Below are 288,358 nucleotides of genomic sequence, written 5' to 3'. Positions count from 1 at the left end.
AATAATAATCAGAGGAGACAAAATGCAGGGAATCACAATGACAAACATCATGGGATGGAGAACCAGCACTTCACTTCACCTTAAAATGTTAGGAATGGAAGCCATCCAGTGAGACTAAATGCAGAGATACAGTATTAACAGTAGGAAATACTTTTTCACACCACACATTGTTAAAAACTTGAAGAAGAGAAGGTTCAGTTGTTGGGTTCCATAAATGCTAAAATCAATCAAATTACATTTAGAAAGGAGGGTCACCCAAGTAGATTTACACGATATCTTCTCTTTGTGAGATTTAACCAGAAGCTTAAAGGAATGAAGTTGGCAATGTGTTACTCTCTAATATTGCTTAGCTGTAATTTCCAGCTTTCTTTATCATTGACCATGCCAGCTGGGTAAGAGTTTGTGATTCAGCAATATCTGGCAGAACATATTTTTAAAAAGCCATGTAGATAGAAACTAACTCATGATCAGAATAGCAAATCTTTCTACTTACAGTACTACCTGTCACCATATCTTCATGATTTAAATGCAATTATTCCTTTGCCTTATGGACTAATAGTTTAAAGTGTGATAGGAAACTGAAATATTATATTCAAGATTTCTCTTTAATTTCTGTCCTCCTACCTTATATTGCATTTTTAAAGCATTCTTTTTTATGGGTAAATAGTATAAAGGGATTTGTACTATGAGTATAATGTGTGGATATGCAGATATGTAGACTGTTCTATCACATTTCAGTGTTATTTATTTGATTAACAAAAATAATAAAGTAGTAAAAAACAGTTCAAAGTTCTTAATAAATATAATAAATAGATTAATTACTTTTTATTCTATTCAATAATAAAAGAAAAACATATACTATTTCAAAATAAGCTGTAGTAGATTTATACTCTTCTTCCTTATTCATACATGACCAGAAACCAGTTTTCATCTTGTACATTTTGCAAATTATTATGATTTGGGCCAGTTTATAAAACTAATATATAAATAAATTATAAGGAAAAAAAGAGAAAAAACCATGAAATTAGTAAACAGTTAAAATGCAAAGGCAATATAAGACCATTTAGTACCGCCTCAATCAATAATAATAATAATGAACGAACATATTATTTTTTTGCATTGTCTTTCTAAATGTCATACCAACACCCTTTTAGATCAAATGAGTGTGTGTGTGTGTGTGTGTGTGTGTGTGTGTGTGTGTGTGTGTATGTACATGGTTCATAATTTATTTTCAATTTTCTTAGAACATGGATGGCCACACAGTCAGTAAGATATTCAGCCTGGATTTGACATTTTTATCCACCTTTTAAGACCTTCTCAAGGATCTGGAATAGACAGATGTTGATGTTTAAAGGTGTTAAAGTAGAACATTATTATATTTTGATTATTTTATTTATGGTTTATGGGATTTGGATTTAATGAAAGGCTGAAGAGGCTTGAAGAGCTTCTAAAGGGGAGAAGGAGACAAAAAGATATAACTATATATTTAAAAGATTTATTTATTTATTTAGCAGATTTCTGCACCATCATCTCTTGTTACCTAAGTGACTAAAAATGGTGAGAAGTCATTCATATATTTCTTAACTTTAGAAATTTTGTTTCCACTCTCTTGTTTTCATTTCTTTCACTTTTTTTTTTACTTTTTTAGTTTAGAATTGTCTTTTATCACATGAAAAAGTTCTTAATAAATATAAATAAAAAAATTAAATGTGCAATTATGTACTGGAGTTGATTATTAATTGGCCGTAAATATTTTGAAATACAGTTTTTTAAAATTACAATATCACCATTAACATTATTAAACACATATTGTATATTATAAATTCAGTTTGTTTTGTAGCACCCTCATGTGGCTGGAATGTAAATATATATTCTAATTTATAAATAGACAACAATATTTAGTGTTCCTTTACAAATTAAAGTATCTCAAGAATTCAAGCAATCTGAAAATATCTATCAATTTTATATTCTGAATATATATTTAAAAACCGAATATACATTTATATAATGAATACACACACAGAGATTAATTATATTTTTAGAAAAGCTTAGATAGGCTAGGAGTATTCACATAAAAATCCTCTGAAAAATGTGGCTTTATAGAGATTTTTGGAAATATCACTAAGTCTTTTGTGATGTTCTTCAGATACATTATTACAGAAAAAGTTTCTTCTGTATTCTTCTTTCTCCTTCCTCCAACTTAAAGCGAGAAGACTTTCCCCCCCCAAATAGTTCTATTGGGCATTTTCTCACATGCTAATTCTGAGGTTAAAGAAAATCTAAAAATCCACATCACAGACTATCTATAATAATAAACATCTATTTCATTATATTCACCTATGTTTATTCTATATTGAAATAGACTAGTGACTATTCTCCCTTGTACTATATTTGCTTACAAATATGATTACAAATATAAACTAAAATTGCATTAACTTCATTGATTCAATTTTATATTAGCTGGTTGCAAATCCTTTAATGGGGAATAAGTCTAAAAAACATCTTTATAGCAGACAGGATAATTTTAGATGTTTATAGAAAATATCCTAATATTTTTACTAGTTCCTAGCAAAAGATGTTACATTGATTTGGGGTTTTCAGACTTATAGATGTTTTTTTCACCATATATCTGTGTGATGGTATAAATGGCCATGTATTAAAGATGTAGTAAGCATATCATAGAGAAGTAAGTCAAAGTAAAATAAGTAAAAGCAGGTTTGTTTAGTGGATTTCAGTTTATCCAGCTTATATAAATTATTTATAGAGCCATGATGGTACAGTGGTTAGAGTGCAGTACTGCCTGCTGGCTGCCTGCAATTTGGCAGTTGAAATCTCACAGGATCAAGGTTGACTCAGCCTTCCATCCTTCCAAGGTGGATAAAATGAGGATCCAGCAGATTGGGCGCAATATGCTGACTTTGTAAACTGCTTAGAGAGGGATATAAAGCTCTGTGAAGCAGTATATAAGTTTATGTGCAATTGCTATTGCTATTTACTGAAATGAAGAATGAAAGCTGCTAAGAAGAATCAATAAGGAATGATCTCAAAACAAAATATATCTCAAATATCGATTCACGGTACAAGAGATAGTCTCCCTTGTAAACTGGTAAACTGTGGTCATCAACTGGATCACCAGAAATTTTCCAACTCAAGAAAAGAAACTGGTGATTTCCATGACTGAAATGGAGGCAGAGCCTGGACTGAAATGACTATTGTCAGTTGTGTAGCCAAGGGAAAAGAAATAACTTGCTATACTGTAGTGCTAATTTTTGAATAGATCTATAATACTCAGCTGTAACTGTCTGTTCCTAACCATACTATCACTAAAATGATGAAACTGCACAGTATCACAGTGCAAAGGTCACCTTTTTGTACTTGTGTCCCAAAGTTGTTTGCACACATGTAGAAAAAAATAGTTTGTGTCACGTTATCCTGATGCACATTTCATTATTTGTCTCCTGCTTAGACATCTATCCTTGTAGCATCTTTGCCAAGCGTTTTTCAACCCTTAACCAAAGTAAGATCCCATTTGCTTTTCTACCCTAAGGGTCACCACATTAATTTATTGGGCGAGAAAATAAGTAAACAAATGAATAAATGAAATGGTCCAATGTTGGATCTAATGACATATTGGTAGCTAATAACTCTACTTATGTGGGAAACATATTGCATTTAATAAAAGATCCATGAACTCATGCCAGAAACCAGTTTACTTTTATGATTATGTCTGTGTATGTTTATATGTGTATGTGTGTATGTATAGTCACAATCTACGCAAATTAACTCTCAAATTAGATATGGTTTTATACCAATTGGCCACTTAGTTCTATCAGAAATTAATTATATTAATAATATTAATAATGCTACTCATCAGAAACAAGGTCAATTGTGATTCAATTAATCTTAGAATGAAATAAAAGTCAAACACCTCTTTTTTCTAGTAAGACTTCAATCCTTTTTTTTTTAAGTAGTTATATTCCAATAAAGTTTCATTTTTAAAAATCTCAAAATCAAACCAGGTAAGCTCTTGAGCAATCTGTGTTACCAGTAACATGGTTCAGAGAACTACAAAAGAGATGAAAGCAAACATCAACAAAAATCAAAAGCAAGCTTTCAATATGTCAGATTGTTCTGCTATCTAAAGAGAATGTCACCCCCCTGATTCATCTTTTGTAGAGCAAATCTTTGGGGATCTACACAAAAACTGCTTGTGAAGTTTCAGAGACCTTCTAGAATTCATGGAATAGGAGATAAAATAGAAAGCAGGAGCATGGAGCATTTGGCAGGTTCTCAAGTCCTGTGATAGATTTATCACACAAAAAGTGTTCTGCTTTGTACAGAGCATCCCAAATGTTTGAATGTAATATAATGGAATTTTTGGTTGTCATGTAGATATATAAATAAATTAAGCAGATTTATATGGCTGCCCAACTCACACATGGTGATTGAATGATGTACAACATTAAAAAATCATCATCATCAATAACAACAATAATTTAAAACCCAGAAACTCCTCTCCCTGTGGTGGCAAAAATCTGCAAACATGATCATATATATATACATATATAGAGGCTAAATTCTGTAAACATGACTATATATATATATATATATATATATATATATATATATATATATATATATATATATATATATATATATATATATATATATATATATATATATATATATATATATATATATATATATATATATATATATATAGTGGTAGTGGTATATATATAGTAGTATATATATATATATAACTATTATGACGTGAGAAAATACCGAACAAAGCTGAAGGCTATATATATATATATATATATATATATATATATATATATATATATATATATATATATATATATATATATATATATATATATATATATATATAGCCTTCAGCTTTGTTCGGTATTTTCCCACGCCATAGTAGTGGTGCTTTTTAAAGTTGTAGCAACGTTTCAGCAGAATCTCATCTGCCATCATCAGGCTTTTGTATTGTGTTCGTCTGTGAGTTAGACTTTTACAGTGGTTTCAGATTTAAATTTGGGGCAGCCTATTGCTGTGCCAGAATGGTTTTTTTTCTTCATCCTGATTGGTTGAGAGTCTTGGTCTGTGTTTATTGGTCTTGGAGTTTGCTGTGTTCTGCTTCTAATATCTTCTGTCTGTTTTTTTGGCTCTTTTTGTATCTTGATTGGCTGGCAACATTGTGTTACTTTATTGGAGGCCTTTAGTGCAGCTTGGCTTGGGTAAATGGACGGCTATCATTAGTTAGGAAGCTGGGTTTCATCTGGGTGCCTGGTTGGGGTGTGTTTGAGCTGGAGGTATCAGGGGGATCTGTTTGTGCCCAGGTGTTTGCCTGGCTTGTGGTGTGGAGATTTTTTTGTTTGTGAGTGCAGGCTTCCAAATGATTGACAGCCTGGTGGAATCATCTCTTCTGTTCATGCTTTCTGGTCTTTTTTCAATCTCTATGGCTTCTCTGATGATTCTGTGGCTGGGATTTTCTATAGTGGCTAGGGTTTTGGTGCCATCGAAGTTGATTCTATGACCTGTGGCTTCCATGTGTTGGACTAGTGAGGAAGTGTGTTCCAGCTTTTTGACTGCATTTTTGTGTTCATCCAGGCGGGTGCTTATTCTTCTATGGGTCTGTCCAATGTATGTGGCCGGGCATGATGCACAGGGGACTTCGTATATGCCTTGGTTTTCCAGGTCAATTTTGTCTTTGGGGTTTCTGAGGATGGCTGCTATTTTTCTGTCTGTTTTGAAGGCAGTCTTGATGTGGTGTCTGTATAGTATCTTACTAATTTTGTCTGTAGTGCCTCTTATGTAGAGCAGGACAGCTGTTCCATGGGTCGGTTCATCTTCTGGGTCTCTATTATGTCTCAGTGTGTTTTTGTGGATCAAGTTGGTGATTTTGCTTTTGTGGAAGCCGCTGGCTGTCAATATTTTAGTCAGGGTGCATAGTTCAGTCTTAATGTGTGTCTTGTCTGCCAGGCGTTTGGTTCTAGTAATTAGTGTTTTAGCCACGGAGTTTATCTGTGCTGGGTGGTGGTGGGATTGGGCGTTGAGGTAGCGGTTGGTGTGGGTTTTCTTCTGGTATATGGTGTGTCCTAGTGTGCCATCTGTTTTTTTGTAGATTAGTACATCTAGGAATGGTAGTTGTTTGTTTGTTTCTGTTTCCATGGTGAACTTGATTTTGGGGTGTGCGCTGTTTAGGTGTGTTAGGAAATTGTTTAGGTTTTCTTGTCCATGGGGCCAAATCACGAATGTGTCATCGATGTATCTTAACCATAGTTTGGGTTTGAGGATGGCATTGGCCAGGGCTCTGGATTCGAATTCTTCCATGAACAGGTTTGCAATGACAGGTGACAGTGGTGATCCCATGGGGGCTCCTTCTATTTGTTTGTATCTTTGTCCTTTGTATATGCTTAACCAACACATATTTCATATACAAAGGACAAAGATACAAATACAAAAGCCTGATGATGGCAGATGAGATTCTGCTGAAACGTTGCTACAACTTTAAAAGCACCACTACTATGACGTGGGAAAATACCCGAACAAAGCTGAAGGCCATACATGTAAGTACCGCGAAAACTTAAGAATATATATATATATATATATATATATATATATATATATATATATATATATATATATATATATATATATATATATATATATATATTTGTTTTCTGAGGTTCTCGCGGGTATTTGTATGTGGATCTTTGGTTATTCGGGTTCTCTCCCGCGTAAGATTCAAAGTATCTAGGCAACGTTTGGGCGAGGTCCCACTCGCCATCTTCAGGCTGGTGCTTTCGGCTTAGTGCCAGTGCAAGCAGTGTGTGACCGGAGCTGCCATCTCTCTCTATATACAAGTGGTGGGGGATGGTGTGCTGGGCTGGTTGGCTGTGCTGCAGCCTCTTGATTGGTTGATGGAGTTGATGTTGGTATAATGGGCTGTGTAATGGCCTTTGTTGTGGAGATATCCTGGATCTTGTGCTGTCATCTCCTGGGTCGTTAGCCTCTTGTGTTTTAACGGCTTGGGTAATGGGTTGTGTGATGGGCTTGTGAGTTCTTTTGTTGTGGTATCCTGGGTCTTGCGTTGTAATCTCCTGGGTCGTTTGTGTTTTGATCTCTTTTCCATTAGCCTCCTGTGTAGTAACAGCTTGGGTAATGGGTTGTGTGATGACCTTGTGAGATTTATTCTGTGGTATCCTTGGTCTTGTGCTGTGATATCCTGGGTCATTTGCTGTGTTGTGACTTCTTGAGTTCTTGAGGTGTAATTTCTTGAGTTTTCTGATGTGATGTCCTGAGCAGGTGGCTGTGATGTAGCATTTTGGGTTTTTAATATGGCTTTGAGTTTGGGGTCTGGGTCTGTGTTCGTTTGGGGTCTGGGTCTGCGTTGAAGAACATAAGAACTCAATCAAAAAAGAAGAACCAACCTCTTCCCTGGTCCAACACCTCAAAGCCACAGGACATGAGATTGACCTTAAAAATACCAGAACTATCGCCAAAACTGAACACCACAGCAGCAGAATAATCAGAGAAGCCATAGAGATAAAACGCCCACACAGCATGAATAAAAGAGATGACACCTCCGCTTACCAGCCATTTGGAAACCCGCCCTCATGAACAGACGAGTACCCAACATGATAAATGACACCAGACCCACACCCATGAGGCCACACAAGATGCCACCACCACACTTCCACGTAAAAATCAGACTCACACCCACACAGAAGATGAGACACGACCACAGACCAGAAGCCGCACTGCAGCTGCATCACTACCCACTTCAAACTCCTCTGAACCATACATGAGCGAACTTGACCCCCACCATGAAGATGTGGCACGACCACGAACTCGAAGCCAACGAACACAGACCCAGACCCCAAACTCAAAGCCATATTAAAAACCCAAAATGCTACATCACAGCCACCTGCTCAGGACATCACATCAGAAAACTCAAGAAATTACACCTCAAGAACTCAAGAAGTCACAACACAGCAAATGACCCAGGATATCACAGCACAAGACCAAGGATACCACAGCAATAAATCTCACAAGGTCATCACACAACCCATTACCCAAGCTGTTACTACACAGGAGGCTAATGGAAAAGAGATCAAAGCCACAAACGACCCAGGAGATTACAACGCAAGACCCAGGATACCACAACAAAAGAACTCACAAGCCCATCACACAACCCATTACCCAAGCCGTTAAAACACAAGGAGGCTAACGACCCAGGAGATGACAGCACAAGATCCAGGATATCTCCACAACAAAAGGCCATTACACAGCCCATTATACCAACATCAACTCCATCAACCAATCAGAGAGGCTGCAGCACAGCCAACCAGCCCAACACACCATCCCCCACCACTTGTATATAGAGAGAGATGGCAGCTCACGGTCACACACTGCTTGCACTGGCACTAAGCCGAAAGCACCAGCCTGAAGATGGCGAGTGGGACCTCGCCCGACGTTGCCTAGATACTTTGAATCTTACGCGGGAGAGAACCCGAATAACCAAAGATCCATATATATATATATATATATATATATATATGTTTTCTGAGGTTCTCATGGTATTTGTATGTGGATCTTTGGTTATTCGGGTTTTCTCCCGCGTAAGATTCAAAGTATCTAGGCAACATTTGCGAGGTCCCACTCGCCATCTTCAGGCTGGTGCTTTCGGCTTAGTGCCAGTGCAAGCAGTGTGTGACCGGAGCTGCCATCTCTCTATATACAAGTGGTGGGGGATGGTGTGCTGGGCTGGTTGGCTGTGCTGCAGCCTCTGATTGGTTGATGGAGTTGATGTTGGTATAATGGGCTGTGTAATGGCCTTTTGTTGTAGAGATATCCTGGATCTTGTGCTGTCATCTCCTGGGTCGTTAGCCTCTTGTGTTTTAACGGCTTGGGTAATGGGTTGTGTGATGGGCTTGTGAGTTCTTTTGTTGTGGTATCCTGGGTGTTGCGTTGTAATCTCCTGGGTCGCTTTGTTTTGATCTCTTTCGATTAGCCTCCTGTGTAGTAACAGCTTGGGTAATGGGTTGTGTGATGACCTTGTGAGATTTATTGCTGTGGTATCCTTGGTCTTGTGCTGTGATATCCTGGGTCATTTGCTGTGTTGTGACTTCTTGAGTTCTTGAGGTGTAATTTCTTGAGTTTTCTGATGTGATGTCCTGAGCGGGTGGCTGTGATGTAGCATTTTGGGTTTTTAATATGGCTTTGAGTTTGGGGTCTGGGTCTGTGTTCGCTTGGCTTCGAGTTCGTGGTCGTGCCACATCTTCATGGTGGGGGTCAGTTCGCTTCATGTATGGTTCAGAGGAGTTTGAAGTGGGTAGTGATGCAGTTGCAGTGCGGCTTCTGGTCTGTGGTCGTGTCTCATCTTCTGTGTGGGTGTGAGTCTGATTTTTACGTGGAAGTGTGGTGGTGGCATCACACCACAGCAGCAGAATAATCAGAGAGGCCATAGAGATAGAAAAACGCCCACACAGCATGAATAAAAGAGATGACACCTCCCGCTTACCAGCCATTTGGAAACCCGCCTCATGAACAGCGAGTACCCAACATGATAAATGACACCAGACCCACACCCATGAGGGCCACACAAGATGCCACCACCACACTTCCACGTAAAAATCAGACTCACACCCACACAGAAGATGAGACTCGCTGAACGTTGCCTAGATACTTTGAATCTTACGCGGAGAAAACCCGAATAACCAAAGATCCACATACAAATACCCGCGAGAACCTCAGAAAACAAATATATATATATATATATATATATATATATATATATATATATATATATATATATATATATATATATATATATATATATATATATATATATATATATATATATATATTCTTAAGTTTTCGCTGGTACTTACATGAATGGCCTTCAGCTTTGTTCGGGTATTTGTTTTCTGAGGTTCTCGCGGGTATTTGTATGTGGATCTTTGGTTATTCGGGTTTTCTCCCGCGTAAGATTGGAAGTATCTAGGCAATGTTTCGATGAAGTCTCATTCATCATCTTCAGGCTTCTGTCTTCAGCTCTGTGCTTCTCAGAGTGATGTGAGCTTGCAGCTGCTTCTTCCTTTTAACTGCTAGTGGGGTGTGACTTGATTGGGTGGGGGCTTGGCTGTGTTCTGATTGGGTGGGGGGTGTTCTCATTGGTTGGGGGTTTGGCTGTGTTCTGATTGGTTGGGGTTGGCCATGTTCTGATTGGCTGGAGGTATGTTCTGTTCAGGTAGGGGCTTGGTTGTGCTCAGGTTGGTCTTAGTTACTGGGGGATTTGAGCTGGTGAGCTGTGATCTTGCTGTTTGGCTTCAAGTTCGTGGTCGTGCTGCATCTTCATGGTGGGGTCAGTTCACTTCATGTATGGCTCAGAGGGGTTTGAAGTGAGTATTGATGCAGCTGCAGTGCGGCTTCTGGCCTGTGGTCGTGTCTCATCTTCTGTGTGGGTGTGAGTCTGCTTTTTACGTGGAAGTGTGGTGGTGGCATCTCGTGTGGCCCTCGTGGGTGTGGGTCTGGTGTCATTCATCCTGTTAGGTACTCGCCTGTTCATGAGGGCGGGTTTCCAAATGGCTGGTAAGCGGGAGGTGTCATCTCTTTTATTCATGCTGTGTGGGCGTTTTTATCTCTATGGCTTCTCTGATTATTCTGTTGTTGAAGTGTTCGGTTTTGGCGATAGTTCTGGTATTTTTAAAGTAAATCTCATGTCCTGTGGCTTTGAGGTGTTGGACCAGGGAAGAGGTCGGTTCTTCTTTTTGATTGAGTTCTTATGTTCTTCAACGCGTGCACTTATTCTTCTGTTAGTTTGTCCAATGTATGTGGTGGGGCAGACGGTGCAAGGGATTTCGTATACTCCTTGGCTTTCTAACTCGATTTTGTCTTTAGGGTTTCTTAGGATGGTGGATATTTTTCTGTTTGTGCAGAATGCTGTTTTAATGTTGTGTTTTTGGAGGATCTTGCTGATTTTGTCTGTAGTGCCTTTTATATATGGGAGGAGGGCTTTGCCGTTCTCTTGTTCTCTGTCTTGGATTTTGGTTGGGGTTTCTTTTTGGATTAGGTGGGTAATCTTCTTTCTTTGGAATCCATTGGCTGTTAGTACGTTGGTGAGAGTGTTTAGTTCGGTTTTTAGGTGTTGTTCATCAGCTAAGCATTTTGTTCTGGAGATGAGTGTCTCAGCTACGGAATTGATCTGTGCTGGGTGGTGGTGTGAGAGTGCATGTAGATAGCGGTTTGTATGTGTTTTCTTCTGGTAGATGGTGTGTCCTAGGGAGCCATTGGGTTTTTGTATACCAAGACATCTAGGAAGGGAAGTTGATTGTTAGCTTCTGTTTCCATGGTGAATTGTATTTTGGGGTGTAGGCTGTTGAGGTGTGTGAGGAAGTTGTTCAGTTTTTCTTTCCCGTGTGGCCAGATTATGAAGGTGTCATCTACGTATCTGAGCCAGAGTTTGGGTTTGTGATCATATTTTCTAGAGCTTGTGTTTCAAAGTGTTCCATGTAGAGGTTTGCATGACAGGGTGAGGGGTGATCCCATGGGTGCTCCTTCTATTTGTTTGTATTTTTGTCCGTTGTAGGTGAAGTATGTATTGGATAGACAGTGGTTGGTCAGATCTAGGATGTGCTGGGGGGTTGTATTTGTTTTGGATGGCTGTCAAGGCTTCTTTTATTGGCACTTGGGTGAAGAGGGATATGACATCGAAGCTCACTAGTAGGTCGCTGGGTTGTAAGTTTTGTTTCTTTATGATCTCGATGAACTGGAATGAGTTTCTTACATGTGAGTTGATGGATTCTGCATAGGGCTGTAGTTGTTTGGCGAGAAATTTGGCTAGGTTTTGTAGAGGTGAGCCTATGGAGCTGACTATTGGTCTAAGTGGAGTTCCTTCTTTGTGTATCTTGGGGAAACCATAAAGCTTAGGGCATCTGGATGATTTCTCTCTGGGTATGATTCTTTCCTGGATTTCTTCACTGATGGGGGAGGCTTTTATTTTGGATCTGGTGGTTTTTTCTAGGTAGGTGGTGGTGTCTGTCTTTAGGGGTTTGTATGTGGGGTCTAGGAGTAGGTTGGTTAACTTGGTTTGGTAGTCAGATGTGTTCATAACCACTGTCGCGTTGCCCTTGTCTGCTGGTAGGATTATTATGCTGGTGTCTTCTTTCAGGTTACGTAGTGCAGTTTGTTCTTCTTTGGATAAGTTGCTTTTGGGTGGTTTGCTAGTGCAGAGGATGTTGGTGATTTCGAGTCGGATTCTATTAGCATCATCAGGGTTGGTTTTGGTCAGGCTGGTTTAATAAAAGAAGCCTTGACAGCCATCCAAAACAAATACAACCTCCCCCCAGCACATCCTAGATCTGACCAACCACTGTCTATCCAATACATACTTCACCTACAACGGACAAAAATACAAACAGATAGAAGGAGCACCCATGGGATCACCCCTCTCACCTGTCATCGCAAACCTCTACATGGAACACTTTGAAACACAAGCTCTAGAAAAATATGATCACAACCCAAACTCTGGCTCAGATACGTAGATGACACCTTCATAATCTGGCCACACGGGAAAGAAAAACTGAACAACTTCCTCACACACCTCAACAGCCTACACCCCAAAATACAATTCACCATGGAAACAGAAGCTAACAATCAACTTCCTTCCTAGATGTCTTGGTATACAAAAAACCCAATGGCTCCCTAGGACACACCATCTACCAGAAGAAAACACATACAAACCGCTATCTACATGCACTCACACCACCACCCAGCACAGATCAATTCCGTAGCTGAGACACTCATCTCCAGAACAAAATGCTTAGCTGATGAACAACACCTAAAAACCGAACTAAACACTCTCACCAACGTACTAACAGCCAATGGATTCCAAAGAAAGAAGATTACCCACCTAATCCAAAAAAAACCCCAACCAAAATCCAAGACAGAGAACAAGAGAACGGCAAAGCCCTCCTCCCATATATAAAAGGCACTACAGACAAAATCAGCAAGATCCTCCAAAAACACAACATTAAAACAGCATTCTGCACAAACAGAAAAATATCCACCATCCTAAGAAACCCTAAAGACAAAATCGAGTTAGAAAGCCAAGAGTATACGAAATCCCTTGCACCGCCTGCCCCACCACATACATTGGACAAACTAACAGAAGAATAAGTGCACGCGTTGAAGAACATAAGAACTCAATCAAAAAAGAAGAACCGACCTCTTCCTGGTCCAACACCTCAAAGCCACAGGACATGAGATTGACTTTAAAAATACCAGAACTATCGCCAAAACCGAACACTTCAACAACAGAATAATCAGAGAAGCCATAGAGATAGAGAAAACGCCCACACAGCATGAATAAAAGAGATGACACCTCCCGCTTACCAGCCATTTGGAAACCCGCCCTCATGAACAGACGACTACCAAAGATCCATCCATCCATCCATATATATATATATATATATATATATATATATATATATATATATATATATATATATATATATATATATATATATATATATATATGTGTGTGTGTGTGTGTGTGTGTGTGTGTGTGTATGTATATGTATATGTATGTATGTATGTATGTATGTATGTATGTATGTATAGATGGATCTTTGGTTATTCGGGTTTTCTCCCGCGTAAGATTGGAAGTATCTAGGCAATGTTTCGATGAAGTCTCATTCATCATCTTCAGGCTTGTGTCTTCCGCTCTGTGCTTCTCAGAGTGATGTGAGCTTGCAGCTGCTTCTTCCTTTTAACTGCTAGTGGGGGTGTGACTTGATTGGGTGGGGGCTTGGCTGTGTTCTGATTGGGTGGGGGTGTGTTCTCATTGGTTGGGGGTTTGGCTGTGTTCTGATTGGTTGGGGGTTGGCTGTGTTCTGATTGGCTGGAGGTGTGTTCTGTTCAGGTGGGGGCTTGGTTGTGCTCAGGTTAGTCTTAGTTGCTGGGGGATTTGAGCTGGTGAGCTGTGATCTTGCTGTTTGGCTTCGAGTTCGTGGTCGTGCCGCATCTTCATGGTGGGGTCAGTTCGCTTCATGTATGGCTCGGAGGGGTTTGAAGTGGGTAGTGATGCAGCTGCAGTGCGGCTTCTGGTCCGTTGTCGTGTTTCATCTTCTGTGTGGGTGTGAGTCTGCTTTTTACGTGGAAGTGTGGTGGTGGCATCTTGTGTGGCCCTGGTGGGTGTGGGTCTGGTGTCATTCTTCATGTTAGGTACTCGTCTGTTCATGAGGGCAGGTTTCCAAATGGCTGGTAGGCGGGAGGTGTCATCTCTTTTATTCATGCTGTGTGGGCGTTTTTCTATCTCTATGGCTTCTCTGATTATTCTGTTGTTGAAGTGTTGGAGTTTTTCACACCACACATTGTTAAAAACTTGAAGAAGAGAAGGTTCAGTTGTTGGGTTCCATAAATGCTAAAATCAATCAAATTACATTTAGAAAGGAGGGTCACCCAAGTAGATTTACATGATATCTTCTCTTTGTGAGATTTAACCAGAAGCTTAAAGGAATGAAGTTGGCAATGTGTTACTCTCTAATATTGCTTAGCTGTAATTTCCAGCTTTCTTTATCATTGACCATAGACCATTGACCATAGACAACCTAGAACTACGCTGCCTACAAGTGGATTTAAGCGTAGTACACAAAATTATCTACTACAATGTCCTACCAGTCAATGACTATTTCAGCTTCAACCACAACAATACAGGAGCACACAACAGATACAAACTCAATGTAAACTGTTATAAACTTGATTGCAGAAAATATGACTTCAGCAACTATGATATTATAGACAGGCAACTATGATCGTATAGACAACGATCTCTCATCCCTTGATTGGCAATTTCTAATCACTGGATGCAATACTGTTGAAGACCATTACAACATATTTTTACTTGAAGTCAAAAGAGGCATCAAACTATATGTACCAACAACAACTCCCAAAACAAGAAAAAATAGATTACCCATAACAATAAGGAAACTTCAATCCAAAAAGAGATCACTCTGGTGGAAAAACAAATCTGGTCACGTTGCCAATTTCAAAAGCCGGTACAAAAATTTATGCCACCAGATAAAGACTGAATGCACCAATTATCACATTAAACAAGAGGAAAACCTTCTATGCACCAATTCCACCCATGCTTTTTACAATTTTGTAAACAACAAACTAAAAGACTCAAGGTTCATCCCACCCCTGATAGGACCTAATGGTAAAGACTGCAACGACGACACAATTAAAGCCAACCTCTTTAACACATTCTTCGGCTCAGTATTTGTAAACAGCAATGGATCATGCCCAGTATTTCCTAGCCGAACCACAGAAAACTACAATGATCTAATACATATCGATTTTACAGAAGAATATGTTGAAAAAGCACTACGCAATCTAAAACCATCTCTATTTATTGGACTGGATGGAATATGTGCTACTTCTTAAAAAAGCTATCCACTGCCAAAGCCGAACCTTTAAGCATAATCTTTGAAAAATCTTTCAGGACCAGCTCCTTGCCTAACCTATGGTCACAAGCCACGGTCATCCCCATCTTCATAAAGGGAGACCCCAGCCTAGTTGAAAATTACCGACCAATCTCCTTATGCTGCGTCACCTGTAAAGTCATGGAATCAATTATTAACCAATCAATTATCCTCCACTTAGAGACAAACAACCTACTCTCCAATAAACAACTTGGTTTCAGTAAAAAACTATCCTGTAATCTGCAACTCTTACACTGCAAAAACATATGGACTACACAACTCGATCAGGGCAAAGCAATAGACGCAATCTACATAGACTTCTGTAAAGCCTTTGATTCAGTGGTACACGACAAACTACTCCTAAAACTGAAATCTTATGGTATATCTGGACAACTGCATAACTGGATAGAAGCATTCCTGTCAAACAGACAACAAATGGTCAAAATTGGGAGTGTCCTATCAAATTCTATACCTGTCAATAGTGGTGTCCCCCAAGGCAGTGTTCTAGGACCAACTCTCTTCATACTCTACATAAATGACCTCTGTGATCATATTAAGAGCAACTGCGTTCTCTTTGCTGATGATGTAAAGCTGTTCAATACCACAGACAATACTGCTACCCTTCAAAAAGATCTTGACTATGTATCAGAATGGTCAAACAAATGGCAACTTCAAATCTCAACAAATAAATGCTCTGTCTTACATATTGGCAAAAAAAAAATCAGAAAATAAAATAGAAGCTGAATAGTCAAGATTTTGTTGATGATCCAAGCTCTGTTAAGGACCTTGGAATATTCATCTCTAATGATCTAAGTGCTAGAGTCCACTGTAACTACATAGCCAAAAAGGCATTAAGAGTTGTTAACTTAATCCTACGTAGCTTTTTCTCTGGTAATATCACACTACTAACTAGAGCATACAAAACATTTGCTAAACCAATACTCAAATAAAGTTCATCAGTCTGGAACCCACATTATGTATCTGATATTAGCACGGTTGAGCAAGTCCAGAAATATTTCACAAGAAGAGTTCTCCACTCCTCTACTCGTTGTAGAATACCTTATGCCACCAGACTTGAAATTCTAGACCTAGAAAACCTTGAATTACGCCGTCTTCGGTCTGATCTAAGTATGGTATATAAAATAATACATTGCAATGACTTACCTGTCAATGAATACTTCAGCTTCAACCATAACAACACAAGAGCACACAATAGATACAAACTCAAGGTTAACCGCACCAAACTTGATTGCGGGAAATACGACTTCAGCAACAGAGTGGTCAATGTCTGGAATACTCTTCCTGACTCTAGTTTCTTCCCCAAACCCCAAAAACTTTAACCTTAGACTGTCTACTATTGACCTCACCCTTTTCCTAAGAGGTCTGTAGGGGGCGTGCATAAGCGCACCAATGAGCCTACCATCCCTGTCCTATTGTTTCTTTTATTTTTCTTATATGTACCCATTTCATGTATTCATAACTATGTATATACTTATACCTATTATCTTGTAAGCGATTGACAAATAAAAATAAATAAAAATAAATAGAGTGGTCAATGCCTGGAATGCACTACATGCCTCTGTTGTTACATCCTCTAACCTCCACTCTTTTAACCTCAAACTATCAACTATTGACCTCAACCCCATTCCTAAAAGGACTGTAAGGTGTGTGCATAAGTGAACAATCGTGCCTGCCATCCCTGTCCTATTGTCCCCATTTATTTATACCTATTTACTGTATTCATACTCATGTTTATTCCTATTATCTTGCAAGCAATTGACAAATCAAATAAATCAAATCAAATAAGTTCAAATCAGTCTGAGGTCTGCAGACCTGCTGACACAACCATGTCTTCAGGACCTTCCAGAAAAGTAGCAACAAGGATGTCTACTTGAAAAAAAATATTTAGGATAGCAAGTAGGGTGACAATCAGGGAAATGATGTTCCAAAAGCCACTACAGAGAAGGCCCTTCTTCTAGATCCTATTAGGTATGTTTCCTTAATAGAAGGAACTCACAACATACTCTGCTTTCCCACTCTGCCCACTCTGGTGGGTGGGCAGATGTAATTGAGGAGAGGTGGATCTTCAGATGAGGGAACTGTGCCTTTGAAATACTATCATCAATACTGACACATGAGGAGCAGTGAAGTCAAACTGTGATTGGCTTACACGAAACATTTCTCCTTGGCAAAGTATGTTTGAATTCAAGCCCTTATGCCCAAAACTTGCACATGTCCTATGTATCTACTTATCACAGATCCTGCAAGTTGCACACAGAGTAAAAACCAGCAGCAATATTGGATTTAAAGTAATAATAGAAACATCTGTTTGAAGTGTTGTTCATATTATAAAATTCATACTTTGTAGACTGGAAAAAGTATTAAAATCATCTTAGTAATCCATTGTTCTGAATTTCTGGAATGGGTCCTCAGTGGTTTTAAGCATCTATAATTAATTTAGGATTGTTCATCAAGCACAGTTTTTCTTGGTTAGAGGTTGCCCCACCATGCTGATGCATGTCGGATAACCTCTGATTGAAGTAATTATGTTGAATAAATAAATCTCAGGTGGCAATTAGCCAAAATGAATCTCTTGTGACCTTCAAACTCTATTTATGTGTGCTGCTGGCATTACTCTGATATTTTGGCTGAAGGATTGACTTTGTTTTTTGCAAATATCGAAGCATACTATTCACGAAGACAGTATTTTCATAAAAAGTGGAACTTTTCCATTGTTATTCAACAATATATTTTATAGTGCTCTTCTTATTAGAAATGTTTTCTCCATATGTTACAACTGTTAGAATTAATACACTAGTCAAAATGTTCCAATGCTATAAGGCGGGTATACCAGGATGGGATTCTACAGGTTCGCACCTATTCACTAGAACAGGTTGTTAACATTCTAAGCAGTTTGGAGAATTGGTTGTTAGAAGAAATTACTGGCCTAATCCTGTAAGTAAAGCAGGAAGGAAGCAACATGTGTTGCTTACAGAAACTGCCTTTCCATTAACCCTTATTACATTCTTGGCAGGACTAGACTTTCTTTCTCAGGAACCTCTCTGGAATTTTCTTTCCCTCTTTTGCTGGTACTTTGCTTGTGTGGAGTGACCATTTAAAGTTACAATGACACTGAAAAAAGTGACTTATGACCATTTTTCACACTTATGACTGTTGCAGCATCCCCACAGTCATGAGAGGCCAGGTGAGGAGATGCGTGCCTCGATGTGAGTGATGTTGAGTTGGCCACACCCAGCCAGTCACATGACCACCAAGCCACACCCACAAACTAAGCCATGCCCACAGAACCGGTTGTTAAAAAATTTGAATCCCACCCCTGGGGTATGCTAAACCAAATTAATTTTTTTCTTCTGTAAAATCAGTTACCATATATGCACACATTTTTGTACTATCATAGTCTTCCGTTTCAAACAGGTATTCTCCATTTTGTTAAATCACAGTGTATAAATATGAGGTATTGGAAAAGATGGGCTCATTTTCATACACATCTATAAAAAGCTTACTTTTTTTTACATATGCAAACAAAACAATACAAATACCTTCATTTCTCCTTGGAAATCACTTCTGGACTTTGAGGTGGAAAAAAAATAAACTTTGATTCTTGATTTTACCAATTAAATATACTTGTTGTTATAGAAATGGCTAGTTTCTATTATTATGAAAAAGTAAAAGGTTAAGGGTAGATCTTAATGCCATATTTTACTGCACTAAAGAAGTCGGAAGTCAATGCCTTTTTTTTTCTTTTTTTTCTTTCCCCCACTACCCACTTCCCTTTTTCCTTTCCTTTCCTAATATTTATTTTTGTATTCTCTTTATATGTCATATTATAAAAAAATAATAAAACTATTTTTTTAAAAAAACCTACATGTGCAACAGAGAAAGGATAGCAATGCATTCCTGCTCTTTAACCTATGACTTTATGATTTATTCTTATGCTTTGTAATTTTATACATCTGTAATAATTTGGCATTAGTAGTATTACTATTAGGCAACATCTATATATTTATATGTCTCCTGATTTTAGGACTGGAGCAGGATTATTATTTATTAATTTAGCATATGGCATAGAATGTCAGGGAAATCCATACATGCCAGATACAATGAAGTCCTGGCAGCCTAGATTGCTAGTTCATTTTGTTTTGTTCTTGCACATCTATCATGCTAGCTTTACACCAAAGTAATTGGTGTATCCCAAGTTAATTGGTATAAAGCTAGCAGGATTATTAACATCACACTATTGTCTTCCTAATTGTGTTATCCAAGATTTTTCATGATTTTCATGTATAGTTTCAGTTTTGAAGGATCAAGCACTAGAAGTCACATAAAATATAAAAGTGACATAAAAACTAGAAGTGCCATACAAACTTGTAAAAAATGTAAAAGCTGTTGCAAATTTGCTGGTGATGAGAGAGGTAAATAGCAATCCAAAAATCCCCTGGTGCACCACAAACCCAAAAGTATAGCATTGACAATATTTTAAGCACTAGTATAAGACAAGTCAAGACTTAGCTCTAGCTCATAGTCCCTACTTGTGAAGCACATAGCAGCTGTAGCCATAAATCCTTTGTGCAGATTCCTTTGGTGCACCAATTGCACCCTATAGATAGATAAATAGATATTATAGATAGATAGATAGATAGATAGATAGATAGATAGATAGATAGATAGATAGACAGACAGATGATAGATAGATAGATGATAGATAGATAGAATACTTTATTGGCCAAGTGTGATTGGACACACAAGGAATTTGTCTTGGTGTAAATACTCTCAGTATACATAAAGAAAAGATACATTTGTTAAGAATCAAGAATCATAATGTACAACACTTAATGGTAGTCATGGGGTACAATCAACAATCAAATCATACTAAGAAACAGTCAATATAAATCGTAAGGATACAAGCGACAAAGTTACAGTCCTACAATCACAAGTGGGAGGGGATGGGTGATAAGGAGTGATGAGTAGATTAACAGTAATAGTAGTGTAAACTTTGTAAATAGTTGAACAGTGTTGAGGGAATTATTTGTTTAGCAGAGTGATGGCTTTCGGGAAAAAACTATTCTTATGTCTAGTTGTTCTGGTGTGCAGTGCTCTATAGCGTCGTTTTGAGGGAAGGAGTTGAAACAGTTTATGTCCGGGAAGTGAGGGGTCTGTAAATATTTTCACAGCCCTCTTTCTTGGACTCATTGTCATTCATGCTTTAGTTGTGTGTGAATACTACATTGTGGTCCACACAAGGCTTCAGACCATTCTGAAGCTACAATTGGTCCAGAATGCATTGAGGTGACATGCAGTGCAATTCAAGGTCCTGCTTGTCCTCTCTAAAGCCCTACATGGCATAGCACTTGTTTTGGATGTTTGCAGGGACACCTCTCTCCTGTTGTGTTTGTCCATTCAATAAGATCAGACAGAATTAATATTCTGAACGCCACCCACTAAGCTCTGTCATCTCCTTCGACTCATAAGGAGCATAGATGAAGAAAAGAAAATTCTTTGTGTTGTTCCACCACTGTTTCTTCTCCTCAACTCCAACCTTGTCTACTCTCAAGAAAGCATTGATATTTGAGGTATCACAGTGTGGTTGAATTTCATGGAATTGATGGTTTTCTTTTTCCCTGGATAACTATTAGAATCCTATTTTAATTCTTCTGTTGTTTTAATCTTCTTATTCAGCATAAGGCAGGGGATGATAATCAGTAGTGGGATTCAAATTATTTTACTACCTGTTCTGTGGGCGTGACTTGGTGGGCATGACAGGGGAAGGATACTGTAAAATCTCCAGTCAGAGGTGGTATTTGTCGGTTCTCTGAACTACTCAAAATTTCTGCTACCGGTTCTCCAGAACTGGTCAGAACCTGCTGAATACCACCTCTGATGATAATGCTTCAGTGTGGAGTCAGGTATAATCAGGACATTCCACATTTTAGATCTATGGGATGTTTCTGGAATTATAAGATCTTGTCCTGAACTGTTTTCTCCAGAAATAATCTATATTGAATTCAATGAATCTAAATAAGTGTATTTAGTACCATACCTTCTGCTTCCAAACTCTATTTCAGAAGGTTGTAGCTTAATGGGAGAAGCTGTTCAGGAAAAAACGTATAAGCTTTGCCAATCAATATACAAAGTACTGAACTAGCTGTACTGATGGGCTTCTGTTTCTTTATTTAGAAATCAGGTGACTTGTCTTCTGCCAACCTAAGTAGAAAACCATTTCACTGATTTAAGCAACTACTCCAGAGTAAATGGACTTTAAATTGAAGACTTATTGACACCATTAGTGCCTAATCCACACAGAATATAATGTATACTATGTAGGCATTTTAAGAACTACTTATTATCTATTTTAATTTCCATTAAAATAAATAGAAATGGATTTTCTTTTCTTCATCAGTGCCTGAAAGCACTAGTTATATGCTGATGGTTTGTAAACTAAGAAAACGTAACATTCATTTTATGATATTGTTTTTGTCAAACATAAAACAAATTTCTGGAAAATACTTCTGGTATATATCTTCACCTGCCTTGCTGGTGACATCTGGAAGCAATCAGACGTGGAAGGCATGGATAATTGCAGATTCTTGTCTCAGTTTGCTTCACTGAAGGTTTATTGACACAGGCTTACATGTGGTGAAGCTGAATACCTCACTGTATAAATGATTATAAAAAAACACAAAAAACCTAACCTGTTGTAAAGGTAAGACTTCATAACAAAGAGTAGGGGATACATGTATTTGATACAATTATCCCCTATTCTTTGTTATGAAGTCTTACACAGGTTAGGTTTTTCTAGTCTTCAATGTCCATTTTTATAATGGAAAAGTGTTGCCTCTTTGTATCATCTCACGTCCCTGTGGAATTTATTTGCTCACTCCTCAAACTTTTATGACTGATGACCTAAATATAGCTAGTCTTTATAGAAAGGCACTATCTCCTGTATGTAGTACTCAGAGGCTGTCTTTGTACAAATGAGCCAATGTATTGCAGCTCTGTTCTAGCTTAGCTTAAATTTGATTAAAATAAAATATTGATATTAAAGGAGAAATTGGTAAAATATTTCTATTTCAAAAATAAATATCAATCAAAGTCAATTAGAATTAATTGACATAAACATAATTTATAGTTAATTGCACTTACATGTGGAATTTTGGTAGTCAAAAGTCTACCCAATTTTACCAATTTTATTTTCTACAAAAACTCTCTAAGCTGTATTTAATGTTCCTTGAGAAAGTCCTCAACCTACTTACACAAAGCCATCATTATAGTACAGTTAACAAATACAAAGCATTGTGTTGTTTAAACACTATAAGAAAGATATATAATCTCCCTGTCTCTGTCTCTGTCTCTTTTCATCTGTCTGTCTGTCTGTCTGTCTGTCTGTCTCTCTCTCTCTCTCTCCCCCCCCCACATAACTCTATTATCTATCTACCTATTATCTATTTACTTGTAAGAATGTAATGTAACAACACTCTCTCCCTCTATTTATCTATCTATCCACCTACCTATCTATTAGGGACGCAGTGGCTCAGTGGTCAAGAAGCTGAGCTTGTTAATCCAAAAGGTCCTCAGTTCAGCGCTCCGAATCCCTAGCACTGCTTAATGGCATGAGCTCCCATTACTTGTCCCAGCTTTTGCCAACCTAGCACTTCAAAAGCATGTAAAAATGCAAGTAGAAAAATAGGGACTACTTTGGTGGGAAGGTAACAGCGTTCCGTGCCTTTGGAATTTGGTCATGCTGGCCACATGACCATGGAGACATCTTCGGACAGCACTGGCTCTTCGGTTTTGTAATGGAGATGAGCACCACCCCCTAGAGCTGGAAACGACTAGCATGTATGTGCGAGGGGAACCCTTACCTTTACTTACCTAGTATCTATTATCTATCTGTCTGCACCCTGCTTGGAGGAATCAGGATGTGATGCTTCCTGGTTTATGTTTAACATCTACACAAAGAAACTGAGTGAGGTTGTCTGAGGTCATGGGTTAGTATCATCAATATGCTGATGATACTAGCAGTATTCTAGGCTGACCTCTTGTTCTGAGTGCCTAGATACCCTCCTGTTTTTTTGAGGTTTAGATGGAGAAGAAACACTGTCTGAATAGAATAAAGTAAATAAATATTTGGTTTAAAAACAAAACTTAGCAATTGACTAGGGGAATTTATTCATTTTGGATAACAATGTTTCTCAGTATAATAAATACTAATGTAATTTGTATTAAATACAAAGTTTTGTAATTAGAAAATAAATGAAGCTCTGGCATCTCCACAAAGTAAGAAAAATTAGTCATTAGTAAGAAGATCAATGTTTTATCTAAAATGCTTACCCACACATATTAAATTTTATTGATCATCCAATATAACCGGCATGTTCCATGTATCAAAATGTTCAAGCCATAGGCTGATACTATTATCTATTTTCTTCTGACACTAGACAATTGTCTTCAGACAATTTTAATATGGCTAGTAAAACAAAGGACAAAGTCAGATTTTGTTATAAAGCTTGAATGTAAAGAATCTGAAATATAGTATAAAACCTATCTGTTTATCTGTGTTCTTAGGGATAAACCTCCAAGTGCTTCAAGGACCCTCCAAAAGAATGCAAATGACCAGCTGTCTGCAAAGAATATAAATCCTTCCTTTCCCCCCACCATCCTGTCAGAGCTGAAGAAACTTTTTGGATGAGAAGGAAAATGTCTTCAAAGAGAAAACAAGAAAGTCCAGTCAGCTCCTGAAAAAGTGCCTTTGGAACAAACATGACCTGGATGACTGAGAATCTCTATAGACTTTCAGCGTGCCAATTCCTTCACTGCCCTGTGGTCTAGTCTAGAGAAAAGAAGGATTAGGGAGGAATATGATAGCAGTATTCCAGTATTTGAGAGGCTGCCACAAAGAGGACAGGTCAATTTATTTTCCAACGCACCAGAGGCAGCAGAACAACAAACAATGGATGGAAACTAATCAAGGAGAGAGCAACCTGGAATTAAGGAGAAACAGCGAGAGGACAATTAACCAGTGGAACAGCTTGATTTCAGACATTGTGGGCACTTCATCACTGGAGGTTTTTAAGAAGAGACTGGACAATCGCTTGTCTGAAATGGTATAGGATCTCCTGCTTGAGCAGGGCGCTGGACGACAAGACCTCCAAGGTCCCTTCCAACTGTATTCTGATTGATTCTGTACTGAAGAATGTCTGATTCTAGTTTACTTATTGGTTTTAACAGAACATGAAGTCTGATAATTAATCCTTGACATTGGAATTGACTAATAAAAATCTGAAAATTATCCTATGGATTTCATAAAATCTTAATGGATATGGGAATTCATTCCAAGCCAAAAGAATGTCCTTTGAACTATTCATCAACCTGCACATAGATAAGAATTGCAGTAGAAAAATCTAACTCCTTTGGAAAAATCCTGCCTTTGGTAGGGAAATGTGACTGTCAAGAAAGCTAGTAGTCACTTTAGATGCATCTGGAGCAAGCCACAAGTTCATCGGAATAATGTAAATGTATTGCAGTGTCAAAATTCAGGTTCTGAACCTTACATCGTCATTCTTACACCTCTCCATTCCCAGGAAATTTCCAGCCATCCAACCCAGGAAACTGTCAACTAGGTGACTTAAGGAAGGTTTAGCCCTCAGCCACTCCTATACTTTTAGTAGAGAGTCTATTTTGCAGATGTTTTAGAAATAAACACATGACCTCGTTCTCTGAAATGGATTCCAGAGTTTATCCCCATTGTTTTACAAGGCATTTAACTGATTACACATACTGTCTAAAAACAAAGGCATATCAAAAGCCATCAGAGAGCATTCCTGTTACTGACAGGGCTGGTCTAAAATCCAGTGCATGAAAATATATAGTAGGGCTCCAGATAATTGTCTTACCAAAGAAAGTAGGAAAAAATGAAGGAAAAAAATGAAGAAGAAAAAAGACATTCATTGTTTGTTTAATCTTGGCTTCCAACTGTGGTGTCGGTTTGCATGTGATGAGAAAAGCATGTCTAATTTTGCTGTTGATACAAAGCATCCCTAGAACATAATTATTAGCACTTGACTGCAAGGTCAAGCTATCACTTACAAGGCCCAGTGGTTCTAAGTGTATAATCATGCTCACAATAGCACTGGAGATGCAATTGCTTCACATCTGAGAAGTGTGATAAACGTCCACAGTTGGAGACTTTGTCCTAATGAGGAGGGAATTGTTGCGTTGTGGGAAAAGAGACTCGAGACCCAGTTGACCTTTTTTCCTTTTTATTTTCTTTCTAGTAATCGCATGCGGAGAAACCGCAGCAGCCTTTTTATAGCCGGCTGCTCGTGGCTCGTGGCCAATGATGGCTCTTCAAATCTCCCGCCACCATGGACCAACCTATCATAGGTAAGTATGCAAATATATAACACCCCTCCCCATGTGGTCCAGTCTAACCAATCTGGGCCTCACCTATCTTACGTAGTCACGTAAGTAGGTTGGGTTCTTATGGTTCCGACTGGACCTGCGCAATTCAGTCGTGAGTTCACCTCTGGACTGTTCAGACGGGGTTGCTGTTTTTCCCGTTCTTTTCCGTGGAGCCTCCTGGAAGGTAGAGTCAGCCATGCCACTCCTGCCAGGCCTTTCCGGGCTGGTTGAGTCAGCTCGGCCGCTCCCACCAGTAGTGGCTTCCTGATGGTTCTTCGAAGTCTGCTCCAGCGTCCCCAAGTTGTTTTCTTCTTCTATAGTTTCAGGTACGTGTTCGCAATTTCTGATTGGGACTAATGTTAATATTGGTTGTTGTGTGGTTGTTAGGGTTTGTTTTGTCACTTCTTTTACTTGTGGAGGGTCTCCCCCTCCCCTTTCATTTGTGTTTGAGGGGTCTCCCCCCCTCTCTGGTTTGGCTATTTTTGTTTAATGTTTGCGGCAATTCCTTTATTTGTGTAGGTTCTCCCCCCTCCTCATCCTGATTGTTAGTGTTTCTCAGTGTGGTCCTCGATCTGATTTGGTCTATGTGTCTCCTCCAGCTCTTTCCGTCCTCTGTGTCTACCCTGTATGACCGGGGTCCTGTTATTTGGGTTATTGTTGCCAGTATCCACAATGGTTCCCCCGTGAGGTTTTTTGCATAGACTAGGTCCCCTGTTTTGAATGTGCGGCACTTACTGGAGGAGTCTGCTGGCTTTTCTGGGCTATATGTGGGGTGTAGTCTGTCTAGGCTTGATCTTAGTTTTCTTCCCATTAATAATTCTGCTGGGCTTTTATTTGTTGTGGTGTTTGGTGTAATGTGTTGTATACTTAGTAGTTTGTCTATCTTTTCCTGTATATCTCCAGGTCCCAATTTGTGTAGTGTTTCCTTAGTATAACGGACCATGCGTTCCGCCCGTCCATTCGTAGCCGGACGTGCCAGCGCTGTTAGTGCTTGTGTTATCCCTTGTTCTGCTAGGAACCTTTCAAATGTTATTGCTGTGAATTGTGGTCCATTGTCAGATACAACTAAATCCGGCAATCCATGTGTCATAAAAAGTTTTCTTAGTTGTCTAATAACAGCTTCTGTTGTGGTTGAGTGCATGATGCTTACCTCCAGCCAATTTGAGTAAGCATCTACCACTATTAAGAATGTGTGTCCTTTATTTGGTCCTGCAAAATCAATGTGTATTCTAGACCATGGTCCCCTAGGTGTTTCCCATTTGTGTATAGGTGCAGAAGGAGGTGTAGGTCTAGATTCTTGGCATCATTTGCACGTTGCTACCCATTCCCCAATGTCTTTATCCATCCTTGGCCACCATACATAACTCCTAGCCAGGGACTTCATTCTGACAATACCCGGGTGACCCTTATGCAATAATTCAAGTATTCATTTCCTTAATATGTCCGGTATGATCACCCTATCCCCCCATAGTATACATCCCTTTAAGATCGATAGTTCTGTTTGTCTATTCCAAAATGGTTTAACAGTCTCGTCACTTGCAGTCTCTGGCCACCCTTTCCTTATCCAATTTAAAATCCGCACCAGGTTTTTGTCCCTCGCGGTTTCCATAGCAATGTCTGTTGCTGTGATTGGTATGTTTGCCATCGTCTCGATTTGGAGGGTTGATGTGGTTGGTGCAGGATCATAGTCTAAGTCGGGTAGGGGGAATGGCTCAAGGCGTCAGCGTGTGTTATGTCCTTTCCTGGTCAGTAGATCAAGTTGTAGTTATAGGCAGCTAGGAATTCCGACCACCTCATCATCCATGGTGACAGTATGTTAGGTGTAGCTTTGTTTCCTGCGAGGATTCCTAGAAGAGGTTTATGGTCTGTAACAAGTGAAAAGGGTCTGCCATAGATATACTCGTGGAAACGTTTTATTCCTGTTATTGCGGCCAATGCCTCTCTGTCTAGTTGGCTGTAATTCCGCTCCGGTTTAGATAGAGTTTTTGAATAGAATGTGAAAGGTGCTTCTCTTCCATCGGGTAATACGTGGCTGAATATGGCACCAATGCTGAATGGTGATGCATCGCATGTTAATGTTATTGGAAGGGTTTTGCTGTATTGTATTAGCACACAGTCTGATGTAAGTAAGTTTTTTATTTCCTGGAATGCTGTTTCTTCTCGTCGCCCCCAGGTCCAGGTAGCTTTCTTATCAAGCAACCTGTGTAGTGGTTCCGCTATCGTTGCTTTCTGTGGCAAGAATACATTGTAAAAATTAATAAGTCCCAAGAAGGCTTGCAAGTCTGTTTTATTTTTGGGTCTGGGAGCTTCCTTTATTGCTCTGATTTTGTTTTCAGTGGGGTGGATCCCTTCTTTGTCTATGAGGTATCCCAGGAATTCGACTTTGTCGGTGGCTAATTGGCACTTCTCTTTTTTTACTTTAAGTCCCGCTTCTTTAAACTTTTTAAAGACCTCCCTTAGGCGGTCTTTCAGTTGTTCTTTGTCCTTGGCTGATACTAATACATCGTCAAAGTATGGTACCACCCCCTTTATTCCTTGCAATAGGCATTCCATTAAACTCTGGAATACCCCTGGGGCCACACTAACTCCGAATTGCAGTCTGTTGCATTTGAATGCCCCCCTGTGTGTCACAATTGTTTGTGCTTCCTCTGTTTCTGGGTCAACTAGTAATTGTTGTTAGGCTTGTGCAAGGTCCAATTTCGTGAAGATTTTACCTCCCCCCAAAGAATGTAATAGGTGCTGTACCACCGGAACTGGGTATGCGCTTTGCTGTAGTGCGTGGTTAAGGGTTGCTTTGTAGTCCCCGCAGATACGTACTGACCCATCTGGTTTAATAGGGGTAACAATTGGGGTTTCCCACCTTGCGCGGTCTATTGGTTCTAATACCCCCTGTGCGATAAGTTTATCTAATTGTTCATCAATTTTTGGTTTTAACGCGAAAGGAACACGCCTTGCCTTTAGTCTTATAGGGGCTATATTTGGATTTAAATTAAATGAGATAGGGGACCCTTGGTACTTGCCCAGTTCTCCGTTGAAGATGTCCTGGAATTCTTTCATCAGGTTCTCTTCCCAGTCTGTCTCAGTAATGCTGTTTATTGCGGTTACTCTGATTCCTAATGGTGCAAACCATTCGAGTCCCAGTAGGCTGGGTCGATCCCAGTCGACTATGGTTAATGGAAGGACTTTAGTGTGTTTTTTGAATTCAACTTTGAAATGTCTGGTACCTACTACAGGAATTCTGTTTCCCTGGTAGTCCTTTAGTGTGAGTTTTTGTATTTCAAGCTCTCCCTTGTTTATATCAGGTATTAGTCTTTTTAGGGTATTCCACGATACCATTGATAAATACGAGCCTGAGTCCACCTCCATCTCGAATGGCTGGCCTTCTATGGTGACTTGCACATGTACCTTTTTTGCATTGATTGAGTTTGAGTGCCCAATGGTTATTGTTTGATGTGTTTCCTCTTTTCTGTTTTCTTGACTCCAACGGCTCCCTATTTGCTTTTCCCTTTCTCTGTGGGGGGTGTATTCCATCTTTGTCTAGGGCCATAGTTATTTTTAGTTTGGCATGCTCTAGCCATGTGTCCCCACTGTTCACAGTACCTGCAAATAGCATTGAAGAAATGGCATTTGGAACGTGGATGGTTTCCTCCGCACCCGGCACAACGGAATTCTGACTTTCTTTCATTTTGCTCCCGTCTACCTTTTTCCGACCGGAGTTGATTTACCTCTTTCTCTTCGTCTTCTGATAGTGATTCAATATCCTCGTGGTGTGTTGTGGTGGTGGGCTTTTTTTTGTTCCTTCTGGTGTCTTATTGTGTGTTTGACTAGTGTCTTTTTGGGTTTCCTTTGGTAATTTATTCATTTGTCGCATGGTGGCTGTCGATTTCTGTGTGGCTTCCACTGCGGTGGCTTCTTCTATTGCCTCCTTCAATGTTATCTTAGGTCTTGTTAGTAGTCGACCTTGTAGTGTAAGGTCCTTTAATCCGAGGATCACGCGGTCCCTCATGTTTAGGAATTCGCATGCTCCACCAATGTCTCTTAGTGCTGCAACAAAATCTCCGATGCTCTCGTCTTCCTTTTGGTCGTGCTGATAAAATTCATGTCTTTTGATGAGGCATGAAATGGTTGGTGCATAGTGGGCTTGCAGTAATTTCTCTAGGTCTGTCCACACCATCGTCTTTACATCGTTGGGTGCTGCCAATGCCTTTGCCATTTTGAATACTGTGGGACCGCAGTGGGTGAGGAAGATGGCTCTCTTCCTATTTTTGGATATTCCTTGGAGATCGCTCCCTTCTAGAAACATGAGGAATCGGTCGATGTAGGATTCCCAGTCTTCAGTTGTTGGGTTGAATGGTGCGGGTGGTGAGTTGTTCCTGGCCATTTTGTCTCGCTCGGTCCTCGTTGCCACGTGCCTAACTGGGCTCCTTTGTCTCACTATCCCACCTTCATCACCAGTGTTGCGTTGTGGGAAAAGAGACTCGAGACCCAGTTGACCTTTTTTCCTTTTTATTTTCTTTCTAGTAATCGCATGCGGAGAAACCGTTGCAGGCTTTTTATAGCCAGCTGCTCACGGCTCGTGGCCAATGATGGCTCTTCAAATCTCCCGCCATCACGGACCAACCTATCATAGGTAAGTATGCAAATATATAACAGGAACACTCTTCCCATCTCAGATGGCAGGAGAGACTCACATGATGGAATACTTCTGTAACAATTTTCTCTGTAGGGAAAGACAAGTTTGAAAGAGGAGGAAATAGAGACAACAAATCTTTCCTGTCATTGTAACTAAGTTCCTTCTTGATCCTAAGTGGATGGATTTATTAAATGTTGACTTGTGTGTGATCATTAATGCTTCCTCCAAGCAGGGTATGTTGCAGGCCCTACTGAAGATCACTTCCTGTTTAACAAGGCTAGTTTTTAGATTTACTAACATTTATTGGCTTTTAGATCTACTAACATTTACTATTTAATTAATTTATTTATTTATTTATTAGCTGCCCATCTTATCTCAAAGAAATTTTGGACAGCTTGCAATCATAAAAGATAAAAATTGTACAAACTAAAATAACTTGATCCAAAAGCAAACATTTCAGGACAATTAAAGATGGGGCAGGCAGGAGCCGGATGAGGAGAAGCAGGATCTGTTGTTATTTGATCAATCACCTCCCCATTGGAGCCCCAAGCTAACTGGCAGAGGCAGGTCTTTAGGCCATTGGAAGGTTGAGAGGGTTACCTTTAAATTTATTACCCTTTGAGCAGATTGTGACTGAGTACCTTTAAAAGCTTTTGGATGAACCTGATTAAAGCACACACACACACACAATTTCGGTTTTGCTTTGTTCTGTGAAAACTCTGGTCTGTATTGTTATGGAAGTTATGGATTTTTTTTCTTTGCCTTATTGCTATTTATGGATTATAATATATGTTATGGCAGTTTCGTATATTTTATTGATTATTGTGGTTATATGGATGTTTAGTTTTCTATTAGTTGCTATGGGATGGTTCCAGCAAGCAGGATGGAATTACAGAAACAGAAATATACAAATCCCTTACAAGAGAAATAACCACCCATTGTCAAACTAAACAAAGGGAAGAGCTGTCTTCAGGGACTTTTGGAATAAAGGCAGTATCAGAGCCACTTGGATCTCCAGAAGGAGGGAGTTGTAAAGTAGGGGTCCTATCATTGAGAAGATCTAACACTTAGTCATTCTGAACAGGGCCAGACATTAAGAATCTGCCAAGATAAGACTGCTCTTATCACCCCTTAGTAGTTTGAGTATGAGATCAGATCAGTATTTAATAAAATTTACATTTGATTTTACAGTATTGTGACTTTAGATGTCTCTGTTCAGTCATTTTATCTTCTGCAGGTATTTGGTAAGTGAGAAGCTATTTGAGTGTGGTGATGGTAAAGAATCTGCATGGGGAAAATTCCAATTTATGGCTCTGGCTGATTTTGGTTCCAAGTGAAGGAAAAGGGGGGTTTCATTTATTTTTAAAAAGGACTTGTATTCTTCCAAACACTGCTTATGAAAAAATCTAGAAATATGTATAAGCAGCCATTCTAAATGTAAATGCTGCATTTAATTGTATTTTCACATACATTTTCAATATGCATTGATACTGGAGGGGACTGAAACAAAAATTTCTAGATCATAATATTCCACCCAACTTATATTCTCATGTTCATGGTATTTCATATGTGTAAGTTTCATGTATCGGCTATCCAACATTCTTTCAATCCTTTCCAATAGTATGACTATGTTATCTTTTCTTTTGTTTCTAGAATATTTCCTGGTATCTCATTTGTTGGTATCTAAAAATGATACTGTATTTATTTAATTAATATACCAAAATTATTTTAGAAGTGAAGTTCATAAGCCTTTTGACAATGAAATTAATAATAAGATATTTAATGTTTTAAAATAGTCTCTGAATGTTTCTTTGTTGAATGGTAAGATTGCTTTTAATATTGATTACATCACTATGTATGCTATGGGATATTGTCCAAATATGTAATGAAAGTCATATTTTTGCATATGTTTCTTATTAAAAAGAAATATCATTTGAAAAACAGTAAGAATTGTGGATATTTTATGTAACATATCCATCTCTTGAGCAGTATAGAACTTTGGATTCTGCTAAATATGAACTCACCAACTTTATGCCTATAACTTTTATTATTCTATACCAGCTAACAATATTGGGAAAAGGAGGAAATCCAATAAGCTATTGACTTTTAGACTAAGTAAAGCACATTACTTTTTTTCACGCTACAGATTTGAAAGGAAATACAAATTCTGTATCAGTTACCTAACACTTTAAATGTTTGATCCCAGGACCAGCCACATTTTAATCAAATTTTACCTCCTTCTCTCTCTCCCAGGAAATTGTGGCTGTATTTACAACAACAAAATCAGGAAAGCTCTTCAGCCTGATGGTTTGCCAGTTTATTAGTACTGTAGTGCAAAAATTACAGTATCTTAGATTGTCTCCTACTGTACTTGAAGTATTGTACTGAAGTGACATTTCTGCCATAGGTTGTCACTATAACAGCCTTTTAAGTTTTTTATACTGTAAATACCACACATTTGACAACATTAATGCCCAAATTTGATTTTAAAAGCTGACTGGAAAGGATATGTGTGCTGCCATTAAGGAATCATTGGATGAAATAAGTCAAATCATCTTAAATGTTGCTTGGAGAAGATTTTGACTTAAGACTAAATCAATGATTTTACTCCCCCCACCCCCGCCCCTGCAGTTGCTTTTAGATCAAACATATCATTACTTGAGCTTGAGAACTGCTATGGATCCTAGTAGTCTACTTTGCTGATAAATGTCAGTTTTAACTGGTTTTCTTGGCTTGTTGAATACATATTATTCTTCCAAGAAATTATCTTCATATGCACTCTTGCATGCTACGAAGCACTTATTTTGAAGTGTTTGCCCATTTATATTAAACAGCTTTATATTTTGAATATATTGATTCGCTAGAGTAGGAATGCCATATAGACCTGATTGTCCCTGTAATAGGTTTTAGTGGTGAGAAATATGCACAAATGCATCCCTTTCAAGATATTGGTGGCAGGAAAGATGTACAGTATGACTGATTTATTGATGCCAGATTTTCCAAGAGGCAATAATAAATGATACATTCCTTTTATGATTGGCTTCTGCGAGGTGAATAAAAGTTGAATGAGAAGATTAGATGGATTTTTCTCTCTCTTGAGAATGTTATTTTAATCTATCAGAATTGACGTGATATACTGTACAAAGCATTAAAGCAGATCAAAAGCAGAACACTTCAAAACCAAAGGCTATGAAACTGAAATCCAATGTTAAAAATCTTTAGCAGACTATATGTTTTACTGCCTTTCTGAAACTAATTAAAGGTGAAACCTAATTTCACTGACCTACAAAATCATGCCAAAGACTTGTGTATATCATGAAAATCTCCTGAGAAAAATATCTTAAGAAGGCCTTCCAATGAGGGAACAAAAAATTCAGCCTACAGATTAGGACCAGCTTGCTCATTCCTCTCAGATGGCCTCTGGAGCTACCCAAATGACCACAACAGAAACACTGCATACCTTAAAAAAAAACAAGTAAACTTTGTGTGTGTGTGTGTGTGTGTGTGTGTGTGTGTGTGTTAAAAGCCAAATAGAAGGGGCTATAACACTGAAAATAAATAATTAAATATCACTGATTCTTAAATGATAATAAAAATGACACCTTATGCCTGTATGGTGAGAGAGAAAGAAAAATAAAAGACAATTTTGCTGTTATGTAACCCTCACAAAATAAATAAATTATTGCATCAGGCAGTGGTTCCATTATGTTTTAAAACTGCATTCACTGTACCAGTGCCCAATCACATGCCTAATGATTAGCGCCCGTTGCATTCACTTCCATTATAATGAAGTGTTTTGAGATATTGGTAAAGGAATATATGGTTTTGTGCAGTGGTGGGATTCATTTCTTTTTACTACCAGTTCTGTGGGCGTGGCTTGGTGGGCCTGGTGTGCTTGGTGCGTGTGGCTTGGTAGGCGTGGCAGGGAAAGGATACTGTAAAATCCCCATTTATTCCCCATGCCAGGGGAAGGATACTGCAAATTCACCTCTCCTCCCCTCCTCATCCCACCAACCTGCTTTCTAGCTCCGTTCTCCTGGGCAGGGCAACAAAAGAAGACCCAGTCAATCAGGTGGGACTCAGGAGGCAGAGAATAGATGGGGGTAGGGCCAGGTGTATTTTCCAATTCTCCAAACTACTCAAAATTTCCGCTACCGGTTCTCTAGAACTGGTCAGAACCTGCTGAATATCACCTCTGGTATCATGCCTTCCCTCTACATTTGACTCAATACAGTTTGTCTCCTACTGTACTTGAAGAACAACTCCATAAATTTTCTGTGCTTCATCTTAGCTTGGCGCATCTGCAGGAGAATAATACTCATGTGCAAATGCTGTTTGTTGATTTTAGTTTGGTGTTCAACACAACCATTCCTCAGTATTTGGTGAACAAACTGGGCCTATTAGGTTTTAATACTTCTTTATGTAATGGGATGCTGGATTTCCTTATTGATAAGCCCAGTTTGTGTGAGTTGGAAGAAAAGTTTCCAACTCCATCTCCTTGAGTACAGGTTCCCCACAGGGCTGTGTCTTGAGTCCACTATTGTTTACCTTAATGACCCATGACTGCTGTGCCAAATTTGATACGAATCATATTGTGATTCATATCAGGATGACACGGCAGTGGTGGGTCTTATCCAGGACAACAATGAAGATGCTTATAGGGAAGAAGTGAAAGTTCTGCTGGACTGTTACAAAAAAAGTCACCAGGTTCTAAATGTTATTAAAACAAAAGAGATCACTGTAGATTTTAGAAAGAGATAGTGTGGTCATACTCCATTCAGTATCAAGGATGCAGCTGTAGAGGGGGTCAACAGTATTAAGTATCTGGGAATGCAGATAATTAACAATCTGAACTGGTCTGTCCACACATCATCCATAGTGAAGCATGCAAACCAGCACCTGCATTTCCTTCGTTGGATGAGAAGAGCAGATTCTTTCTCCTTCTGTCCTGGCCACTTTTTACACAGGCACAATTAAGAGCATTTTAACAAACTGCATCACTGTTTGGTTTAGTGGCTGCTGTGCTTCAGATAGAAGGTCCATTCAGAGAGTGGTAACAGGGGTGGGATTCTACCAGTTCACACCTATTCGCTAGAACTGGTTGTTAACATTCTAAGCAGTTCGGAGAACCGGTTGTTAGAAGAAATTACTGGCCTAATCCTGTAAGGAAGGCAGGAAGGAAACATTCTGGTGTTGCTTACACAAACTGCCCCTCCATTAACCCTTATTACATTCTTGGCAGGACTAGACTTCCTGTCTCTGGAACTTCTCTGAAGTTTTTTCCCCCTCTTTTGCTGGTACTTTGCTTGTGTGGAATGACCATTCAAAGTTACAATGGCACAGAAAAAAGTGACTTATGACCATTTTTCACACTTACGACTGTTGCACAGTCATGAGAGGCCAGGCAAGGCGATGCATGCCTTGATGTGAGTGATATTGAGTTGGCAACACCCACCAATAACATGACCACCAAGCCATGTCCACCCAGTCACATGACCACCAAGCCATGTCCACCACCCAAGCCACGCCCACAGAACCGGTTGTTAAAAAATTTGAATCCCACCCCTGAGTGGTAAGGACAGTCGAGAAGATTATGGGACGCTTGCTTCCTGTTTTTCAGGATACTGCTTTTAAGCGCTATGTGCTTAGAGCTCAAAGCATTGTTAGAGACCCCATACACCCACTTTATGGTCTGTTTCTGGTGCGCCCCTCTGAGAGGAGGATTCTAAGTATTTCTAGCAGGACTACCAGATTCTGTAACAGCTTTGTTCCCCATACCATTCATCTGGTAAACTTGCAAAATTAATTTTTCTTGCCATGTACATATATATATCCAGACTAGGCTGTGTTGTTTCTCTGTGTCATATAATATTTGTGGATATATGCATAATTTTTTATTTATTTATTCATTTATTCATTTATTTATTTATTTATTTTGTCATGTTTATGTATATTGGAGGTGATGACCCTTTGAGAACTGTATGGAATGAACTTCATTTTAATGTATGCTGATTAGTGTACATTCAAAATGACAATAACGTTATTCTAAATTCTAAGTTCTAAGTACTAAATCTTTATGTAAGTTTATTGAATTAAGAAAAATAAAAGAAGTGGCCTGCCCACTTTTTGAAGGCTGACCTTTGTATACTGTGTAAGCATAGTGTATCCTTTGAACTAAAAGGATTGTAATTTATAGGAAGCTAGTTAGAGTGGTATAGGAAGAGTGCCCATACATCCTTTTTTTTAAAATAAAGGACTGTCCTTTATTTCAGAAAGCTATCTTTTGGAGTTATTTATTTTTCAGAAATTCACTTTTGTTTTCTATTTGGTTCATTTAACTTTCACTGTACAAATATGATAACTGAATTGTTTTAAAATAAATCTATTTTAATTAACAATGATTAATTTTAGATCTTTTTAAAATTATAATACATATTTTGTGATGTTTTTCTTGGTTTTGCTCTTGAGTTTTCCTTTATAAAGCAAAGTTATAAATATAAAGAATGAAATAAATTGTTTATCCTCATGAATCTTAACCCTAACCTTAAAAAAAGATTTGTCCTTTATTATTTCACAGAAAATATGGTCACTATATGTATAAGTGAGCATCACCTTCTTGGGTTGTTTCCTACAAATAACCCAACAGCCAGTGTAATTGATAACAGATCGATATAAAACAGTCCATAAAGCAGCATTTTTACCAGTTGCAGTTTTCAAATAGTGTTCAGACATGCCCCATGCAGAGCAAGTTGAAATAATCTAAAAGAGAACAGATGTATTTTCAGAGTCCCATAGTTTATTCTAAAGATTTAGTACTTTTGTGTGTCTTATACAGGATATTATATTATCATGAACAAAAAGACTGAGATAATACTACAATCTTACCAGATGTTTTTGATCCGTGCTTATTGTGGTTAACTGGGCACTGAAATAACTAGACTAGCGACTAGCCACAATTCTGATCTACCAGTAGTTGTTCAAGTGGCCATTTTTTTCTTCATTTTGACAAAAAAAAAAAAAAAAAAGATTAGTTTTATTTTTATAACCAACAGTATGTTGGCAGTCCTGGATTATCAGAGAAACTCCCTTCTCTGTTCACACAAACACACAACTGGGTCAATATTGGTGTAAGTATGTTGTGCAAATACCATTACTCAGTCAGAGTGGGATAAGACCCAAAACAGCTGGAGATAGAGACTAACTCAAAAAACAAGAGTGTTCAGTACACAAAGCCAGAGATTGGACAACCACAGAACACATCTTTCCCCTGAACAGGGAAGTAGTTAATTTTGGCAGCTCTCTCCTGGTGAAAGAGCTCATGACACTTCCTGGAGAAAGTTAAGTGGAAACTTGATATTCCCAAATAGTAATTTGAAGGCCAGTTAGAGTGACTGGATTCTTTCAAAATGACTGGAAAAAAGTTCTGATTAGGTTTTTGTCTAATTTAGGGCTGTCAAACCCCCAGCCGGATGCCTCACACACTGGCCAGCCCACACCCAATTTAGTGAAGAGAAAAAAAGTTCCTATACATCATGTGTGCTGCCATAATGATGTGAGTTTGACACCCTTGGTCTAATTGGATTAATACGTTGTCTGAACACAACCCCACCTTTACCTGGATTTCTTCCTTGGTACTTGTGCATAAAATTGCCAGCATTGATCAGGCTAAAATTCCAGCATACATTCCCCATGGCTGGGAATGGCTGTAATACTCGAGTACAGTTATATGAGGTAACCATCTTACGGATATTGGCATCATTCATAGATTCAGTTTTGTCCTTTTTACATATCAGTGAGAGATTTAAATATTTAGAGTAGTAGTTTATTTGAAGTTCTTTGTAATAGAACTAGCCCAACTTTTTTTGCTTTATTTAAAAGACCAGAGGGCAAAATATAAAGGAAATATATATATAAACAAAAAAGGTATAAAATTGAGATTATAACAATATAAATTACATATAAAAAGTTCTCACACATCTATAGAGGCATAACTATGTATTTTTTTACAAAACACTTTAAAAAAGAATAATTATATTTCAGTAGAAAACATGATATAAACTTAATAAAATTATTATTATTATAATTATAAAATTATTTAAAAATTATTCTATTCTAAAATTATTATTCTAAAAAAGTGCTATCAAGTTCCTGATTTTGGGTTACCAGGAAATATTTCTCCTTGGCCATATTTCCCTGTAACTGTCTTATAGTCAAAGCTATTCAGCTGAGATCTCATTATATTGAACTGACTGGGTGTCACAAGGAATGGCAATGCATTTATATGAATACACTTTGATTATTTATACTCAGAATAACAGAGAGGGAAAGGGCTTTAATATAGCATCTCAAGTAGAGACCCTATACCATTTCAGACAAATGGATGTCCAATCTCTTCTTAAAAACCTCCAAGTCTGGAACATCCACAACTTCTGGAGGCAAATTGTCCCACTGATTACTTGTTCTAACTGTCAGGAAATTTCTCCTTAGTTTTAGGATGGTTCTCTCTTTGATTGGTTTCTATCCATTACTTTTGGTTCTGCCTTCAGGGTCTTTGGAAAATAGATTGACTAGCCCTCTTCTAACCATTTTATTATTTTGCTATTTGACTCAATAGTGTATCTTGATATAGTCAATTGACTAATAAATGAATTAAGCAATTATATTTGTCCATGCATAATCAATGTCTATAGGCCAGTGTTGAATGCAAGTAGAAACAGTTCTTAAATATGCCTTTCTTATGTTAAAGGCCTAATCTCTTGGCATTAATAAAGCCACAGAGGATCCATTCTGTTTTCCAGCTGTCAGTTTCCATATAGGAACATATGTAGTTCAAAAGACTGTCGTTCAAAAGACTTAAACTTTGTTTCAAAACCAATTTATTATATGGAATAGAATTTTTTGGCCAAGTGTGATTGGACACACATGGAATTTGTCTTTACTACTTCCTAAAACACAGTAACTTTAGACCAGTGGTGGCAAACCTATGGCTCACATGCCAGAGGTGGCACACAGAGCCGTCTCTGTGGGCACGTGTGTCATTGCCCCAGCTCCGCTCTGCTGTGTTTCTCCGTGGCGTTTTTCTCCATCATTTGCAGGGAAACAGAAGTTTCCCTGCAAAGAAGCTCACAAAAGAAAAAAGATCTCACCTCTTGCAGAGTTGCTGGTGTTGGGACTGGCCAGCTGGTCTTCGGGTCACGCATGCATGTGCACCTCCTGCCGGCCAGCTGGTCTTTGGGTTTCTGCCGCGCATGCACTCACGTGCCCACACACCTCGGGCATGCAGTTTGGGCACTTTGGGCACTCGGTGCCTAAAAGGTTAGCCATCACTGCTTTAGACCATTGCAAAAGCATGCTTGAATGAAGGCTTGTTCTAGTTGCATCATCAAAAACACAATGATTTACTTAATTTTTTTCTGTAAAATGCAGATACTAAGTGGGAGACAACTAACTATTATTATAACAAATGATATTTAACTACTAACATAGAAAAATGATAAAACTTCATTATTATAATCCACTAGTTGGTTTAATGCAAAGATCCAGTGTCTTCCATATCTTCCATATTCTATATCTTCCAAATTTGGCTAATCATAATAAAAAGAGAGGGAGCAGTGGGAAAAAAAGTTGTAAAAATCTGATAGTGGCAGCAGTTTTAGGAAGCCTTTGAGGTGATTTGGTTATAAGCCAGCTGTTCCTTAGATCCTATGGTAGTTGCAGCTGCCTGGTTGAAAAATTAGGAGGTCAAATTCCCAAGTATGGGTCTTCCAGACTCCAACTAGGAAATATTGTTTCCTTCCTTGGGATTAAGTTGATTGAAACCATCGCTTGCTTAGGTAGCTGAACAAAAGGGAGTAGCAAAGCTTTCCTGCAATTCTGCTCTTCTGGCTGACAAATTCCTAGTAGTTATATATTGTGACAATCCCTGTTTGCCATATGTTGGGCCAAATATATGTTACACAACTTGGTTCTGACCATGTCTCCCTTGACTGACATGAAGGGATCTGAAAGAAATTGAAGCTAGTACAGAATTATGGAATAATATGTGCTCCACCTCCCTTTCTATGCCCCCCTTTACCTCAGTCACTTCCCGCAGTGACAATAATAAATCTAAATTCAGGGCTTAGCTGTTGTTGCATTTGGCTCACTATGAACCTAAGCTATTCTAGGGCTTTTCCATTTTTATAACTGTATGTTTTTTTCTAGAATGAATCCAAAGAATAATAATATTCTAACTATTTATCATGGCAGTACAATTAGAACAATACATTATATTGACAGATGTTAAAACACAAAGTTATAAGGCCTTGGATTAGACATTTCTAAACAGCTGTCTGCAAAATGGTTTGGCTACTAAGTTGTGGTCATTGGCACATGTCCATTTGCCAGCAAGTCCTTCTAATTCCATGGACAAAGGTTAATGGGCAATTTTGCTAAAGCGGCTCAGTGTCTGAAAATAAGAAACTCAACCCTTTCTGCTTTCTTACTAAAGGGATCTTGTGAAAGCTAGCTACAGCAAACCAGAGCAATATCTACCATCTCCAGTGGCTAGTTTATAAGTGTAATTGCATCTTGTAAAATAGTTGTTTGTTGATTTATTTGCTGTGACTTAATACTACATTCCTATGTTAAAAACATCTCTCAGTGGTGCATTTAATTAAAATGAAAGATGCAGCAAATAAATGATTCAGTGTGGCGTAATGGTTAAGATGCTTAAGTGGTTCCAGAGATCTAGGCTGAGAAACACCCTTAAGTGGAAGCCACTTCCTGGGAGACTTTGCTCTCCCCTCTCCCCCTCTCCTTCTCCCACTCCCTCCCTCCCTCTCTCTTTCTTCCCCCCAGTTAACCCACAAAGTTGTTGTTCTGAAGAGGAGGGGAGCACTGTGTAGCCCACTTGAGTTGTTGGACAAAAGGTTAGCTATAAATGTACCCTACAAATTAATCAATTTAATTAATTAGAACAATCAAAATAAAATATTTATAATGAAATGATAACATAAAAGCCATTAACAGAAATTGGACTCCAATAGTACTATATATCCACCTACTTCATTCCAAGGTTTCTGAATTCAATGGGATTTATCTCTAAATAAACATTGTATTAATACCACGACATGAAGTCTGCCTCAGTTAAAAGCTTTAAAAAAAGCCAGAGCAGTCTTATCCTGATTATGTTAGCTTAATTTTTCCCCCTTTACTATAGTTCAGATGAAAACCACCCTAACAAGGCTATTCTGGAACTGAAATTTCCATTGGCAATAGGAGCTTGCATGAAAATCAAATTAGAACCAGCAACATGAACTTTCTTCCCTTGGCTTGACACCAGTCTTTTGGACAGGGGTTTTCAATGGGATCAAGCAACTTCCTATCCATCAATCCTGCATTATTGGAATTTATAAGAAAGGGAAAACATCTTCTTAGCATGTATGTATGTGTGTATGCATTCAAGTATTACAAGGTTAAAGTATAATTAATATAGAACCAATACATGTATTGAAGAAGATTTGAGGCTAGTGGCAGAAAGGGCATGAAATAACTTGTTGGATCTGCTACAGTCACCAGTTTACATGCTAACACAGTGAAGTTAGGCAGCCAGAAGTGTGGAGGTTAAGGCAAAGATCTTCAGCAGCTAACAGTTTGAAGGTTAACACAGAGGTCTTACATCATCAGCAATTTAGGGTCTAACAGAGATCTTGTGCTACACTGGTCAGAATACAAATTTATTATGGTGGGGGGGAAGGGAACTAGATAAAGCAAAGTTAAGAGAAGTAAGATGAACTATGCTCGTGTTTGTTTTATTTTGGAAAAGTTGACTTTGTGGGGAAAACTAAACATGAAGCACAGAGCAGAAGTTGGTTGATTTCTACAATAATTAGAAAAGCAAAAAGAAAAGCAATAGCAATAGCAATAGCACTTAGATGTATATACCATGTCATAATGCTCTCTAAGCTGTTTACAGAGTCAGCATATTGCCCCTAACAATCTGGGTCCTCATTTTACCCACCTCAGAAGGATGGAAGGCTGAGTCAACCTTGAGCCATTCAGGATTGAATTCCTGGAGTGAGCAGTGAGTTAGCCTTGCAGTACTGCATTCTAACCACTACACCACCACGGCTCTTAAGGAATTGGTAAAGGAGGATATTTGTACCTCGGAATTGAAATGAGAGATCCTTAGTGCTCTCTGAGCTTTCTTGTTTTCTTGCAGACATTTCATTACCCAAAGTAGATAACATCAGCAGTGCTGTTGAGGAATGGGATTTGTTCTATTTATATTCTAGTGGCTTACCCTGTCAGTGTTGGTGGGAGTGGTCTTGCATGTTCTTTGGTTGGGCTGTTTATTGTTAGCTTGTTTGAGAAGTCCCTTGACTGAGATACAAACACGTCTCCACCAGCAATCAACTCCCAGATGAGTATAGATAAACACCAAGATTAACACCAGGCCAACAATCGAGAAATAAACAATACCCTAATCAAGGAACCGAGTTGCTGATTGTCACGTTTTTCTCTGAATAAAAAGTCCCCCAAAACCCCCAACAATAAAATATTGCAGGAAGTTTCTTCATGGAGCTGGGAACCTGGACTTCTGACCATTGTTGAGTGGTTGATGAATATTTTTATACTTTCTTTGGGGAATTTAACAAATAAGAAAACAAAACTAAGTTCTTACTTTAGGATGTTGGGAAATCATTACAGGAAAAAAAGGATAGTCTGTTCTTTCCTTTTCTGACTTGGGCTGAAGAGAGGGGGAGAAATGCAGAGGTGGGCTGCACTTACATTAACAACTGGTTCGCTGGTTGTGGGCATGCTTTGGAGGTGTAACACAGCTTCAAACATAATATATTCAGGCAGCTCCGGTGAGTACAACTCAGCTGGGCAGCATGGGCGGGGGAAGGGGTGGGATTCAATTTTTTTAACAACTAGTTCTGTGGGCGTGGCTCAGTTGGTGGGTGTGGCTTGGTGGTCATGTGACTGGCTGGGCATGGCCAACTCAACATCACTCACACTGAGGCACACATCTCCTTGCCTGGCCTCTTATGACTGTGGGGATGCTGCAACAGTCGTAAGTGTGAAAAATGGTCATAAGTCACTTTTTTCAGTGCCATTGTAACTTTGAATGGTCATCGACACAAGCAAAGTACCAGCAAAAGAGGAAAAAAAACCTCTGGAAAAGTTCCAGAGACAGGAAGTTTAGTCCTGCCAAGAATGTAATAAGGGTTAACGGAGAGGCAGTTTCTGTAAGCAACACCAGAATGTTTCCTTCCTGCCTTCCTTACAGGATTAGGCCAGTAATATCTTCTAACAACCAGTTCCCCAAATTGCTTAGAATGTTAACAACCGGTTCTAGAGAATAGGTGTGAACCTGTACAATCCCACCTCTGGGCGGGGGGAACGAACCAGAAAGTTAGCTATATATGGAAAGGATACTGCAGGGTGGGTGGGTAGGCTCAGCCAGAGATTACAACTACCGGTTCACCCGAACCGGTCTGACCAGGCAGCAGCCCATTACTGGAAAAATGAGAAAAAATTGTAGCACACCAAGTAGTTTTAACACTTGAGAACTTCTGTGCCTTTCCATGTTAGAATAGAACCCTTTTCTTTCAAATATTTTCTGCAAAATGTATGGAAACTTCATTATTAGTATTTAGACCTCATACAATGACATCCTGCCCCTCCTCCACTGATCACTTGAATGGGCAATATTACCACAGTAGGATAAAGTACAACAGAGGAAGTCAGGCTGTTAGGCCATAACCCCGAAGTATTTTTCATCCCAAAGGATAGAGCAACTGTTTGTACTTTGGCTAAAATGAGATTGATTAACCAATTTGTTTAGCCTGACCAACCAAATATGGATAAAGCCCCTATTACTCTAGCTGAACTATATCTTACAAGAAGAGGGAAAGAATTTTAATAGCAGAGAAAGAGAATTAGTTTTATAAAATGAATGCTACAAAAACAATAACATGCACGGCTTGTTTTGATTAGTGTGTACTTCCCACTGCTGGAACTAAGATTGCCACAAGGTGTTGAAGGATGATAGGATTTTTTGTCTCTTTCCTTTTGTCTGCAAATAGGATTTCATAGAAGAGCCCCAAGACAGCTACTGTCATTTATTTGCCATAATTGGTCACATAGCAGATGATCTGCAAAGGTTTGTTTGTACAACCTCGAAGCCAGATCTTTGCCTGAAAAGACCGCTCTCTTTTAATAGAATGTTTTAATTTTATTGCTGCCAGAAATTTCTTGGCCAAAGGAGGCTACTACCAGGTGGGCATCCTCTTTTACCTGCCTGAATGCCTCCCTCCCAGAACATACAATACAACCAGCATTCACCAGAGAATTGAGCTGCTAGTTGTAAATGGTAATTTGAACTCATGGCATTGGAACTGTATAAACATTGAGTAAATTAGTGGAACCAAAGCTATTGCAACCATCAAGCAGATTAGACATAGCAAATGAGGTAATAGTTTCCTCTGTTAAGGTCCCACCTCTACCTCTTTTCAGTGTCATAGTTGGTGCCACCTGGATTCCTACCCTGTGTCCTAAGGGGAAAAGCCTATAACTCTGATTAATTGTTGAGCAGAAATAAGATATTTGGCCTTATTCACGGCTCCCTATCTTATGGATGCTATTTATTAAATGTATATACTGCACCGCCCATCTCATTGTTTCAAGTGACTCTGGGCATTTACAAAATGACAAAAAGATTTAAATTAAAATTAATTTTAATTAAATTAAATTAAAATTTAATTTCAATTAAACAAAGACTAAAAAGGCAACATGGGAGTTGAGGTCTTTTCCTTCCCCTACTAGACAGTACCAGCATAGAGTGCCCCAAGCCCTCCACCCCCAAGTCAGCAGAGCTAGATTTAAAGAAGCCCCTCCTTTTTACATTGCTGGGTAACCTCCAGACCAGGGGTGGGCTGATGGGGGTTTTCAGGGGTTTGGGAGAGCCCTTTGATAAGATTCTGTGAAGTTCGGAGAGCCCCCAAATCCCACTCCTGGCTGGCCCTGCCCACTCCTCCCCTCTCAGGAGACCGATATCGCCCAGTTCCATGGAGTGTTCATGGTGTAAGTCAGCCACCCATTCACCAGCCGCTCCATCTAACACACCCGTTACCGCCACCACATGGGATGGGTAATATCATCCGTAGAGATCCAGGTGATTAATCTAAAACACTGCTACTTTGTCTGCATTGCCATCAAATGAAGCATTTAGAGGAGGGGGTCCCCATCTCCCTTGTTGTGGTACACCCCATTGGGTCATAGGGCTTATGGAACCTTGATCCAGAAGCCATGACCTACCTGAGTTCTGACTCTTGTCTTCGGAAGAAGCTCCCAAAGACCAGTCATGTGTCCTGGTCAACTCAGGCTCCCATCTACGAACATCAGATTGGGCTGCACCCAACGTTGTATTTGTCTCAACCTTAACTCATAGCGCTCCAGCCCTCGTCTAACATCTGTATCCTGGAGCCCTATGGGACTGGAACTGATACAGTACTTTGTCTTCGGTCCAGCAAATCCTTGGGAGGTGGATCTCTCAATGTCACATCTCCAAACTGCATCCTTAACATATCCAACTATTGCTGCCAGAAGCTGTCCACCCTTCCTTTAGTCCTGGCCACCTCCTCATCTTCCAATCTGGGTTTGCTCTGGGTGATGCTGCTGAAACCCCCCAAGCATCCATCTTAGTTCCTGCTTGGCCAAATGGCTCACTCAGTCTCACTTCCTTCCTCATCCTGGCCGTCTTTGGCTTGAAAACCAGTTGAGGAGCACTGGACACTGGTTTCTCATTCTCCTCCTCATTCCCTTGTTCCCTGCCATCTTCAATCACCTCCTCTACCACCTCCGCCTCAGCATCTATTGTCCAGCCAGGCTCCTTTCCCTCTGCCATCCCTCCTTCAGATAAGACACCTTCCAATGTCCTTCTAAAGTGTGATGAAAGAGGAGCACTAACGTTCTTTCAGCCCCAGCTTGGTACTGAAGAAGCCTTGCACAAAAACACGTTACTCACAGACAAGGAGCCTAGCTCCCGAGACTGGGATGTTGGCAGGCGCAGCGGCAGAACAGCAACCATCTGTCCAATAAGGAGACTGGTGGCACAGAGCAGCATCAGCAAGAACTCTCAACTCCCAAGGCTAGTCCCGTTGATATGTCAGGCTCCGGGCAGGCAGCATACACAAGGTGAGCTCCCGGATCCTGACAATTAATTCCACAATCCCAGTTTAGGCAATGCATTATTTCCAAAAAATGGATGCACTTTGGATAGATACTTGTTCTTTGTTTATTGATTATATTTTTAGTTCCATGTTATGCATTTTAAATATGCAAAGTGACCCAGATGTATCTTTGTATTGATCCTATTTTACATATTGGAGGTGAGAATGGGATAAAGCTTCAGCTGAAAGAATAATGGTTTAGATTGCTTAGCAAATTTTATCCAGTCAATAATCCCAGAATTAATTCTCATTAATTCTGAAATGCTTTGGTCTTGCATTCTTCAATTAAATAAATAAAACAGTCCTTTCTAAAAAAAAGCTGGTGATTTTTGTGCCTTCAGTGGAAAAAACTCCCTTGAATTTACAGATAATTTTTAAAAGTTGATTTGGCATAGTTGAAAAATGATTAGAACTGCTGTCTCCATTGCAAATACCCAGGAGAACCATTTAACAATGAATGAAGCCTGCTGGTCTTGGCTGATGGAGAAATGTAGAAATATGTGCCACAGACTGAAAAATCCCAGGACTCCCACTGTGTATAAAAAGAAGAAGAAAATATCTAGACTATTGCTTTTATCAAATTCTAGCATCATTTATTTCCAGTATAGCAAACCGATTAAAATGTGGAAATAATTTTACTGTAGGTTAGATTTTTAATTACACATATTAATGCTGCATCATATTCTTAGTATAGACAATATTGAGTTGCAACAGGTTTTGGTTTCTCCAGCTTCCTGCTGTGAGTTTCCACAACTATTACATTGAGGTTATTTAAAAATATACACACATGTGGAGACGCATTCTGCACTCTTTAATAGGCTTCTGTTCTCTCCAGTAACTACATGGAAAGAAATTCTGTCTATCTCATTTCTAAAGCTGTATATTTTCAGATCAGACTGAAGATTTTAATTGGCGCAATTCAAAATGAACAATAATTTACAATGAACACTGAAGAATATTTGAAGTTATCAGCAAATAATAATTGGAAACAACTTTGAGTGCTTGTATCATTTATATTTATTTCCTATATTTGACCCCAACTGATAGAAACCTTTTTTGGTTCCTTTACTCACCCGACCCTTCATAAACCAGATTAAAACAGATTTTAATCAATTTAGTGATTTTATAGAAATATCACAAAATATGATATTTTATTGCAAGTTAAAGGACTTAAATAAGAATCCTTGTTTAATTCAATAGAAACTTATTTAGAAATGAATAAATAGAACTGCTTCATACAAAATCATCTTACAATTAAAATACTTACAGTAGTTAGTGGCTAAAGAATTTTTTCAATTGCCTCCGATAGGCTATCAAAGCTATACTTAGAAAGATTTTCAACAAATCCTCTCACACTTGGGCTATTCAAAGTACAAACACCATTTGACAACATTCTGTTCAATTTTTAGTTCAAACAAATCTAAAGGCCAAGAAAATTTTTACACAAAAAGTCCTTGATGTCATCGCATTTTCTAAATGTGGTAATTCGTTGCACAACTTGAATCAGTTTTTCAGATAAAAATATTTCAAATTCACATGCCTCAACATCTTAGAAAACTTCCTCTAGAAGATTCTAGAACAACTTATTTCAATGATAAGTCACAGGAGGTTTCCTGAACTTCCTTCAGAAAGACTGTATACTATATTTGGTATTCTTGCTGTCGAAAACATTGCACTATTTGATTGTAAGCTATACTCCGTACCAAGAGCTAATTGCCTCAATCCTTTCTTAAAATCTACATAATGTTGGGACACTCAGAATTGTTGTGCTTTTTGCAGGAATCAAACTTGCACCTTACTAAGAGCACAAAAACAATCCAGAAGAGATGGCTCACCTAGAATATATTAGGGTGGAATTAAAGGATACTGATATATTATGAATGTGTTCTATTTTTTTTAGTACTTAGTTCTTTTTATAGGATCAAATGATTAATCAATACATTTTTGTTGCTAGTTTGCTGATACAGGCTATAGAAATAACATCTTGCAATTCTTACTATATTTTTCCATTGCCTCTTAACAGTGCATTAAGTAGAATAGAAATTAGAATTTCTTTCTGATATTTGTTTTCCTTTTCCTGATCTTAAAACATTTTTTGTAATTGTCATTGCATAGTTTTCCTAAAATTGTCTCTGTGCCTCTTCATACTGTCTAGTTTATTTTGCTTTATTGCTTAACTGGCAAATAGAAAGCTTCCCTTTTTCAGCTAAACATATGCTTTATGGTGTCTTTCATTTGATTTATTATGGGTCCAAATTTTAGAAGAAGGGAAAAGTAAGAATACCCCTCTGATTTTTTGAAGAAGAGCAGCTTTCAGGGTGAACTGAAGAATAATTAAAGGTTCAGCTGCAGTTGAACTTATTCATGATCTTAAGAGAAAGCTGTGGAAGGAATAGCAGTGGCACTGCCTGCGTAAAGGACAAAATATGGAGCCATTATGTAATTTTGTCATAATCAAAGAAGAACAGTTAATACCATAAAACAATCAAAAACATGTTGAAAGGAATAAAATGTAGATGAGATGAAGAAAATAACCTTTCTTGGATATCTCATCAGTATAAGAAACAGGCAAACTATAAACCCAAGTATATACAAAAAAATTTTCTATACTAACCAAATGCTTCACTCCCAAAGCAGCAACCCAGAACAGGAGTTGGGTAAAAACATTGAAATGAGCATTACCTAAAACAAGGGTATTCAAACTTGACAAGTTTAAGACTTGTGGACTTCAACTCAGAATTCCTGAGCTAACATGACAAGGAGGAATTCTGGGAGCTGAAGTCCACAAGTCTTAAAGCTGTCAAGTTTGAAGACCCCTGACCTAAAACTACAGTAAGAGAAAACAAACAAACTACCCATGCAACATCTTCCAAAACAATGGATATTGAACCATGGTGGCACAGTGGTTAGAATGCAGTACTGCAGGCTACTTCTGCTGCCTGCCGGCTGCCTGCAATGTGGCTGTTCAAATCTCACCAGGCTCAAGGTCGAGTCAGTCTTCCAGTTGGAAATTGTTAACAAGCTACACTTCCGCAAATTGACTGATCAAACTTATATGTAAACCAACAAACTTATTTCTTCTGTCATAGATGATATTATATAGCCTGGTAAGAAAACATCTTCAGGAGAAAAATCAAGTTTAGAGAATAGAAACAACAAGAGAAAGAGATGGAGAAGAAAAGCTGGGTAGAGATAATTTCTTCCCTGCATTAAAAGCTATTTCCACTATTTATGATATTTTAAGAATGATTGCGATTAATCAGATCAAAAGCTTTTATTGTTCAAAGGAATGAAAAGTTTCTGAAGTCAATACATTTTATTGCATTAGACAAGTATTATTCACCTGGAAAAATTCCCATTAAAATGTGCTACAATGTTATAAACGTAAATAAAGTTTTGCAGCATGAAATTACAAATTTCAGGATCTAATTTTGCAGAATTAAGATATGATTCCTAAACATCCCTTTATAACTCTAAGCAAAATGGGTGAACATGGAAGTCTATAGAATGTGGAAGATTCTTTTTGCTTTGCTTTTTTTTTTTTTTTGCTTCTTTTGAACTATTTTTGTTTTAATTTATTTTGTAAGTGACTTTCATGCTTTTATTTTTCATTCCTTAAAAAGTTTCTCTGAGATAAATTGAATGTTTTCCTTTGACTTTCAGAAGTAGTGCTTAGGTGCAGCTTTTTTCAATTAAGCTGTCTTTCACTCTCTTGTGGAATGTAAAAGGCCTTGAATGTGTTTTCAAGAGCAGATAAATACTTCCTAAACTGAATAGTTTAAAACCTGAAGGTTTATCTCTTTTTTTTTTGCTTTTTTATAGAAGAAACACATATCTTTTCACTTAAATGAGAAAGATATTATTTTCTAATACTAGAAATTAAGTTGATTAAGAATATACAGATTGCTAAGTTGATTAAGTTTATAGTTGTGAAATTAAAAATTTACTAGAATATAGTAATTTTTATTAACAATTTTCAAAACTGATGATTAATTATTCTAATAACTATTTCAATCACCATGGCCCAGTTAAAGAACCTCCAATTTGTTTTACATAAGTTTTTTCAGTATCTTTATTTTTGCAACAATGTGGATCAAATAAATATAGTTGAAGAGTTTAATCAAATTTTAGATTTTAAATCTAAATACCTGGCTAAACTTTGATTAAAATCTCCAACCATTTGCCCATTAAACAGCAATATATATACCGTATATAAATTTAATTTAATGGGCAAATGGCAATATTTACAGCAAAAATGCATGTAGGATGCTTGAATCAAAACTCAATATTTTATATTATAATAAAAAATAATTAACTGATTATTAAAAGATTGATTTCTTTATAAAATAAAACATTTTTTAAACACATAAACTGTTGACTTAAAAAATCTAAAGAAGAAAATGTGGAGAGTAAAATCGAGTACTTATTCAAGATAACCCATAACAGAACAATGTAAAACTCTTATGTCTGGTAAATTTAAATTTAATTTCTTTAGGCATTTGATACAAAGTTTTTATTGATTCATATGCTGCAAATATATTGGGAGAAAAACCTACTAAATTATTGCCTGACTGACTGAAACAGAAAAAAACAAAGTAATATGATTTCTACTGTCAAGAATGCACACGATAAAATACATTTTATTTTTATACTTAACTTTATAATACTGAATCAAAAGTTATTAAGGGAAATATTAATCTTTTTTTTAAATTTTCCAAAAAAATACACATGACCAGAATATTTATTTTGCTACATGTTTATCTTTTCAGAAATAATAGCTATTTTGAAAATAGGAAAAACTCCAAATCCAACTGGTTATCCTATTAAATGATTTTTGTGCCTATAATGTTGGAAGTTTACAATGTTGCTTTTCTGAATATTTTTTTGTATTCTTCCTGTAACGAGGCTTCTGTTACTGGATTGGCTTCTGTTCTCTGAGCTTGATTTTTCATTTGTAGATATTTCTTTATTTAAGTAATATGTTTAATCTTACCATCATGGAAAATAAGCGTTGTTGATTAGCTTATAGAATAAACTGTTGTCTGTATTACCAGCCAAGTTTCTGATTGAATATTTTGTTTTCTAACCAATTGTTATCTTATACTTGTTATGCTAGTGTTCTTGCTATCTGAGTGTTGATTAATAGTTGTGTGTTAAAGGGGGTTGTTGTGATCTATACTATCACCTCCTCTGTTTGACCTTTGGCTATTTCCTTTAAATGATTCATGGATAAGCTCTATGGGTTTGTGTCTGTGGATTCCTAATTTGTTGCAGTGCAAGGCTTCTAGGAATGTGACTTGGCCTGATTTAGAATGTCAACAGCTTCCCAGATGAAGTTATGGATGCAATTTCCTGGGTATACTGAATAGAATAGTTTATTAATTGATTGGTCTTGCAAGTTTATCAATAAGATGAAAGAAAAAGAAAATACATAATCTTATTCCAGAGTAAAATAGATGGAAGGTAATACAGTGACAAAATAATATGGGGTCATACAAGGATAAATGAATCTCCCTTGCAGGATACCCCAATTTGTTCAATATATTGGGTTCTCAGCATATTTTAAAACTTGGAAGTTCTCCTTACAATATATACTGTACATTACAGTCTAGGAAGAAATAAAACAATCTGTAATTTGGATCCCAGTAAGCTGTTCTTTCCAATAGGGATGATAAGTATGTAAGACAAAGAAAGGCATGAAATTAATAGTTGAACAAAACATGAGAAATATTTTCCATGGATGGGATACTACATATGCATGTCCTTTCTTGATATGGCAAGTAATGAAATATAAGTGTGATTTGAAAGACTGCTAACTGAAAAAACTGTGGGGAAAATAGGAAGGGAAAGGAGTTTTGGTATGCTCATCAGTTCAGTTGTAGATAAAAAAGGGCAGGATAAAAATATAACTTTTTTTGACAGCAATCATATCACATAAACAGTATACAATATTGACAGTGTATCTTGCATGAATAGTTTTATAATAGAACAATAAGCAATTTTTTATCTTATTTTTTTGTAGTAATTTTATTATGGATTATAATTACGATAGAAAAAAACTAATACAAACTAAAAATATAGAAGAATGAAACAGAAAAAAAGGTCAGAAAGGAAATTTAAAAAGGAAAGAACAAAGTAAAGAATAAAGAAAAATGTAAAGAAATTCCTACCTTCATCATAACAATATAAAATTAGTAATTTATAATCTCTCCTTAAAATAAAACAAATGATCTCTTCTTCCCTTATCACATCTCTTATCAATAACAAATCCATAAAGCATTATCATTTTAGTCAAGGTCTCAATAAAAGTCCATTAAAGCAGGGGTCCCCAACCGCCGGTCCGCGGACCGATACCGGTCCGCGGAACAAGTCTTACGGGCGCTGGTTGCTGAGCGCCGCCATCTTTTTGGTAAAAAGTGCTTCCGGTGAGCTTTTCGGGTAGAAAGCTCACGGAAGCTTTTTCATCAAAAGATGGCGGCGCCGCTTCGTGAGCTTTTCCGGGTAGAAAGCCATTTCTACCCGAAAAGCTCACCGAGGCATGCGCCGCCATCTTTTCGTCAAAAAGATGGCGGCGCCCGTTGATGCGGTACCAGGCGCGGCGCCCAGCTGATGCCAGTACCGGGCCGCGGCGTCAAAAGGTTGGGGATCACTGCATTAAAGGGTTACCTGAAATAACAACATACCTATTTTAACTTGATCAGATAAATCAATTTTGCATCAAACAATCTTAATCTTTGCTCCATTCAAATACTGTTATAGAACTTGATTTCTTTTCATTTTTTCTTAGATTCTTCAAAACTTTTAGCAAATCTCTTTTGTAAATCCAATATAGTTATTCCCTTGGATAATTGTATGTTCCATTTGCGTAATTATTAGGACATCAGTTGGTTTTGTTTGTATGTCCTCTACAAACATCTCTTCCCATGTCATTCTGGTAGTCTGTCATTTGTAAATACACTTTCAATAGTCTCAATCTTGTCAGGCAAAACTTGTTCTCTTCCATAACATGTTTTAAAGACAGTCTGATCACAGAGGCAGATGTCTCTGTTGACGCTATTAAAATTAATTTTGGAGTCCATTGTTCAATTTGTCCAATGTCAGAATATTTTGTTTCATTCTGTAATTGTAAGTCAGGTTTATGTGTTCTTTAACTTTAACTTTAGTTCTCTCTAATTCTCTCTAGTGTCCAATTTTTAAAATATTATTATTATTATTATTATTATTTTAAAAACATAAAAATAAAAACCAAAAGCATTTTCACACAGGAAGGAAGATTCCAAAATCTTATTTCAAATTTATCTGCATTTGCAACTTTCCAAAATTAAAGTTTTAATCATCTCTGTGGTATTTAATAAAAAAATTGTTACATAGTAAATTTGTAGATAAAATGTTATTTCTCTAAAGATTGAAGGAAAGCCAATTGGTGCTGTCATATTTGTCAATCCAAATAGCTGAAAAGCAGCTGAAATATGAGAACTGAGTGTCCTTTGAAAAGTACTGAAGAGTAAGATGACTGTTCTGTGATCTCCCAGAGGTCTAAACCTACTAGTATCTTGTGATCTGAAGTACTTGTGGATCTCAAAACCTTTCCTTTTCCAGAGGGGAATTATCAAAGAGCCAGTTTACTCCATCACAGCTCTTTGCTGTACTTTTTGACAAATATGACACCATCAGGTGACTTCAGGAAAATGCTTTTGTTTTTAATATTTTTTTAAAAAAGGAACATGATAATAACATAATAACGTTTTAAAAATTGTACACTAGGGAGAATGAGTAGATGATTCACTCATCACTCGTTGCAGAGACTGGCTCATGCAAATTGTTGAAATTTCCAGGTTTGAAGCCAACCCCAGTAAGTGATGTTATGATCATTGGGAAATATAATATTTCAAAGTGTGTCTGTGTTGACCTCAAAGTAGTGAATACATATGCAACATAGCATTGCATTGGGATAGCCATGTGCAATGCATCAAGAATATTTTTATGTTTTTATGTAAGATCCTCTGCTGTTGACATACAATAGTTTTCCCTTGGAATAGCTTTAACAATCGGAATATCCTTGGCATTCCATAAAGTATACAATTTTAATCTTTTTAAAAATAAATGTTTAATATGAAAAATCTGCTGTGGTTGTGCTAGCAATTCGTAGCCAACTAGCATCTGAAATTTTGACAGAAGAGAAAAAACAATGTTCTGTGGAGCAAGAGAAACTAGGTAATCCACAGCATACAATTTCTATGGAATTTGGGATCACTTACTTTTAAGATAAACAATTGCCTTAAATATAAATTAGTCAAGATCATCATATCTTCCAATAATTCGTTCTAAGATATCCTTTGTCATGAGGCAGTACAGTAAATATATTTTAATATGTATTAATATGTTAATATGTATTAATATCATTAATCTCTCTCTCTCTATATATATATATAAAAGTGAAATACCACTCACGCATCATCACAAAATCTCTAGAACCGTAAAGCCTACAAACTTGAAATTTGGCACATATGTTCCTCTTGGCTTCTAGGTACTCACTAAGAAAGGATTTTTCAAAATGACCATCAGAGTATTAGTATTTCATATATTATTATTAACATGCTCTGATGCTAAGGAATTCTACTCGCCTTCCCCACCTGAAAAGAAATCTGTTCCAAATGCAAAACCCAAGCAGAGGAGAGGAGTTTCAGTTTCACAGCAGCAACCAGCTTAGTACAAGAACAATTGAGCTAAGCCACACCCGGGCTCCTTGCTGTCTCCTTCTTGCTCATATAGCAAATACTGTTTCAGTTTTCAAACAGCCCTCAACTCTCTCACACACTGACAGGACGCTAGCCAGATGAATACCAATGGTAGGCAGAGGCACATTTCCTTATTTTCTTCCCCCAAAACTAAGCCCAATCATATAGTTTCATAGCAAAGCACAGGTATACTATGGAGCTAGTTTTATTATATACTGTATGCACACAAAGTAAATGTGAAAGCTATTATTTCAGCTACTGGAAAGTGCTGATGATAAATGGAAATAAAATTTATCTTGGATAAATAGAACCCAGATATATTGTAACTGATTTAACATACAATATTGTGTCAATACTAAATAAATAAACAAATAAACAAATAAAAAACAAACAAACAAATAAATAAATAAATAAATAAATAACTCTCTCATACAGAGAGAGTTACTGAATTTCATACCATGCAGAATATAAATAGTGAATGGCTTAAGAGGAAAGGGAAAGATCAGAAGGCCATGACTGGATAAAGTTGCTGAGGTTCTCAAAAAGAGAGAGGTGAGAAGATTAAAGACCAAAGACCATGTATGAATGGTGTATAGATGTAGTGGAACTAATATAGAAGGATATGGGAACATAGAGCTAATGATCTTGCTATAAACAAGTTTCAAGTATGTTTCTTTTTTTATCTCATGCCTTCATTTGTTTTGCTATTTCATATTCCTTTTCTGTCTTCTACATATCATTGTTTATTCTTAAAGGGAATGCTGGGATTATAAACTAATATTTAAGATTTTAGGTTGTAAGGAAAAACATGAGTGGTTTTTTTTATTTTAAAGATGATACTTTAGTGCTGTTATTTTTCTTACAAACCCTCCTTCAAGCCATTCAGGAAATATTGATTATCAAATAAAAATTAAGATCTTATCACCATCTTCATTTGCCATTTCTTTTTATTTCCATTGATGAAGGACTGATTTAGTCAAGCTCTTTGGCTCGAACAGGCTATATTGAAGTCAGTGGGCTGTTTTAAGTGGTTTGAGAATGGCAGCCAGAACATTACAGTGATATCCCAAGAACTATAGGCAGAACATTTTCTGAAATCTATCTTTTCCATTCCCATTTTCTATTTTCCTTGCCAAAACATTGAGTTTATTTGCAGTAATGTATTTTCAGCATCAACTGCTGTCTCAGATTCGTGCTTATATAAATGAATCCCTGGCATCTTCAAATGTGCAAATAAATGTTATACATATATAATTTGTTGTGACTGTACTGGGAATTTGTTTATATGTGTTGCAGGGCATTTTTCCAAGATATGTTCACCACAGAAAATTTATTGTATTTCCCTTGTATTGACTCAAAGAAATATGTTATCTATTTTTGTGACTTTTCTTTGTTCAGAATCACTAGTGTATTTGCTATTTTTAATTAATTTTTTTCCCCACCAAATTCAAACAAAATGTTGCCCTTATTTTTTTCCCCTTGAGTCTAATTGGAATTTTATTTGTATGTACTCTACATCTGTGTTTTATCAGCCTCCATATTACATGGTTTTGAGATTTTTGAAATCTGAATAACACTTTTATCCATGGATACACAAATCATGTCATGCACAGAACAAGTACTTTTGGAAACTTCATGATTGAAGTAAAACATGCAGTTTTTAGTTGTTTGATCCATACATAAAATTCCTCCCCCAACCCATATAGAATAAAACACAGTTGAAACATAGCTGTCCCAGACAGAAGGCATTTAGGAATGTGATTGTTAACACCAGGACAAAGCCAAAGCTGAGTCATTTCCTTGGTGACACTGTGTGTAGAACATTGGTGGCAACAAGAACTGAAGACACCCATTGTCTAGGCTGTGGCTCCTCTCTTCCAGTTTTTCAAGGTTATTCTCAGAATACATTACCACAGGTCAGTGAGAGATTGGCAGCAGTAGCAGCTGGGAGGCTGGGGAAATGAATTAAAGGGAAACATTGAAAAGATGGGAGACAGGCAGCCCATGAGAGAGAAAGACATGCAACAGTAGACTTTCCATATCACTCAAGGACCCCTCTAGATTTTGTTTCAGCTAAAATCTGGAACAACCAAAGGGTTCTGGATTCATACTTATTTATGAAACAAATTTATATAGCTGCCCAATTCATATGCAATGACTCTGAAGCCTCCAAACTATTACAGCCATTATAGACAACTTCTCATCTAAGAAGTTTCTTCAGTTCTGACTGAATGGTGGGGAATGGAAGGATTTATACTCCTTACAGTCATCTAGTTGTAAGCATTCTCTCTCAGAGTTGTTGATACCACTTGACTGACTGAGAATCTCTATAGATATATTTTTCTGATTCTTTACATCTTTACCTAGAACTCAGAAATGTCAGCTACTTTCCTCCTCCTCCTCCTCCTCTTCTTCTTCTTCATCATCATCATCATATTTTTTTCAATTATTTAACATGATAGCTAGTGACATTTGAGAATCATTAGTCCCTCTGGGATGGATGAAAATTTAAGAACATTTAAAGGAAAAAGCAATTTACTCACAGTGTTTGCAAATTGTTATTTATCTCTTTGATTCTCATTTCAGTCTTAGTCTGAATGGATTATACACCCTTTTTAGCAAAACATTCCTTTTTATAACATTTGAACCTTGCTATTTGCAGTGCTAAGACTTGGGCGAAGATGATTATCAGAGCTTGCTAAAGGAGATTTTGAATAGTGTTATAGTGCTAGTTCCAGAATTTAGTTTCTTCTATTGCTCAAATGCTTTCAATCTGGAATCTATTTTCCATCTCAGTTAACATCTTTGCCTCTAATGAAAACAAAATTCACTCACTATAGGAAGCTGAAACCAGGAACTGTTGATTGGAGAACAAATAAATTGAAAGCTGACTGGAAAAAAAGTAACATACACATAGCAATCTTGGTTCAGAGTCTTAAACTCCAACCCATTATAGACAAAATTAAAATTTAATCCATTTTTGTTTACTGTCTTCTCTTTGCTGCATCTGGCATATTATGTGAAAATGCCAGTTTCTATATCCTCCACCATGAATCTTCTACTTTGTCACCATTAGGATTAAGAAACAAAATTCCTATAGGGAATTATCATCATAATCATTCTAGGCCTTTCTATTGCTATACCCCCTAAGTGTTGTATGGAAACAGTATACAATAGTAAGCAAAAACATTAAAAAAAACACCTTAATAGAAACTAAATTCATAATTGCTTCAATTAAAAAAAATTTAAATGTAAATGAAAATCTTGGTTATTTTCCTCCTGCTGTCTTTCTCCTTAGAAATGCATCCGTACAAATGTTCTTCCTTTGTGTGATGATCTCCCCCCTCATCTTCCCAGTGACTAGTGAATACCTGTATTATCAGAATTTCTGTTTTCATGGGGATAAAAATCATATTTATACAGAAGGCTACATATTTTTAGAATACAGAAATAGATACCAGTGTTATATAATTTTATGTTTTGCAAAGTGAACCCAACCAACTTTGTTTTTATGTTTTCAATATATTTATACTCTCAGAGTGAATTGATTTTCCTTTCCTTTCCTTATTGCACTAAAATGGTTAAGCAAGAAACTGTAAGTACAAGTCCTGCCTTTGGGTCAGTCACCCTTTTTGAGCCCAACTCACCTCACAGGATTATTGTGGGGAAAATAAGATGAAAGACATGTTGAATATGTTTGCACCTTGAGTTATTTATAGCAATAATGAAGGTGGCATACAAACCAACAAACAAAATATCAGTCAAGTTCCAGATGTCCCATTGATTGTTTTTGAATGAATCAACATGATTTTTTTCAGTGAAAAAAAATGGATCGAGAAACATAAATGGGTCCTTGTTGGCTAAGGTTCCAATGATATGCTAAGCAATATCTTATTTAATGCTATTCACTTAAAGCCATGGTCCAAAATTCTCTACTGCAGGCCATATCTGAGATGCAGTCATGTGCTCATGCCAGCTTAAAGAAACCCGGTCTTTACTGAGGCCCTGTGGTAGCAGTGCAATGTAATTACATCATTGACAATTGTCTGCTGCTATACCCCACTCTCAGCCTTCTTGTCATGCCCCTGACAGAGTCTGAATCTGAGGAAGAAGACAAACAACTGATAGGGAGTGGGAGTGTGGCTCAATTGGCTGTGGAGGAAACTGGGGAAGGGCAAAGTCCAGCTGGGCAGAGCAGGAGATAGAACAAAGGAGAGGGAGTTCAGAGGAATACCCAGGCCCACTCCCTCTTCATCCTAGGGCATGCAGGGAGGAACGGAGAAAAGAGCAACATGGGTTGTGTGGCTTATGAGGGAGGAAAGGGCCCTGATTCCCTTCATTAGCCACAGCTGCGATGAGTGTTTAAAAAAGATGCATGCTGAGTGCAGCAGCTGCTGGGAACAAACATGAGTTTATCTTATGTTGACTTTGGTTATCTGTGTTCCTGGTGTCTTCTCAACCATGTTGAGTTATTGCTGTGCCTTCACCTCTGGAATTCATGCTTCTGCCCTGCCAGACTAATTACCTCATTTTGCCTTGATTGGACTTATAGTTACAGTTTTTGTGTTGACCACATTTTGGACTTGATTCTCTGTAGCCAAAGGCTGTTCCTGGGAGAGTTTTCTAGCCAGAAGGTAACCAGGACATAGGGGGCAAAGTTGGAGTTAATAAAGGGACTCCTACTGATTATCTGACTGTGTTGCCTTTGTGCCACGCCCCAGATCATCATACTTCTGTTCCAGGAAGCAATGGCCAATTGTTTCCTTTCCTATGGACAGGGCTTCCTGGAGATAACTAGATTGATGGGTGTGGTGTGCACATGAACAGAAAGTTAAATATACTTGTACAAGGTTAAGGCTTCAAAATAGCACAGCAACCAATTGATAAAAAAAATCACCTTCCTTGCATTTTTTTTTTTTTTGGTTTCTCCTCAATAAAGTCTGATGCAGCTTCTGCCTCACAACATATTTTTTTAAATCAACACTCTGGTTATAAAATATAACTGATGTACAAAATATTCCTAGCTCCAGACTTGACAGAAACACCTTCTTCTAAAATTACTCTCTTTCCTCCCCCTCTCCCATGAGCAACCTATCTTTTCTCTTGGCTTTTTTTAAAAAAAATCATGGTATGGCATTACAGAGAGTCCTTGACTTATGACAATTGAGACCAGAATTTCTGTTGTTAAGGGAGGTAGTCATTAAGTGAATCATGCCCAATTTTGCTACCTTTTTTATTATGGTTGTTAAGTGAATCGTTGTGGTCTTTAAGCACATCTGGCTTTTCACTGACTTTGGATGCCAGAAACTGTCTGGGAAGGTCATCAATGGTGATCACGTGACCCCAGGACACTGCAACCATTGTAAATAAATGCTGGATGCCAAGCAACCAAATTGTGATCATGTGATTGTTGGGATACTATGTTGGTTATAAGCGTGAGGACTGGTTGTAAGTCACATTTTTCGGTTCTGTTGTAACCTTGAACTAAATGAATGGCTATAATTCAAGGATGTAAGCCTGTAAATTGTAGACCTGTGCATTCATTTTAAAAAGTAACTCTTGTGCTAGTGGGAAAGACACATTTTGGCATAAACTACAGCTTAGTTCAGAAAGACTTGGGAAAATGAGGCAAGGAGACATTCCTATCTCTATGAAGTGGCCAACAGATGTGCAGAAGGTGGACTAAAAGAAAATAAGTGCAATGGGCAAACCGGACCAGACCATGTAAACTGTCAGAAGCAGAAAAAACACAACTTTGCAAACAGATCTGTAAAGGGTACCCAGAAGTCGAGATGAGGCAGCTTCACAGCACGGATAAGCCCTTAAAATAATTGGCACCAAGAAACGGATTATCTGAAAGCTTTTCTTGGCTATTAATGAGATTGCATTATTTGCATTGTTGTTCGTTTCCTTACGTGAGAAAATTGTTGGCCTTTGTCCAGATTATGACTACCTGCTGAAGGGAACAGATCTCACATTGCAGGGGGAAAATAATAGAGAGAATAAAACACTCTTAAACTCACCATAAACAGGTTAATAGAGGTTCAAGTATTTTTTTTTTTTTTTTTTGATGTTGTGAACACTTGTGAAATGAACTATGAGTTTCTAAGTATAAAATTTGAGGGAGAATTATGAGACAAGAACCTCATCAAACTTCATTCAGAACTGCAACGTGCAATTTTATGTACATCCCAAGGCATGACCATATATTGTTGCATGCTATACATGTTTATAAAACAAAATAACTATATGGACAAAACCTGAAACTGTATTCAAAACAGTTTCAATATGGTTCATTCTTGTCAATTTTCTCTAATAGACCAACATCTTCCAGGGAAGGAGATCGTGCTGACAGAAAGTAGCTTAACTTCTTCTATTTTTACTGTGTTATAAACTGCTTTCCTCAATTATGAGTGTAAATGCCTTTTGGCAGCAGATGTTGAATTTCCATTTCTGGAAAGAAATGGCTGTGGAAAATAATTGGACACAAACTCTACATAGCATTCGTTCTCATCATAATCATCATCTGCAGAGCGATTGGGGGAAGTATACCAACTTTTAAAACATTTTGGATGGCTTTGGTTAAATATTAAAAATATTTTTTTAAACATATCGGCATTGGCATCTTTGGATGGAAGCTTAATTCCTTTCCCAATATTTCTTGAAATGACTATATTCTGCCAGCCAATTTCTGGGGTTCCATAACAATGCTCCAGAAAGCCCAACTCCAGCTGATAACACTAGAAAGGCTAACAGCCTGCAAGGAAAAAAAAAGTCTTTGTGAGTATCTGTATGTGTGTTAGAATAGAATAGAATAGAATAGAATAGAATAGAATAGAATAGAATAGAATAGAATAGAATAATAGAATAGAACAGAATAGAATACTTTATTGGCCAAGTGTGATTGGACACACAAGGAATTTGTCTTGGTATAAATACTCTCAGTATACATAAAGAAAAGGAACATTCATTAAGAATCAAGAATCATGACATACAACACTTAATGATAGTCATAGGGTACAATCAACAATCAAATCATACTAGGAAACAGTCAAGTGGGAGGGGATGGGTGATAAGGAGTGGTGAGAAGATTAATAGTAATAGTAGTGTACACTTTGTAAATAGTTGAACAGTGTTGAGGGAATTATTTGTTTAGCAGAGTGATGGCTTTCAGGAAAAAACTGTCCTTGTGTCTAGTTGTTCTGGTGTGTGCACAACATTCTTTGTTGTGCTTTTTTGATGATGTTTTTGATGTTAGGTGTCCATTTTAGGTCATGTGATATAGTAGAACCTAGAAATTTGAAGGTCTCTACTGTTGATACTGTGTTGTCTAGTATTGTAAGAGGTGGTAGTATAGGAGGGTTTCTTCTAAAGTCTATCACCATTTCTATGGTTTTGAGTGTATTCAGTTCCAGATTGTTCCAGTTACACCACTAGGCAAGTTGTATAACCTCCTGTCTGTATGCAGATTCATCGTTGTCTCGAATGAGACCAATCACTGTTGTGTCACCAGCAAACTTCAGTATTTTAACAGATGGATCATTTGAGATGCAGTCATTGGTATCTAGGGAGAAGAGAAGTGGCGATAGCACGCAGCTTTGGAGGGCCCCCTGTGCTGATTGTACAGGTATCAGATTCCTCCTAGCTTCACCTGCTGCTTCCTGTCTGTTAGGAAGCTTATGATCCACTTACAAGTGTGTTCAGATACCGCTAGTTGGTTTACTTTACTTAGAAGAGTGTCTGGAATGACGGTATTGGATGCGGAACTGAAGTCTACAAAGAGGACCCTTGAGTAGGTATTTGCAGATTCAAGGTGTTGTAGGATGTAATGCAGAGCCATGTTAACAGCATCATCTGTCGATCTATTTGCTCTGTATGCAAACTGCATGGCATCTAACAGTGGATCCATAATGGTTTTCAGGTGGGACAGCACAAGCCTTTCAAAGATTTTCATAACTACAGATGTTAGAGCAACTGGTCTGTAGTCATTCAGTTCCTTGACGGAGGGTTTCTTTGGCACTGGGATGGTGGTAGAACCTTTGAAGCAGGAAGGAAGATAGCACATCTCTAGTGATCTATCTAAGATTTGGGTGAAGATGGGGGCCAATTGGTCAGCAATTTTAAGCAAGAAGGAGTTATCTTGTCTGGCCCTGGTGCTTTTCCTGGCTTCTGTTTGTTTGTTTGTTTGTTTATGTAGTTTCCACACACTGAAACCAGTAACCCACGGCTGGAGACATCTAAATACAAATAACCCTTAATTTACAGCTGTAATTGCCTGTCATGGTTGTAGTTTGTAACAATCGTAAATCGTAAAGGTCACCTGCATGACTGCTCATATTTTACAACCCTTTTTGTGGTGATTGTTAAGCAAACCAATAGTTAGATATGGTTCAAATTAGCTAAAACTTGGAAGTAAATGGTTTTTGTCAAGATGATAGATAAAGCAGTCACATGACTATGAAATGCTGCAGGGCGGTAAATGCAGGCCAGTTACTGAGCACCTGAAATGCAATCATGTGACCATGGGAGGAGCAGCAGTTGGAACTTTGGGACTGGATGACAAGTACCCACAGAGAGGTCCAATGTAAATTCAAATGTTTGCTAAGAGACCAGTTGTAAGTTCTAGGTTTTTTGTGATACCATCATGGTCATTTTTAGAAGTTCTGGATTAGAGAAGAGGCTTTTCTATAAAAAGCCATGTACTGTTCTAAATAAGCCTGGATTTGAAAAGCCCCAAAATACCCTTTTAGGACATATTTGGCCATCTTATACATTTTATAATAAGTACAAATAATTTATTTGTTCTGGTCTTGCACATATTTTGGGGCTTTTCATTGTCTGAAAAATACATTGATAACCAAAAACTGATTTGCTAAACAGGGAATAGAACAAAGCTGAGCTATGAAAACTCCCCAAATCCCTCTACTCCATGGCTGTTTTTGATAAAATACATAAAGCCCCAGATACATAAAGCCTCAGATATCTCCACTGTGCCATTTAATTTGGCCTTAAATTCCACATTGTTTTATCATATTTCTCCATTGTTCTTTACACGAAACATATGCTGTAATAGCATATACAGTAAAAGGCCAGGATATATCCATTATAGATGTAGAATTGTGTGCAAATGTTTCTAGTTGTTGCCTTTTATTAAACAAACATATACTTCAATTATTGAATAAGAGCAAAGTCGTTTTATCAGTACATTTCTTTTTCTTCCTCCTTCTAAGCTTTCAATTTTCTTTTAAGATTTCCTTTCTTTTCCCTTTTCTTTTCCTTCCATTCCCTTATCTTCCCAGCTTACCTTATTGTTAAAAAAATTAGAAGATTAATTTTGTGATATATTTCTCCATTTTTCTGAATTGCTTCCTTGCTAACTATGATTACTTATAAATCAACCTCAACCAGCGATGTTTGGTGAGGTCCTTGTCTGTGAAGAATTGAAATTTACATTATGTCTTAGTCTTTAAAAGATTTTTTTTATAAAACAATATACTATTGGTATAAGTCATAAGAGAAGTTGTCTAGAACAGGGGTCCCCAACCTTGGCAACTTGAAGACTTGTGGACTTCAATTCCCAGAATTTCTGAGCTAACATGACCGGAGGAGGAATTCTGGGAGTTGAAGTCCACAAGTTGCCAAGGTTGGAGACCCCTGGTCGAGAATGTTTAAAGTTACTTTAAAATTATGATGTAAATGCGAACAACATGAAGGGACATTTTTTCATGTTTGATGGACATGTAAAAAAGTAAATCTATACCATCTTCAGTGACGCTCTTTCAAAGTCAGGATAGTTTTAATCAATCTAAATAAAAATAAGTGATCTCTCTTGATATAAAATCAAACAGCAAATTTTTGAAAGAGAGAATGAATAGAATATTCATTGTTAGATTTATGACCTAAATATTAATCTTTTAAGTTTGTCATGGACTTTAAAATTAATATATTACCTCTGAAATACAAACTGACTATTCCTTGAAAGATATGTTAATATAAAATAGTAAAATACTCAAGATACTGTAAAAAATTTAATTGTTAAATACTTTTTATCTATACCTGAATTCAGTAGTATTATTTACAAATGCCTAGTGCGTGTTGCTATTTTTCTTAATTTGATTTCACAGAGCTGTACATATAATACATACCAATAAATCATAATAAGCCAAGAAATTTCTGTCAATTCCTTCCTCAGGGTTGTTCTATATTCCTTTACACTACTATAAGACTTCATACTGAGCACTGCAATAAATATTGAGTGTTCAGAAACTCAACCCCACCTTCAATAGCAGCAAAAGTTTTACAGATTCAACCTTGATAGACTCAACATGCTTTTACTAAAACAGGAAAGAGCTCTTACATATACGGAAGAACATAGAAACCAAGCCCAAAATATATATGTCAATCCTACATCCTGGGACTTTGCCTGCTTTCCAACTGAGATGCCAAATGAAACAGCTCAAAACTTATGAGCATTAAAGCTTATAATGCTTATAAGCATTAAACTTATGCATTGGCTAGATATGAAGAATCTGATTTTAGATAGAAATCAGATGTTTGGCAAATTTGTTAATGGACATTTTCCATAAATTACAACAGCAGGAGTATTTAGATGGTAGATGATAGCTGCTAAGATAGCTAGATAGGTAGATAATAGACAGATGATAGATAGATGATAGATGATAGACAGACAGACAGACAGACAGATAGATAGACAGACAGATAGACAGATATAGATGGATAGATAGCTAGATGATAGTTGATAGATAGACAGACATTAAAAATTATACCATAATTGGTACAATGGTATTTATTTTCGTATTAGATACTGTGTTTTAACTGCATGTCTCTAGCCTAGTCCTACTGACCAATGCTAATAAGCATAGGTGGGTTGCTAGGGGTTCGCAGGGGTTTGGGAGACCCCTAGCTAAGATTCTGTACAGTTTGTAGAATGGATGCAGATAAGTGCAGGGCATGCACAGAGGCTCGGGGAGGGTGAAAAACGGGCTTCCTGGAAGTTTGGGAAGGCCGGAAATGGGCCCATTTCCAGCTTCCAAAGAGCCTCCGAGCCCAGGAAGACAGTTTTTGCCCTCCCAGAGGCTTGAGGAAAGCCTCTGGAGCCCGGGGAGGGCACCCCCCCCACCATGGTGGAGGAGGCCGACTAAGCCATGCCCACCATGGCCACGCCCACCCAGCAACCAGGCAGATAACCCTTTGCTAAATTTTTTGAAGCCCACCGCTGCTAGTATGTATATTTCCAGCAGTATGTGTTATTTTGCAAACAGGTTCAGAGGACAAATCCTGCTATGGTTATGCACACTCTTTCTTCACTGACGTTGATATTTATATATGTAAGCACCAGATTGTAACCCTGCTGACTTTTTAATGGAAAAGAAAATATTTCACTCCAGTGCTATTTACTCATTTTTAATGACACTTGACAGTGGAGAGTCCTGAGGGCATATTGCTCTACTTTTTCTTTTCCTGCTAGGTGGCAATTTCTCTCAGTTTTCTTCTGCGAGCTTTATTTCTTGATGTGCTTATGTGTGTCGACCCAGAGTGGGCCTCTCTTTCTGCCTCTGTTGGTAGAAGAGAAAAGATAAAATTGGCTCTCTCTGCCATGTTCTCTTTTACTTCTTTTAAAATAAAGTTATTGGGCTAGCCATTTTTCATGCCTTGTAGAAATCTCTAGTGAGACAGGAGTAGAACATTTTGGAAAAAAGTCAAGGATACTTTTACATTACAGGGTCAAAGGTTTATAGTAGGAAAATAGCAAACACTATAAATCTTCAACAGAATACTCCTGTGCTGGATGGAACAGCAAGTTGCAAAGAAGATTATTAAGAGGCAAATATTTTACATACTTCTTTATACGCTAGGATTATGTACTCCTACTTACATTTTATATGAATGAAAAAAATAGTCCCATTGAAACTTCCATTGAATTGCAATCTTCATATCTCTCATTCTTTCTGATGTTGCTGAAATTTTGGTACCACTGTACTTAACTAAAGCATGGTCAAATCATGTGATGCTCATGTTATTATGGTGGCTGTGCAACATGGGAGTTGAAATCTAATAAATACATATACCACAATGTTGAGAAAAAAAATCTTATTTATCAGAGATTTTATTATCTAATTTATGAAGGAACTGAGTTAAACTTGGAGACACATATTATAGAGATTTCCCCCCTATAATCTGGAGACTTCATAAAATATCTAACTAGGGAAGCAGGTTTTCCCTTCACCAAAACTGGAGGCAGTTAAGATAGTAGCATTTAGTTGTGGTGATGCTCTTGTGGGTGGCAGGTGAGTTCACCCATCAAACACTATATGGGTTCATCGTCAGCATGTTATATTAAGCCATTACATATGGCTGTGGTTTTGGCTTAGTGTCTTGTGTATACCCATCTTTATATCATGGTTATATGACTATATTTTATAATCATAGGTAATTTCAGGTGTGGGATTCAAATTTCGGTTCTGTGGGCATAGCCTAATTTGTGGGTGTGGCTTGGTCATGTGACTGGGTGGGTATGGCTTGCTGACTAGACATGGCTTGGTGGTCCTATGACTGGCTGGGCATGGCTTGTATGTAAATATTATAAATATTTATGTAAATATTGAATTTTCTATTTAAAAAAGAGCAATTTTTACCAAAAATCAGGGAAAGGCAGATTGAGTTGCTCACAGAATCACAGATTCACTTAGAGATCTATTTTTCTGCAATCTGCTACCTGAGTCTGCACTGAAAAATAGAAGCTTCGGTCCTAAGGAAGGTTCAGCTCTGCTTTTAGATGAGCGAGAAAGCAAGAAGTCCAACGATTTCCTGCTTTCTTGATAATCTAAATCTCCTGGCAGAACAGAACAACTGACGGTTGGGAGAAAAATAGGAAAAATAGCAACTTACCAAACTCAGGCAAGTTTTGATGGCAGGTATGCCAGGTCAGGAGTTTGCTGGGAGGGGAGGGGCGGGGCCAGCCATTAGCGCAATTTGCCGATTCTCCGAACTGTGCAGAATCATAACAACTGGTTCTATAGAACCAGTCTGACCAGGTAGAATCCCACCCTTGGATAATTTCAGTATATATCACAAACAGTGATTCACCAGTTAAATGTAAACATATAGTACTCAGTATAACATCTAAAATTCAATTTACCATTTATTGGAATTAGACATCCTTTAAGTTTTATAAAAGACATGTGCATCAAAACATATTTTTAAAAAGTAATTTCACTCAGCGATGACTTCAGTGAAAGCTAGACCCATGAACTTGGTGCAAGCTTTGTTGATATTCTCATGCTGCCTCCCATCAGCAAACATGGATGCAACATTGCTATTTAGATTTTAATCCTTTCTTATATACAAACAGAAGGAGAAAAAATGTGCTTACTGTGAACAGTTGGTTTCACAGAGGTCTGAATATTATTTCAGCTGAATAGAGGATGTTTGGGATATACATTAGACAGCCATAACTTTTTTTCAAGGAAGGACATTTTCGTTAAAGGCACTGTTTTGTAAAAAGGGTGAAGCGGTCAGCTTGATATGTAATTTATGCATTACTCCTCTATGACCTCCAAACTCCAGTAGCAAAAGTTAAAGAGCACTGTGGAAAATTGAGACTAATATTAAATATAAAGAAGATCAAACTCATGAAAACAGGTACAGCAACCCAGCTATTGAACTGACAAGGAAAACCCTGAAATGGTGGGTAGCTTCTGTCTTTATAATCAGAATCAGAATAGAGCTAGAAGGGCCCTTGTAGGTCTTCTTGTTTAAGCCACTGCTCAAGCAAGAGATCCTATACCATTTCAGAAAAGTGACTTGTCTCTTCTTAAAAACCTCCAGTGATGAAGCACCCATAATGTCTGAAGGCAACCTATTCCACTGTGTGAGTGTCCCCTCTATTAGGAAGTTTTTCTTTAATTCCAGATTGCTTCTCTGTTTGATTAGTGTCTATCCATTGTTTATTTTTTTATTTATTTATTTTGTCAAGCAATTATAAAATAACAGGTATAAGTATAAACATAGTTATGAATACATGAAATGGATACATATAAGAAAAATAAAAAGAAATAATAGGACAGGGACGGTAGGCACGTTGGCGCATGTTGGTGCACGTTGGTTGTGTCTTGTTCTGCCCTCTGGTGTGTTGGAAAATAAATTGACTATCTCCTTTTTGTGGCAGCCTCTCAAATCTTGGAATACTGCTATCATGTCCCCCCACAACCAGCCCTTATTTTCTCTAAATTAGCCAAACCCTAAACCCTAATCCTGCAACTATTCTTCATATGTTTTAGTATCCAGGCCTTTAATCATCTTAATTGCTCTTCTTTGCACCTTTTCCCAAAGTCTCAGCATCTTTCTTGTAATGTGGTGACCAAAACTGGATGCAGTATTCCAAGTGTGGTCTTACTAAAACTTTATGAAGGGATACTAATACTTCATATGATTTTTATTCCATGCCTCCGTTTATACAACCAAATATTGTATTAACTTTTTTGGCGGCTGCTACACACTACTGACTCACGTTTAAGTGATTGTCCACTAAGACTCCAAGGTCCCTCTCATAGATACTGTTTTTGAGCCAGGCTTCATCTAATCTGCACTTGTATCTTTGGTTTTTTCCTGCCCAGATGTAAAACGTCACTTTTCTCCACATTAAATTTCATTTTGCCAGTTTAGTGTGATCTGCAAATTTGATGAGTTTCCCCTTCTATTCTCTCGTCTAAGTCATTTATGAAAATAAATCCCATGAACCAGCAGTCTCACATTCATTCAGTTAAGCAAGGAAAAAAGGTAATCAGATGCTCCAAAGACTAGAAATATAGATAATAGTTTTCTCTATGGTATCCTATGGTTGTGAAAGTTGAACTCTGAAGAAGCAAGATAAAAAGAATACAGGTATGACCACAATTGAGTTCCAAATTTCTGTTGCTGAATGAGACATTTGTTAAGTGAGTTTTGCCCATTTTATGACCTTTCTTGCCACAATTGTTAAGTGAATCACAGCAATTGTTAAGTAATATGGCTGTTAAGGGAATCTGAGTTCCCCATTGGCTTTGCTTGTTAGGAAGTGACAAAGGGTGATCACATAACCCCAGGATGCTGCAACCATCATAAGTCAGTTGCCAAGCATCCAAATGTTGATCATGTGACCAGGGGGCTGCTGCAGTCATCATAAGTTTGAAAAACAGTCATCAATCCCCTTTTTCAGGTCACTAAATGAACTGTTGTAAATCGAGGACTGCCTGTATTGATACTTTTGAATTTGGTGTTGGATAGAATACATAAGAATCTCATAGATAGCTGAGAAAGCAAATGTACGAACTCTGGAACAATTTTCACCAAAGCCACCAAAAAATCGTGGAAGAGTTCTCACTTGAAGCTAAAATGTGCAGACTCAATCTATCCCACTTTGGACATATTCTGTAAAGACCAGGATTCCTTGAGAAGCCCGTTTTGCTGGGAAAAAGCAGAAGGAAACAGCAGAGGAGGATGGGCATCAGCTAGGGGATGGATTCAATTACAGCCAATTAGAGCAGCAACGGAAGCTGGTTGAGAAGAACTGAAGGATCTGAGTTGGCAACAGAGGATGCTGGAAAGTGTGTAGTAGATTTTGTAGCACTTGATCAATTATTCCTCTAGAAAGTGTTCGCATAGTGTACACAGTGATAAGTGATTTAGCAATTTGTTTTAAAAATTCTCCTGGCAGAGTAAACAATGTCTTTTCTCCAAGAAAAGAATAATTTTCAAAATATTAACAATACGCTTGAAGCACAAGCACACAACACACACACACACACACACACACACACACTCATGAGTGACTCTTTTTTGCATCCTCAAAGACTTATTTTCAAAGCAACTAAATTCATCTCTTTAGGAAAAAAAAATGAGATGTTATTTTTATACAGTTCAGCCACAACTCTACTGAGCAATGTATTTTTCATTCAGCTACTTCCAAAATCATTTTTTTGACATTTTTTCATAATTTCAGTAATAGATGCATAGGAGTATGCCACTTTTAATGAATCATATCCCTAAAGTCCTTATGGGCTGTCTTGTTGTTATCATGCCAAATGTGAGTTTAGTATCTTACATTACAAAAAAAAATAACAATATTCTTGTTATGTAATTCTTCCTCCTTCCTGTTTAACATCAGGACAAATTATAAATATGAATGCAACCCTATTAAATTAGATTATTTATGAATGCAAGTGCAATAACTGTACTTTAAAGAAGTTGCAGGAATTCATTTCAGTACCAAAGGGAGTCACGTTGTCTCGAGATTTTGTAGGTTTTGCTTCTGACATCACTAATATTATTATCTGGTTGCCACACAAATCTAAATATGAATCAATCGTTCTTGCATTGCCAGATGAAGTTGCTTTCCTAAAAAAAAAAAAAAATCTTGCTTTCACAAAGTGCAACTCAGAGATAGGAGGATCGCAGCTGCAGCAGAATGGAAGTGTGTGAGGAAATGACTCATCTCCCATGATTTCACTTGGATTTGCAACTTGCACAAAGAATGCCATAAAATTTATAGCAGTGTAAAATTTGGAGGACGTTCGGCCAAAGAACAACATGTTGTGTTTCTGCTGCAGAGTTTTGGTGCACTTTCTTTAGGTTGTACATTTAATTGAAAGATGCTCCTATGATCAGAAATCAAGTACAAGTTACTAATTATCCCCTGGTATCAGGGGATGAAAATAGATTGCAATGAAAACCAAGATGTATTTTCTATTTCATTTAGGAAAAGAATAGCTGCAAAGGCAGAAAAGAGCAGCGACAATTTCAAGTGCATACATGGCCAAAATTGCAACATGAAAAGTATTACAGAAGAAACTGTTATGAAATGAATAAAGAAATTACTCTTGTGGTTTAAATCAGTTGTATTTCAAAGAATTAAGCCTTGAAATGTGAGATACCAAAGACTTCTAATTTGCTAAAAATAATTATAAATAATGTGTGCTTTTCTTCCTCATCTCCAAAGCATGCTTTTAAAAATAAAATGTTAGTTGAAATGGGGAATGACTTTGGATTGGATTGACATTTCTGCTCAAGTAGACTTTTGATGGTTGGTTTGGAAGCCTCTTTCAGCTACTGCTATCATTGTCTATAATAGATCAATGTTCTAATTCAGGGGCAGCCAGCCTTCTATAAGTCTGGAGGTATGCTTAATATTTTTAGGAAACAACTTGCAATAGATGAGATATAATGTAGAATTAGTAGTATTGTATCAAATACCTTCAGAAGACTGAAATTTCATTGCTAATTAAAATGACAGTATGTCCATTTAAGACTTACCTTACAGATTCCAGATGCTTCATCCTTCAATGTGGCAGGAAAATATGCTGTTAAAAATCAGCAGCACCACAGGAGTTCTCCAATGCCACAATTTACCCATCTTGGTTAAACTCTGATATAAAACAGCATCATATTTTCATATTTAAAAAAAAACAAAACCATCCACATTTATTTATATGGAGAAGCATGTATTAATTCCTTTGGAACATCCATCTTATGAGATGTAATCTATGAGAGGGAAATTTTGTTCACTATATTATTCCATTTTCGTTCGCTGTTAATTTTTTTCTAGATCCTATTTATTTGAAATCTTGGATTGCATGGATCAAAGCAGAAAGCCTTCTCTACTTATGTGTAGAGCAATGATTAATTTTGGGGGGCCTTATAGGCCACACTAAGCATTGGGTTGTCAATTACTCTTGTATGCCCATGTTTACTTATGGACATACACAGACACACTGAGAAATGCACCCATGCATGTCTGTGCATACACACGTACACTTTTCAAGGCTTTGAGCAAGGCTGTGAGGTTTACATAAAAAAATTCTTAGATCATCTCTGTATTCTTACATCAACACAGTGCAAGAGATTTTTAGTAATTGCATTACAGCTAGGAAGTGTGCTCCCAGAAAGAGGCTGGCTTGATTCCATTCCCATTGGTTTCCACTAAAAGCATTTTTCTTCTACTCAGCATTAAGATGCAGCTTTTGGAGAAAAGCAGACACATAACTCATTTGAAGTTTCCTCTGGTTTTCTGGCTGAAATCATGACATACAAAGCTTTTGTTATCTAAGTTATAGTCCAGTAAGTTAGAACTGAAATTGGGGGAATTGAGATGAATCACTTGTGTATAACAATAAGTACATGACACCCAATGATTGTGAGGTGAAATTTCTTTAGGGTATTAACTAGAAGTGAGCTAGAGTGAATCAATTCATCTGTTCATTGCCCAAGGATGCTTTCTGGAACAGGTAGGATCTTCTTAGGAAAAAAAAATGGTTGTAATGCTCTTACTTACACAGGCAATGATTATGATGTATTGAGTGTCGATATAGCCAGGACACTTCTTGCCAAGGAAGACAGATTACTGGGATTCCATACTTTTGTTTACTGCACAGGAAAAAGCAGCAACAACAAAACAGTATTGGCCACATAGCCATTTTAGAGAATGTGTGGCTATAATGAATCTAATCCATCAGAGTTCAGTTGAAACCACATGTGTAAGGTATACGTTGTACAGTCTTGCATAAACCTATTTTGTGACTTATTCAAAATATCTAGTGCAGAAAATTGGTCTAACAAATATCTAATGAATGGATAGTCTCATCTCCAAAATACCAAACAGGTTCAGATACAAGAAGACCAGGAAAACCTGGAACTGTAGATTACACTGGGATGTTGGGGGGAAAAGAAGATGGCAAACTTTTAAGATGGTAGAAAGCAGAACCCCATTCGGTTCCAAGGGTGGTGTGGAAATGTCAGAATTTCCTTTTATATTCATAATATTGTAAAGAAGATAGTTATTAAGTGGCTTTGATACAATAAACAGCAATTGCAGCATTGATTTCTGAAAATTTCGACTTCAGCATCACATGCTTGTCATAAAATTGAACTTTGCTCAGTAGGAAATGGAAAAAACAAGTTGTGTACCACCAGAGGAATTTGGGCAAAATTCAGCAGTTAACATATAAAACAGTGCCAAAATAAGATAAAACAATGAGATAAGCATCCATTTGATTATTTAGATGAAGATTATGGTGCTGGAAATAAAAAAAGGTACTGGAAATAAAAAATAGAATATAATGGACATTATCAATTACTCATGTAAAAGGGATTCAAGTTATCTTTTAAAAGCTATTTCTTTGTTCCATCAAGTGAGTTCTCCATATTTTTAATTACATGAACACTTGTATGTATTTATTTTTGTTTGTTTTTTCAAAACAAAATTATAGCCATTTATAATCATAGTCATACCATTTATTATAAAAAAAAACCCTGCAGCATGTCATTTATATTGTTGCAATCATAATATACTCCAGGCTTATGTTAAAATGATACAAGGTTTGACCTTTTAAAAATGTATATATTTAAAACATTTAGCTGTCTCTGAGGATAAAAGCCATCCAAGTCAGTTTACATGATAAAATCTAACACAGTAAAATGTCATATAATAATTATGTTGTAATCAATCAATAAGCAAAGTAGCAAGATTTTTTGGTAGAACCTAAGCTTATGTTTTCTTATGGTAGGTCAAAAGAAAGGGAATACCAGGAAACTGTGTGTTTTCTCCAAGAAACTGTGGCTAAATAATTGTTTGATGCAAAGCTTGAAAGAAACATATGAACTAGATCAGCATTGTGAAACTTGTGGTCCGGGGTCTGGATCTGACTGGGGTGCTTAGATCTGAGCCACCCTAGAAACAGCAAAGTACTGGCCCCTGGTGCCTCTGCCATCAAAAATGGAACTCGGGAGAGGTGCATGCAGCCCTCCAAAGTTCCGTTTTGCTGGCAGAGGCTGCAGGAGGATCCCGGGGCACCATTGGTGCCCCCAACATGAATGATGTTGCCCACCCTGGCCATGCCCACCCGGCTCCCCAAGGTCAAACACAATCCTGATGCAGCCCTCAATTAAATCAAGTTTGACACCCCTAATCTAGATGAAGTTCTAAAAAATAGAGTACTTGCACACATGACAAACTGTACAAACTGGGGTCTAAGGTTTTTTTTTAACAGTGGTCCTTGAGTTAATAACTAGAACTTCCAGATTAGCAATGGACTAGTTACTGATGTTTCTTTCTTTCTCCTATTTTAAAACCACACTCATTTTTCTCCAATCCAACTTCTTCAGTATATATTTAGCATATAGGATAAATAACAGATAACAGATAATCAGAGTTGGAAGGGATCTTGTAGGTCATCTAGTCCAACCCCCCACCCAAGCGGGAGACCCTACACCATTTCTGACAAATGGCAGTCCAATCTCTTCTTGAAAGTCTCAAGTGTTGGCGCTCCCAAAACTTAATGAGAAGAGATTAAATAGCTTTATTTTCATTCCTTTAGTTGCTCTGGAACCAGTCTGATTGATTTTATTCTTTGTCTTCAGCTTGGCTTAGAAATTGCACATGTATTGTTCATGCTCTGTTCCACAGTTCAACAGTTCCACAACTGTTACAATTGAACTCTTCTATCTCTTTGTACCAATAATGTACTCAATTTGATTTTTTTGTATTCTGTCTGGTAATGTTCTTATATATAAGGATCATTTGGTTGTTTGAAGACTCTACTAGCATTGAAGAAATCACTGGATTGGCAGGAACTAATCAATTCTCCTGCTTCTTACTATTTCTAAATTTGGCACCCCATTGTCCAACCACAATTTCAGATTGAACTTGCTCATGAAACTAGTCAACTTCCTTCTCTTTTGCATTAGTGAATGGAACACAACCTTGGATAATTGTCATAAACCTTATTAAAGGTTTGTTTGCAAACTCTAATTTATATTATTTTATATTTGGACTGCATTGTACCAGAGTAGTATCTTTGCTATATCCGTCCTGCTTTTGAAGCAATATTAATACTTCTTTGTTTTTTGTGTCTCGAGTAGTAAAAAGCGTGCTTTCCTGACTGAAAATATCCAGAGATAGACACATCAATTCACTCATCGCTATGATTTCAATCTCTGGTTGATTCATTTTATTTTTTACCACGTGGAGCTTTTCTTCTCCATGCTCCTTACATTCTATGTCCCCACTGTAAAACAATTTTAGGTGTTATTTTCCTGCATGACATATGAGCACATATGAACTAGCGATGACAAGAAGACCACTAGCACATCCAAAGATTCACAAATCTTTCTCAATAGTATGTTGAGTGTCATCTGACCTGAGGGGCCAATCATCTATCATTATATCATTCTCCAATGACTTCACAGTGTCTCTCCAGGACTCCAGGAGTAACAGTATCTGTCCAGAAATGATTTATTGCTTTCTCCCACATAATATGGAATTATGTCTTTGTTATTATCACTAAAGTGATATATTCAGAGCAAGTTCCTGCATCAATGCTACCAAATATACTTACCTGCTTACTTTAACTGGGCTGATGTTCACACCTTGAATAATTCTGCTGGTAGTATATAATCTTGGTGTATAGGCCTAGCACCACCATGAGACAGCATAATAGGATTTAAGGACCAGATACTCCTCTCATTTCTACTATGGATATAAGCATATTTACAGTACATATTTATAATGATAGGTATTGCCTGTTTCAGAATCAGCAATTGGACACTCTTAAATATCCCTGAACAGTGCTTATATATGGTTTGTAATGCATAAAGGAGACCCAAAATAAGCACTTTGTGTCTGTTGCAGTGTTGGGATGAAATGCCTAGAAGGCTTCTTCCAAAAGAAGCAGAAACTTGTATGCATTGACACCTGGCCTTTTTTCTGATTTTATCTTCTTACATTCCTAATTCAACTTACAAAATCTGAAAGGACTAAAGGAGGCTGGGCAGATGCCTTACACCATCGTAGACAAATGATGCAAATTGCATATGCGTCTTGTGTCATAATGTGGCTAACACACATTATATTGTTTCATTTAACATTGACACCATGACATCTGTGCTATCCTAAGGATTCCCCAGTTGCCCTATGGACACAAGGAATAGTTTTGCCTTTGCCAGCTATTTTCTCAAAATATGCAATCACTAAACACCGAAGGCTTTAAATGTTGATATAATTTGTAAAATTGCTTCAAGAACTATGAATTGTTTGAAGTTTCATGTTAGGGAATATTTGCTCATGCAATTAGCATTTCCCTTCTTCTTGTAAAACCCACATCTCCCACTCCCCCGATGCAACATGAAGAATTCAGAGCAAATTTGATAGTATACAGGATGCTGTAAAGACAGAGTGGGATCTGCTCCCCCAATGCTATTTCTAACTATGGCAGAGAGATATTATAAATGGATATCACAGTGTTGATTCAAGAGGTATTAATAGAAGATAAATGTTTTAAGTGAAGTGAAGATTTTTTTTAAAAAAAAGATTGGAATTCTGAACCATTTAAATATGAAATATTAGGTAATACTATGATTAAGTCTAAGCCTCTTTGTTTCCCATTGGGTAAATCATGGGATACTAAATGGTGGTTGGCAGATCATCCTGCATTCCAACATACAATGCACATTTAGTTGGGAATAAATTCCTTTGGGACTGACTTTCAATTCCAAACAAAAAACAACCCACTGAATGATGAGGCAACAGCATGAGGTGTCAGGGAAACGTGGCTCCAAGGCTGACAATGGCCTTAATTTAATAAACCTTAGACTTACATTGCTGTTACAGATAGAATAAAAATATAAAAAGCCAGAGCAAGATATTTTCCACATACTTTCTTTGACTGTTGTTGTACCTGTAACAAGCCAAAGATAAGCAATGAATTATTTGGATGGGCATGTTGGCACTTGATAAGTTAGCAGTTCTGTAGGATGAGTCCATAAAGAACACACAATATTGACATAATAAGTGTGAATCCCTTGTCACAGTAATTTTCCTGTTTGTGATAAATTCATTATTCATTCATTGTTTTCATTTGCATACTAGAATAACCCAACAAAATGTCATGCAACTGTCTCTCCGGTTGATGGATAATTCAGTCTTTATTATGGTCATGTAATCCATATACATTTATATAAAGAACACAAATAACAGAATATCAATAAAAATGACAACAAAATACATTAGACTTAGTTGATAAAATATGTCAGTTAAGTTCTGAAATGCTCTGGAATTAAAATGTTAACTGTCTGCTCAATAAAGTATGAGACCTTATTTGGCAGATAATTCATAACCTTTCCTTTTATCCTAGTAAACTAATCTGAGGTAGATAAATTATAAATATGCAAAACCCAATATATACCTTTCAGGGATCTGCCTTGGAATGGGTAGAACATTAAAGCAAAATATTTGTTGTGTGTGGGTGTATGTGTATGTGAGTCCGTGTGTGCATGCATTTTTTCTTCCAAGCATTTTTTTCTACAAGCTCAAGATCTGTTGTTTTTTTTCCAGCTTAAATAAATGTTGATCCATTTACTACAATAGAAATTGACCAATTGGCTTGTTCCCTGAGCTTGCCTTTGTGGGCTAAGAGAGAATGATTGTCTCAGGATCACTCAAGCAGGTCTCATGCCTAAGGCAAGGTTAGAACTCACAGTCTCCTGGTTTCTAGCCCAGTGCGTAACCACAGACCAAACTGAGAAACTAAGGATGCTGATTTTTAGAACCTACTCTTTCTATAGAAGGATATTATTTAAGATTGCAGAACTTTATGAAGAGGTGTGGTGGCTCAAGGGCTTGATGACGCCTGTACTCCAGCGATTTGAATCCTAGCACTGCATGACCGAGTGAGCTCCCATCACTTGCCTCAGCTTCTGTCAACCTAGAAGTTCAAAACAATGTTACATGCATTAGATAAATAACTAGTGTGTGTGTGTGTGTGTGTGTGTGTGTGTGTGTGTGTGTGACTTTGTGCAGCAATACAAATGCAACCAATGCTGGACCTGCCTGAATGCGATTTCCTTTTCACCCCCCAAATTTTATTGGTTTTTAAAAACAAACATAAACAAAGCATAAAAACATCAAGCTATCTTCCATAGGTGTACATACAGTGTGCCAGTTGGTTTACAAATTGTTTTGTGCTTCCATTTTGTAGTCTTCAATTACAATTACATTACATATAATCTCATATTGTCAATCAAAAATTAAATATCTTAGTATCATTATTAATCAATCATTTGACTATACTTTTATTCATTCATGTTTTACAAGATAACCATAATTTACTTAGATCTTATAACAGTTCATATTACCATCCCAAATCTATCCTAAAATCATTTTGTAGATATAATAAGAAAGAAGTACATCTTTGTATATTTATTATTTTCTAAAAGTCTACATAATTCATTACTGTACTTTATTGTCTAACCATTGATAGAAAAGACCCCAAATTTTATAAAATTGTTTATCCTCTTGTTCTCTAATTTCAAATGCCAATCTACTCATTTCAGCACATTCCAATATTTTCTTAAAGATTTCCTCCTGTGATGGACCTGAATGCGATTTCCAAATGTGGGGTTACATGGTTGGGAGAAAAGCCCCAGATGCTGCTGCAGAACGCCATCAAATCTTAGGAGTCTGAAGCTAGTGATGCCCTCTGCGTAGTACATGAGTGTGAACAGAATGGACTGGCAATCTCTGAGAAAAGAGGACACATTGGAAAAGACCCTGATGTTGGGAAAGATTCAAGACAAACAGATAAGGCGACAGCAAAGGATGAGGTGTCCATCTGTATTTAAATGTTCATCTGCATTTAAAAAACACAGGCCACTCTTTTGAAGACAACAAAGTCCATTATTTGGACAGCAAGGATTACTGGTTTGAAAGAGGTGTCAAAGAGACCATTTATGTCAGAATTGAACAGCCCTTTCTCAACAGAGGGCGAGGGATACAACCTCATCTTTCAACAACATCATCTATCAACATCGTCTATCTCCAGTCTACAACACAGTCCTTTCAACAGTTCCAAGAAGGCCAGCAATTTCACCTCTACCGTAAACTGGTTACATTATGTTATGTTAACAATACAGCAAAAGCAGATACAGAGTTTAAGACATTAACTGTAACGGAAAAGTGATCTCTGCAGAAGCTACACTTTCAAAAGAAAGGAGAATAAAAAACTGGAAATGTGATAGTAATTGACTGAATTTCTAATTGGAAACAGTGTTCAGTTTCTTAAAGTTGCTTTATTTGAACATACATTATTCTAAACAGCAAATACAGACTTATTAATTAAATATGTATGTAGGTTTGTAAAAATGAATGTATGCCATAAAATAAGATTATGATTTCCATATAAGAAAAATGCTAGTTGAATGAATTAGGTTAAGAGTGGAGAATGATGTTGGGAGGCAAAAATAATAGTTGGCAACTCTATTTCCCCATCTGCTTTCTCATTTCAAAAGTGAGACAAGCACCCCAAAGAGAAAGATGTCAGACTTGCCACTTGCACATCAAATATGACTCTTGGCTTACTTAAGATATTTAAAGGCATTTGAGATGAGTTTTTAAATAGGCCTTTTCCTTCCAATAGATTTTAATAATTGCCATAAGTACGTCATTAGTTAATACTGAGCTGAAAGAAACCCAATTATTGAAATGGGTTGCTGTGACATGAATCTCTGTTTAGCGTATTAAAGCTACTCATTCATGTTTAATAATGGAATTAGCCTGTGGGCAACGTTGAAAAGAAAAATCATTATTATTACTTTCCTTCTCCAAACTTTAGATCAATGTTCTTTCTGGAAGACTTCCCCACTGGCTAGGAATTTGAGGACATGCATTCCCAACACGTAGAGAGGACTGACTGATTGATTATGCAGACTCCTGGTGACCACAAAGATAGATTTTATCCATGATGAACTACCCCTAACCTGTTCTTTAAAATGTCCCAACCTCTCACACTGCCACCATAAAAGAGGTACCAAGAGTACAGCTGGAAAAAGCTTTAGTATTATGGACCTTCTTTGCTTTCTTCATTTCCTTTGCCAATTTATATGGCCAGTCATCTCAATGAGTGATTCTGGATGGTGGACAGAATTAAAATACCCCCCCCCCCCCACAAATGTTAAACTACAAAGTAACTGATAAACAACAAACCCAAATCACTAACACAACCAAGAAATAGGTCACTGCACCCAATCAGGTCTCCAGACCTTGGAGCCTTAAAGGGTTCTTTTCTTATTAGTTTAAAAGTGGTGATATAGATAGATAGATAGATAGATAGATAGATAGATAGATAGATAGATAGATAGATAGATAGATAGATAGATAGATAGATAGATAGATAGATAGATAGATAGATAGACAGACAGACAGAAAGACAGACAGAGATGGAGAAGATGATAGATGATAGATAAGATAGACAGACAGATGATGGATGGATGAGGGGATAGATAGAGAGATAGATAATATTAGTGGCTTAATTAAGGAACAAGTTAAAATGATGTAACCTTTTAAACTACTGGGGAAAGTTGATATTTCCTCTACTGGTCTTAAGCTAACATTCCTGTGCTAGCAAGCTTCAGATTTATTGGGCTGCAGTTCTCATCCTAATTGTTGTGATCATATTATGTCATTGTAGAAGTTTATCCAGAGGGGACTGGTGGGAAGCAGGGTTGTAACTTGTGCAAATAAACTGAAACCATATTGTTGGATTTTTAATTTTGTTTAAAACTGATTTTAGAACAAGGCTTTTATTCTTGGTAGAAAATAGCAATTGCATTCAGTTCTCATTTATCATGAACATTTAGAACAACTGACACATAAACACAGCTACGGATAAAAAAACTAGCCCTTCTTTGATTACTTCAATATCTATGTCTCACTATCACTGCTACCAACTTATACCATAGATCTTAAGGAACTCTGTGATAAACTTTCTTTTTTCTTTTTAAATAAATTTTATTAAGTTTCCAAATTTTAAAAACATAAAATAAAACTTTATACATTGTTACCAACATCAAAACATTTTTTTGCATCTCCTCACATTTTTCAGTATATGTATTTACTTATTCCTTTACCATTACATCTTACTCTTAAACTTTCATATGTATGTATATGTATATATGTATGTGTGTGTGTTTTTTCCTGCAAAAACTGCAAGTAACTCAAAACTCAAATAAGTAAAAATTATTTTCTTATAGCAGCACCTCTCATGGTAGCATACAATTAAAAGCACAGTGAAACAGCAATATAAAGCCATAATAAAAATATCAATTAAAGCAAATCAGTTAAAAGCATCAGGAACACTAGACTACATGGGTAATGGTAGGAAAACACTATTTAGCAGCACTATATGATGGCTGAAATATATAAACCTGAAAAGTATAATTCAATTGTACAGATATAAATACATCTACTAATGCATTCCTGTAGCCTTACAACTTGATTGAAAAAACAAGAGGGCCCAGAATGAGATGTTTTGCTATAATACTCCCTCATACATTACTATGCAACACACCCTTGACTTTTTAGATCTGTTTTAGTACTATCAAATGCCTTCTTGATAAGTTTGTGATGGAAAATAAAAATGCTGTGGTTAAATCAAAGCTTAGCTGGATGGCCAGTTTTAGAAGGTGGGGTTCTGTAAAATTGTTACACTCTTTCATTTTGGAATATGGCAGTAATATTTTCTAGTACTATATTGGCCAATTCCACTAAGAAGCTTCTTCCCACTTCTAAATTATAACTTCACTATGCCTTATCTTGGGTAATGGATTCTTCAGAATGGAAGATATATCGACAACTCTTTCTGTATTTATCTTGGTATATCACCAAATGGCCTAGTAAACTGAAATGAAGCATGAGAAATGACTTAACCTTTTCTGCCACTTCCAATCATATTGGGAGATGAATTGGAAGATGAGAAGGTTTTTTAAAACTGGAGAAAGAAATATCAGTAATGCATGCTATACTGATCTAGCACAGTGAAAAAAAGTGTTAAAGATAAATATAAAGAAGACCTAGTTAATGGACTTTCGTACTTTAGTACTGCTATAGGGCACTGCACACCAGAACAACTAGACATAAGGACAGTTTTCCCCCAAATGCCATCACTCTGCTAAACTAATTCCCACAACACTGTCAAACTATTTACTAAAACTGTATTACTATTCTTCTTCTCATCCTTCCTATTGCCTATCTCCTTCCATTTATGACTATAACCTTGTTGTTTGTATCTTTATTATTTATATTGTTTTATTTGTTTCTTAGTATGATTTGATTGCTTATTAGTAACCTATGACTGTGTTGTATCTTATGATTATTGATGAATATATAAATATTCTTTTTATGTACACTGAGAGCATATGCACTAAAGACAAATTCCTTGTGTTCCAATCACACTTGGCCAATAAGGAATTCTATTCTATTCTGTTCTATTCTATTCTATTCTATTCTATTCTATTCTGTTCTGTTCTGTTCTGTTCTGTTCTGTTCTGTTCTATTCTATTCTACTCCTATTCTTTTCTTTTCTATTCTATTCTTAAATGTTGATAACAAATGGAACTGAGACCATTTCCATTGGTTTGTTTAAAGTTTTGGTTAGGAAAAATGAAAATAAACTTTTCATTGGACAAAGATAAATGATTAAAATGTGCTATTTCTAAGTATATTTTAGACAATTTTCAAACCCAATAGCTCTAGTTTTTGTTTTTAAATGCAAGTCATGGGATCATTTGCTGCAGTTAGAAAAAAAAATCCTCTTGTAGCATTTGGATGAAGTATAGCTAAGCACATAATTAAGCTAATGAGACTCATATGTTCCTACAATAAAAGGAAAGTAAATTTTCTAAATAAATTGCAAAGTTAAAGAACAAAATGATTGAGAAGACATCTTGAAATAATGCTAAAAATGCAAACGTTGATTATTTTTTTGCACTTTTCTTCTCATGTAAATCACTGGTAAATATGGCATCTGGTGGAGGAACAGATCTTACAGCTATTGAGTTCATTCTCACAGTAATGAAGCTAAACTGATTTGAGGAAAATAACCAAGCTGCCAGAATCCTTTCAAATTGCAAAAGATGGCAAGTCACAATAAGAGATTTTGCTTTTAAAGGAAATGAAAATGAATATGAAACTGAATAGCCCTATTATAAAATCTACATAAACCAAAGATTTCAGAGTATGTTTAACATATATTATTCTTGAAATTTGCATATTGAACCATGGAAGTTTCAGCTGACTTTCTATAACATTTCTCTCTCTCTGAGCTCTTTCATATCGGTGCTTTGTACAATTTGGGAATTAGTTCCTGTTTGATCTCACTATATAATCTATTTTTATTTCTGAAATTGTTCCACTTGGGTTGAAATCACAGCAAAGCTTGCACTATGCTATCTTTTGAATTACTGTAACCTCTATAGAATTTGCAAGTTTTCCATATTCTAGTTGGCAAGAATTCCTGCCTCACTTGGATCTAGATTTAAATCAGCCATTACTCATCCCCAGAGACTTAAAACATCTGGATTTTTCTTTCTTTTCTTCCCCCCATTTCCCCAGTATTCCAATCTGTCTGCAGTCTTCCACTGCAATGTGCAATCATAGGATGTAATTGATTTTTTTTTTAAAAAAAAAAAAAAAGGCCTGGCTGCAAAATTATGGACATGATTATATTTCTCTTTCACAATTCATCAGGACTTTTAAATGTAGCAGGGGAATGGTAAAAAGCAGCTGGGAAGCTGCTTGTGCAGAATTTCAATGTTTTGGCTTTTTTTTAAAAAAACAAACTTTTCTTTGCATTGTTTTCCATCATAGCAATTCTTTTTCTTTCCTTTTTTTTTTTTTGCAAACCACTTACTAAAAAGTAGACTATTTGTTAAGATGGAGTAGGAGAAAAGTGATTCTTTGTACACCATATTGGGATCAGAATCGGCCCAGCACTACTTACATGTAAAGATAAAATGAATTTTTTCTTAGGAATGCTCTGCCTGAGTCATTTCCAAATGTTGTCTTGTGCTATTTTTGTTTTAAAAAGCCTCTTTTTCTCACATAATAGCTCCTGCATATCTCCATCAGGATCATTTCTTCACTCTCTACAAAAACTAAATACTGAAAGAATTCCCTACAATCAGAGAATCCATTCTCTTGGCAATGGGAAAAAGAGAAAATGAAAACAGACCTGTCCCAATTTTTCAGAAAATAGTCATTCTAAATGGCTCTTTAAAATGGATTTAAAAATCAGATAGGAAAAGAACCAGTAAGAGAAAAGATATATTTGGTTAGGGAACCAGTGACACAAGAAAAAAACAAACTACTGTTTTAATCACCTTTCCATATTTTTCAAGTACAGGTAGTCCTCAACTTACGACAATTGAGCCCAAAAATTCTGTGGGTGAGACATTTGTTAAGTGAGTTTTGCCCCATTTTATGACCTTCCTTGCCACATTTGTTAAGTGAATCACTGCAGTTGTTAAGTTATTAACTCGGTTGTTGAGTGAATCTGGCTTCCCCATTGACTGCTTGTCAGAAGGTCTCAAAAGGTGATCACATGACCTTGGGACACAGCAAAGGTCATAAGTATGAAGCAGTTGCCAAGCACCTGAATTTTGATCACATGACCATGGGGATGTTACAAAGGTTATAACTGAAAAATGTTGTTTTGTTTCAGCAAATTTGTAACTTTGAACAGTCACTAAATGAACTGGTGTAAGTCAAGGATTACCTGTAATACTCTTTATGTTGATGGTCCATTTTCACAACTTTCCTTTTAGGGAGATATGAAAATAACAAAAATGCAACAACTAATTCAGATTTGTTTCCCTAAAGTATGGGTGTGGGTATGCCACCCCCTTTAAACCAGTTACTGTGTTGGCAATATGATCACACAACTAGCTTTTCCAGCAGACAAAACCATGCTGGATTAAATGAAAACAATACATTTTAAGCTTTGTCTGCACAAGTCAGGGTTTTTGCGTGTGTGTGTGTGTGTGTGAAATTATGATTTGATTTATTCTTCTAATAAGTTGTTGTCAGTCCCGAAGTCATGTATGAATCTTCTTGACTCCATGGACCACAGCATGCCAGACCACTTCACTGTCTGTCCAAATTCATATTTATTGCGTTGATGACACTATCTAGCCATCTCACCCACTGCCATCTCCTTCTCATTGGTCTTTTCCAATGAGTTCTCCCTTCTCATTAGGTGGCTGAAGTATTTGAGCTTCAGCTTCAGTATCTGTTTCCTAATACAGGGGTCCCTAATCTCCAGTCTGTGGACCGGCACCGGTCCCATAGCATGCCAGAAATGGGTCCGTGCAAACAAAAGCCCCATCCACCGGATGCAGGCAGCACGTGAACCCACGCCCCCACTGGTCCACAGAAAAACCTCTCACCACGGAACTGGTCCCTGGTGCGCAAAAGGTTGGTAGCCGTTGTCCTAATACACGAATAATTAAAGTCATTCACTTGCTGGTTTGCTTCCTCTATTGGTCTCAGTAAACAGAGAATTAGTACATGCAGTATAATCACGTATTCTTTAGGACTAAACTTTTTTTTCTTGTAATGCTTGTTTCTTAGAAAAAAAATGCTTTTCCTGCACCACCAAGCAACCACTTCCACCTGACACACCTCGAAGATTACGAGGAAATCTGATCTGGCCAGGCTCCCAGATGCCTCAAAGATACAAAGGAACAACTGTAAACAGAAGAGTTTAGCATGAAAAGGTAATCAGAAAAGAACCTAGTGGGAATCTGACTAGGAGAAAAGATAACCTAGATGTCTTAGACAGAACTGTGTTTAGTATTTTTTTTTTAAGAGAAAAACATTTCACTCTATATTTTGCACACACACACACAGAAATGTACACTGAGCCCAAATCAATCACACATTGTTTCTTTTGCAGAAATGTTTCATTTTTTGTAATGGACAGATGGGTTTAATTTTTAGTTTTCCCAACCTGGTAGCATTTGCAATGTATCAGCACAACTTAAGGAAACCTCCCATTTTTATTACTCTCATTTCCTTCCTTGCTTTGGAATACAAAGGGTTCAACAAAGCAATTTAAAATATTTGAAGAAGAACATCTTCCTGGTTGACTCAATGCTTGCATGGCTGTTATACTTTCCTCCTTATTGTGCCAAGCTCACAGGCAGGTGCAGCTGTTATTGTCTCCAACTGACCTCTGACAGCCGATTATCTAAACACTTAGGATGAATGAAAAAGAGTGTGCTTCCTCGGTCCCAATTCCAATACAATCAGTAGGCACAGAGGGTCTTCATTAGGACCACCTATGGAGGGTGAAGAGGGTCATTCCTGTCCATACTCTCCCAGTCAGATTGCCAGCATCCCAGGCCTTTAGAGAAAAGATTCTGAACATAGCCAAGTGTGATCAATCACCTCCCAATATTGTATTCAGGACAGGAGTGATCAGAGAGATTAACAACATGGATACCAGCAAATTTATCCAATATATTTACTGTCATTATTTAAAAAACGGAAGCACAACTGTTCAATTCATGATGGCTGTTGCAAGATGAGTTATAGCACAACACTGGAAAAATTCAGAGCCTTCCTCATTAGATCTGATATGAAAAATTGCAGAAATTGGTGGTTGTGGAAAATTGGTATATAAAAGATGGAAGATGTGATATATTAGACAAGTTATCTTTGATTCATTTGGAGAAACAGTTATCCTTTTTGTAAAACATAATAATTTGTTTACTCCGGTATTTATGCAAGTTTTTGATTTTTTCTTAGACTTTTTAAAATATGATAATTCTACTGTGATATTTTTTTTTTTTATTGCTGTCTTGCATTTTCCATTATTGTTTTTACTGTGTATTTTATCACCAGATCATATATCCCTCACTCTATATCTGTGGTAAGCAAAGTGAAAATTAAAACAAAAGTATGATCAATCACATCCCAAGTGCTAAATCACATGTCCTGAATGGTGAATTGAAACTGAAGGATATCCTTTTCATTCAACAAACTTCAGAATATTTGTTTTTCTCTATAAGCACTAAAAATGAGGATGGATGTATTGCCACAAATGTTTAAATTTCTTTCACTTTTAATGCTTATCCAAAGTATTTTTGTGTTTAATCCTAGGTTTTTGTAATCTTTTAGGATAGTTTGGCTATCTTATGTTTTGAATGTTTACACACATTGGAGAAAGTGTAAAGTTATACAGACAAAGCCAAACATCATTAAAAGTTGTACTTGGAATCTTCTCCAGCATTTCCACTTTTTTTTCAAATTAATTATCCAACTGCATAAAGAAGACTGTTAATTTTCCTTAATTGTGGCTTTCCTGAATTACACAAATTTCCTCAACATCAGGTATAGATTTACAGAATGGATTATTGTCTCCTGGTGACTGCCTAGACTGGTGTCTGTACTTTTCTTGGTGAGATTTTGGAAATGGTTTCTTTTCCTTCCTAGTGCTGCAAGCTGGCCTTCATATCAAAAGTTGGACTAGAACTTACACATTTTCAAAACAATTGAAGAAGGCTTCTGGCTTTCCTTTACCAAGCAAGATGAAGTGGCTGTTGATTCAGAAATATTCTGCATTTAGGATAACATTAGGTTTGTACTGGACAGAGCAGACTAACAACCTCAGCATTTCTGGATTCATGGTTTCTGTTGGAAGCTGTGGCCAGAAATATTTTGCCCAGTTCCAGCTGATAAGCCAGTTATTGCTTTTCCTGGAATAGGATGGACAGAGGGCAGTCACTCATCCTCCTATAATCTCTTGATAGGATTACTGTAATTTGCTCTACATGGCCCTGCCCTTGAAGGCCACCCAGAAACTTCAGACAAAGTTGGTCCTTTTCTCTTAAGCTGATTTCTGACAGATGAATATGATTTTTGAGCAAGAAGATCAAAGGGAAGTAAATGAAAATGTCATAAAATATTTAGTTTCCTCACCCCCCCCTTTTTTTTTTTACTTTAAAAGTATTCTAGGAAGCAAAGATGAAAATGAATGGAGGAGTTGTGGCAACAAGAATTGTCTAACACTAGTTTCACATGGATGCCTTATATGTGCACAGTCTAGTGAAAGTAATAGTATGAAAAGATAAATGCTAACCTTTTTCAAATTGCTGGAATGTTTAATAAATTTATACGTGCATCAGTGTATCAGATCTTCTGGCTATTTAGAACTTGACAGAATGACTGCTATTGTGAATGATTCACAGCTGTGGTTGTTTTCTAAGGTAGCTCTTCCTGAAGTGGATTTTGCTTTTGTTTTCATGTTTGGGATTAATGGTTGGCATAATTTTTGAATTTTTGTAGCAAAAGAAAAGAAATGACTGGCAGTTCTGAAGATATATCCAGAACCGAAGAAAACTTTTTGTTGTAGTGTTAGATTCCATTATCATATCATTTATCCCTGATATCAGGAAAAAAACAACCCCACAAGTGTTCTTAATGGCTCTGGATAACAAACAATGGATTTTTTCCACCGTCACTACCCACATGGTAGTTTTCTGGAAAAGGAAAAAAAAATACTACATTTCACATTGACATTTCTGAACCAGATATGTTTCTTTAAATTATATTTATTTCAATCATGTTTCTTATAAGACCCAATTTTAATTTAAGATCTAATAATTTTGACAGTAAAAAAATGCATGTTTGCCAAGTAATCCAAGGAGTTAAAGCAGGGGTGTCAAAGTCGCATTGTCAGGCATTTTTACGTGACGTATTGCAATTCCCCCACTTTGCTAAACTAGGTGAGGGTGTGGCCAGCGTGTGAAATATCCGTCCCATGGGCCACGAGTTTGACACCCCTGAGTTAAAGGATTGAGAGAGATAAACCCTCTTCAGATGTTCTTAATGCTTTGTGGCACAGCAACCAAAGTGAAAAGACAAGTGCAAGTATTCTAATTCCATTCTCACTTAGTTCTTGTTACATTCCTCACCTAGTATATCAGCGCCTACAGCAAAATGCCGCTTCTGTTGATTTGATGAAAAACTTTGGGAAAAAATGGGCTTGTAGAGAAAATTCCCATTTTCAAAATGTGCCTTGAGCATAAGGAGGATGCTGATAACGTGGATGGAGTAAGCATAGCTAGCTTGTCCAATGTTTTTGCTTTTTTACATATTGCTGTAGTAAATTCAGAACATATAAAAAGGGCTAAGCACACCTGGAATATGCATCTGTCTTCCCCTTTTTAAAGTTAAAATTAACTTGGTTATTTTAGCCACTTTCTTGGACCTAGAAACAACTAAATTCTTTGTGTTTTATATTGTCCTCTGCAAAATTGATAGTTATCCTCACATTTCCTTATCCGGGGTCATTTATTTATTTTATTTATTTATTTGATTTGCCAATTGTTTACAAGATAATAAGTATAAGTGTATACAGAAGAATACATGAAATGGGTACATATAAGAAAAATAAAAGAAGAATAAGAGAAACAATAGACAGGGAGTTTATGCACGCCCTACAGACTCCTCTTAGGAAAGGGGTGAGGTCAATTGTCTAAGGTTAAAGTTTTTGGGGTTTGGGGAAGAAACTACAGAGTTATTGACCACCGGTTAACTTTGACATTTATCTATTGTGTGCTCTTGTGTTTATCCGGGTCATTAATGAAAAAGAATGAAGAGTATTGTGTCTAGGATTGAATGCTATTTCACCTAACTGTACCAAACTGATGGACTGTCCGTGGGCACTCTGGGAGGGTGATTTACAACTCTGTGGCTTTAACAAGTAGTCATACAACCCATCCCCACATTTAATAGTTTGCTAATCAGCACATCTTGGAATACTTTAACTCAGGGGTTCCCAACCCCCGGTCTGTTGTATGTCAGAAACAGCCCACTGCAAACAAGCAAAGCCCCATCCACAGGGTGCAGGCAGCACACACAACCAGACCCCCTGCAGTCTGCAGAAAAACCTCGCTCCACAGAAATGGTTCCTGATGCCCAAAAGGTTGGGGGCCATTGCTTTAACTCTTCTCTAGAACTATCGATGCCATAGTTAAAATGTTTTGCATTATTAAAAACTAGCTGTATACTTGTGCTTCGCTACAAAACTATGTGATGGGGTTTAGTTTTGGGGGAGAAAAATAAGGGGAAAAAATTCTGCCTCTGCCTACCAGCATCCATTGGTATTCATCTGGCTAACTCCTGTCAGTGTGTGAGAGAGTTGAGGGCTGTTTGGAAACTGAAGCAGTATTTGCTGTGTGAGCAAGGAGGAGACAGCAAGGAGCCTGGGTGTGGCTTAGCTCAACTATTCTGTACTAAAGCTGCTTGCTGTTGTGAAACTGAAACTGAAACCCCTCTCCTCTGCTTGTGTTTTGCATTTGGAACAAATTTCTTTTCAGGTGGGGGGGAGAATTAGAACTCCTTAGCATCAGAGCGTGTTAATAATAATATTCAAAATACTAATGCTCTTATGGTCATTTCAAAAAATTCTTTCTTAGTGAGCACCTAGAAGCCCTATATATATTGCGGTTGATTTCTTCTGGAAATACAGTTCAATACGGTAGCATAATCAGTATCATTCTACCTATATCACTCATTACAGCTTTGAAGGATGTTCTAGTATGTTCCTTCCTATTGTTTGTGTCCTGCCCCCGCCGCCGCCGCTGCTGCTTCTGCCCCCGCCGCCGCCGCTGCTGCTTCTGCCCCGCCGCCGCCGGCTGCTTCTGCCCCCCTGCCGCCGCCGCTGCTGCTCTGCCCCCCATGCTCCGCCGCTGCTTCTGCCCCGCCGCCCCTGCTGCTTCTGCCCTGCCACCGCCACCACTGCTGCATTTGCAGGAGGAGAGGTAGGCGTGAGGCGGGTGAGCTTTCTTCCCCTACCCCACACCCCGCAAAATTTGGCCGGAAAATTAATAAAAATAAATAATTTGCAGGAGGAGAGGTAGGTGTGAGGCAGGCGAGCTTTCCCCCTCCCCCTCCCCGCAAAATTTGGCCGGAAAATTATAAAATAAAAAATAAATAATTTTTAATTAATAATAATAAATAATAAATAATAATTTTATTTTATTTTATTATTTTATTAATTTAATTTAATTTAATTTAATTTAATTTAATTAATTATTTAATTTAATTAAATTAATTATTTAATTTAATTAAATTAATTATTTAATTTAATTAAATTAATTATTTAATTTAATTATGTATGCCCAAACCAAATTTTCATCTTCTAATGTGGCCCAGGGAAGGTGAAAGGTTGGACACCCTGTTCTAGTATGTTCCTTCCTATTGTTTGTGCTATTTATTCTCATGCAAACAACCAGATAATGCAAAGAAAAAAGAAAAAAGGATGGATCAGCAGATTATATGCACTCACACAAACACACACATACACATTGGGTGTGTTCCTTTATAAGCAGAATCCAAACTGAATATGTCAAGCCAGAGGCGTTTAATTATTTTAAGTGTTTTTAATCCATCACACCCAGGAAATATCTATCCAAAAATAACAGCTTCCTTTTGGTTATGATTATACAACTGCTTTCTGCAATTATGGGGAAAGCATAATAACCAAAGTTTTGATCAGAGGAATGAGAGTGACATGCATAAGATAATAAAACATTTTCTAATATATCACTTAAATGTCTAGCATGCAAAAGTATTTTATTACTTAAATGTGGAATTTTTTAAAATTATCTCTAGCTTTTCGTAATTACATGCATATTTTGCTTATGAGCTGAGCAATGACTGAGCCCAGTATTATCAAATGATAGCATACCAAAAGACTGGGTTATCAGCAAAAGTGTGAAGAAAAGATAATGAGGGGGCTTGGGGGGGGTTGAAAGATTGGTTAAACCAATAATTCTCAACCAAGCTCCAAACACTGACATGAGAAGACCTATTCAAGATGCAATTCATGAAAACATTGCTTTGGGGTTGGTGATCTGGTGAACTGCTTGAACAATGTATCAATTATTCCACCTCCAAAGTTATTTAAATAATGTAATCCAAAGTATTAAGAACTCTGTTGCCTGGAAAGCAAAAAACGGCCTTGGAGGAATTCGTTTATTTTGTCTAAGTTTCTTCTGATTCTACTTTAAGCTTTTGTTTATGGTGTCATTCTGACTAATTTATAATAATCTGAGTTCAGAGATCACTTCTAATAATCAATCTGCCATGTATCTCTGCCATAAAAAACTTAAGAATAGTAAAAGAGAATAGCCACCATATTATTTTTGTTCAGTTGTGTTGATCAAAAGTAAGATAGGCTGAAAAGGGATGATCTCTCATTCTTCAAGCTCAGGTTTTCATAATCCAAGTCAGGATAAGATAAATGAAGATAAGTGAAATATCATAACCAAGCAAGGATATATTGGTGTTGTAAGTGGTTCTATGTACTCACATTAAAAATTCAAGAGACAAAACCCTATTTCCACTGTTTTTTAGACTGACTCCCAAATACCCGAATTCCTTAGAGCAGGAGTCCCGAAACTTGACAACTTTAAGACTTGGGGACTTCAACTCCCAGAATTCCTCAGCCAGCTATGCTGGCTGGAGAATTCTGGGAGTTGAAGTCCCCAAGTCTTAAAGTTGTCAAGTTTGGGGACCCCTGCCTTAGAGCAACAACACAACTTACTGCCAAGGCTGCTAAGTACTGATGTTGTGACTGGTCTATTCCATTTCCTGGATACTAAAATCGTCACGTTTCCTTGATATCCAAATCTTCACTATGAAGGACTCTGTACTTTCTGTATGAAACCAAAAGAGCTGAATATTCACCAGCAATAGCTATGAGCCATTTTTCAAAAATGAACCAATATGATGCCATCACTCGGCTATATTTCAGTTTATCTGCATTCACAGGTGGTAGTAATAATTTGCCTCCTTATGATTCAAATAATTTCTGCCTCCTTTATTCCTTTGAAACTCCTGTTTTGTTTAATAAATTTGGTGTTCTTCTTATATTAAGCAACAGAAAAACATTCTTTTGTGAAGCTAACAAAATACATGTTTATATGTTCTACTTTACTCAGGGAAATAAAAGTGAGTGATCCACCTCCAAGGCAATTATGGGTATCTTTTTAATTGGGATATGGTTTCTTTTCCTTTTGTACTTGGTTTGTATTGTAACATACTAGACTAAACCTATACTCCCTCTCTTTTATTTCTCCTTTGTTAAATTACAGGTTGAAAATGTTTGGTGTGAAGCCTCTCTTCATCTAAGATATATTAAAAAAATTATCTCAAATTTTAACTTTAAATTCCGTACCCGTTCTTTTTCTTTCTCGGTGAAATGAAAATTTAGTGTATCTTCCATTAACTCTTTCCTTAAAATCACCTTGCACAGTACGGATTGGCATCCCTCCCTTTCTCTTTTCTGATTCAATTATTTCTATTATTAAAAAAAAACAAAACACTTCCGTTATTTCAATATGTGCAACTTGCCTTTTGATTGTTGAAAGGGATATATGTGCTTGTGGTTTGCTCTCTGCAGGGAGATACTGTGCCCAGTGCCTTTAGAGGGATGGGGTTTGTCCTCACTAGAAATCTCCTCTTCAATTCCAGAGTGAAATATTTCCAGTCTTCCACCCCCTCCCCCCCCCCCCCCCCCGCTCCCGATTCTTTTTCTAACCTTTCCCCGCTTCTTTACAAGCCATTTTCCCTTCCTGGGGACTTCGTGCCTCCCCCCATCCCGTCTCTCGTAATCTCTCCAAACCCGCTGCCCACTTAATTTGTATTAGTCCCTGGTTCTCATCCAAAGTCCCCTGGACTTCCTTCTCCACCCCGCTCGCCCCTCTGACAAAACTTTCCTCTAAAGGCGGAGGAAAGCACTGCTTCTACTACGTGGAGAGAGGAAGAGGTGGGTGGAGAGACATCAAGGGGGCTCTTAACGATGACTGATAGACCCCAACCTCCGGGTTTCAGGTTAGAGAAACAAGTTCTGCAGTTGGTCGGTTTCCTTGGGCTCTTCTTTTAAAAAGTCCCTCCTTCCTTCTCCTTCCCCTCCCGATTTCTCTGGCTCCCTCCTCCCCCCCGTTTTTGGGGTGGTGGGGGTAGCTGCACTAGTGGCGGCGGCGGCAACGCAGCAGCCACAGAGTAGCACAACGGCGCCTGACAGTTGCCTGCATATGGGGTAAGTGTTGGTGGTGGGTTGGGTGGAAGCGGGTCAGAACTGACCGATCGAAGGGTTCAAATGAAGGGCCGCTGGAGACAGTCGGGAAACGGGTCGTTGAGGAGTAGGAGGCGTGAAAGCCAATCCTCGGGATAGACTCTGGGAGCTTTCAGGTCCCACTCCGAAGCGGAGACCCCGTTTGGGTCAACTTTGAGACACCCTCGTTCTCTCTCCGTTCCCAGACGGAGGCTTCCCAGCAGCCCTCCCTTCTGGATTGCGCTCCCGGTATCCAGGGACCAGGTAGCCTAAGGGAGTCGGCGAGCCAAAACAGGGTCCTCGCGACTTCTCCCTGGGAAACCGGGCTGCTTTTTCGGACTCCTTTGCAAAAAAAAGAACGAGCGCAGCACGAGCTGAACTTTGAAAGTGAAGGCTCTTAGGCTGAGGACTTGGAGGGAGCTCAGTAAATGTGACTGAGCGGCAGGAGGTCCCGCTAAGTGATGGGGACGCAAAGGGGGAAAAGCAAATCTGCTTCTGGACGATTGGATGGGAAACGGTAGAAGCCAGAAAAAGTCATAGCGGGGAAGAAAAAAAAAGGAATGTGAATATGAAATCAAGGTGCTAGTACCCGAAGGAAGCGTGGGGGAAACAAAAGACAACAAAATGTTGTTGTTTTTAACTCTCAGTTTTGCTGCAAACAATTCCCTGGGTAGAAGCATTTTGGTAATTAAGTGAAGCTTTTGAGAAGAGTTTCTGGTGACAGAAGAGGACTAAACACCAGTAAATAAAATAAATAAACCTCACTCCATTTTTTTCAAATATGCATCCCCAAATCCTGAAACTCTTTCTGGGAAAAGTTAAAAGAAAGGGGGGGGAGGGGTTCCCGCCACTGAGCAACTTGGAAATATGGGAACGGGGAACTATGTAAATACATTGCAACTTTTTTTTTAACTTAGTACCTTCTACATACTTTGGGATGATGTCTTTTGGGTTTCCCAACCAGAATGGCCAAAAGGCTTTGAATTATGGCAGTTATGATTCCAACATATCTCAGGGATGCCAGACTGGAAGGCTAATGACCTCTGGCCAGATATATCATATGTGAAATCCAACAGATAATTACTACCTAGAAGAGAACTAAATTGACCTTGGAGTAAGGTATTCTTCTGCTCTTGTTTGGTTATATCTGTATAAGGTAAAATATGTAGCTAAATCCAAGAAAGACAGCTTTAAACATTCTTTCTCTGCATCACTTCAAAATGAGTAAAGCAGACAGGAAAAATGAAAAGTACATGTAGCAATCCTTTACATTTTCCATAAGTTCTACTCTCATTGAACAAACAAACTGGCCTCTTGCCTGCAGCATTGATCCATTTTACATTTCTATGACAGTTAGAAAGTAGTGAATTGGATCTGGATTTTTATTATATAATATTTGGGGTAGGTCCTATAAAATCAAGGAATCTGAGTAAGTTCATAGTAAGTTTTGGTGATTCTGTTCAATGTTTGGATCTAATCTGTGGTATGTGAACTATTGGGATCATTTGAAGTAGCCCCTTCCATAGCAGTAGTATGTGAGTATAAATCATTTTCTGAAACAATGCAGTCTCTTATTTCCTCTGCTTATTCCTGTCCCTTCAACACTGAAGCTGCCACTTGGGATTTAGGAATGTTGAGGGGAGAAGAGATTCATCTCTAAATCATCTCTCATACCAATGGGATTAAAGAAAGGTCTTCAGTAAAGAACTGTGATGTAGTAAGACTAGTGACATGAGCACTTGCATATTTTTTTTAATGTAAAACTGGTAGCAACTCAAAAGACAAGATGGTTGAAGTACATGCAGTTAAAGAAGGCACTACCGGCAAGATTGAAAGTTTGGTAAAATTGGAGGAGGAAATTAATGGGGTATGCAAAAGCATGTATTCTGTAAAAAAGATGAATAAACTACACTGAAAACAGAATTGTGCTGTAGTCTAGGAATTATTGTTGACCTCTTCATTCTTAATGTTTTTGCTGTTTTCAGATTTAGATGATGCATTCTTTTGTTCACTTTAAGCAATGGTCTCCATGATTCAGGGCTTCCCTGATTATCCTCCTGCTTGTTATTGTATGTGAATGGAAGCTTTCCTTCCCTGGGTTGGAGCCAGAGGTGGTATTCAGCAGGTTCTGACCAGTTCTGGAGAACTGGTAGTGGAAATTTTGAGTAGTCTGGAGAGCCGGCAAATACCACCTCTGACTGGAGATTTTACAGTTTCCTTCCTCTGCCACGCCCACCAAGCCACGCCCACAGAACCGGTAGTTAAAAAAAAAAAGAATCCCATCACTAGTTGGAGCCTCACTGGGGTATGATTTGGGGATTTTCTGTGTCTGACAATAGTGGGAAAAAATATCCTTTGTCTCCTTGGCAAAAAAAAAAATCAGTTCAGTCTCAAATAATCTCTCCCTAATATTGTTGCAGGCTCCATTGTATCATCTGTATATTTTCAAATGCACTCAACCTGCTGCTGCCAAAATAGCAAAATTTTTGAGATTGCTGATTCATATCTCCTGGGCCTTACTCCAGTGGTCCCTCCTTTTGGTTCAGTATCCATTGTTACCTACAACTTTTTTTCTTTTCTCAGACTGTTTTCTCTCTTCCTTGCTGTCCTTGACTTCTTTTCCAAAGCATCTCTAGTGAGACAACACATCTCTTAGTTTTTATAAAACATTCTCTTAAAATATCTTTTATGATAAATCTTCAGTTGCAATTCTCTAGTTCTCAAATTCCACTTCAACCCATGCTATAAATTAAGTATAAACATATGCAACTGAAAGAGTGTCATATTTCTTCCATGTTAATGATACTTCCACTTTTCTGTCCTTCATCTGTTTTTTCCCAGTGAAAATTTTAGACTGCAAGCCCTTTGGAAGAGAGGCCTTAGTTTTCTGCTTTGTAAAATACCCTGCACTGGTGAAATTTATAACTTGCTGTCACAAGGAAGAAAAGAGAAAAGAACAGAAGAACTATGAATCAAGGAGACATGTTGATTCATAACATCCTAAAATAGAAAGTGCAGGTTCCCAAAAATTAATGTATTATAAACAATCAAATAAAGTGTGATAGAAAAGAAACTGGCAGATAAAAGCCTGGGCTATTTTTGATGTATCGATTTCTTCTGGTGGATTAATAGATTTGTGGCTCAGAAAATGTAGTTCTTTTTGAAGTGAAAAAACTAGCAGGATTCAATTACTTTAGAGAGATGAAAGCTGGCATAGCTTAATGCTTCTCCATAAAATAAAGTTTGAACAAGTAAAAGAAACACCCTCCGTCAAACTAGAAGAGGTTCCTTGTCCCTAATTTTTATTGTTATTATAGTTGATCTCATAAATCTGGGTGAAAGACAGCATAATGATAACTGAGGTTTGGTGGAAGACAGAGAGGAGAGAAAAATATTCATTTGGGATGATACTCAGGGAAGTGGCTGATGATTGAAAGATCACTGAAAAAATAGCAGAAATGAAAGCAAATATTTATTGTGAGTATTGGAAAATGATTGCTAATTGAATGGGTAGGCCATCTAAGTTGGAATAAGTCCTTATTTATTTAGCTTACAGCAGTGTTTCTGAAGTTTTGCAACTTTAAAATGTGTGAACTTCAACTCCCAGAATTCTTCAGCCAGCCAATTCCACACATCTTAACATTGCCAAAGTTGAGAAATGCTGGCTTACAATATTTATCACCATATTATTTATCATTTATCTTGGCTAATGTAGACTCTTATACACCGGGAAAAAGATCAATTCTGAAAGATTCCTGCAAGGTGTTCAGTAACAATGAGGCATCCTGTGTTAAAGAGATCCCTTTGAAATGCAGCATCACATTAAAGGTACCGTAACAGAAGTACTGTCTGCAGAGTTTGTTTTTCTTTTGCTGGACAGTTCCCTTGTTAAGGGTATCTGTTTAAACAACTGGATATGATTGTGGAAGAAGATTACCCTGAGTTGTTTACAAAGATAGATAAGCCTGCCTTTGATATACCATTTTGGAAGACTACATTAATTAGGAATATTGAAATAGTTCTCAATCAATGTCCATTTCCTTTTGATTTTGTCCAGCTCCTAGCAGAAGAAATGTATAAGCAATTGGTATCTTTATAACTCCTTATAATCTCCTTTACACCATCAGCTCAGTAAAAATTTGCAACAAGCGATGTATGTCCTGAGTCTTTATCTATATGCATCTACTCCATTTTTCTGTGAACAGAGTATATTTATTCTTGGAACATGAATATAGAAAGTGACAAGTGTTAGCAGAATGCTCAATTCTTTTTTGCCAATAAAATCTCTTTAAGCTTGTGCATGACTGTATGGGTCCATCGCTAAGAGAAACAAATTGTTAAGAAATGCTCTATTTTATGAACTTTTTGTCAGGATTCTTAAGGAAATCACTGCGGTCATTAAGTGAAGCACATAGTCATTGAGGGAATTTGTCCTCTTACATCTATATTACTTGCTAGAACCTGCTGGGAAGATCACAAATTATGACCATGTGACCCATGATTTATAATGCAATCATCATATGTCCATAATGATTGTTTGACTTGATCGTGTGACTTCAGAGGCACTGAGACAATCACAAGTATAAGGACTGGTTATAAGTCACATTTTTCAGCATCATCACAGCTTCGAATGATTGCTAAACACATGTTTGTTAAGCAGAAGATTACCTGTATATGCATGCCCAGTAAATCTGTATGAATATTTTAATTTTAAGTTTATCCTTCAGCTTCATCAGATTGCCTTTAAATGAATTATCTTTTTTTTTAAGTGCTATCAAACATTTAACACAACAGCAGAAAGAGAAGTATGCATTAATTGGGGGCCAAGGAGTGAGGAGAAGATAGAATAGAGAGGAAATGAAAAGATGAACTGTACAGTCTTATTCACATCTTCTCCAAAATCTACTTCCAGCAAAAAGGTTACAGATTGCACTCTTAATCCCCAGTCAAGACATTTAAGAGGTAAAAAAGGGCAGGGCTAGCTTGGGATAGACATTTCGTTGGTTAATAGTTTTTCACATTTGTTTATACAATTAAATGCTGAGGGAATGATCAGACAGAAGTAACTTCTTTACCATATTTATCTTTATAATATAACTTCTCTGAGTTTTAAGAAATAAATCCCAAAAATAAGATAGGAAGAAAGTGTGTGTGTGTGTGTGTGTGTGTGTGTGTGTGTCTATTCAGGAAGAATGAACTTCCGTCTTCCTGTGAAAAAAAAATCTCAAACTGCTATATTCAGAGCATGCCTTTCTGATTGGAAATGTGAAAATGAAAAAAGATGGATGGGTTAACAGCTGAAGAGACATCTTTTTAAAAAAAATAGAATGATATGCAGAGATCTAAATATGTAATTTTAAAACCATCATATTTGTGGGTAAATATAGGCCACCTTGCCTTAAGTTCTCAAAGCAATAAGACACACTATGTCATGGCCCCATTTACAGGCTTTTACTTCATTTTTACACATTGTGTGTCAACAATTTAAAGGTATCTCATGTCTGTTTTGGATGACCATGTGTCCATTCTGCAATCCGGTTATGGTTACATGACAGTATTCCTGAGTAGCTAAACATCTCATCTTACAAAAATTGCCCTTCCAGTTTTTCTTTCCTGAAATAAAGTGAATGGAACAAAATAAAACTGGGCCGAGACATTTGTTCAACTGTTTGGGAAGAAATGGTTTATAACATTCACATCACAGGCTGAAGAAGAGAATTATCTATCTTGAATATTTGTAGGATGACTATGAAGAAGCTTTGCTTTTATTTTTTAAATGGCAATGGGCCTAAGGGAGAGAAGAAAACTGTCTAAAAGTTCCTCCAGACAGCGAGATGGGCAATATAGAGCAAATAAACAATATGCAGGACACATTCAGGTACTGTATACCTCAGGCTAGAAAAGAAAAGGTAAAGGAGACATGATATAGGGCTCCCTAATTCCCCTGCCACCAAGCCACTCTTGACATATTCAAAAGGAAGCTGTTCTACAGTGGTTTTGGTGAACTTTGATGGTCCTAGAAGGGATCCTGTTTCTTGCCAACAGCACCATCAGTATTTTATTCTTATTTTTGCTTTAATCCGCCTTACCTGATCCTAAGGATCTTCTGTGTGCTAAAACGATAAAATATTGAGTACTTTAAATTAAGTAGGAGGTTGCAAATGTGTGCTACATTAAATGTTGTTTGGTTTACCATCCCTATAATCTTTTGTTATTGGCTGTATTGGTCAGATCTCACACAGCTGGAATTCAACAACATCTGGAGAACCATATGTTCTCCAGTTCAGGGCTGATAAACTGACAGAGAGTGGGGTGGGGGGAGAATCAGCCACTCACCTCATGATATTCTCACTTAGTTTCCTTGCTCCACTCACCACTAGTTAGACTAGTTACTGCTCACATTTGGAATCCTGGTGAGAACAAAGTAAAAAAAAAAAAAACGTCACAAGGAAAAGCTCCTAACTGACTGAGGATGGCTCTTATTGATGATTGGCAATGTCAAAAAGAGACATAGAGTTGGTGTAAAGCAAGTCAGAGTTGGTGTTTCTTTTTTCTTGTTTCTCCTTTTTCCATCAGGTGTTAGAGGCTCTTTGCCGTGTTCTTCATCACTCTGAAGCTGAGTAGTTGTTAACAGTCTTCTTAATTGATTTCTCTATCATTCAGTCTTTTTATATGAAAAACAGTTGTCTCAACATTTCTGCTGCCTCTAGACTTTTAAATATCCCTCTTGATTCAGGAGATACAGAGTTGACTCCCACCTGAGCCTTGTTGACATCAGGCATCCTTCTTGGGGAGTGTGAATATTTGCCATGGACAAATATGTGCTGCACTGCTTGTTCAACTATATTGTCATCACATTATCTTTAGCTCCACTGTTGGAGTGGACTGCACTGTTGCATCAGCAGAAAACTATGTTGCTATGTGGTCGTGCAATTTGTTGACCGCATTGCATATCCCTATCTTGCCTTTTGTTTGTGTGTGTGCATATATTCAAAGTCTCTGCTAGTTAGTATTGTCTGGATGATGCACTGCTTGATTAGTAAAATAACTTTTCTGGCTATGCTACAGTTCCTCTTCACTCTATTGACAGTCGGTGGAAATATTTCTGTCAATCAGGCAATGTGACAGGAACAAGGTGGGTCTCTCGGCTTCATTTTTGGCCTTTTTCTATTTGATCAAACTAAATTAAATAAAAAGAAGAAGAAACAGAAAACATATGAAGGAGCCAAATAATTAGGACACACTATTTTTGGAGAAAGCACTTCTAGCTAGGATTTCTTGCCTCCTCCTCTCTTTTATTTTAATATCATCAACAAGGACCAACTTCTACATTACTTTCTCTCACTGTCTGAATATCATTCAGAGAAATACAAGGCAGAAATAGTTCAGTTATGAGATGTTCTTCTTCTACTTCCAGCATTTCAGCCTTGCACAAAACTGATAAAGATAAAATAGCCCGCCATTCTAGCATTTGCATGAGAAACCAGCTACAGAGCTGCAGTTCTAATGGTACAGTTGGTGCAAATGGGGCTTAGACTTCTAAAAAGTGGCTTGTTGGGAAAACTGGGACAGAGGGGGATTTCTGCCATCCTACTGACCCTAGAAAAATCTAGTCAGGTGATCTATTGTTTCTGCCCTTGCCCATAGCTCTACATTGTTTCCCACTAATTTGCTTCATTGAGAAACACCTAGTCTGAGCTTTACAAAAGTCCATGGATATTCCATAAATGGCAGGAGTTATTTGTTGGGGAACTGGAATGAAAATGGCCAAATTGTCCCCATTCATGGAAAATTTTAACTGCCCTGATTAAAGATTTAAAAAATCAAGCTTAATGAGTCGAAAAGTAGGGGAAAACCTATTAGACCCAACAAGAACGGGGCTTAGGAGATGGTTAATGAAGCATGCCCTAGTTATGCAGCATGAAATGTGAGAGTTACAAGGAAAGTTGTGGGAAGAAAAAGAATATTTAGCCATGGAGAGACATGACACCTTCTACCCCTGCCAGGTTCTCTGGTAATTACAAAAGTTATAAATCAAATTTAAAATGTGCAATAAAAAGGAGAGATAGTTAGTAGCAAGCCACACATTACTAATCTGGGAAGAAAAATGCTAAGGTATTCTAACACAGGTATAATTCTGTCTGAAATTTGTAAAAAACTGTTTCTTTTTAAACATTCTTCTGCTCAAATTAATTTTCTTGATCCCTAAATTGGCCAGAGCAAATATAAAGATTTCAAATAATTTGGGGAACCCTATAATATGAGGTTTCCAAACTCTTTCAAATGCTGACAATTAAAAAGGAGAAAAGAAAGCCCCTGGGTTGTAGGGTAGAATGTTTTTTTTTTCTTTGCCTCGGGACAAAGACTTGTCATGTTCATTCTAAGCATTAATCTTCCAGGGACAACTTGAATCCTGGGGAACATAAGAAACATGTCTTTCTAGTGTACCTGAGAAAACATGATTCATGCTGAGTATTTTTATTGCCATGTCAGATGCTGCTGTATCCATGTCTTAGTGAGACAACATCAAAATAGCAACAGAAGAGCTGACTAGGAAGGGACAGGGTAAAGTATTTCCTGAGCTTGAAATAACAAAAAAAGATATTTTCTTGCACCAACTTGTGATGCCCTCTCTCAGATGGCAAGGTTGTGGGGATAGAACAGAAAAAGATATCGCCGGAACATATTTGTTTCACTATTATTGTAAATATGAAAAGGTCTAAAACCACCAATTAGGGGAAGAAAATGAAAGCTTTTTCTTGTTTATGGAGATTCTCAGTCAGCCAGGTCATGGTTGTCCTAAAGATGATTTCTTTCAAAGGCAACTTGTTTTGCTTGAAGACATTTTACTTCTCCTCCAAGAAGTGAGAATCCATAACTGAAGAAGTTGCTTGGATGAGAAGTGAGAACATCTTCAAGCAAAACAAGAAAGTCCAGTTGCCTTTTGAAAGAAAGCACTTTTGGGACAAGGCTTTTTCTTATTTGGGGGAGTAGGCGTGGGAGCTGACATAAACATAAGGTTGAAAATTAGAATAAGGAAAAAGTAAAGAAATGATAAATTAGAGAGGATCATAACAAGATTAAAAGTAACAAAAACATTGGAATTCTTTTTCCCTCTCCCTTTGTCATCCAGAAGAACTGCCTGAACATATTCTAGCAGAAGAGCAGCAACTCTATACCTTTCCCAAGCTCTCTTTGCTAATAGAATTTGCAGAGATGATAAAGCTTAATGATTAAGCATTCATGCCAATATCAGATAATCCATTATACCATTCAACCTTCTCCTCCTGCTCACATTTTAAATACATATGGAATAAAGCTGCAATATTAGGCAATATTCTGCCAAAGCCAGAAATGCCAAAAAGCCCACTGAAATACTAGATCAATCTGAAATGTTTTAAAGTGATTTGCAGGCATATTTTTTCTGGTCACAACTTTGCATCTATTTCCAGATTCAGTTATGAAATCAACTATGATTCGGAAATGTGATCAACTTCCCTTCACATTGAACCTTTGTGTAGAATTCACATAGCTTTTTTAGGTTGACTAGCTCTTCTAGGTAGACTAGCATTTTATTCTGGAATGAATCTTCCAGATCTCTATAGGAAGATCTGAGTGCAATATGAATTCTTCAACGAACAATATTAGGAATACTGCCATTGAGATATATGCTGTATCTGACCTTGGAGATAGTCTATAACCATCATGCCTAATAGGACTTGGTATGGCCTACTTTTCTCTTAAAGCCATCCAGATCTACATTTCATTATACTGAATTGTACTTGGAATAAAATGCGGATGTTTCCTGTGAATAAAGGCTAAATGGGTTAGAAAGAATTCCAAAAGGTCCATACTGAATCTCTCTCTTCATTTTTCTTAGATTTATTTTTCTTAGATTTTATTTATTTATTTATTTATGTTTGATTGATTTTTTTAAAAAAATTGGATTTTGAGACCTTCTGATTCCACAAAATAATTTATAAAAGAATTTAAGAAAGGAATATAATTTCAAGAACAAGAATGTATAATTTAAGAAAGGGTTACTATAACAATAGCATTAGTTTTAAAAATCACCAGTGGCTTCACAAACATTCTAACCCAGGGTTTGAGAAACAACCGTGTTTTAAAGGACTTCCAGAATATTTGAAGAGTTGGAGCCAGTGGTAGGATTCAAATTTTTTTACTACCAGTTTTGTGGGCATGTCTTGGTGGGTGTGGCAGGGAAAGGATACTGTAAAATCTCCAGTCAGAGGTTGTATTTGGCGGTTCTTTGAACTACTCACAATTTCTGCTACTGGTTCTCCAGAACTGGTCAGAACCTGCTGAATACCACTTCTGGTTGGAGCCATGGTTATTTCCAGTGGATACTGTTCTAGAGATCAGGCAGGATGCCTTGTTTAAGCTTCCATCTTGCATCTGTTTACTTATGGAGGGAACATAATAGAAAAAAAATCTCTGTTCTTCTCATGAATTTGCTATGTAGTTAAGAACACAAATGCACTGAAGCACTGAAAAATCCAACTTGCTTTTTGATTCAGGAATTAACTAATCTTTTTCCAAAATAGTTCGGCATGAAACAAAATAAATCATAATAGCTATCTGACAAGATCAATTAAGTTACCCACGTCAGCTGCAACAGTAGGGTAGAAATGCAAAAAATGCAAAAAAAAAAAAAAAATAGGTACCAGGAAGAGTTTTGAGAAAAAATATTTTTCAAAATAATCTGCTATTTTTATATAATGTAAGTTCTTCCCTCTCCTATATAACATTCACACACATCCACATCCACAAATACATATTTAATAGACTTCATGTAACAGATGACCAGGCTTAGTCTAAGGGAGGGATCAAACATGTCATTTGTTTGGGATCACTACCCTCCCACAAGAAACCTAAGACAATTCATCTGTGAATTCCACTGACTCTTTTCTAGCACCAATTTCCCTGGACTGTGTACAATTAGCATGAAATAAACTCATAGTACTTATGAACTCTAGCCTAGCTCCTGGTTTCTTGCACCTGACACACAGTATTATGGATTTAAGCTAAGATTTCGACTCAAGTCCCACCTATAGGACATTGTGCAAAGTCCCTTAAGCTCCTCCAGAAGGTGGAAGGAAATCCACATTCTCTTTCCAAAAGCAACAGTCTCAACAGGATCAAATGCCTTTGCACAAATTGAAAAAAAACAACACCTTCTTTCTTTAAAATGGAAATTCTTGGTCCATATCTTAATGTGCATATTTATTTGCATTAGACTCATACCTATATATTTGTTACTAACAATTCTAGTACTTCTGGATTATCTGATGTGAACCAGAACATTTCCTTAATCTAGCTCACTTGCTGTTGTTTTAATTTTCATAGATTTCAAAGACACTTCTCCTTAATAGACTCTGTCCGAGGAGAGCTGAATTAGTTTGTGGTAACAAAATATCCAAGGAGTCTGCTAACATCTTTTCCAGATAATGCTTTTTATAAAAAAGTAAAAAGATCTTTAGGAAGTGAACTGAGTTAATCAATGATAGCAGACAGGAATCTTTTGAAGTGAGCTACAGCTCACAAAAGCTTATACCTTTTAGTAAAAGGTGTTACCAGACTTCTTCTGATTTTTGTACTTACCGTATTTGCCGGCGTATAAGACGACTGGGCGTATAAGACGAGCCCCAACATTTCCACTCAAAATATAGAGTTTGTTATATACTCGCCATATAAGGCGACCCCCCACTTGGAGGCATGTTTTTCAGGGCAAAAAGTCATACGCGGCAAATACGGTTAAGTTGTAACACTTGGGGTATTCTGGATATAATTCTTGATTGACACCCCGCCCTTTCCCCCAAACTTACAAAGCCACCAAAATGCTTTAGAGAGGCAGCTTCGCCTTTCTCAGGCTGGCACTCAATTCCTCTCCCTTTCTTTGTGACACCGTTGAGCGATCTGCTTTTTCAGGGGAAAATAAATAAATAAAAATAAAACTGGACGAAAAACAGTCGAGTTGTTTCTTAATATCTTTCCACCTCCCCAACCAATTTGTCTCCAAGGGTGCACCACACTGATTGCGACATTAATTATTTCAGAGAGAGAGGGGGGGGGAAGAAATCTTTGCTTCCTACTGTGGCTTTTTCCTGTAATAGTTAACCCCAGTGTATGCATTTCCTGTATACTCTAGTTTTATGTCTGCTTTTTATTCTCTGAGCGTCCTTGTTCTCCCTTCACTTTAATCCTCTCTTGCAGCTGTTTGCAATGTAACATTTCCCTCCAGGTGTCTCTCACTTTCTTTCAAGTGAAAGCCTTCCTAAATTCCATTTAATGTAGTTTTTATTCCTGATTCCATTGCAAGAAGTAGTAAAATTGCCCCTTTAGAGCTTAAAATTGCAGTAGTAGAAGACACTTCACAGGACTGTACTATTCTGGTTTTTTTTTTTTTTTGGTTTTGTTTAACATAACAGATTTTTTTTTCAAAAAAGTATTTATATCCAGGGTTTGACAAAATATTCTGAGAAAAGCTTTGCATATTAGGGTAGTCAATTTTATTTTCTGAGACTACTTTGATAGCAGCTTATGGGGCAATAATGCTTGAAGTACAGTGAATAATGTTGGTGTAATATCCTGTACATGAGGTAGGGAAGAATGTATAAAATATTCTTTTCTGATTCCTTGTATAGCACTCCAGTCAATGGAGAAGCGGTCCTTATTTAAAGCTTCATTAAGATATTTAACCATGACTTGTTGAACAAGGAGCGTGACGACTTCTGCCTTTGTTATTTTTATTTTTTGGTTTAGATTTTCAAAGCAGTTGTCAAGATTGTCTATAATAACACGATTCTTAATCATAAAATCCATACAAAAATAGAAAAACCTATGCAGGTGTAGCTTTCAAAATACAACCATGACTGAGCTCAAAATTTCAATTTGCTAAGTAAGGCGGTTGTTAAATGAGTTTTGCACCATTTTACAACCTTTTTTACTCCAGTTGTTAAGCAAATTACTAGGTTGAATTATATGGTCATTAAGCAAATCTGACTTCCTCCATTGATTTGCTTGTTGGAAGTTAGCTGGGAAGATTACAAATGGTGATCACATGATCTCTGGACAGTGCAACTGTCATAAATACATACCAGTTGCCAAGTGCCCAAATTTTGATCATGTTACCATGGGGATTCTGCAACAGTCATAAATGTGAAAGCAGTCATAAGTAATTTTTTCCAATGCTATTGTAACTTTGAACGGTCACTAAACAAATGATTGTAAGTCAAGGACTACCTGTACAGATTAATTCAGAGACCTGGCAAGACAAAAGAGTGTGAGATTTATGCTAAGTGAGACTGTCTGAGGAAAGCATCTGAAAGAAGGGATGGACACACCTCCACACCCACATATACCTATACCCTGTTCCTTTCCTTATTAACCAATACTCCTGGGTTGAAAACTTTGAAGAAGCCTCTTTGAAGAGCAACACATAATATACAGGTAATCCTCAACTCTCAACTGTACCTGTGCCAGGAATTATGATTGTAAATCATGCTGGTCTTTAGATGGATTTTCATATGACCCTGCCCAATTAATAATTTCTAGCAGAGAAGTGACTTGGTCAAAGTAAGCATTACAAAGGAATAGGACTTTGTAATCGATGGCCACGTGTAGAACCTTTGTCTCTCTCCATCACTTCAAATGTTCCTGGTTTACTCATTCTATATGGAAGAGATTGGAGATCTATAAATGGAAGGTCAACGTATCTGAATTCTACAAACTAAGCAAGATGATAACAGGAATTTAAATTTTGTTTCACCATTCTTAGCATATTTTTAACTGCTGATTTTTATTGTTAACTAGCTGGCTACCCATGCTTCGCGACAACATTATGTGATTGGGCTATGCAGGAGAAATCCGGTTCACAATCTGTTGGCTCAGTGGTGGTCGGTGATTGAAACACATAAGAGAATATCGCTCCTGCCACCTTGAATCCGGAAGCAGTTCCATAGGTGGAAGGTGTAGACATTTTGGTGAGGTACCGATGTTTAGTACTGTAAGTAGCCCTAGACCACTCCTGAGCTGTCCAGTACCCTCTGATGTTCTGCTGTGGAGAAGATGACTATTACATCAATATATCTCAGTGTGACGCAACGACCAAGGGTCCTTTCAAGAAGACCGTGTCTGCTGCTGACTTTTACAGCTACAGGATAATGGAGCGTGATGGCAAAGAATGCTACCTCCTGTTGTTCCGCAACCTTGTGAGGCAACTGGCAGTTTGGGGAGTAGAACTCCTTAGCATCAGACCATGTTAATTACTGCATTAAGAAATAGTAATGATCTGATGGTCATTTCAAAAAATCCTTTCTTAACGAGCTCCTAGGAGCCAAGAGGAACATACGTGCCAAATTTCAAGTTTGTAGACTTTACAGTTCTGGATATTTTGTGATGAGTGAGTGGTACTTGGCTTTTATATATAGATTAGGGGTCAGTGAAGGCAAACAATTATTTAAATAATCCTATTGATCTATGACGCAAGCAAAAATCTTCTGAAATTAAAAAAACCTCAAGGATATATTTAGTTTATTCCTTAAAATGGAAGTCTTGGTGAGTTTATACACCTACCAAATTACTATAGTACTTCAGATATGACTGACCTTCAACCCACTTTAAGACCTTCAAGAGAATGGTTAGCATGCATGCAGAAATAGGAAAAGGGTTTTATGAACATCTAGATGATGACATTTATTTCAATGTATTGTTTTTTTTTTCTTTTAAGATTTCACAACTGAAGGAGCTGCTTTTAATTTTTAGATTCCACCAAACTAAAATAATAATAATCTGTTATCGTGTTGGTGCTTTCTTTTGTTGCAAATTAGAGGGAGGTAAAAGAGAATTAACCATATCAGAGGCACATGGTATTACCCTACTCATATTACAACACAAAATCTGGGCAGTTCCTTTGGACAGGGCTGGGAAAAAGAATTTGTGAGCAGAAAGGAGGCAGAACAGCAGTAAGATAATTGGAGACAAAGATTATAAGAAGCTAACTTTTACAGGTCTGTAAATCTACCTATTAGTTGCAGCTAAATATTTCTGGTGACTAAGCATGCTTATACATGGTTTACCATTAGTTTTCTAACATGTGCTTTGCTGGTTTTGATTCTATTTTGTTTTGCTACTCTTTGATTCTGTTCTCAAAGTTTAACTCTCAGCCTTTCAAATTAGTACTAGTTTTATCTTTGGCTTGACAAAATTTTAAAGCTGGATGTAACAGGATTTAAGCAGGACACTTAAATACTGAGCTCAAACTGCAGCTATGTTGCACAAAGTTTCCTTGCGGAATATTTAAGGATTTTTTTTCTTGAAAAATATATTATTACATGTCTCTCAAAGTTTAGCTCTTTGCAATTGGAAAACTTTTTTTTGCAGATGCTGCTTCTGGCTTTTTAACTCATGAATTAAAGAACATTTTTACCTCTCAACTTTAGCTAAAAAGTTTGTTATTCTTAGGACAGATCAAGAGGGAATTGTGATTCAGTGTGGCATGTTGAATGCAAGCCATATGAAGCTGTGTCAAGTTAAACCTCTATTCAAATTGATGGTATGTGTTACAGAATATCAGAGAATAATGCAAAGTCTCTATACCAAAGTTTTCCTCCCTGCACAAACTTCTTTTCAGTTTCTTTATCTTATGTGATGGAAAAATGCCTGTAAGTGTTATATGTAATATGTGCAGACTTTTCAGATCTCTTAAGGATTTTTGCAAACTATAAAATGTTTAATGAGCAAATTTTTATTGTTTGCTATATAGTTAATTATAGAAACAATTGCCCCTAACTTCTTAATTGGTTCAAATAAACAGTGTTTTAAAATGATACATTCAGATGCTCCCCACCCAACAGATAATGGGTCTATTTTAAAAATAAATAAGAAAGTGAGCTGTGTTTTGCTCCAAGCATCTGTCGTTTTTAAATAAAGGATTACATTTTCTCTAGGCATGTGATAGAATGTAATTTGCATAACTCCTAATAACAGTACTGTACTCATAAAAAAATGCATGGTCGTGAACAGTTGGTGCTGAGCAGATTGTAGTCTTACTCTTGCTTTCAGGCCAAAAAAATGGTGTTTCTTTTTAAAGGAATATTTTGATGAATAAATTCTTTCCAACCTTATACTTCTGTTTTGGAACAGAGGTTCTGTCTCCCTACCCCTTGGCTATATAGAAGACAAATGAAAGCCTTAAGAAAATTTAGTGAATCCTATTGTCAGTAAATCATGATGTCCCTGAGATAAATTTAAAATGCATCTGAACACATTTTTGTTTCCATACTTACCTAATTGATACAATCTGCTTAGGAGTGATGACTGGCAAAGTTTTTATGTACATAGTGAAGAAAAAATGCAAAAGGGGTATTTTGTTCGTCCAGATGTAGTTTTTAAACATTTAATATAGCAATATAAAGTGATTAATGACATTATGATAATGGAGATGATAATGTTGAAGCTGCCCTAGATTTAAAAGTAGTTTCTGTTGGCAATAGCTTCTCCAGATGTTACTGGAAGATCTCTGTTTCTTGTGGAGAAAAGCCAAAAAAAAAGAAAGAAAGAAAATTGAAAGGCATGCTTAGGACAGTAGTTCAGACAATTGGATGTCTAGGAAGAATAAAGTTCAGAGAGAAGATGTTTCTACGGGATAGGGGCAAAACGATGAGAGCGCTGTTGCCCTTTTTGTACATTGCATGGACCTATGAAAGAGAGAGTGCTTGTGTCATAATAATGTGATGTGATTTCATAATTTTGATGTGAACCTTTGGTCCTTTGGATATCTGTACAGTATAGATAAGCCTCAAAGACAATTCTGGAAAAGAAAATAATGCCAATAGTAAAATGCACAAGATCCCATCTATTATTTTGAAATGCACAGCCAAATGTTAGGTTTCAACATTTAACCAAGGAATCAAACTGTAGCTCTTATTAAAGGTGGGTTTTCATAATAGTAACAGAATGTAACCCCAAAATCAGTAGCCAGCACAAAAGATACCAGAATGTGCAGGCTTTATTAATAATAAAAATGACAGAATAAGGCACAGAATTGGCCCAGAAGTAATCTCACATCACAGAGGTCACCTCTTTAATCCTAAAACAAGATACAATTTAACTCAACCATAAAGATATCTCCTGCTTCAGGTACTGCTTCCTCAAGACCATTCCATCAGCGGACCCTATTATTATATTTCCATATTGTCCCTTACCTTATAGTTATAGTTGATGAAATTGTCTAAACACATTTATTTATAATATGTGAATGGTTTCTGATATTACTATTACTTTTTTGGAAACATGGTAGTTTAGGCAATTTTTTGGTTTTTGATGAAATGTTCTCAATCTTAGACAGGTTACACCCACCTGTAAGGAAGACTTAATAATTCTATGAAATAAATTAAATCTAATTAGAAGAATCTGAGTTCTGTTCTTTACAAACAAACAAAAACAACTAAAGCAGAATTGTTAGGTGTACAAAATAGTCTGATGCTTTTCCAGGAATTTGGATTGTATACACCAACTTTTTTCAAAAGGCACTGTGAGTCTTAGACGTGTTGATTTTGTCAGCTAGGTGAAAACAGCAGGTAATCAAGGACTGGAATGCTAATTGTTGAGAGTAGTAAAGTGCAATGACTGCAAAAAGCTGACATCTGCCATAAGCCACCAGTAAAAGAAGATGTCTCTTTTTATACAAATACTACCAAATGAACAGCACCATGTGTGATCTGGGCCCAGCCAATCTTGGATAGAATTTATGACCATCCTCATAAAAATTAAGAAAGATGACAATGTTTGTTCAATTCACAGTCCTACCTGTTTGCACTCCTAGAAACAAAGCACTAATTGAAACAGTAATTGTACTTGAATTTTGTCAGATTGCTGTGGCAGCTGGCACTCATCAGTGAGGTTGGAATAAAGGGCTAAATCCCTCTTGGTGGAACTAATGGTTTGCTACTAATTGTACTTTATAGTAACATGTAAAAATCTTCAGAGGTGTTGGGATTAGCCAACTAGCCATATCTATTCAGGAGCTCTGCTGCTCTGCAATTTTACACCAAGCACATCTGGAAAGTTGGAGGGACTGGTCTCAGGATTCTTAACTCTGCCTTTCTATGCTTCTCAAGAGGAATTCATTGTTCAGAATAGGCAAAGTCATCGTCAGACTCAAAATGCAAATGGTTGTAAGTCAAAGAATATGTGTATTCACTTGTGTTATCTTCTGTCAATGGATTGTGCATAAAGTGCAGATGGCTTGACCATTAGCACATCTTGTAATAAACAAATTATATGTTCTCTTGTCTAATTCATCTGTGTTTATAATTTTCATTTTCTAGAAAATAATTAAGAGTAGCTTGCTTTCAAGTGGAAGAAGAATGGGCAAAAGGAAAAGATTCATGTGCAGGAAAACTGTTTTTTTATATTTAAGTGCCAGTTCTTTGCCTTTTAATAAATTTGTCTTGTCTCCACTTGAACAGGCAAATAACACATATAATTTATGTAATTGACTCTAACTACACTGATAAAATATTTGCAGAATTAGACCACAACGTTATCCTTTATTGATTTAAAACCATCTTGATACAGAATTAGTTTATACACAAATTATTATAGAAAATACCACAGCAACTTCCTGTGGTAAAAAAGAGAATATAATCTGTAATTATCAAAAGAAACCAAAATAGGCATTCTAATACGGTTCTGGGTTAAAATGGAAACAAACTCCAAGCTCATTAAGGACTTACCTGACATAAAATTCAATGGCATAATCTGACTATGTGTGCATAACCTATCTGAAAGGCTACTGTTTGAAGATAAGTGCTTGGAAATGTTTTGATTCCATATATACTGTATATATGTAAATTGAATTGAAGCTACAATCAACTTGTGTATGTCTCTTATCATCCAAAGTTTGGTGAATTTAGCACAAGACTGAAGTTTACAGATTTTCTTCAACCTGTATTTTCTAATTGAATCCATCACTTATTTGCTTATTATATTCAAACATAATATTTTCCCCAGCATATAACAATCCGCTTTGAAAAGTGAATCAACTTTAATAATTATTTAATTTATATAAAGCCTGCTGCTGTTTAAACAAAAGCAAAAGTTAACCTTGTTTTCTATTTTCAAAACCTAAAAAGTGATTGATTAGATTATATTTCAGTCTGCCATTGGTATCCCATTAAATACATCCAATAAGATGATTTAGCATAATAAATCTTCCCCTCATTGCATTCTTTTTTTTTTTTTGCCTCTAGAGGTGAATCTTATGTATTTGCTGCATCTTACGTATTTTATGAATCCTTTATTCATCTCTCCTTAGGAACACTTTTGAAATGTAGCAAAACATAGAATATTTTCAATATTTCCTGATTTGGAAGTTTTTCAAGGACACTTTAAACTACATCTTTGCCAGAAGATGATGCCTATACTGTGATTTTAAGAATACACTCCAGTCCTAAGTTCATTCTTAAAAACCTCCTATGTTGAAATGGTGCCAAACTAGGAAATTTGGTTGCATGAACAATTTCATCATACAAAATTTGAACAAAGGATGGTAAGACCGCACTTGAAATACTGCATCCATTTTTGGTCACCACAATGTAAAAAAGATATTGAAACTCTGGAAAGAGTGCAGAGAAGAGTGACAAAAATGATTAATGGGTTGAAGGCTAAAATATATGTAGACTGGTTGCAGGAATTGGGTATGGCTAGTCTAGTGAAAAGAAGGACCAGGAATGACATGATAGCAATGTTCCAATATTTGAGGGGCTGCCACAAAGAAGAGGGACTCAACACATTTTTCCAAAGCACAAGAAGGCAAGATGAGAAGCAATGGATGGAAACTGAACAAAGAGAGAAGCAACCTAGAACTAAGGCGAAATTTCCTGACAGAACAACCAACCAGTGAAACAACTTGCCTTCAAAGGTTGTGGGATGCCCAACAGTGGAGGCTTTTAAGAAGGGACTGGACAATCATTTGTCTACAATGGTCTCCTGCTCCCCTCCTCCAGGGGGTTGGACTAAAGACCTGTCAGGTCCCTTCCAACTCTGTTATTCTGTATTCAGTTATGCTGCTTTTGTAATTACGTTATTTAGATAACAGTAAGAAACAGAAATGAATCAGAATAACTTCCTGCGGTTTCTGATTCAAATTCTTTCCTTGGCACTTTGGTATTTAAAGGAATATGTAAATAACCCATCAAGGCCAGACAATATGTAATTCAGGAAATGATCAAAGATACAGTTTCAAAAGGTTACACTTCTGTTGCACTTTATCATATCAAAAATGGACATCATAAAAATCTAGTTACTCTAAGGTGGGAGTTACTGTACTGTGGAAAGTACGTGCCAGTCCAAGGCTTGCTGAGGTATTCATTCTTCTAGCAAGACTATAGTTGAGCCTTATAGTGAAATGGATCTTCTCTGTTCTCTGCATTGCAAGAAAGCAACCATATTGTCATCCACTGAGGTATCTTACAACAGATAAATATGTGGATACTCTGTTGGATCTTATCTCTATTATCCCAGGAAGGATATCTGATTCATTATTGATGGCTGACTACCTGACAGCTAAATGTAACAAATACAAGTAGCTTGAGGAATAAATCAGTTTCTTCTATGGTTGAATTGCTCTGAAAAGTGTTAGTTGTCACTCAGGAGAGCTCACTCGTGAATTACAAAGAGAAGACAAAGAGGGTAGTACAGGGAGAGATTACATTTTTAAAAGTGCCTTATGTACCTTTGCCTGCATTACAAGATTACCAACCAATCTGACAATAGGTATGATTGACAGACCTTCCTAGGGAAATTGAATATTGTTCAATAGTCAGAGAGTATTTGGAATATCAAAGGCTAAAATACATTTATAGGAGAAGATTATCAGTAGTGATCAGTTGTGTGCTCTCAAAAATATGGAAAGTGGTAGAAATAGCTGGAATTAAACTGTTGGAGACTGATATGGAGGCAACAAAATATGGCCCAATTGACATGTTACTGGATTAGCACAGCATTTAACTATTCATCATAGAAATTCTGTTGCTTAGGTAATTTATTTTCCCCCACATAGACTCTTAAACTAAAATTTATTGTGACACAAATGTTCTACAATCTCTTCAGAATTTATTTTCAGCCTTGAATCAATCCTGTGCCTTGTTTGGGAGATCTGACTAAAATAACACATGAATTCACTTGGTTTAATTGTAAATTCAGAGGAGACAGAAAAGAATAACCTTGAGTATGGAGAGCTTCAACTGTATGTCAGTGTTAGATTTAGATTATTTTGCCTTAATTTAGTATTATAGTAATTTAGTAATGTAATCACAGTTGGCTTTAAGGGGATCTTTAGAATATTAATTTATCAGCATTGTATATCATATAAGATATTTTGATACATATTTGTTACAAATATCAAAATAATATACTGTAATAATATTGTAATATTATTGTAATAGTGTAAATTTTAGAATAATATAATAAAATAATATATAAAACTCTTTCACCTCCTTGTTCTAATAATTTAATCAATTTGATTTTTGTGTAGTTTATCTGGTGATACCTGTGTGTATGTATACACACACACAGTGTGTCATTGGGATGTTTGAAAGATGTGTTAGCGATGAAGAAATCATTGGATTGGCAAAATAGATAACTAATTCTCCAAATTATTTCTGTTTTCTAGCAGAACAGAACAACCTTTTTAGTATTTGCAATATTAGCATTCCATTCTCCAATTACAAGCAGCATAAATTTGGATAACTGTCATATTAAGGGCTGTCCAGGTCCAATTGACCAATTTTTGCTTATTGATTATACTGTATCCAAATACTACCTTTGCTGTATCTTTTCTGGATATGAAAGCAGTGGCATTTTTTTTTTTTTAGTTTTTCATGTCCTGAGTAGTAAACAGTTTGGTCTTCTCACTGAAGCTATCCAATTTCAGTCCATTTCAATTCACTGATGCCCAAGATGTCAATGTACAGTCATTTCATGTAATCGTTCACTGTGTTTCCCATGTTCAAGCTTTATTATGTCCCATGTTCTTTAATTCTGGGTTTGTACTTTGGGACTTTCCTGCACTGCACTGCAATATCAACAACTAGACTTCCCAAAGTCTTTAATTTAATTGGATCATAAATGCCATTAATGCTCTGAAAAAAACTCAGTACTTTCTCAATAACATGTTGAGTTCCATCTGACCTAAGGGGCCTATCATCCAATGCAATGTTGTCAATCACTTTTAGCTTGTCTATATATGTGGCTTCCTTCCTAAACCCAAGAGTGTTTACTGTTGCTTTCTCCTACACAGCATGAAACAATGCCTTTACCATTGTCACTAAAGTAATCATCTGCCTCTACCATCTTTCTACATCCCAGTTGCCTAGTATAATATTTTAGCTTTGCAGCTGAGATGATCTTTGAGCCTTGGGTGATCCAGAGAGTGTGTATATCTTTGGCATGGGCTTCTTTGCTCTTCCCTCCAAGGAATACCTGCCCCTTCCCAGCACCTCAGGACTTGAAGAAGGCTCCAAATACATCCACAGTTAAATCCTCACCAGCTTCTATGGCTTTTATACGAGAAGGCTATCAAGTCTTTGTTTTATAGCTGCAATTTGCTCTTTCTGTCAACAATCTCATTCTTTCTGCGTTCTCCAAATTGTACTCTGCGGTCTCATTTGTGGCGCACTCAAACTTCTGGCTGAGATGATTTATATCTTGGGCAATTTTATTCACTTCAGGAAGAATACACCAGGTAACTATCAGAAGAGAATAATGGTGAGGATAAGAGAAGGGCCATGTGAGCCTTGGGCCCAGTTCAAGAGTACATCTGATTTTCCATCATTGGAAATATGTATTTAATTTGAACAGTGTAAGGGAGAGGAAAGGAAGGTTCTCATGAGAACTGCCCAGATGTATGATCTTTTCAGTGACACCTTCCCCCAACCAGCCTTGGTAAAACAACTGGCTATTCATAGAGCCTGGGGTAACATTCAAATATATTACTAAGAAGCACTAAAAAAAAGAAGAAATGATTTATTTAATACAGCTCAGTCCAAAAAACAATATTTCTAATGGCAGAAGAAAGCTATTCATTTTATTTGCATGCTTTCCATTCTCTTCCAAAGATTATAGCAAAGGAAGCATGGAAGGCCATTGCGCAGAGATGAATCAACCTTGTAGCCTTCCAGAAAACAGATACAAAGAGGTTAGTTTGATGCCTGTCAAAGTTATCAAATCACGTAGGGTTCATGTTTTAAAGGAACACGGGAATATATGAAATACTGCAAAAATATCTCTGCTGAACTCTGTTTCTTTTACTCAGCGCTTGAAGTTCTGAAAAATTAACATGGGCAGATTTGCAAATTAAGGCATAGAGACAGAAAGGGGGGGACAACATCATTTTTAATGGTTTTTTATGGTTGCTAGTGGTGACATGTTCTATTTTTTTATGATACTATTACCAGCCAGCATCTGATGAGCATCAAATTACAAAAGATCAATATTTTCCATTTTTTCCTCATGATTTCTTTGGCTTCTGCTCCTCATCCTTTTTTAATCCACTTTGTTCATCCATTCTTGTTTTTTTTAATCATTCTAATCTTCTTAAAATTTAACGAACAGTAGTTAACATGATTTTACAGCTTCTGTTACCAGTATTTGTGTTCAGGTAGTTGTCATTTATCAACCACAAGTAGGACTGGCAACTTAGTCATTAAGCAAAGTGGTCATTTAGTGAAATTGCAACTGTGCTTATGGTTTTCTTCAGCTTTCCTTTGCTTTACCAACCTGTGAACATTGTAAGGGTTTGTAATGCAAGGATTGATTGTAAAGCTTCTTTTTTTATCCCCATTGTAAATGAATGGTTGCTAAATGATGGTGTTTCTGATGCCAAGTAGTATCATTAGTTAAGGACTACACGTATTGTAAATCATTGGGAATATTTATAAATGCAATAAATGAAGATGTGATTATTAACAGTTACTATTATTTAGCAATAGCAGTTAAGGCGTTAGACTTGGAAGAGGGAGAGCTAGGTTCTAGTCCATTATCAGCCATGGAAGCCACCGAGAAACTTTGCACCACACATTCTCTTAGCCCAAAGTGCGTGTAGGATGAGTAGGGAAGACTGTCTCTTTAGCTGCCCAGTGAAAGAAAAAGTGTGAAGCTAATAGACAAATAAGTAGTCCGTTAAGTATGAGCTCTAGAATATATGAAGAAACACTTGATGTTAGCAAGGTTATCAGGTTCTTTATGCTATATGCTTGTCATTTGGAGTTTAGAGTCCATATTTGACAGCAATATTATTAATAGCAAGTTCTTGGTAAATAGTGTTTTGACTGCTCAAGTTCTGGGTAACTGGGAAAAATATATAATACTTTTCTTAAGGGATACTGTGCCAGTTATCCACAATTAAGAGAAGCAGCAATTCAGTGTAAGATCAAACCCCAACTACAACTCTGTTCTCTGATAATGAGACCAGAGAATTAAACTTGGAATAAATTACACCACATCTGTTCAAATAACTGGGTTTCAATGCAGTGCAATTCCTATCAGATGCCTGGTCAATTGGGCTTCCTAAGGCTTCATCAATACGGCTTTTAAGAATCATGTTCATTTTTCCGGGCTCTCCTCCAAATTGGTGCGGTTGCTGTGCCCAGCATTTCAGTTGTAACTGAACTTTGATATTTTGGAAGGATGTTTTAGCTTTCACAGGAGATTAGGTTTTGTTAATGCTTTTTTTCCCTGATTGCTTGCTTGTGGTAAGATCAGATTTTAACTCTATAAAGCAAAAGCTCAGTTCTGATGCACATGGTTTTAAGACGAGAACAAAGCTTGTAAAGGAGTGCCTCAGTTTGACAAAAAAAAAAAAAAAATAGCCCAAATGACTACAGTATTTCATTTTGTCTGGCACAAGCGATTTTGAACACAGTTGCAAAACATCATTGTATGATGTTTTGTTGCTTGATTTTGATCATTGATCAGCCTTGAAAATTTCAACAGAATTATTTAGCAACAACAGTTTTCAAACCAAAGCAGGGATCTGTTTCAAAGCAACAGGTTGAAGCAGATGGCTGCGAAGTGTTTTATGGCCTTTCAAAGAGGGTTATCGATTGAATGGCTTTTTCTCTGCTTCTGGGATTGTTAACAAAACTGCTGCCATTTTATTTCTATATATGGAGAAAGAGGAAGGAAGGCTGAGTGGTATAAGGAGCTTGCTGAGTGCTGGGTAGTAAATTTTGTCACTATATTAGACTCTACGTCTGCCAGAGTTCCTTTCAGGGGCTAGGTTAAATACAGCTGTGAGTCTACTTTGTAAGCTCTTTACTTTCTCAATGTCATCAGCCTTTAAAGCTGGTTAGGAGAAATGTAGTAAGAGAGGGATTTTCTTTGTTCACTTACTTCTGCACTAGTGTTGCCAGTGCACTGGGAATTCACCTTAGCTTTCTACACATTGAATAAAGACTCAAAGCAGACTAGTTTGGGAAGCACTCTTGGATTAACTGTTTCAAATGTGGATGAATGGGCACCTCTAAAGGTCTAAAAAATGAAGAAGAAAAAAGGTTTCTAGGCCAACACTTAAAAGTGCTAGGCCAAACTTTAGGCAATATCAGACTTATAAAGTCCCTTTTTTCTATGTCAGTCTCTTTCTCCATGACTTGGACTCATTGTCATATTTATACCAGATTGTGATTGCCACCTCTACTAGTATAAGTTATCTGTCAGAGAATATTATCAGTGAACCAGGAGTGTCAAACTCAAGGCCTGTGGGCCAGATCTGGTGCACGGCCCTCCGAAGCTCCTGCAGCCCCTCTGCCAGTGAAAATGGAGCTTGGGGTGGGGAGGTCGTTGTGGCCGAAAGCAGAGCCTAAGCTGCCAAGTGACGTTGAGCTGGCTACCCCTACCCTGCCCATGCCCCCCCCCCCAGCCCTCCTGAGGTCAAACACAACCCTTATGTGGCTCTCAATGAAATCAAGTTTGATACCTCTGCAGTAAACTACTACTGAAGTACTCAGGTCTTGCGAGTATGCCAGGGTAGGTTTATCAGACCTCTGGCAAAAGGTGGAGATGTCTTCTTTGTCCTCATGTCTTCCTTTCAGAAAGCATAGCCTTAAAATCAAATATTGTCTACCTGTGTGTGCATATGTTTTAGTGTCTAACAAACTTACTTTGCCTGAGCAGCTTTTCTCTGTGTGGGGCAGCACTTCCTTAAGTGCTACCCATAAGTTAACAAGCTCTGCTCTGAGTCTTTAATTAGTTGATTAGTAGCCTCCAGCCAGCTTGTCCTGCTGCATGAAAGGACAAGACCTTAATCAGTTATAGACTGAAGGCTTTTGCCTCTTAACTGGCTCTGGCACATTCCTGCAATTGAAAAAAAAAGTCTTTCTAATGCTGGTAAAAGAAATCTTTGTATGTAGGCTTAAGTACATTTTGTCTGCAGCTTTCTACTGTAATGTTCATAGTGGATGCCAAGAAATTTAAACAGTTTGTGTTTCCTTCCATTTATTCTGCTTTCTAATTGTCTTTGTCTTTCTTTGCTTGTTCAAATATCTGATAACCCGAACCAGGGAGTACTTTCCAAGACTGCCAGTCAGATTTGCCCACCAGGAGTGGAATTCAAATTTTTTAACAACCAGTTCTCTGGGTGTGGCTTAGTTGGTGGGTGTGGCTTGGTGGTCATGTGACTGGCTGGGTGTGGCCAACTCAACATCACTCACATCGAGGCACTCATCTCCTCGCCTGGCCTCTCATGACTGTGGGGATGCTGCAACAGTTGTAAGTGTGAAAAATGGTCATGTCACTTTTTTCAGTGCCACTGTAACTTTGAATAGTCACTCCACACAAGCAAAGTACCAGCAAAGGAGGAAAAAAAAAAAAACTCCAGAGAAGTTCCTGAGATAGGAAGTCCAGTCCTGCCAAGAATGTAATAAGGGTCAAGGGAGAGGCAGTTTCTGTGAGGGACACCAGAATGTTTCCTTCCTGCCTTCCTTACAGGATTAGGCCAGTAATTTCTTCTAACAACCGGTTCTCCAAGCTGCTTAGAATGTTAACAACTGGTTCTAGCAAATAGGTGCAAACCTGTAGAATCTCACTCCTGGTGCCAACCCTCCCAATACTCCACAATTCATTTTGATCAGACACACATGAATTACACAATCTCAGGAAGGTGTCAATCATTCATCTGCATTTTGCTAAGTATCGCTTGGTGGTGGAGCCCACCAGCAGAGGGCAGAAAATGTAGCTTGAAAATACAAAATATGACTTCCGGTTTGAAGTCTCTTCGATGACAGACAGAAATCCACGATTGTGCATGGTTTCGGGCTGGGCTTGCCGCTGGAGCGCCCCGAGCCGGCTGGTTTCAGGGCTAAGCCACCCCATAGAGGTGGTGAAGAAGGGGGAGACTGTCAGCAGGGTTGAGGAGAGCTGCATCTCTCCTCTTCAGCTGGCCATTATTCCCTCTCCCGAAGGCGGTTGCAGTGGTGGTCAGAAATGGCCACCACAAAGAAGAACTCGACCGGAAAAGAATGTGCAGGAGGAAGATAAGAAGTGAAAGTTTTGGCTGACCGGGTTAAATTGTAAAAGCAACAACTAAGGAACCCTGGAATTTAAACTTACAAAAAAATAACATCGCTCCCAAAGAAGAGTCGGAAGCAGCGAAGGAAAGTGAAAAGGGAAAGGTTTGATTTTTTTTCCTCTTCCCTTCCCTATACTGACAACTAAGAGACTTAAATAAGAAATCAGAAAAATCCGCTTTGACATCAACAAGCAATTAAGCTGAAAATAAAACAAAATGTCAAAGGAATAATAAAGATTTCTGGACACTAAAAAATTTTTGGGTTTTCATAAGCAGGAAGGGAGAGAAAAAGAATAAGGGCAGGATCTGGAAGAGGGAGGAGACTGCCTGGAATTAAAAAGAATCTACAGTAAAACTTCAATAAGACTTCTAAAAGATACATTTTGACTGAAACTTTGTAACTAAACAGTAACCCCTGGAAGAGAAAGTGAAAGAAAAGAGCAAAAAGAAACAGCCTGCATGTATTTGGATTATTTGGTGATCGTTGGATTCTTGGTTATTACATTTGAATGACTAAAATTAATCGGGTGGTTGTTTAAAAATTTATACAATGGCATCACTTCTAGATGAATTGAAAATGGAGCTTAAAAAGTACAAAAAAGATGCACAAGAAGGGAAGGGTTCTTTTGGCTTTGTTTTTCAATTCTTAGAAATGGAGATTTGGAACTATGAGAAACAACAAGAAACGTCTGTAAAACAAGAAGACCGGGACAAAGAAAAAGCCATCTTTAATGAACAAGTAATTTTATGTGGGGAAGAAAAAGGAAAGGGGAAAAAGAGAATGGAGAATTTAAGACTTAAAAAAACAACCAAAGAAAAGAAAAACAATTCAAATAAATAAGTATAATACTGGAAAGCAACAGAAAAGGGGAATACAGAAGAGAGAAATAGAGGTAGAGAGACAAGGGGGTAAAAAGGGGAGAGATAAGAAGAGAGGGAAGAAGGAAAGGAAAAGAAGTTACAAAGGACCAGAACAAGATATAGAGAAACAGGACCTATTTAAAGATAATGGGTGAAAATTTAACTGAAAAAGGGATTCTGTAAAGGCACATAAGATTGTATTGTTATATTAGTAATAGAAATAACTTTAGAAAATTTGAAACAATGTATGATTAAAAGGAGGGATAAAATAGTTAGTGTAATTTAGTGAAATGTTTGTTAATAAAATAAGTGAAATAAAATAAATGGGTAAATTGAATTAGGAAGGAACGGGAACATTTTAATTAGTCAATGTTTTATAAAATATAAGTGAAGGGGGGGAATTAATGATGGAAAGCTTACAATTGTTCCCATAGAAGTATGATATTTAATTGAAAAGTAATGGTAAAGAAGTTAAGATTTTAATGAATATTAACATTATTGATAGAATTGAATTGGAATGGAATGTGTTGTTTTAATTACATACATTTATATTTTTTTCTTTTTTTAAGAATATAGTGTGTATTTTAAGAATGTACCAAGCAGAATCCGAATGGAAGTTATATATTATATTGAATGTTATAACTTTAGGGTATATATTGAAGCCTAAATAAGAGTTAAATGGATAAACTTAAATGATTTAAAGGCGTCATACTCCAACTACAGGAGAAATTTTGTTTAATGAGAAAAGATAATAGATAACTGAAACAGGACAGACAAAAAATATAAATATAATATAATGATTTGAATTGAAATGAGATAATTAAAATAAAATTGAGAAAATTAAAAGAGGGGAGAAGCTATGCTGAAAATGTAAAATAGTAATAAGGTATGGAATAGAATATAAAAATGAGCATGAAGTCGAATTTGTGTCTGTACAAAGAAATGTAACGCAGGATTACGCTACTTTCAAAAAAGTTGTTTTATTTGTATTTTTTTTTCTTTGTGAAAACTCAAATAAAATTTATATAAAAAAAGAAAGAAAATACAAAATACACCCCATCTGCAAGGGTGGGCTTCTAATGACTGGCTGGGTGGGTGTGGCTGGGTGTGGTCATATGGCTGGGTGAGCATGGCTAGGTGGTCATGTGATTGGGTGGTCATGTGATTGGATGGGCGTGGCTCAGTAGTCATGTGACTGGGTGAGTGTGACCAACTCGATGTCGCTTCTTTGCCCCAATTACCTAAAAAAATATATATACCAAAAAGTTGTATATTATTTCATGCATTTAATACTTAAATAAAAGACTGGGTGAAACCAGGCTTAATAGCAGTGACTGTGAGAGGGATCTTAAAGTCTTACTAGAGTTTCTGCTGAGTTATGTGATTCTTATTATTTGGGAATTAATCTCCTTGGAGGCCAGGCAGGGAGTTTCTACTGGCTATATTATTTGATTTTCTCAATGGCTCTCCCTTGCAAGTGCTGAATGGATTGTTTATCTAGCTTGCAACACTTTTACAAGGTGTGAAATGCTCTTGGCTGAACACCCGGAAGTTCAATTAAGCCTATTAAGAGCTTTCCCTTGCTGCTTGTCTTTCTGAGGTTGTTGGGAGCTCTCCGAGTCCCTGAGAGCCCCCAGTAGCCCACCTGCCCACCTGTCTTTCTAGCTGTACATCTATGGCTAGTGGAAGGAAAGCCTGGGAATAAGCAAATAAGGAAGTGGGTTGGAGTGAACAGATTGAGTATAGTCGGATCCCTCTCAAGCAACACTTCTTTTTACTTAGACAAGCCCATGGGAATACGTTTCAGTGGCAATACTGTTTGGAATATGTGAATTTAAAAAAAGGGTTTGGAAACTTTTGCTCTATAGCACTGGTTCCCAACCTTTTCTTCACCACAGACCCTAAATACTTTTGTGGCCATGGACCATGGCCATGAATTCCCAAGACTTAACTCAAGATTTAAATCATAACATTTCTTCAATCCTTCATGGACCTCCTGTGATGACATCATAGTATCCAAGGGTCTGTGGACACAAGTTGAGAACCACTACTGCATAGGATTATTCTTTATATTTTTACCTGATTCTGTAAAAATGTGATGGTTCCCATTTTAGCTAATGAACAAATATTCAAATCAAAGCTTGAAGTAGCTCAAATGAAACTCTTTTGCTCATTTTCAATTTTGTAGCTATGTATCTAATTAGGGTTGATTTACAGAGACCTACTACATTATCAAGTGACATACTTTATATCCTAAAAGCATATTTTAAATAACTGTTGTTATGCCACACCATCTTCAGAACAAATTAAGAGTTAGGACCATAATTGCTGTACCAGATATACTTCTGTATCAGCCCATCCATGGATAACATGATCATTAGATTTTTAACTAAAATTGTAAAAAATGTATCACTTGTAAATAAGTTGATCCTTTCTTTATATGTTTTAATTTGCCCAATAAGATTACCCGTGGGTAACCCAGAGATTATCCTCTTCATGATATTTTGAGGGTCAACTTATTTGTAGATGAGCCTATACATGAATATCTATCTATCTATCTATCTATCTATCTATCTATCTATCTATCTATCTATCTATCTATCTATCTATCTCTATATCTCTCTCTCTCTCTCTATCTATCTATCTATCTATCTATCTATCTATCTATCTATCTATCTATCTATCTATCTCTATCTCTATCTATCTATCTATCTATCTATCTATATCTATATCTATATCTATATCTATATATCTATATATCTATATATCTATTATCTATATCTCTATATCTCTATATCTCTCTATCTCTATATCTATATCTATATCATCTATATCTATATCTATATCTATATCTATCTATCTATCTATCTATCTATCTATCTATCTATCTATCTATCTATATATCTATATATATCTAGGATATACAGGTACTTAAAAAAAGATTGCTTTATAAGCAATAAAGGTAAGATCAATTTTGGAGGTGCATTTTGGTATATCAAGTTCTCAGTTTTTTGAGAGTATATGTAGAAGTGATATTTTTTTAACAAATCACTGTAATTGGGGTTTATTCACATCATTCACAACTATGGGTAGGAAATCTTTTATGTTCATGACAAAAGAAATCTTCCTGTCCTTAGACGTCATGGGGTTTTGTTTTTAAAAAATAGCATTGTAATATCATGAATAAAATAAGTTGAAATGTATCAATTGCATGTTCAATTCAGATCAAGGACTACTAGGCTTAATGAGAGATACCAGGAATTGAGAGAAGATAGAAATATTGTAAATATGTTAATATGAAGATTTTGCTATGAGATTACCTTCGTATATTCTTCACATGACTTTCAGAGAAGGACAGTGATTGATATTGGTACAGCTGAGATGATGACTGTTGAATTCAGCCATCCTGGATCTTTAATGCTCTCTAGACTTGTCCAAATGTCCATGGAGATTCTCTATAGAATCCAGGTCATAGTTGAACTTAAAAAAAATAAACACGCTTCACTTCTTATCTAAGTTCTGAACTGGATAAGATGTAAAACATTTTAAAACAAAACAAAACAACCTCCCCCACAAGAAAGTCCAGTTGCCTTTTGAAAAAGCACCTATGGGACAACTAATCCAATTTAAACACAATTTGAGGGCATCAGGTTGAGAAACTTGTGTTAGAATGATAAGTGAATGGATTTTCCCTTTTGATGCCTAGTGTGCATTTCTTTTGTATCGTCTTTATGTCAATTTTGCTTTAACATTTTGGTTTGGAAGGGGCTTAAACCAGTATAGTATCATCAGTACCTTCATGTACAAAAGTGCATGCTTTTTGCCATCATTATCTGAATTGTATTATCAGTTTTATTTTCAATTCAGAATAAAAAAATTTGCTTTTGAAATGCAATATTAGGTATACATACACATCTAATGAGAAAAAAAAAAGAAGTTTTTAAAGCAAACCAAAGTTTGTTTGCTGGTACGTAGGATTTGTGTGTGCATTTGAGGCTAAATGCATATTCTTATGTGGGTGTCCAATGTTTGAAAAGTGAAAATTTAAAAAAAATATTGTTGCAAAGAACTTTAATAGTAACTTTATGTTTTATGAGTGATAAAGGAAAGCATCTCAGGCATAGCCACGGTGTTTTCCCCAGTTAATATGCAGTGGAGCCAATCTTTCCAACAGAGATGTCCAGAACCGTAAGGGTCAGAGTTTCACTTTCAACATCATAGCAGAAGTAGGTAGACAGAAATAATTTGTTTCCCTGACTCTACATGACATATTGACCTCCTATTGAGATGTGTTGCTGTATGGTCATTTACTTTATTCTTTGACTACCACAGGAAATAATAACAAATGTTCTGAGTAAGAACATAACAGTACCCGATCTTTACAAAAATAGCGATATTCCACTTGACCTACAAGATTGAAAAAGGACTCAAAGAAATGCTTTGTGTTCAACACTAAAGACAAATTTATTTTATTTATTTTTATTTATTTATTTATTTTTATTTATTTATTTGATTTGCCAATTGTTTACAAGATAATAAGTATAAATGTATACATAGTTGTGAATACATGAAATGGGTACATATAAGAAAAGTAAAAGAATAAGAGAAACAATAGGACAGGGACGGTAGGCACGTTGGTGCGCTTATGCACGCCCCCTACAGACCTCTTAGGAAAGGGGTGAGGTCAATAGTAGACAGTCTAAGGTTAAAGTTTTTGGGGTTTGGGGAAGAAACTACAGAGTCGGGTAGAGTATTCAGACATTGACCACTCTATTGCTGAAGTCGTATTTCCTGCAATCAAGTTTGGTGCGGTTTACTTTGAGTTTGTATCTATTGTGTGCTCTTGTGTTGTTATGGTTGAAGCTGAAGTATTCATTGACAGGTAGGGCATTGCAATGTATGATTTTATATACCATGCTTAAGTCAGACCGAAGACGGCGTAATTCAAGGTTTTCAAGTTCTAGAATTTCAAGTCTGGTGGCATAAGGTATTACTAGCGAGTAGAGAGTGGAGAACTCTTCTTGTGAAATATTTCTGGACTTTCTCAATTGTGCTAATATCAGATACGTAGTGTGGGTTCCAGACTGATGAACTGTATTCGAGTATTGGTCTAGCAAATGTTTTGTATGCTCTGGTTAGTAGTGTGATATTACCAGAGAAAAAGCTACGTAGGATTAGGTTAACAACTCTTAATGCCTTTTTGGCTATGTAGTTGCAGTGGGCTCTAGCACTTAGATCATTAGAGGTGAGTATTCCAAGGTCCTTTACAGAGCTTGAGTCATCAACAAGATCTTGACTATTCAGCTTGTATTTTATTTTCTGATTTTTTTGCCAATATGTAAGACAGAGCATTTATTTGTTGAGATTTGAAGTTGCCATTTGTTTGACCACTCTGATACATAGTCAAGATCTTTTTGTAGGGTAGCAGTATTGTCTGTGGTATTGAACATCTTTACATCATCAGCGAAGAGAACGCAATTGCTCTTAATATGATCACAGAGGTCGTTTATGTAGAGTATGAAGAGAGTTGGTCCTAGAACACTGCCTTGGGGAACACCACTATTGACAGGTACTGGATTTGATAGTACGCCCGATTTTGACCATTTGTCAAATGATTTTTAGAGCAAACCAGATGAACTTTGGGCTCTTCTATGCTCCCAATAATACTTTAGTGATAAACACTCATGTTAGGTGTAATGACATTCAGAAAATACTTTCCTGATTCCTAATATCGCTACTTTCATTGCAGGTCTTTCTTATGGTTCCTGGTGACCACATATCATCCCATGCTTGCTCATTACAGCAGTTAGTGCTTCACAGAAGTCCTGCAATGGACATTTACTGCAAGTAAGTTAAATTGGAGATGAGGAAAAAAATATTTTGGTGGAATACAACTTTTCAAGTTAAATTCAGACTCTATTGGGCCCAAATTCAAAACTAATTAATATTTTGATGCTATCTTGCCATTCATACCTCCATCAGAAAACAGAATGAGATATACTGCTAAAATACATTCAGACTAAGATCAGTATGAGAAAGAATTGTCTGTTTTTGTCAAGAATTATTTTAAAAGTTAGAACTAAGAAAAAGATACCCAAGAATATTAAACCTGTTAAAAAAAGTACCATTATAAAAACTTGCTTTTTATTTTACTTGGTGTTTGTTTTATAAGTAGATAAAGAGACATTTCTTAAACCTTTTTTTAAAAGTAAGAATAAGAAATTCAAGAAAGTAAGAGAAGAAATTTTTAAAATGTAGTCTGAAGATTGGTGTCTACAGTTGGATGAAGATTATGATTAATTTTATGTCAGTCTCCGGATGTTGGAGCTTTATCCATTTTTAAAAATAATCTAATGTTTAACAGGATATGTGTGAAGTATAGTACTTAACAAAGTTCTCTTTCATAAACCTAGGTTCTAGTTCCAAAACAGGATCCAGGGAAATATTTCTGACCAAGAGCTGGATGAACAAGAAGTTCAAGAGAGTAGTAAAGAAAGGAAAAGAAGCCCATAAAAAATTAGAAAAACTGAATGCTTGCCAAATATATTTAGGAAGATTATGGATAGGCACCAAATGTTCCACTTACATTGCATGAACACTGTCCTTTTGGTGCTTATTTGGACTGGCATTGCAACAGCACAGAAGGATTGCACAGGGGTGGAGTGTAAGCAGCCAGAAAACTGCATTGAAGAAGTTCTAGAGCCTGGAGAATGCTGCGCCTCTTGTCTGCAGCATGGTTGTACTTGCGAAGGATACCAGTACTATGACTGCGTGAATGTAGGCTTTGTCAACGGAAAAGTGCCTGAAGGACAGTCCTATTTGGTCGACTTTGGAAGCACAGAATGTTCTTGTCCCAAAGGCGGGGGTAAAATCAGCTGCCAGTTTATGTTATGTCCAGACCTTCCACAAAACTGCATTGATGCTGTTCTACCAGCAGATGGATGTCCCCAATGTGGAAGAATAGGCTGCGTCCACGAAGACCAGAAATACGCTGCAGGACATACATTCCACATGCCTACATGCAAAGTATGCCATTGCCCTAATTCTGGTGGTGACCTCATGTGCTATCAGCTCCCAGATTGTAATGAATCTATGTTAACCTCCCCTAATCCATCTGATACCATGGAAGCAGAGCAACACTATGATGATCCCTACAGTTACGACCAAGAGGCACCAGAAGGAGACACCACTCAGGTGGAGCCACCCAAAAAGTACTACAGCTTTTCAACCCAGTTGGAACAAGAGAGCATAGGCCAAGAACAAAGTGAGGATTATGACTACCTTGCAAGCAGTGTTACTCCCCCTTCACTGATTCAGTCTATTTCAGACCCAGCAATGCAGCAACCAACCAGCACAAATATCCCTCTCCTAAATCATCTGGAAAACAGGAACAACCATGAAAATAGCAAGGTCAGGATGAATACAAGCACAGTATCAGCAACCAAAGCACCACAAAGATATAAGATGACCACTACAAGTAGTGTGTTAAAGGAAGAAGTCATGGCAACAACTGAGACACCCCGGAATGGGCTGGAAGCGGAGAGACAAAATGCGATCAACCAGGAGAAAATTGAGCAAGGAGAAAATCCCCATTTTAGAATCAAACTAAACATGAAAAAAGACCAGAAATTAAAAGTACCCAAATCATTAGATTTCAAGGAATCCAAAAGAGATAACTTCCCTGAAGTCAAATTTAATCCGACACCATCATCACTGATTGCTTTGAAAGAAGACCGTAATTGGATAGCCCCCAAACAATCTCAAACACTTTATCATTACCAGCCTGATGAAGACGTGGATCCCAACTCTGTTCATACGTCCTCCAAATTATCAGAAGGTAAGATGTTGGTTTCAGTGCCTTAATGTTAAATCAGTAAACAGTAAAGTAGGACTGCTGCCTGTTTGCTGCAATGATGAAATGTACAGATAGCTCTCAACTTACAACACTTCATTTCGTCACCATTCAAAGTTACAACAGCACTGAAAAAAGTGACTTATGGCCATTTTTCACACTTACATCGATTGCCGCATCGTCATGGTCCTGTGTTAAAAATTCAGATGGTTTTAGCAGCTGGTTTATATCTATGAGGGCTGCAGTGTCTGGGAGTCATATAATCTTGTGACCTTCTGACAAGCAGAGTTAATGGGGAAGCCAGATTCACTTAACAACCATGTTACTAATTTTAACAAATGATTCACTTAACAACTGTGGCAAGAAAGGTCATAAATGGGGCAAAGCTCACTGAACAAATGTCTCACTTAGCAACATACATTTGGAGGTCGATTATGATAATAAGTTGAGGACTACCTGTAGTCTAACTAACACTTACAGACTCAGGAGGGTCACAGAAAATGCTAGCTCTTTGTAGAATAGTGATGCATAGTTTTAGTCAAAGTGAGTGGATAGCTGGTCAGCTGTAATGTAATTTACCATTTTTTCTTTCTTTGAGAGGTTATCAACATTTGGACTTTTTATCCATTTGATTTGATGGAAAAGAAATAACTTTTTGTTTTTTTCTGAAATTGAAACAGAAAAGTAATCAATGTTTCCACCCAATCAATGGGTACTTCCAGTAAACCTGTCATCCATTGCCATAGGAACACTGAGGTTATGTTCCCATGGCAAAATTCGCTGGATGCAACCATCCTATATGCATGAATTGAGTTAATGCAATGTTATGTCAGTCTATGTTATGGAAACTCTAGAAGTGACATATCTATAGAGATTGTCAGTCATCCAGGTCATGGTTGTCTCAAAGGTGCTTCTTCAAAAGGTAACTGGACTTTGTTTTCCCTTGAAGACCTTTTGCTTCTCATCCAAGAAGCTTCTTCAGTTCTGACTGAATGGTGGAGGATGGAAGAGTTTATATTCCTTGCAGTCATCTGATTGTTAGCACTCTTTCTGAGAGTCATTAAGCCCCCTTGGAGATTTATCTGGGCCCTCAGGGTCACCTGAATAATGCAAATGAATGTGAAACTTTCTTGCAGCTGCTGAAAGGACTATGTTGTAAACAGAAAATAGGTGATATCTTAATGAGCTGGAAACATTGATCATTGCACACCCATTTGCAGTATTGAGGTGATCCTGAGGGCCACTGAAAAGAAAGAGTGCTAATGACCAGTTAACTGCAAGAAATGTAAATCCTTTCATCCTCCACTCAGTCAGAATTAAAGAAATTTCTTGGAGGAGAAGTAAAACACCTTCAAGAAAAAACAAAGTCCAGCTGCTTTTTGAAAAAGCACCTTTGGGTCTAGAAGTGACAAGAATGAGGTTGCAATTAGAGTAATTAAAACAAAGAGCACTACAGTACTAAGGAGTTCCCTCTATAGTTACACTACTTATTATTTTAAGACAAATTGATATCACTTTGCTGGCATGAAAATATTTTAATATGCTGATTGTCATATTCAATTATGCCCATGCCACATATCTGCAAAAACTTACAGGAAACCCTGATTGTTAAGGACCTTGACTTTTGTTACATTTCTTCTCTGTAACAATGAGCCATGAAATGATCCCTTCCTGTTCCCATTGTGATAAGATGAGAAGTGAGATCAGATCATAATGGATGTTGCCCAAAATAAACCCTGCTTGTGATCTAAAGATTGCTGGGCTTGCCGCTCCCTTTCCTGTCACTCAGAGAGCCTCTATGCTTGCATTTCTCATGTGTTTTATTGCCAGGTCTAACTTAATTGGTCATGCTTGCCATCCTAATCAGAGGGAGACCTTATGGGTTTGGATTTCATTAAAATAATATCCTGACTCAGGTTTAAAAAAAAGTCTAGCGCCAAAAGATAAAATCCATTTATTTGTACAGTAAATAGGCTAAATTCTTGGGGGCTGAGCTTTAAAGTTGGGAAGCTGCCATCTCGTGACCTAAAGCACACATGCAGAAGAAGAAGATATCTATGGAGAAAGAGAAAACAAAAAGAGATTATTCTGCATATTGGCATCATTAAACTCCCAGTGGAGTGAGCAACCCATTCTTCCTTTATGCAGTGGAAGGCATGTGGAAATAATTTCACAAGATAACAACCCTTGGTTTTGAGAAAGAAGACTCTTGAGCAAGATATCCTCAGTGATTCTCTCATCCCTTGTCAAATCCACTCCCTGCCAAAGTTCTCACTAGTCATTCAGTCATTCTTGCTATTCAGAACAAGCAGGGATGTCAAACACCAGGGAAATCAGGCAGTTCGAATGTGTATAAAGATTTATTGTAAGCTCTCTACAAGAATCTGAACTAGTAACAGTCAAGGGAAATTAACAGGAGTTAACAATAGAAAGGAATTCAAGGTGGGCCTGACAGATCTTTTATGGGCATGCAGGGACTCCTGAATGATGAGGCATTTGACCCATCCCTTGGGCTCAGCCTGGTTATCTCCTACAGTAGGGAAGCCATGGCCCTCCAGAGCTACATCTTTAAGCAAGCTGGGCCAGCAAGACCAATGATGAGTACTGGTGGAAGTTGTAACTCAGCAACAATTTCTCCATACTATCTGTAAACCATACCTACACTGCTATAAGAAGTAGATGTTTGCTTTTGTTTTTCTTTATTAGTCCGCCTTAATGAAAGAAAGAATATCTGGAACAAGGCACATTAGAACTGGGGGCATTGGTTACTAACAGATTCTGCCCTAGGATACAACCCTTTCAAGAAAACACTGCTTAATACATGTTCTGTATCCTAGGATAGATTGGTGTTTTACTGGATATTGGTGCTTCCAGTCAGACTAGTTGAAACATTCTCTGTGACAAAGCTTTCTCAATGACAATATGAAAGCTGTGATGTCACTGTACTGTGTCCAGTTTTGGCAAGTAGCATCCACTGAATATGATGGCATAATGTTATGTATCATTAGATGTTTATGTGTAGAGATGTTAAAAAGAAATGACTGTAGTTTTCATGGGCAATTTGGCATCATTTATCCTGCCTAAGATAGCCACTCAGGGTGGGATTCTACCGGTTTGGCCCAGTTTGGGCGAACTGATAGCTTCGTGGATCAGCTGTGAGTGAATCAGCTCACTCTGATGATCAACTATTGGGCCCACTTGCCCTCCCCAGTTCTAGTGTGTGCTTTCCTGGTTTTCAAGCTCAGCTAATTCATGCAGCACAGTGGATTGCTGCGCATCAGCTGTTTAACACACAGAGATTACTGGAGAAAGTCAGTAGCAAATGCTCTGCATGTACATGAAGTGCATGTTCACCAAACCAGTTGTTACACCGTTTCAATCGCATCCCTGGAGCCACTGGAAATTCCTAGGCCTAAGCCACAGAGATAAGCATCAAATCAAAGATCAAAGCTTAAATCAAAGTTAGAGAACAAGCTAATTAAAAAGGTAAACATTTATGAGGAATTACTTTTACAACTTAAACTAAGAATCCTTTATGTTTTGGGGAAATTATATATATTTCCAGCAAGAAAATTTCTCACAGAGTTATTGTTTTAGGGAAAAAGGAGGAAGGAATATTGGGTATGTTTGCTGTTTTGAGTTATTTATAAAAATAACAAAGGGATATGAATAAATAGACAAAACAATATTCATGCATGTGAAATTAAATAAACGTAAAAAATACATAAGATGTTAGAAATATGTCACAATGGAAGCTTTTCCCTTTTTGCATTGCACACATGTATAAAAGGGATGACGTTTCTTTTTCATTACCACTATCTTGAATTTTTGGGGGGAGATTCCCTACAGGTGATATTGGTTGATCTAGATTTACCCCTCTGCAGTTTTATTAAACAACAATTTGATCATGAAGTTTTGTAATAAGTGGTGGTACTTAGCCAGCTTTGAATTTGGAAGCAAAGCAGGTGAAGGTGGCTTCTGAGATAGGAGATAGGCTAAATTAGGAAGTAAACATATCTGCAATATTGTCAAGAAACCTTCATGGATGTGTTCACAAAGTCATCAAGAAGTTGGCTCAGACTGAGGGAAGGTTTACTTTTTGTGTATTTCATTTGTGACATATCAATTAGTTTAAATCTGAGGTGTGTAAATGTGTTTCTAATAAATAAATAATTGTACTTCTTGCAACTATAAACCTTACTTGTACTCTCGTGTTTTGAGATTACTGAAATAGTTCTCAGTGCTGTTTTAGGTGCTACTCAATTTTCTTTAGTCTTCCCAATTATTTTCCTACTACTAATCCCAGTGTAGGCATTGTGAGGACATTTGGCATAATTTAAAAGGTTGGCAGCAGTCTGTTGATGTTGGACTGGATAAAGTTTTGTAGCTGTACTAGTGAATTTTCTAAGCTATAGATTAACAATTTAGGCTCCAATGGGAGAAATACAAAAATAGCTAAGTACCTCCAGAAATAATTTTTAGACCATGATTACACCTTTCCCCAATTCTGTCCTTCTAATGCTTAACTTCATTGCATCCTGAGCAAATTCAGTTATAAACTCAGAGCATTGGAAATAAGACCCAAATTGGTGATTTAGAAATTAAAAATAAAACTTTCTATGCATTTTAAAGCTTTTTTAAAATCCACCCTTCATTGATCTCAAATTGGGTTATATTGATTAAAATAATTACATAATTTCTGCAGTGAGTCCACTTTTAAGAGACTAAGTAACATATGTGAATTAGTTTTTAAAAAAGCCAACATTTAAAATATACAGAAAGGCCGGAAAGTGACCTTAGCATCTGGCTGAATGAGGTTGAAGAAAGTATCTAGTTAGGTTCTGGGCTCCAGGGAAGCAATTTTGAAAGGCCCTCTCTCTTAACATTTCAACTATTGCCCTCTGGAACAGCTGCAATTTTCAGGCCAACTTCAAAGGCAGCCCCAGGTAGATAAATGCTAGCAGTTTTTTGAATGGAGTTCTTGGAGCAAGGATAAGCTTGATTAGACTTGTTCTTGTTTGTATATCAGTAGAAATGTTGCAACAACACAATAGTGTAGATAATCAGGACTGTGCATATTTCACAAATCAAAGCATTTGTGTTATATTTTCTTACAAAAACATGTGATCAGAACACTTTATTTTTCAAAATAGGAATGTTACAAAGAATGTCACAATTAGGATTGCTTTCTCTCATTGTTGGGAGTAGAATCAGATTACTGCCTGGTGATCCTTGTTCCTTTCTTTGGAAGTAATAGTGACTCATTTGACTGTATCCATATGTGTTTCATGATTAAACACACATGCCAGTGTTTCTTTCTTTGCAACTCCTTGAAGCAGCACAAATGATGGCTGCTGAAAAAAGGAAAATCAGTGGGACAGAATGGTCAGAATGTCCACCTTCGGTGACATTTTGAGTGCAAGATAGAAGAAATGCTTTAAAAAAAATGCTTTGTGGTACTTTAGAAATCCAGAGTGATTATCCTTGCTGACAAGAGGAATGAAATTATCTTTTTAAAGGGTCAGTTGCTAAGTGCACTGCTCCCTCTGTCTTTCACCTTTCCCAGTTTTGGCTTAAGTAAGGTGAAAGTGGTTAGCCATTTCTAGCTTAACAGACTCTGACATTCCCGGAAAAGCAATCTCCTGAGTAAATTAATTCCCCTTTTTTTTTTGACAGTTTAGAATTCTTACTTGGATTCCTATTGAGCCCAGCTAAAGAGGGCAATGCATTTCCAAAGCGATAGACTTTTCTCAAATTTACAGGAGTTTAAGGACAGGTACTTAGCTCTGAATTACACTGGGCACAGCTTGTTCTGGATATATATTGGCAAACTAATTTGCAAAGAGTTCATAATGACAGGAGAAAAAGGAGAACATATAAAGAAGACAAAAGCAATGTTAGGCAATATGATTGTTCATTATTTATTTAGCATAAGGCATGATTAGTGAATGTGTGTTTGACAGTGAAGAACTGAAGGTGGTAAATCAGGGGTGTCAAACTCGCGTCGTCAGGGCAGCATCACATGATATATTGGGACTTTGCCCCCTTTTTTATTTATTTGTTTGTTTGTCAAACGTACAAGATAACGAGTATAAGTATGAACATAAACAAGAACAAAGGGAGTAAATACAGATAAATGGAGACAGTTAGGGACAGTAGGCAGGCTGGTGCGCTTATGCATGTCCCCTTTAAGGGCCTCTTAGGTGAGGTCCACGGTAAACAGTATGTGGTTGAAGCTGTGAGGGGTTGAGGTTGTAACAACAGAGTCTGGTAGGGCATTCCAGGGGTTGACCACTCTGTTGCTGAAGTCGTATTTTCTGCAATCGAGTTTGGAACAGTTTAGCTTGAGTTTGTATCAGTTGTTTGCCCTTTGCTAAACTGGGCATGGGTGTGGCCAGCATGTGATGTATCTGGCCTGTGGGCCGCGAGTTTGACAGCCCTGTGGTAGATTCTTCTCTCTCTTTGGACTCAAGAATAATTTAAAATGAAGTCTTTTTTATTGTTTATTGCTATGCTTATTTTTTTAAAAATAATGAAGCAAAAAAGAAGGGCTGTAACAATTTTAGGATTAACAGATAAGATTTTTTTTCAATAGCAATAAAAACGTGGACTTTCCGATTGCTAAGACATGTCTGTATTGAAAAAGAAAGAACAGAAGATGACTGACTGTCTCCCTGGTGCAGTGATTAGCCGAAACTCACATGCTTTGGGCATGTGGTGCAAGGAGATGATGGCTTGGCAAAAAGGACTACTTTTATCATGGTTGAAAGGAAATATAGGTAGTTCTTGATTTACGACAGTTCATTTAGTGACTGTTCGAAGTTAAAATGGCACTGAAAAAAGTGACATTGCCATTTTCCTCCCACTTATGACTGTAGAAGCATCCCCATGGTCACATGATCAGAATTTGATGCTGGGCAACTGACTCGTATTTATGATGGTTACAGTATCCCAGAGTTGTGTGACCTTCTGACAAGCAAAGTGAATGGGGAAGCCAGATTCACTTAACCACGTTACTGCCTTAACAATTGCAGTGATTCACTGAACAACTGTGGCAAGAAAGTTGGTAAAATGGGGCAAAACTCATTTGACAACTGTCTTCATTACCTATGGAAATTTTAGGTTCAATTGTGGTTGTAAGTCAAGGATTGCCTATATTTAAGTTTCTTAGCCCTCATAGCCATCCAGTCAGATGTGGTTAGTAACATCATGTCTTTAAACATCTGCCTGCATTTTCTTATGTCTTCAGATTTTAGCTTCTGAAATGCGTAAGCTTTTAACTTATGAAGTTTCACATAATAATGTTGAATTTGTGTAGTTTTTTTTTTCTAGTTTCTATGATTTCCATTTTTCATTTGATTTTATAATTTTGCATTTCTTGGAAAGAATAACACTGAAGGGCATGGAATAAGTTAAGATAATTACCAGAGGAACATTTTCTAACAATGTAAGCGTGATGCAAACTTCGAGTGTTATAGCCCTTCAGGAAACTAATCATAGGAGCCAAAGAATGCAAATTGCCCTTTGTTAGTTCAGGTGGGCTAATCTGAAACAGACACCAGTCGAAAGTGTTTTATAATGAGTGGACTTTACTTTATAATTATGCGGAATTAAAATTTCCTGCTTTTAATGCCAAGAAAGATGAACTACAGTCTATACATTTCAGAATAATAACTTATATGGTAGAGGTATGAAAGGCTATATGATAATTAGACATCTTTTCAATGTTTATGCTTTTTGTCATCTTTACTAAGCAAGGGTAATGCATGTTGATTCTACCTTTTCATAGGTTGGCTTTATCATATTGAATAGTCAGGTGTAAAGGGATCACCTCTTCAGATCAGGTTTACAGTAGTGAGAATACAATCTTCTGCCCAATCAGGAATTCTTAACAATAACAGTATAACAGAGTTGGAAAGGACTTTAGAGGCTCTCTGGTTGAGTAAATCTCTCTTCATCAAGAGACATGGGGCATATAAAAGAAAAGTTACTCATACTTTACTTGTTCAGGATTATTACTTTTTTTTTTAGCCTTGAAGAACAAGAGCACCGTTATTTTTCAGAGCATACTGAAAAATAATTGTATTTAATACTTTTGAATTACATGAAGTAAAGGATTATTTTGTTAGATTCAGATGCATACACATCAAAACTGGGTTTATACATCACTCAGAAAGCATGGTTGATTGTGTAAGGGAAAATCAATAGCATTTCAATTTTTAGACACAAATGTAGTCTACATTCACATAACAAGTCACACAGCCACTGCAAAACAAGTAATATTTATAGCATTTCTCTAAAGTATATAAACCTGAATTTTTACAATTCACTTTTTAAACATAGTCTCTTGGTCACTGAAATTTTCCAACATTTTCATTACATTTAAAGTAATATTCTTTGCACAGCAGCTCACAAGGTTAGAACGCTGGATTGACAATTGGCAGCTTTGCATTCAAGACCTGTTGCTGCCACGGGGTGGGGTGAGCTCCTGCTACTTGCTTCAGCTCCTGTTGATGTGGGCGATTGCAAATTGATAAATGGGTACCACTTTGGTGGGCAACTTAATGGGATGCAAAAAGAGCCCCCAACTGGGCATCTTCTGGGTGACAGTGATGTCACCGGCAAATCCTTTCACCATGGAAGTATTTCGGTGCTTCTGACACAGAAGTATTATTATTCCATTCAATTTTTTGTAGGCTCCTCATTTAGTCCATTGATTTTCAAAACCATGTTTTAATTCCATGAAAACTACTTGGTCTTTTTTTGGGGGTGGGGGGGTTAATTTAGCTAGGAATGTACAGTGTTTGGTTCTGGGGTTGAAAAGGAGTTGGTGTAGGCATATATATCGTACCTCCTGATGCTTTTTAAAAGTTGTATCTTTCCTCTTCTTTCTCTACCCTGGGCTCTTATCATAGCTACACAATCCTAGGTAGACACTTGGCCAAAAGTGGGGAGATGCTCAGTTTAGGTAGCTGCTAGAGTTATTCTGCTTGATAATTGGCAGAATTGTAATTCTGAATGTGTAAGTATGGTCATCTACTGAACTGTCATATTTTCTTCCAAAAAATATTGAAGATTGTAGCCGCTGTTAGGAATGGTTCATTTATATCCTATTAAATAGATTATATTTGTGGCTCATAATTATTATAGGACCATTTATTCTGAGTGAACAAAATATTTCAGACCTTTCTGTAGATAACATATCTTAACTCTTTAGGGATTTTAAATAGCAAGTCAATGATTTTTTAAGGGGGGGGGATATTTTATATTATATTGACTTTCACCAAGCTACTCTTACCAAGGTGACTTGTCACAAGTGTGATTGGACACACAGGAATTTGTCTTGGTGCAAATGCTCTCAGTGTACATAAAAGAAAAGATACATTTGTCAAGAGTCAAGAATCACAAGGTACAACACTTAATAATAGTCGTAGGGTACAATAAGCAATCAAATCATACTAGGAAACAGTCAATATAAATCGTAAGGATACAAGCAACAAAGTTATAGTCATACAGTCACAAGTGGGAGGGGATGGGTGATAAGGAGTGATGAGAAGATTAATAGTAATAGTAGAGGGAATTATTTGTTTAGCAGAGTGATGGCATTCGGGAAAAAAACTGTTCTTGTGTCTAGTTGTTCTGGTGTGCAGTGCTCTATAGCATCGTTTTGAGGGAAGGAGTCAAAACAGTTTATGTCCGGAATGTGAGGGGTCTGTAAACATTTTCACAGCCTTCTTTTTGACGAGTGCAGTATACAGGTCCTCGATTGAAGGCAGGTTGATAGTAATTGTTTTTTCTGTAGTCCTAATTATCCTCTGAAGTCTGTGTCTGTCTTGTTGGGTTGCATAACCAAACCAGACAGTTATAGAGGTGCAGATGACAGACTCAATAATTCCTCTGTAGAACTGGATCAGCAACTCCTTGGGCATTTTGAGCTTTCTGAGTTGGTGCAGAAAGAACATTCTTTGTTGTGCTTTTTTGATGACGTTTTTGATGTTAGGTGTCCATTTTAGGTCTTGTGATATGATAGAACCTAGAAGTTTAAAGGTCTCTAATGTGAACACTGTGTTGACTAGTATTATAAGAGGTGGTAGTATGGGAGGGTTTCTTCTAAAGTCTACCACCATTTCTATGGTTTTGAGTGTGTTCAGTTCCAGATTGTTCCGGTTACACCATGAGGCAAGTTGTATAACCTCCTGTCTGTATGCGGATTTGTCATTGCCTCAAATGAGAGCAATCATTGTTGTGTCATCTGCAAACTTCAGTATTTTAACAAATGGATTGTTTGAGATGCAGTCATTGGTATCTAGGGAGAATAGAAGTGGAGAAAGCACACAGCCTGGGGGGCGGGGTGTCCTGTGCTAATTGTTCAGGTATCAGATGTGATTCTGCTTAATTTCACCTGCTGCTTCCTGTCTGCTAGGAAGCTTATGATCCACTTACAAGTGTGTTCAGGTACCGCTAACTGGTTTAGTTTAGTTAGAAGAATGTCTGGAATGATGGTATTGAATGCTGAACTGAAGTCTACAAGGAGGACCCTTGCATAGGTATTTGCAGATTCAAGGTCTGTCAGTCTTTGTCAAGAATTGGAATACTTTGTAACAATAAACTACACTACTCACGTGTAATCCTGTGTGATAATAGGGTTTATTGTTGTATTCCCAATCAAGTTCAATAGCAACGACAACGGATTCCCATGCATGCAAAGCCAGTGTTGGAAGCGGTTATCTTCCAGTGCTGTTTTTATCCATTTCTGCTAATTACCTTGATTACCCTGCTAATTACCGTGACATCCACCTATTGCCTAATCCCCTGTGCCCCACCCCATGCCTAATTACGCCCACCTAACATCAACCTCCCTCCTACTCATGTGCAATCCATTATTCCAACATCATATACTCAGTGTAAACAGTGCAATCAGCTGTCACCAATCCCTCATAACAGCTGATCTAGCCACAGGTAATTCACTACACCCCCCCGGACATTCCCAGCAATCTAACTTCCCCACCCCGCAATGTTCTCATTGTGTCAATAGAGGCAAAGCCGACGCTGCAATCTTGGTCCCTCTGCCAAACTCTGGAAGCTTCCCATTTAGCTGACACTGCAACCCCGGACCCTCCGACAAGCTCCAGAAAACTTCCAGCTGATGCTGTGACTCCGGACTCTTGAACAAGTGTCAGAAGACTTCCATCTATTATGTCGGGCTCTGGACTCTGGGTAGGTTGTTGAGCGCAACAGTGTTGTAGGATGTAGTGCAGAGCCATATTAACAGCATCATCTGTCGACCTATTTTCTCAGTATACAAACTGCATGGGATCTAACAGTGGATCCGTGATGGTTTTCAGATGGGACTAGCCTTTGAAAGGTTTTCATAACTACCAATGTTAGAGCAACTGGTCTATAGTCATTCAGTGGAGGGCTCCTTTGGCACTGGGGTGATAGTAGAGCATTTGAAGCAAGAAGGAACATAGCACATCTCTAGTGATTTATTGAAGATTCTGGTGAAGATGGGGGCCAATTGGTCAGCACAGACTTTTAAGCAAGAATGAGTTATCTTGTCTGGCTGTGGTGCTTTTCCTGGCTTTTGTCTGTGAAATAGACCTTGCACTTCTTTTTCTGTGATCACCAGATGTTGTGAACCCCAATGTATTGGGGTCAGTTGAGGAGGCTTGGCTATTGTTGGTGTGTTTGAGATTGGGGTTGTGGAGATATGTGGCTGTAGTTTCCTTTCAAACCTACAGTAAAACACATTCAGGTCATCTGCTAGATGTTGATTTCCTTCTTCCTGGGAAGAGGTTTGCTGTCGTCAGTGATGTTTTTAAGAATTTTCCACATGTTTTCTGGTTCATTTGTTGAGAACTGATTCCTTAACTATTCACAGTAGCTGCTCTGATCTCTCTCATTAATATGTTTCTGGCCTGATTGTATGGCATTCTGTCACCTTTTCTGTACGCTTCTTCTTTGGAAGTTAAGTTTAGCTGTGAACCAAGGTTTATTGTTACTATATATTTTCAGGTTCCTTGTTGGACACATAAGTCTTCACAGAAGCTGACATATGGTGTTACAGTATCTGTGAGGTCATCTTGGTCTGCAGAGGTATCTTCAAAAACATTCCAATCAGTGCAATCAAGGCAAGCCTGGAGCTTTAGCTTTGCCTCATCTGTCCAAGTCCTGATTTAATTGTTGGTTTCATGCAGGGGTGGGATTCAGTTTTTTAACAACCGGTTCTGTGGGCATGGCTTAGTTGGTGGGTGTGGCTTGGTGGTCATGTGACTGGGTGGGCATGGCCAACTCGACATCATTCATCTTAAGGGGCGCCTGGCCTCTCAAGACAGTGGGGATGCTGCAATGGTCATGTGTGAAAAATGGTCATGTCACTTTTTTCAGTGCCATTGTAACTTTGAATGGTCACTAAATGAACTGTTGAAAGTCAAGGATTACCTGTACAAAAATACAAAAAGCTTCTTTGCTTGCAAAAAGCTGCCCTAAATACCAATCATCAAATTAAAAATACCTGCAAGCCAGAGCACCTTGAGGAATGAAAATAGTTAAAATGCAGTGATAACTATCAGCAGCCAACTCTTTCTCATAAAGTGAAATCCTTTAGCAGAAAGGTCATTTAAGCTCTCTAGAAAAAGCACACCCAGGAAAAGCAATCCTTAGATCCATTTGCACCATTAAAAAAACCAGCTGGCCTCACTCACCTCACAAGTTATCCTAAGAAAATCATCTAGATTTAAGGAAATGTTGCATGCCCCCCAGAAAGGCAGTAAAAAAAATCAGTGCCAAGCTTGCATCCTGCCTCTTGGAAGTATACCCCAAAAGGACAGTACCAGATAGTACTAAAGCAGTGAAGGAAGACCCCCTCTCCAGATAGAAAAAACACACACCATGAGGCAGGAAAAAATTCAAACACAATACAAATAATTAAATCACAACAGTAGCTGTTGCTTGTTGAAGCTGAATAAGGAAAATTATCCCATCAATAAACACAGGAGTAAACATCACCAAGCACAGAATTAACCTTCACCAAAAACCAGTTTTAGACCAAAACTCAGGGTATGTAAACTCATGTTTGAATGTCAATCTTTCTAACTAGCCAAGAAGCCTTGCTGAATGTCACTCATCTTGGTTCCCTGTCACTAAAACTTTGCTTCATTATTCAATTATTTCTTCAAAGTGCTGATTGTCCGGAGAAGTATTTCCTCCCAACAGCAGTATAAAAATCTTAAAACAACCCTTCCCTTTTAAGAAAGTCAAGCGTCAGAAGCTCTGGAGACAGGAAGTCTAGGTGTACTGGCAAGAATGTAATAAGGGTGGAAAAAAACAAAAGGAGATTGCTTCTAAACTGCTTAGAAAGTTAACAAGGGGTTCTATAGAACCAGACAGAACCGGTAGAATCCCACCCCTGGTTTCATGGTTTTAAGTCTTTGTCTGTAGGTAGGTACAAGGTGAATCATGCAGTGATCAGAGTGTCCCACAACTGCTCCTGGTAAAGACCTATAAGCACCTTTTACTGTTGTGTAGCAGTGGTTTAAAGTATTTTTGCCTCTGGTAGGATAATTTACATGCTGGAAATATTTTGGGAGCTCTTTCCTTAAATTTGCTTGATTGAAATCTCCTAAAATGATGGGAAGGGAATCTGGGTGTTTGGCTTCAGTCTCCATAATTTGATCTGTTAGAGTTTGTAATGCCTTGTTTACACAAGCTCATAGGAACATGCACAGCTATTAGGAGAAATGAGGAGAACTCATGTGGAGAATAAAATGGCTTTCAGTTGATACGTAAAGACTCTAAGTTTTCATCACAGAATTTATATATTATAGTTATATCCTGAGACCAGCTATTGTTGATATATAAACCTTTTGTTTTACCTGATGTCTTTTCAATTCTGTCCGATCTAAATGTCTGAAATACTGGGATGTATATGCTGTTGTCTTCATGAATTTCTGCATTAATCCAGGTTTCAGTAAAATAGAGAACTGCTGAGTTGTAGAAATCAGTATTGCATCTATTTAAAATCTGTATATATTTGGATTCAAAACTCAAAATTGGCTTGTATTTTGCATTTTGACTGCATAAATTATAAGAAGGAATAATATTTTTCACTATTCAAGCTTTCTAGCTTTCTGAGTGGAAAATTGAAATAAAGAGTTTGAAGGGAAACTTGTGTAGATTAATTTGGCTCACCTGACTGTGAGATTTAAGGTTCCCTTGTCCCCCTCCATTTTGTCAACCATTTAAGTTTTCTAAGCTAAATTTTGAATGATAATTTGAATTCATGATTCAAATGCATATATAATAAAACATATGGAATGAATACAAAATGAAAACAACAACAACAATAACAATAATAATCACAATCATCATCATCATCATCATCATCATCATCATCATCATCATCATAGAAAACCCAAACAAGGCAACACTTGTGTTGGAGACCTACTCAAAGTCACAAACATATTCAACAAGCTATTTAAAACACCAGATTAGATTAAGTTTTTGTCAGGTTTTGTCAGGTTCTAAAAACCAAGAAATTTGAGATTTTTCTGAGCGGTTTTCTTTATTGTTCCTCGTCTATAGACAGAAATAGGCAGACTACTTGCACCAAAATATTCTGGGACTATTAGGGATGAGCCATATTCACCCTCTTCCTCTCACACCAACTATTTAAACTGTGTTGTCTCTTGCTCCTCTGGAATTCATTCCTTCCCTCCCGGAATACAGACCAACATTCTATCACAGCTTTTTTTAAAGATTAACAAAAATTTCCATACCAAAAAAAAAGGATGATAAAAAATGTCTGATATTGAATTTGAAGTGACTGCATTGTCAGAGCCCAAGATAAATGTGGGAAGGAACAGCAGACGCTCAAGTTAAATTTCTCTGTAATGTTTTTCAGATTGCAGATAGGATTGTTAACATATTTTCTACAATGAAAAAAGTGCCAAGTGGTATTTAAAAACACAGCCAAAACAAACTAGGGTGACTTAAAACCTAATCACCCAAGCATGGTGGTTTTGTAGCTAAGGAGACGGGACATAGTGTATAAAGTTATTTGGAAAAATAATAAAGTTGCATATAATTTGGGTTCATGGGTTTGTTGATAGATAAGAGGTGGGATATGGGAAGTTGTATTTTAACAGAAATTGATAATTACTTAAATTGTTTATACTTGTGATGATGAGGGAAGTCACTTCTTTAGATATTTCTTTTTTTTTCTTTTACTATATTCTTATTTTTTCTTTCTTTTTTCTGTCTGATTTTTATTTATTTTTTTCAGAGCTGCACATATGATGGCATTGTAAAATAGTGATACAATGAATCATATCTGAGCTTTTCATTAAAATCACTAACAATATTATGGCCAAATACCAAGCTGTTTTTCATTGAAATAATTTCAATGGCAGGTAATGTTTGATTCAACTGATAACATTTATGCTTTTCTTGGTACTAAACCAAAACATGTGAATATGTGGAATTAATAACAGTTTAATTCAAGAGAGACATAAGAAATATGAGAGTGCCAAGTTTTTTAAGTCATGAATTGCAGATGTGAGTGAATATTGCTGTTATCTATACAGGCTAACTTAAGTTGTCATTTGGGCTCTAGTAGTGTTCTGCAAGCTCATATTTTACCTATGTGTAGTATTATTAAGATTTCATTGTCAAACAATTGATCATAAACAATTGAGAAAGATGGAGATGATCCTATCTTGTTATTCACTAATGGTAACAGGTTCAATTTCTGTTAAAATATATTTTGAGCAAAATATCTGGCATTACAAAATAAAGAAAAGGAAAACATTGTCAGGATTAACAAAAAAGTGGATATTTTATTATTTACAATATATTAGGAAAATATAGCAAAAATATTTGAGACCTATCTACAGCAGCAAAACAATCAGCCAACTCCATTTGCCCTCACCCTGATAATGTTACATAGCCTGGAAATGAAACATCTGCAAGAAAACAACCAAACTCAAAACCAGTCAATGACCACTTCAGTTTCAACCGCAACAATACAAGAGCACACAACAGATACAAACTCAAAGTTAACCACTTCAAATTCGATTGCAGAAAGTACGACTTCAGCAACAGAGCAGTCAATGTCTGGAATGCACTATCTGATGCTGTTGTTACATTCTCAAACCGCCACTCCTTTAACCTTACTGTTGACCTCACCCCATTCCTAAGAGGTCTGTAAGGGGCGTGCATAAGTGCACCATTGTGCCTCCTGTCCCTGTCCTATTGTCCCCAGTTATTCATATCTATTTCCTGTATTCTTACTCATGTTTATACTTGTACCTATTATCGTGTAAGCAATTGACAAATCAAATCAATCAATCAATCAATCAATCAATAGATGGGTTGATGCCAGAATTCCCATTGACACAGTATCTGGAAATTAAAACCTTCCCATTTCAAGAGTTTACTTTACTGCAAGAATTTCAGATTTCAGTGGTGTGCTGATTTCTTGCTCCAGAGAGCGAATTCTTATTTTTAAGCAAGGTCTCCATCAAGGACTCTAGATTAAAATTATTAAAGAGATGCATTCTTGCAAGTAAATTATATCATTCTTTCTTCTAATCTAAGTTAGGGATATCTCTAAGTTTAGAAAATATGTCAGCTTTGCCATCACATTCTGAATGTGCAAGGAAAACATGAGCATGTTTTGGCTTGAACATAAAAACATGAGCATGTTTTGGCTTGAACATAAAAAGCTCTTCCAAAAAATCTAGTTGCCACAAATTAATTCTACTTTAGGGACTTTGAATATTTGGCTGCTAAGTACATGTTTGGAATTTTTACTGTGAATGTTACTGTGGTGTGATGACAATTTCAATGTTTTCTGGCAATTGTTCACTTGGATAAGCAAATAATGTTTTGTTTTATTTGTTTCTCTAATAGTAACAGTTGCAAAGGATATATGCATGAATCTATATTAAAATGTCAGTTACACAACTTGTGGTCCTCCAGATGTTGCTGAGTTACAATCTCTGGAATCCTTTGCTATTAGCTGGGGTCATTGGGAGTGATGCTTCTGTTTATGACTTTCTGAAAAAAACAAACTAGCGTTTCTCAATCTTGTCAATTTTAAGAAATGTGGATCACAACTCCCAGAATTCCCCACCCAGCATGGGTTTTGCTGGGTTGATATCCATGCTTCTTAAAGTTGACAGTTCTTGAAAATGAAGGTCAAGATTTGTAAAGTTGGCAAGATTGAGAAACACTGCTGTAGACTATGACATTCACATGAGTCTCAAACTAAAATAAAATTTCGGAGATTTCCAGAAGGTAGTCTAGAACAGGGGTCGCCAACCTTTTGGACCTCAGGGACCACCAAACTCATAATTTTAAATCCCATGGATGACTAACCGGTTCTGTGGGCATGGCCTAATTTGTGGTTGTGGTTTGGTGGTCATGTGACTGACTGGGCATGGCTTGTATGTAATTATTACAAATATTTATATAAATATTGATTTTTTTTATAAAAAAGAGCAACTTTTACCCCAAATCTGGCAAAGCAGGCAGGCAGATTGAATTGCTCACAGAATCACAGATTCATTCAAAAATCTATCTATCTGCCATTGGCTAGCTCAGTCTGTCACATAAAATTTGCTTGCAAGCAAACTCACAAAATTAACTCATAACACCATGTATGTAAATATTGATTTTTTTATAAAAAGAGCAACTTTTACCCCAAATCAGGCAAAACAGGCAGGCAGATTGAGTTGCTCACAAAATCATTCAGTGATCTATCTATCTGCCAGTGATCTATCTAGCAGTCTCTCAAATTTTTTTGCCATGAGTCTGCAATGAATAATAGAACCTTCAGTGCTAAGGTAGGTTCAGCTGTGCTTAAAAGCAGAGCCAAAGATCTAAAGACTAGCTAGAAAGCAAGAAATCCAACCAGAAATCCTGCTTCCTAGCTAATCTAAATCTCCCGGCACAGCAGAACAGCTGATGGTTGGAAAAAGGAAAAATACCAATTTAGCAGGCAAGTTTGCCGGGTAAGGAGTGAGTGGGCGGGGAGGGTTCCCGCGGGCCATGTGGGCTGTGCAGCCTTGTGTTTCTGTGCAGCCTGGATTAATTGCTTGGGGGGGTGCTCTGGGGGTGAGATTTCTCTGCGGCCCACCAAAAAATTTTCATGGCCCGCCAGTGGGCTGCAGCCCACAGATTGGCGACCGCTGGTCTAGGATGTACATCATCTGGACATTTGAAGTAGGCATTATTGACATGCTAATGACACTGTTCCATTTTTCATATTTATCTAATCCTGGAATTGTAGCTTATGTTTAGTTTGGCGGTGGTAACGCTTTGCACATGGAATGATAATTGAGATCCTGACAACTCTGGGTATGACTATCTATTTGATACTGAGTTGGTGCTTGTCTTACCTTAAGCACCAAGTTTGTTGTTTGAAGGGCAAATGAATAACTTTTCATCAGCTTTTATTTAGTATAAAGTTGTGTCCTTGTATTGGAAAGAAGTTGTTAATATCAGCCAAAACCTACAACTGGTGCAGAATATGGCAGTCACTTTTTCATCAAAGTTGATGAATGTCCCTGCTTTTTCTCATCCTCTTCCCTTTCCATTCAGCAACAGCAGCAGACCTTCAAGTAAGGACCAAGGCTCTGAGTTGATGGTTCACAGAGGGCAGTTGAAATTAGCTCAAAATCCATGTGAAATTAGGTTGAAGACTGCCTGTCCTTTCCTAGGACTGTCAATGATCTGGTTCAAGTTATAGCTTCTCCTATATTAACATATTTGTGCTGTGTTTCAAAGACTAGAGTCAGTTCACTAAAATTATTGACCTATCTTATAATTCATTAACCCCCAGAGAACTTGTACAAAATGTCTTTGTCAGAAATAATGTAGGATACAGCAGCTAACCACTGTAGCAGTTGGATTATCTTCTTCCCAATTAAGTCTGAAGGGCTTTCTTTCTTCTTAATTGCAAAAATCAATCTTGGTTCATCACAATTCTGAGAGATATTATTATACCTCCTTTGACTTCTTTTATTGTAACAGAACTTTGTTGGTTATTATTTTATTCTCTAGCTTGCACATACAATTATATTAATTGGAACTGAGGTTGCAATCGTCAGCAAGCATCAACCTCAGTGGGAGGCGCTTCTGAACAAACACATGTTTTTGGACTTCTTTGGGTTTACATTTTCATAGAAAGCCAGGATGTAAATATTTTTATCTTTCTCTGTTTGCACACAAGTATATCTGGGCACACATGCACACATGTTTGTAGACTGTTTTTCAGAGCTGGCATCAGTCAAAACATCAGCCTGAAATTTCAGTGATTGTGTTGCTCTGGACCTAGATTTGCCAATTGACACAAGTCAGAATGCTGGCCCTTGAACTGTATAGTCTGCCTTTTATGATTTATTTCCTTTCCAGTTTTTCCCTTGGTAGGTGGTACAGAATAGGCATTTAATCAGCTGCAGGCTACAGACGCCAATCCAGCCTCTCAGATTGTTTACATTTCAGAGCCAGACTGAATTTGGAATGTACTGTGTGGTTGACTGTATTTGAGCCTCTATAGATTTCTTAGCTTGCATTTACGAGATGATAGCCATCTTCTCTGCTATACTGAGAAAACTATTATTCACTTCCAAATAGTGGACATTACTGTTAATTGTATGGTCATAAAATCCTTGGAATGATACAGTTTCTTGAATTTACTTTAGGGAATGACTGTATAGATTTGCTTCACGTCTTTCTGGCTTTACACACTCTATAGCCAAGTTTTAATGCCAAGCCAAGTCTGTTTCCATGCCATTATCAGTGTGCTGCGGTGCATATATGAAGAAGACATCCTGACTATTTCCAATCCCTAAGGCTGCAAACAGTTGTAATGCAGTTAAAGTGTTGTGTACACAAGGAATGATTCAAATGCTTCTACATTTTAGCCTAGAAAATGGTTATCCAGAGAGCTGTTTGATGAGATTCTTGGATAAAATCCTGACTAATAGTGTATACTATGTGCACCATGGACTTTCTCTTAATTTATAATTCTTGGGCGTAGTACGGGTAAAACCATTTTAAGGATTACTGCTCCAATCAATGTAAAAATTAAACTCCTTTCTTAAGAAGTAAACAAAAACAATTCTGAAACTAATTGTGTATTGTCAAATGACTATATGGACAAATGCTTCCCATCATGTCTTGCCTTCAGTAATAATTCAGTTCTGTTTCAAGAAGTTTCTAATGAGTTCCCTGATATTATATTTCCACTTATTCAAGGTCTTCCTGTTCTACTTTGCTCAACCTTACTGGACAAACCCACTTTTTCTAGTCCCATTGCACCATAATGCCTAAAATCTGTAAGTTCTGCTGGTCATCATTTTTATTTAGTCAGTTTAATTCAAAGGCATTTATCTTCTTTAACTTTTTCTTGATGTCCAACTTTTACCGTTGTATGTTTTTACTGGAAAGTAATATTGCTTAAATGATTCAATTTATTGTTGTCTTCCAAATATCCTTAACCTTAATGACCTTGTTTAAACTTGTCATTATCTTACTTGCTTTGATTAATAGTTTCTTTACTATTTCAGCATATTACATCTTTTCTTGAGCCCAAAGATCAAAACTGTCTACCACTTTCTTGAGTCAACTATATATTCATTAAGCATGTAGGCTGATGTTACTTTTGACTACTGAATATTTCACATCAACTGGGATTTTTCACTTTACATTTTTTATTTCTTCTAATTCTTTCAGTTGATAAAGTGATGCCATTAAGGAAAACATTTATAAATCTGTGGTAGTACAGAAAGAATTCTCTTTGTTTTATAGCTTAGAAGGTATGACAGTATAGGAGTGGCTTTTAATAAATATTATATAAGATTACATTCATTTTCCTGACCATGGCCATATTAATAATGGATTAAGGAGGGGGATTTTTTGTTCTGCCTTTTGGTACAAATTGCTCCTTTTCTATAGCTGTTTCTGGAAACTTTGGCTTGGTTTGCCTATTTGTTTTATTTATAGTGTTCTTTTATTGTGTATGTCACACTGTAATTTGACCTGTAAGCAACGACTCATCCAAAACAGTTTGTTGCCTTAGGGAAAGAATAATAGTTCCTTCCCTTCATAGGAAAAAGCATGCCAGTCTATCACTGTAACATTGTCAACTGCCCAGATCTAATTAGACTGAGGTGGTCTTTATATTTTATAAATAAATTGTTAACACTGGTAACAGATAAAAGGATGGTATCTTTCATATCACTAGACTTATAATGACCAAATAACTAAGAAAATATCAGATGACTGGACTATAAGATAGAGAGAGGTAGATAACTAGGACTAAGAACTAGGATGAGAGGTGGGGAACTTGCAGAATAGTATAGCTTATGCCCTATATGCTGTCTCTATTAGGTGGCTGTCCTCTTGGAGGTAGAATTATTATGTCTATTACTTTGAAGCAAGATTCATTTAACAAAAAGGTTCACTTTTGTATGTGGAATGGGATAACCATTTTGCTTCTTGTCTCAGGCAACAAATTTCAACTTCTTTCTCCCCCCTCCCCCTCCCCTCCTTCATCATTTTCTATCCAGATAACCGGCTCATCAGTAGGGTAGTAAGGCTGTAAAGTTGATTGTTGGGACTGATCTCTATGTGTGGCAGTACATAAAAGTTTATTTTCTTTTAACTCTGAAATTTTATATGTACAGTTGGAGGAATAGAAGGGTCTTGGGAGTTCAGAGAGAGAAATGTGGAAGGGTCTTGGGAGTTCAGAAAAAAAGGGTTGTTTTTTTTAAGAAGTTGCAGTAGTGGTTACATCTGCACCACCAAACTATTTTGCCTTCATATTAGAAATACAACACAACTCCAGAAATGAGAGAGGGAGGGAAGGAAGGAAAGAGGGAGAGAGAGGGAGAGGGAGAGAGAGTGAGTGAGTTGTGAGTTCTTGGATTTTAACCACACATAAAAAATGAGACTTAAATAAAACAAAAAGACTTCTGTTCTCTAACTCTGACTTTTGAAAAAAGTTGTACAACCTATTGGCTTTGGTTTTCTTCATACACTCACTTGAGAATTGACATAGAATTAGAGGGAGCACAAATGTGAGTCCTGTACAAGAACAGCTATTCTGTATTTTTCCATATTGCTTTTAGGCACAATCCATCAGGAAAGCGAACATTTTTAATCATTTAATCATTTAATCATTTTTAAATGAAAATATTTGAAATTTAATCCATCCAATGCTGAAAACATTTACTTTCCATTTATTTTTTATAAAAGAACATTTGTAGAGCCATGGACTTTGTAGCAGATTGATAAGCTAGCATTGTGTGCTTGTAAGGATAAAATGAGTCTAAATCTAATAAACTATGATGCTTAAATTCATAGAAATAGAGACCTTTGACTACATGATTGGAAAAGGATCGTACTACATAGATTTAATTCATTTATTTAATTAATTTCTATTTAAATAGAAAATGATCAAGTCCCTCAAAGGCCAAGGTTAAATGTGGGAGGGGATAAACTTATTTTTTTTAAAATGTGTATATAGTGAGAGAGTTCATTAAATATAAAGATATCCCTACCAACCTGAATGGCCTAGAACAGTGATCCCCAACCTTTTTTATGCCGCGGCCCGGTACCGGCATCAGCTGGGCACCGCGGCCCGGTACCGGCATCAGCTGGGCGCCGCCATCTTTTTTTGATGAAAAAGTGCTTCAGGTGACCTCACCGGAAGCACTTTTTCATCAAAAAGAGCGGCGCCAGCGCTCGTGAGCTTTTCCGGGTAGAAATGGCTTTCTACCCGGAAAAGCTCATCGAAGCATACGCCGCCATCTTTTGATGAAAAAGTGCTTCCGGTGAGCTTTCTACCCGGAAAAGCTCACCGGAAGCACTTTTTCATCAAAAAGATGGCGGCACCAGCAAACCAGCGGCCCGGTAGGATTTGTTCCACGGACCAGTACCGGTCCGTGGACCGGTGGTTGGGGACCCCTGGCCTAGAAGATGGCAGTCTCAGTTTTCAAAGGATAAAGTGACAGTGACTTCTATTTATAGGCTCTAGATTGGTAAGAAAGGCAACATAATAATTCTTGGAGGGCATACTAATGAAAGCATGTTCTGTTTGTGGCTTCGCAATGCCATTAGGCTGCACACTGATTCAACTGTCTTCCAATTCATCAGGTCTTGTATTACTTTATAGGAAAGGGGAATATTATTTAAAGCATATATATTTTTGAGAAAGAATATCCAGAAAGATATATTCATTTTCACCTACATCTATTCTAAAGCACTAAAGAAAGTCAAAGAGTTAGGGCTAGGGTTGGCTCAGTGATTAAAGATGCTGAGGTTATCAGCTGGAAAGCCTAAGTTCCGAGACCCAAGGGCTGCATGACAGGGTAAGCTCCCCTTAATTGCCTCAGTTCCACTTAGCAGTTTGAAAGCATAAAAATATAAGTAGATAAATAGGTACCACTTGGGTGGGAAGATAACAGTATTCTGTGCACCTCGAGATATAGTCATCCTGGCCACATGACCACAGACATGTCTTTGGACAACACTGGCTTTTTTGCCTAAGAAACGGAGATGAGTATTCTCCCCCCTCCCCTGAGTCGAAGTGACTGAATAGGGGAAACCTTTACCTTTACCTTTAAAGAAAGCTATATTTGTGCATTGACATGTTGCTGACCTAAACAGAAAACATGGCAATCAATCCAAGCAAAAGTTGTACACTATTCACTTCCAGACACTTACATCTATCCTTCGATTGACTTGTGATATCAAATCTCATCTCACTGGTTTCAAGGTCTCATTCTTTTGGAGGCTTGAAAACAGAGTTCAATAAGCAGAACCATTCTGGAATCAGCCATAAGGAAATGCGTTCTCAAACTCTAGGGAAAATCATCCCAGAGCTGGCTAGATATAGAGCTATTTTTGCAGGTGACTCATGCTTCAATCTTCAGCGCATTTCCCCATTTTTAAAGCTTTTATATTCTTTAAAGATGAATAAGGTATCAAATTGAAAAAAGTAAAATACATGCTCTGATATGGTTTTTTGTTTTTCTTTTGCATAGAGCAATATTTGATTGCTGTTATGCACGTTTGACATTTCAGTAAGGAAGACAAAAGTGCCTTCAGAACCAAATAATGGATGTGAGGTCACTTTTTATATCATGCTTGCCTTCATTCCAAAGAACATCTTGCAATTCTCTTGCAAGATTCTTAGTGAAATGTTCTTAATAGGTGGCAAGTTTATGTATTTGTAAGATCACCATGGTGACACAGCATCTGTTTAAACAGAACTCTCTCCTAGAGTATCTAACAGCCCAGCCCTACTTCTGCTTCCCATTTGCAAATTCCCAAATTTTTCACCTTATGAATGAGATGCAAAGAACAATTATACCCTACTGTTTGCTTTTTACCCTTAGGTACCAATGAATGCAAAAAGGAATAGTGGCTATTTTATGTAGCTATTTTTAGTTACCATTCAAAACCATCATTTGATTGAAAACAGCTCATAGATGCATACTCCTAGCACACGCACAAAATATTTAAATTGACTTTGTCAATTGTACAACAGTATCTAAGTTATATAGTGCCAGCCATTTCAAAAAGAATATTTATATGCAGTTTTTTTAAATCTTAGATTTGCCATGATTCTGTAATATTATTTGGGGTTTTTTCCTCAGTTAATTCAACAAAAATGTAAATGCTTTCATACAGTCCATAAGGATTTATCCACAGAAGATAAATTGCACAAAAAAAATATTACATCTAATTACGTTACAAGTTTCTATAACCATTGTGAATACAATGTGTAAGGCCAAAAGGGAGGAGGCAATTCCTACCTCTGATGGTACAGTAGATTGTTCCATCAAGATGGAGGCCTCATCTCTTTTTGACCTTGTCTGCTTTAATTCCTTAGAAGATGAGATCTGTAGCAGGCCTCTTCTGCTGGTCCAAATGGTATGGGCTTGTCCTATTGGGAAGAGATGGCTCCTCAGATATGGTATACATCTACATCTAGGAGAAATGTGTCCAAGATGGTAAGCGAGCAATGCAGAGACCACTATAAAATCCTGATCTCATGATGGAACAGTAAGATAAACCAGTTGCAAATAAACAATTTGTTCTAACAAAAATTAGGAAATAACAAAACCCTCGTCAACGCATCCCTCTCCATTGGGCTTCAGTTGCATGAGATTATGACAAAGTCCTAGCTTAGATAGGAAAGCTTCCATATTCCCCCTGAATGTCTTTCTGATACAGTCTCTATTAATACTGGAAGTGCTCACTTTTGGATCATGCCTCCATCCCTTTGTAAATATTTAGAAGACTTTCTTTTGTCAAGCAGCAAATATGCTTTCATACAGAGTTAATTTAATTATATATTTAGTTTTATTATGATTTATGGCTACCTGATCTGAGTACCATTCTTGAAAAGTGGCATATATACAAAATTAATTCATATATTTTAAAACAGAATCTACTGTACCCTATAAAAGTAATCATTTTTAAAAAAATAAGACCAAGTAGAAGTACTGTTCTTGGTAGAAGTACCTTGGTTGCATACATTACTGTACTCAACCTTCATTTCAGAAAAGTATCTTTGCTGATTATTAATTGGTCTGAAGTCAGAATACTTGAAGATATACCTCGGCCTACCTAGAAAATGCCAGGTCTAGGACAACTCAGTGTGGTCAACTTGGCATGGCCAATTTGTTGCAGCCAACTTGCCGTGGCCAACTTGCCATGGCCAATTGTTATATTATCCTGCATCAAGCTGTCCTGCAGTGAACTGGCCACAGTGCATTGCCTGGTGCAAGTTGGCTGTGGTGCGCTGGCCATGCCAAGGTGGCCATGGCAAGATGGCTGCAACAATTTTTCCCATGTACCAGAGTGTATATGGCATTCTCTAAATTTTTTATTAAGGTTGTATAAGCAATGATAGTATGAATGATTTTGTGTGTGTGTGTGTGTGTGTATGTACATATGCATACATTTTCTCTATTTACTTATAATTTCCTTACTTTATCTATAACTAAACAGGTCTTCCAGTTCAGACCATAATATTGAATTTTAAGCAGAACAAAAATCAACAAAAATGTGTTGATTACTTCCATCTCTCCTAGCCATCTCTCTCACATGAAGTCTAATAGCAATTACAGCTCAAGCCACAATGATTTCCTGGGGATTTAAGAGCTCTCCTAGTTAAAAGAATCAAAGAACAACTTAAGGGTCTCAACTTTTTCATTAATCCAGAAACTATTCCCAAAATCGTGCACAAACATTGATTACAGAATCTAATAAACAGAGAAAGCTTCAGTAGTTAGCTGGTATTGATTTTACATTTATTTGCTTCAGTGTAGAATGAACATGTACCATGTCTATACCTTTGAATTGAACCTAAGCAATGCCTGCTTTTTAGTTTGTATCATTGAAGAAAATTTGACACCTTCTTCAGTTCTGTTTAGAAACTGCTACTTTGATGCCTCAAACAGTGGCCTTGGAACAATCATTGTCTCAAAACATATTTTAATAAAATGTACTGGCCCTCAGGGGTTCCTGGGCTTTGTAAGTAAATATTTTCTTATTGCACCACATCAACCTGATTTTGATTCTATTTCCCATCAACAAACTCACAAATGCTGAGACTACAATATGAGACCTTGCTATATATTCCATATTTCCAAGAATGAGACAAAAAAAGAATTTATCTTCTGTCTAAATCATGTGTGTCCAATCTTTTGGTTTGTGCTGCAAATAAAATACTCAATATAGTTACTATATGTAAATCACATAATCTTGTGGGGCTGTTTTACTAGCCATCCAGGATTGCGTGTGGCTCGTGGGCTATGGGTTGAACATGCCTGGTCAAAATCCTTTGTCCCGAACCAGCTGATGCAAACAGAAAGCCAGGTAAACTCGAATTTGAAAGTCTTGAATTGGGGTATTGTCACAAGCACCTGACAATACCTGGGGTAATTAGCCAGAGAGCTGCTAATACAGGTAGTCCTCGACTTATAACCACAATTGAGCTCAGAATTTATGTTGCTGAGTGAGAAATTTGTTAAGTGAGTTTTGCCCCATTTTTATGACTGTTCTTACAACATTTGTTAAGTGAATCACTGCAGTTGTTAAATTAGTGACACACTTGTTAAGTGAATCTGGCTTCCGCATTGATTGTGCTTGACAGAAGGTCGCAAAAATGATCCCACGACCAACAATCTTGCAATGCAGAAAAATAAATGCTAAATTACTGCAAAAATGACATTTCTAAGAAACCTCTATATAAAGCATATGATGGACAATATGGAGAATGAGAAGAAGATAGTCAGGTAATTGACTGTCCACTCATGAGAAAAGGTTCATTGGCACTGTGCTTTGGAGGCAGCATTCTATGTTTATAGAACAGGAGTCTTCAAACTTGGCAACTTTAAGACTTGTAGACTTCAACTTCCAGAATAGCTGGCTGAGGAATTCTGGGAGTTGAAGTCTACAAGTCTTAAAGTTGCCAAGTTTGGAGACCTCTGCTATAGAACATAGAACATTCACAGCTATTAATCCCTATCAAAACAGGTCTTTGACCATAGCAAATAACTTTGAACAACCATAAAAGGAATATCTTGAAATTAAAATACTTACCGTGGTAAGTATAAATTATCTCATACATTTTTGGGAACTATCCCAGGTTTTGGATAACTTAGCAAGTTTTCTAGTAAATGTTATCGGTAGTTAATGCTGTATGAATAAAAAAAGCCAAATCAAAAATCCAACCTATATACCACATATATTTATTTCTCTGAATGGCTCATTAAAGGGCTTTGGATTATTTTTATTCATTTTTCTCTCCACTGTATAATCAGATTTGCGATAGGGAACTCTTGCTTTAAAAAACAAACAAACCGTTGCATTGTTCACCAGCAGCATTGTTAAATGTTGGGGTGCCATTCAGTATCAGCAGACAACCCTATTCTGAGTAAGATTAGAATGAAGGGAAAAAAATAAACTCCTCGGGGTGTTCAAAAAAGTATTTATGAAGTGACATTTCATATGCTATTGTTTATCTGTGGCTGTAATGCATCCAGCTGAGGACTGCACTGTTTCCTTCTCTAAGCAAAACAAGAATGCAGAAATCCCATTGATTTCACTGCAAGGTAAGCATGACTAACATATCAGCCTAGTTATACCTTTTCCTGTTGAAGCTTTTCTCAGTTGATGCCACAAAGAAATTCTTGGCCTCCAGCTGCCTTGATTTTTGTGATATCACCTAAAGGGTAGGTTGCCACATATACCACTGTTTACCAATAACCCCAAGGATGGAGATATTTCAGGAGCATGAGACAATTATTAACTCCCAAGACAAGTTAACAATGACAAATGTCTTTTCTGCACAACAGGCAGGCAGGCAGGCAGGCAGGCAGGCAGGCAAGCAGACTGTTTTCCTTTTATATCCCCTTTGTTATAAAACTTTAGACATAAGTAGGTGATCCAAGTAATTAGGGAGGGAGATAATTCTTTCACACTTATTAGAAATTCACACTTACGCCTTAGGCATATATTTATAGAAAAGTTCAGCTTGCCTTCAGAAATCATAGGTGCTTCATCACTGGAGGTTTTTAAGAAGAGACTGGACAGTCACTGGGCAGAAAGAAAGTTTTAGAGATAGTGCATGACAAAGTGAATTGGGCTGAACTGTGTAATGTTATTTAATGTTCTGTGTGAGTATGTAATTGAACTTGGTAGAACGGTGTAGGTTGTCCTGCTTGAGTAGGGATCTGAGCTAGATCATCTCCAAGGTCCCATCCACTCTATTCCATTCTAAAGTAATAAAATGAACAAAAAGGGAAAGCAGAATAAGTATTTTGGAAAATAAACAACCAGAAGCAAACATACATAGAGGAGAATGATTGCTGTTAGATGAGGATGAGAGGTATTATGCAATATGTATTCACAGGAAAAGATAGTTGCAAAAATGTAATGAAACTGAACAAGAAACAATTAAGATCAACAGATGCAGAGAAAATGTGACTTTGGAATGTGTTGAATTCCAATGAGTGAAGATGTCTAAACAAGGAGCTCCCACAGAGTGAAGAGAATTTAAACAAATAAAACTGATGAGACTAAATTTGGGGTGAAACTAAATGACAGGAATACTTTACAGATTTGTATGGGACTGGTGGGAATATGTTCAAGAGTGTAGTTAAAACAAATGCTAGAGATATTTGTGTTCAAGACAAAATTGATGAAGTCATACATGCTATGACAATTTTGAAAAATTGTAAATTTGCAGAGGTAAATTTTGGACATATGACTGCAGAAATTGAAAAATTATGGCTACAGTTTAACATACAGGGTGGCTGTGCAACGTACTTAACCGGTACAAAAGCTAATGATTGTAAGTGTGCTGTTATATTTTCCTATACAGAAGAAATAACAATCGGAGTGAATGCAAATTAAGTTGGTTGAAAAGAGACAATGAGTAGAATTTGTAAGGGGAAAAGGGGGGAAGCATAAGCTGAGTGGGAGCTGTACAGACCAAATTTTCTTTTTCAGCAGGATACTGAGAAATGCATGGATGTGAGAAAGAAAGTTTTAGAGGTAGTACATGACAAAGTGAATTGGACTGAACTGTGTAATGTTATTTAATGTTCTGTGTGAGTATGTATTTGAACTTGGTGGAAAGTAATAAAATTGGTAAATGAAAGCATTGTGAGAAAAAACTGAATGTTTGATGAATAGTTCAACTTTTAAGTGGGAGGGTAAGAAAGGATGTGGAATGCCCCTTGGTTTAGTTATTTAGAGACAAATATCATTGTATTGTTGGCTTAGAACTTGAATGATTTTCAGGAAATGTTAGGTAAACTGTATGAGGCAATGAGGAATATGAATCTGAACATCAGCATATCAAATAAGAATGGATGATTGCAATTTACATGCAAATGGTGAACAATTGAACACACAGATGAAACTATGTACCATGATAGAATAATGATTAAAGATTGGGGAACTTAAAAAAAGGAGCAAATGTAAAGAGGTCATATATGGTTTGTTGCAAATAAAGAATGTTTGTTGAAAGAAGCAAAACTGGTTGGGTTTAAGAGCCTATTTTGTTATGTGGAAGTGATGGTTTGTACATCAGGAAAAACATAAAAGTAAATTGAAAACAGTGGAAATGGGGTACTTAAGAAATTTTGTTACACAAAGTGATTGGGTCTAGAATGTATGACTGCTGAATGACAGAGGTCTGAATACAAAAGTGAACAAACAATATATGGGAAAAAGTACATTGAGGTGGTTTGTCATTTGGAGAGATTTGTAAATGTGGGTTGAATTGCACAGCAGATACAGGAAGGAAGAGTGAATCAGTTGAAAAGAAAAGAAAGACCAGGAAAGTTGGATGTGGTTGGATGGAGTTGAGAAGAACCTGAAAAAGAGGTTAGTACTTTAAAATACAAAACACAATAGATGAATTTGTGGGTGGACATAGTGAAATTTAGGATGGTTTGCAAGGATGGAACAATATACAGTAGTGAATAGTATTTGTATAAATAAACACCCACATCTTAGCTTACATCTCTTAACTTACATCTCTATTTGTTGAGTTACTATCTTTCCTTTTTTGTGCTCTAAGTAACAATGCTTATCTCGTGATTGTCATGAATGCCTTTTATGTATGTAAGCTTTCTAAATGATATTAAATTGTTGGAGATATATAAAACAGGGTAGATTGGATTAGGAATGAAAACAAAAATGTCTCCTTCCCATTTTTTGGATGTTGGGTAGAACAGAAAAAAAATCATACAATGTCTTTTATGAGGGGAGATGAGGTTGGAGAAGTTTTAGTTAAAAAGGATAGATATTCCTGGCACTTTCCATACATCAAATGATACCCTGGTTTTGTATTTGGGAGTCCCTTGGAAAAGTGTGTGGCATTCAGGGTGCATTATGAAAACCAGCTTGATCAAGGATGCTTGTGTTTTGGGAGTGCTAAACACAAGAAAGCCTGTATAGTATCCTCAGAACCACAATACAGCAACAGTCAGTTGGGCGGTGATTCAAATCTCCTGAGAAATGACTGCATGTAGTTATTTACCTCTTTTTGTTCACTTTCCATTAATGTTTAAATATGAATGGGTTTCTAATCTTTCTGGCATTGCTGTTGCTAACATTTTGGTTGCTGGAGAGTAGCATTAGCTGCATTAATATCAGACTAGACAAGGTAACAAATTATGTTCCACATGAATCAAAATGTTCATTAATGGGCTAAATGAGACAGCAGAAAATATTTCCAGTGAAACCATAATTGCTAAAAATCTGCATGGCAGGATAAATTTCCATGGATTGCTGTATAAGTTTGTAAGCAATAAAAAGAATGGTGCACCAAAAAGCAGAACGTTTATCTAAACCCCAGGGCTACTTAGAATGAACAATAACTTAAACATAAACTAGTAGTTTGATAATCCTGGTCAGATTGAATATCACTGTTAGTGGCATGAAAACTGAGCATAATGACAATGTTCCACAAACAGAAGGGTTTGACTTCATACATTGTTTTTTCATCCCATTTTAAAAACATTCAGAAGTTGTTTCCTTAGGCAATAGGTTAAAAAAAAGGAACTGAGGTCACATGATCCTACTAGCTGGCCCCATTTTATCTGGAACCAATTTAGGAGTATTTGTGAATGGAGCTCTGTAAGCAGAAATCTTTATGGAAAAGCCAATGGTGACCCAGTTTCGCTGCCAAAATAAGTCCTAAAGGAATGGAAATGAAGTATTTCTCACGTATGGTCTCTCACTCAAGTACCTGTTAGTACTTAAATAGGAAATCACCAAAAATACCACAACTTTAGTATGATTGGGAAAATGATGAACACCCCCCCCCAAAGATAGCAGTAGGAGATATCAAGCAAATAACGTGAATATGTTCTTGAAATCACCAGGAATTGAGTTATACTTGAAATATGTTATTTAAACCTGAGGATAGAAGAGTGGTTTAAAAATTGAAATACTTTTGAGTATCTGCAGAGCCTTCCTTCTCTTCCATTCAAGCTTAGCGTTAAAAACCATTGTCTCATGAAATTGTAAGCTAAGATCTAAATTAGCTGACCTCTGTCCCAGATAATTCAAAGTATACAAAGTATTCATCACTATAGTCCAAGAGAATATTAAATGTTCATTTGTTTTAGGAAGAAAGTTAATCAGATAATACAGCCTGATGCTTATTCTATTCAATGCATGAGATAAGGAGATACATCTATTTGTCCCATTTTGGAACTCCAGATTTTTAATTTAAAAAGCAAAGCAAAGATTAATTATTTATTGAACACAGATTAATTTAAAAGATCCTATTACTGGAAGCAGAGCAAAGATCTAAAATATTGATTCTGGGAGGAAGCAACGTATGAAAGTATGAATTTTGAAGGATATACCATAAGAAACTTACAAAAAGGGAGAAAAATTGTGAAAAGGAAATTGATACATAAATACTTGTATGTGTAATTGGGACTACATAAGCAAAGTTCCAATCAAGGTACTTGTCTTTTTATTTTTTATTTATTTATTTATTTGTTTTGATTTGTCAATCGCTTACAAGATAATAGGTATAAGTACATACATAGTTATGAATACATGAAATGGGTACATATAAATAAAAATAAAAGAAACAATAGGACAGGGACGGTGCGCTTATGCACACCCCCTACAGACCTCTTAGGAAAGGGGTGAGGTCTTCATGTTAAGCCTGTAATCTTGAATTAAGTGCCTATATGTTGCAAAACATATTGCCAACCCCCGTTAACTTTATACTCAAGAATGAGACTGGATCCCACATGGATTCTAGAATGTTGCCTTCAAAAGGTAATCAAGGATGAATAACTACAGATCAAGCTTTCTCTGGAAGAATGCCTACCTGCTTAAAGGACAAAGTCATGCAGGATTGTATGGAGCATGTAGGACTGGGTGACGGCACTAGAATAAATGTAGCTAACATTTTATGAAAGTGGTACTTTACAACTGGTTATGTTCCTAATGGCTGATTTGTGATAGCATCCATAATATATTATCAGAATCCCAAACTCAAATTTCTAACATTGAAGTGCTTCAATTAGTTATTATTCAATTAGTTATGCAATTTAAAAAAATGTGAGATACAGGTTATAATAGCAATTGCTTAGATGGGGAATATCATCACTGAAGGTTTGGAAGATCAGCTAATGAATGGAATGAAATATCAAGCAAAACTCTTTCCAGATGCAATTCAGACCAGGGCAACTAACAGACTAAAGTTAAACTGATTTGTTTAAACTATTCTTACTTCTCTTGTGGTAATATTCTACAACTTCAATCAATTATCCTTTTTCTAGAAAATCTATAACAAATTTTCAGCATTTGTATTTGTCCAGTCACTTGGATATTTTGTCAATATAGCACTTCATGCTAGAATCATCTACAATTTAATTATTTCAGTCATAGGTCATGATCTTTCAACTAGAAGGTAACACCTAGTAATCTAAGCTGATCTCAGAAGCTAAAAATTCAGGCCTAGTTAACATTTGGATGAGAAACCACCAGGAAAATCCCGGGCTGTGAGCTTAAAAGCATATCCCAGAATATAAAAAGCATACTCCAAAAGAAGACTGACAATGGCAACTTATTTTCACGTATTGTTAAGAAAATTTTAAGGGTGTGTCCAATAGTCATCATTAGTTAAGGTTGATTAAGATCTTTACAAAGCTATGATCAATTATCAATTATCAAATTTTGCCCTGTCCCTAAATTTCAGTCTTTGATTCAAATACTTGAACATTAGACTTACCTGGATATTGGGGGGGAAAGGTGTTTGAGGAAGAAATCCTACCAGATTTGATTTCAGGATTTAGATGTTATTTTATTCATTTACTTATATGTATCCCACCTTTATTATTTTTATCAATATCTCAAGGTGGTGAAAATACGTATTATTCCTTCTTCCTCCTATTCCATGTCTGTTGCCAATATAATGTTCGGTTTCTGCATCACAGTGGAAGATGAATAGTCTAATGATGGAAAAGGTCCATCTTAATTCAACAATGTTAATCTTAAACTTAGAAAAGTAAGCCTTAGGGTAACATATTTTTGCTCTGTGTCTACTGTGTTCGACTTCAGAATGCAAATAAAAAAATCCAGTATGGGAACAAAAATGATATGGTTGATCAGGATGATTTAAACATCCTTGCTCCTCTTTTTCTGAACTCACATCAACTAATATCTCCCATTACAATATTCCATTTCAGAGATAATTTAGAGTAGAATATTTTCATAGCAATAAATTAAACAAGGTAATGTAAGCACTATGCATTCCGCTTTTTTTTTTTTTTAAAAAAAAATTCCTTAATTCCTAAACCAATTAAAATGTTTTTACTTATTTCAGAAAAGGTATCTCCCATAACAATATTCCATTTCAGGTGGAATCTAATCAGTCCTTGCCCTTTCTGTTTTATTTATAAGTATGTGCAGAAGAACCTTTACCTGGATCATGGCTCACATTCAGAGAGAATAAAAATTTGATCTCTTCTTCATTATCTGTTATATTTCATAAGCTGTACTTGTCAGATTCAGAACATACTTTTCTCTTTCCAGGTTTTTCTTTGGAGCAGAAATTAAAACAATTATTGTAGGGATTTTTAAAAATGCAATTATTTTGATGAAATCTACCACTAGGAGAAAATTTATTAGTGACTGTATGGCTACATTTTTCTAAACCTAGATATCCTATGGTTTCAGACATTAATGCTATAGAATATTTAGAATGACTGTTAAATGGATCTTCAACAACAAAATATATGTGAATTAATGTTTGTCAACCTTAATTTGTTGTTCCATATGATGATGCTAATAAGCCTTTCATTAATACCTTATTTATATTTAGAAGTATTATGTGCATATACTTATCTTGGCTTACCTTGGATGTTAATATGGCATTTATATCTGTTTTACTGATAGATTGAATCTTGAGTGGCTCATCAGCTTCATGCATTTCTGCCACTGGACAGCTAATTTAGTATGCTTCAAATTATGGACCATAAACTATTCAATATATCCTATTAACCTTCTGTATTGAGCCTGAACACAGAAAGTCTATAGATCAGCAAAGTTTAGATTTTATCAAATTAGAGGATTTCATCACCCCAGAGGAATTTCCTTTTAAACTAATATTTATCAGTGATGCCTTATGTAATATTTTTGGACAATGATTTTAAAAAAGACAAATCATTCTTAAATAGCTGGACATTGTTGGGTCAGTATAATACATTTTTATTCATACCATTAGATAAAACAGGTTAATCCAACTAGGTTTTATTTGCAAAATGACCTAGAAAGCTTCACAAATATGCTTTAAAGAATTTGTGAAACTTTCTAGGCCATTTTGCAAGTAAAACCATTCTTGAGAAAGAAATATCACTGTTCTTCAATCACATAGAGTGATTCTTTGGGGGGGGGAAAAGTCAGCTTTTAAAAAGGTTGCTTTTAGAAAGTTTGAATCTAAAATGTTTCCTGTGCTACCATTGACAATACTGTCTGCTGTGGCACAACTTCTTTTCTTGTGTGTTGTCAGAACCCTGTTTTTCTAAGCACTATGAGAAAAAACGAAAGTCTATGTAGAAGGAAATGAATGTGCAGCCTTGTTTTAGAGGGGATAGGGAATGGCATGTGTACTGTAAAATGTGTTAACTAAAAATGTTAAAGGTTTTATTAGATTTCAATTCTCATTTTCATCCTATTTTTCAAGGCAGCTTCATATAACATTTCTTTCTCCAATTTTATCCCCACTGTCTCAATCCTCTGAGACAAGTTGGGCTGAAAGAGTAAGTTATAACCCAAAAAGCATCTTGTGACTTTCTATACCTGAGTATGAACTTAAAATGGTTCTCTTCAGTCTTAGTCTAATACCTTAGCTATTACATACTGTGTGTAGTATGTACTACATCTAAATGGAGTCTGAAACAAAATACAGAATGAGTGGAGGGCTTTCATCTATTCATCCTTTTTCCAGGATTTAATATTTCATTTCCCCTCTGTGCATTTTTGTTCCCTCCCTTGTTTAGCAACCAGCCAATATTCTGTGGTCACTGAACATGGTTCTCACTATGTTCATTTGGAATCTTTTTCCATATATAAATTTGTTTTTGAAATACTGTTTTCTTAAGCTTGCTGATCCTATTTCTTGTGAGTGGATGGTACCATTTTAGAACAGGAGAGTGATACTGTGTCTATTTTAGAAATAAGACCATTTTCAATAGGGTTTGTTCTCTGGAACTTAGTTTAGTTTACTTTATTGTCATTGCACCTCGTACAATGAAATCAAACACCATCTTCAGTGTACATCATGACCATGACCATGAAAATAAACACAAACACACATCCTTCACCCTTCACACATTGAACCGGAAACCCCCGACACCACACCAACACCGCACTATACAGCAGAATTCAAAAGAGCTACTGCCCTGGGATAGAAGCTGTTTTTGAGCCTATTTGTCCTTGTTTTTATTATTCTGTACCATCTGCCAGGTGGTAATAGTTCAAAAAAAGGGTTCCCAGGATGAGATGGATCTTTGAGAATGTTCTGAAGTTTCTTAAGGCAGCAGGAGTATAAAGCTTTTCCAAAGAGAGGAGAGGGCAACCAATGATCTTCTGGGTAATGACATTAACTTGTGCAATGTTTGAAGCCTAAATTATAATAAGATTGTTAAAGTCTGCTGAAGTATATCATTTCAAATCTGCACTAGCCATCTCTAGAGTTTATCATTCAGGGAGCAAGAGGAAACAAGAATCAGATTCAATCCAATTATTGAGAAGCTTTCATGACTATCTGGCACTGTGTTCACATGTAAGAAAATGGTATCAGTGGACTTGAAAATCCCAAGTTTTTAAAGATTCCAAAATCGTTTTAAGTTTGGGGAAGGAATAGAAGTCCAAGCTTCCAGTCTTAATTCAAAGTGTTAATATAGAACCTCAATAATTTGTGAGAGTTCCACTCATCCAAGTATTAAGATCAGCTAAGAGGTTTTTTTCTAAGAGGTTCTCCCATTGTTGGGAGAGATACATTATGAAGAATTACTGATGTTTATTCCATTGATATTCTTTACCATGATATCTATGATAGAGCCTAGGTAGGAAGTATTTATCCAAACATATATGTATAAAAAGCCCAATGTTGATTGAGCATGCTAATTATTTTACAGAAGGATTATTACATTCAGGAAATCTAGGATGGAGGAAGGGGAATAGAAAGGAATGGCCAGAATCTTTTACAGTGGTACCCTAAACCAGGGGTCTCCAACCTTGGCAACCTTGGCAAAGCTGGCTGAGGAACTCTGGGAGTTGAAGTCCACAAGTCTTAAAGTTGCCAAGGTTGGAGACCCTTGCCCTAAACAATCATATTTTGTTACAGGTGTTTTCAATCGGCTCTGATGTCCCAAACATACGTTGTGTAACTATATAATTGCTATTTTTTCAGATTCAACAAAAGATTTAATTGAAACTTGCTGTGCTGCTGGGCAACAATGGGCTATTGATAACAATGAATGTATGGAAATCCCAATAAGTGGAACAAGTGGTGATATTTGCAGGTAGGTAAAATAAAAGTTTTTTTTAAACCAAGCACAAAAATTTGAATTTACAAATATCCTGCACACTATAATATAATCAACTTGATATTGTTTATGTCAGGTCGATACTAGGTGACACTACTGTCAGATATATTGCTTAGATTATTATTATGAAGCTTTTCAGACATTTTCTAATAATATTTGGATTTAATGTTGCGGACATACTTAAATGCTCCATTCTAAAAATCTCAGATTTCTCAAATCTGTTCACATCTATTATCATATCTCTGGAAGAGGATTGTGCATTGTCAGACATCCATGAATAATATTTCCCCCCAATGCAACCATCTGCATCTTATAGTTTACAAAATACCAAGCTTTCATGTCAAGGTTGTTGTGAAGGCCCAGGATTCTTTTGGACAAATTTTAAAAAGGTGTCCCTGAAATGGAGAGAGTTCCTGCTCTCTGTGCAACCCTGCTTGCAAACAGTCTTCTCAGAGACAAGCTGGGGCCCCTATTTGCTGAGTCACTCAAATGTCCTTCCTCGCACCAGAGGTGGTAGACTACTCATTTTTAAAAAAAAAATTATCCAAAACCTCTCAACTATGATGCCTTTTAATTATATTTGTTTTAATATTTTTATTTTAAGACGCCTAGAGTCACTTTATGGTGGGACAGGCTGCTATGGGAATATGATAAGTAAGGAAATAAGGAAAGTGCCCCCAGATTCTCTGTAGTTTGCTGCCACCCCCTCAATGTGGTGCCCTTATGCAAAGCTCAGTCTAAATAACTGAACATAGTGGCATCAACACTGATGGGACAAGCTGCTATATATAAATAGAGTGCAAGTCCCATTCCCTGGCACTGAAGAAGTCTGGTATCAAAATGACTGCAAGCAAACAACCAAGCTCAGAGAGTACCAAGGAGTCCCCTGTTGTATGTTGTGTCAACATTCATATGATATGACTGTTTGCAGATTAAATGCTCAATTCTTTCATATATCTCTAATAGTGAGTGCACTATTGAAGACATATGGAGAAACAGAACTCTTGATCTAAAACAGTAGAGGTAGTCCAGTAAAGAAAAAGAAATCTAATTATTCTAGCTGTGAAGAAGAAGAAAAAACAGTCTAGCACAATGGGAAATTAAATTGTTGAAGTTCACATTTAAAATGCTCCTCTAGTAAAAAAAAAAAAAAGGTGTAGTATTTTAATGGATCTTTATTTTTATTTCATATGCCAGTGTCAGGCTGGATGCCTGCTCTGAAAATTCTATTAATTTCAAAGCAACTCGCTATAACATAATTTTACAAAACATAGCTAGTCTTTATATTGTGACTTTGCAAAAAAAAAAATGTGTCTTGTGATAAAAACATGGCATTCGGTACTGTGACAGAATGGAGAGAATAAATACCATCTGCCATTCTGTCATGTGATCTGCCAACCATACAAACTATTTGTGATAAGGTGAGGTAGGAAAAGAGCTTGGAAAACAGTTTCAGGGGTTAAGAATCGGGCAGGGAATTAGCCGTGTTGAGCTTTGAAGGGAAGAAGAAACAAAATGACTTGTGAATAAAGATGCCATTTGGCAGTCTTGGGCTGCTGAACAAACACAGATTCCAGGATGATTTTGGCATACAAATTGCTATGCTGGGAAGAGAATGACAGGATATGGGAACTATCTAGTTGGCTCAGATTTCCAGAGACAGAAAAATTCAATTCACCCTAAAGAAGATCAAGATTGTTGTGGCAATAGGAGATGGCTAGCAGTCAGGCTCTAGACATTTGCTTGTCCTAGGCAAAATCACTTTTTGGCACCCCTTATGTTTTGGTTCATCTTCCAATTTTGTTAGAAATTTCAAAAAGGCACTTCCTTATTTTCTTCGAGTTTTTGAGCTTTATATGTCTGATTTTCATCCACAGATATATATTTTTCTTGGACATTTTCACCGTCTTTACACTGCAAATAATTTGAATTACATCAGCATCAATTGTTGTCATTCCTCTGTCAAGAATCCTAAACAAGTCAGACCATGATTTTCAAACCTCACAAACATCTGCCAAGCTATCTCACTTCTTTTACATGGAGGAATTTGCAGCTGTGTGGGAAAACACCATCTAAAATGGTGTCCTTGAATGTATCATTTTTCTGCTTTTTTTTTTTTGTCATCATAAAATGTAACTGCTACATGTTTGGGTTACAGCTTAAGGAGGTATATCTTCAAAGCTCAGTTTTGTACAGGTTTGATTTCTTCTCCCTTTTTAGTGCTAACCACTGGCATTTTTATGCCTAAAGCAAGACACTACTTTGATTGTACTGACTCAGATATAACACCTTCCTGCACCATTTTGATACAAGTTTCTGTGGTTGTGCTCCATTCTATTTATTCAGAGAAGCCTAACTACTTGCCAGGTAGTTTATGTTAAGCAAAATGATATAAATAGAACCTGCCAGTTGTATGACTTGGTACAAATATTCATTTAAATTTGAGTTGACATATTTTAAACCGATACTGCTTGTATCCTATGCCTTCCATCTTCACTGTATAAGAGTATTTGCCAGTAGCAGCCTGTGTTGTGAAAGCAATATTTTTTTTTATTTGTTGCAGAATTGCTCAAAAGCAGTGCTGTGTCTCGTATTTAAAGGAGAATAGCTGCATTGCTGGCATGATTGCTGCCAGAGAAGGTGATTTATGTGGATCAGATGAAAGTGATACCTGTGGAGGATCATTTTATAAGGCAAGATATTTTGCTGAATCTTTGTGGCATCCTTGCTAATCCAAACCAGCTTACACTTGGACCATTTAAAACCTTTTTTTTAAAAAAACCAACCATGAATTTTACTCAATTGCAGAGCATCATGGGAGGAAATAATTTTTAAAAGATACTTAGCTAAGCAGTTTGGCTCTTTGCCTCTATTTCAGAGCTTAGACCAGATGTACAATTTATCTAGCTGATAAGAATTTCATTAGTGCTTTGCTTAAGTAGTCTGTCTCCACTATTATAGTGAACAGCATGCCAGGATTTTTTTTAAACGATCACATTATAGATAAATTGTTGAGTTCCACGTGTGGTTTAGACATATATATTGGCTTAAAAGTAAACTGAGGAATTAAACTGATTTAAACTTTAAAAATATTTTATCTGATGATATTCTTTGTGAAGGTGGTGTCGGGCAAAACCTTCAATACAGCTTAATTTCTGCAACTCAAGGTGTGACTCCTTATGTGTGAAACCTTTTCTTCCAGATCTTAACCATATTTAAAAGATTGCAAAATTAATACTGAGCACAGAATAATTTTGAATGATTACAGTTGGCGTTGACTCTTAGTGACCGTATAGATTCTCCCCACCCCATCAAAACCTGTCCCTGGTCCTTAATACCGTGGAATGGTATACTCATTGTCACTTTTATTGAGTCCATCCACCTGGTTGCTGGTCATCCTCTTTTCTCCTTCCTTTCACCTTTCTCAATGTTAGAACCTTTTTGGGAGAGCTACAGCTTTTTGCATAATGTGTCCAGAGTAGGATATTTTAAGTATCTATCCTCAGTATCCTGATATTTAGTAATTTCATTCTCACAAGTATATTTTGCATAGCATTGTCAAGGTATGCATTAACCCTGCCTCATTAGGTAATATCCAAATATCTTGCAACTACATTTATCAGAATGAAAAAAAATACAAATCGGTTCATGGGACAATTCAAGATGTAATTACTGAATGATTTGTTGAAAATATTATTTAATGTTTTCTGAAACATGAACAAATAATAAAGCTAAGATATCCATATGGGGGCCAAGGATGAAATGTGCTTTGCTGGCTTTAGAATGGAAGTTTCATCTTTGACACATGTGGGTGTGATGTCCTGATGCAAGGCTGAAAGAGCAGCGCTGTGTTGTGATCACAGTGCATGTTTTGCCTGTTTGAGATTATTGTGGTTATGGGTAGATGCCTTTGATGATAAAGTGATGATAGAGTAGAAGTCATTGTGATACAGATACCGTATTTGCTGGCGTATAAGACGACTTTTTTGCCCTGAAAAAGATGCCTCCAATTGGGGGGGTCGTCTTATATGCCGGGTCGCGTCTTATACGCCGGCAAATAGTAATTGGGAAGCACTGCGGCTGCCGCGGCTGAGGCACTTTGCGCACCGTGGAAAGCGAATCCCGTGAAGCCGAAAGGAGCAGCCAGCCTTCTCCCAGCTCCCAAGGAAATGAGGCTCGCACCGCCCGAGCTCCGCTGAGGTATCTGGCTGGGGCTGTCAGGAGTTGTTACCGCTGGCGCGGCTGCGCGGCTCCAGTCCCGCGTTGCCTCGGGAAGGGAAAGGCAAAACCAGGAGCCGCTGCTGCCATTGCAAAGCGCCGCCGCGGCTCTTCCCTTTTGCCTTTCCCTTCCCGAGGCAACGCGGACTGGAGCTGGAGCCGCGCCAGCGGTAACAACTCCTGACAGCCCCAGCCGGATACCTCAGCGGAGCCCGGGCGGTGCGAGCCTCTTCCTTGGGAGCTGGGAGAAGGCTGGCTGCTCCTTTCAGCTTCACGGGATTCGTTTCCACGGTAGACAAAAGTGCCTCAAAAAAAAAAAAGTGCAAAAGTGGAAGGCGTGCGGAAGAGGGGCGAGTATATAACAAACTATATTTTGAGTGGAAATGTTGGGGGTCGTCTTATACGCCGGGTCGTCTTATACGCCGGCATATACGGTATATATTAAACATGAAATGAAAAATGAACTCTATTTCATTTGTATTTGGAGTACTTCAATTGTCGGACAATTATATGAAGCTTTTAGTATTTTGATTTATTGTAGCCTTTCCATCTTTGCTCTCAAAGTAAGTTTCTACTACCCACATCAAGGATGTGAAGATTGGGGTGATGGAGTCCAAAATACATGAAGAAAAAAAAAGAAAGATTAAATAGTAATGTTTCTGCTGTTCTCCTAATGCATTTATATCTAATACTTCACAATATGAAGTGCACTTTATTATTTTTCTTAGCATTTATCCTTCTGTAGTTGTTAGGAAAACATACTCTGGGACCCAGAGCAATCTAACAAGTATTCCATTCCAAATGCTTAAATATGCAAGCATTGGCCTATCTGTCAGATAGTGTCCGGTGCCTATGTGACACCAAGGTACCTCAAAGAAACACTTCATTTTCATAGTCTCAAAAAAGATGCCCTCACCTTCATAGACTGCAACCATGTGCATACCAACATACGTAACTGGTCTTTTTTATGTTTGTGTCTGAGATGTGAGATCTGGATATGGAGAGAGATTTCTATTTTTCCTTTGCAATGTTCAGATCAGGTTTTGACTGCTTTCTAGGTCTGTTATCCGCACCCTTCACAGAAGAAGTGCCATTCAGATGGCCTACCCTAGGCACCTGAGGGATCCAAGCAGGTTCCCAAAGGATACTTGGGGAGTTCCATAGCAATCTAGTAGGCTGTTCTGATTGAATGAGCTACTGGCAATGAGAGGCAAGCCAAGTGGTAGACAAGATTGGCCAAAGCGACTTCCGGTTTGTCGGCTTCGCCAGCGGCAGGGATTCACGATCCTGCGCGATCCCTGCAGCGCTTGCCGTCTTGGTGCCTCCGATCCTGACAGATCTGGAGGCTAAGGCTGCCCCGCAGAGGCAGCCGAAGATAGGGGGAGCTGGTGAGGGGTTTGGGGGTGTTGCAGACCCCCTCTCCAGCCGGCAAAACCCCCTTTTCTCAAGGCGGTCGAGCGGCGGTCTGTAATGGCCGCCACAAAGAAGCTGGCAGCTGGGTAAGACTGAGCAGGAGGAAGAGAGGAGAAAGTTTCAGAGAAAGTTTTTTGGCTGACCCAGGATTTTAAGAGGCGTCTAATCCTGAAAAATATGACTTCTTGAACGATACTTTGTTTCCAGAGGAGAATTTCAAGCGGCAAAATTGAGGTGCTGAAATGGAAAGTTTACTCTCCTTCCCTATGGAATCAACAAATGGCCATTGAGAAACCTGTTGTTTTTTATAAAAGGTAAAAACTTGGCTTCTTGTTATAAGTGGGAAGGGAGAGGACAAAAAAATATTAAGATTTTGCTGGAGGAGATGTCTTGAAGATTTTGAGACTAAGAATTAATTGTAACAAGGCTCTAAAATACAGATTGGGCTTTTTTCTTTTCCTTTTTACTGATACCACCCCAAAGAGAAAGTGAGAACTTTGTGCTTTGTCTGGACTGTTTGATGTCTCTGGGACTTTGGGGAATTGTTTTAACTTTTGAAACATCTTGGTTGCTTTAAGAAGAAGAACAAAGAAAAGATTCACAATGGCTTTACCTGTTGATGAACTTAGAAAGGAATATGGAGAAATAAAGAAAGAAAGCAAGGACGCTGTGAAAGAAGCCTTCCTTTTTTTAGAAATGGCGCTTGCTATTTATCAGCAAACACAACAACAGATGGAGGAAATAGAAGAAGAAGAAGAAGAAGAAGAAGAAGAAGAAGAAGAAGAAGAAGAAGAAGAAGAAGAAGAAGAAGAAGAAGAAGAAGAAGAAGAAGAAGAAGAAGAAGAAGAAGAAGACGCCATCTTCAATGAATCTAAAAATTTAATTAAGAAAGAAAAGAGAAAGAAAGGAAGGAAAATGAAGGACTTAAGACTTAAAAAAACACTTAAGTAAGAGAAAAATAAGATGCAAAATCAACTCAATGTTACTAAGCAAAAGGAAAAAGGAATACAACAGAGAGGGAAGCTAAAAAGGCGGAGGTTAGTAGAGGGGAGGGTAAAAAGGCCAGGTGGGATAAGAAAGGAAGAGAAAAGAGAGGAAAAAGCCACAAAGGTATGAAACAAGATGGGAAAAAAGGAATTTTTTTTAGGGATAAAGGGTAATGTATAATTTCTTTAAAAAAGGAGATTCTGCAAGGTACATAAGATGGTATTGTAGTACTTGTATTAGAAATAGAAAACTAGAATGTTATAAGAATTAATAAAAGATCAAAATATTGAAATGTTTAGTAATGACAGATTTTAAAATTTAACAAAATATTAAAAGGAATGTTTAAAATACTGAGTTTAATTAAAAAGTTTAATTGACTATTGTTTTGATTTTATTATAAACTCATTATTGTAGCACTTGTCCTTTGAAATAGACAATTGGAATGTTATAAGATTTAACATTTAGATTTATTATTTAATTATATTAATTATTATGGACTTATTATTATTATTTTCTCTTTTTAAAGGTTAGCAGGTAGAATGTACTAAGCAGAATCAGATTGGGTATTAGGCGTTATTTTAAATATTAATTTAGGGGGAGGATAGAAAGGCATCACACTCTGATCAGTGATTTCAGGAGAAATCCTTTTTTTTTTTTCTTACTGTAGGGAATGAGATAAATGGATAATTTGGAAAGAATGGGCAAAAAATACAAATACAATGATTTAAATTAAAATGAATTAAATAAAATAGAAATAAGAAGCGTGAAAAGCGGGAGAAGTTATATAGAAGATATAGAATGGTAAATAAGATAGGTAATGGTATATAAGATGAGCACGAATTTAATTGAAGTCCATACAAAGAGAGGTAATCTGGGGCCAAACTACTTTCTTAAAAGAAGTTTTATATTTTTGTGTTTTGTGTGTTCATGTTTTGTTTGAGAATTAATAAAACCTTGGAGGAATGTTGGAGGAGAATAATGGTAATCAAGTCAGAGAGAAATGTAGATGATGATTATAAACTGGATAAATATAGAAAATAATAATAATAATAATAATGAAATTGAATACGAAAAGAGAAATAATGAGAAATTTGTTAAGAGATATCTATATGTCCATATTGAAATGGTGTAAAACAGAATTATGTTGTATAAAATAATATTTTACTTGACTTGTAAAATTAATAATGGAAAGAGGTTTTATGTATTTAATGGTTAATGATGGTTTGTTTGTCTTTAAAATCAATAAAATTTGTTTAAAAAAAAAAAAAAGATTGCCCAAAGCAACTTGTTTCTGCTAGCCTATTTTAATAGACTCTTTGGTTTACCGAGAACTTCTGGGAAATAAAGTACCAGAAAGGATATCTAAAGTGCTAGTGGAGAAAGATGAGGAAATATACTGATTAAAGATAAATTTACACTCATGTTCAATGATGAGAGAAGTGAATCACTTTTATTTTTCCTTATAGGGCCATTGTCTAATAGCCTTACTTTGGTTGACCAACTTTCTATTAAGAAATAATTAAGACCAATTTGCACCACATTTTGCTGATATAGTTGTTTCAGATTTGCCAGAATCTCAGTGCTGACTTCTGTCAAGACCTAGATGCAGATAGTGTGACTCTCCTGGTCCTTTTATATATCTCAATGGCTTTTGATACTATCAGCTGTAGTATTTCATTGAATAGCCTATCAAGTTGTGACCAAAAGCACTGTTTTGCCATGGTTCTATTTCCTCCTCAGTCTCAAGCAGTTGTGGTGGGGGAAGAGAGGTCATCCTCTCTGGTGGCACAGTGGTTAGAATGCAGTATTGTGGGCTCATTCTTCTGACTGCAAGCAGTTTGATTCTCATTGGCTCAAGGTTAACTCAGCCTTCCATCCCTCTGAGGTTGGTAAAATGAGGACCCAGATTGTTGGGGGCAATATGTTGACTCTGTAAACCACTTAGAGAGAGCTGTAAAGCTCTGTGAAGCGGTATATAAGTCTACGTGCTATTGCTATCCTGGTGGCCCTTACATCAGAGGGCCCCCACAAGGTCAGTCCTGTCTCTATTATTGTTTAACATCTCTATGAAGCCAGTGAGTGAGATTTTCCAGCATCGTCACCACAAGATACACTGATGCCCTATCCCAGTGCTCAGGAATTGTTAGAATCTAGATAGGACAGAAAAGTCTGACTGAATTTTGACCCATGGGGTTCCTTTAATGTCCTCGCCAAGAAGCTGGAATGAATGACAGGACCTCACCCTGCTACACAGCAACCCTCTGGTCCCAAATGTGGGCTCACTAATCTCCAACCTGATGCCTTAACCATGTGAGCTGCCTCATTCCCATTTGCACTGGTGAATTGACTTTATGAAATGATATCCCTGCAGATTTCTCTCTTGCACCACTGAAGAATATGTTTTTACATTTTCCTGCACAAACTCAGTTTTACATTGTTAAGTGCCAACGTATTTGGGGAAGAGAAATATAGTTATATACATTTTGTCCTTATGCTATCTATTCTTGTTTCATGTACTATTTTATTCTGTTAACGTCTTTTCAATCTATGCAAGTATATTTCTAATTGGGTAATTTTTTAAAGTAACATTTTCAATTATATTCAAAATTGCTTTTAATTGCTGAATTAGTATTTTGTGTAGCAGCCAAATCATAACTTGCCCTATGATGTAGATGAATGAAACAATTTGCCTTTTTGAGAAAATGAATTCCATTTTTTTCACATATATGATACTGATTCAATAATAACAGAAACAAGATATGGCCACTAGTATAAAATAGCAATTTTTAATTATAAATTGATCTGTTTTATACTTGTTTCTATCTTATTTTATATCACTTTTAAATCAATATTCCTTATGAAGAAAACAGTAAGTGAAAGATAAAACGAAATGCCAAGGATTTAATCCCTATTTTTATAAAAACTTTAGTTCTACATGGCACACCTGTACTACAGACAGACAAAACTCAGCAAAGAAACTTCATCTAGAAATGTGATTCCTTCTGCTCCACCTTCAGCAAGGTATTTATTGTGTATAGAGATGTGTGCCAGTTATGGAGAGAGAGACAAATTCTCATTCATCCATAAAGTTGACTGTAAATTTAATCTTGCTTTCATAATTGTTAAGTTAAAATGTATAAGGAGAAAATCTCCATTCACTCTGAACTTTCTGGAGGAAGGATAACATATAAAACATTAAATGAATAAATAATTTGATTCTCTGCTATAATTTAAGGTAATGTTTTGTACCTGTTCTGGTGTTAGAAGTTGTTTTGTTTTGTAGTCAGCATGTAATGGATTTAGATAATGCTCCCCATGGCAACTGTAATAAACCATAGTATACTATTTCATGGATGGACATAATAAGCTGTAGTGTAATTTTAGTCAAAAACATATATTCTGGGTTAGCATGGTCTCTTTTGTCTTCCATATGCTCCATATGTAAAGCAGGGGGTGGAATTGTGTGTATGTTTTTCATTTTAAATGAAAAGAACTTAAAATCCATTCTACAAAGAATTATTCTGCTGATTTACTTCTTCTCTAATGGTGTACTAGAAGGATCTCTGAAATCTCCTAATATCATGTTAGAATCATATGTGTGTTCATGGACAATACAATGGACAGTCCTGCAAATATTTTGTAAAATCTATTTTTTACTAAATTCTAAAGCTTTATAGAATAATTTGTGGTTTACAAGGATGTACAATAGAATGGAACTTCCGTGAAAACAGTATAATTAAAACCCTCCATATAGAGATAATGGCACTATTGCAAGATAATATCTAAAATAGAAGAAGACCAATAAGTTTGAGTTCATCTCTTTGGAAAGGCCCATTGAGTTATCTTGGCCACAGTATGGAAATGGTTTATTGCTGTCTTGAGTGATGCTTTTTGAATTCCCAGTAATCTAGAACACTGTTTTTTCTTGGGTATCCAAGCACTAGCTGGGTTTGACAATGCTTTGTTTTTCCTAGCCAAGATCAACTAGAAGACAGAAAGATGTATGCATTTTGTTGCCAGATAAAAACATGAAACTACTTTTAAATATTCAGGGAATTTCTGTATAATTGGTTGGTTTGCAATTCTAGGCAGTAACATATTTCATTAATTGATTATTACTGTGGTCGTCTGAACAAAACAACCATATTACAATCATTATAAAAAAGAATATAAATGATATAGGTGCTAAAAATATTTTTTCCCAAACAAACAAACAGACACTATTTTTTGGAAAAGACAACTGAACAAAACTTTTAGGACAGTTTCTTTGAAAAGATCAGGCAGATTGACCCAACCCTAGAACAAAGTCATGAAGTAGATATTACATGACTGGTAATGTTTGGTGCACAAACTACATGGTTTCAAAACATTGTTTCTTAGGGATGTCCTAATAAGAAGATGGGAGGCCAAATGCTTTCTGGGTCAATGCTGAAGTTAGGTTTTTTTAAAGTGTAGCTTGGAATTAAATTGAGGAGAGTTAAAACCTGTCGTGTGTGGTTTCTTAACTTAATTCAGTTGCAAACATGACGAGGAATGCAGTGAAATATGCTTAAGGTTGAGAATCTGATTTAAATATTTATTATGCCCTCATTAACCATGTAACCAGTAAATCCATTAGGGGAGGGAGCTATGGGAATAAAAAGTATTCTGACTGAAGCAGTTTGGAAGAAGAATGTCTGAAAAATTCAGGTTAAATGGCTTTTTCAAATGAGTCTTTTAAGTTTGCCTGGGGTGTATATGTAATATCTTCTTTTAAAGATTTTATGTATTGAACATGTGAAACATGATTTTGGAATAAGTTGGTATACTTCTACTCTTTTGCATTTTTTGAGAAATAAATGTCTTTCCCTCTCCTCAATACCCCAATCTTTATATCATAGATTAGGAAATAGCTTCTATTGGTCTTTGTGGTGATGGCTGTACTTAATAGATAGAGTTTGAAGGAACTTTGTAGGCCATCTAGTCTAACCCCCTGCCCAAGCAGGAGACCCTATACTATTTCTGACAGATGGGAGTCTAATCTCTTCTTGAAAGTCTCAAGTGATGATGCTCCCACAACTTCTGGTCCATTGGTTGATTGTTCTCACTGTCAGAAAGTTTCTCCTTATTTCCACCTGTCTGGCCTATAAGTGCTTTAGAAAATAGTTTGACCCCTTTCTCTCTGTGGCAACCCCTCAAATATTGGAACATTGCTATCATGTCTCCCCTGGTCCTTCTCTTCACTAGACTAGCCAAGCCCAGTTCCATTCTTCATGTTTTAGTCTCCAATCCCCTAATCATCCTGGTTGCTCTTTGTACTTTTTCTAGAGTCTCAATGTCTTTTTTGTAGTGTGGTGAGCAAAACTGGATGCAATACTCTAGGTGTTGTCTTCCTAAGGCTTTATAGAGTGATATTAGTATCTCACTTGATCTTGATTGTATCCCTCTGTTAATGCAATTTACGATTGCATTGGCTTTTTTGGCTGCTGCACTCTGCTGGCTCATATTTAGCTGGTTGTCCACTGAGACTCCAAGATCCCTCTCACAGTTATTGCTGTTAAGTCTGGTTTCACCCAGTCTATATGTACTTTTGGTTTTTCTTCCCTAAGTGTAGGACTTTACTTTTCTCTACACTGAATTTCATTTTGTTAAATATGACCCAGTGTTCTAGTCTGTCAAGATCCATCTGGATCTTGAGCCTACCTTCTTGGGTGTTAACTATTCCTGCCAGCTTAGTATCATCTGCAAATTTGGTAAGTTCCCCTTCTATTCCCTCATCTATGTCATTAATGAAGATATTGAAGAATACTGGACCTAAGACGGAACCTTGTGGCACCCCACTGCTTATTTCCCTCCATGTAGACTTAAACCCATTAAGGACTACTTGTTGAGTATGGTTTATCAGCTAGTTGCGAATCCATCTGGTGATGGTGCTATCTATCCCAATTTTTTCTAGCTTACCAAAAAGTAAGTTGTGGTTTACTTTGTCGAATGCCTTGCTGAAATCTAAGTATATTATGTCCACAGTTGGTCTACAAATTTAGTCACTATGTTGAAGAATGAAATAAGATTAGTTTGGCACGATCTGTTTTTAACAAACCCATGCTAACTGCTAGTTATTACTTTACTTTATTTTACTTCGCAGATCTATTTTTTATTATTTCTTTCCAATATCTTCCCGGGTATTGATGTTAGGCTGATTGGTCTATAGTTTCCTGGGTCTGTTTTTTTCCCCTTTTTTGAAGATGGGAACTACTTTACATCAGCTCTTTTCCAGTCCTCTGGTAATTAGATCCCTGGTGCTTCAGGATTTTTGAAAGATATGGTGCAGTGAGATGACCTCTGCCAGCTCCTTTAAAACTCTGGGATGTAATCTATCAGGCTCCAGTGATTTGTGTTCATCAAGATCAGACAGGTATTCTCTTACTATTTTTTTTTGCTTATTTTAACTTTTATTTCTGGTCTGTCTATTACAGGTATGTTTTTGGTGGGTTGAGCTATAGTTTGTTTTTGCTTGAAGACTGATGCAAAGAATGAGTTAAACAGCTTTGGAGATTTCATGCAGTCCTCCTGTTTGCTGTAGCTTGATTTAACAATTTGCAAATAGAATTATAAATTGAGTATCTTGGGGTAAATATAATTACCTGCTGGGATACATTAACTTTCTCAGTAAGAGATATCAGGTCTATTAGAAGCAAGTTGCAAATTATTACACTAACAATAAAGTAACTATGGATGACCTCAAGGACAGATGCAGCTGTGGATGATCAGACCACCAGAAAGGTTTAGCTAGGGAAGCTCACAGATTGGACATGAACAGAATAGTTCAGGTATCTCTGAACAATTTTACTGGCTGCAGAATGGAAACCAGAGGTGCTATTCAGAAGGTTCTGACCAGTTCCGGAGAACTGGTAGCAGAAATTTTGAATAGTTCAGAGAACCAGCAAATACCACCTCTGACTGGAGATTTTACAGTATCCTTCCCCTACCACACCCACCAAGCCGTGCCACAGAACTGGTGAAAACCATTTGCTAGTGCCTTATTCTGAGATGGCTTTGACTTCCCAATCTAGCCTAAAGCCCAATATTATGTTGTGATCTTCTGTCCAAGTATTAACCAACCTTGTTAGCTTAGGGACCCAGATAACATCAACTTGAGGCTGCTGAGATGTAGTTCTTTAAAAATCAGTGATATATTTTATTTTTATTTATTTATTTATTTTATTTATTTGATTTGCCAATTGTTTACAAGATAATAAGTATAAGTGTATACATAGTTGTGAATACATGAAATGGGTACATATAAGAAAAATAAAAGAAGAATAAGAGAAACAATAGGACAGGGACGGTAGGCACGTTGGTGCGCTTATGCACGCCCCTTACAGACCTCTTAGGAAAGGGGTGAGGTCAATAGTAGACAGTCTAAGGTTAAAGTTTTTGGGGTTTGGGGAAGAAACTACAGAGTCGGGTAGAGTATTCCAGACATTGACCACTCTATTGCTGAAGTCGTATTTCCTGCAATCAAGGTTGGTGCAGTTAGCTTTGAGTTTGTATCTATTGTGTGCTCTTGTGTTGTTATGGTTGAAGCTGAAGTATTCATTGACAGGTAGGACATTGCAATGTATGATTTTATATACCATGCTTAAATCAGACCGAAGACGGCGTAATTCAAGGTTTTCTAGTTCTAGAATTTCAAGTCTGGTGGCATAAGGTATTCTACAACGAGTAGAGGAGTGGAGAACTCTTCTTGTGAAATATTTCTGGACTTTCTCAATTGTGCTAATATCAGATACGTAATGTGGGTTCCAGACTAATGAACTGTATTCGAGTATTGGTCTAGCAAATGTTTTGTATGCTCTGGTTAGTAGTGTGATATTACTAGAGAAAAAGCTACGTAGGATTAGGTTAACAACTCTTAATGCCTTTTTGGCTATGTAGTTGCAGTGGGCTCTAGCACTTAGATCATTAGAGGTGAGTATTCCAAGGTCCTTTACAGAGCTTGGGTCATCAACAAGATCTTGACTATTCAGCTTGTATTTTATTTTCTGATTTTTTTTGCCAATATGTAAGACAGAGCATTTATTTGTTGAGATTTGAAGTTGCCATTTGTTTGACCATTCTGATACATAGTCAAGATCTTTTTGTAGGGTAGCAGTATTGTCTGTGGTATTGAACAGCTTTACATCATCAGCGAAAAGAACCCAATTGCTCTTAATATGATCACAGAGGTCATTTATGTAGAGTATGAAGAGAGTTGGTCCTAGAACACTGCCTTGGGGGACACCACTATTGACAGGTACAAAATTTGATAGGATGCTCCCAATTTTGACCATTTGTTGTCTGTTTGCCAGGAATGCTACTTGAATCTTCAGATTCTTTATTTTTTTTTCCTATATCAGTGGCAAAATTAATGAGATGTCATAAAAGATATAAGTAAAATTCATTTCATGTTTTATTCCAGGGATCATATGTGATTACTTATTTCATTTTCAATGGTTTGTTTAGGGATTTCTTTCCCTCAAGCAATAGGTTTGATTGCCTTATAAACAGTGACCTTTTGCTACAGAATTTCTGCCTCTTCTGAAAGTTTCTATATTGCTCTCAAAAACACAAACAAAACAAAAAATTTCATCATCAGCTTTATTGGAACAGTCCAAAAAAGTGAGGAGGGATAGTCTTATTTCATTTTTTTCCTGTTACATGCTGGCTGGACTAAAGATATTCTAGAAGTCCAATTTACAGTAGAACCTCTGGTCAGAATGCTTCTGACTATGACCAAATCAGCTGATGACCAACAATTTTGCAAAATTTTTGCATCTGGTCACAAACAAATACTTGGGTGGCAATCAAACACAGCCACAGTGATTTCCCCTTCTGTGCCAATTTCCCCTTCTGTGCCAATTTCCCCTTCTGCACCATGTTTTTTGTGCTTGCATGCACAGTCAGTCTTGCTTCCCATCACGACCAAATTGGGCTGCAACCGAAGTCATGGAATGGATTACAGTCATGACTGGAGGTTCTACTGTATCAGGAAGAAGCCTGATTGGCAAAGATTTGCTTAGGTTCATTATCATTATCATTATTCATTATCATCTTTCTATCATCTCTTGCCATTTTCATTCACAAACTTCAATTCACTCCCAATATATGTATATTGTCTAGTGTTTTTTTTTTTTTTTTTTTTTAAACAAGTTTTATTAAAAGTTTCAACAACAAACAAATCATTACATATTAAGTCTTTCCCTGTCTTTCTACAATAATTTCCCCAGTATTCTCATAAAACACAAACAAACACAAACAAACATAAAAAAATCTTTTAGTAAAGTACCTTGGCCCCAGTTACCTCTCTTTGCATGGGCTAAAATAATAGCACATATCACTCTTCACATTTCTATCTTATTTAATCCATCTTAATTAAATCATTAAATTTGTATCTTTTGCCCATTCATTTATCTCTCTATCTCTTCTTATAATAAAAAAATTTCTCCTGAAATCACTAATCAGAGTATGATGCCTTTCTATCCTCCCCTAAGTTAGTAAATTAACATTCAGCATAACAAATACCCAATTTGGTTCTGCTTGGTACATTCTATCCACCAAAAATGTTTAAATACATTGTATCCTCCTTTCCTTCGATATTTTATTACATTTTAAAAATCAATCATTATTAAAAACTTCAACATTTTAATTTCTTATTAAATCTTAAACCATTCTAATTTACTATTTCAAATATAAATGTTACAATACCATCTTCTGTACCTTAGCAGAATCTTTCTTACAGAAAATTATATTTCATCCTTTGTCTCTAAAAAAATCCCTCTTCTCCCATCCAATTTTAAAGCTTTGAGGCTTTTCTCCGCCTTTCCTTTCTTTCTTCCTTCCCCACCAAATCTTCCTACCCCCTTCTTCTTCTAACCTCTACCTTGCTGGGATCCCTTCTCTGTTGTGTTCCTTTTTCTCTTGTTTGTTATCATTATATTTACTTTGAATCATATTTTCTCTTTCTCAAATGTTTTTTAGATCTTAAGTCCTTCATTTTCCTTGCTCTCTTCCTTCCTTCTTCCTTAGATAAGTTTTGGGATTCAATGAAGATGGCGTCTTCGTCTCTTCCTTGTTGTTCTTCTTCCGTTTCCATCTGTTCCATTGTCTGTTGGTAATTGACCAGCGCCATTTCTAGAAATAGAAAAGCTTTTTCCATGCCATCTTTGCAGGTTGCTTTTGTTTGCTCATATTCATCCCTCAGGTCTTCAAAAGGAAAGCCATTATAAATAAATCTTTTCTTTTCTTTATTCCTCTTTCTTCTTACACCAACCAAATATTCCGAGAGAAAGGCAAAACAATCCCAAAATCCACAATCCTCAATAAATCCAAGCAAGCCAAAATTCCCCTTCCTCTTCCAGGGTGGTATCAAACAAAAAAAAAAAAGAATCCAAGTCTATATTTTAAAGCCTTATTAAGATTGTATTTCTGTCCTCAAGTCTTCAAGGCATCTCCTCCAACAAGATCCAAATTTATATATTTTCTTTATCCTCTCCCTTCCGGCTTAATTCCGTCGGGAGGGGAGAGTAACTTTCCCTTCAGCACCTCAAAATAGCCGCTTTTTTTTTCTCTTGTGGAAGAAATCATCAGAAAACCATCTTTTCCAGGAATTAAATTAGATAAATCTCAAAGCCCTGGGTCGACCAAGAAGAACTTTTACTTTCAATAACTTTCTCTTCTTCCTCCTGCGCATACTTGCCCGGCTGTCAACTTCTTTGTGGCGGCCATTACGGACCGCCGCTGCACTGTCCTGGTAACAGGGGGTTCTGCCGGCCAGGAGGGGTCTGCAACACCCCAAACCCTTCCTCCGGATCCCCTTACCTTCAGCTACCCCTGCAGGGCAGCCTTGCTCCGCACCCGTCCGGGTCGGAGCCCCAAAACGGCTAGCGCGGCAGGGATCGCGCAGCTTCGCGAATCCCTACCGCATCGCGAAGCCGACAAACCGGAAACTTCGTATATTGTCTAGTGTTGAATGCCAAAATAATCATAAAATAGGAAAATCTTGGGAGACTTTCCATTAAATAAACGTTAGGTATTCTTGCTCAAAATGGACACACCAAAAATCTCATAGATCATGTAATAATTGAAAAATAATTATTCTTATTTAATATTAGGGTCTTGTGGATGCCATCTAGGGGAGGTAACTGTATCTATCTGCCCTATGGGCAGTTTCTAAATTTGATAAATAAATTTTAAGACCCCCACTTTTTTTTGCTAATCCTTACTTTATGTGATAGCACTCAAAATTGTCAGTGATAATATAATGGTCAGCAAAAAGAAGGTTTGGGAACCAATTTTCTAAAGCATCTAATGTATAAATATTAAAAATTCTTCCAAGGGAAAAAAACTATCAAAATGATGAAATAATTTCCCTTTGAGATATAGTATGTCAAGGTTAATATGGTAAAACAGAAACAAAGCAAGGCAGAAAGAAAAGGAACAGCAGAAAACAGAATATTGCTATTGTTGGTTTACTTGTTTATTTCCTTTGGCTGTTTCTCAAACAATATTTGACAAAGATTGAGTCTGACTTGAGTGCAAGTAAGAACCTGTATTAAGGAATACCTTGTGGCAATAAGGACAGTGAAATCTGATTATTTCTTCATCATTGTTATACAGTATTTACTGATAGTTGCCTTGTGGCTCTGGTTTGGATGATTCTGGATTCCTTGCAGGTTTGTCATAAGTATTTCACTAAACATCATTTAGATTGGGGGTCTCCAACCTTGGCAACTTTAAGACTTGTGGACTTCAACTTCCAGAATTCATCCACCAACTCCCAGAATTCAACTCCAGGAATTCTGGGAGTTGAAGTCCACAAGTCTTAAAGTTGCCAAGGTTGAAGACCCCTGTTTTAGATGGCTCATGCTGGCCCTATGGAGATGATGGAGATCAGTCTTGTCTGGCTATCTGATGGAATTTGATTTGATTACACTTGAGGAAGTAAACAGGGTCCTTAGATTGCTGAATCCTGTGTATTAGATCCATGTCCTCCTGGATAATGAGATTTTCCTGGAAATAACAAGCAGCAGGGTTCAAGTGGGGTAAGAAGAGGGAGGGGGTTCAGCCTGCTCTTAGGAAATCAGTGGCTTCTCCTCAAGATGCCATTACTGGGACAAGCTTTACCTGACAATATTCATCCACCTCCAACCTTGCATTTTGGAAAAGCTCACGGAAAAGATTGCTGGCCTTATTGCTGTCAGGGTTCATGCTTGAATAGAGCTCCAAGGCAATTGATTGAATTTGTGGATGATCTCTGATGACTTGGGAAATACAGTATAAAGCAATCATGTTGTTGCTTGAGAAAGAAAAATCCTAGATCTATACAAGCCATGGAAGAAGAAATAGCGTATGAATCCTTGATACAAGCCATGAGGCTCAATTCCCATTATGTCTATTAATTGTATTACTTTTGCACATGACATGAAAGATTATCTATGTGGTTTTTTTTTAAAAAAAGTTTTTAAATATGAAATATGATTTGAATATGGTTTTCTGATATGGACAAAATGAAACCAAGAATCAGTTAAGGCAGGGAATTTGAAAAATTGCTTCTCTTCATATAAAATATGACCATGAGTGGCAGGAGTTTTGAGGACTGCTGTTGGAACAATACGTTTTAACCAGATTAGGTACAAGAAAGCCCACCAGAGGCTCAGTGCAGCTTCTTTAGAGCTGTCAAACAGCAAAAAAAAACAACAACAAAAACCCCTAATAAAATGTCAAAAAAAAGTATATGGACGATCTGAAGCTTTGTGGATAATCAGAAATTGAAATCCAGCCATTGACAAACACTGTAACAATTTTTAGCACTGGAATTTGGTCTTGAAAAAATACGCTATATTATCAATAAATTGGGGTAAAATAATCAATTTTAAATGCCAAGTGACCATTCCATTAGGAACCATCTGGATGAAGCCTACACATAATTAGGCATTTTGCAGTTGGATAAGATCAAATATGGAAAAACTGTGAACAAAGAACACATCCAAAGATTGAAAACATAGCTTAAGACAAAAATGAGTGGTGAGAATACCATCAAAGCCATCAGTAACTTGCCCATACCCTTAATATGATACACTCTTGGAATTATTAACTGGACAGAATCTGAACTGGATAGTTTATACTAAAAAAACTGATAACTATTCACTATGTAGTATTCCTCCATAGTGATATTGCTGGGTTACACTTGCCCTGTAGAAATGTACACAGAAGTTTACTTTAAGTGAAACAAACTGTTGAAGAAAAGAATGCATTGGTTGATTATGTAAAAGAAAGCTAAGAACAAACATTGATGCAGTTTAAAAATTGGAATTTACTGAATGCATCAGAAACAAAATATGAATACTGAAATAATGCTGTAAATCAGAGGTGTCAAACAATTTTATTGAGGTTGCATTTGACCTCGGTGGCCAGGGGGGGGGGGGTTGCTTATGGTAGGCATTTGACAAAGGCTCAAGGTGTGCTTTTTCCCTTCTCTTCTTTCCATGCCAATGGCCATTTTTGGCCGGCAGACTGCTTCTGAAGACCAGGGAGGCCAAAAATGGGCCTCCTAGGGGCTCTCCAGGGCCTCTGCATGGCCCGTTTTTGGCTGTCCGAAGCACCGCTGGGTAGTCCTTTGATATTTCCAATCTTGTGGGCCAAATTTAAGCACCTCATAGTCCGAATCCGGCCTGCTGGCCTTGAGTTTGATGCCCCTGACGTAAACCAAGAACAGAATACTGGCAAGGAAAAGAATTACCTGGTCATTTTCTACAAAAGAAAGGGAAAATGGATACAGATAAAACCTGGCAATGGCTGACAACTGGAGCATTAAAAAAAGAAACTGGAGGCTTGATTTTGGCTACTGGAGAGCAAGCTATTGAACCAATTCAGTCGAGGCCAGATTTTTTTTAAAAAATCATCAAATGATCCGAAGTGCAGATTATTAAAGAAACAGAAGAACCAATAAATCATATATTTGGCTCATTGCAAGAAGATTACACAAGCTAATTATAAACAATGACATAACCCAGTTGCCAAAATGATTCACTGGAACATCTGTAAAATGTAATGAAAATTGGTAGGAACGTACAGTTGAAAAAGTGGTTAAAAATGTGCAGACTGTAATACAGTATAACCTGATAAAGTCTTGGCTCATAACAAATGAGATTTAAATGTGATTGAAAAGAAGAATGTGCGGATAATTGATGTGGCAATGCTAGGGGATAGTAGTATAGAAGTATAGTGGTATAGAAGACAAAGAATTGGAGAAAGTCCCAAAGATCTGAACATCAAAGTTAAAAGATTATGACGTAAACTGCCTATGGTGACCCCATATGCACACTGGATGAAAAATTCTTGGACAGCACTTAAACAATCTGCATATTGACAAAGTTTCCTTCTGTCAATTGCAAAAGACCACACTGCTGAGATCCATGCATATTTTACTTTGATACATTATGACCTCCTAGATTTTTGGGGTGAACTTGTTGCATATGAAGGCCAATTGCACTAAAGAACTGACAGCTGTAACTTCATGTTGTTATTTATATAATAATAAACAAGTAATCCTCAACTAACAACCATTCATTTAGTGACCCTACAAAATTACAACGGCACTAAAAAAAGTGACTTATGACCAGTGGTGGTATTCTACCAGTTCGGCCTGGTTCTGGCGAGCCAGTAGCAGCAATGAGCAGTGGAGACTGAACCGGTTCTCTCCACCGCTCTGCTGTTGGGCCCACCCGCCCACCTGGGCTCCCATACTCACCTTTATCCCCTGAATTTGAAGCGCAGCTGCTTTGCGCAGCACAGAACAGTGTCACACGGCAGCTGCTGAAGTGACCGACATTGTGCAGGCTTGCAGGAGGCGCATTTGGCACGCGTGTGCACGCAAAGCGCGGCCACCAAGTGACACCCACCAAACCAGTGGCAAAAATATTTAAATCCCACCACTGCTTATAACCAGGGGTGGAATTCAAATTTTTAACAACCGGTTCTGTGGGCGTGGCTTAGGTGGTGGGCTTGGCTTGATGGTCATGTGACTGGGTGGGCATGGCTTGGTGGTCATGTTATTGGCTGGGCGTGGCCAACTCAATATCACTCACATCGAGACACGCCTGGCCTCTCATGACTGTGGGGATGCTGCAACTGTTGTAAGTGTGAAAAATCGTCATAAGTCACTTTTTTCTGTGCCATTGTAACTTTGAATGGTCACTCCACACAAGCAAAGTGCCAGCAAAGGAGGAAAAAAACCTCCAGAGAAGTTCCAGAGACAGGAAGTCTAGTCCTGCCAAGAATGTAATAAGGGTTAACGGAGAGGCAGTTTCTGTAAGCAACACCAGAATGTTTCCTTCCTGCCTTCCTTACAGGATTAGGACAGTAATTTCTTCTAACAACCGGTTCTGCGAACTGCTTAGAATGTTAACAACCGGTTCTAGCGAATAGGTGCGAACTGGTAGAATCCCACCCCTGCTTATAACCTATTTTCACACTTGCGACCATTGTAGCATCTCCATGGTCCACATGATCAAAATTCAGATGCTTGGCAACTGGCATGTATTTATGACAGTTGCACAATCCTAGGATCAAATGATCATCAACTCACCTTCCCAACTGGCTTCCAACAAACAGAGTCAATGGGGGAAGCTAGATTTGCTTAACAACCACATGATTCACCTAACTGCAGTGATTCATTTACCAATGGGGCAAAAAAGGATCATACAATGGGGCAAAACTCCCTTAACAACTCCCTTGCCTGGCAATGGAAATGTTGGCCCCAATTGTGGTAGTAATTGAGGACTACCTGTAATAATTTCTACATTTAAACATTGTAATGTCAGGGATCCCGAAGCTTCAGAATGACTTTGAGGGCTTTGTGAGAACTGTAGATTTGCCATGTTGGGCTTAAGACCTGCTTTATGGCTCTTCTTTATGTTCCTCCATCTAGAAAAGCTGGGTTGGTCAAACACAAAATAAAGTTTGATTTGTGGTCAGTTCTGGAATTTTCTAAGACTGGACTAAGTTCTTCTTTGTTTATTTTTAGGTGAATGATAAAAAGGTGAATTATAAAAATAAGACGGATTATTTCTTCTGACTTCTGAGTGTCCTTTTTAATTATGACTTTGAAGTACTTAATTTTGGCACTTTGCAAATATGTAAATAGTATTAGATTCTGTAAATAATATTAGTGTCAACTCATAAAACATTCCTATGCCTGTTTTAGTAGTTGCCATAAAAAAAGAGGAGGGGAGGAAGGAAATCTGGAAGAGCAGTTGAAAACAAAAGTACATTCCAAATCTTATCTTTAAAAGATTGTAACTAAAATACCGGAGATTTGCAACGTGAATGATGACACCCAGCCTGTGAATGTGCTCATTTGGAGAATCTGGTTTATGAGACACCCAGGGGGCTGCGGAAACAGGGTCACAGGTGACTGTAATTATGTATGCCAGAGTTGGCTTCATACAGGGTAGTGCCAGTACATTGCCTCTAATGAATCCTTTGAAGTTTTTTGAAGTTTGGCTCCAGAATGATGATTTAATTAGAGCGATGGCTGGAATCCTGACAATTAGATTCTGTGTCACACTGGCTTCTCTTTGGGTGGAAAGATGATTCAGAAATAAATTTATAAATTAATTGAAAATCCCTATGGATTCTCAATGAGTTTGTGAGAGCAGTGTTCATAATATGGCCACACAGCAGCACTTTTTAGTATTCATACATTTCCATCAGCTTAAAGCATTTTACTAGTACTAAGTTACAGAAACATAATTGCTATGCTAATGGCACCTTTCTCTTTCAGCAATGTTGTGACTGCTGCATGCTGGGCCAACAAGTAAAAAATGAGGGTCAAACTTGTGAGTCGAACCCAAATCTTGGCTATCCTTGCAACCATGTGATGCTTTCCTGTTGTGATGGAGAAGACCATCTTATCTCTCCAGAACTGAAAAGACAGCCTGAACCATTGTCAACAGTGACACCTGAAAAATGTAAGAGTGTTATTATTGTCTACAACAGGGGAAGGCAATTAATTTTTCCAATAGGCCACATGGGAAATTGGGACTATTGTGGAGGACTGAACCAATAGGCTGAAATTGGCCCCCATATGTTGAGGGAGAAGGAAATGAGGAGCCTCACCTCAAATCATCTCACCTAGGCCTGACTGCCATTTTCTTCTACTGCAGATGCAGAAAAGTTCTTTCTTTTTTTTCACATTATTAAAAATAGTCAAGCTTGAAGGTACACAAAATACTGTATTTGTCACCAAAGCAACCTGTTTTTTTGGCAAATCAGATCCAAAAGTACAGATGACATTTAACTTCTATAGCAATGTTTCTTTGTGAAAAATTTTATTCTATTTTTATTTCTTCTAAATGGTTATTGAAAGACACTTATGGAGAGGCCAGCAAGTTTTTAACACAAAAGTCAGGGCAATATATATAATCCCATGTGTTTCATGATGCAGTTGTTATCCTATATCATACGCTGCCCATATAGCCTAGGCAGTTTGCTAAGGTTGGATTCTTCATTATTTTTCTTTCCTAGAATATATACATCAAATGGAACAAATCTTACATAAATGCAAGATGTTTGTATCTCTCTTTTTCAATACATTCATTAAATGGCAGCTTTGAATTTTATAATAACAAAATCATAAAGAACAAAAACACATCTCAAAAAATATACAATCTTCCAAAGAAGACCCAGGTCTTTTTCATTATTATACACCCAGGTCTTTTTCATTATTAATTAGAAAATGATGCAGGTGCCTGCATAATCAAAAAGAGTATTAAAGTTAAAGCGTATCTTATCACCATGCATGATATACTTTTCTTGTTAAACAGAAAGATGTTCAATTAGTTTGTAAAGCTAGATACTATAAAAATATATCTCCAATATGCTCAGATACAATAGTATTTTAAAAAGTGCTTAAATGCATCTTGCTATACTGAACGTATGGAAAAACCTATCATAGGACAGGTATGGATAGTATATTTTTTATAGTGTAGTCACTAACTTGGAATTAATGGTGCAGAACAATATATATTTTAAGGTGTCATTTTTATCATAAAATAAATCTAAATTTAAGAAACATACTTTCCTTGGTACAGTTGAAAGAAGAAAGGGGAATTCTGCATAACATCCATCACTTATGGATAGTGAGCCTATTACAGAAGAAATCCATAGCAGCATATTGGCATGCTGGCTATATCAAATTATTTTCCCCACTTTGAGGATGCTATAATCCTTGATCCACCTGGCTTTTAGACTCAGCGGCTGGCATTTTACAATATTGTAATATTTGTTCCATGACAACAACATAGCCATAGAAGTTCTTATGAAGTCAATAGAACCTTCCATGTAGAGCCTCTCAGGCTGTCCTCAGTTGAGAGCTGACCTGCTATTTCTAGTAACTGCAGCCAATTTCTTTCCTGACTGGACATAGCAACAAATGCATACAAATAAAGAATATTTTAATTACTCAACCCATGGGGAAAATACACATTTGCTTTATCCATGGATCTAAGTCACCAATGCTTTATTTCTGGGATGAATAAGTGGAAAGATGTAATTATTTTATGTCAAATTACATCCACTATGATAAATGATAGATGTAGTCTTTTCAATAGTTACAGCAGAAGCTTAGAACATGCCCATTTTTCCTGTAAAGGCTATATGGGCATAATTAAATTATTTTACATGAATGTTCCATAAATTATATTTCTAGAGGTAGACAATAATTAATGAAGTACATTATTGTTTTTGACACTTAATTAGGTTTTAAATAAAATAGGACCCAGTCATGTAATATAGGAAATTATTCCAGAAATAATATAGCAGAAAGAATTATGCATTTTATTTTTTAAAGAGAATGAGCTAGCATATAGAACTCTGGAAGGTTTAAAATAAAGTTACTTTAAATGTGTGGTGTCATTTTCATGGTAAATATACCTACTAACAAAATAAGCTGCTACATGAATGTGATGAAATTCAAGAAAAGGAAGTCAGTGATGCTATGGAAAGTCAGAGGTACATGAAAGAAAAGTAGAGTCATTGCAGTTTTGAAAAAAAACACCAGCTATGCTGAAGTTTTTTTCCTTTTATATACCAGACTTGGTAGATTAACTATAAATATGCACATTGTCTGCAGAGGTGGTATTTAACAGGTTCTCACCAGTTCTGGAGAACTGGTAGCGGAAATTTTGAGTAGTTCGGAAAATGGGCAAATACCACCTCTGACTGGAGATTTTACAGTATCCTTCCTCTGCCATGCCCACCAAGCCACGCCCACAGAACCGGTAGTAAAAAAAATTGACTCCCAACACAAGATTTTTTTAAAAGTAGTTTGCCATTGTCTCCTTCCTAGGGCTGAGAAAAAGTGACTGGCTTAAAGTCCTGTCTTCCCCTCCCAAACTGGTTTTGTGTCTAAGGTGGAATGGAAATCCTTGTGTCTAGCCTGGTGCTTCAACCACTGCACCAAGCTGGCTTTTATATGGAGCATGGTGGAAATAATTTCATCCCTAGCTCTTTCCCATTCCCTTTTTGTATTGCAGTATTTTTATTCCTATATCACCGTCCCTCAAATTAAGGGATAATCCAGAAGATCATATGACCTGCCCAGAGGAATTGCATCTAAGGAGAAACCTCTGGTGGCAGTCATCCAGATCTTTGTGGGAGCTATCTGAAGTGGGAAGATATCAGCTAAGTAGTAGACTCCTATAGAAACTGGATAGGAATCTGAGCAGAAATGACTTCTGCTTATGCTATAATGTCATTTTAAGACAAGACATGATTTTTGCTATATATCATTGAATAGAGACAGGCATCCAAACTCCAAGAAACAAGATTTCATTAGATTCCTCTTGCTTCAACTTTCTTTTAAAACATATTGAATATTTTTTATCCCAGTCTCAAAAAATTCATTTTTCCCTCCAACCCTTCTATTTTTTCATAAATTAACTATGAAATTTAAGGAACACCACAAACCCAAAGCACAACAACAAAAAAGTAGAGCAGTAAAAGTATTCAAGCAGGAATTCCATTAGGAGCAAATTTAGCTGTTCAGTTTCCACTGGACTTCTCAGTGGCTTAGATGTTTGCATCAAATGAAATCTGATAGGGTTCATCTTTCCCTAATTAAAAATCTGCAAACTCTCTCCAATTAAATTAGACTGAACTAAATTAAATTAAATTAAAACATGGCAATTGAAAGTTGCATGCAAACAGCATCCATTATGTATTTTTAAAAGCTAAGGTAGTAAAAGAGTATTGGCTGAAAGTATGAACTGTGATCTATATTGTAATTGCTTATCTGGAACTTAGTCCAGATACCTACATGGATAAGTTCAGAATCCTTCTGCTGGTTCACCAGCAAATGGAACTTGCCTGGATTAGAAGTGATGAAAAACAGGACCTTTTTGTTAGTTGTGTTGTATTTGCCCTGGGATGCCTTCTCCTTATATCAGAAATGCAAGAATTATTTTTATTCTGTTGCTTATTGCTTGTTAATATTGCTTTGATTTATTCAATGCTTTGGGGGTGACTGACCTAACCCTAACTCTAACCCTAACCTTCACCCTAGGCAAAAACACTCCCTTGTGGATTCTTTGGGGTAAATGGTGGTCTAGAAAAATTAGTAAGTTGTCATGTTACTCCATTTTTTAAAAGAGCCTTTTTCTGTTTCTAATAATAAGCCAGGTAGCTTTTGACATGAAGTCATAAGAATGACTTTTGAGCAGAAGGAACAGTGCTGGATTAACCTTGGGTTTTTACGTGTGGGTCCCTCTATTTCATATTCTTCATGTTTTGAGCATTTTAAAAAAAATTTAAACTTTATCTGCTTTTGCTATTTCCACCAGCAGTTCTGTCTTAGCTCATGTCATCTAAGCTAATTATCATCCTGACCAAGGAAGACAGGAGTTGTATTACAACACATCTAGATTACATCAGGTCAGGGTAGTGTGATATAAAAGCTTTAAAAGAAAGCATCAGCTTTTTATGTCAGAGACACCTGATGTTTGTAATCTTTGAAAACTTTTGGACTCCTCTTAGAAGGATCACAACAGTCTAATTCTTAAAGTGACAGAAATGTAAAATTATTAAATATGCGATAGAGAGTAATCGTTATATTTTTGATAAATAAAATTGAGTATAGTCCCCGGTATATCAATCACAGGCCAAATGCAGCCACCCACAGTCTGGAAAAAATTGTGAACCTTCCATGAAACCCATACATACGTGTTATGTCCCACCTTCTAAAAATAAACAGTTAAGGCTGAAAGCAGCAGTCCTTGTAAAGAAAAGGCAGCAAACAGGAAAATGTTCACAGATAGCTCCAATAAGTAAAAGTTCCCACGAACTAAATCCAAGACTCAACAAGATTCTTCAGATCAAAATCCTTCACAAAATAATTCCAATAAGTAGAAGTTCCAACGAATTAAATCCAAATCCCAACAAGATATTTCAGATCAAAATCCTCCAGACTGTGCTCTTCAGTTCTCTCTTTGCAAATAGACACTTTGTTCCGGACAAAGTGCAAAGTCATATCTCTCCTTTATAGAGTAACTAATTAGTCTAATTGCTGGTCTGCCCTCCTACTGTATCCTCGTTGGTTCCTCCTTGTCAGGAGCGTCTTGTCCTGACATCTACCCAGCAATCATCCAAATTATCATCTTCTTCACCTGAAGATATCATCTGTTCCTCATTATCACCCGTTCCCGGCTGACCACCTAATTGAAGGGTGGAGGAGTTTGAAGGTTCAAGCCGACCTTGCAAATCAAATGCATTCATCTCCTCCTCATCGTTAGAACTTGCTGATTCATATAAGTCCTCCTCGCTGGAGCTGTCATTCAAAAACCTGTAGCAGATGCCGGAATCACAACACTATCCTCACCGCAGGGCCCTTCCCCCGGTCTGGCGATCCGGATGCGGTTTCAAGGGAAGCGTGCATGAAAGTCTCGAAGCAGATCCAAGCATGAAGTGTAGACGCATCCGTCCAGGAACAAACCTCCGAGTCATCTATCCTCCTCCTGACCAAATACTGGAAGCGACCTTTTGAGCCAACGGGAATCAAGGACGCCGACCACCGTATCGTCAACAGCAGGCTCCTCAGAAGGCAATGATAACGGACCCGGTTCAGCAGAATCACGTAATCGACAAACAGAAGAATCAGGAATCAAAAGAGATCGATGAAAGACGGGTGAATACGCATGGATCGTGGCAAAGTGAGGCGGTATGCCACGGGATTAATAACTGCCTCAATCGGAACGGACCAATAAACCGATGATCAAGTTTTCTAATAGGCGATCGACCTTCAGATGTTTTGTAGATAGCCACACTTTATCACCCACAACTAACGGAGGTGTATCTCGACGGGACCGATCTGCAAACCGCTTATAATCTTCTTTTGCCTTGTTCAATTGTTGTATCAGTAGACGCGAACCGTGTAGTTCTTCCAAAAACTCTCGGGTCTCAGGAACCGGGAATCCATCATAGTTAATGGGAAGAAACGCGGATGATAACCCATATTTGCAAAAAATGGCGTGACACGGGTGGAGGTATGCTGCAGTTGTTAAACGCGAATTCTGCTAACGGGAGGTATTTCACCCAATCGCTTTGTCGCAAATTAACAAAACATCTCAAATATTGAGTAAGAATCCCAATCACCTTCTCCGTCCGCCATCAGTTTCCGGATGGTGCGCTGACGCTAAACATACTTTCACTTGCAAAGCCGCCATTAACTGTTTCCAAAATTCTGCCGTAAACTGGACCCCACGATCAGAAACCACTCTATCAGGCAGTCCATGTAGACGGAAGATATGTTGCAAAAATAACTGAGCCAGAAGTGCGGGACGATGGTAATTTCCGACAGGGAATGAAATGGGCCATTTTAGTCAACATATCCACTACCACAAGCACTGTTGTGAACCCTGATGAAGACGGTAAATGTGTCAGAAAGTCCACAGAGATCGCTCCCCATGGTCTACTTGGAGTCGGCAAGGGTTGCAAAAGTCCAGGAGGTGCACCGGATGCTGCCGCTTGCCTACATTGAACGCAAGAAGCGAATGCTAAGAAGACACATCATGACGAACTCGAGGCCACCAAAAAGTCCGAGTGACCAAATGCAAGGTCTTGTGTAATCCAAAATGACCAGCGGCTGGGTTATCATGACATTGTGTCATGATGAGAGCCCTCAACGGTCTGGTAGGCACATATAATAAACCCCGATATCGAAGCAGATCGCCTTCAAAAGACCATGGAGAAGTTGGGCCAATGTCCTCCTGTCTCTGCTGCGCCCACGCATCCAAACGTTGCGCCTCTCGTAGTTGGGCCCGTAAATCTACCGGTTCCTGCAGTACAGCTAGAGATTCCGGTGGTAACACTGTCCGTAAAGGAAGAGGATCTTCGCACAAGTATACTCCGGTTTCGAGATAATGCATCCGCCCCGGTTCTGACCACTTGAACGTAGTAACCGAGAAATTAAATCTGGCAAAAATAACGACCAACTAATCTGCCTTTGATTCAATTTCCTAGCCGTGGTCAAATGTTCCAGGTTCCTATGATCTGTCCGAACCTCCACCTTGTGTCGAGCTCCTCCAAATGATGTCTCCAAGTCTCAAAAGCAACCTTAATAGCTAACAACTCTTTTTCCCAAATGGTATAGTTGCGTTCAAGCTGTAAGCTTCCTAGAATAATAAGCGCAAGGAAACAAAAGAGCGCCATCCTCCGAAGCTTGTAACAGCACTGCTCGATAATGACATTAGAAGCATCTGCCTCGACCACAAATGGGCGATCCGGATCAGGATGCTTCAATATGGGTTCAGTTATAAATGCTTTTTCAAAGTGTCAAAAGCCTGTTGTTGTGGAGGCCCCCACACAAATGGAACCTTCTTACAAAGAAGCTGGGTTATGGGATCCATTATCTTCGCAAAACCTGGAATGAAAGTCCGATAATAGTTGGCAAATCCTAAAAGTCGTTGCACATCTTTAACCCGACGAGGAGCTTCCCAACTACACAACGCCTCAACCTTTTTGGGGTCCATAGCAATGCCCACAGGAGAAATAATGTGTCCCAAGAATTCGATAGACGACTGAAAAAAGAAACATTTTTCTAATTTAGCATAAAGTTTATGTTCCCGAAGACGCTGAAGCACTTGACGCACCTGCTGAAGATGTTGCTCTTTAGATTTTGAATAAATCAAAATGTCGTCCAAATATATGACAACAAACTTATCCAACATGTCTCAAAGATATCGCTCATTAAATGTTGAAATACAGCAGGAGCGTTGGTCAAACCAAATGGCATAACGGTGTACTCAAAATGACCATAACGAGTGCCAAAAGCCGCCTTCCACTCGCCTCCTTACGCATCCGAACCAAATTGTAAGCTCCACGTAAGTCAAGTTTCGTGGAAAATTGTAGCTCCTGTAACCGCTCCAACAATTCGGAGATGAGCGGTAAAGGATAGCTATTTCTCACAGTGATAGCATTTAAGCGCCTATAGTCACAACAAAGACGAAGTTCTCCGACTTCTTCTTGACAAAGAGAACGGGTGCTGAAAGAGGGGATGACGAAGGTCGAATAAATCCTCGAGCTAGATTTTTATTCAAAATTCTCGAAGTGCAACTAGTTCAGGCTCAGACAAAGAATACAACCTCCCCTTTGGTAATGGAGCGTCCGGTATCAAATCCACGGGACAGTCGAACACGATGTGGTGGTAATTGATCTGCCTCCTGTTCACTGAAAACATCGGGAAACCGACAGCTCTGAAGGAATCGAGGCAGCAGAAGCGACAATATGTTGGCCTGCGCAGACATGTCTCAGGTGGTCCACACATTGCAGGCTTGAAAAGAAACAGCGTTCTGCGCCCAAGCCACCAACGGATCGTGTAGACGCAGCCAGGATACTCCGAGCACCAAAGGAAGATGGAGGTTCAAGTGATATAAAACTTATCGCTCCTCGTGATCCCCAATACGCATACGCAGTGGTTGGGTGGCAAAGCGAATAGGTCCCGACTTGAGTTCGCGCCATCTACGGTTTCCACCTGCATGGGGGATTCACAGGCACTAAAGGAACTTTGAAATGTTTTACGAAATCATAATCCATAAAGCTAGTCGTAGCCCCTGAATCCACCAGTGCCACGGCAGGGATTCCCTCCTTCCGAGATTGCAAGAATATGCGAGTGTCCAAAAGTAAATGTCGAGGAGGCCAGAATTAACTTCAGCAATTTGAGATGAAAGTGAATACTGTGCCCGACCTAAGGTTTCCTGAGGTCGGGCCTACCCCGTTTCCGACGGACCAGCAATGGGTTTTGATACAGGTCCACAAGTCCCCTTCCGAGTGCAGGAATTTGCAAAATGTCCCGAACCCCGCAATAAAGGCACAAACCTTCCTGAAATCTTCTCGATCGCTCCTGAACTGTTAAACGAGGCGGAGTGCGCCTATCTCCATCGGCTCCTCTGCTGGAATTCTGGATTGGAAAACCTCATAGACGGGGTGCGTGAACGAGGAAACACAGGTGGCTCTGCAACGGTCCGTTTACACCCACGATGTTGTAGGCGAGCTTCAACACGTAAGCATTGAGTAATCAATGTGTCCAAAGTTGAAGCACGCTCTGCATGAATTAGTTCATCCTTGATAATGTCGGACAAACCCTCTTGGAATGCTGCCATGTGAGCTGGTTCATTCCAGGTGGAGTCCATACACAACAAGCGAAATTCTGCAACGTATTCTTGCAATGAGTGTTTACCTTGAATAATATCCCTCAATTTTCTGTCCACAGTTTGAGATTTAATTGGATTCTCAAACATAACGTTCATCTGTTGAATAAACCCTGGAAATCGTCCAGTAATGGACTATCTTGTACTAATAAGGAGTAGCCCATTTGGCAGCCTGCCCGGTTAACAAACTAATAATAAAGCCAATTTTAACTCGATCGGTTGGAAAATCCTCCGGCCTCACAGAAAAATACAATTGGCACTGACCCAAAAATGTTGAAAACATGTCCGTTTGCCCAGAAAATTTATCTGGCATAGCTATCGAATTTTTCTCACAGGGGTGCAGGGGAAACTCCAGCTGCAGCCGAAACAGTTTGAGAATTGGCAACAAACGATAATAATTGTGTTACCTGATTTTGAAGGGATACGTTGCTCTGGAGTAATTGATTTATCTGCATCTGTTGCTGATCCACCAATTGTTGCATTTGAGTTGAATCCATCGTTGCAAAGATGGTCTGTAGGTCGGAACAAAAATGTTATGTCCCACCTTCTAAAAATAAACAGTTAAGGCTGAAAGCAGCAGTCCTTGTAAAGAAAGGCAGCAAACAGGAAAATGTTCACAGATAGCTCCAATAAGTAAAAGTTCCCACGAACTAAATCCAAGACTCAACAAGATTCTTCAGATCAAAATCCTTCACAAAATAATTCCAATAAGTAGAAGTTCCAACGAATTAAATCCAAATCCCAACAAGATATTTCAGATCAAAATCCTCCAGACTGTGCTCTTCAGTTCTCTCTTGCAAATAGACACTTTGTTCCGGACAAAGTGCAAAGTCATATCTCTCCCTTTATAGAGTAACTAATTAGTCTAATTGCTGGTCTGCCCTCCTACTGTATCCTCGTTGGTTCCTCCTTGTCAGGAGACGCCTTGTCCTGACATCTACCCAGCAATCATCCAAATTATCATCTTCTTCACCTGAAGATATCATCTGTTCCTCATTATCACCCGTTCCCGGCTGACCACCTAATTGAAGGGTGGAGGAGTTTGAAGGTTCAAGCCGACCTTGCAAATCAAATGCATTCATCTCCTCCTCATCGTTAGAACTTGCTGATTCATATAAGTCCTCCTCGCTGGAGCTGTCATTCAAAAAACCTGTAGCAGATGCCGGAATCACAACACATACGTATGTACACATATATAGCAACACAAACACAAAACAGCTGTGAGTTCTTATCATTTATAAACTCACTTGTTTTAAGTCTGAAAAGCGAGAGTACAATCAGCTCAATCAGAAGATGGTCAAATTTATACGGGCCACTGCCTGTTGTGTATGACCAGAGGAAAATCAATTTCCCTTTTCCCGTTTGCCCTCTGTATTTGTTGACCAGATGAACTGTGTACTTAAAGCTGAAGCAATTGCTTTTAATCAATGGGCATTTTAAAGTTCAGCCCTCCTCTCTGAGTTTTTCCTCCTGCTGGTTTACTAGATCAATAATGCTTACCCTTTAGTTTCCCTTCCCTCTCCAACTCACAGCAATGAAAAGAGAAGACTAATATATCCCATGTGTTAATGTTTCGGCATGTTTTGAGCCTGCCCAGAGCTTGCAAGCTTGTTAACCTGAACTTGAAAAAAAGATGTTTACCATTAAAAACAAACAAAAAAACAAGCAAGCAAGCAAGCAAACATACATACACACATGATTTTTTTTTCTGTTTTGCCTTTATTGCAAGTGATCACTGTTATATGTTATACCATTCATTGAATATGAACCTTATTTTTTTCATAAATTGACTTCTGCTTTGTGATTATCTTAATAATCTTTATTTGTAAACCACGGTTTGTAGTGTAGAGATTTGATAGCTATCTAGCTAGATGGACAGATAGATGACAGATAGATAAAGTTGTTCTCCGTGAACCAAACCTCTGACCTGTTGCAAATCTTAATTCATGGGTCAGTCTCTATATTGTTCCTTATCCTATACCTTTGCCTATCGTGTAGCATTTTGGCGATATGGAGTGCCACAAGTAAGAACTCTTGGGATCCATCACTTGGCTGTCTTGCAGGTATCCTGCATCCTTCTTATTCTCTGTAGGCTTATATGCGAAGGCTCAGTAAGACAAAATGACAGGGCTGACAGTGGGGGCATTGTCAAGGGAAAAGCAGCTCCGGGGCATTAAGGAGGAGGCAAGAGCTGTTGACAAGAATCTTCAGCTGGATGGAGATCAAATTATCTATGCCCATTGAGGATCCCCTGTCATCTGTAGTACTGTGTCCATTATTATTCAGAGGTATTATTAAACCATCTTGTAGAAGAAGCTATTTATTTTTTTAACATAGTCCCCTACACACAGTCATATAATGTGCATAGACTAAGTGTTTTCCATGCATTCTTATCTCGATTGATGACTAAGAATGTTGTTAGTGACAGAGATAGAAGATCACCACGAAGCCTTGTCAATTAGTCATGAAGCTGAAATGTCAAACAGCCTGCCTGGAGATGACCAGGATGAGTGCCTTGCTTATCCAGGAGAGCTTTGTCAACACCTCTGTATCAACACTGTGGGGTCCTACAAGTGCTCATGTTTCCCAAGCTTTACTTTGCAAGATGATGGACTCAGCTGCAATCCAGGTGAGACAATAAACCCAGGTGAGAAAATGTATGTTTGGGCCTAACCGTGACAGCATTACTTTCATAGTTAGTGTTCCTTCATTAATGAAGTACTCGTTAGTTTCTAAATATATTCATCACTTAGTGACTTAAGTATTTGGTGAACTTTGATCTTCAGCATTTTTTTGCTTGTCTGTTTACCTTTTCTTTGTTCTTACAAAGATGAGACATTGCATAATGCTTCAATCATTGCAAGTTGAGAATACCTATATATGAACCCTTCTTCAGTAGCTCCACTATCTCCAGGAACAAGTAATATTGCAAGCCACCCAGAGTTACCTTGTAATAAGATAGGCGGCCAATAAATTGGATAAATAAATAAAAGTAAATAAATACAAATCAGTTGTATTTATCCTCTTTTATCCTGGATAAAAGTTCAACAAGGCTTTTTCAAAAACCAATTAAATAGCCCATGACAAACATTTAGCATTCTTTCTTATTTTCTATGGCTTGTTTTTTTTATTCAAACATTGTTACATCCTGAATAATTCATAACAATCTCTACCAGACTGCCAGTGATGTGCAGCTCTAACTATCTTGTTTTACTTAGTAGAAACTAGTTTAGCAACTAGTGAACTTTTATGGTGGGTATTGGAATATATATTCTACTTAAGCAACCAGAATGGCTTTATTATTTTGGATCAATCAGATGACAGTCTTCAAGAACATCTGGGTGGAAGTCAGACATTCTTTTAAATTGTCAGTTGGTTCATTCCATAGGGCAAATGTTCTTCTAGCAGTCATCTCTCAGGTGCAATCCTACTGAAAGAGGAAAAGAGGGTAATAAACTTAAATAACTTTGCAAGACTATTTGTTGCGATATAACTACATACTGTTTCCAGAATCCAGAGGCAGTGTGCTATATTGCTGTGAAATGGAAGTGACCAACAAACAGCAGCCCTTTGGAGGGTTCTGTGGTTCTGAACACTGTCTGGATAACCAACATTGCCTTTAATCCAGCAATTTCTTCTTAAGATCTACTAGTAGACATTGTACTATAGGTAGTCCTCAACTTACAACAATCAGAAGCTGGCTAGGAGAGTTGCAAATGGCAATAAACACATACCAGTCATGCCAGTTGCCAAATGCCCAATTTTTGATCATGTGACCATGGGGATGCTGCTAAATGCAAGGTTCACTCATAACTTTTTTCAGTGCTGTTGCAATTTTGAATGGTCACTAAATGAATGGTTGTAAGTTGAGGACTACCCGAATTCCTTCCAAATTTAATTCACATTTATGAATAGTTCCAATCATCTAAATGTAAGTCTGTATAAATTCTATCTTTATAAATCTTATCTTTATAATAAGTAGATTATTCACTTTCTGCACTGTGAGGCACAAATTGTCGGTTTTCTCCTTTTGAGTGTTTCTGATTTTTTTTTTTAAAGGAAAAAAACTGCAAAACAATTTGTATTTTTAATTTGTCAGGCCTCCTAATATTTATATGCTTTTCCTAATACAAATAGTTCTACAAGCAGCTCCCTGCAATAAATACATATTTTTTATAGTGTATGGTATTTTGTATAACTTATGCATAACTTTACATGTCTTTTTAAAACTATATATTTTATATATGTTTTAAAAATCAGAGATCTACATTTCAGAAGTTGTAGAAGTGGATGAGCAAATTATTATTGCATTCTGGTTTATGTTGTAATTTGCAGGATGCAAATTGGGTAGATAAATATTAAAATGAGAACCAAGTAAGATTCTCCCCCATCCCTGCTGGATTATTTCCTGCATGGAAATAATCACATTGGTAAAAAGTAAAATCCAAAACATGTAGGCATTTCCAGGACAACCATCAGGCTCAGCTATAAGCTGATAAGGAGTTTAAATTGACACTTCAAATGTCTTTTTTCCTTCTTCTCCCACCTAATAGAGAAATAAACACAGCATATGTATTTATTGTGCAGAATTGCGCATTAGTAATCTCAGCTAAGTATCATTGTACTGCTTCAGGTGCTCCATTGAACATGGAAAGTTAAAAAAAGGTGGGGGGGAGTAAAGAAACATGGAAGTGAAAGAACTATACATTTCATGTAGCCTAGGTCTGCAAATGGATTAGTTTCCTTTAAGTTTTTTGTTAGCAAATAGCACAAAGAGAAAGTAGGTATTAAAAATGCTATGGAGTGCATCAGAGATTCTATTCACAGTCAATCAGAAACTAAACAAACCATGTTTAAGCTTAACCTGTTGAACAGATTCAATCACATGAATGTATTATGCGCAAACACAAACACTCAAAATTAACCCAGTAGAAATAGTTAAGGATAAAATAATCCTTACTGGTGAAGTCACTTGTGCATGTGCTCCTGGAAAGTAGAATCTACCTGAAAACTCTCTAGCCTGTTCAATACAATGATTTCAATTCTTTTTCAAATGGGAGGAAAATATAGGAAAGAACTATCTTAAACCTCTCCTTTCCTTCCACTGTTCAGCAAATGTTGGAATTCATGTGTGATTTCCTCGCTTAATGACTGCCCTGTTTAGTGCCCATTCAACATTTACAGCACTGAAAAAATGACTCTGTGACTGGTCCTCGCACTTACGACCATTGCAGCATCCCTGCAGTCACCAGATGAACATTCAGGTGTTTAGCAACCAGCAGGCATGTAAGACCATTACAGCATCCCACAATCATTGCCTTGTGCATTTCACAGCTGGCTTCTGACAAGCACAGTCAATGGAGAAGCTGGCAGTAACATTGCAAGTCAAGGTCCTGTGACGTCACAGTCCCTTAATGACTGTGACACTTATTGACAGAGTTATTGGCCCCAATTGTGGTTGTTCAGGGAGTGCTAACTGTATTCACAATGATTAGATTACTTTCCCTCTGCTTCTCTGTATGCACCCACTTTCTAATTTTTGCTCCTAACAATAAGGCAGAGAATGGGAGAGTTATCCAACTTTTATGACAAGATAGGATCGGGGCTGGCTGGTTCCATGGCCAGTGGAAATGGAAATGGAAAGCATTCAGGCCTTTATTTTATCTACAGTAAGCACTGGAGTTCTGGGGTAGATTGGATTGAATCAATATAAACCTAGTGGACTCATGAAGTAAAGTTAGTCCAATACAACTCCCTTATCCAGAAAACTTTGTCACATATCTGCTCTTAGTTATACCTCAAGATAATGTGAAAATGTGTTCCTTTGTATGTTTTCAAGCCTTTTTATTTTGAAAATTTTTATTTTTTTTCCCTGCCAACACCAATAAACCTTCCCCTCTTTCTATCATTATGTTTTTGTCCCATTTCTGCTTCTTCTTTTGAGGAAAATTCAAGAAAATATCATTAGAAAAACTTGTGTGTTTTATTTGAAGAATCATTAGCAAGATTTTGATTCAGTGCAAAATGGACAGTCTGTTAGCCATGTGTTGCATCTTATTTTTACCATTCTATCCCATCTCTATAAATTCATTTGGTTTAAATTTTTATTTTTATTCTGTATCCTCAGTAGAGATTTTTTTTTTTGTTTCAGTTTATTTCAGAATATTTCCACTCAAAATTAAAGAGGAAAAATAAAATAGATAAAATTAAATTAATTTAAGTTGATTTCGTCTTAGCCTGTAGCTTTTATCAGAAATCCAGTTAAATTGGGCAGCACTCATTCTAATTAGGGAGAACAAATAACATTAGCTTATTTTTTCTTTGCATATTGCCCTCAGTGGAGTTCTGTTTTTAAATACATACTGTGTGCAGTTCTTAAAATTTGTGCAATAAAGATAAAAGCTTTCTGATATTATAGTTTGAGATCTTGTCATAGATGCTGATGTTTTTAATTTAGATTCAAATCTGAGAGTAAATTGTGCTGTGATGTCAGGTTCATATTAAGTTTGTTGCTATGGAAAATAGACTCACTTAGATGTACTCTATTGCACTTGTTTTCTTCAAGAAACAACAAATCAAAAATATGAAACTTGATGTTTAACATTACAACTCTTCCTCTATAATTATTTGTCCATTTTTATTAAGTATTTACAATGCTAAAAATATTTGGTTATAATGCAAAGTTCAATGTAACATAAAGGTTTCATAGTTTAAAAATCCATAGGTGAAGCAGAATGTGTTGATTCTGTCATACTAATTTCATAGTGGATTAATATTGGCATTTTTCTTTTTCAAATTATATCTATTCACATCCATTTCTGTCTGTACAGAAGTCAAAATTTAACACTTGAAGTACTACTTGAAGTGAAAAAATGCTTAAATTCCAGCTTAATTTTTTTTTCTTTTTATGGCCTTGTAATCAGCTTAATGGATTTCAGATGTTCATTTCTGAAAAGATTGTTTATCAAGTAAGTGTCAAATCTTACATCAAGTAAGTGTCAAATCTTAGTGACCACATGAATAGATTTTCTCCATGATATTCATGAATGGACCATGTTTATAGTTTAATCAGATTGCACACTTGTTAGCATCCCTAAGACCAAAGTAATGAATGAAATCCCCCTAATGAATACCACCTGGGGCATTTTAACATTTTTTAAAAAATTCATTTTTATTTATTTTTATTTAACTTCAATTTTTTTACTTTAAATATTCCTGTTAAGGAGTTGCAAGTTAAGGAGTTATACCTAACTATGTTTGTCTAACAGTTGAACATACATTGATAGTGGATTAGTCTCCCATTTATATTTTAAATCTATTCCACAAGACCTTCTGAAGTATATTTGTTGCAAGGATATTGTGGTGTAGAAGAAGAGCAAAATAAATTTCCATTGCATAATGTCTAAAGTGGTCCAAAGAGTCTGAAAGCTAAAGACAGTCTTGGTCATATGAGAAATTTGACAGCTGTTTTATCATGAATTCCAAAGGTCAAAATGGGAAAGTTTATTATATATGTGTGTGTGTGTGTGTGTATGAATGTGTATGTATGGTATTCAGCTTTGTTCGGGTATTTTCCCACGTCATTATAGTTGTGCTTTTAAAGTTGTAGCAACGTTTCGGCAGAATCTCATCTGCCATCATCAGGCTTCTGTATTGTGTTTGTCTGTGAGTCAGACTTTCACAGCCGTTTCTGTTTTAAATTTGGGGCTAGCCTACTGTTGTGCCAGAATGTTTTTTTCTTCATCTTGATTGGTTGGGAGTCTTGGTCTGTGTTTATAGGTCTTGGAATTTGCTGTGTTCTGCTTGATTGGTGTTTCTAATATCTTCTGTCTGTTTTGTGGCTTTTTTTGTCTTGATTGGCTGGCAACATTGTGTTTCCTGTATTGGAGGCTTTTAGTGCTGCTTGGCTCCGAGTAAACGGACGGCTATCATTTATTAGGAAGCTAGGTTTCATCTGGGTGCCTGGTTGGGGTGTGTTTGAGCTGGAGGTATCAGGGGGAGTCTGTTTGTGCCCAGGTGTTTGCCTGGCTTGTGGTGTGGAGATTTTTTTGTTTGAGAGTGCAGGCTTCCAGATAATTGACAGTCTGGTGGAATCATCTCTTCTATTCATGCTTTCAGGTCTTTTTTCAATCTCTATGGCTTCTCTGATAATTCTGTAGCTGGGGTTTTCTATAGTGGCTAGGGTTTTGGTGCCATTGAAGTCGATGCTATGACCTGTGGCTTTCATGTGTTGGACTAGTGAGGAAGTGTGTTCCAGTTTTTTTACTGCATTTTTGTGTTCATCTAGGCGGGTACTGATTCTTCTATTGGTCTGTCCAATGTATGTGGCAGGGCATGATGCACAGGGGACTTCATATATGCCTTGGTTTTCCACGTCAATTTTATCTTTGGGGTTTCTTAGGATGGATGCTATTTTTCCGTCTGTTTTGAAGGCAGTCTTGATGTGATGCCTGTATAGTATCTTACTGATTTTGTCTGTAGTACCTCTTATGTAGGGCAGGACAGCTGTTCCATAGGTCTGTTCATCTTCTAGGTCTCCATTATGTCTCAGTGTGTTTTTGTGGATCAAGCCAGTGATTTTGCTTTTGTGGAAGCCGTTGGCTGTCAGTACTTTAGTCAGGGTGCATAGTTCAGTCTTTATGTGTGTCTTGACTGCCAGGCGTTTGGTTCTGGCAAGTAGTGTTTTGGCCACGGAGTTTATCTGTGCTGGGTGGTGGTGGGTTATATCAAGACTCTCTTCTTTCTATAATCATAAAAAATTACTTTTTTCCCCATTTTACACAAAAAAGTCCATAAGGGATTTTCAGCCAGCAATAAACATATTGTCTTTTCTCTGGTCAAAAAAGTCAATCACCTTCATCAATCATTCCTTCATATGGCCAAATTTTTGAATATTTGTGCATACAAAAATCTCACTGTAGTTATTGAGAGAGAAAGAGAGAGGGAGAGGGAGAAGGTGAGGAAGGGAGGGAGGGAGGGAAGGAGGGAGGGAGGGAGAGAGAGGAGAGAGAGAGAGAGAGAAATTCAGGACTTTTTCCAACTGTTTATTTATCAATCCTAAGAGGAAGACTTCTGGTCTCAGGTATATATTTATCTTTCAAAGCCACTGATTCAGTATATGTATTAGAATTCAACAATTCAACATTTTTTACATTTTCACAAAGCATAATAAAATAACCTTTTTTGTTGTTCACATTCTCCCATGAGCTGTTCAGAGCATCCAGTGATGGGAGTCTCCTCCACGAGACTCCTCCTTAGCATCTCCAGTTTTAGCTCAGCCTTTCTTCAGACAGGTTGTATTATAGTTTTCCTGGTCGGAACAGAACACTGGCGATTTAGTTGATTTAACTGATTTAATTCTCAGGTCAGGTAAAACCATAGTTTCTGTCACCAACTACGCCCACCACCCCTGGGAGCCTCCAAAAGTCATTTCACTCATTTGGTTTTTTTTTACGTTCCAGCCTCCCAAGGCTAAAGCCTCATAAACATGGAGGCTTATCTTTCCAATCTGCCCTGAGGCTAAAAGCCTCTCGTTTCAGAGACGCTGCCTTAAACTTCTAAACAAGGAGGCTTATCTCACCGATCTCCCAGCCGGCTGAGTAAACGCTCTGTCCATTCGAGGTTTGAAGCTTCAATTTAAAAATGCAGCCTTTTTTTCCTTTTATCGAGGCTTGAAGCCCCAATTCAAACAGTACAGCCATTTTTCCTTTTATTATGAGGCTTTCCCCGCAAAACACCTCAGGGCAGGGTATTAGCCCCTGCACCTTCCCGCTGAGTAGTTTTGCTTTCAGCAGGCCAGGAAGTGATAGCTGCTTTCGTTTTCATTCTGCCACGAGGCGGCCGCCATTTTAAAGGCTGCATGGTTAAAATTGCTGAGTAATTGTTATTGTCTGTGAGGCAAGTTACCCAACAAGGTTTCCCTTCTTGAGGACCTGGGAATGGGGGATCCCTACCACCAGTCCACTGGATGATAGAGGACTTGAACTGCTGGATTCCATAGGCAATAAGTGCAGCTAAACTGATCTAATTATCAGTTACAGACCTCTGTGCCCTCATATAGGTGCTGGGTCTTGGAGTGGGGTGTTCTGGTCAAGTACTTTATTCAAAAATTGACTTGATTGATTTAAATTCTACAAATCTTTAAGTTATTGATATATGTGTGTGTGCGTGTGTGTGCGCGCGCGCGTGTGTATCTATCTTTCTTTCTAACTATCTTGTCTATCTATCTATCTATCTATCTATCTATCTATCTATCTATCTATCTATCTATCTATCTATCTATCTATCTATGATTCCACCAGACTGTCAATTATTTGGAAGCCTGCACTCACAAACAAAACAAAAATCTCCACACCACAAGCCAGGCAAACACCTGGGCACAAACAGATCCCCCCTGATACCTCCAGCTCAAACACACCCCAACCAGGCACCCAGATGAAACCTAGCTTCCTAATAAATTATAGCCATCCATTTACTCGGAGCCAAGCTGCACAAAAAGCCTCCAATACAGGAACGCAATGTTGCCAGCCAATCAAGACAAAAAAAGCCACAAAACAGACAGAAGATATTAGAAACACCAATCAAGCAGAACACAGCAAACTCCAAGACCAGTAAACACAGACCAAGACTCCCAACCAATCAGGATGAAGAAAAAAAAAACATTCTAACACAGCAGTAGGCTAGCCCCAAATATAAAACAGAAACGGCTGTGAAAGCCTGACTCACAGACGAACACAATACAGAAGCCTGGTGATGGCAGATGAGATTCTGCCGAAATGTCCCTACAACTTTAAAAGCACAACTATAATGACATGCGAAAATACCCAAACAAAGCTGAATACCATACATGTAAGTACCCGCGAAAACTTAAGAAAACATATAGATAGATAGATAGATAGATAGATAGATAGATAGATAGATAGATAGATAGATAGATAGATAGATAGATATAGATAGATATAGATATAGATATAGATATAGATATAGATATAGATATAGATATAGATATAGATATAGATGCAGAGATGCAGAGAAACAGAGGTATAGAGATAAATAAATAACAAAGCAAAACAGAACAAGGAGACAACATTTGCTAAAGGCATTGGGGGACTATTTATTCCATGACCCCCTGCCCCTTAAGGGAGCAGGTCCCTAGGTGTTCCAGCCACCTAATTTCATAGCCTCTTTACATTGCTAATCTATCAAAGACTTTACCATGGCCAGCAACTACAACTCCAGATCTAGACTAACTGCTAAAAAAAAGAGAGAAATCCATGGAGCCCCAAAAGACCTCTAAGGCAGCAGAGAAAGATGCATGCAGATGCCATCAGGCATTAGAAAGGCAGGTGGAAAAATGTACAGGAGTAGCTGCACAGCCCACCTCTTCACCACTCATCATACCCTCTACCTCACAGGCCCAGAACCCTCCAACCATCCCTCTGGATTTATCCAGAAGGAGCAGCATATCGATACAACCTCCCCAGGAGGCTCTTTCTAACATTCTCTCCCCAAGGAGGGCCCCAGAGGCAACATTCACGCCAACTGCAGCTGGCCTCAGACAAGAGGAGGAACTTCCAGAGGAAATCCCTGCCAACATGAGGGCATGGATGGAGCTAGCTATCCAGAAGGGCAGATCAGCAGGCGTCCAACAGGCTATTCAGGCAGGATGAACACCCTCAGCTTCGATTTGCGGATCTCTTTCTGAACAATCTCTGGGCATCATGGATCCACATCTTCATCAGGTACCCCCCCCCCTGCAGAACTATCGTTGCCCACTATCAGAGACCCTCAGTACACACAGGATATGGGCGATCAAGGGGATCCAATGGATCAAATGGAGGAGGGGTTGGTACACACCGTTGACCAGGTATTGTCAGAGGTGGATCCGCTAGAAAAAGGGATGTCTGATGATGAAGGCCTCTCACCTGACCTCCCCGTATTTACAGGATTATTCCACCCACAATTATTTAAATCCCTGCTGTTTAAGGCCAAGAACACCGCACGGCTGGATAATACGGGTACCCCTCCCCCACCAAATACTCCAGGGGAAGCAGAGGATCTCATATTCTCTCAACCAATCACTGAGGCAGAGGTTATCCCTGTGCCACACATGTTTTCCAATTTAGTGCAAAAACAATGGGCTGCAGCAGCCTCATATCCTGCTCCCACAGGACATGATAAAAAATACTATAATTTGGCACCTGAGTTCTCTAAATTTCTAAACACTCCAGAAGTGGACGAGCCTATCATTGCTCTTGCATCTTCCTCAGCCATTTCAAGTGAAGCTGAAGAGGCTCTCAAGCATGAGGAAAAGAGGGTGGAACTAGCCCTCCACAGGGCACACGTCTTGGATGCATGGGCCATCAGAGCGGCCACAGCGGCCTCCTTTTTTACCAGATCATCTCTCAGATGCCTCTGCCACCTGAGGGATACCATTCCAGCCTCAAACATTAGGGCACATCAAGATGTGGCTAAATTAATCGCCGCTGCAGAGTTTTCGGTAGTCACTACCTTCAATGTAGGCTCTTCCTCTAGGGCCATTGCTTCCCAAATTGCAGCTAGAAGGTTACTTTGGCTCAGGCATTGGCAGGCAGACATCAAGCACAAGTGGTGGCTTGCCTCATCTCCCATCTCAGACAACAAACTATTTGGCAGTGCGCTTGAACCCCTCCTATATGAAACCAGAACCAAAAAGGAAATTCTTCCCTCTCTTTTTCGTCGAGCAGAGTCAAGATCACCACAGCCCTTTTGTAGGGGTTCCTTTCACCCCTTCTACCAACCCTACTATCCAAGATTTCAAAGATAGCCTGGATTCAGACAACAGACAGATAGAATTGAATCTGGGGACAGATATAGAAGGGAACTCCATTCTAGGAGACAATTTTGAGGAACAGGATCTAGGCCCTTCCGCAGGTCCAAGTAATGACCACAACGAGATTCCCATTGGTGGTCGCCTAAAAATGTTTGCCGACCAATGGGACTCCTCTACCACTGACGCATGGGCCAGGAACACAGTACGATTTGGTCTGGCACTGGAGTTCAGCTCCACCACTCCCTGGATTTTTTTATGAAGTCCCCAATTTCCAGGGACACAGAAAAAAGGTTTCTCATGGACATAGCCATAGCACATCTACTAGAGATCCGGGCCATACAACCTGTCCCTTCTAATCAAAAAGGTTTTTATTCACACCTCTTCATGGTCCCTAAAAGTTCGGGGGGATGGAGGGCAATCCTGGACTTAAAACGTCTAAACCAATATTTAGTTTACCGAAAATTTAAAATGACCACTCTCCAATCGATCTTACTCAGCATCAGAAAAAATGATGTCCTTACCTCCATAGACCTTACCGAAACTTACTTACATATCCCAGTTAGGCCCTCACATTTCAAATTCCTTTGTTTCTGTTACAACATCCATTACAAATATATTGCTCTCCCATTTGGCCTAGCTTCAGCTCCCAGAACTTTTACAAAGGTCTCGGCTGCCTTGGCAGCATCACTCAGAGATAGGTCCATCCGACTTCAATGCTACTTGGATGACATTCTTATTCTGGCATCTTCCATCAATCAAGCAAATTTGAACACTCAAACTACACTTGTAACCCTATAACAACATGGTTCTCAATCAATTGGTCAAAAAGTCATTTAATACCCTCTACTAGACTCATTCACCTTGGCGCCATCATTGACACCCTGGAAGGCAAAGTCTTCCTCTCCCCTGACAGACAAGAAAGCATTAGAGATTTGGCTCAACAGATCAAAACTCTTAGGAAAGTACAACTATGTCTCCTTTCTAAATTGCTTGGAAAAATGATTTCTTGTATTTCTATTATCCCTTGGGCCCATTTCCATGCAAGAACCCTGCAATGGTTCCTGTTGCCATACCAACGCGCTGGGAGAGACGACGGCAGGACTTTCATAAAAGTTCCATCAACCATTCTCAGGTCTCTACGCTGGTGACCATGACCCGAAATCAACAAAGGATGCCCTTTCAAGGATCCACACAGGTTGATTGTTACAACAGATGCCAGTCTAGTGGGATGGGGGCCCCACTTCCAATCTCATACAGCACAAAGCCTTTGGACAGATTCAGAGAAGACACACAATATCAACTGGCTAGAACTGAGAGCGGTGTACTTGGCACTCCGACAATTCCTCCCGCATCTCCATTGCAAACACGTGCTTATCTTAACAGACAACATAACTACAAAGGCCCATACCAACAAACAAGGGGGCACTCATTCTAATCTACTAATGAGGGAAGCAGAAAGACTATTCCTATGGGCCAAAATCCATCTTCTCTCTCTAAAGGCAGAACACATATCTGGAGTAGTGAAAGTACAAGTGGATTGGCTCAGCAGAGCCACATTAGACCAATCAGAGTGGCATCTGGACCCCAAGATCTTTCTGGAGGCTACTCAGAGGTTGGGCCTACTGGTAGTCGACCTGTTTGCCTCCCCACTCAATGCACAGCTTCCCTGGTTCATTTCTTATTACCCATCACAGGGAGTGGAGGACATGAACGCCCTCAGATGTCACTGGCCCACCGGACTGCTATACGCCTTTCCTCCCCTCCCCATGATCCCCAAAATGATTCAGAAGTTGCTGGAAGAAAAAGCGGACCTGCTATTAGTGGCTCCTTATTGGCCAAGGTGAGCATGGTTTGCAGACCTGAAGGACCTCTCGACAGTACCACCGTGGAGGATCCCATCATCGGTCATATTGCTGTCTCAAGGCCAAGTGCTACACCTGGACTCCCAATGACTAAACTTAGCCATATGGAAGTTGAATGGCTATGTCTGAGAGATGAACACCGTTCTACTCAAGTTATTCATACTATTCAGTCAGCTCGATGTCCTACGACGAACCAAATCTATGAGGCCACCTGGTATAGCTTCTGCCGTTGGTGTCAGAGGGTTCAGATCGACCCCACTTCCCTATCAGTAGTGCAGTTATTAGAATTTTTACAGGAGGGCCTAAACAAAGGGTTATCACCCAATACTCTATGGAGACAGGTGGCAGCCCTGGCTTCGGTCATATCTTGGGATGATCTTACCTCCATATCTAATCACACTCGCATTTGCAGTTTTCTGCGTGGTGCCAAGAACTTGAGGTCCCTTGTAGTGCACCGATATCCAACTTGGGACTTAAATAAGGTACTGTTGGCCCTTACTACAGGTCCCTTCAAGCCACTAAGGACCATGACACTTCAATTTCTTACCTACAAAGTAGTTTTCCTGATAGCAATTACATGTGCCCGAAGAATCTCCGAACTAGCTGCATTATCGGTGCTCAAAGATCTCTGTATTTTCCATTTGGATAGAGTGGTTCTCAGACCAGATCCCTCCTTCATTCCAAAAGTTAATTCGGCATTCCATAGAGCTCAAGAGATGGTGCTCCAAAATTTTTGCTCACGTCCATCACACAGGCTTGAACACCAATGGCACCGCTTGGACGTAAGAAGGGCCTTACACATCTACATAGAGCACACGGCGCCCCCCAGAAAGACAGAAGCCCTTTTCGTGTCCTTTCAGCCTAACACCCTGGGGCACAAGGTTTCACCACATAGGTAGATGACTAAGGGCCACCATCGCTAAGTTGTATGACTCTCACTTGATTCAAGTGCCCCAAGGCATTACTGCTCACTCCACCAGGAGTGCAGCCACCACAGCAGCATGGGTGACTCAAGCTACAATAGAGGAGATTTGCCGAGCTACAACCTGGGCTTCTCCATCTCCATTTATTAGAAATTATAAAATTGACGTATTTGCTTCTGCTGAGGCTTCATTTGGTAGGCGAGTTTTGCCGCAAGTTATTTCAGAGACAGTTAGGTCTGCAATCCAGACGGAGTCCCTCCCTTAGGACAGTGCCAAGCTTTGGTATGTCCCATCACTGGATGCACTGAACAGCTCACGGGAGAAAGGGCATTGGTACTTACCTGATACGCCTGTTCTCTGTGAGCTGTGAAGAGCATCCAGCCCTACCCTTTTATTCCGTCTGGTAGGGGGTCTGTTCCGGCCAGGATTATTACATAGGCTTAAGCATATAGGGTATCAATACCTCGGCTTTGCAAAACTGGGGACGCTAAGGAGGAGTCTCGTGGAGGAGAAGGAGTGTCCTCAAGTTTAAGCCCAGCCTTCCTAGAAGGGACTGAAACACCTTCCCATCACTGGATGCTCTTCGCAGCTCACAGAGAACAGGCGTATCAGGTAAGTACCAATGCCCTTTTCCAACATAAATTTGAAGTGCATTTATACATTCTAGACAAAGTCTCTAGTGACATATATCGACGATACATTTCCTTTGCATCTTGTAACAACTAGTATTTAATCATAGAAATTCTCCCCAGCAATGATAGTTGTAATTTCTCCCATCTTAACATTTTAACTTCATTCCATCTCTTACCATAGTTATTTTGAAATAGCACACAATTAGAGTTGGACATTACTGGAGAGGTTTTACCATTTTTAATATTTGTCGTGGTGATACTCACCTGTTTGACTTTCTTCTCCATCTGAAAACCTGTTTTATTTAATAGTTCTGTTCAATTCCCTATTTTCATCTTTTTGTTAAAATTTTCATTTTTTTGTTTATAAATTTTAAAACCAGCTGGTGTACCAACTTCTATTACTTTTCCCTTTAATATTTCAATTCCCCTTAAAGGATCTTCCAAAATCAAGACCAAGTCATCCACAAAAGCCCTTGACTTATAAGTTTATTGTTAAATCTTTGCTTCCCACATCCTCATGTCTTTTTATATATTTAATATTTGAAGGATCAAAATAAACAAGATATGAGACAGTAAGCATCCTTGTGTTATTTCTTTTTGTATGTCACAAGGTGTGAGAGTTCAATTACTATGTTTCCCAGTAAACTATAGAGTTATTTGAATATTCCAAAGAAAATCTTCTTTGGAAATATAAAGATATGAAATAATGTAATCAAAATATTTCTGTAATATATACTTTTTTTAGATTTTGAAGACGATGCACAAAATACTGCCTTAGGGGAGAAAGCCATTCCAGCTCCAGAAGCTTTAAATATTCAACCTGCAACCAACAACACTTTACAAGTAGAAGAAGATAAATGTAAAGGTATGTCTTATTGGGAGCTGGAGATAAGTATTCAGTATTCATTCATTCATTCATTCATTTATCTAATTTATATAGCCATACATTTCATAGAACATGCAACTCTATATATTGTTTTTCATGTGTTTGAAAATCATTAAAAGGTTCCTTGGTGATTTTTATTTCAATACTAGTCCAAACAGCTTCCAGTAGGTTGACAAAAAAGAAAATCAGAAGCTCAGAGGATAATGTGCTGCATAATTGAAGGTTAACTTGAAAACTCAAGGTTATTTAATATTAGCTGTTTAGAGTTGTTTGTGCAACACAGCTGTGTGTAGTGATTTCAGCCTCATAGATAAGTTTAGCTCAGGTGTGTTTTAAATAAAAGAAATATTCTAAAGAATGATTCAGCATATGAGGGTATTCACAGGTTCCGACCGGTTCTGGAGAACCGGTAGCGGAAATTTTGAGTAGTTCAGAGAACCGCCAAATACCACCTCTGATTGGAGATTTTACAGTATCCTTCCCATGCCACACCCACCAAGCCACACCCACAGAACCGGTAGTAAAAAAAATTTGAATCCCACCTCTGGGGTATGTGGTTTATTTGGATGTTTACTTTCTGATGTGATGACCAAGATATAATTATAATATAAAAGGAATTCACTTTAATTGTTTTCAATGTGTTTTGAAATATTGTGTTTCCCAGATAATGGTCCCTGCAAGCACATTTGTAATATGGTGGAAGGGGAAATTGTGTGTTCTTGTTCACTTGGCTTTGTCCTCCTGTCAGATGGTGTTTCCTGTGAAGGTAAGTTTGTTGAAATCAAAATCCTTACTTTTCAGTTCTACCTACTGGTGGACCTTTAGATACTGTCAGAATGGTTGTATTATTTTAGTTACTCGAAAAGATAAATATCCCTATAAAGCCTACACATTACATCTCTAAACAGCTTTTGGTCTATTTATTTTACAAATAGTTGTAAAACAATTCAAGCACATGCTTTACCTTCATTTACAATTCTCTAGATGCGTTGCATATTCTAACTAGTCACACTATGAAAGTTAGTTCCTTCACTGGGCAAATATATATGATTCAATTTTGCACAATTTGTAGGGTGCTTCCATATGGCTGTCACCTAGCATGCCTAACAGAAAGGCAAGAAACACTTATTCCATGTATCTATCCTTAATGGATATTCTGTAATAAGAAAACGTGGGAAGGTTTCAGTTGTAAGAAAAGGTTAATTAAACTCCACTTTGAATGAGGTAGAGTAAGTTACCCCTTAAAAGCCTCTGGTAGAGCTACTTTTCATCTTCACTCCCAACCTATCTGAAAATGGGATTTGACTATAAATGTACTGTAAATGTAAATTATGCCATGAAAATCAATGTAATATTGTACTTCTGCTAGATCAGTGAGTTTCTTCTTGGTAATTCTTTGGAACAGCAACACTCCCACTAACACTCATAGGGCAGCTACTGTATATAAACAGATAGCAAAACCCACTCCCTTTTAGCACAGGTGATGTTACCTAGTTTAATAATGAAACAACAGAACCCCCCTCCCACAACCAAGCTATTTTACTTTTCACCCTTTTAATGTTAAAAATGTACATATGCATAGATGTACATTATAAAACTTGGACTAACTTTGTGATACTTTAACACTTGTTCTGGCAGTTTAATAGTATTAGTAAAATGTCGTAACATTTCTGGCTTACGTTAACATTATTGGTGTTTTTGGTTCATGGTCCTGTGCTACAAGGTAATTTTGAAATGTGGAAATGGTTCCTATATTGTATTGTTTGTTATTTATTGCATTATCTCATTTTTCAGCCAATGAAGCTCAGTGTAGCTGATAGCTAATACCAGTATGATTCCTGCTGCAGTGTGGGAGAATTGGCGTTCTTGTTATGTCAATGAAAACTATTATAGCTTTCCTTGGTATAGAAACTGTTTGCATTTACCATCAGTATACTGGTTGTCTATAAATTAGTTCTGGTGACTGAATAGCTAAAGGAAGTAGTTAGTCAGGCTTTCAGGCAATAGCAAACATGAACCATTGAATCTGGACTGCAAATAATTTATGCTAACCCAAGAGAGGCAATAGACCTGCAAGGGTCTGGGGAAATTAAGTTCTTAAAGAACTCCAAGATCCCAATGGATTGCTCTTTTTTTGACCATTCCATTTTGCTTTCAGTAATTAACAAAACCCTTAGATGGTATTTCGGTTAATAGAAGACATTTCCATGCAGGAGTAATTGAGTTGTCAACTGTGAGCAAAATTTATAAATGCTTGGAGAGGGAGCCTATTTTAAGATTTGTAAACTAGATTTTATTTTTTGCCTCATAGGTTTTGGGCCATTGCTTCTGTGAAGTGCAACATAAAGAACAACATAATTGTCTTTCTTCCACTCAATGCCCCATTTTGCCTAGGTGGTTCCTTGCAGGAGACTTCTAAAATCTCCAGGGCAGGACTTTGCTAGGGCTTTACTAGGGCTGGACTTCTTTGCCCAGACAATTCACTTTCCAAACCAGGACTGGAAAGGAGCTCATGATGTTCAGCCTTGATGTCCATTATCCCATTAAAAAGTAACATAAGCAAATTGGTACAAAAGAACTGTAGGGGTTTTATTCTGCACAATCTCTTTCTTATTGGCACTTGTCCACTTCTCGGGCAGTGCAAGTTTAGGTATTTAGAGCTTCTTTCAATCTAGAGCCTGACATTAACTATAAAGAATGAACTTCAAGCAAGGTAGATAATTCATAGTAATTGCTTTCTCCAAAGAACGGGTTAAGCAAAGTAATCCAAATATGCATAAACAAGATATGCTTTTCTAAAGATTGGATCAGGGTACTAAAGGGTGTACTTTTCACATATCAAAAGGGAAAGCCAAATGGCAACCACAGACTACAACTCATCTAAGCAAGGAGGTCTTGAAACAACCATTCCCATTTGCATGATGCTCTGTGTATATGGGGACCTCTACCATCTCACTGGATAGTTTACAGGGACTGTGCTCTTCATGTTAATAGTTAAGCTACTGTGTCCACATCCTTCTTTTCAGTTTCAATTTAGTATGTCTAAGGCTTCCTATATGAGACAAGTCACAGCACTGTGTGTTTACCTCTATTGTACATGTTGTGGCACATGGAATACATTTGTTATTGTTCATCCTTATTGAATTTTTTGAGTGTGTAGTAAACCACAAATGGATGATGTGTTCTAATAGTCCAAGTTGCTGTCACAGACTCTTGTCTCCATAATGCATCATTTTAGAAGTTTATTGTTCTTTTCTTTTTCATAGCTATTTCCCTTGGTTATCCAGTTGTTTATAGGATGCAGTGTTTATAGGATGCAGAGTGGGTCTTAGGAAAACTATTTCTTTAATATCTAAAATCGATAATCTCTTCCACTAATTGATAGTTCTCACTGTCAAGAAGTTCTTCCTAGTGTGTATCTGTGTCCGTGAAACTTCATCTAATCTTACCAGGGGTGGAATTCTACTAGTTCGCACCTATTTGCTAGAACCGGTTGTTAACATTCTAAGCAGTTTGGAGAACCAGTTGTTAGAAGAAATTACTGGCCTAATCCTGTAAGGAAGGCAGGAAGGAAACATTCTGGTGTTGCTTACAGAAACTGCCTCTCCTTTAACCCTTATTACATTCTTGGCAGGGCTAGACTTTCTGTCTCTGGAACTTCTCTGGAGATTTTTTCCCCTCCTTTGCTGGTACTTTGCTTGTGTGGAGTGACCATTCAAAGTTACTGAATGGCACTGAAAAAAGTGACTTATGACCATTTTTTACACTTACAACTGTTGCAGCATCCCCACAGGCATGAGAGGCCAGGCAAGGAGATGCGTGCCTCGATGTGAGTGATATTGAGTTGGCCATGCCCAGCCAATAACATGACCATCAAACCACATCTACCCAGTCACATGACCACCAAGCCATGCCCACCACCTAAGCCATGCCCACAGAACCGGTTGTTAAAAAATTTGAATCCCACCCCTGAATCTTACCCCTTGGAGCAAGTGAGAATACTGTAAATCTTAACTATCTGCAATGTGACAGCCCTTCAGTAATTTGATGACAACCCACCATGTCTCCTCTCAACTTTCTCTTCTGCAAGCTAAACATACCTAGGCCTTTTAGCCATTTCTTGTAGGACTTGATTTCCAGAATGACAGAACAGAATAACAGAGTTGGAAGGTACCTTAGAGGTCTTCAATCCAACCCCCTGCTTAAGCAGGAAACCCTACACCTTTCCAGACAAAATGGTTGTCCAATATCTAACATCCTCCAGTGTTGGAGCCTCTACAACTTCTGGAGGCAAGGCATTCACTGTCCTTTCCCCATCTTGGTAATCTGTCTCTAGACTTACTCCAGTTTATTTTAAATTGGAGTGTGTAGAACTGAACCCAATACTTGAAGTAAGGATTATTATTGCAAAACTAGCCATTCTCCAATCTTCTGGGCCCTTGGCTATTCTTCAGAACTTGTCAGAGATGCTGTCCTAAGTGGTAAATCAGTGAGACTTCATTTGTAACTATAACAATATTTCGAGGAAGTTGTAACTCATCACTCTATAAGTGATTAAGATATAATACTATTATGAGCTCTGTTGAGTCAGCAGGCATAGAATCAAGACTAGAAACTAACTTTTCTCTAAACGTTTAATTAAACTTTATTTTTCCAAGTACTTCATAATTTGCTTCTGCTTACATTACTGGAAATGTTGTATGTTCATTTTATACTGAAGATATGGAAATGTTTTCTTCATAGAGATGTTCGTGGTTTTTATTTTCCTTCGTGCTGAAGATAAGTTCACATTTTGCATTTCCTCTCCCCAACCAAGGCCCTGCATTCAGCTGAAATCAATCAACATGCAAGTAAAACCTGTGAAATTGCTTTGACATGTACATTTTCCCAGGAGAAGCTATTTATAAATCTTCCATATGCAGAAAATAATTGGACACTTCTCTGTTTTCTTGTTTCCATATCATTTGAGTTTTGATTAAATATTCAAGGTCACTTAGGGATTCACTGTGCATTCTATTTTCTTTCACCTGTAATCTCTGAAGCTTTTTGACGAACACAATAGCTTGTGGAGGATAGTCTTGTAGGTCAACTTTCCCTGCTTGGTACTTTCCAGATACTTTGAACTTGCAGTTCAGCTGGTTGAGTACTAGTGGGAATTAAAATTCTAATAGACTTGAAGGACAACAGATTGGAGAAAGCTCTTTTGCTTGGGGCAGGAAATCCAAATGCTAGGATGCCTCTCCATTATTTGAACAGCTCGAGTAAGAAAGGGCAATAATCAGCAGATAATTGTTTCTGTTATCCAGTTACTTCTTACTCTGCAACAGTTTGCTCTATTTAGCTGAAATCTGTTATTCTTGCTTAAAGGTTCTCTGTTTTCTTGTATAGTCGTGTAGTATTACAGGAAGTTTCTTCTGCCCTGTTATCTTTTCTTGATTGCTGGGTTTTATTGCCTGTTTTATTCCTTGCTGCTAAATGAGATTTCTACTACTTTTCTGCCTTTAACTTTATCTTAGAGATATACTTTGCTTGACTGAGACACAATTATTCAACTGTAAAATGTGCTGTTGGATGTAGTTTGTTTGAGGAGAAGGCATAAAAAGCTACATTATGTTTTGGTAACTTTCCTTCTCAGGCCCATACTATTTGTGTGTCCATTGTGGCATGTAAAGTATATATTAAATTGATTGAGGGTTTAGAAATGAAATGAAAAGAACTGAAGGGTTTCTCTGACCCAGCCTTTTGCTGTTCCTATCCTTATGTATCAAATTGTGCTATATGTGTATTACAAATTAATGTCCATGTTTAGAAGTTGTGGCAAGATCTTGACATTTGAAATGTAACCTAATCATTGCCATAATTTTGAATTAGATTGTATGTCCACCATAGTGGCATACTTCGTGCCCAGCATGTAATGATAACAATAAAACATTTCTGGGTTTGAAAATTATATAGGAAGCTGGAAAAATAAAATGTGAGATATGTAAGGATCCATGCAACCTAATAATCTATATGCTGCCAGTCACACTAGGATCACAGACATGGTTCATTTCTCATTAACACATGCTGGGCATGAAACATACCACTGTAGACATACTACCTAATTCAAAATTATGGCAATGATTATGCTCCATTTCAAGTGTCAAGCTTTCACTATAGTTCCTACTTGATCGTATAACACAAGTTATTCTTGTGAGCTTCAAAGCATAATTTTTCTTCCTACTCATTCCTGTGGTTCTTCCTTGGTTGCTTTGTTACATTATTCATATATATCTTTTGTGTCCTGTGGTGATGAAGTGATTGCTTGCCTTGTAAAATTGAATTATATTTGCTATATAAATTAGGAATATTCTATATGTAATATGTGGGCTTGCATTCATACTTTCCTAACTTCTGTGTCCTATTAGAGTAATTGATTACATAATGACCTTGACTGAATGCATCACTCAAGGTAAAACTAAAAGTAGAACATCTCCTAGAATTCTCTATAAATTAAAATATTGTAAACATTTGTAAAATTGGCAAGAAATTTTAAAAATCTAATCATATAATTTTTTCTTTCTGGACAAATAATTTATGCTGTATCTTTATGGGGTACTAAATTTGAAAAAGGTCTATACTTTGCGATATGATATGCTGGCATGTGGTCTTTTCACAGACATTAATGAATGCGTATCAGATACTCATACTTGCAAGAGAGGAGAACATTGTATCAATACAATTGGATCATTTACGTGTCTTCAACAACTCAGCTGCCAATCAGGATATGAACTTAAGGATGGTGAATGTGTTGGTAAGATTAGAATATATTTTTTTAAGCAGTTTATAAATTCATTTGTCAAAATTATGAGCTGAAGTACATATTGTTTTTGATGAAATGAAATTTAAAGTTATAATTAAATTTATTGTTTTCATGAAATTAAATGGATTATTTTGTGTAACCCAAAAAATGCTCCACCTTGTAAAAGAAATGAATTGTTAAATAAAACAATATATAGCAATCTGTGATCCCGGGACAGGATTTACAGAATTTATGGTTGGAAAAGAGATATTTCCCCAAATATTGTTGTAACAGTTGAATATTCTTTATTGATGCTTTGATAATAATACAGGAGAAAAAACATTCACTCAGTTTTTGCTTGTAATTTTGTTTGATACTTTCCAGACAAAGTGGGAAATGCTTGTATTTATCTCACTGAGAACAGGCTACCAAATTTTGGGAAATACTGATTGTGCTTTTATAAATTTTCCATGCTCCCACTGTAGAATTGGTTTGTAATTATCCATTCCTATGTAGCACAATGGGGATTGTAACTTTTTAGACATTATTTTAGAATACTCAAAACAATTGTGATACTATTCTCATATTGAAAACAAAGAAGGAACGATCATAATACCTACCTACTTGTTGCAATGCTTTCAATGGTCTTTGTCTGCAAGAAGACCTAATTGGTGAGAGTGATTTACTTTGTTGACAAATTCAAGCTTTCTCAGGAAACAAAAATTGCTACCCCTTCTTTAAGTTAATTCAATGGCCTGAATAAAGGCACAGCTAGGTAATTTTAGAATCTAGACTGAATGGGAATTATCGCAATTGTGATGCATACAATTAATGTTGTGTATATAAATTAACACACAGCCCACCCTGAAGAAAGGCTGGTGTGGCCAATATTCTGTATGCTGCTCTCTTCCATGTTTTGATCCAACATTTTGAAGCAACAAGGAGAAGAAATACTCTAGCTATTTCTTGCTACTTCAGATACTGTGGGCTTTTCTTTTGACAGTATTGAATCATTCCCAGCAGTGGGCACTGATTTTATGGATAATATAAGCATTATTAGAAGGCAAAAGTTATATTTGAAAGTGATCAGAATTCCAAAGCTTTTTTAAAAAAATACATTTTGACAAATCTGACATACAGATTTCCTATGTGCAAGTAGTCCTCATTTAGCAACTATCTCAGACAATGACCACTGGGGGATAAAAAAACAACTTTGTGACCAATGGGGGATAAAAAAACAACTTTGTGACCAATCCTGCATTTATGACCTTCACAGGAATGTAAAAATAAAGGAAAACCTGAAGTAAGAGCATAGTCGTGGTTTCATTTAGCAACCTTTTTGGTTAATGACTGAGTTGCCACTCCCAATTGTGGTTGCTAAATGAGGACTACCTTATTTAAAAGCATCTAGCAGCCACTTTTCATATCCTACTCTAGCATATTAAAAATGGCAACGCAAGTTTCTGTGTGGTTTTCCAGTTAATTCCTAGACTCTGGGTCTATAATAAGCAATTATGAGAATGCCCCATCAGATGAGAATGCCCCATCAGGTGAAAATATAATTGGGAAAATATTGGATTGTGCAGAGATGGATAGAGTGACATTGAAAATAAAAGATAAAGGAGATACAGAGTACTACTTAACATGGAAAAGTTTTATCAATTGTTAGAGATAAGAGGTAGAAATTAGATGAAGAAAGAGCACAGCTAAATTAAACATGAACATTGTTTATAATTATATGTATAGTAATATAATCAATAAGATTATAAATAAGCTAACATAATTATAAATAGGTTAGAATTATTCTGTTGAGTGTATACAATGAGTGTATCCATCCATCTTGTTATGGGTTGTCCACTTCTCTTTCCTTCTACATTTACCAGAATTAGAGTCGTTCCAGAGAGCTATGCCCAAAGTAGGATCATTTGAGCTTGGATATCAAACATAGACGGGTATTTGTTCATCCTCTATTTTTTTTACCAAGGATATCTGGAAATTTGAGTAACAAACAAAATAATCCACATATGACTAATATTTAAGTATCTGACTTTGGATTTCTGCATCCACATTTGATTATAAATGTGGAAGGCTGGTTTTCTATTTTGTTAAATTCCCTTAAGTGGATTGCATATAATTTTCCAGGGTTTTTACATGTCAGTAGGGCAAATATTCTTTCCAAATGGAGTCAGGCAAGAAAACGAATGATTGCTGCCTTAAAGTATTTTACATTTACTATTAGATATTAACAGCATCTTGCATTGTAGCATTGCTCTTTATAAACTTACACATGTACATGAAACAAAAGATGCCACAAGAGTTTTAGAAATGGTGTAGCTAAATTGTTTCTTTCTTTCTTTTTTACAAAAGATATTGATGAATGTGAAAGAGGAACTCACAGCTGCAAGATAAACTTTGCATGTCAAAATACAAAAGGATCGTTTTACTGTGAATCAAAGCAACGATGCATGGAAGGATTTTTACAAGATCCGGAGGGAAACTGTGTCGGTGAGTATTTCTATTCCTCAATTAATGAGTTCCAGATGCTATTCTATCACCTGCGGTACATTTCATTACATTCAGTCATCTTTAATGTTATACTGTTTTCCCACTCTCAAATTAATTCCCTTTTAAAATACAATAAAATAAGAAGTAAATATTAAGATTTTTGAAATATTACAATTTTAACTATGGGTAACTAAAACTCTATTGATCTGGAATTTATTGCACAATAAATCAAGGCCAATGAACAGGAAACAAAGAACAGCTGGAAGATGGGTTGCTGATTAAGTTAAAGACTGATAGCAATATATTAATATTTATTCCACAGACATTAATGAATGTACATCACTTCCTGAGCCATGTAAGGCTGGATTCAATTGCATCAATACTGTTGGGTCTTACACTTGTCAGAAGAACCTCTTAATATGCAGCAGGGGATATCATTCAAGTGAAGATGGAACCAGATGTGTTGGTAAGAGTCAGATTAAAAAACCCAGCTATAGGTACGGTTAGATTCACTGTCTCTCTTTAATCTCATTTTCAAAGAGTTTTGATACATTTCTGTAAACATGCATGTTTTGAATTCCAATGCATACATAAAAGCATCTGTTGCAAATCTTTGTGGTGCTGGTAGAGATACATTCAATGTTCTTTGGCTTATAATGGAAGGTCTTAGTTGCCATCCAAAAGAAATTGAGTTATATGCATTGCCTACCTGCTAAATCTTAAAATAGACTTCAACAGGTGAGAAAGACAAGTCTGCCAAATGCTTGGCAGTGAACAGTGTTACTGATTGCTGTTGCTTTTCACTAGGCAGTGTTATTCATCAGGAAATGTTGACATTTATACTAGTGTTTGCTAAAATAATTACTCTTGTCCTTGTTAATGCCAACAAGGGAACTAAAATCTAAAATAATTATTTCTATGAATTAATATAAGACACATACATGTATGTGACGTTTTAGTGATTTATGCTTCTTCTGTTCCTTGTGATTTCTAAAAACTGAAGCAAGCATAACTCAGGCATGCACTGGATCATGAGAAATGCCCTTTTATGGATCAGTAAGTTTTATTATACAACACAGAGAATGGGAATAAAATAATAGGTTTTTTTTAAAGGATAAATATAAATAATAAGGTCACTCAGGAACATGGACTCCAAATCATATATGAATAATGAGAGATAAACTTTGAATATGGTGTGTTTCAAAACAATCTTTTCAAACAATGATAGGAGACATTAGCATGAAAACAAGATTTGGTGCAATTCATTTTACAGTGAAGTACACTGGGACAAAAAATTATCTATGTGTATTTGTAGGTACATCCCAAACATTAAATCTTTCCTCATTAGTCTGTTTCCTTAGATCATTCTGCAATTTTCTAGTACAGAGCTGACAAACTTGCAATATCATGATGTGCTGTATCATGACTTTCCCCTTTGCTAAACCATGGTGTGGGTGTGGCTAGCATGTGACGCATTCGGCCCGTGGGCTGTGAGTTTGACAGCCCTACTCTAGTGCTTCAATATCTTTCTGGAGATACTGTCTGAGACAGAACTTTACACAATCTTTCAAATATGGACACACCACACACTTAAATAAAACTATTAATAAGGTGCAAATCATTTCCCATTTTGGATTTGTTTTTTCACCATATTCATCCAATGGAGTAGTAACAACTACAGTATTGAAACTCCTTTCTTCAGCTCAATTCCATATCCACATTTGGAACAGTCTGTATTACTCTGGTCATCACATCTTCTCTCCTCCTTTTTTTTTTTTTTTTTTGCATTTTTAAAATTTTTATTGTAAGATAAAAGTACAGAAGAAAAGAAAAAAAAGAGAGAAAAAATAATGACTTCTGTCTTTGGTGCAACAGAAATAATACAATACCAACCTTTTGCTTTACATTTCACAATTTAAGCCCTTTCTATAAACTCTTGTCAACTTTACCATCCATTTTTCCATTGCGGGAACTAGTGTATCTTTCCATCGGTGCACATAAAATTCTGACTGTTGTCAACTTATATAGTAATAATGTTCCAGATTTTCTTTCAAATTCTTTATCCATCAAACCTAAAAGGAAAACTTTCGCTTTCAGTTTTTCATTTATCTTAAGGATCTGCTGAAATAAAGTAGAAATTTGATCTTAGTAGTTCTTGGCTATATTTCAAGTCCATCAGAGATTATTAAAAACTACCCTTTTTCTAGATCATTTCTAACATACATTTGAAACTTCCTTACGCATTTTTGCTTTTAAATACCAATGATACATCATCTTACAGAAGTTTTCTTTCAAATTATAATTCAATCTGAATTTCAATCCATTAAAGTACAACTTTTCCCATTGGCCAATCATTATACTTTAACCAAACTTCTTTGCCCATTGGATCATACAATCTCTTACATATTCATTCCGTCTCTCCACCCTGCTTTAAATGACCAACTCCAAGAAATGAAAATAATCAAGAAACTGGAAAAACTGTCTAATAGAAATAAAATTATGCAGGACTTAGAAAAAGTAAAGATTCATTCTTTATATCTATGAAAAGCAGGTTTATCTAACAGATTAAGTTATATTTAGGCTAGAGAAAAGAAGGTGCTTCTTTACACTATCTCAACCTACAAAGGTCTCAGCTTTACAACAACATTAGTCAAATTAATCTGATCCTAAACCTCTCGTGCCTATTTGATTGTCTGGAACCCTGAACTGGATGGAATTATCTATCATAAAGTAGGGAACATTTTTTGCCCAAATGGATTAGTTTAAAGAATGCATCCAAAATCCAGAAGCCATGGCTTCCATGGGATTGAAATTTGACAAAACTGTGGCTGCTTCAATGCTGGAAGTTGCTGAGGGTTCAAATTCAAATGTAATCTCAGTAACTTGACTGTATGAATCAAAGCTGTTTGGTATTCTGTTAAATCCATCAATGAATATTGACTAGGCAGTAGTGATGGTGATGTAACGCAATAGAAAAAGTATATGACATAATTTGTATGTGAAATAATCATATAGATTTCTTCAATGGTTTATGTCAGGTTTTTAATAGCAGTTCAGTTGAGTAATAAGAATGTGTTATTTGGGGAGAATCTTGACTTAGAAGGAAATTAAGAACAGCTTGGCCAACTATCATTAACCAATCTAGGAACAGAACAGTGCTTTGAAAAATATATCTGCTGTACTAAAGTAGTGGAATGCTGGTGTTGGTGTCAAATTCTTCATCTTGCTCATTTATCCTATCAACTACCTAACTTGGTTAGCACTAATAAGACTTCTTTAGAAACTTTTGAAATGATAGAAATTAGAGCTTTGTTGTATCTAGAAACTTCAAACTTCATTGTAATATTAGTAATGAAAACATTGTACTTCTGCCCTTGTAAGTATACTCCTATGCTTAGACTTTAAACACTATTGCTTTTGTGTGTGTGTGTGCATGTCTGTGTTAATAGAGTGAAAGCATAAGCAACCAAATAAAAACTCATTGTGGTTCTAATTTTCTTTTTTCTTTTGCAAGAAATAATACAATGGATAATTAAATTTAGATTGGATAAACTTATGGTTCTAGAAATAGATCATTGGGACAGGCTATGCAGAAGAATGGAGTCATTGTGGTTGCTTCTTTTTGCTTAGAGAATTCTCAACAAATTTATTCTTTTTCAATGCAATAGAGTGGTTAGCAGCAGTTTCTTCCAACATTTAGCTGGAAAACACTGTAACTGTCATGAAATGGGATGCTCTTTTGACAGAATAATGTACTGAAAGTAATTAAAAGAAGAAGTGATTGGAATGCACAATTTCCAAGAAAACTACTCAAAGAGTTGAACAAATGAATTAAAAACAATTTGTGTTGTTAATTGGCAGATTTAAATCATTATTAAAATTAACATTCTAATGCTTGCTGTAAAGTGAACAGAGATGCAAAGAGATGATGCTTTAATTTGAAAAATCATCTTTTGATTCATTATATATTGCTAGGCTATTTAAAACAAGTGATTAAAAATAAATTAAAATAGCATCTTTCTAACCAAACTCAGGTTTTGTAAATGTATAGTACTGTAGATATATATGTCATTTATTTATAATATTGGCTATAGAAATGGTATTTGAAATTCTGATATAATTTCTTTATCTCCAAATAAAGTTGTCTACAAGTAAATCCAAGGATCCCAAAGGTTATAAAAATTAAGCAATTGTTATCCATGCTCACGATATTATATGCTACAGCCTAGTGTGATGCTAACACCTGTACTGAGAGCCAATATTATTTAGTGATTAAGATATTAGACTAGAATGGAGGTCATATGAATTCAAATATACTTTACCCATGGAAATCTACTGAGTAGAATTAGCTCTGTCTTTTCCAGTTCAATTTATTTCATATGGTTGCTATTGCAGTAAAAACAGGAGAAGGAAGTGCTATATACCTTATCTTTAGTTCTTAAATGAAAGACCAAATAAACAAACAAACAATAAATTAATTTTTAAAATGTAAAGCATTTGTTGGGCACATGTGAATGGATGAAAAGTATTATCAGTCCTCAGAGTATATGACAAATTGCTTAATTGGTATGGAAAGAGATCAAGGAAAGATTTCAATTTGTAATGAAATCTAACTCTGCCTTTTTCATTTTACATATCTGAACTTGTTTCCTATTATCTGAAAATGCTAGTTTAATAACAGAACAGAATAATAGAACAACAGAGTTTGAAGGGGCATTTGAGGTCTTTTAGTCCAACTCCCAGCTCAAGGAGGAACCTCTATACCATTTCAGACAAATGGTTGTTCAGCCTCTTCTTAAAAACTTCCAGTATTAGAGGACCTACAACATCCACTAATTAGTTGTTCCAACTGTCAGGAAATTTTTCTTAGTTCTAGGTTGGTTCTCTCCTTGATTACTTTCCATCCCTTGCTTCTTGCCTATGCCCAGGACATAATAATTCAGGACATTCCAAACAACATAGGAGGATTAAAGATATGAATGTAGCAGTTTCTATATTCAATATACCTAAAGAAATAAAATTAAAAGGAAGCTAATGTTCGTTTGGACCCAAAATAGAGTGCTCCCCAAGGCTTTGCAACTTGAATTTCTATTTTATTTTAAATTATAGGGTTTGTCTGTAAGAACCCCAGAGCTGCAGGAGGCCAGCTTTGGCAAAGGGAATTGTAATCACTAATCATTCTACCTGCAGTTTCTGGGAAAAATTAACCCACTTCTGCTCCTGCTGCATGCTCAGGCTGCAAGCACCTTCATTCCACACATTTGCTGAAAATTGTGATACAAAAGGAGAGTGGTCATCAACTGGCTCATGGTGGTTAGAGTAATTGCTACTTTTTGCTTCTGTAGATGTTGATGAATGTCAGTCTGCCACACACCGCTGTGGAGAAGGACAGATTTGTCACAATCTACCTGGAGCCTACCGCTGTGATTGCAAGATGGGATATCAGTATGATTCATTCAGCAGAACTTGCATTGGTAAGTATGACACAGGGGAATTGGTATTGCTGATTGTTGAAATATGGACCTGTGGTCCGATTTTATACGCTATTGATTTCAGCATAAGTATTAATTCTACTAAAGCTCAAATAAGATAGCACAATTGCTTCTGAAGTACCCTTCATGCACATGGACTAATTTGTCTGTTTGATAATTGCATGCTCCAGTTTTATTTCTAGTATAGCAATTGATTGAAATGAACCTAAGCCAGTACTTATTGATGAGCTAAAAAAAAGGCTCCATCTCTGTTTTACTAAGTATGTTCACACTTCCAAAGAAAATAGGTCCTGAGTGATATGGATGCCGGGCAATGGTGGGGGATTCAAAAAATTTTACTACCGGTTTTGTGGGCATGGCTTGGTGGGCATGGTGTGGCTTGGTGGGCATGGCAGGGGAAGAACACTGTAAAATCCCCATTCTCTCCCCACACCACTAACCAGCTTTCCAGCTCCATTCTCCTGTGCAGGGCAACAAAAGAAGACCCAGCCGATCAGCTGGAATTCAGGAGGCAGAGAATAGATGGGAGTGGGGCCAGTCAGAGGTGGTTCTCCGAACTATTCAAAATTTCTGCTACCGGTTCTCCAGAACTGGTCAGAACCTGCTGAATAGCACCTCTGATGCTAGGTAACAATCTACCAGCTATTCAATTTCTGAGTGGATGCTATAACCCAGTCGTTGCAAGTAGGTGCTGTAGTCTCCTTATGACACATGAGTCAAGTCATTTAATTTAATTAGATATAAATGAATGGCAGATTGTTGCAAATCTTTGTGTACACTCACACACACTCACACAGCATAATTGTTTAAGCTTAGCTTGGAAGGTTGCCTGGAATTAGAAAGAATGGTATGAACATTTCTTCCCTTCCCCAGCTTTCTTCCCCAAGGTAGCATTGAAGTCGAAATGAGTTTTGAAAGAGATGACCATGGAGATGTGCTTGAAGATTTTGACCTTTGCAAATTCCTATACACAATGCACGTTATAGATTATACCTTGCGAAAAGAACTTCTGAATGATATTAATAAGTAAATGAAAGAGGCAATCTCAGAAACAATCAGCCAGTTTGTGCTCCTTTGAGATTCCAATTTCAGAAAATTAGAAGAGGGGAGAAAAGGGAGGGTAGAACACTCTTACTTTACAGAATTGCTTGTAAACCTCTAGACCACTATAATGATTATCTCCCCTCCTAGTCTGTTTCTACTCCAGGTTAGATATGCTCTGGATTCTAAATGATTTCAGCTGAAGCAGAATATATAAGAGAAGTGATTGATTCACACTTGTCATGATTGGGAAAATGTACATGAATGGAATCTTAACAATGCTGATTTGGAACAAACAGATTTAAAGGTTATGGGGCTTAGAATCTGGAAGAAACAAAAACAGAGAGGGCTTGGAGCTTATATAGCTTCAGGATGCTGAGCCAAAGAATGTCTTCTAATAGTCGTACAAGTAGATTGACATTGCTGGGGCATGGGACAGGGCTTTGACGGGATAGAAATTATAGGAGATTGACAGTTGAAAAAGGAGGTTGTGTCCCTAACTTTAGCTAATGAATTACCTTGCTTACCAAAAAAAATAAAATTCATGAACTGTCAGTCTAAAATTATCTAATTATAGAGAAAAAAAGAATATGACACTGACAGAGGTATGCAAGCTCCATTGCCAAAGCAACAAGACTTAAAACTTACCTTAAGTCCAGAACAGTCAGATAATATTGAGAAGCAACTCAAATAGACACGTTCCTAATTTAATTCACTGAAGTATAAGTAGGAAAAGGAGTCATCAGACTTGCATGAAAGTGATTTTAACCTTCCTGTGCAATTCATTTCTTGGTCTGGTCCTATCTAGTGGGACACATCCATTGGTATTACTTCATATTCTGGAGGCTTTCAAAACCATTCTCTGTGCTATAAGTGATTTGGTAAGTCAAAAACTTAGAATATAAATGTAGAAACTTTTGCAAAAAATGAAGTGCTGGTTTATTGGATAAGGTGGTAGCTGCATTTTTCTATGCTTCTTTGTTTCATTATACCGATAAGCAAATAAACTAAGAAAATGTAAACATCCAAGATGGAAACAATTACACAAATCTTCCTCTAACACCTTTGCCCTTTTTTCTGCCTCACAATTTCCCAAGTGTATTTTATGATTATCAGTTTTGATTTTGTTTTGCAATAGACATAAATGAATGCTGGAATTATCCAGGCCGACTCTGCCAGCATTCGTGTGAAAACACTCCTGGATCCTATCATTGCTCATGTTCTTCTGGATTTCGCTTGGCTTATGACGGGAAACATTGTGAAGGTATTTGTAGATGAATCTATCTCCAAAAAAAAAACAAAAAAAAAAAGTCAGCACCGTGAGAAATGTCTTGCCGAAAACAACACATTTCTAAATGCAGGTTTTGAAATCCTTGTGCTTTCTTTTATATTATTCTATTCTTTACTTGTCACAATTAGCATCCCATTTTTCCAATGTGCTTTATCTAGTATAACATAAAAATGAAACCCTGCCTTAACTGCCATTGGGCCCCTTTTTCATGTATTTGTATTTCACTGAAAAGGAATAACTAGAGTCTAATTTAACTTGCATTACAAGTTTATTGTTCTGAACCACATTACAATGATAATAGCATGATAAAAATGAATGATGTTATAACTGTTAAGTCAAAGGTGGAGAAAGAGTGGGCCAGGTCTGTGTGCACACTGTTAGCATCTCTTTGGGTCCTAGAGCCTCTTCCTCCTGTAAGGTAATGCCATATTGACAGCATCACCTGCTGACCTATTTACTCGTAGACAAAGTGCAAGTAGCTTTAAATAGACACTAGACTTGACAGCCATTAGGTGAGAATTATCTGGACTTTGCATAAGTTTATATGAAAAGTTTAAGACTTTCAGTGAAACTTAAACTTCCTGAAAACATCCTGGCTCCATCTATTTCTGGATTATGTGATACAACTTTCTATAGACCTAGAGATACCATAAATGATACATCCTACATCTAAGTTATAGTTAAAGTAATCATCTATGACTTTCAAATGCTTATTAATATTATCTCAATTTAATAATTTAGTATTTTAATCAAATATATTTCCTGCATGTATAAACCACCGTCTGTCATCTTTTCAGGCTTAAAGATGCTCCATGTTCTTTTTTTAAAAAAGCAATTCATTTAGTTAAGGGCTTTTTCTACTTTGTCTTCAATGACAGATATGTGGCAGTAACTGATTTTAACATCACTTTGATACTCATTTTTCAACACAGATGTCAATGAATGTGACAATAATCCATGCAATCAAGAATGTGCTAATATTTATGGTTCCTATCAGTGTTACTGCAGGCAAGGCTACCAATTAGCAGAAGACAGCCATTCTTGTAAAGGTACATCTCATTTGTTCCATTGAAGCACTAGTGTACATTTCTTGGGAGAATAAAACCATTGCCCTCACATGTTTGCTAATGTACCAATTCCAGATATTGATGAGTGTGCCCAAAGTGCAGGCATCCTGTGCACTTTCCGCTGTCTCAATGTGCCTGGGAGTTATCAGTGTGCTTGCCCCGATCAAGGATATACTATGGCTGCCAATGGAAGGACTTGTCGAGGTAAAAATGAGAGAGAGAAAATTGTTTCTTGCCATTAGGTCATGACGAATTGACCTAATTTTCATTTACCATCGCTGTATGTGAATAAAATCTTTTTTTTAAAAAAAAATGCAATAAAGGATAGAAAGCTAAACATAAAGTAGGAAAGTATGTGCCAACGAACCTTGCATACTCAAACAAAGTATTGGGGAAAATCACTTATTTAAAAATACATATAATAGGTGAAAAATGTTGAAATACAATTTTAGGGAATCTTCTATAGCATCACAAAAGTGTATGTATTAGAAATTGTGCACAAAAATACATGTAGAAGTTAATGCAGAGATTTAAAAATGTACACATAAAATTGTTCAGCAATGGAGTCGTTTTTCTTACTTCCATTTAATTTCTTTTCTTATGGCTTTAAACAAGCCACACTCCTTGCAAGAGTGACGTTGATTTAGGAGAGTGTCTCCTCTGTAAAAACTGGCAGATTTCTCTGCAATACTTTGCTTGTAGATTGTCTGTTAGCATTTATTTTAGTGGCAAACCTCTGAATGCTGTCTAGACATTTGAGATTATTTTTAAAATGGCTAAAGAGTTAAGCCAGGATTTTCTTCCTTGTCTTTTGCAGCCATCACAAATCAACAAATGGCTATTTCGTTATCTTGCTCTTGAAAGATTTTCTTGCAAGATTTTCATTCTTACCTTAAGTATCCTAGGTAGAAATAAATTATTGTTTCCCTCAAACACAATGATATAACTTGAATTGATGAAATGCTGGTCTTAAAACAAAATCTGTGAGCCTCCCAACTATGTAGAGAAGTATATATGCAACAAGTATTCTGCAGCTACTTTATCAATATCAACATGCCTCCACAGCAGTTGGAGATTCAGAAATGGGGAAATCAAACTATATTTAGGGTTATCCTTAAAAGCAATCCTATTCAGTCATGTAATTAAAAAGTCCTGCAGATTGCAGGCAGAAATGGAAAGTGATTTGTGTCCGCCTGCTTCTGTATGCTTCCACCCAGAGCTTTGGTATTACTTCTGCAGGAATACCATGTCCCATGTGATTGTATATTTTCATCCCCTTTTGAAAATTGAGATAACTCTTCTGGCTATAGTGCTGAACAGTTCAAACTACAATTTGCAAGTTATGATTTGTGATGCTTGTGCTCTGCAGGAATTGGAAGTTTTACTTTTTGCCTTATCCTGCCTTACCCCACCTGCACTCCAGAAGATGTCACAGATATATTTACTAGTTTATCCAGACTTATTCTCTTTAGTAAACTTTGCAATGGTTTCATAATTCCTGCTTTAAAATACCTGTTCAGTTTAATATTTTCAGCTTAAGTGTAAGCAACATATCCTGAACTCTTTACTTTATCCCACTTACACGATCAGGGCTCAGGCAAGCCCTTCTTCTCCATCCAAACCATAGAGGTCTTCCACAACAACTTACATCTATGAATGCATCTTTGGGGAAGAGCTCCTGGTTGCAAAAGAATGATACTAGGCTTTCAATGGGAATTTATATACATCCTCTTGACAGCTACCAAAATTTTCCGCTACTCAGAGGTTCTGGAGTTATCCAACAAATGCATACTAGATGTTCTGAAATGGGTTTGTATGGGTGTGATGTTCATTTTCTCTCTTTCTGTGTGAAATGAGGGAACATTTACTACTCCTGGAGTTGTAGAAATTTAGAGATCTGGGCACTATTTTTTAAAAAAAATTCACTCAGTGGCTAAGACGCCGAGCTTGTCGATCAGAAAGGTCAGCAGTTCAGCAGTTCGAATCCCTAGCATCACATAACGGAGTGAGCTCTCATTACTTGTCTCAGCTTTTGCCAACCTAGCAGTTCGAAAGCATGTAAAAATGCAAGTAGAAAAATAGGGACCACTTTGGTGGGAAGCTAACAGATTCCATCACCTTTGGAGTTTATTCATGCCGGCCACATGACTACGGAGACGTCTTCGGACAGCGCTGGTTCTTTGTCTTTGTAATGGAGATGAGCACCGCCCCCTAGACCTGGAAACAACTAGCACATATGTGCGAGGGGAACCTTTACCTTTATTCAGCTAGAATAAGGGGTATTGATTTGTCTTGTTTTTTCTCAATCAACTGGGGTTGGCTGTAGTGAAGACCATATCATAGATGACTACAAAGTGCTTAGGAAGGATTGGGTCAGGTGTGAAGGTGCCTTTTTTCCTTACCTGTTTCTTTTTCATTTTATTCAGTGAAATTCCATGTATTCAGTGAAAAATAACAGAATTTATCAGAGGGTGTGAGGAATGGCTTTTGGTTCAGTCAAAATAGGAGTGCCCAATCTAACCCATACATCTCCTTAGACTTTCTAGGACATCTTCACCAACAGAGAAAAGAAATTCTATCTCAAATTTCCCACCCTGGCTATTTCTTTGACTTTGGACAGGGAAATTTAACTATACTTATGATTCACGATTATCCCAGAGGTGATAGGAGTACAACCTTTGTCTGTGGAAAAAGTACTGGCTTGGGGTGGTCGGATTTATTTATTTAACTTAATAAATAAATGCTTTTAATTACCAAATACTGATACTAAGGTAATTCAGAAAAGGTCCCTACATTCTTGCTTAAGCAGTTTATAAAATGAATCCATAACTTACAATCTGTTTAACTAATTTAACTGAAACCTTTAACATGGTGTGGCATTCTTTCTTTTTATTAATAGAAATGAGTCATTATGATTTATTTTCCTATATGTAACCCAGTGGAGTTGGTATGATTTGTTCACTTGTGGAAGAAGGATGCTACTGAATTGCAATTTTTGTGTGTGCTTCATCCTCAGATATTGATGAATGTGCAATGGGAACCCACAACTGTTCTTCAGCAGAATCTTGCTATAATATTCAAGGCAATTTCCGATGCCTTTTAATTGAGTGTCCACCGAACTACAGAAAAGTGTCGGACATGTAAGTCTAATAATTACCCTTCAAACTCCTCTTACATGGCAGCTAATTACGTTAACACTCTTAATAATTACTCAGCTGGATATAGAGTGTTTGTTGCACTTCTATTTGTTGTGCTTTTTTCAAAGATCTAATCCATTAATACCAACATGTTATTTAATTTTTAAAGATAAGCCTGCTACAAATAGCTTCAGGCAAAGCATTTGGGGAACAATGTACCATTGATTCTACAGTTCAGAGTAAATGTGACCATAAACTGAAATGGGTAGCTCTAATTTCACTGGAAAAGAACTCATGGTAGACATTCTCAAAATCAAATATACATTTTACTTACATGGATACATGTACACACCATCCTCATTTACACTTACTCCATTTTCTCATGTAAATGTACTCCCCACTCTCATCCCATATTCTTGCCTTTCCAAACCAAACTTCAGCAATAAAAATGTGATAAATACTACCATCAAATTTTCTAGAAGCCTGTATGCAGTTAGATCATTACATTTGTATGTCGTATAATATTTAGCTAAAATTGAACTAGATACATTTCGTTATTCTGATGAACAGGCCACAGCTCTTTTGGCCATGGTTTTCTTTTTCTTTTTCTTTTCTTTTCTTTTCTTTTTTGATAGTCTTAACCATTTTTGATAGTTGAATTTCATGGTGATTTTTTTAAAAAAAGGTGCTGTAAGAGCTATGACTTTAAAAGCCATGCAGGTGCTCTAAGGGACAAAATGTGATGGTAATTTTATCCCCAGATGACTAAAAATGAATGAGGATCCAAGACACCTTCCCATTAAATAAAAGTTTGAAAAACAAATGGCATGGTATTCACAATAAATGATCTATGGCTCTTATATTACTCCTAAAGGAGGCCTCAGTTAATGAGAGAGAACATCATCCTACAGAAAATGAGAAACTAGAAAATGACATTAAGGAGACACTGGGTAATCCATTTTTTAAATCAGAAAGTTATCAAATAACCAATGGGAGAATATCTTTGATATACTATGACCTTAAGGAACAGGAAGAGTATAAACGGCACATCTGGAAAAGGCAAGATTTAGGGCTAGAGAGCAAAAACAAATGTCCTTCTTGACAGTATCCGGTACTAGTGATGGGAGCAGGCTGAGCAAAGAGGGTCCAAAGTCAAAAGGAGCAAAGAAGGAGGGACTGCAAGCCTATTGATTTTTAATGGAGAAAATTATTTTTTGGTAGAAACCATGTATTCCGAGTATAGAGAAATCCATCATCCAGAATTATGTGCAAGTAAGGCACAGTAGTTGGGATTTTCAGGCATAGTTCATCTGATAGAGATCTACAGCTTTTTAAAAAAGGACCATCATTTGTCTCCACACATCTGAATGAGCCATTCAGAATTGTGATGGAAATATAATGGATTTTTTGACTGTTTTGAAGGAGGCAAAAACTAAGGTTCCTGCCCATTGGAAAATAAGTCTGTCTGAGATTAGACTAGTGCCAACCTTGCTGGCCCTTTTAAGGATCTGAAAACTTGGTTTTGTGGCCCTGAGTATGTGATCAAGCCCATCCCTTGGCTTTGCTGATAGTTATTTTTATATTATGTTGCTATGTGTTTTTGTTTTTATATTACATATTTGATCTGTTTATTGTAAGCTGAGATGGATGGCTATATAAATTGAATAAATAAACATTTAGAAAACATTTAGAAAATTAGATATAATCTATAAAGATAAACAGATCTAATTCCTCAGTGGGGTCAGAAAGCCACTGTTTGTTACATCTTAAGAAAGCTTCACTTTATTTCCAATTAATGAATTTTTTTTAAAAAAATGCTATTGTTAGACAAATCTTTACCAGATAAGCACAGTTTTTGGAATATCTCTTGTATGCCAGAGGTTATCCTAGCCTAGGAAAGTAAATGGATTCAATTTATAAAATAGTAGAAAAAGAAAATTTACACAAATTATAAACTAAAAACAACTATTCAATGACTTTAGCTTATGAGAGCCATATAATTTAAACAGGATATAAGTACCTGGCTTTAAGAATGTACCACTGATCCCCATAGAAATGAAGAAACCTCAGTGGAGATCTCTTAGGTTTGCAAAGATGTGTGGTAATAAGGTAGAGAAGGTGCAAATAATGGCCCAGGCCAAACCATAAAGACCAATACTCATGCAATTATTTGCAATTTATTATTGCATTATTTGCAAAACCTGCTATCAGTACAGCACTTTAATAAATTCTAGGTTCAATGGGATCAGTACTAATTATTTATTAGTATTTACAGTTAAATTATTTACTATAACATATATGCTGTCCATTTCCAGAATCAGACTGGCTTACTGAATTAATATCAGCATCTTAAAAACAAAGAACATTTCTTACAATTATGTCAATTCAGGTCCATGTGCTACTGTTTGTATTATGTTATTTATTCCTAAATGCCTTTCTGAAGAGCTGTATTACAGCTCTGGGAATGTAGTGACAAGGGTCTAAATATCTAGGTCTAAGGTATACCCAAGGAGGGGTCCATCATTGAGACAGCTCAAGCCAGAATGTCATAAATATGACATTTTCTCAGTGATAAGATCTTCAGCAAACCCTCTTTTCCTGTTGTTGACTATTGACTAGGCAGTTTCAACTTAGGGAAAGCGGTCATGACAATATCTAAGCCCTGAACTATAGAGAGCTTTAATGGTGACAACCAGCAAGTCGAATTGCAACTAAGGCTAACTCTTAATCAGTGCAGCTCTCACCATAGTTATGAACCCATAAATACCCAGAATGCTTCAGGTTTCATCAGCTGAAATTTAGGGTTTGTCTTCAAAAGAGTGTCGTGTAGAATGCATTGTGATAATCCAGTAATACAAGGTAACTGATCCAGGAAAGATCATAGCTGGCACACAATATGTTCTCCTATACTTTAAAAAATTGTATATAGCATAAACTGGTATCTTACTCTGACACTTTCATTTGATACAGTGTGTTCAGCCATGTAACCATTCCAGAAACAATGGAAGTTGCATAATGGAAGTTTTGCACGTCAGATTGCTGTGCAATTAATAAAACACCATGCTGATATGCATACATAAATGCTTACTTTACATGCACAACAGAGTTCCATGAAGGAACCATCACAGTAACTTTCATAAGTTGGAAAGATGCTAACTTTGTAAGTGTGGCCTGATCAGAATATTATAAGTGGATGAATCTCACCATTCATTTCCAGGCAAACTTGTGCAGAGTAATTTTCTAAGCATTCCTTTACATTCATTGCAGTTTCCAGGAGAGGTTTTCAGGTTCATGACCTTTTGATACTTGGCTTGATAGTTGCATTGACATGGTGAGGGTTATATAAGAAGAGCAAGCAGCTGCTAATTGTACAATCAGTAATATTCAACTGTGCTATGTATTGCTTAATATGCTGTCCAAGAGCTCGCCTTCAAAATCCCAGTTACTGACGTGCTAAATATTTCCTATTTCTCTTCTCTCAGGAGATGTGAACGTATCAACTGCTTCAACTATTTGGATTGCCAAAACACTCCACTCCGCATTACTTATTATCAGCTTAATTTCCAAACAAACATTGTTGTTCCAGCTCATATTTTCCGAATTGGTCCCTCGCCTGCTTATGCTGGAGACAACATAATCCTTACAATCAACAAAGGAAATGAAGAAAACTACTTCAATACCCGAAAGCTTAATTCCTATACTGGTATAGTCTATCTTCAGAGGCAAGTGAGGGAACCCAAAGACTTCTTGCTAGATGTTGAAATGAAGCTTTGGCGTCAAGGAACCTACACAACCTTCCTGGCCAAAATTTATATCTTCATTACATCTCATGCATACTAAGATGGATGTATTATTGTTGAAGCTCACTGGTGCTATTTTTTTTAAAAAATCTTTCCTGCCAAAGCTTGTGGTAATAGAGAAAAAACTGATAGTAAAATATAGCCTCTCGTATTTTTTCTAGCTCCTAAAGTATCTTTGTTTTTGTAAAATTAACTTAAAATGTATTCACCTGTTTCTCTTTTAACTCTGAATAACTCTGAGCAAAATAAGGCTCTTGAGCTTTGACGCAAATATGTACAGTAGTTATGCTGTCCTTTTAAAAGAAAGTTATTTTGATATTGCACCAATGACAACCTCAGAATTAGTTACCAAGGTTGGGGGCATGATCTAGCCAAACTTAAATAGTTCAGATAAGATGGATTTCAAAGGGAAAATAAATATGTAGCCATTAAAATAAATTGCACTTGAAAGATGCTTAAGTGCAATTCAGTTTAGTTCATGACAGAGCAGAAGGCCAATTCCCAGTCTTTAAAACAACTAAAAAAGGAAAGAAATTGCATATCAGACAGTGATTTTTTTGTTCATTTACTGACAATTACACAATATCATTTTAAAAAGACAAAAATCTTCCTTTGCTGAAGATGCCCATAATATGAGAACTTGCTATGCCAGTCAAATTCTGTTTTCATCCCTCCGTCCTCCTGTAACACATCAGATATTGATCAGTCTATGTGTTCCCCCTTCATTGATATGACCACCCAGTTTCTAAAGCTGCTGCCTCTTTTGTTTAAGTTGGAAATTATGGCTGCAGTGCAGAGGAACAAATAAGTGACCAGGAATAAGTCTGACCAAACTTAATATGCATATAGGCCTCGCAGTTAATTCATCTGAAAACCACCCCCCCCATATAGTATTTACATAATCAATATTTACTTTTCCCATATCTGAGCAAATGTCACTGTGAGACATTTCCATAGAGTTACCTTTTCACCTTATTCCAAGGTTATTGGTGCTCTAATACCATAGGATGTGAAGGTTACCACGTAACTTTTGAGACCTCCTATTTGCTGTGCTTCTCATGTAAATTCTTGGGATTTTCTGGTATGTTCATGCCTGCATTATAGGTAGTCCTCGACTTACAACTATAATTGAGCTCAAAATTTCTGTTGCTGAGTGAGACATTTGTTGAGTGAGTTTTTCCTCATTTAACGACTTTTCTTGTCATATTTTTTAAGTGAATCACTGTAGATTTTACTGTAAATTAGTAATGCACTTGTTAAGTGAATCTGGTTTCCTCATTGACTTTGCTTTTCAGAAGATGGCAAAAGGTGGTCGGTCACATGACCTGGGATACTGCAACCATCACAAATATGAGTCAGTTGCCAAGAGTCACATGACCATCGGGATGCCACAATGCTCATGAATGTAAAAAACAGTCATCAATCACTTTTTTCAGTGTCCTTGTAACTTTGAACAGTCACTAAATGAGCTGTTGTAAGTCGAGGACTAACAGTATAAAATTGTTGCCACACTTTTGGGGGCAATAACATTGTTGTATAAATCTCTCTTTGCTCCAAGAAATACATGAAGGCTGAACATCTATGTCAAGCTGGAGGCTCCCAAGAACCTTCTCAGCAAATGCTGAGAGTCCAGGGCCCTGGGCCTCATGATGGAGCCATGTGGTTTGCTCGTTGTAGCAGTTTGTTTTCTGAAAGAATGCTCACTAAAGTTACATTAGGCATCATCCTTTAAATCCAAACGAGCCCTGGCATTTAATTCCTTGGTTGTACTGGGCTAGCTTTAAATGCTTTTCTCAGCCACTCAAATTGCATAGTACTAATGCTACAAGCAACCAGATGACTGTTAGAGACAATGTCAGGCAGCCAACCAAAACCAATGTGATTATTTACTCAGATTAATTTCTTTATTGTTGCTCACCTGTAGAAAGACTCTTGCCAGATTAAAGCACAATCTGCACAATTATCAGACATGCCCTGTAAATAACTAGGAAGGGTCTACTCTTGGCCTCTTTCTGCATACCAAGGATCGAGGCTGGTTTGCCTCTTAGCTCCTCCTGAAAGAACCCCTTCCCTCCAACAATTCTGCACCAGACTCTTATCACATACACGAGAACAAGAATGTGTCATATATGCTGCCGTCTAGTAGTTCAGAGTTTGGCACTCCTTTGGGCTCTTTAAGGATTTTTCCCCCTCTCCCTTATTATCCTATCCTGGGGAATCATGGCTGTCTGGAAGGAAAGAATAGCCATGTATTTAACTATTTTCCTATGACTCTCAAGAGGATGCTTTCCTCCCAAGGCCATGGTGGGGCATGTTGTATGCAAGCGTATCAGTCTGCATAACTTGTCTTATAAATAGCAATCTCTATCTCCTTCTAGACAACTTTTCAAGATAGAAAACCCATATCTGAACTTGCACTCAACACAGATTAACAACTCTGAAGTGGTCCACAATGAGCCCATAACTTAAATCCCATTTATTTGGAAATTAGTCTCATTCAGCACAAACTGGAATTATTTCTGAATAACATAGAGGATACTCTGTCATTCACTCACTATTACATTTTTTTCTTCCCCTTGAAAGTGATGCACACTTAACTGACAATCTTTAATTTAAAATTAAATAAGGACTTAACACCAAGAGAGGCAGTTGATCTACACTTAAAGTGAAGTAATTTCAGGTCAAAAGGAAACAACGGATGCACGGTGCTGAAATATAGCTTGCTAATTGGAACATTTGCTTGGCTTGGTTTTTAAATTCTATCCTGAAGGGACACTTTATTTTCTAGGAATGTTAGATTCAGACAAGATGTATTATAATTTTTCAAGGAAATATCCAAGATGAACAATGCCAAACCAAGATATTAAAATGTTACAGTATTGAATACCTGATTGTATTGCATGACTATCCAATTAAGATAAACTTGAAGTAGAGCGACTGGTATGTTTTCTACTTTTCTAGCTTGAATTACCCAACAAAACTGGAAGGCTATTTGGCAGTGTATGTAGACTATATCACATACTAATAGCCCAATGCAAAATTTACATTTTTATATTGCTTTACTCTATAAAAATAACTGAATGAGATTGAAGTCTATAGCCCATATGTGCTAATAGATACCTTAATCAAAAGATTTGTAGAAATTTACAAATGAACAGTGATTGTTAAAAATAAATATTTGGTGGTTTTTTTAAGATAAAACAGTTTCTAGGATTCAACTTCTTTTTGAATATTCATTAACCTGGTTATGTAAAAGCTAACTTTTAGCTGTTTGCTAAAAGCATAGCTACAACTCACATCTTCATGTATTTGTATAGCACCTATTTTTGGTATGATTGAATTCCTTTGGTATGTTTAAAATATTTTCCTAATTGTGAAGAAAGTGCCTCCCTCCAACTGAGCTTAACCTTTGATAAGTTTGGTCACATCCATGGACTTCTCTTGGCAAGATAGAATCACAGCCACCTCTGGTTTTTTAAAAACTTTTTTCCCCTTCACTAAAATGGGCATGGCCAGCATGGGACACATCTGGCCCACAGGCCGCAAGTTTGACAGCCCTCATGTAGTGCATCTTAGATGCTACTGCTCCTCCTAAGAATTGTTTTGTGACATATTGGAACATGCATGGAGCTCCACTTTTCAAATCACTACAGCAAGCACAACATTTGTAAGGCTTTGGAAGCATTTCTTGGGCTGTCTGCAGATGCAAAGTGACCAAACAAATATCTTAGCAGTGCATGAACAATTTGAAAAGAGGTGTTGTGGTGCAGTGCTGTTACACCTCTTTCAAAGGCTTTGTGCAACTCTTTGTACAACAAGTCACTTCTTGTCAGCGCTGTTGTGACTTCAAATGGTCACTAAACGATTAGTTGTAAATCGAGGTCTACCTGTACACATAAGACATGTGGTACTCAAAACTGATTCTCATAAACTATCGCATGAGACCCAGAAGAAGAGTGATTGTGAATTCAACTTAAATTCAGGAATTTTAAGTTAGTTAGCAACATGTTTTTGCTTATGGCCCTGCTGTAATACAAAAATCGGTGTATGTTAATATACTGGAAAAAGCACCCATCTTTCATCCAGGATATTTCGGTGTTCGATATTGTTCGCATATTTAATAAAAGCATTGATTTAATGTCATTCTATTAGGTGCCAAAGAATCAATATAATTATGTGGGGGCATTTGATTTCCAAAAGTAAATGTTACAACCTTCCCCCCCGAATCTTCAGACTTTTAAGTGTAGATAATTAAGAAAATGGAGCTGATTAATATGTATTATTTAGCATAGACCAGTGAGCTCATGCAAAGAAAATGAGTCCTTGTACATTTTTAATGCATTTTGAACAAAAATAGGATGTTCAACAACTTCTCCCCTCTGCAGGGCATTGGCCTATCTATCTAAGTACTTGGGTCAAAGAAAGAAAAAGTGGTGAGAAAAGGAAAATCAAGGTACTATCATGATTTTTTCCATCAGTATGATGCCTTTCAACCTCAAATAAATAAATAAAAAGGAAAAAGGAAAGGTAAAGATTTCTTCAAACTTAGCTTGACACTTTGTGATTTCATGGTTATGTCCATTATATACAAACAAAACATGTACAGTAAAAGAAAGGCATTGCCTTTCTTTTACTGTACATATTGTTTCTCTCTTCTCATTCTGTTAAGTTTTCACATTTAAAAGATTCTTTCTTTTAATGTCATTGCAATTTAAATCCATTAACTGTTGTCCTACCCACTAGTGTATCCAAGAACAAATCTGCTGTCTTCCATATGACAATATTTCAAATATTCCCTTCTTCCATATTGAGCAATTTCTTTAAGCCACATCATCATTCTATAAATTCAAATTTAACAATGCTTTTCTTAAAATATGACATCCAGAACTGGACATAATAATCCTAAGGTAGCTTGGGAATAAAATAACAATTTCTCCCTATAACCTTGATACAAGGATTTTGTTAAAATGTGTTACAGCTTGAAGCCAAACTATATATAATTTTGTAGCAGCATTTCACTTGTGGATTATAACTATCACAATAATACTGTGATTCACTAACTATATGCATGTTTATTTGGAAGTAAGCTCTATTAAATTTAATTGACCTTAATCCAAGCTAAATGTGGAAAGGGATGCAGCCTAAGACACCCAAATGTTTTGCACATGTGTTGCTGCCAAGCCAGCTCATTCTTAGATAATAATGCAGTTACTTTGCCTGTAACATGATTAGCAAGGCATTTCCCTCTTCAGGCATGATCAGCTTTGCCATACCTTAATCCTCAGACCTCGTTCAATTTTTTGTAAAGGAAAATGTCACAAGAAGACAGCTTTATTGTTCATTCTTCCATGCCTATCCATTTTTTATAGACAAGCCCTCTATAGTTTAATTGAAGCATGAGAACATGAAATGCCACATTAATTTTCAATTGTTATACCGCACTTGGTTGCATTTTGATCTCACTAAATGGTAAACAGCAAACTATGTAGCACTTACAGAGAAAGAACACTGCAGTGCTGTTTTCTGAATTTAAAAAAAAGCTTATAGAAATTCACTGATCGTGCCCCATCAGATGCTGGATTTCTGTTTGCTGTCACAAATACCCTAAGAACTTATATTTTAACACTTACATTTCATTGGTATTTTGCATTTGTTTATATTAAGAATTCCTTTTAAGCAGCACACAGTACAGCCTATGATCAGTTTCAACTATCTTGTCTGTTGTTTTTTTTAATATTCCCAACCCTAAAGAGGATTTCTTGATACCCTGAACTGTGTGTCAGGGTTCCAAGTAATAGATCCATTGCAAGCAAAAACTCCGAGTCAAATGAATTTCCCAAAGAATAGCTTTATTTATTAATAGCTTTATTGGCATATATCTGGTGAAAACCAACTGAGGGGCCCCTTGGTTTTCATGTAATTAAAAGTAAAAGTTTTTCCCTCAACCCCAAACAATCACTTGATCCAATCAAGGCAGCTCCGCTGGTCTGGTGACATTACTCCTCCTTTCTCCAGTCAAGTGTGAGAAAGTCCTTGGTTCCCAAGAGAAAGTATTTATTTTGACTACACAACACCAGCTATCTCTAATCCCCCCCCTCCCTATCCCACAGCTCTAGTGTGGGAGCAATGAAGCTTGAAGATGGCTTCAGCCAGGTCAGCTTCAGGGTTGACACTATGATTTTCACCTTTTCTTGAAGCTGCCAAAATATCTCTAGAATGACATGATTTTAAATCATTTCAGATTCTGAGTATTTTTAAAAGTAGCATGGTTTTTCAAAATTCTTGCAGGACTTACTCCACTAGCACAATGCAGCTTTTCAGATTAGACTGTGTGTGTTTGTGTTTGCCAAGATTGTACTACAGTTCTGCAGAGCAATGGTCCAAACCAGAGTAAAATAAATTCTTTTGGAGATCTTGGTACTTGCTGATCTTGGTTTTCTTCTTGCAAATGTTTTGTTATTAAAGCAACATTATGTGGTTTCGTAATGAAATGTTTGCAACAAGAAAACCAAACCCAACAAGCAGCAAAGTCCCAACATTTCAACTCTACATTATTTCCAATGATAGGTTTGGAAGGAACTAAAGGCAGGTGTTAAGTGGGCATCCTAAAGTGGTCCAAAGTCCCTTTATATTTTGGATCTGAAACACTGAATAGTCTCCTACTCACTATTAAATGGAGTTGGGATGAAAGCTTTAATCTACTAATATTATGGTGTTCAAGAAAACATTCCCTGAAGCTATCTGATTGAAACACAATTTAAAAATGTAATTAAATTATGTTTAAAATTCATAGTAACAAGAAATATTTTCATCAGACCTACATCTGGGCCAATAAGCATACTTTGGATTTTCTTAATTTATAGTATTTTTATTCTGCCCATTGGAAAGACGTTGAGCAGGATACAATACTTGTATCACTGCAGAATCAGTTAAATATGTATTTGTTCAACACATATGCCTCTCTGCAATTCTTCTGAAGAAATAATTGTTCCATCCTCCCCTTCTTCACTGTCCAACAAAGATTTTCTACAGAATTATATTATTGCCAAATAGAACTAATAGTAATGAATATTGTTGGCCTCAAATGTTCTTCTAGGCTTTTTCTAATTGCATTGGCTTCATGTCTGATGTAGTTAAATTACAAGTGGGAGCCAAATTAAAATACTACCTACCACCTTTATTGGCTGAAATTAGCTGTTTCCTTACAATCTTATGTGGAAAGCTTGACCTTAGCACTGTTTGTCTAAGGTACTCTGTTTGTACAAGAGCTCACCAAAATTCAGTGGATCTGAATTTTTGCTGACCTTGCAGCTTTATCAAATTCCTCCCTCTGAAAAACCAGAGTTGTCTTCCTTGAAGGCATCCATGAAGTTGATGACTAGTAAGTCATGAATTTTCATTGACTGCTTGGTAATTTGAATCTTCAGGCTCATCTGAAATTTCTTCCTGACGTGTACTGTAGTGAATGGATCATGTCATCCAGTCAATCTGGCAAGGATATTTTTCTAGTGTATTTTTTTAAGTTCTTAAGTTACCAGAGCATGGGAGGAGAACCAACCATGATGCTTATTGCCAGAATATTCTTTTACCTCAGTAAATGAAGCTGTTTGACCTACCCAAAATAAAACTAATAAATTCACTGAAGTTAAATTTTAGGAAGAAATTACATGACTTTTAGTAAAGAAATGCTAATCTACATATCAAACAAAACATAATACAACTTATAAATTTATAATGAAATTTGCATAAGTCCCAAAGTATAGATTTCATTATAAAAACAGAGACTTTTACTCACCAAAATTGGGGGGGGGGGATGAGAAAAAATGTTTCCTAGCCTTAAACTGGTATTAAACTTGCCATTTGCAAAATGTTGGTAGGCTGTTACTTGCTTTGGGTGATTTCTCTCTTGGCATTTGTGGGCCAAATGACATTTGTGGTCTTTTTTTTTCTTTCCAGAGTAATTATTGCAATTCTATAATCAAGTCTGAATGTTCAGAAGCCTGTAAATTATTCAGAGTGTAGAAGAGTCAAGATAAGGTTGAAGAAACATAGCTTAAATTATGTTATGTGGCTTCTGGGACTTCTGGGGTATGGGGAGGGGGAAGAACATCAGAGGTTTAGGAAAGAAAAACATTGGTCAATGATCTGATTTAATGATGGATCTGATTTACATAAGATGCTGAAGAAGCTTCTTGGATGAGAAGCGAAATGTCTTCAAAGAAAAACCAGAAAGTTCAGTTGCCTCTTGAAAAAAGCACCTTTGAGACAACTATGACCTGGATGACTAAGAATCTCCATAGTACTTGTAGTTAATGTAATCTCATGGCAAACACCTCTGACTGCTAATTACTGTCTGATGAATAGATTGAGCAGACTGAAGAGTGGTTTTCTACTCAAGTGGAAACTTATTTAATGGTAAGGCCCTCACTGAAACAGAGCCTGCAAGCTGCAGCTGCTACATCCCAACAATCCCCTAAAGGGAAAGCAGTGGGAGCTGGGGATGTTGCCAATATCCTTTGACCTTAAAACAAGTTGGTTTTGTTCCTATCAATGCACTGCTGACTTGTGCAAGGGTTATTTTTCCCTGTAATAAATACTGCCACCCACTGTTTTTTTTAAATGTTGTCAAGCATGTATGTGACTCTTTCAGCACCCCAAGGCGTTGCCATTCTCTATCAGCCCCACCACAGTTAAGTCATTTGGGAATTGGAAAGGGAGAAATATAATGTGAGAAGGATGTATCAGGAATTCCAAACCAAGATTTTCTCCTAAAAAGAATTCATTGAATAAACACTTTTTTTTTGGTGGGGGGCAGGGAATATGCAAGCTGTTTACATGGAAATTTTGCTTTTGGAAGCTCTTTGCATGGAGGAGTGTGCTCTGTCTGTTTTGCTGTATTGAGAATTCGGGGGTAGCAATAGCACTTAGACTTATATACCGCTTTACAGCCCAATCTAAGAAGTTTACAGAGTCAGAATATTTCCCCCAACAATCTGGGTCCTCATTTTTACCCACCTCAGAAGGATGGAAGGCTGAGTCAACCTTGAGCATTCAAAATCCTGTGTGTGAGTGAGTGAACTGTACTCTCAAAGTTAATTTGACATAAGTGCTTAAAGAGAATCTGGGGGTCTTAGTAGTAGATTGCTGGGCTGATCAGGGTATTTTACCAGATGACCTCTAAGCTCCTTTCCGATTCAATATTTTATTATGAAGTTGATGCGGTATTTTGCTGCCAAAGCATCTTTGATTTCTTGGTCTGATAGTTTGCTGCAGTGTCAGTTTTTCTTTGTATTTGGTTTGGGTTTTCTGCTGAGCTGGGTGTGTGCACTACCATACCATTTGTTCTGTGTGCTGCAGAATAGTCCCGATAAATGCAATGTACATTTAGGATACACAGCAGGAAGGAAATAATTTGATGTTGCTGCTGGGTTTTTTTGGGGGGGGGGACGACACGTTCATCTATCTGCCTGTCTTATAGAAACTGCAAATCATTTCTTTCCTGGCAGCTAGCCAGTACTAGACTGCCCCAAAGGGAGAAAAAGTACATATTTAAACAACCCGACTCTTCCCTCCAGGAGATCATTAGGTGACAGCAAAGAGTTTGTTTTCTGTATTTCTTTGTTGCCATCTAAAGGATTGCCAGATCTCTGCAACTTCAAAATTCTACTACTTGCAAGGAGATTCTAAAACTGCTTTCTTTGGGTTTCACATTGATGAAAATCAGAGCAGGCAATTTCAGGTGCCATTCTGGATGTTGAGTGTCTGAGAATGGAGGAGCAGAACTCATGAAGCTCTTTAAAATGAGCAGTAAATTAATGTTGATGTTAATGTTGCAACAATAAAAAATATTACGGCTGCAATGACTGTAAGGAAACATACAAATTACAGTCATTGCAGCAGTAATATTTTTTATTGTTTCAACATTAACATCAACTTACTGCTCATTTTAAAGAGCTTTAAAGGTTGGATTGCCAATTGTATGCAGCCACCAGGAGAAAACTACTTAAAATATGCTCTTTTTTTGAACCTGATCACATCAGATAAATATAAATTGGATTGGACTGAACCTCCCATTAGGCTTTGTAACATTGTACCATTGCTTTTACTTACTGAGGCATAATTCTGAAATTAACTCAGTTAAAGGTGAGTTTCCAACTCATTTTCCCCACCCACATTTTTCTGCAGTGTAAACTTGGCAGGATTTAGAAGACCAAGAAAAAGGAAAGGAGGCCCAGTTGTAAACTTCCTCATCATTTGATGCAAGTGCTTTGCCAAAAATAACCTGTGTTGAGTGGCAAAGATCCTGAACTTCTCTGCAATCACTTGGAGAATGTAGATTCCCAGGGAAATGTGATGTCTGATCTGATTAGTTCAACAGGACAGGAATGCTGAGAGGGCCACCAAAACTGAAGTGGCAGCCCATACCCAGCTCAAATGTTCTTCCCTGTCATCTCTCAGTCTTCCACAATACATCTTTCAGAGACAGCCTGACAGTTCTCTTCACTCTCACTTCTCCTTTGACATCCAGACAAAGGATTTTGTTCAGACCAAGATAAATGCTGGCTTTGGAACATGCTTCGCCGCCAAAATGCTCTGATACTCTTAAATGTCATGTTCCTCATTCAAATTATATATGTAGACCAAGCAATGTGTCATTTTTTTCTTCCTCTTTTTCTATCAGTTCGTCAAAGAAAAAGAGTCAGAATAGATAGGTTGGGTTAATTAGCCCTTCTGTTAGCCATGTGGTGCAGATGCACAACAAAAGTAAAGACCTCATGGCAGAAGTCAAAACAATTAAATGTGTTGTTGCTGTTGTTTTTAAAAAGCATTTTCCAATTATCTCTGGGATGAATTCATCCATTAAACTTTTATTGTTAATTAAAGTTCTAGGCAAAAGGCTTTATTTCCACGATTTGATGATGATGATTCCATTATAACCTGCTAACCTGGGAGTGTTCAAGGTGAATGAATTATGAATTCTTCCTCCTTTAAATTTATTATCAAAACAAACTTCTGAGATAAGTTGATACAAGAGAAGTGACCAATCTGGACTGAACACCATGTCAAACTGTCAACGTATCTTTCTCTTCTCATCATTCTATGGCTATGAAACAAATACAGCGAAGTCCATAGCTGTTTCCATTCGTCAGAAGACCAATGGGAAGCAATGCTGTTCCTTTCCTATTGCTGGTCCTATGAAGAAAGAGTGCTAGACTCAACAGCATTAGAGGGGCTCGCTTGCAATTCTTCCAAATGGCTGCAATTTTCAGGTCATGTCAACGCTGTAGAGCATGCAGTCTGAGTTTCAAGATGTAATAGGAATAGTTTCAAAGCATCTTATTCAAAAATAAGCTAGCAGCAAAGTTACCCAAGATCACAGCAGCAAGAATTAGAAATTGGTCCAAAAATACAGTACAAAGCAGATCTTCATCACTATTTTCTAGGAAAAATATACACCATACGGCCTTTTTGTCAATTTTGCTTTATTTATAAAAGGCAATCATCTTTTTCTACTGTGTTCTTCTAGGGTTTCTTTGGAATGCTGTGGCATGGGATAAGGAGAGGAGGAATGCTAAAGCACTCTGCCTAGGCAGCCTATCGGATCATGTGGTGCTGTTATAATCCATTAAATGGAATCCTTGCTGATCTGGTTGGTCAGGCATGAAGCTCTAACAGAATGGTAGAAAGATTGACATGCTGAGAGCTTTCCAGTTTGCAAATTGTTGCTCATTATAAAAGCAAAAGAAAAGGGCAAGAACTAGAGACTTATGGCCACACATGCTGTTTCCATCATCTAATGGCAGGACTGGGAGTGATGAACTAGACAAGAGCATAAATGGACTTTCAAAATTCCCCAGTCAATTTATAGGCAGAGAAAGTGGGGCGAAGATATCTCTCAGTTTCTCCAGGGAAGGTGGATATTCTCCAACAAGGCAAGGCATCTGACAATAGCACTGTTACTGACAAAAAACAAAAACAACAACAAAGGAAGGAGTTTTATCATGACATCCTCCCTGGGAATTGAACTGAAGAATGTCAAGGCTGCAGACTATTAGAACAAGAACTGGAGAATGAAGGCAAAATATTTGCAGAGGCCCTCAGCACAAGTATGTCCCACTCCACTCATTTAAATTTCATTAAAAATTTTCATCAAACAGAATTCTCCAGTGAAAGAAATTCCAAGGCAATTTTTTTTGTTCAAACAAAATGAAAACTGGTATTTAAAAATACCCCAAACAATTGCTGTGTGCTTAAATCAGGTTATATCAGTATTAGAAGTTCATTGCTGCCAATGTCTCAATATTATTTGAGCAAACTCTACACCATAATTAGCAGTAAAGGGGAAGAGATTCATTTATAGCTATGTATCTATAACATAATATTTAAATGAAATGCAATCTTGGGAATTTAGTGGCATTTCCCACTATAAGCATATACAGAATCTTGATGCATGACTGAATAATATGCACAGAGATCAGCTTGAATTACATCTGAATAATGTTTTACATACACAGAAATGTACCCACACGCCCCTACATAGTTCCAATCTGTATTGTTAAATCAATGTGAAATACAAATCAATGATAAATTTGGCTCAGTTCATTGAGGTAGTTGTAAACATTTGATTGATTTGAACATTTGATTTGGATGAAACACCTTCGGTAACTGGAGAATACACTAAATGGCCAAAGCTTCATTCAATCAACATAAAGATTTGCATAAAAAACAAGGTGTGGAATTCATTGGACAGAGTTTTTTAAAAATATATAATATTGTTTCATACAAATATTTCCAAGAAATACTGCTTTGTCATGCCCTTTCTTGTTTCCTCAATAGCAGCTTTTAATTTGCAGACTGGTGTTGCTCTAAAAATTATTTGGGGAAAATACAACTGATGTCAGCAGCATCGTGTATCCTTGGTCATTAGTATTCTGTATCAAATTTATATCTGTGAATGATGATACTTCAAAGCACCTGAAGGGTACCAAGTCTGAGAAGGCTGGTGTAGAATATGAAGTTAGTTTTAGCTCTGCTACACCATGCATAATGCATTTATGAGGAAACATCAGGAATAATTGATGGTACAATATTATGCATGAAATGAATAATATTTAAAATATGATCCAAAGGTTTAATAATTTCTGGGAGGGTAAATATATGCTTTACAGCAGAAGCCTATGTGTCTTTATGAGGAGGAAGCCCTGAAGTTGAACTCAGTGGGACTGAAACTGTGCTTATTGATGGCTGACCATTTTTGTTTCAGATTACCAGTTTTACAAAAAGTTCATTAGAAAATGAGAATAAATTCTGAGCTGGTTATCTTCTGTCTCTCTCTTTGTCAAGATAAACTCTTTTAATCCAAGTAGTTTGTAAGAGCAATTATCAAATATGTTTCATGAATTGTATGATTCTATTCAATAACTTAAAATGTCTTTGTGAAAAATGGAACCAAGACCTGTTGTGCTCAGATTTGAGATAATACCTTGATTGCAAGCACTTACAATACATGACAAACATAAATGTGCAATTGGAAGTGAATTCTGCAGAGTTCAGTGGTGTTGTAATAGATATACAGTATATATATAAATACAAAGATCCTGAAATAAATGGAACTGTTTGGGAGTTTCCTTTATTCTGACTGAATTGGTAACCATACCAACCACATTTTGTCAGGCAGACATTGAACTGAAGAAAAGGCAAAATCTACATTATTTTCAGAATTTTTTAAAAAACATGTTGAATTTCTTCTTGACCTGTGACAAAATGGAAAATATAGCATTCCACAATATCCACCTTTTTCAGCACAATATATTTTTCTCTCTGCTTTTCTAACACATGTATTGAAAGAATAAAAATATCATTGATTCCCACCTTCACCCCAATTTCAAATTATACTTTTATTTATTTGATTTGTCAATCGCTTACAAAATAGGTAGAAGTATAAACATGAGTAAGAATACAGGAAATAGGTATGAATAAATAGGGACAATAGGATAGAGACGGTAGGCACAATGGTGCACTTATGCACGCCCCTTACAGACCTCTTAGGAATGGGGTGAGGTCAATAGTGGATAGTTTGAGGTTAAAGGAGTGAGGGTTAGAGGATGTAACAACAGAGTCAGGTAGTGCATTCCAGGCATTGACCACTCTGTTGCTGAAGTTGTACTTTCTGCAATTGAATTTGGTAGCTTTTTCCCGAGTGCCATGAAACTTTCTGATAGATTAAAAACTACAGACAAAGCATTAGAGCAACATCTTCAATAAAGTTGATTAAGGAATAGGGATGATACGATAGCAGTGTTTCAATATCTAAAGGGTTACTACAAAGAGGAGGAGGTCAATCTATTTGCCCAAGCCCCTAAAGGCAAGACAAAAAGCAACAGATGGAAACTTATGGAAGAAACATCCAACCTAGAAATAAGGAGACATTTCCTGACACTGAGAACAATTAATCAGTGGGACGTTTTGCCTTCAGAAGTTGTGGGTGCTCTGTCACTGGAAGCTTTTAAGATTGGACCCCCATTTGTATGAAACAGTATCAGGTCTCCTGCCAGAAGACTTCCAAGGTCTCTCCCAACTCTGTTATTCTATATCTCCATCAATATGTGGCAGATCTCAGCATAGTCATTGGCTTCATGTTGTGGGGCTCCCAGGTGGAAAAATATTGGATTGGAGAAAATCAAACAATGATCACGTTTTCCTTAGTTTGCAAAGACACAGGAAAGAAACAGAAATTAAAATAATTAGCAGATCCATTGCCTGTAGATAACTAGCCCTAAGTAAAAATTGGAAATGACAGCTGATGGAGTTCAAGGGAACCCAGGATATGATTTGACTAGAGGAGTCTCTATCCACACATTGTAAGCTCAGCAACAATTTATTAAGGCAATTGGCCTCTCTTCCTGCCCCACAGAATGATAACTGACTGTATAATCAGAAATGTGACCTCATCAACTTGCAAGATATTTAGCAAGTCTCTAGGCTTTCAGACTAGTAAATTCTATGTCCAGTCAAAGACTAGAATTTATCCTTATTTCAGAAATAATTTAAATTTCATATTTTGTGCCTTGGAGAAGAGATGGAGTAAAGCTGAAGAGACTAAGGTTTGCTTTGCCATACTCATTAATTTAACCACTGGAGATTTATTTGCTCATTTAAAGTGATGCACTGATGTCTGGAGTATGTTGTTATGCTTATGAGGATCATAATTCAAAAACATGAAATGCAGCCTTGCAGAGTTTTCTCAAATAAAATTCAGTCATTATCTTGCATGGTTTTATTTCTGACTTAAATAAAGAAAAATAAATACAAACATTAAGAGAAAGCAATGCTTATATTTAGGAGCACTTAGAGTGCAATAGAACATTCAGTACTTAATTTATAACTCTTAAAAGATACAGGAATCCAATGTTCCTTTTATATGTATAAAATATACACATGTATAAGTACACAGTATTTACATGGGAATAGAATATGAAGAGATAGATCAAATTGCATTAGATCACTCATTTCAAATAAAATAGGCAGCATGTTTCAAGCAGAAATATCTAGCACTTTTCATTTTGGTGGTTTCCAGTTTGGACTGCTATGTCCATTATCACAGTCATCATAATCAGACTTGCACTTACTGAAATCAATGGAAAATATAACTCAACATAACTGCAGGCATGGATTCGGGAAGGTTTTTACACTTTGGTACTTTGTAATCCAATTTTTAAAGCTATGTTCCTGTTCCCCATATTTCCTACCATGAAATGCTCCTAATTGCATACAATGAAATTTCCTTCCAAGTATAAATATGAAGGTTTTGTTATGTTGAGAAAAAAAAGCTGATGTTCCTGCACCAGATAAATATACTGTAAAAAAAAAAAAAACTTTTCAGTATTCTAACTGAAAAGATTAGAACTCCTGAAATTTTTTAAAGTCTCTCTCTCTCCCCCCTCCTCCTTTCCTCCTCCTCTCTCTTTCATATGTGTGTGTGTTTATCTTGTTTTTAGTGTTGTTCATTGATGAAAATGGATAGGGGGAAAACAAGTATAGTAAAAAACTGGGACATGAGTGAAATATACAGGCAGAAACCTCAAGACCAAAACTAATTACACACACACACACACACACACACACACACACACACACATATTCTTACGTTTTCGCGGGTACTTACATGTATGGTATTCAGCTTTGTTCGGGTATTTTCCCACGTCATTATAGTTGTGCTTTTAAAGTTGTAGCAACGTTTCAGCAGAATCTCATCTGCCATCATCAGGCTTCTGTATTGTGTTCATCTGTGAGTCAGACTTTTACCGTTGTTTCAGTTTTAAATTTGGGGCTAGCCTACTGCTGTGCCAGAATGGTTTTTTCTTCATCCAGACTTTTGGTAAGGGAGAGTGAGACTTCTGGCATCATTCCATCTGGTCTATTGTTTTGGCCATCTTTTATTAAAATTATTGTAATGTCTTTGATTGTTGAGGACTGTTCATTGGGAGTGCATGCAAGTTTAAGGACGATGATGTTAACAATGATGATGATGATTGGAAAGTCCCTGATATCCAACTATTATATATGTAGTTTCATTCAAGTGTTCTGTGGCACCACGTCTACTATAGCCAATTCATACATGTGAATCTCCTGGAAAAGCCAGTCTGTCAAGCTGAGCTAAGGGTTGGGAGGTGATTGATTTCTTGCTGAGCCCAATCTGACTTCTTGATTGCTTATTCCTATTTTCATTGATGTATGAAGAGAATTATCATCTAGGTACAAAGGATTTACATAATGCCAAACCTCATCTAGCAATCCAACTAACTGTATTTTTAAAGGAGAATATTTATAACTCAGAGATGAAATGTGGGATCCTTGGTGCTCTCTGAGCTTGCTTGTTTTCTTGCAGCCATTTCATTATCCTACATTACAACACTGATGATGTTACCTAGTTAAGGTAATGAAACGTCTGCAAGAAAACAAGCAAGCTCAGAGAGCACCAAGGACCCTTCATAACCGTATTATTAAGAATGAAACAGATAAAAGTAAAAATAATACAAGAATCTAATACAAAAATAGATTTAAAAAAGAAGAAAAGGAAAAGGAAGAAAACATATTTAAAAGTGTAAAAAATCTCCCCCAAAGAAAAAAACCCTTTCTCTTCATTTCCAGGAAGTATTTTAAACATTAACAAATTAGCTCTTAAAATACAACCAAATACTCAACTTACAAACAGGCATTTAGCGGCGGTACAGAGTTATGATGCAGATACTTTGTACTTTGACCCAGTTTCCAATTTCTAACAGCTGCCTATATATCACTCACCCCTGTGCTCAGATGACTGGATTCTGGGTGCTCAGCAACTAGAGGTCGGACTAGAACTCACAGTCTCCCTGTTTCTAGCCTGGAGTCTTTATCATCATACCAAATTGACCATCCTGGTACATTTGAACTAGTTTAATTCTTAAAGAAATCCAGATGGATTTTAGCACTATTAAAGAAGTACAACATATTTTTATTAAAGCAATTTCTTTTAAGGGTAGGAGAATTCTCTGGTTTGATTTCATGAAAATACTGTATGTAACAGTTACAAACATTTCTGCCCTGCAATGGCCAATTAATAGTTTTGTGCTTAGCTTCATTCTTTTCTGTTAAAAAAAAATCTAATCTGGCCAAAGCATTTCTCTGAATTTCTGCCAAGTCTAGCTGAGAAGTTGAGCTGAGGATGAACTTTTGGAAAGTTCGTGATTTATTACTAAGCTCAAGTGTGAAGCCTAACAGTAATTCTCTGTAGTAAGAGGTACCTTGAGTCCTGTCTTGACTGGTTTTTATAAGGCATTAGACATTCAGAATACAGGCAGTATCATCACTATCATTTAGCCATGAATACTCCAGTTTTCCAGTTTTAAAGCAAGGGGTCCATGTCTTCTCAGAGTTAAGCGACACAAAACTCTGAACTTGATCAATCCCTCTGTAGTCTGAATATTTGTTCTGATATTCTTCCAATCAACTGCAACTATAATGTAGTAGTTTAGAAATTGTAGGCACTTTTTCTAAGCAGAAAATGTTCATTTTAAATTTTAATTGATATTTTTGCACCTGCTATAAATTTAAGGTTCCAGCTGGATAATGAGAGAACATCAGTATTGTTATAGCAGTAGCACTTAGATTTATATACCACTTCACAGTGCTTTACATATCTGTCTAGGTGGATTACAGAGTCAGTCTATTGTCCCCAAGAATCTGGGTCCTCATTTTACCCATCTTGGAAGGATGGAAAGCTGAGTCAACCTTGAGCCTGATGAGATTCAAACGGCCAAATTGCAAGAAGTAGTCTGCAGTACGGCATTCTACCCACTGGGCCACCGCGGCTCTTATGCTACTTTTCTAAACTTGGTGGGATTTACATACATCTAAGCATGCTTTGAGTTGCATTTCAAATTTGTGTAAAAGGAAAAAGAAGCATTCAATGAAAATAGATGTAGCACATAAACAATAAGAAAAAAAAGAAGAGATTGGTGGCAGGAAGCCAGCTGATGTGTTGATGGAGGCACTGATTCTGCTGTTATTTAAAAAAAAAAAAACATATTGAAGCACCAGAGAATTGTTTTGTAAATGTAATAGAACAGGCTTTAATATTTTTTGAGAATGAAACAGGGAAAAGAAGCCATAGTTCCAAATCAGAACTCTCTAATATAACAGAAAATATAAAATTGAACAGAGTAGCTAAATCTAATTTATAAATGATCAAATCGCCATGATTACCATACTGTTGTTACCATATACTCTAATATCTAATATAATGAATAAACTCTATAGTAATCTGGTTTCATAATTACCTGTGCAGTCATCAGCAATGTGAGTTGCATTAATGTGGAACAAAGCCTCTATACCAGGGACAAATTAAGTGCTAGCACTTTTCTAGGACTCGGCTCTTTACCCAGAAACCCTATTTCTCTATTCTTCTAGAAACTGGCTTATGGGAGAGGGGATAACTGGGTCAGTCATAATGTCAGAAATATATGTAAATCAGTAGAGCTATGTTATTTCCAAACTCACACTTCTTCTTCTTCTTCTTCTTTTTCTTCAGCGTTTGTCTCGCGCTCTGGCGAGGTCCGCTAATGTCCTTGAGTACTGCTTCCACGCCTCTCTGTCTGCCACGTATGTCGGGTCTGCCTTCGCGATCTCTAGATCGGCCTTGATCGTGTCCATCCAGCGTTGCTTAGGTCTACCACGCGGTCTCGCTCCTCCGACAATCACCTTCATCACAGATTTGATGATGGATTCTTCCTTGGCGCGACTCACATGGCCGAACCATCGTAGCCGGGACTGCCTCATGACCGTGGGGATGGGCACGACGTTGAACCGTCTGCGCACTTCTTCATTCCTGACGCGATCGAGTAGGGTGAGGCCTACCGACCATCGGAGCATTCGCATCTCCATTGTCTGGAGTCTGCTTTCGACTTCTTTGGTCGTCGGCCAGCACTCTGCGCCGTATATGGCCACGGGCGCACCACAGAGTTATAGATTTTCGCCTTCAGGCGCATGGCATCTTCTTGTCACAGAGGACGCCCGTGACGGACTTCCATTTGCCCCACGCTGCGTTGATCCTGGCTGCCACCTCAGTTTGTAGTAGGCCTTCTTCCCCAAGAGTAGTTCCCAGGTACTTGAAGGTGGAGGGCGCGGTAGCTCCTGCCCGTTCACGTGGATGGAACCTGTCGTTTCGTTGTCAGTGGTCAGGTATTCGGACTTCTTTAGGTTCAACCGAGCCCGAACTGCTCGAGGCGGTCGTGCCACTGTTGGACTAGGTGCTCAAGTTCAGCCTTGCGCAGGTTGGCCAGGAACACATCATCGGCGTAGAGCAGCGTCCATGGGGCGGGCGTGTGCAGGTCGTGTGTAATTGTGTCCATCACCAGAATGAACAGCAGTGGTGAGAGAGCAGAGCCCTGGTGTACGCCGACGGTGATATTGAACTCCTCTGATATTTCCAAACTCACACTATGCCTGAATAAGTGAGGTTATATAGAATAACCCAATGCCACAGAAAGAGGAAGGGTGAGGAGGACTTAAACCATTGATTTCAAGCATTTAGTAATCTTCTCCCACATTTTTCTGGTTCCTAAAATAAAACATGGTGCAATTAAAAACTGTCCCCTTTTTACAGCCTGCCACAAATGACTCACATTATTGGTGGATGCCCTATCTCTGTACCATTATATCTCACTGTTCCAGCCTGCTGCTGCTGCTGCTGCCATCTTTGTTTAGTAGTTTACTGCTGTGGCACAGTGACCAGAATGCAGTACTGCAGGCCACTTCTGTTGATCATCGGCTGCCAGCAGTTTGGCAGTTCAGGTCTCACCAGCTCAAGGTTGAGTCAGACTTCCATCCTTCTGAGGTGGGTAAAATGAGGACCCAGATTGTTGGGGGAAATAGGCGGTAAATTGCTTAGAGAGGGCTATAAAGCAGTATAGTATATAAGTCTAAGTGCTATTGCTACTGTGGGGAGCCAGGGAGATGACCATAGAATAACAGAGTTGGAAGGGACCTTGGGGATCGTCTAATCCAACCTCCTGCTCAAGCAGGAGTCTATTCCAAATATTAGCCTCTACCTAAGATCAAACTCACAGCTTCCTGATTGTGAGGCGAGAGCTCCCCCTCTAGGCCATTGGAGCTTCTGGACAATTTCCTTGAGGAAACTATCCAGAGACTATTAAAACAATAACAGGTGAGCCTGGGAAAAATGGAGAGTATTAGGAAGAAACTCAGACTAATGCTCCCTTTCCTATAAGAAGAGGTGTGGGGGAGAAGTAACAGAAAATACTGTCAGACTCACAATAGTCTGATAGAATCTATCTCACTAAATATAGTTCTAGTCTTATGGAGTCTGTTTCCTGATCTGGACAACATCATAGTGACAGTGCTAAGATAGAGCATTGCTAACAACCCAAACACAAGGAAGCCCTGTCAATTTTAAGAGGATAGGGATAAGCTTGCCAGCACTTCTGGAACTACAGAAAGTCAAAGACTTCAGAACTAAGTAATAAAATAAAGGCAAATAACTGGTAATCAGTCTTACTCAGAAGAATCCAAGTCTGCCCTTATATTCTATACAGCTTGGCATCTCACCGGAGGCAATCGTCAATATTCTTCCCTATCTTTGCCAATTTTTTATACTAACTTTCCTAACAGTTTTCAAAATCCTGATAGAACCAGCAAAGCTACACCACCCCATAGAGAATTATGTGGCCACTCTTTGATGTCACTCCAAGTCTGACATCCATTAAAAGCAAGCGGAAAGGTAAGAATTTGATTTTTGAACCTTTATGGCATGTTTTTATTTTTAAACTGAAGTAGACTTTTGCTGCGTTTGAACAGTACAGCATAATCTGACGGCTACTGCGTTATCCATTTCTTATCTCAGCTATCTCTACCTTAAAATAGGTTGAGGGAGAACATTTCAAAAACTGAAATCCCTTGAAGGTATATAGCTGAAATCTGGCAAGATTAACATCCTCTAAAGCAACATTTTGAGCAGCTGCGCTACCATGTGGCTTAATGAGTTCTAGTATACTTTTTTTAAGAAAATGAAGGAAGCTTTTTGAAAAGGCCCTAATATGTTTCCTGACTCATAAGTAATTGGATCCACTGGTAAATAATTTCCTTATATTAGTGGCTATAAATGGATTTTGACTCCTCCAGAGCACCATTAAAAAAAAATCTTTGTGCTCTTCCATAAACATTTTTCCTCAAATTAATGGTCCTTCCCTGTTTGCGTTCTGAGCCATAATTATCTCAGCGTGTGCTGTTGGTGCCGGTATGATGCTATTTCACAGAGATAAAGTCAGATTAGTTGTAAACAAGGTTGGCATGTCTGTTATTCTGCCCATGAACAGATACATGGTTTATTTAGAATATGTAGAAGCTCTATAGACACGCACAGATACTGGGGGGGAATGGGCAGCCTGCCATCCCATACCCCGATGCTCTACAGCATCACTATAAACATATACAAAATGGAAAGTTGTTGTATTTCTTTATGATCCTTATATGATCCATATTTCCTTATTTACACATGAATACGGGTCAAGCACATCCTGGCACCCTCTTCTCTTTGGCAGGGCCCCTTGACATCAAGTTCATCTCATTCCTGTCCCATATCTAAGGCAACTTTAATTTAAATCCCTTTGCAAAATATGTCACGGACTGAGGTTGGTGCTGAGTCGGGAGACTGCAGAGGATTGGATCAGCCCAGTACCTACCTATGGATCGCTTGAAGTAACTGTGATCAAGGACCCCTTTGTCTCTGGTCGTTGTCTAGTCTCCTTCAGGAATATTCTGTTTTGGGGAGCCAGACAACCCAATTTTTTCACATCCAAGTTTCTGTTGAATCCACTTTCCACAAGAGAAAGAATGCTATTAGCCTCCAAAAAAAGCCTTAGGCAGCTGATCATTGGAAGGAAGCTGCCCATAAAAGGCTGCCCATCTAGACCTAACTGAAGATAGCCGTTCCCCTTGCAACCAGTGGGAACTTCCTGAACAGAATAATATGCTGACTTCAACTGTTCTAACTGTTCAAAAAACCCTGAATAATGATATATCCGCACATAAGACTGTGTTGTCTTGATCTCATTAGCTTCCAGAATAGCATTTTTGCACTACAGTCACATGTATTACACATTCACATGAAAGGCAGATTCATGGCTGACTTTTCCCATTAAATTTAATCTCCTCCCCATACCATTTGTCATTGATGTCTCAAGGCAACAGAGTGTCTTAAATGGTTGAAACTGCTGTACATAATTCGATGTAAGATGCCGAGAGTCTCTGGACTGCAGCGGGATAGAAATGTGGACAATAAATAAATAAATAATGGCAAGCTTCACAGTGGGAAAATGCAGCTGCGCAAAAGAATTCATTAGTTGACATTTCAAGAAAGTCTGGAAGTGAAAAATCCATTCAGTAACATTTAATGTGAAATGCAAATTGGAAAATCTTCTGAACCTGCATGAGGTGAGGGTTTTCTACTGACTCAAGGAGGATAATGTGAGTTTAGGAAGCAGTTACGCTGTTGACCAAATGCAATTCTTTTATTTAGGTGGAACTGGTGCAAAATTGTCCTGTAAAGAAGTGATATTCATTTTGCTAGGAAGGGGGTGGCTGGGAATGGCATTGAATATGTCTTGGGAGAGCTACAAAAGTGAGACAATAGTGCAAGGAGGATATGAGGATATTGTTCATATGTTTGGGTCCAGGATTTTCTTCCTGGATTTCAGGAGAGGAATGAGTGCTGGCATTTCCCCCCCCCCTTTGTTTTTCCTCTTCTTTTTAAATAAAAAAAATATGTAAGGCTTATTTTACAACTTCCTTTATTGTTTTATCTATTTAGTAATTCGAAAGAAGAGGACCAGGATTTGAGGACTACATACGGCCTCAAGGCTTAGATTGAACATCTGGTGCTCTGTTTTTTAGATGGAAGAGGAGTAAAAACCTTTCTTGGGGTCCTGTTGGGTAGTAAAACATTGTAGTTGGAAAGCAGAGGTGCAGAATAATAGTAAGGATTCAAAAAGCTTCACCTCAGGTATGCAAGGGTCTGAGATTCTTTTCTTCCACAGGGAAGAAATTCCCCATCCAATCTACCATCACTCAAAACTAGGCACACACGCCCCTAACTACCTCTATTCCAACCACAACTGGCCTTAAATGCAAGCTACTCAATGCAAGAAGCCTTGTAAATAAAATACCTGAATTTCTCCTCTTACTAAATACGGCTAAATTCGACATTATATTGTCTGTGAAACATGGCTCAATGGATCTCTCCCTGACTCCATTACCACAGTAAGAGACTATCATGTTTACTGAACAGATCATGAAATCCATAGAGGAGGTGGTGTTGCTATCTTCTATAAAAAGTCCCTACATCTAAAAAACATCCAAGTTACCCAGGAGCTTGCTATTCCTGAGACCATCGTCTGTGAACTGTCCTTAAATATCACATTTCGGTTCTTACTATGTTACAGAGCCCCTGATTATGACATCGAACATGCAAACAAGCTAAATGCACTTGTCCTGCCCAAACGCTTTTATCTTTCTTGGTGACTTCAATCTACCTCATATTAACTGAACCCTTAAGAAATGTACAACTGAACCCACACATGCAACCTTCTACAATGCAGTAACAAATTAAAGAACCCTTTTCCAACAGTGACCACAACATGATTATCTTTTGTCTCAACATACGTCCACACAAAAATAATCACAATGATGGAATCCCCAATTATAACTTCAAAAAAGGCAACTATGATCTTATAAACAACGATCTCTTATCCCTTGATTGGCAATTTCTATTCACTGGATGCAATACTGTAGAAGACCATTACAACATATTTTTACTTGAAGTCAAAAGAGTCATCAAACTATATGTACCATTAACAACTCTCCAAACCAGAGAAAACAAATTACCCATAACAATAAGAAAGCTTCAATCCAAAAAGAAATCACTTTGGCGGAAAAACAAATCTGCTCACGTTGCCAACTTCAAAAGCCGATACAAAAATTTATGCAACCAGATAAAAACTGAATGCACCAATTATCACATTAAACAAGAAGAAAACCTTCTACGCACCAATTCCACCTGTGCTTTCTACAATTTTGTAAACAAACTAAAAGACTCAAGGTCCATCCCACCCCTGAAAGGACCTAATGGTAAAGACTGCAACGACAACACTTTTAAAGCCAACCTCTTTAACACATTCTTTGGCTCAGTATTTGTAAACAGCAATGGATCATGCCCAGTATTTCCTAGTCAAACCACAGACAACTGCAATGATCTAATACATATTGATTTTACAGAAGACAATGTTGAAAAAGCACTACGCAGTCTAAAACCATCTCTATCTATTGGACCGGACGGAATATGTGCCTACTTCTTAAAAAAGCTATCCACTGCCATAGCCAAACCTCTAAGCATAATCTTTGAAAAATCTTTCAAGACCAGCTTCTTGCCAAAACTATGGTCACAAACCATGGTCATCCCCATCTTCAACAAGGGAGACCCCAGCCTAGTTGAAAATTACAGACCAATCTCTTTATGCTGCGTCTCCTGTAAAGTCATGGAATCAATTATTAACCAATCCATCATCCTCCACTTAGAAACCAACAACCTACTCTCTAACAATTTGGTTTCAGGAGAAAACTATCCTGTAATCTGCAACTCTTACACTGCAAAAACATATGGACTACACAACTTGATCAGGGCAAAGCAATAGACGCAATCTACTTAGACTTCTGTAAAGCCTTTGATTCAGTGGTACATGACAAACTACTCCTAAAACTAAAATCTTACGGTATCTCTGGACAGCTGCATAACTGGATAGAAGCATTCCTGTCAAACAGACAACAAATGGTCAAAATTGGGTGCGTCCTATCAAATTCTGTACCTGTCAAAAGTGGTGTCCCCCAAGGCAGTGTTTTAGGACCAACTCTTTTCATACTCTACATAAATGACCTCTGTGATCATATCAAAAGCAACTGCATTCTCTTTGCTGATGATGTAAAGCTATTCAACACCACAGACAATACTGCTACCCTTCAAAAAGACCTTGACTATGTATCAGAATGGTCAAACAAATGGCAACTTCAAATCTCAACAAATAAATGCTCTGTCCTACATATTGGCAAAAAAAATCAGAAAATAAAATAAAATACAATATAGTCAAGACCTTGTTGATGATCCAAACTCTATCAAGGGTCTTGGAGTACTCATCTCTAATGACCTAAGTGCTAGAGCCCCCTGTAACTACATAGCCAAAAAGGCGTTGAGTTGTTAACCTAATCTTACATAGCTTGTTAGTTGTTAACCTAATCTTACGTAGGTAATATTACACTAATAACTAGAGCATACAAAACATTTGCTAGACCAATACTCGAATACAGCTTATCAGTCTGGAACCCATATTATGTATCTGATATTAACACAGTTGAGAAAGTCCAGAAATATTTCACAAGAAAAGTTCTCCATTCCTCTACTCGTTGCAGAATACCTTATGCCACCAGACTCAAAATTCTAGACCTAGAAAACCTAGAATTATGCCACCTTCAGTCCGATCTAAGTATAGTATATAAAATCATACATTGCAATGCCCTACCTGTCAATGAATACTTCAGCTTCAACCATAACAACACAAGAACAAGCAATAGATACAAACTCAAGGTTAATCGCACCAAACTTGATTGCAGGAAATACGACTTCAGCAACAGAGTGGTCAATGTCTGGAATACTCTACCTGACTCTGTGGTTTCTTCCCCAAACCCAAAAAACTTTAACCTTAAACTGTCTACCCTTTCCTAAGAGGTCTGTAGGGGGCGTGCATAAGTGCACCAACGTGCCTACCATCCCTGTCCAATTGTTTCTTTTATTTTTTTTATTTTTCTTATATGTACCCATGTATTCAAAACTATGTTTTTACTTATACCTATTATCTTGTAAACAATTGACATAAATAAATAAATAAATAAATAAATAAATAAATAAATAAATAAATAAATAAATAAATAAATAAATAAATAAATAAATAAATAAATCTCACAACAATGTGTTTGCATTGTAGCCCTTTAGAAGTTTCTTCTCAGTTCTATCCTAGCCATCCTGCTCACTCCTCCAAATGAGAGGCACAAAAGCAGGGCATTTGGGGAGGATTTATCTGGAAAAAACAGGGCATTTCACTTTTATATAATAGAATAGATATTATTTATTGGCCAGGTGTTATTGGACATACAAGGAATTTGTCTTGGTGCAAATGCTCTCAGTGTTCATAAAAGAAAAGATACATTCATCAAGAGTCAAGAATCATAAGGTACAACATTTAATAATAGTCATAGGGTACAATAATACAGACCCCTCACATCCTGGACATAAACTGTTTCAACTCCTTCCCTCAAAACAACACTTGTTTTATTTGTTTCCTAATATGATTTGATTGCTTATTAGTAACCCATGACTATCACTAAGTGTTGTCTCTTATGATTCTTGATCAATGTATTTTTTTCCTTTATATACACTGAGAGCATATACACCAAAGACAAATTCCTTGTGTGTCCAGTCACACTTGGCCAATAAAGAATTCTATAAAAAATAATATTATAGAACTAACAGGAGAGGAAACAAAAGCTAGAGATGATTTTGTGGAGAAATTAAAAAGCTAAAGATTAAAAACTACTATTCTTAGTTTGATTAGGGTATTAGTTCTGACTAGGTTGGCAGGAGTGTAGATAAACTTGATCTGATAAAACAGACTGGCCAGATATCTTCCTGGGGGAAGGATTCAACGTTGAGGTACTTAGCAGGCCAGAGAGAATGAATTAAGGTTTTGTCTACATTTAAAGATTTATTTAGAAACAAAATCAACAGGGAAAAATTCTACACATCTATGTTTCTAGGATTTAGTGTAACCTTTTTACCTTTGGGTTGCTTTCCTCTTTTTTAGGATGTGGAAATCTCTTCTTAAAATCAAACCCTCATATCCAAGTGCAAAATATCATAGTCCTGCAGGAGATATTCTGCGGTACACATTGGCCTAAATCAATGTTGTCAATGGGGGGTATGTGTTCTTTTAAATGCTTTCACCCAGCAATTTTATTGCTGAAGAGTTAAGGGGCTTTGCACTTACATGAAGAATATTCATGAAACCATTTTTCTCCTGGTCTCATTTGTTTCTCTGCATTATGCTGAAGCAGAACTTTCTTTAGAACTTCCTATTAACTGTCATTTGTTAGAGTGGGAAGATGAGGATAACCTTTCACTCCCTTACCAGGGAGGAAATCAATGGCTGTATTAGGATCTCAGTGTGCTTTACTATAAAGCTCAGCAGTTGTTTAGGTTATCTGCTTAAATTTGGATTCAGCTGTGCTTTCTGACAAAAAATAGCTAAAGGGCATAGAATGCTTTACCAGAGGGCAACAACAAATTGACACAGCACTGAAACCACTGCAGATTGTTATCTTTCCTTCCACAGAAGCCTTTCCTATTTTCAGTGAGCTCAGCTTATGCCGATTTTGTCTATAATGACAAGCGTATGATGGACAGGACTGTGTCAGCAAGAAAGCCTGGGGGGAGGAGAGGTGTGATATTTTTTTCTTCTTCCATGCAAGTAGTATGGCTGTGCAAAACTTTAGACTTTTACTTTGATGGTGTTTTGAACAAAGCATCTTTTCAATGCTGTTTTGTTAAGCATCCTTGAACTGCACCCACCTTCTAAAGGGTGATGAAAATTGGCTGGGATGCTTTGCTTTGCAACTATTCAATACTCATACAGTACAACTGAGGATGCTCAGAGACCTCTTCTGGTGCCTGGATGCACTGAAGGAGGACCTGAAATGAGCCCTTAAGGAGACGAACTCATTATATTTGTGCCTTGACCAGGTAAATATAATAGAACAGGGATGTCAAACTCAAGACCCACGGGCTGGATCTGGCCCACAGGCTGCTTAAGATCTGACCTGCAGGGCTGCCCTGGAAACAGTGAAGGACTGGACTGCGGTGCCTCTGCCAGTGAAAATGGGCTTCCAAGCTCTGTTTTTGGCTGCAATGGCCTCCTGCAACCCTCTGCCAGTGAAAATGGAGCTCGGGAGCACATTGTCGCTGGCAGAGTGCTTGGACCACCACAGGCGCCAACTTGAGTGATGTTGAGCTGACCACGTCCACCATGGCCACGCCCAACCCAGTTGCCCGAAGTCAAACATAACCCTGACGTGGCCCTCAATGAAATCGAGTTTGAGCCCCCTGTCATAGAATCATTGTTAAATGTTGATTAGCTTGACAAGGTCACCTCTGCAGCACTAAACACTCTTCTGAAGCAAAAAAATAAAAATAAATCACCTTGCCCAGATTCATCATGAATAAAAAGTTGGGTTCCCACCATGCAGCTGTCTCCTTGAACTCAATGGAAAGCTAATCTTGCATGTCTTTTCCCATTTCTTTACTTCTGTTATCTAATTTTCGTACTACTAGACCGCATAAAAACAGAACACTTTAGGCAGCACACAAAACATCTAAAATCATTTTATACAAAAGGGAAAACAATATAGAAATAAATTCAGAAAAATGACAATAAACAAATCATCGTTAGCGATATTGCTAGCAATAAATACAGTAAAAAGAAAAAAATCTCAGTAGGAAACTGGTACTAAAATAGCATGAAACTGTTTTCAGTCCTCCCTGCTCAGCCGGGCAGAAATCAGGCTTGACATATGTGGCTCTGCAATTCTAACCCACTCAAGTATAGCACTTGAATAAGACTTTAGTTTCCCTCTTTGGCATTCTGGCTCTGAAAGATTAATTCTGCATTTCATGTATTCAGGTGGCTTAGACAACCTTATCTCCCTGCAATGAAACCAGTTGGAACAACTGAGCATCAATATTTTTCATTACAAAAGAAACTGAAACAAAAGAACCCCACATTAGTTAATGTATCACGCCACCTCAAAAATGTGCTGTGCAAAAGCACATTTGCAACAAATCCTGTACTTTTTCTTCAGCAGAATAGAACATGGGTTGGTGCACTCTATTAACACATAAGCATCTTCAGCAGAGCAGATTAGAAGCAATCAAAGCAATTACACTGGCATTCTCCAATCTGGTGCAATACACAGTACAGAATTCACTCAAGAAACTGGTTGCTAGGTATTTATTAGATCTGCACCTGGGTGATTAGATCTGCATCTTCTTTTTGCAGCTCTAAGGGAAAAAATAGCTTTAGTTTATTTCTTTTGGATGTGACCTGCTGCTATGACTATTCCATGAGGAAATTTTTCCCAAGCCCTGATTTGAGAGAAAAATACATTTGGACCCGAGAAACCAGCAGATTAGGTTCTAGAGAAAACTGCTAGGAGCAACACAGATGGAATTAATGTTTACAGTGAAAAGGATCTATCAAAGATCATAAACAAATGCAGGCAAGCAAACCAAGGTAATTGTGGGATAGAGAAGATTTACAGATCAGCCAGAGTTATGGCAAAAAATCTTGATAATAAATCACATTTGGCAAGGCTATAAAAGAAAATACCTAGATTAAATAAAATGAATACCTTTCATTGTAATCTAGCCTCAGAAAGGAGCAGAAAAACATTATTATAGTCTTGATACCTATCAGGTTACAAAAACAGTGATAGTTGTTTGAATGGGTTACTATCAAAATTCTCAATGTTCTTGGTATTTCTATATGGAATCAACTTGGGCAGCTGAGTTGTTTTTGTGACATTTGCTTTCCATTTATATGTCAGTCTATCAGCTATCACCCATTATGTTTCTAATGAGCTTAATTAGCCTGTTAAGATGACTAAAGTTTTATCCCAATGGGGAATGCAAGATCAAGGGAAGGATGAGGTCTTTGACTCCACGGCCATTGTCCTCTGATAAAAATACATTTCGATTCAAGCTTTTAACACCAGGGCAGATCAAATATAGTGGCTCAATTTGCAGAATGACTAAAAACCCCTGAATCTGGTGAATTGATGGACTTTGGTTCATCAATACAACAAGCTTAAGAAATTCTTCGCAGCAGATCAAAACAGACTTGAGGAAAAGACCATCTATATAATAAATATACATGTAGCACTCTCATTCCATCTATGTGGTCTCTAAGAATTGGCACCAGTTTGACAGCACATATCCAATCAATCAATCAAACTCTAAAAGCTGCCCTAGCACTTCACGGGGTTTTAGGCAACAAGAATACAGTGCTGCTGAATTAATTGTACATTCTGGCTGATTCTTCCTTTTGTACATTTTTGGCTGTTGTATTGGGTGGCAGTCTTGTAAATTGGTAAAGAGTATGGTATTAAGCTCTGTAAATTCGAATAAAAATCTTATTAAAATTAGGTGCATAAACACAGTGAATAAAGCAGTTAATTAGTCTGCCAAAGCACGTAATTAGGCAGCAGCAAGCTTGTTCTATGGGTGAACAGAACATCCAAATAGGAGGAAAAATGTAGCAAATGCAAAAAATTGGGTAGTAAAGATTAAAGCAAAATCAGGCTTTAATGGATGCTGCTTCTGAGCCACATGCAAGCATATATCTGTACATTGGCAGCTAGAAATGAAACTCAATATATTTTTGTTTAATCTGTTGTGGGGGTAAACTGCAACAAAACACAATATTGGGAAGATTTTTGTTTTGTAATACCTTTAGGGTGTGCTCATTTCTGTGCACAGCTAAAAACTTAGCAGACAGTTCAAGAGTGCCATCTACAGGATATATCATCTTTGTTGGGAAGGACACCTTCAACACCATGATTTTTAGTTAGCTGTGTGTGTATATAACTACAGCTGCTAGATTCATTCCAAGCATTTGTGACCCTGATTCTAGTGTTTTGATTTGCATCCTGGTGCGTTTGGTTTTTTTTGCCCCATATCAGACTAGTATGATTAGACTAATTTTTCACTATGGAAATTTGAGTAGAAGTTTGAAAAATTGGTGCAGGTGTTAAAAGACCCTTGACAGGTTTTTTAAAAGATTTATCATGAGATTCAAATTTGATTTAGTATATCATTCTGAGAATGCCTATTAAAAACTTCTCATGCAAATATCAAATTGTCTATCATTATATTTTTAGTTGTGGACTGAAAAATGGGCTGTTATTCCCAGGACCATTTCTTTGTTCAGTGCAGAGGTGAGAAGATGCTTTGACTTACTTTTTTCAAAGATTTTTATCCCACTTGTTTTCCTGATTGATTTTTAAAAAATTTGTTCTTGGGTCTGTAATCCAAGAATTCAAGATAAATGAAGCCAGTAGTATGAACACCTAACTTTAGATTGGCATTTCTAGAATATATGATAGGTCTCATCAGTGATAGTTAAGTACAAGTGACAGCAACTGACAGATACCGGGCGAAGGGCCTGAAGGAGTAATTGGAGAAGATGTGGAAAGGAAAGGCCAAAGTGGTAGGAGTCCTTGGAGATAGAGTGGCTCCAGGGATCCTAAGAAAGACATCAGAACTCTCTATCCAGAAGAAAGCAATGCTAAGAACAGCTAAGACACTGTACAGAATCTTCAAACTCCCAGGACTCTGATAAGTGGATCCAAGATTCAGGGAGATATAGATCACTCTTAGGAGGGAGAAAGGATTTATACAGTATCCCCAAATCCAGACTCTCCATTCACATGGTGCCTCCAGATCAGTTGGATTAAAACAGCCATGCAACATCTCAAGGGTTGAATCTGGAGGACAACCACTTATAAAAGGCTGGTCTAGTTTACCTTTCTCCTTGCAGGGATAATGGTATATAGGAATGGGTGAGGAATTGCTGCAGACTAGACAATGGTCAGATAAGAGATATCTGAATCTGCAAAAGGAATGGATACATGGCCAACATATCTGAAGCCATCTCATTGTAATGGTTAATGCACCTGACTTGAAACCAGGGGACTGGGAGCTCTAGTTCTACCTTAGGCACAAAACCTGCTAAAGGACCTTGGGCTGGTTGTTCACCCTAAACTCTAGGAAGAAGACACTGGCAAACCACTTCTGTCAAGAAAACTGCACTGATACATTTTAAAAAACAAACCAACCAACCAAAGTTTGAGAAAGAGGGGGAAAGGGCCAGTTCAGGGATCTACTAACTCCTCCAATTTCAATGTCAAGGTCATGAATATTTGATTCATGTACTGTTACTATAAGCATTATCTTTATTTTGCTTTCACAATGAGTGTGTACCATCTTCTTGAGTTGCTTACCATTTCAATATCATATATTAGTGAATTCCATAAAAATATGTATTTCTTTTATATAATGTTTTTCTTTTATATAATGTTTCTTTGGCAAGAATGATGGAAGCAGTGGTGAGATTCAAAAATTTTTACTACCGGTTCTGTGGGCATGGCTTGGTTGGCAGGGCAGGGGCAGGATACTGTAAAATCTCCAGTCAGAGATAGTATTTGCCAGCTCTCCAAACTATTCAAAATTTCTGCTACTGGTTCTCCAGAACCGGTCAGAACCTGCTGAATACCACCTCTGGATGGAAGGCTGTGTTTTTGGTGAATTTGAGCTATGGGCTCTTTCTAGAGCCACTCTACAGATTACTTCTTCAGCAAGGAAGCTTGGAAGTTACTGATGGAAGCATTCCCTTATAATAATCTGCCAATGAGTGTTTGAATTGTATATATGTTTCGTGTCTTTAGAGCACTACAACTAGGCTTTGAGTTCAAATATGTGTGGAGCTGTAATAAAAAATTATTCCTAGGCACTATGAATGTTTTAAGGCTAAAAAAACAAAATGTTCCCTAAAATATAAAGAAAGGGCAATTATATGAATAATTATGAATGCTTAATTTCCAGGATTATCAATGAAATAAATATTTAGTGACAACCTGGTAATAGCAACCATTGGCTTTTTACTAAATTATTGTTTAAAATAAAATAAAAATGCAATTCCAATATACACTCTAAGCATTCATAAACCTTCCCTTTAATTTGTGAACCTCTGTGTTTGCACATTCTTGTAATTTAAGGAGTACAAAATTGATTTTTCGTTTTCAAACATTTTTAAAGTGTTTCTGGGCTTGCAGCCAGGTGTCAAGTTCCACAAACATTCTTTTCTTTTTCTTTCTTTTTTTTTTTTTGAAAAAAATATATTAGCAAGCTTCACGACTCATTCATAATGAACATGCTGAACTCCATATTCAGATTTAACTGTAGGCCTCCATCCAAGACAGACCATCTAGATTGCAATGCTCATATGCTGGGGCTACTAATAGAATTTGTCTTCTTCCAAGCAAGGAATGTTGATGGCTTGCAGCAAGACCTCCTGTACTATAAAATGAAAAAAATATTGCTCCTTAGTAGCAGTTTCCACTGGGGAAACTAGGAAAGGAAAGCCACTCAAAGTGTTAAGGGGAAAGGACAGTGTTGCTCATTCCTTGGCTGCATTTGTCATTTATGATAAGCCTTCTGCTAATTTCATTACTCAGCAAGCAGTTGGAATTGATTTTGGTTTCTCAGCTGTTAGCAAGAGGAAATTTACATTTTTAGTAGATTTCTGCCTTTCAGAAAAGAAAAATGAGCCAATTGGGGTTCATGATTGGCATTTTTTTTTCTGGAAATTAAAGGTGCTAGAGAGGTCCTATATTAGCTGCCTGTGAGTTAACAGGAAAGGAAGGAAAGAAATATGATGTGTAGTTCTGTGTGGGTCTTAAAGACAATAGTGCTCCTTTAATGTAAATCTCTGTCAAAGAGGCATATTATACATGTATTTATAAGATTGTCTGAGAAATTGCAGTTTAGGAAGAACATGTTGGACTGGAAAAGTAAAGGACATCACTACAGTATGATTGCATTTAAGCTTAATTCACAGTCAATTTCCAGAAGGAGATCTAATTAAAGAGGGATGTTGAATAGGAGGAATCCAATCAAGTGAACTCAGAAATAATTCAGAAGTTGCATTTGGAAAAGCTAGAATCAATTATGGTGTTCCCAACAAGCTGAATCAAAAACACTACTATCCAATCAAATTATTTTCACATTGATTTGATACTAGAATTGAATCAGCTTGACATGTGAGATAATGCAAGGGAGAAATGCATATTGTATACTGTAATATACAAAAAGTCGTACACTCAGTAGTTGAGTCTAAAGGAGAAATAATGCATCAAACCATAACCTAGATATAATTATTTCTACTGAAATAATTGAAATGTATGTTGAACTTCAATCCTGTTGGATTCCAGGTGTCTTACACCATGTTTGGATGTTTTAGGCCAAAATCAGAGCCTTGGGAAAGCAGAGGATGATTTCCCCCCAGTAGGCCTGCAAAGGAATTATCAATTTTGCAAAAATCATCCTCTTTCCTTTACTCATCAGTTAGTGCTGAGAAGTAGCTGGAAGTCAAGAAACATGGAGCAGGACAGCAGAAGCCACATTTAGATACAAGCCCTTACACTTTACTGAGGGTATAAGTAGAACTCTCTGGTCCCTGGGAGAAACCACTCAGATAGGTTGTCCAATGGTGAAAGAAATCAACCAGGAATTCCTAGCTGTGGGAATTCAGGGCAGGTAGAAGGTAAAAAGACAGAGTGTTAAGCAGCTCCTTTTTATGCGCTGCTCTTTCAGCAATGGACCTGGGAGGTTAACAATGAACATCCATGAGGCCACCAGGGCATCTAAGGGCTCCTTTTCCACTTCTAGTCCTGGTTCAGCAGAGCAGTGCCATTGGCTCCTCTGTCACTCATAGCAAATACCAGGGTCTTGTGAACATAGCTGCTCTAGAGAACTGAGGTGCAACAGTATCAGGACCAGCTTCTGAAGGACATGAGGTACTCTCTTGAAATACAGGTACACTAGCAGTTTGCATTGTCAGTTTCTGTCTGAGGCTCCTTCCCACCCTTTGTGCTGCCCTAGGCAAATTACGGGCATGAATGAGCTGACATGGGATGAGTGTTATAAGGGCTAAAGGTTTGGAGACCCACAGGCTTTACATCTCTGTTGCTATGCCTGCTCTTGGGAATATCTTCTCCCGATATTCAATCAGCCTCGATTTTAATAACTTTATGTAGATTATTAAAAGCAGACTTATGTAGAAAAGCTTTTGTTTAGACCAGGGGTGTCAAATTCACGTCGTCATGGTGGCGTCACATGACATATCTGGATTTTTCCTCCCTTTGCTAAACCAGGCAGGGCCGGGAGTTTGACAGCACTGATTTAGAGAAATGTTGGCATCTATTTATTGATTAGTTATCTTATGGTTTGCTATGGTGATCTAGTCTTGATCTAGCTTTGATCTAGTCTTTTGAAATGTTTGGTGTTTATTATGAGGTGAAATGATGAAACGTCAAGAACATTTGCAATGGACACGTTACAAAAAAGATATCTCAGTTTCAGAAAAGTTGAAAGTGCAAAGGGCTCAAAACAACTCCACCTTGACTGTCTTAGGCATAAGCTGAAGTACAGCGGGGCGTTTGACAGGCTTTCAAGATTGCTGTCAACCCTCATAGGTAGGCACAGTCAGGGAGCATAAGTACCTAGCAGTATAGTTAGGTTATTATAATAGAATTATGAAAACCTGTCACAGCCCTTCTGTATTTCAACTTACTGCTGGCACAATCAAAGCAAAATTATTTCAAGTTTCTTTCTCATGTTTTCCACTTCCTAGGATGAAAGTATCTTTATTCTTTACAGCTCCAAATTCTCCTGACATTCCATCATATTACTCTACTGTGGACATTTTAGTGTATTTGGTAATGATACTGTAGGTTTCCAGAAGTCTTTCAATTGTGAAAGATAGAAATTTAATAGGTGTACACATCTTAATTAGCCAAGTCCTCTGGGTTTGCAGGCCTCCACACTTTCATTATATTTACTATATACTATATTCTATATACTATATTCAATGCCATCCAAGATTTCGAGTTGAATTCCAACAACCCATTATGCCTCAATGGGACATAAATTCCTCTTTACTTCAACTACCAGAGGAAGAATAGTGGACTGAAGATTATTCTGCATAAGCGGAGCCAATGACTAAGGGAAAGAATGAAGAGCTAACCAGCAAACTGGCTCCTCAAACCTTTCCAGACAAGAAATGGACCAGAGATCACCCACAAGTGCCATAGACCAATGGTTCTGACCGTCATCAGTGGAGAGCCACAAAGGCTTGAAGAAATGTTAAGATTTAAATATTGAGTTAAGTCTTAATGGTCTGTGGCCATAGTCCGTGACACAAAAGATATTTAAAGGGAGTTTCTGAAAAAGTTAGAAAAGGTTGAGAACCATTCCCCTAGACCAGGGGTGTCAAACTCACGTCATCACGGCAGCATCATGTGATATATCGGGACTTTTCCCCCCTTTGCTAAGCCATGCATGGGAATGGCCAGTGTGTGATGCATCTGGCCTGCAGGCCAGGAGTTTTACAGCTCTGCCCTAGACCAGTGCTCCTTGAGAGGACAGTCTCCAGCACATTTTGAGCACTCCTAATTAGTAATGTACATAATATGAAGAAAGAAAACTATACTTTTATTATTCTATAAGATAGGTATTTCCTTTGCCAGAGAAAATTAGTCTGTGTCTAAAAGTGTACAACTCTCCTTTCTCAACCTTGCTACTTTCTAATACTATAAACAGAATAGGAATAAGAACAACAATGTTGATTTAGCTAAAACATGATTTATTTGATTCAATTAGTATAGGCATATTGCCTATTCATCTTTGGTATAAAACCCAGGATAGGGGAAAAAAAACTTTCTCCAAATTGTCACAGCATGTTTACAGTTCTTAGAAGTAGAGGATGAAGGCCTAGAATAACCAATAAAACAGCAATGTGAATAGTATGTAGGGGAAACACTGTACATGCATAACAGTTCTGGAATAAATTGTTTATAGAGTCAGTATGTGATACGGGTGACATCTGGTGGTTGATTGTAATAATTAAAGATTCTAAAAGTTTTGTCCTTTACAAACACATTCTTGAATAATTCAGACAAGTTACCAATCATTTCACTGTAATAAATAAATAAATATGAAAATATTTAGAATAAAAATGTAAGCATTGTAATAGGTTAGAAGAATACAATATATTTTATTTAAATCAGATTATTTGAGATTGGTTTTTTTTTTTTTTTTGCTTTTTGTTATTGTTTTCCTAAAGTTAATAAGGCTGGTCTTTTATTTGTACATCTCATTAAATTAAATTTAGTACCTTAATTATTATCAGTCCAAAATATTTATGAATCTGGAACTTTTGAAGAATAAATCAGAAGAATACTTGATATTTACAATATTACTTGTATTTATTCCATTTTAATTCATGGCATTTTGCATATTGCAGCTTTAAATATAAATATACCACCCAGAGATGGACAGCTATATAAATTTGATAGAAAAGTAAATAATTATCACACAAGGAAGGTAAAATTGAGTATTGCTACCTGAAGCAATTTAAATGGAGCACCCCAGAACAATCTAGAAAATAAACTACCAAGCAGGGCAAACTATATAGAAATCCTCACAAACGCCATGATATTCTTGATTATTCCAATCTGCTGCATAGGCAGATACACTATTCAGTATTATTATGATGATGATCATCATGATAGAATGAATATCAATGTAATGAACACGGTTGTAAGCACTTTGATGATTATTTCCTAAAACTATTTGTACTCAGACAACACACTGTTTAACTAAAAATGGAACTTTTATATGTTATACAATAAAAAAACTTTATGCAAAAAAAAAGATATAGTTTGGGTGCATAGTTTTAAGAAAGATGTTATTGAGAATGCTACAAGATTTCTATATTTTTTTTTCATGCAAGTGCACAATAGGTGACTTTACAAAGAATCTGTCAACAGTCCAAAAATGCAAGGTACTCTTTTTTGCATAATTCAAGATCAGTGGTGCAAGTAATTAATTTTGTTTTGCCGAACAAATTAATTTAGGTTTTCTTGCAGTAGAGCTGCGTGTGCATGCACGTGCATGCTGGTTCGTGTGGCCTGGTTCCCCTCTTCTTACCCCAACTAGGTGGTCAAGCTTGGGGACTGCTGGTCTAAATAGCATTAAGCCATTCACATAATGCACTATGGACCTGTGATCAATACATTTCCTGTTGGCTAAACTTTTCAGCAGCTCGTTCACAGATATTTGTAGTTCTGTTTTATAGATACAACCTGGAATTTAGGTACAGTATACAGTATTTCTTTTTCTGTAAACAGATCAGTCAGACATGAAGAAGGTTAATAAGAAAGAAAAAGCAGAGTTACTCAACTCCTATTTTGGTTTAGTTTCAACATCAAAAAAACAATAGATTCCTTCAAGAATTTGTGAAAGGCAAAACAAAGGGGCAGAATCCATCTATTTACTATCTATCCATCAATCAGTTTTTATAGCACCCCTCTCCCCAGACTTTAAGCAGGTCACAGGAAGTTAAAATTAATATAAGTGAAGGTAGGAATAAATCATTAAAAAAAACCCAGTAATAATAAAGCTTGAGAAAGAAATTGTGAATATTTCTTTACTCTCAATAACATAAAAAAAAAATGTATCACTCATTAAAAGAAGCAGATGATCTGTCCAAATCAAAGTATATTATCTTGGACAAATCCAGAAGACATAGTAAAGTCCTAAGAGCAATTGTTGTCCCTATTTTCAAAAAAAGGCTAACAGAGATTTTTTTGGGTCTAGGAATGTGATCTAATGCCCAGGACTCCTTGTGAACTTTTTCTGTTTCATTAACACAGCAAAGCAAGTCAAACAAGTTTCTACTTTTGATTTGAGTCAGCATTCCTTTGCAAGAGTTATTTGCAACTAGCTAAGCCCAGAGCCTTCCCTTGGCTCTCCCGCTCCCTCTGCCCACTTGATTGATAATGGCAATAAATTGCAGCAAGTTAGAAGTGACTGCCCAGGCATTTTTAAAGTCAATTGTTTTCCTCTATAGTAGACATAAACAACTAGAAAAAGTTTCTTGTATATAGCAAAATCTACCTTGTTATGAACAAAGCCTAACATATCAAATGTTAAGTATAAATTTTGCTATTTTTATGCCCTTTCAGTTTCTAATTAGAGATATGAATGGAGTTTATTAAACTAATATTTTCTCTCCTACAGGCAAACACAGAAATGGACATTGGCTTCCTCTCTGGCTGGTAGAACTTGCTGTGTCCCATCAACCATCTGCAGAGACACTTTGGGTACTTGGTAGATTTTGTTCAATTCATTGGTCTTCTTCAGTTGCCACTGCATTCTCTCACTCTAAGGAGTTTCAGCCTCCCCTCAAGCCAAAAAACTTCATCAGTTCCATAACTGCCAACTTAAGGTGGTCCATCACCCATCAGTCTTTCTAAAATTTTGTTGAAGGAAACTTCAGCAGTCAACCTTGTCTTGAATCCATCACACTTGTCCACCCATCACATCTCAAGCTCAGTTTATATAAAACGTCTCTCTCTCCCCCCCCCCCCAAATATCTTTTGTACAGACTATCTGTTTGGATTGATTGATTGATTGATTGATTGATTTGGGTGGCACATAATTTATAAAAGAATACATAATTTAAAAAGGAATGTGACCCCTGGACAGAACTACATGAATAATGTACAAAAAGTTGTCAGAGGCTCCACAAAGACCCTGAGAACAGAGCCAGGTCTTAATGAATTTACAGAGTATTTGAAGGTTGGGAGCCATACGTACCTCTTGGGCATGTTTTTCCAAAGGTCAGGGCCATGGCAGAGAAGGCACACTCCCTCACTTCCATAAGAGGACAATAATTTATTGAAAGGACTCAGAGCTTATCCACTCTGCCTGACCATATCAGGCTGACAGAAATAATCAGAGACAGGGGGTCTCCAAATAACTAGATCCTGTGGCATGAAAATTCATATTAATTAATTAAATCCAATTTTGAAGCTGTCAAATCCTTGATGACTATGGGAGATTTATGAATAAAGGAAAAATAATTCAGTACTTCTAAAAAGAAAACATGGCTGACTGGAAAAATAGGAGATGACCTTGAACTGCACCAATGCAGCTCATGAAGAAGCAAGGGCATATGGGCTTATAAGAAGCACCCATTACTACCCATGTCACTGTATTTTAAACCAGCTGAGGCCTTCCCAGATGAAGCAGTTGAGAGTTCTCTAGCAACCTGCAACATAGCCACCCAAACAGAAACACGGATCTTTTAGTTGAGAGTTCTGGTCTCGGTTAAAAGATCTGTGTTTCTGTTTGGGTGGCTATGTTGCAAGATGCTAGAGAATTATGGACAATAGCAGGTTGATATAGGGTGGGGAAAACATCCATTAAAACACAGTTCAATCAGTGCAGATCAGAGATGGTATTCAGCAGGTTCTGTCCAGTTCTAGAGAACTGGTAGCAAAAATTTTGAGTAGTTCAGAGAACCGGTTGCAGAAATTTTGAGTAGTTTGGAATGCCACCTTTCACTGCCCCACCCCCATCTATTCTGTGCCTCCCAAGTCCCAGCTGATCAGCTGGGTCTTCTTTTGTTGCCTTGCATAGGAGAACAGAGCTGGAAAGCAGGTTAGTGGGGTAGGGAGAGAATGGGGATTTTACAGTGTCCTTCCCCTGCCATGCCCTCCAAGCCACACCACACCCACCAAGCCACAGAACCAGTAGCAAAAAATTTTGAATCCCACCACTGGTGTAGATCATCTAGAGAATGATCTCTAAGCACCACGAAAACAATATGATAATTACCAGAAGTCAGTATGGCTTTGTTAACAATAAATCTTCCTAGGCAGTTGATCCCCAATTCTGATTAGATTGTGGAAACATTAAGATACCTTGACTCCAGTGAAGTATTCAACAGTTCCTCATGACATACTGATTAGCAAGCTCATTATGTAAAGGTTAGTAGGGATAATTATTATAGAGTTATACACCATTAGTTGAAAATCATATTCAGTGAATGTTCATTTGTGGTTTCTCATCAAACTGGAAAAAGATATAAAGTGAGGCACCACAAAAGATATGTGGTGAGTCCAATAATTTTCATTAATGATTAGGATGACAAGGAAGAACGAACACTTATGAAATTTGCAGATGATAGAACATCGAGTGAAACCAATAATACACTTGAAGACAGATATAAAACTCAATGCTGTCTTGATAGAATAAGCTGAAAGTAGCAAAATAAAATTTAACAGAGATGAGGGCAAAGCTTTTCACTTAGGAAACAAAAATATGGTATGATAGGGGATACCTGGCTTGATAACATTATTATGTAAAAATGCTGCAAAAGACTGTATTATAAAAAAAATATGAGCCAGCTCAGTGATGCATCTGGGAAATGTATGAAGACAAATATATGTGTGTTCCAGGAAAATGATGTAAGGTTGAATTTGGGTTGGTCACCCGGACCAGATAGGTGGAGCCCATCTTCAGGGCTATAGTTTTAAATGTTTTAGTCTGTATCAAAGGAAGTATCATTTCGATATTAGTAGAATTAATTATTCCACTGTATCCTAACTTGATAAGATCCCTTATTGAGTAGTGAAAAGAGTTTTGACAATCTTTTTGACAAAAAGATGAATTTAAATTTTCAATGAGATTCCAGTTGAATTCTATAGGGAAAAAATCTTATATTAATAGAAATTTGTTAATGAAACCAATGCGGGTATGATGACACCCCCTTCTTCATAGGATACTTTCAAGTGAAGACTAGATTTGGTATTCTTTAACTTAGATTCCTGCAATATTCAGGGCATTGGACATTATATTTTAAATATCCTCCTCTAACTCTGTGATCGTATAATTTTTACTATTCTTACTTCTAAAATTCTATCATTCTATTGCCCAGTTGCTGTTAGCTTTGAAAAGCTGCATTTCATATTCATTATTCATTACTATGTGATCTTTTAGTTTTTTTCTCAAATGAATAACCTCTAAATAAAAGAAATTACATCATTCATCATTTTAATTTAGGGATTGGAGTATCCTTCCATAATGTATTGATTAAAACCAAGAGCTACATTATAATGACTCAATAAAGTAGCTACAAATAAGGATTGAAGGTATTTCACTGATAGATTTTTAAGCAATATATATATGATTATGAATAGATATGATTATAGTAAGTGAAATTATCTGATCTCTGTGGTAGGTCTGAAAATAACCTTCAGTAAAGGGCAGCATTAATTGTTCTGTTCTAAATATATTAATGCTGGAAAGGATTCCTAAATTGTATTCATAGACCTTAATTACTTTTTAAAAATACAATTTTTGAAAAGTAATCTCAATATAATAGCACTGATTTCTTTTTCCACTGACTATACAACAATGGTTATTATTCTTGCCTCCCTTCCCTTAAATTATCATTCTGCTATTACCCTCATAAATCTTCAGTTGTGTTGAAAGGGTACAAGCTCTTTAGGGAAGAGGAGATAGGGACATGGGTACATTAGCTCTCTCTGTTCCCGTCTACATATAGGCAAACATTTGTCTACAAATGTTTTCCAGGTGAAAGTCACTTGAAAAGCCGGGCTTCCTCATCACAGGACCCTCTGTGAACAGAGAAAAGAAAAACAAGATTAGAATGAACTGCCCTTCCTAGAATGTAAGTGCCTCAGCACCATCAAAAGTCTTGGGTACAATTCCCAAAGATCTCCAGAAGTTCTTCCTAGTGTTTGGTCCTGAACCCTAAATACATTTTGATGTATGGATTCATTGATTAGTTCTTCCTAAATTGTAATACTGACAAGAGCAGGGGAAATAGTAACTAAATAAATGCCTGGAGAGTTATATGTAATAAAATAAAATCATATTTATTTTTTATCTTTATCCCATATATTAGAGTAGGAAGCGTAGGCTCTGATTTTCAAAGATCAAGGATGGACCTTATGTAAAATTAGATACTTTCAGGATGCTTAGAGGAAACTGCTTTCTAACTCATTCTATTTGTCTGAGGCAAGGACCTATGAAATGCTACCAAAGCCTGGGGAATATTATCTGGGATATTAAACTGACTTTAAACATGCTTGGGATAAACAAATGTCCATCATCCAACCAAAATGAAAATTTAAAAAATAAATAAATAATAAATTTAATAATTAAAATGAAAACAAAAACAATGGAAATAAACCTTGAAAGCCTCAATGACCACTAGGTGATTTTCTGCCATCAGTGTTCTGTTTTTATGTTTCCATCCTTCTTATCTTCATTTACAACTCTCTCTTTATATTTTCCATGCAGCATTCCTCCCCCACCTCCATTTCTGCAACACCAGGATATTTCAGACAATGTTTGAGATGAAAATATTCTTTGTAGCTTTTTCCCATGCTCATCAATGTCTTGGTTCTTGGCTTCCTCCAGGCTTGTTTTTCAACTCCCATTCAGCCTCTGTCCCAAAATGTTATTGTTTTAGCAATGTTAGGCTCCACCACTTTGTCTGAATATCCATAAATTCTGTAACAGCTGATATACAAATGAATGGATTAGCATAACTAGCCAAGTGCTTATATTGAGAAATTACAAAATGAGAGCCAGAAAGCTAAGAGGACTGGGAAAAGAGGACTGTTGATAAAGATTGCTCAATTCCTTATACTGTTCATTAGAAATACTACACACATCATTTCAACATGCACTACCTTATTTGTAGGAATGTAAATTCCAATTGCTGTGATATTTCTCACCAGGATTATGTAGCCTTGAATTTCTGCCATAGTTCTGTGTGGAATATTTTGGGGGTTCTGCTTTTATTCACAGACAAAAGAGTGTATAACACTATTTCTGATGTTCATAAGTGAGTGCCATTGTCAATAAAACCTACACTGTATCAACCTCAGGAACAGGAAATAAGCAGAAAGTACAAACATTGTTTTGCAAGTACAGTTGGAAGTGGGTTGGGATAGGTCTGTTGGGGACAAAACACTGAGCATCTTCCTTGACCACTGAATGCTGATTAATTATTGAGAGTAAAAATATAAAACTAAAAAAAAAATACAAATG

The 288,358-nt window shown here is 37.3% G+C and overlaps 1 protein-coding gene and 1 long non-coding RNA gene across 4 annotated transcripts; one reads left to right on the top strand and one right to left on the bottom strand.

Moving 5' to 3' along the window:
* Positions 1–78,464: 78,464 nt before the first annotated feature.
* LOC148132032 (uncharacterized) lies at positions 78,465–203,037 on the bottom strand. The gene is made up of 4 exons (XR_015747521.1): positions 202,959–203,037; positions 192,848–192,972; positions 156,584–156,714; positions 78,465–79,260 (listed from the first exon to the last, which is right to left on the bottom strand). It is a non-coding gene; the product is annotated as an uncharacterized LOC148132032 (long non-coding RNA).
* FBLN2 (fibulin 2) lies at positions 95,105–247,114 on the top strand. Of its 3 annotated transcripts, none has more exons than XM_087954816.1 (18): positions 95,105–95,231; positions 129,654–129,751; positions 130,318–131,741; positions 169,237–169,348; positions 171,936–172,065; positions 192,795–192,981; positions 204,134–204,340; positions 218,685–218,804; positions 219,490–219,591; positions 225,484–225,618; positions 227,974–228,111; positions 228,434–228,577; positions 233,457–233,585; positions 235,783–235,908; positions 236,868–236,984; positions 237,078–237,206; positions 240,019–240,142; positions 243,622–247,114. In XM_087954816.1, the coding sequence occupies exons 3-18, from the start codon at positions 130,463–130,465 to the stop codon at positions 243,977–243,979; spliced, it is 3,537 nt and encodes a 1,178-aa protein (XP_087810942.1). In that variant the 5' UTR covers positions 95,105–95,231; positions 129,654–129,751; positions 130,318–130,462; the 3' UTR covers positions 243,980–247,114. The 3 variants fall into 3 exon arrangements, with proteins under 3 accessions (XP_087810942.1, XP_087810941.1, XP_087810943.1); XM_087954815.1 differs by having other exon boundaries at positions 95,146–95,439; XM_087954817.1 differs by lacking the exon at positions 95,105–95,231 and adding an exon at positions 110,415–110,483.
* The last annotated feature ends 41,244 nt before the right edge of the window (positions 247,115–288,358 follow it).

The sequence above is a fragment of the Notechis scutatus genome, chromosome 2, assembly GCF_049901735.1.
Source record: "Notechis scutatus isolate UNSWTSFEM ecotype Mainland chromosome 2, rNotScu1.2, whole genome shotgun sequence".
Classification (NCBI taxonomy): Eukaryota; Metazoa; Chordata; class Lepidosauria; order Squamata; family Elapidae; genus Notechis; species Notechis scutatus.
The sequence above is the reverse complement of the archived record's forward strand: the minus strand, read 5'-3'. Positions and strand labels throughout refer to the sequence as shown.

What these genes read in the sequence shown, in the direction of transcription:
- FBLN2 (XM_087954816.1), top strand. Translation starts at nt 130,463, where the DNA reads ATGGATAGGCACCAAATGTTCCACTTACATTGCATGAACACTGTCCTT. An exon ending in AGATGGTGTTTCCTGTGAAG is followed by an intron (nt 219,592 to 225,483) that starts GTAAGTTTGTTG and finishes GTCTTTTCACAG; the next exon opens with ACATTAATGAATGCGTATCA. An exon ending in ATTCAGCAGAACTTGCATTG is followed by an intron (nt 233,586 to 235,782) that starts GTAAGTATGACA and finishes GTTTTGCAATAG; the next exon opens with ACATAAATGAATGCTGGAAT.